Source organism: Kogia breviceps, chromosome 4 (assembly GCF_026419965.1).
Source record: "Kogia breviceps isolate mKogBre1 chromosome 4, mKogBre1 haplotype 1, whole genome shotgun sequence".
Classification (NCBI taxonomy): domain Eukaryota; kingdom Metazoa; phylum Chordata; class Mammalia; order Artiodactyla; family Physeteridae; genus Kogia; species Kogia breviceps.
The window spans coordinates 172,677,751-172,912,048 of record NC_081313.1 but is presented as its reverse complement, the minus strand read 5'-3'; the positions used below and the strand labels follow the sequence as shown (position 1 = coordinate 172,912,048).

Here is a 234,298-nt window from a genome sequence, read left to right as displayed (position 1 = left end):
ACATTCACAGGGACCATCTTCCTCCACTTAAGAATCCTCAGCCCGGAGGCTTCCCTAGTGGCACAGTGATTAAGAATCTGCCTGCCAATGCAGGGGACACGGGTTCGAGCCCTGGTCGGGGAAGATCCCACATGCCGTGGAGCAAGTAAGCCCAAGGGCCACAACTACTGAGCCTGCACTCTAGAGCCCGCGAGCCACAACTACCGAGCCTGCGTGCTGCAGCTATTGAAGCAGCCCGCACGCCTAGAGCAGGTGCCCCGCAACGAAAAGCCATCGCAATGAGAAGCCCGCGCACTACAACGAAGAGTAGCCCCCGCTCACCGCAACTAGAGTAAAGCCCGCGCGCAGCAACGAAAACCCAACGCAGCCAAAAAAAAAAAAAAAAAAATCCTCAGCCGGGTCCCAGAGCCCCGTCATCCTTCACCCCGTCATCATCCAAAGTGACCCCTTGGCTAGCTCAGCGGCGGTGGCGGGCGGTGGGGGAAACATGCAGAGTGAAAAGGGGGAGGACCAGGAGGCCAAGCGCCCTTTAAGGGAGCAAAAGTCACAAGAGTTGGACCTCAGCCTGTAAGGCAGGAAAGGAAAAAAAAAAAAAAATTCAAATTTGCCTCTGACGGAAAAGCCATGGGAGGAGCGACGTTCAGTGGAAGAGTGTTGATTGGGATTAGCCAGAATCGAAAGAGACAGAGGCAGGGCCTGCTGGAGGGGCGTGGGCTGTGATTGGCCAGGAGTAGAGCCGGAGGCCGGACACTGGAAACCACCTGACCATAAGAGGCCGTGTCTGGGCCGAGCCAGAGGGTGGAGCCTATCAGGGACTCGTCTGCCGGAAGCAGGAGGAGGCCCCAGGCTGGCAGGGTCCGGGGCGGAGCCTTCAGAGAGTGACTGCCCGGAAGAAAGCCGATCCCTGTGGAGGATCCTTGACTACCTATTCAAACCCCTGCTTCTCATCTCGCGGGCGGAGTCTCCATCCTCGTGATGTCTGGGCCTGGGTTCCCAGGCGGGTTTGGGGAAGTGAAAGTCACTAGAGGTCGGGTCTGGCCCAGCTCGTGACCCTGCACCTTGCGTTCCCGACACAGATTTCTAGACCCCAGCTAGAGCTCTGAACTCATGGCCGCGCTGAGCTTGCTGCTTTTGGCCGCGCTGCTCTGGGTCCCTGTAGGGACCCTGACCTGCTACGGGGACTCGGGGCAGCCTGTGGACTGGTGAGTGCGCGGGAGCCGACTATCCCTCCAGGGTCGCACTGAGGATTGCTGCGTTCCTAGGTGAAGATTGGGGTTCCTTCTCTTCTCCCTCTATTCTGTCCATTTCCTAACCTCCAGGTTCGTCGTCTACAAGCTGCCGGCCCACAGCGGGCCCGGAGATGCGGCACAGAGGGGGCTGCGGTACAAGTACTTAGACGAAGACACAGGGGGCTGGCGCGACGGTACGGGGCTCATCAGCAGCTCCACGGGGGCCGTGGGCCGCAGCCTGCTGCCGCTGTACCGAAACACCACCAGCCAGGTGAAGACGCCTCCGGCGGAACCAGGGGTGGGACTCTAGGGTGGGCCCGACTTGGGGGAATCTTCAAGTTGCCCCTGTCCATCTTCCCCAGCTCACCTTTCTACTCTACAATGACCAACCGCCTCAATCCAGCGGGTCTCAGGACCCTAACAGACGTGGGCACACGAAGGGTGAGGCCAGACTGTGGACTGGGGAAGAGTTCTGGTTTCCCTGTGCGTTTCCCCCAGCTAACCCATGAGTTGGCAGGGGGGGTGAGGGTGGGCTGCTCTGTCAGGCCCTAGCCATCTGTTTCCTTATTTTAAATCAACATTGTCCTTCCTCTGGACTGTGAGAATCGATGGCTGTGGAAACTGAGCTCAGCAGTGGCCCTGACACTGCCCACTGCCCACTGGTCCTGTGGTCCAGGCCCCCTACAGACTGAGTGTTCCTGGGTTGCACATGTGCTTGTTGGGATGCCTCAAGCAGTCCCCCTGATCTCCAGTTTCTGGTTCAGGTGTGCTGCTCCTGGACCAAGAAGGGGGCTTCTGGTTGATCCACAGCGTTCCGAACTTCCCTCCACCTGCCTCCTCTGCTGCGTACAGCTGGCCTCCTAGTGCCCAGAACTATGGGCAGACCCTGATCTGTGTATCTTTTCCTCTCAACCAGTTCCAGAATATCAGTGAGTGGAGACGGGGAGGCAGGGTGAGTCCCTAATTCCCAGGGACTTGGAACAGTTCCTTGTTTTCTTCTTCCCTTGCCCTCCAGGCAGACAGCTGACCTACACCTACCCCCTCGTGTATGACCATAGGCTGGAAGGAGACTACACCCGCCTATTCCCCCACCTGGAGGAGGCAGTCAAGGGCCATCATGTTCGCCAGGGACCATGGAACAGCAGTGTAACACTCACATCAAACAAAGGACACATGTTCCAGAGCTTTGCCAAATTTGGAAACTTTGGAGATGGTGAGCTTTGAGGTTGACAGCTGGAGAACTTTGTCTGTAGAGGGGGTGTCTAGTGTGTCCATGGCTGAGGGCAGGTCATGGTTAGGGACTAGAACACCTTGGAGTCATAATCACATGAGAGGTAAACAACCAATATACCTGTGTTCAAATATGGGTTTCTGGCTGTGTGATACATGATTTAACCAGGGCCTCAACTTACCTTTCTGAAAATTGGGAATAACGGTATCAACTTTAAAGGGCTGTTGAGTGACATGATGCATAGAAAGCATTTAGTAAGGTCTATTAGTATTAATAATTCCCCAGATTGCCAGGAATTGATAACTGAGGAAACAGCTCAGAGAGGGGAAGTGGCCAAGGGAATCCCTAGCAGTGATCCTGACCCTGTCCATGTCCTCTTTCCATCTTCTGCAGACCTGTACTCTGGCTGGTTGGTGGAAGCCCTTGGCAGTGACCTACAGGTCCAGTTCTGGCAAAGATCTTCTGGCATCCTGCCCTCCAACTGCTCTGGGGTCCAGCACGTACTGGATGTGACCCAGACAGCCTTCCCTGGGCTAGCTGGGCCAACCTTCAATGCCACAGAAGACCATTCCAAGTGGTGTGTAGCCCCAGAAAGGCCCTGGGCCTGTGTGGGTGACATGAATCGGAACAAAGGAGAGGAGCACCGGGGTGGGGGCACACTGTGTACCCAGCTGCCCGCCCTCTGGAAGGCCTTCCAGCCTCTGGTGAAGGCATGGGAGCCCTGTGGAAAGTAGAGCAGGGCCTTCTCTCTGGGAAGCCCAGCAGAGCATGTAAGAGCTAAGGCTCAGGGGCCAGTTTGGACTTCAGTTTGAATCTATTTAGTCTCTTCCTATTTGTTTGGCCTTAATCATGTGCCTTAACCTCTCTGTGACTCAATCTACTCATCTGCAAAATGGGAATCATAACACCTTCCTCAGGATTGTTGAGGAATAGAAAGAAATTGGTAAATGAGGCTGTTAATCTTTTCTTCAGGTGGGCCCTGGGACTCGGAACAGCACTGCAGTTTGCTGAGGGTCTGGGGGCACATAGGTGAGACACAAAGTGGGACCACAAGGAAGGGCCAACCAAGACTCACCTCCCCTCTTTATGGTAACCAGGACTGGAGTTCCACCCCTCAACAAGCACAAAGGCAAGGGGGAGGAAACATGATGTCCTGCCTTGCTAGGGGTGGAGGGGCGAGCTCTAGAAAGCTCACGCAGCACGGACGCACTTTATTTATATGTGTACATATGTATACAGGCGGCTGTACAGCGCAGGGCCAGTGGCTCCCTCTGCTATGGGCCCGGGGGCATGGGGCAGGGCGCCCCCTTTTTGGTTGGGGCTGCTGGGGGCACAGCTACAGCTTCAGCAGGGCACCGGGAAGTCAGCGCCACCTCAGGCTTGGTGGTGGGGACCAGGAGGGAAGCAGGTGGGGCTGGGGGCCCCGCACTGCTGGGTACATTCTTTGTTAGGGCTTGGGAGGGGGTCTGGGGCTCTGGGGAGAGCTTGGGAGAGGCAGGTTTGGAACGAGGCCCGCTCAGCGTGGTCCGCTCCTCCACCACCTCCAGCACCCAGCGCTCCTGGCCCCGTGGGGCCTCAGGTGCGGGAGGTGCCAGGGGTGCAGATTTCCGCAACCCGTTGGAGTCCACACTTGGGAGTTGCGGCACCTCAGCCTTGGCCCCAGGCCGCACAGGCTCTACGACAATGGGCACCGGGGGCGTGCCTGCTTCGCCGGAGCTGCTGCGCCGGCCCGTCTCGTGTTCCTGCACCGGGCTCAGCGCCGCCTTGGCCACGGCCCTGGCTGCCCCGCCCGCGCCGTCCTCTGTCTGCACGCTCTGGTGTCGCGTGCCGCTGGCGTCCCGCTCCAGGGTCCGGCCCCCAGGGGTCGTCGCACGGGGCGGGGTGCAGGCCTCGGCGCCACCCGGGGACTCTTTCTCCTTACTCGAAGCCGGCAGCAGCGGATCCGCGCCCAGGCTCAGGGGCGACTCCTGGCGGCCCAGGCGGCGGACGGCGACCTGCCGCGGCGCGCCGGGACCCTCGACAGGGGGCGTCTCTCCGTCCGACTCGGCGAGGCTATGCAGCGCCAGCTCGCCGTGGAAGTCCTTGCGGAAATCCGGGTGGCCCACCTCGAGGCTGTGTTTGCGCAGCGCGCCCTTCTTGTCGGCGCCCAGCGAGGCTCCCAGCTTCTCCGCTGACTGCACGCGTTTGAGGAGTGGCGAGCGCGGGGGCTCGGCACTCTTAGGGCGCGGGCGCACCACTGGCGGCGACGAGTGCAGCTTGGCCGGAAAGCTCTGAGTCGTGTGAGAGCTGCCCACCGTGTGGCCCGGCAGCGGCGGCGGCGACGCCTGTGTCGGGGACGGTGTGTGCGCTAGCGGCGAAAGCGGGATGTTGCCGGCCGACTTGCAGCGCGCAGAACGGTACTGGCGGTGCAGCTTCGGCGACAGGCCGTGCAGCGTGCTGGGCCGGATGTGGTGCGAGGCCGACGACGCCGGCGAGTTGGGCGTGCTCGAGGCCGGCGAGCTGCTCTGGGACGAGGCGCCTGCGGACGGGCGAGAGAGGACGCTGAGCGCCGCGGACGCCGCCAGGGCACCGCCCCGCCACCGCGCGCGGCTCAGCCCCCGCGCAGGCTCAGGGCCTACCTAGGTAGGCGGAGTCAGGCGTGGAGCGGTAGCTGTGGGTGGGCGAGCGCGCCGGCAGTCCGTGCGTGGGCGAGCCCGGGAGGCTGTCACTGGACGACAGCGAACGGTTCAACGACGACAGAGAGCGGCTAGTGTGCAGCAGGTTCGACTGCTTCGTTATCTTGCGGAAGAGGGAGCTACGCTTCTTGCTGGAGGACAAGGAGGGGACCACCTTCCCTAGAACAGACTCCAGAGCTCCCGGCTCCTCCCACTTCAGGACTTCAAGGTCCCTCCTGGAACCACCCACCCTTTCTGACCCCTCCCTCTTCACAACACAGTTCCAGACCAAAGAACTTCCTTTAGCTTCGTCCCACTTGGCTCCTCCCACCTCAGGTCTACCCATTCCTTTCTGACCACTCACAGTCCAAGCTGGAAACACCCGTCAAAACAGAACCAACCTTTTCTGGCCCCGCCTACCTGTCTAGCCCCTCCCTCTCCAACTAAACTCACCTGTCAGAGTGGGAAGAAATTCACTGGACTCAGCCAGGCTTATCTCAAATTCCCCACTCACTCCTTGTCCAGGTCAAACCCACTGATCAAAACAGAAAACTCTCCTGGCTCCACCCACCTCTCCTAGTTCCTTCTACATATAAGGGAAGAAATTATTTCTACTGGCCTGGCATATTCATCCCAGATAGAAATTTCTTCTCCCGGCCCCTCTCAGTCGCTTAAATATAATACATCCTGGAAGGCAGAATCATCTCCTGAACGGCACCCTCTTAGTCCACATCTGCTGGCTCGGCTCTCCTCCCACAGTGCCTTGCCTTCAGCCTAGGAGCTTGGTACATCCTCCTTTCCTGACTCCTCCCGCTTTCACAGCCCCTCCTTCTCTGTTGTCTTGCTTTTGCTCTTCACTTGGTGGCCTCGGCCACCTTTCCTGTGAATGTCCCTTCTCCTGTCCTCACCTATGCCTCTCCCACGTAAGCCCTGGCCATCGCTCATAAACTGGAGTGTTCCAGGGGCCTGCTGTTTATAGCCCCGCCCACTGCGCTTGGTCCCACCCACCTCTCTTGGCCCTCCTTGGCAGAGGGCCGCTTGTTCCTCCGAGCCATTTTGGCCTTGTAGCTGCTGCGCCGCGCAGGGCCAATGCGGATGGAGGTATTTTCGAAGGGCGTGGTGGTCACGGCTACTTTGTTGCCACTCTGGGGGAAGAAAGGGGGAAAGTTCTCTGCTGGAAGCTGCTCTGGCAACTCCAACTCCCCGGGATCTGCCCCACCCTTCGCCCCACCCCACCCCAAGACAGTTGACTCTCTCCCATGGACTCACCTTAAGGATCAGCTCGACGACCTCAGGATGCACCATGCCATGCACAGGCTCCCCGTTCACGTGGGTGATGAGGTCCCCGGCACAGAGCCCTGCCTCCTGGGCTGGGCCCCCCTCCTCCACGTGCTGGGGATAGGGAACCCCACAGGAGCAGAATTAACAGGCTTGGTAACAAGGAAAGCTCCCTAAGCTTACGTGCCTGACACCTAGCTCTGCAGGTATGGTAATCTTCATAACAGTTTATGAAATAACAATTATTCTCCCCAGTTTACAAATGAAGAAACTGAGAGTCAGAGAGGAAAAGTTACAGAGGAGGAGGGTCACAGAGGAGTCTCATCCAGGTTGCCTGGTTCCAGAGTGTCAGCTGTCCCTCACCCCTGGGGAGGGGTGTGTGTCTCTCTCCCCACCCCCACCGTAGAATACAGGCTCCACCCATCAGTGCTCACTGCTCACCCAGACAATGTGGTGTACACTGTAGACATCTGAGTCACCCATGTAGACGCGGATGGCACGCAGTGTGAAGCCATACTTCTTGCCCGAGCGTTGGATGGTGATGGGAGAGCGAAGCCCACTGACAGCTGGCGAGTAGTCCCGACTCGGTGAGGAGTCCCGTGAGGACGGGTTGGAGGAGAGAGATCGTGGGGACATGGGGCTGGCCAAGGGTGAGCTTCCATGGGGGTCCACTGCAGACACAGACCCATGGTCAGAGGTCAAAGCCAAAAGACACAGCTCTCCCTGTGTCTGCTCCTCCCTCCTCCCAAGTCAAAGTTCCAGAGCTCTCACTGGCCCATCCCAGAGCCAGTCACTGTGGACCAGGAAAATGCACCTGGCACCAATGGGGGCAGCCTCTCCCCTGCCAGGAGGGGCCCAGTGTCACCTGCAGGGATCATGACAGACAAGGCAGTGGCCGAGGCTGACTTGATGACTTTGCCCCCAGTTCGAGAAGGCCGCTTCTCTACCGCCGGGTCTCCTGACAGCTGCTGGTGCCGCGCCCGGCGCAGAACCAGGTCATTGGTGGCTCTCAGGCCTGATGGGTCCCCATCCTTCGAGGGTGGACAGAGGTCGCCTGGGCGTGGGCGGTCAGCTGCAACAGAGCAGGTGGGTTAGGGGTCACTCCAAGGTTATAAACTTCTTGCATGCTGTTCCCGCTGCCTGGAATGCGCTTCCCACTTCTCTCCTCGCCGAATTGTGCAGGTAACATGCGTCAGGAACAGCTGCTGACTCAGAGGAGTGCTCAAATACTTTTGTTGACTGACCATGGAATACGGGTCTTCCTCATGTTGATAAGAATCCCAGATTGGAGTGTGAAGAGTACACGAGAACTTGCATAAACAGTACAGGCTCATTGGACGCTCATATATGACCCCTGGGGAATTGTGGAAGGCGGCAGGAGGGGGCACTCACTGGCCTCTGGGTCCCCGGCGCTGGGAGTGCCATCCCCTTGAGCTGCCTCCTTGGGGGCCCGCGCATCCAGCGAGCCTGGGGGGTCGGAGCTGGGCCGAGGAGACCTGCGCAGCCGGGCCTCATCCTCGTCCTCTTGGGGAGCGCTGAAGCGGCTGGGCTCCAGCAGCGCCGAGAAACGGCGGCGCGCGCCCAACGGAGGACTGGCCTCCCCCTCCAGGAAGCTGGCCTCGGACGCAGAGAAGCGCTTGCTACGCAAAGGGGGCGTGGTCAGAGGAGTTCCTCCCCTTCGGGTCCAAAAGGACCCAAAAGGACCCAAACCCCAAATCCTGCCCCTGCTCACATCTCCGGGGAGCCCCCTCTCCAGGTCTTCTCGCGCAGGGTCAGGCCACCTAGGCCTTCCCGCTTGCCGGCCTTCTCCTCTGGGCCCTTGGCGCTCGGCTCCCGCTTGCTGGTCCCCGCTGCTGCCACGGGGGTCTTGGGCTCGTGCTGCGACAGCTGCTCCATACTGCTATACACCTTCAAGGACGGATGAGTGGTGATGGAGGCTAGTCCAGGCCCCAGGTCCCGCCTTCCCTCCCCAACCAATCGAATTCTCGTTACTGGACCCGGCCAAACTACGCTCCGCCCCAATAAAACCGGGTGCCCCCCCCCCGCCAATTCTGGGCCGACCCCGACCACCTACGGTTCTTCAGTTCTGGCCCCACCCCACAAAATTAGGCTCTGACCTATTCTAGGCCCTGCCCTGCCCAAGCCCTAAAGAATCTGCTCTCCTTCCTGCTCCGCCTCTCCAGGCTCCGCCCAATTATGTGTGCCCTCGCCCAAGGCAGGTCCTGCACGCCCCCCTACGTGCTGTTTCTCAAAGCGAGACGTTGCCCAGCCTCGCCAAGGCCTGGCCCAGCCCCCACTACTTCTTCTCTCCATCCCCAGGCCCTGACCCCGCCCCGTCCAGATCTAGCCCCGCCCCACTATGAGTCCTCATTTCCACAACTGTCCAGGCTCCCGTTAGATTCCACTCGATGCCAAAGGTCCGTTCCAAGACATCCAGCGAGGATGTCCCCCCCTCCCCCGCCCAAGCCTCATCACTCCCAGATCCTCACCGCCTGAGTAACTTCTCTAGTCTGAGACCTTGGGCCTGGACCCTGCTCCCCATAGCCTCCTCAGCCCCTGGCCACTTCAGGCCCACCTGCATCCCTTACTTAAACACAGGTCCCACCTCCCGACGGTCTCACTCCACCCCTATCCCCGCCTTGCCTCACCTTGCTGAAGCGCGGGGAGCAGGAGGAGAACTGGCGGATCTCCACAGGCTCCTCCTCCGTCGTGTCATCCTCGTCATAGGAGTTCACATGGTGATACCTGTCTGAGCGGGCTGGAGTGGAGGTGTGGGTCGTGACTGCGGGTATGGGTCCACTCCTCAAATCACACACCCACGGGAGCCAGGTTCGGGTCCTGCAGGCCCGGTCACGCCCCTGCCCCTTTCTCAGATCAGATTTAGGTCCTGCCCCCCGGCTGGGTCCCTGTCCCACTCTCCGAGGCTTCGTCTGGCCCCGCCTCCACAGAGGCCACATCCCCCGATTGCACCGAAGGCGCTCTCCACCCTGGCTCCGCCTCCGCCAGCCCAGGCTCTTGCCTCGTTCCGCGTCCTAGCAACGCCTCGTAACCTAGGTACAGTCCCAATTTTAGAACTTACTCCTGTCCAGGCCCCACCCCTACCCCAGCTTCCTTTCTTACCTTCTTCTCAGACTGAGCCCCGCCCCTATGCCAAGCCCCGCTCCCGCCACAACTTCAGCCCCTCTCCTCTCGTCTAAGGGGCTAGTCTCCTACCCAGCTGGGTTCCAGCCCAGGCCATATGCAAGCGCCCCCTCAAAGGATCCCACACCCTGTCCCCGCTCACTGTCAAAGTAGCTGGTGTCATCCTCGGACTCCAGGTGGGGGATGAACTCGGCCTTCTGCCTCAGCAGCCCTGTCCAATCCAGGTCTCGGAAGAAACTGTGCTGCTTCACCTCAAAGGCACCGCCTGGGGAGGAAGGAAGGGGTGGAGGGTGTAGGGGAGGGAATTCTCGAGACAGCTATGGCCAGCCAAGCAGCCCAGCTCCCCACCCATTTTCCGGCCCAGGGACACAGCACTGGGAGCCCTGCTCCCGGACAACAGACCCCCCCAGCTCAGATTCTCTGCGACCCCTTACCTGCCCCTAGCCGGCCCAAGGGATTGGTCTGCAGGAGGCTGGATATCAGGTGCTGGGCATCCGTGGGCAGGGCCTCATCCCCTTCGGGCCACAGGATGTCATCTGCAGAGCAAGGAGTAGGGCTGGGGTTCGCTCTGGGAGTCCATGAGGCCCTGGGCCGGCCCATGTTTCCGTGCCCCCTGCCTGCCCACCGCGGAGGCACGCACCACTGATGACCTGTCCAAAGAGCTCTTCAGGTGTGTCTCCAAAGAAGGGCACGCAGCCCACCAGGAACTCGTAGAGAATGATGCCCATGGCCCACCAGTCCACCGGTTTGCCATAGCCCTGGCGCAGGATGACCTCGGGTGCGATGTACTCTGGCGTCCCACACACCTGGGGGCAGGACGTCAGCCCACGCCCTGGCCACAGGAGGGGCCTCCCGGGGGAGCAGTGCCCCCCGCCAGGCCCTGGGCCCCACAGTCCTGCCGGGTCACTCCACCCGAAGTGACCCCCACTCCCGCACACACACCTGTTTGTCCAGGAACTCCCGGGCGTCCTTCTCAATGTGGCCCTCATATAGGTTGGTGGTTAGGCTCATAAGCCCCATCTTGGAGAGGCCAAAATCCGTAAGCTTGATGTGCCCCATGGAGGTGATAAGGAGGCTGCAGAAATAAACTGAGGTCTTAGAGGTGAGGACCATCCACTTCGCTCCTGGCCCTTCCATGCCAGGGCCTCCCGAGGGGCAGGTGGGAAAGGTCAAGGCTCACTTGTCGGGCTTAAGGTCGCGGTGCACGATGCCATAGTTGTGCAAGTACTCGAGCGCCAGCACTGTCTCAGCGAAGTACATGCGGGCCATCTCCACAGGCAGCGCCCCAATGTTCTTCAGCAGGGTGGCGCAGTCCCCCCCTGGGGGTGACGGAATAGGCCCACATGAAGAGGGAGGTACCCCTGGCTCAGAGCTGAGCACTCAATATGCACCATAGTGCTGAGTCCCCATCTCACATTGCCCCAATTTTATAGCTAAGGAAAACTGAGGCTTAGATAGGGGTCTCCCTCTCCCCAGCTTGCACAGGGACTGTCCTCTACCAGGCTTCTCTTGTCCTTAGCCATCCTCCAATGTCAGTATAATCAGCTGATTTTACGCAGGAGGGGACTGAGACTCAGAGAGATGTTGGCACATGCAGGGAGTTGATGGTGGAGGTAAGGTTTGGTTTGGGCCAAGGCTGCCTGCTTATCGACTGAGTTTAGGCCCTTGATCTGGAGTCTGAACCTTGAGGGTCCGGGGCTTTAATATATAAATTACTTGCCCCCACCAGATTTACTGCAAGCAGCATTCATATTTTAGTCTCTCTCGGTGTCCATTTCTCCTTTTTCTTACAAGGGCCAGATTTCCTTCCAGGTTTAACAACTGGGTCAGCAGGTAACCCAAGTTCCGCCAATGACGTTTCCCTCTTTTTTCGCAAAGATTACTAAGCCCAAAGAATGTAAACTGGACTCTGTTGGATAGTAACCTCACTATATCAGGGCCTGTTTAAAGGGAAGTCCACAGAGCCAAAATATGGAGCCATTACTAATGACAAGATTTGAGCACCTAGATACAGCCATTCCTGAAGGTGACATGGATTTTTTTCTATCACAAGTGAATAAATTTCTTTCTTTCCTTTTTTTCTCTTGAGCCAGATTTATCTATGTCAGAAACTGATGAGTCAGACTTGAAGCCGTGCCCTCTGCAGTGGAAGCACGGAGTCCTAACCACTGGACTGCCGGAGAATCTGAATTTGGCCACCAGATAATCCTGACACACACTTATGCAGAGAATAAAGTGCCCATGTGGCCATGGTCTTCTTGAGCCTTATATCCCTTGTTGCCATCCTCACTATATGAAACAACCTTGTCTCTTTTGGCTTATTTTTCTTGTTTATTGTAGGTTTATACAGACTTGAATGTTACCTACATGAGGAAAAAGTGTGTGTCTGGGTATCCACCAGCGCCCAGCACAGCATGGGGCATGAGGGAGATGATGAGGGGACACCTGTTGAGTGACTGAATGGTCAATTAAGGCTCGGAAGTGGCACAGTTGTAACCCTGTGAGATCATGTGTGTGTCCTAATAACCGTAGTACATGGCTGTTTGGACGATAGATGGATTGATATTGGTGATGGATAGATAAACAGATAAAAACCTATACGTTGGTGGTTGGATGATTGACTGGATGGTAAATGGACAGATAAACTGATGGATGAATTGTGGATAAATAGATGTATTTAAATAGCTGCTAGAATGGAGGTGTGGATGAATGAATAAAACTAAGAACGGTAAATGGATGGATGGAACGAGGGATGGAGAGCCGATGGATTAATAAATAGGTAAATAGGTATTGGTGGATAGATGGATGGTAAGTAGTTAGGTGAGGAAATAGATAGATGAATGAATGTCTAGATATAGAAAAAGGTGGATTGATGGAAAATAGATGTACAATACAAGCAATGAACCCTAATATAAATTATGGACTTTAGTTAATAATTATGTATCAGTATTTGTTCACCAGTTGTAACCAATGTATCACACTAATACAAGATGTAAATAACAGGGGAAACTGGGAGGAGGGGGAAGCGGGTATGTGGGAACTCTCAGTACTTTCCAATCAATTTTTCTATAAACCTAAAACTGCTCGAAAAAATGAAGTCTATTAATTTTTTAAAATAGATGTAATATTGTAAATCAACTACACTTGAATAAACTAAATAACGATGTAATGGATAAACAGAAATATGGATGGACAAACAGACAGATAATCAAATGGGTGGATGGATGGAGAGATGGCACATAGGTGTATGGATAGAAAAACAGATGGACCAGCAAATGAATAGATGAAATGAAGGAAGGATGGATAATTGGATGGATGTATCTATATTGAGAGACATGAAAATAAATCAGTGCAGAGAAATGAAGATAAATCAATAGACGGCTGGATATAAATAAATAGATGGAATGGATGATCAGTGACTGGATGGATAAATGGTTGGATAAACATACAGGTGGGTAGTTAATTTGGTGACTGGGACTCAGGCAGGCCACCCCCAGAAGCCCTGACTAGCCAGCATCCCCTCAACTTCCCTGCAGCCCTGTAGGCGGCCACACCTTCCACATACTCCATGACCATGCAGAGGTGGCGCCGGGTCTCGAACGAGCAGAACATGCCGACCACGAAGGGGTTCTCAGCGAAGGTGAGGATGTCGCGCTCCACGAAGGCCTGCTGGATCTGGTTGCGCAGGATCAGGTTCTGCTTGTTGATCTTCTTCATCGCGAAGCGCTGCCTCGTGTCCCGGTGTCGCACCAGGTAGACGGCGCTGCAGGGGGAGAGAGCGAGGACCGGCCATCACCTCCGAGACACCCGGCCTCCGCCACCCTCCCCCCGCCAGAGCCCCGGGTGGCTCACCCGTAGGCGCCATTGCTTATGAGCTTGATGGTCTCAAAGTCATTCTCTCCAGGTGGCTTCTTAGCCTTGCTGCTTCGGCCCTGCAGGGGAAAGATGGAGAGCACCCCACCATCATCATGAGATTGGCACTCTTGTTATTCCACCTAACACATGGGGAAACTGAGGCACAGAGGGGGTGGGTGTGTCCTTCATCCAAGTGCCACAGTGAGGGAGGAACAAAGTCAAGACTTGAACCCAAGACTGGCTGACCCTGAAGCCTATATTGATAACTAACTTGTCTCCATTAGGAAAGAAACCTACAAAATGGCCAATCACCCTAATATATGAAGAGCTCTCAGACATCAACAAATAAACTAACAATTGAAGAGAAAAAATAGGCAAGATATGTGAACTAGAGTTAGAGCTCTTAACCATGTGAAAAAATGTTAAACCTCACATATAACGACAAAAAGGCAAACTAAAACTACCCCAAGATACCATTTTGCACTCAGAAGATGGGCAAAAAAAAAAAAATCCAAAAAGCTGACACTCTGTGGGCAAAGCTGTGGGGAAACAGATACTTTTATACCTTGCTGTTGGGAGTATAAATTGGTACAGCCCCCATGAAAGGTATTCGGGTGTATATCAGAATTACAATGCATGTTCCCTTTAATCCAGCAATTTCACTTTTGAATTCATGCTACAGATATGCTTGCACGTGTGAAAAATGACATATGTACTATCCTGCTCATTGCAAGACTGGAAACAATCCATACATAGGAAATTGGTTAAATAAACACATGAGGGGATATAATCTAAAGGAATATTGTACCGCTGTTTTGTTTTGTTTTGTTTTTGGCTGCATTGCGCCGCATGCAGGATCTTAGTTCCCCGACCAGGGATCGAACCCGTGCCCCCTGCAGTAGAAGCATGGAGTCTTAAGCACTGGACCACCAGGGAAGTCCTGTACATTTAAAAAAATGAGGAATATCTCTGTACACTTATTAGAAAATTCTCCAAAGTATTTTGTTAAATGGGGAGGGGGACAAGGAACAATATTACTCTATGCTTTTGTGTAAAAAAGGGGACCAAAAAAAGGGGACAAAATATAATCATATTTGAGGTAATAGGGATATGGGGGACAAGAGTGGGTATAAGATTTTTCACTGTATGCCTTTTAAAAAAATAATATTTATTTTTCTTAGGGCCAAGAGATTTATTACATAAATATTTCACAAAAAGATCTATGAGATATAAAAATATTGAACTCTACACTCCTAAAAATGTAGCCCAAAAGAGTCTGACACAAACATTGACAGAATTACAAAGAGAAATTACTCAAAACAAGAATTTAACACACGGCTCTCAGAAAATATCAGATCAATCTGGCAAAAAAAAGATGAATAGGAAGATGGAAGATTTGAATCACTCAATTCACAAGTTTGATTGAATGGAATTACATAGGATCCTACAAACAACAATTAAAGATAAATACCTTTTTAGAGTTTTAGACTTTTGAGTGATGTCATTCCATTACCTATTCAAAAAATTAAACAAATGGCATGTATAATGAGATTTTTAAAAAATATATATATATGACAGATGTGTGTGTATGTATGTGTGAATTCATAGACACAATTTGAAACAAAGGTCACAAATCCAAATGCCTTCAGGGGCCAGGCAGACCAGGAGAGAGCCATGGGTGACTGGGGTGTAGATACCCCATATCATAGGCCAGCCCCCACTCAAATCCAGCTGGTCCCATCACAGTATTGTCAGAACTTCTAATTTTTCAAAAAAGGCACAAACCCAGATTCTAATTTTAATCTTCTGATTTCCATATTTTGTTTCACATTTTTTTTTGTTTTGTTTCACATTTTTGAAAACACTAGGCAGCTCAGAGAAAACACATGCATGACCATTTTGGTGGGCAATCTCCACCAGATATGTGGAACATCTACCACGTGTGGTTGGCCTGGGGGGTGGAATTATAGTAATTTTTACTATGCTGAGCTATTAACACACAGAGGCACTCAACCCACTCAAAACTCCATGCAGTGTTCCTCAAGAAATTAAAAATAGAATTACCATGTGACCCAGCAATTCCACTCCTAGGTATGTACCTAAAAGAACTGAAACAGTTGTTCCAACAAGTACTTGTACACAAATGTTCATAGCAGCACTATTCACACAATAGCTAAAAGATGGAAACAACCTAAATGTCCACTGATGAACGATGGATAAACCAAATGTGGCATATTTTATTCAGCCACGAAAAGGAATGAAGTACTGATTTATGCTACAGCATGGATAAGCCCTGAAAACATTATGCCAGACACCAAAGGCCACAGAGTGAATGCAGAGTCAGCAAATCCATAGAGACAGAAAGATCTAGAAAGCAGATCAGTGGTTGCCAGGGGCTGTGGGGGAGGGAGGATGGGGAGGAACTGCGTAATGGGTACAAGGTTTCCTTTTGGGATGATGAAAATGTTCAGGAACTAGACAGAGGTAACGACCACGCAACACTACGAATGTAGTAAATAACAATGTTATGCGTATTTTACCACGAAAAGAAAAAAGCCTATGGAGGAAGAGCTATTATTAACCCATTTTAGAGTTGGGGAAACTGAGGCTCAGAGTGGGGACCAAGAGGTCCACCCAGCCTGAGGACAAAGAGCCAGGAGGTGAGCCCCGACCAGTCGGGCCAGACCAGAGTGATGCCTGCTGGGCCATCTGGCCTTACCTCAGAGAGGTCGTCCTGCTCCGGTGTGTTAGAGCCGCCACTGTCCTGTTCCTCCAGGTGTACCACATCTAGGAAGGGAATGAGAGTGAGCGGAGACTGGGGTCCCAGCTGGTTCACCCACAGTCCCCTGCACCCAGCAGCCAGCACCTGGAAAGGGGTCACGGGTGAGGCCCAGCTGGCGGATGATGTAGCGGGGGATGTCCGTCTTGACAAGGTGGCCCTCCTTCGCATGGCCCTCGGCTGCCTCCAGCAAGTGGTAGAACTCCTCGGGGTTGAATTCCTGAGGCAAGGCAGGGTGCGCTCAGGGTGAACTCCAAGGTGTCCCAGCCAACCCCTCCCGTGTCCCCCACCAACTGCCCCCCCGCCCACGCCCAGCCCCCTTACCAGACACTCCAGCAGCCTCGCTGGGCGTGAAATGATAATGAGCAGCTTCTTCACCAGTTGAGTGACGAAGGCCACCTCCAAGCTCTCGGAACGTTCATAGGCCTGGGATGCGGGGCATAGTGGGGGTGTGGTTCACAGGTGCCTTTCCTGAGCCAGGCTTCTCTCCCATCCCCACGGGAACTGACAATACTGCTGCTGTTGTCCCATTTTACAGATGAGTAAACTGAGGCCCAGGCCACATGGTGAAAATAATCATTACTGTTAGAGCAAACATGGTCCTAAAACCTTCACTCACTCAATCCTTCTTCAAAACAGCTCTATAATCCAGGCCGAGTTAAAAACCCCTCTACCTGGCATGCTCTCTCCTCAGATCCTTGCATGGCTTCCTACTTCTCCTCCTTTAGGTCTTTGCTCAGTTGTCAACTCCTCATGGAGGCCTGCCTTGACCCCTCCAATCCAAAATCACACCCCACTACCTGGTAGGACTCTCCATCGCCATTACTCTACTCTCCTGTTCCTGTTTTCTATCAAACAGGCCACATATTAATTTATCTATCATACCCATCAAAGTCAGGACTATGGTGAGACAAATGAGGCAGTCACCTTGGACACCAAAAACCTCAGTCTTCAAGATAACTAATATTTTAATGCACTACTTGAAAAAGCAAAATTAATGCAGAAAAAAATGATAAGCAAAATTTATTTATTTATTTTATGGCCACGAGGCTTGTGGGATCTTAGTTCTCTGACCAGGGATTGACCAGGGATTGAACCTGGGCCCTGGCAGTGAAAGTGCCGAGTTCTAACCACTGGACCGCCAGGGAATTCCCAGAAAAATTTAAATAAGGACAGGAACCCAGAGGGCTGGGCCAAACCATACTGGAGCTTGAATCAAAAGGAAACGTATGGGACCATCTCTACATGTTTTTTTGTTTTGTTTTGTTTTTTGCGGTACACGGGCCTCTCACTGTTGTGGCTTCTCCCGTCGCGGAGCACAGGCTCCGGACGCGCAGGCTCAGCGGCCATGGCTCACGGGCCCAGCCGCTCCGCGGCATGTGGGATCTTCCCGGACCGGGGCACGAACTCGCGTCCCCTGCATCGGCAGGCGGACTCTCAACCACTGCGCCACCAGGGAAGCCCTCTACATGTTTTTATGTTTTTCAAATGATTAATGATTTTAATGAAAACAGTATTACTGATTAGTTCGCTTCCATTAAAACCAGAAAATTTAAATTATAACAAAATTTGGTTTAATTATAAATAAAATATTTAAACTTAATGTTAAGTCTTAACATACCGGTTTTTTTTTTCAACTTTTTCAATAATTAATGTTCTGAAGGGGGAAAAAAATCACCTGCCTCATCCTAGTCTCAATCCTGATGCCATCTGAGGAGGTAGCATTTGAGTAAAGACCTGAAGGAGGTGAAGAATGTTAAATTCCTGCTTCCTGTTTGGGGGGTTGGGAGGGATAAATTGGGAGATTGGGATTGACATATACACACTATTGTATGTATAAAATAGATAACTAATAAGAACCTACTGTATAGCACAGGGAACGCTACTCAATACTCTGTAATGACAGATACGGGAGTGGAATCTAAAAACAGAGTGGATATACGTATATGTATAACTGATTCGCTGTGCTGTACAGCAGAAACTAGCACAACGTTGAAAATCAACTATACTCCAATAAAATTAATTAAAACAGTGAAAAAAAAGAAACTTAAATTATTACTGTCAATATCACCAAATTATGTGAAAATCTTGGTTATAACAATATAGCGATTTTGATGAAATAAAGGCAAAAGGTGCATTTTGTGAAATATATATATGTATATATATAAATTCCTGCTTCCTCCATCAGACCTAGAGCGGGGCTTTAGTCTTTCTCCTCCACCCTTCAATCCACACTAGCCCCTTGGCACGTGGTAGGCGCCCCCTGAATGGGTGTGGGCTGAAGGAAAGTATGGGGCCATTGAGCCTGATTTGGGGGTTCAGAGCCTGAGGTGTGGCCGGCCTCCTGGTGCACTCACGTCCTGCAGCAGCTTCTCCAGGTTTTCCTGCAATTCGTAGAAGTATACGGTGGTGATGAGGCCGTCGCGGGACTTGGTCAGGCAGTCCCGGGCCAGCTCGATGATCTGGTGGTGAATGAAGCTGAGCACGCCGTCGGCCAGCGGCAGCACGCTGTCAGGTTCGTAGGCGCGGGCGAAGTCGCGCAGCTTCTCTTCCATCTGCGCGGTGGCCTGCGGGAGGGACGGAGGCAGGGTCGGGATGCCGGCGCCGGGCTCAGCCTGGAGGCAGTGGTTGCCAAAGCCTGCACGGCGCGGCGCCGGCCACCAGGGGGCGCTCGGAGCTAAGGCGAGCGAGGGCTCCGGCCGCCCCGCTTCCCTGCAGCCGCCCCCTGCCCCACCTCACCTTCGGGAACCTCTCCTTGTAGACATGGTTCATCATCACGATCTCGTTGTCGTAGGAGGAGGGGGAGCGCCCGGGGCTGCGGAGAGAGAAGCCCATCGCGTCCAGCCACCTTCCTCCAAAACTGCAGACAGGCGTCTCGCAGGGCATGAGCCCCCAGACCCACCAGCTTGGACGGGGAGGGGGATGCAGGCCCACCTGAGGCTCCGCGAGCGAGGCCGCACCGCAGGGGAGCGGCGGCCACCATCCTCATCCGTGATGCTCTCGGTGCTGCCGAAGTGTTTGGAGAGGAAGTGGAGCTCGTCCACGGTTGGCTGGTAGGGCAGCTGGTGCAGGCGCTCCTGGGAGGAGCAGGAAGACTGGGGGGAGGGGCGGGGCCGGGGTCAGAGCCACCACGGTTCCCCCACAGCTCGGGACCCTGGTTTGGGACCCCCGCCGCTGGCGGGCCACTGAGCAAGGCCAGAATCTGGACCTGGCTTATGATCCTTGGATCCCAAGGCTCAGCTTGGGATTCCTGGCAACAGAGCGGGGCGGGCGGGGGGGCAGGGACAGACACAGATGAGAACAGTGACACAGACATGAATGTGGCCCGAGGGAGCCTGTGAAAACCTGAGTCAAGTCTCATGCCTCCTCTGTTCAGAACTCTCCATGGCTCCCACCGTACTCATGGTGAATGCCTAAGTCCTCCCCACAGCCCACAAGGTCTTGCAAGATCTGATTCTGTCTCCTTGCCATCACCTCCTGCCACTCTCCCCCTCACCTGCTCTGCTTCAGCTGCACAGGCCTCCTTGACGGTCCTTGAACAAACCAGGCACACTAGTGCCTCAGGGCCTTTGCACTGACTGTTCCCTCTGTCTGTCACACATCTACTCTGGATCACTTCTCCTTCAAGTCTTTGCTTTAAAGTCACCCTTCGGGAGGCCTCCTCTGACCACACGCATCATTCCCTCTCCTTACCCCAACTCGTTTCTTCTTGCTGACTTCTTATCTCCTTACTTACTACTGTACATTTTTTTGTCACTGCTATCTGCTCCTCCAGGGCAGGGATTTGGTTCTGTTTGGCCCCAGTCAGGGCCTGGCATGCGGTTGGGGCAAACACAGACCCACAAACATCAGTGGGGAAACACAAGGACAGCCACCTGATTCTGCAGGCAGGATGATCTTTTTCAACATGATATCACTCACTTTCTTGCTTAAAACTCCCCATCCCATCATTATCTATTAATCTTTTCAGTGCACATAATCTATGACCTACAGAATCAGTAGGTCAGACTGAAATTTTAATTTAATTTAATATAAAGCAAAACAGCCTTTCTATGGCTTCCCACTGCATTTAGAATAAAATCTACCTCACGATCCTGGCCAAGAAGTCCCAGCACGATGAGGGTTGCTGCCTGCCTCACCTCCATCCCTCCACTTCCAACCCAAAGTTCCAGCCACACAAGGCTATTTTCAACTTTCTAAATGTGAAAAGTTCTCTGTTGCCTCTGGGAGTTTTCACATGGTGCTCCCCTTTCCTGAAACACCCTTCCCTTCCTTCTTCCACCTGCCAAACCCCTGATGATCCTTCGTCTTGGCTTCAATGCCACCTCTTCCAGGAAACCTTCTTTGACCCTCCCTCCAGCTCAGTCAGGTGCCTCCCCTCTGCTATCATTCCCTTGCATTATGCTACCCCCATCACAGCTCTGATCACCCCAGCACCCCAAGTTATAAATGCCTTCTTACTGATCTGTCTCCTCCCATGAGGGCTTTGAGAATCCTTGGGCCCTGGCCCAGCTTGTAGAGCCCCACACACATGACAGTCATGTGATAAATGTCTGCTGAACATCATACCAATGTATGGATGAGAGAACCAGAGAGACAGGTAGAAAAGAGGGCAGATGGAGAGAGAGACTTTGGGTATTGCAGTGGGGGAGCAAATGGGCTCGGAGTGAAAGGGGTGTGTCCTGGCCCTGGCCAGCTGCAGACACTTGGGCAGTTGGCTTAACACATGAGCCTTAATGTCATTATCTGTAAAATAAGTTGGAGGTAAGTAGGACCCCCCCAAGAAGATATGTTGAAGATGAAGAACAGGACCTTGAAGGGGACTTGTAACTCACTAAGAGATGGACAGATGACACCCTTGGAGAACCAGAGAAACCCAAAGCTCTCATTTAGGCCAGTCCAGCCGGCCCCCCGAGGCTCCCACCCACCGGCCCCACCTGCCACACTCACCGAGACGGTGGAGCTGGGTGTGTTGGTGCCATAGCCAGATGAAGGGAGTGAAGCCAGAGACCAACGGCGTCCGTCCGCCCTGGAACCCAGCCGACATACTCAGAGGCCGCCAGGCCCCACCAGACAGCCCCATTCCTCAGGGTGTGAGAGAAACCACTGGCCATGGCCAGAGCAGGAGGTGGGGGAATATATCTGCACTCTGAGATTCCTGAAGTCCCTCAGAGTCAAGGAGGTAAAGAGGAAGTCTTCCAGCCAGGCACCCGGGACCTGGAGCAAAGATCAGTCTCCTCTGCGCCTTTCCATTATGCTCCTCTCCTGTCAACCTCATGCCAAACAAGCCCCCAAAGTGAAAAGCCCACTCAAGGAAGTCATCCCAGAGGTACCCCAAAAGATGACCGCTAGAGGACCCTCCATGAGAAAATTGTCTTGGGTCTTTTCAGAGAAGAAATGTTCCTTCTTCACACACACACAAACACACACATGCTCCCATAGACACAATCACACATCCATTAGTATTACTGTTACTAGTACGGCTGAGTTCACACATTGAAAGTCACACACATTCACACCATGTGACTCTTCAGCACAGACACTCACATGCATTCACTGTTCCATACACGGACCCAAATATCACATGGTTCCAGGCTAACACACAATCATACATGAAAAAAGAGACGTACACTCACATACAGACACATATACTTACAGAGACCTGATACTCACACTCTGACATACACACACACTCCCCCGCACACTCTAGACTTTCATATTCACGTGACACACATTGAAGACACCCTCACGCACTCAGTCACACATTCAAACTCTCAGAGAGCCACACACTCATTCACACTCCCACACAAATTACACATTCACATGGAGACACACATGGAGGTACATGTTTCCTCAGCTATTCACACACACATTTACAACCCTAGAAGTACACAGTCACACACGTTCACTCTCACACGCTGATACACACCCACGGATACAACAGGCATGGGCTGCCTCCCATATTCACAGCCTCACAAACTCACACACATCCACATCAGCACACAGATTGCACACGCACATGTACACACACTCCCATGCACTGGACTCCTCTCTCCAGGCAGTGACCTCGCTCAGCTCACCTGCTTCCCAGCTCACCCTCCATGTAGGTAACCACATCCGGCCCAATCTTGGAGCCCTTTTCTGGCTCCTTATTGCCCTCAGCTGAATTCCACGGTCGAAGGGAATCCCCACTCTTCCAAGGGAGCCGTCCTCTGTCCCCACAGTCTCCTGTGACTCCCACCCCACAGCTTTCACCAGGCTTTGCGGTGATTTGCGTTACCTCCCCAACTCAACTCCAAGGATAGAGAAGGGATGTGGTTCACCCCATATCCCAGGTCCCAGAACACAGCAGTTGTTCAGACAACGTTTTTAGAATGAATAAAGTTCAAAGAAAAAGAGACCCACCCAAACACCCTGGTGACTCCTCGAAGATTCCCCCTCAAAATTCAAAGAATCTCTCTTCCTCCCCCAATCTTGACAAAGACCCCAGAAAATTCATCTTAGGGACACTCCAGAAACCCACAGAGACCCCCGGAGGGAAACCTGAGATTTCTCCTCTTGGGCACACAAGAAATAGCCCTAGAGGCCCTCCCCCACGTCAAGGACCAAGTCCTTCGATGGGCATCAAGCAGTCTGCGCTTGCGCACTTCCTCCCTACTTCCCTGTCCTGTTGCTATGGAAACGCCTGGCCTGGAGAGCGAGGCTTGGGAGACTAAGACCCAGGTCCCATAGCGCAAGCGCTTTCGCTCCCAGGAAAGGAAGCCCCGCCCCTTCCCTGGTTCTGAACTGGTGGTTGGCCCCGCCTTCTTATAGGTCCCGCCCCTAAGACTGGGTGCCTGTTCCCGCCAGGACGTTGGGGCACTCTGCGGGTCCCTCAAGCCTGACTCAGGTGCAATTAGAAGGGGAACAGATGGTGGCCCAGACGGTGGGTAGGGAGGGTATGGCCAGGGTTCTGGGGCCCTGGGGAGAGGGACTCACCTTCGGGAGGAGGCGAAGGAGAAATGGGCGGGGGTGTTGGGGGAGAAGTTACGGGGACTGTCCAGGGGACTGCTACCTGTGGCGGAAAGAAGGATCTTCAGGCTTGGGATGGAAGGCAATCCCATCAAACCTCCTGATCCTCAAAGCAGGTTCCAAACAGCAGCTTGTCCTCTCTTTAGTCTAATCCCACCCATGTATGGGTGGACCGCTCCCCTTTAGCTGTGGCCCTGCTACAGCAAAATGTTTTGGCTACCGAATCAGCCCAGCCCCTCTCCGGGACGATTCCGTCTTTTTCGGGGTGGCCCCGCCCCTTAGGTATGGCTCCTCCTTTCTGCTCCATCCCCTTTCCAATCAAGCTCCTCCTGGGCCTCCGCCCACAAATGCCCGTCCCCCTGCGGACCGGCCAAGCCAACACAAGGATGGCTCCGCCCCTTGTCCAATCCGGGTCCTCTCCGTCTAGATTCTGGACCATCACTCCTGCGGCATGGACACACCCCTCGCCTGTGACCACGCCTCCTCTAGTCTGGCCCACAAACCCACCACCTGTCTCACCCAGGTGTCCAGGCAGTGGGGAGTGGGGTCGCGGCAGCGTGGGCGAAGTGCTGGTCAGGATGAGACTTTTCCGGTTACTGGTGCGGCAGCTGCGGGGAAGGCGAGGCAAGGGACCGGACCCGGCCGTAGCCCAGTGAGTTTGTGGACCCAACTTGCGGCCCTCCCATCTCAGATCCCACCTGTTTCCCAACTGTGTGTGCTTGGATGTGCTCCCAAAGGACAGCTCAGAGGAGGTGGCAGTGGAGGCCTCGGTAGGACTACGTATGGGAGGGGATGCGTATGTGTTGTGTATGTGCAAGACTCCTGGTGTGGATCATGTGTGACCATGTATGGCACAGTGTATCAGTCACGGGGTGATAGTCATGTCTACGTGATACCAATGGAGATACTGAGTGTCTGTGTGTCTTTGGGTCCTTGCGTGACATTCGCTGTGTGTATCCAGGTGTGGCACCCCGTGTGTGAATTCAGCACTGGGAGCATCCTAGTGTGACATCATGTGTGACAGTCCTTGGGTTTATCTTGTGTGACATGACCTGTGGCTTTGTGTGTCTATAAGACACAGTGTAACGCCACTTGTCCGTGACTAGATGTGCCACTGTGTGCTGTAAAGTGTGCATGATGCATGATTTCTGCTACGTGTCTGTCTTTGTGTAGCAATCTGAGTCTGTATGCGATACTGTCCTTGTGTCTGAGTGTGACATTCACCATGTGTGTTCCTGTGTGGCATCTACTGCGTGAGTTTAACACCTTGTGACACTGGGCACGTCTGAGCATACCACTGTGTGTGACATGGATGAAAATGAGTGAAAACGTGTGATATTGTGTGTGTCTCCGACTCTTCAAGATTCTGTGTCTGTTATTCTATCATCCGTGTGACACAGCATATGACATGCTTAGGTGATATCGTATATTGTGACATTGCACGGATGTCATTGACACACATGTATCTGTGTGCATCTCAGATGGCACAATTGTGTGTGTGGATCACCAGGCATGTGACATCTTACAGAGTGTACACTACACTGTGCCTGTAGGCTTACTTGTCTGTGTGATGCTGCAAGTGCCCTTGTGTGTCTGTGCGTGCCTCTGACCTATGGCCACCATATGGCTGGGTACGCGTGGCGACTCCCGGGTGTATCTGGGACACTAGGGCTGTTGTGTGTGTATGTGTGTGTGACATTATGTCCTGCGTGACGCTGTCACTATTTTTCGTATGAGGCTGTGTTCCTTGGGGGGCGGTTGTGCTATGATAAAAGCCCCCCCTTTCATTCTGCCCCTCAGGATCCCAGCTTCCAAAGAGGGACCCTCCAGCCCCTCCATTCTCTTCGCACACACCCCCCTCCCCGGCTCAGTGACTGAGCATATTCGCGCGGCCAGAGCACGCGGCATGGGGGTGGGGGGAGGCCAGGCTGCGGCTATTGTTCTGAGGGTGCTAAGCCCCCCACCCTCCCCTTCTTCCCCTACCCTCACCGGGCTGCCGGAGCCCGCAGCGCCATCAGACAAAGGCGCCTCAATCCCCCACCAAGCGCAGCCCCCTCCCCCCGCGGCGGTCCTTTCTAGCGTGCAGTCCCCCCAGCCTCAGCCCACACTGCCCCCCATTCAGCCCCATCCCTGGCAGGAAGGCGCGAGCGAGCACCTCTGGCGCAGCTGGACCGGGTGCAGCATCCCGGGCCCCGCCCTGCAGCAGCAGCGGGAGGGCGGCTTTGGGGGAAGGGCCAGGTCAGGGTCTGAGGGATCGGGGGTCTACCTCTTGGTGCGACGGAACATACTGCCGCCAGGGAAGGAGGGCATCGAGAAATTGGAAAGCGCGGTCCAGAGAGAGTCAGACATGACCCGGCGGCGGCGACATGGTGGCAGGTGCGGCAGCGGCGGCGGCGCGGGGAGCAAACGCGCGGGGCGGAGGCTGGAGCCGCAGCGGGCAGGGTAGGGCGGGGGAGGGGAAGGCCTGCGGCTGCCGCCCGCCAGGAGGGGTCGCTGCAGTGCACCAGCGCGCCTGGCCCCGCCCGCGCGCCCGCCTGGCGCCCCCACCCGGGCGGGAGAAGGGGCGGCCAGCCCCGCGCGTTTCTCCCCAGGGCTCACCTGCTGCTTTTCCGGGGCAGGGGCAAATCTTTCTGGAAGGCAAAGGAGCAAAAGGATAGAGGTCAGCGGGGACCAGCAACCACTGCGCAAAAGCCCTGTCAGCCCCCTGGAGGGGTAGAGGTGGGATGGGACAGGTCCTTCATCAGCATGGTCACCTGCGCCCTTGGCCATGAGGTGAGGGCTGGGCTCCTAGGGGGAAAGGGTACCAGGGTGATTCCTCTCCCGATCCCCAGAGGCCAGCTGAGGGTCCCCTATAGGACTCCTGAGCTGGCGTCTCAGTATGTGTTTGTACAAATGAAAACATCCAGGAGTCGTTATTTGAAAAATATTTCTTGAGCACCTACTGTATGACAGGCCCCGTGCTAGGCACTGGGGACACAGCAGTGAATGAGACAAAAATCCTGCCCTTTTGGGACTAGCATTTAAAGGAAGGAAGCAGACAACCAAGATTAATGTAGAAGTGAACGAAATAATTTTAGACAGAAATAAATGTTATGAATAAAATTAAGCAAGGTGATGTGATGGAAAATGACTAGGAAGGGGACATGATAGTTACAGAGGGCTGCTCTGTGGAGATGATTTTTCAGTTTGTTGCTGAAAAATAAAAGTCAGCCATGAGAGGCTCTGTGGAGAGAGCATTCCAGGTAGAGGGAATTGCAAAGGCCTGGAGGCAGGAATAAACTTGACATGCTCAAGCATGAAAGGGTGAATGACTAGATTAATGAATGAATGACTCCTCCACACCTCAATGGTTCTACCCCACTCTCAATCAGATTCACAGAGTTGGGGTGGGGATAGTTAGGGAGGCTCAAACTGAGATTTGACATGGGAATCAGGTAATGGCTGGGTGGTCTTTTTTCAGTAATGGCAGTGATAATAATTGGTAGGTATTGGGACTTCCATGGTGGTCCAGTGGTTAAGACTCCGTGCTTCCGATGGAGGGGGCGCACGTTCAATCCCTGGTCAACGAACCCACATGCCACACCGTGTGACAAAAAAAAAGGTAGGTATTAACTCTGTCCACATCAGAAGAAGGTTGCATTCTGTTTGTCAAGCACACAGGAAACCACTACAAGTACCAGAAATTACAGAGATCTGGACCCTTTTCTGAGAGCATTGGGGAGAAGGGGCATCACCTTCCACCCAGTTCTGTGTCCACAGGCTAAGGTGAATAAAAGGGATTGGGTAGGGCTGCAGGCAGAAAGATTCAGGTGAGGGTTCCAAAAGCCCTTTGGTGGGGACTCCAACCAGGGAGAAATGAGGAGTGTTCTAGGATTTTTCTAGGATCTCTGATAGCAGAAAGCCCTGGGTTCAAATCCCAGTTTTGCCACTTATAACCTTGGCAAATGACCTTCTGATAGTCCATTCCTTCTAGAGGATTCTGTGAGATGATGCAGGTGCCTAGCACCTTAGTATGGTGTCTAGCATATAGTAAGTGCTCAATAAATGTTACGTCATAGGAACAGGAGTTATTGTGGATGGACATGCTGCATGGCAGAAGATGCGCCAGAGGAACCTCACACTCCCATGTACAGAGGATTGATGGATGATCGGCGTCAAAAGGAACACTGTCCAGATTGGCAGCCCTGCCATTCTGAGCCAGGGGTGACTGGAAATCTATACCAGGTTTTCCCTCTGTCTTTGCAGGATCAGCTTGAATGAGCCGCCCCTTGGACCAGCCGGCCGGCCCGGGCGGCTGCAATGGCCAAATCAAAATCAAGACCTGGATTTTCCCACCACGGAGCCTGGTACTCCAGACTCGGGTACAATGGGCCTACGAGGGTGAGCCCCAGGGGGACCTTTAAGTGTTACCTAGAAAAGTCCTCGGCTCTAGCCCCATCTGCTAGCATCCCTAAACATTTTAGTGTCGAAGAAAGGGGCAAGGTGGAGAGGTAAAGGATTTGGATCCTTGGCGTCCGTGTAAACAGACGCCACTTCCATCCCCAGCTGCAGAGCTGCTCTGCCCAGCGGATTCTGCATCTCTTCGTGATTAACGGACGGCCCTGCGGCCGGCCGGGGCATTCGAACTTAGGTTGTTGTACGATCCCAACTGCACACAGGGGACCCTTGGGAGCTCCGTGGTTGTGGGACAGCTCCTAAGGGGTTGCACCAGTGTGTGAGAGTGTATTCAGGCTGCGAAGTGGTTAACCCTGCCAGAAGGGAAGAGGTTCGGTCAGGACTTCGGTGGGGTAGCTCCCTCGGCCTAGAAGCCTGGGGAAGGATGGGTGGATGAGTGGGAGGATCCCGGGTTGGGGGCGTGGTCTTGCGCGGGAGAGCTAAGTTCCCGCGTGGCACTGAGCCAATGGGAGTCGGCGCCGGCCCAGGGGGCGGGGACACACCCCATGCAGGCTCCGCCCATTTCAGCCCTTTTCTGGGGACCCGACGGCGCGGACCCGGTCTAACTGCTTCAGCACTTGCTCTGGTTTTGCAGCAGCTCCCTCCCTTTTATCAGAACCTGTTCTCCTAACCCAGCCCAGGAAAATGAAGGAAATCCGAGGAAGACCTGAAGAGCCCATCTGGGCTCTGGTTAAAACTCAGGTCTGGCTCCAGCATCATCCAGACGCCGGGGAAGTCCCTCCTGCCCTCTGAAATGGCCCCACCCAAAAATGGACGAGGCCCCTGGGTGATGGTTTGAATCATCTCCTTCTCTTCCCAAGCTCCAGGCTAGGGATGTAGCCTGAGACTGGGCCCATTCTAGGCTTTATATAAACTTCTCCAGACTACCTAGCTCGGAGCTGCTTCAAGGAGGCTCAGAAAGACCAGATGCCAGGCAAACTTTAGGGTGAAGATTTGATCAATTTCCTCTCTGGGGTTAGTTTGGGTCCAACACCGAAGCCCCGTATTAACCCTAAGAAGTGCATGCTGCAGACCGAAGAGAACCCTTCTCAGCTTCAGAATCCCTACCCATCTAGGATGTGGGAGTTCCTGACGCCTGGATTTGTCCCCGCTTTCCCCACACTCCACAGCAAACCTCAGTGTCCCACTCCGCGCAGTGGACCCACGTCTCCTGCGCCTGCGCAGCCTAGAGACCAACATCCTCTAAGGCTGCAAGGAGCTAAAAATCGCTCCCGCCCACCCACAAGCTGGGCTGGACTTGAGGATCGCGGAGTGGGGGCGGGGGGGTAGTGTTGTAGTGGAGGGGGGTGGAATGAAGAGTGAGGAGGGAGGCTGTCTAGATGCCTGTCCAATTAGGGCAGCAGGAAGAATCCCGGTGGCCCAGCAGGTGCGTGGAGGTCGCAGGGGGTCGCCATGCCTCAGGAAGGGACACCTGGGGTGGTGAGGGGCGAGGCTGCAGCACAAACATGTTTAACCGCTGCTGCGACGCCGGCAGCCCCGAGGGGCGCGAGCCCTGGGGCAATAACTTTGTTCTGCGCCTCCTCACCCCCAGCCTGGCTGGGCACCAGGGCAAAGACCTCGATCTCAGCCCCTTCCCCCTCTGACGGGCCGGGAGCCCCTCGTGTTATCCTCGAGGGGGAGCGCTAGGCTGCATCCCCCTCTGTCAGATCCCTGGATCCCCGGGCGGCCCCTGAGGGGCGGGGTTCCCAGCGCGGCGGGACGCGCGGCCACCGCGTTCCCCCTAGGTAGCGTCCCGAGGCCATGGGAGACGGCGCCTGGGCCAACCCTGGCGTAAGTTCTCCCGCCTCCTGCCGGGCCCCGCCCCAGGGCGCCGACCCCTTCCCCTCCACCCGGGGCCAGGGCTGCCGTGTACCTGCAGCCTCCGGCGACGAATCAGGCCCGAATCGTCCATGGCGGCGGCGGCAGAGGCTTCGGCCCCGGGGAGGGAGGTGGGAGGCGGCGGCAGCGGCGGCGGCGGGAGGCGGGAGGCGGGAGGCGGGAGGGAGTGAGAAGCCGCGGGGACCACGGCGGCGGCGGCGGCGGCGGCGGCTGGGGGGGGGAGGGGGCAGGGAGGTGGCGGGGGCGGAGCAAAGTGGGGCGGACCCGGCGTCGTCACTGCGTCTGGGCGCCCGAGCTCGGCCAAGGCTGCCCGCGCTGGGGGGGCGGGGCGGGGGAGCGGACAGGGCGGGGAAAGGAGCCTCCAGATGCCCCCAAGGAAGTCAAGCTACCGTGAGACCCCTGCAGAGACACGCCAGGGGAGAGGCATGCTCATGGGTTAGACTCCCAAACCAAGAAACACCCCAAAGGAGACATCCTCACTAAGATATATTCCCTATTCAGACAACCTCCTCCCCGCAGTGACCCCCTCAGAGACACACATTCCCACGGGGAGGTAGTCTCCATAGGGAGGCCCTCTCCAATCAGGAACTCCTCTCACCCTGAAAATCATTTCTAAAACAGATGGTCTCTGAGGGGTGACGCTTCCTCTCAAAAGCCCACCCTCCAAAGAGGAGACATTTCCGTAGAGAAAGATCCCCGCGGATGATACTTCACTTGGGGAGCTTGGTGAGGTTACCCTCAGTGAAAGACCCCACGAAAGCCATATTCTCTATGGGAAATTGTCTCCACCCACGAGACCTCACATCCCAAGGAGATACACTCTTACAGAGTGTGTATTTGCACTGAGGAGACCCGTCCTTACGGGAGAAGCCCCCTCCGAAAAACATTTACATGCTTATACCAACCCCCTTCCCTAGCGGTCCCCTCCCTCATGGTCAGGATTAAGAAGCCAGGCCAGGCTGGGCCGTATTTATAGGAACGATTAGCTGGTGGTTGAGGAGGAGGGCAGCCGAAGCGATTTTCACCACTCCTCCGCAGTGTTCCTGCAGCTGAGGCCAAGACAAACGTGCTTCCCCTACTTGTAGTGAAAAGCGTCGGAGACCTCCCCACGCCAGTCCTGGCATTGGAGGGCAGGCATGGTGGGGTGGGGGCTTCCCAAGGGTCTCAGTCCATAACTGTCCCGAAGACCCTGGAGGGCGCGGTCACTGGGCGGGAGCGACCCCTGCCTGTCAAAGGGGGCTACAGCGAGGTCTAGGTCCCGCTGTTCCCCAGGCGCTTGTCTGCTCATCTCTGCGCCTTTGCCTGAGTTGTCTCGGTCTGTTTCTCTCTGTTTCTGTCAGCATGTTCGTGTTGCCATCTCGCTGAGTCTGTTCCTCGCACTTCTCTGTCCAAGGCCGGGAAACCGCTCTTGCCGCCCCTTCTCCCGCCGGCTGCCGCGGGAGCTCTCCGTGGTGCTGATTTCTAGCGTTCCTGTCCGTAGTGCTGAAATATGAGCTCAGGTTGGGGGCGGAGGTTAGGGGAGGGGAAGGGTTATCGGGAGGCACTGCCTAGAGGCTGGACAGATAAGACCCACGAACACCCTGGACTACCCCAAGATGAACCGGAGGAAGGCTAGGTCCACTGAGTACTGGTCGCTGAAGCCTCCAGGACATCAGTGGGTGCCCATAGAGGGGCCAGGAGACAGTACCTCCTGACTAATTTACTCAACAGGTATTGAGCACCTACTGTGTGCAAAGTAGTGTTTTGGATTCTGGGAGTACATCAGTAAAAGAGACAGACAAAAACTCTTCACTAGTCCGAGAAGAGAGGGAGAGAGATTTGTGGTAGAAGTCATTGCTCACAAAAACACATATGCACACTCTACAAGTACAGGCACGCACACACACTGTGCAAACAAACACACAAACACGAAAGTACCGACACATGCTCAACAAACAGACTCGCACATACCCATTCACACAGCCTGCAAACACATACTCCACAAAGACACATATTCTGCAAATACACACACATACAAACACATGCTCAGCAAACACAAACTCACAAACACATGTAATCATTTGCAAATATGCAGTTAGCCCATAGACACAGAGAGTCCTATGCAAACACATAAATATAGAATACAAACACACACTCAGCAAACACAGAAACACATATTCACATAAACTCACATTCTGGAAACACACATGCAAACACGTACTTAGAAAACACAGACATACACACACTCAGCAATGCAGGCACACACAAACAACACATACAAACACTCAACAACACAAGCACACACTCATCGTCCCCAAACCAAAGAAAGCTCAGCTGCACACAAACTCTTGCCCAAAATACAGACACATTATCCTCCCAATGCAAAACATGGACACACATAAACACACTCACATACCCACTGGAGGACTGTTTTTCTTTTCTTTTCTATTTTATTTTATTTTAGAGGGCTGTTTGTTCTTACTGGTCTCCCCCACTAAACTATCTGCTCTATGAGGGTTGAGATTTTCATGTCTTAGTCACTACACTGCATCCCCAGAACCTGGCACACACTAGGTGCTCAATAAATGTTTGTTGAATGAATTGAGGGAATGTTTGCAGGGACACAAATTCACAGAAACTGCAAAAGGGCACACACACACACACATTTCAGAAGGAGTCCCACACCCTCGCCACACATGACAACACCTTCTTGTTTACTCATTGTCAACATTCATGGTCAATAACCTTTGTCCAGTGATCTATTCACAATATTTTTGCAGGACATCTATCCTCATCCTTCACCCCCCTCCCCTTCATTTATTATCTGACTCTTACTCAGCTGGACACACTTGGCTCTTGGAACACTTACAGACCTCCTTACCCAGATTTTGAACACACACACACACCACACACTAAAGAGAAGCACATAAACATACTCTTACACAACAAACCCACATACCCACTCAATACATACACAGACACAAAACACACCCTCATCCCACACACACACACATCCTCATCCATCTCCTCACGCATACACAGAGTTTAAGCCACAGGCTCAACATAAAGACAAACACAAGGATATATACACACCAGCCTCAGATCCTCTGGTCTTTGGTCAGCTGGAGCAGAGGGCGGGGCGATGGGAAACCCCTCCCCTGCATCAAACCACGCCCCTTTCAGCTGTTTCCTGGATTTGACCCTGAGGTGTCTCAGCAGTGCCCTAGACTCCAGTCCGGCTAACAGGTGAGGGGTGGCCCGAGGGGGCAGAGAGGGGGAGGGAATTTCCTTGTCTTCACAAATCCCTAGTTTCCCCTGCCCTGGGGCCTTTGGATCCCACTGGCAGAATCCGAGTCCTGCCACAGCCAAGCTTGGGTCCAGAGGTCCAGCCCTGGGCAGCAGCCCCTAAGCTGATTGTGGGCCGAGAGAAGGTGACCATGAAAGGGGTCAGCAGGGATCAAGAGGGAGGGAGGAGACTGGGCAGAAGAGCAGGAGGAATTACTGGACAGAAGGGGGGATTGGAAGATCTGGGGAGGTCCCTTTAGAGGACGGAGGAGGTTGCCTGAGGGCCCATAGGGTGGGAGATCCCGCTTTGGGTCGGGGTTGGGGGAGGGAACCATCGTCAAACAGGAGTGGGGGCACTTGCACCTGAAGGGATGGAGGGGACATGAGTCTGATGGGGGGGGGCTCCTTGGTCAGAGGCAGACCTTGGTGGCCCCTGGGGATTTGAGGGTCCTTGGCTATTGCTTCCTCATCAGCTGCCCATTCTCTGCTCTGCCTGGCACTGTCTCCTGGCTGAGCATCAGGACAGTGCCACTCTGAGCTACCAGAAAGGGACAGCTGAACCTCACCCCCTATCCCAGCTGACTCTTATCTCAGGTGGACATGGCCTGCAGGGGTTGCACTCGACCCAGGGGCCTGGCCTGGGCCCTGCAACTGACCCTGGCATGGATCCTGCTGGGGCCTTGTGGAGGGAGCCACCCACTCCCAGCTAGAACCCAGAGACACCATAGGCTGGCAACCAATTTGGGCACAAGCCAGCTGCACCTGGCAGGTAAGCATTCCAGACTTTGCCTAAACTCTAACAACCAGAAACCCCAATTCAGCCATAACAATGCCAGAATTTCCTTTGGAGAGGGGTTTAGGGTGACCAGAGGAGGCACCTGGGTCTAGTGGTGGTTAAACAGCACAAATTGCCTAGGTTCAAATCCCAACTCTGCCACTTCATAGCTGTGTGACCCTGGGCAAATCACTTAACCTCTCTGAGCCTCAGGTGGGCCATTAAGAAAGGAGGAGAGGGCTACCCTGGTGGCGTAGTGGTTGAGAGTCCGCCTGCTGATGCAGGAGATACAGGTTCGTGCCCTGGTCTGGGAAGATCCCACATGCCGTGGAGCAGCTAGGCCCGTGAGCCATGGCCGCTGAGCCTGCGCGTCTGGAGCCTGTGCTCCGCGATGGGAGAGGTCACAACAGTGAGAGGCCCGTGTACTACAAAAAAAAAAAAAAAAAAAAGAAAAGAAAAGAAAGGAGGAGAAATAATAGACCTATCTCATAAGGATGTTGTAAAAGAGTGTATGTAAGTATATGAGAATTTATATCACCACCAGGGATGTCATAAATGATAAGCTGATTATGATTAGTGATTACTTCTTGAAGCTCCATTTGCATCCCAAGCGAAGTGTCTTTAACTTTTATGTTTGAGAGAACATATATAATTGGGGTCTCCCCGTTCAGAGGAACCCCAAGCCTTGGTTCCCTAACCCTACCTGAGGATCCAAGATGGCAACTCACTGGAGTCCCCTTCTCCATGACCCTCTTGTCCCTCAGAGATGAACACACCAGAGGCATCGGGCCCTGGGATCGTCTCAGGGCGCTGTGGGGAGCTGAGCCCCGGGTAAGTACAGCCACCTCCAGTGTTTCCATGTGTTCTTTACTCCAGTTGCCCCGACCAGGGGACAGAGCCCTTGTGCATCTTGACCTATCTGGACCTGTCTCTCCCGATATCCAGGTGTGAGTCCTTCCTGGGACACCTCCAGGTTGCCCTCCGCAGTCGTTTCCACCTGCTGCTATTGGGGGTACGCCAGACACAGCCTCTCTGCTCGGAGCTCTGCGATGCCTGGTAGGAGAGGCGGGGCGTGAGGGGTGTGGCCTATGGCTTGGGCGGGGCCGAACGAGGGATCTGCAACTTGATCCTCCGGGTGCCTGAACGGGACGTGGCCTGCGTCCAAAGCCGCCAAGGTGTATGGGACGAGGCCTGGTATTTAGAGGCTAGGTAGAAAGGGACGGGGCCTGTGGAGGACCCGCTGCTAAGATTGGCAGTGCGGATGACTGGCCTTCCATGGAGCTGGCTTTTTTTTTTTTTAAGGGGAGGGCCTCTTGATTGAAAAGAGAAGTTAAAAGGGTGGGGCTCTCCTGGAATAGATGGTCTGAGGTCGGCAGGAATGAGGCCTGAAGTGACAGGGCCCTGGGTAAGTTTAGAGAATATGGGGCAGGCTGAAATCTGGGGGATGGCTTTTGTAAGAGCGTGGTTCTAAGAGGCGGTGCCTGGATCTGGGGAAGGGACATACCCGGGGCAAAGCCTTGGAGAGCAGGAATCCCACTAGGACGTGGCTGCGGAGTCTTTACCCACCTTCTTCTCTCCACACACCATCCCCAGGTTTGCCACCTGTGAAAGTGATATCATCTGCAGCCCGACTTGGCTCCCACTCCTAGAAAAGAGGGGCTGCGAGCCTGGCTGCACCACCTATGGGCAGGTGAGCAGGGGACAGAGGAAGCAAGGAAGAGACTGATACTTCCCCTCACTATGTCCTGGGTTAACCTGTCTAGGTCCCAGAGTCCGGACTGGCACTCCCAAGGCCCCCATTCCCATCCTTCTCGCTTCCACAGCCCAATCTCCATAGTAGGATATGCCTGTAGCCTCCCTAAGGCCCACTGAGTCCAGGTTTGCCCTCCCCAAAGGACGGTCTCTGCTCTAGGCCCATCCACAGTCCCCCTGGAAGGCCCAGAAACCCGAGTCTCCTTCTCCAAGGCCCCAGCCTTAATCTGGTTCTCCCCCACCCGAGCCCCCTGGGACCCAGTAAGAACTCGCACTCCCCAAGGCCCCACCCCCACTATGGCCCCGCCCCCAAACTCCCGGTAGGGCCTAGGGGTGAGAATTTCCTGCCCTAAGATCGCGCCGCTGCCCCCAGGGTATCTGGACTCCACCAACTCTGACCCAAACTTCACCCCTTCCCGCCAGACTTTTGCTGACGGAGCAGAACTTTGCCGCACATTTCTGGGCTACGCGGTACCAGTAGCGGATCCTGGCTCTGGTCACTGCCTCAACATTTCCATCTCGGTGCTGCCGCGTCCCAGACACTCACGGAGGGTCCGGGAAAGTACTTTCCGGCGCTCCCGCCGCCCTCGCACCTGGATCCTGGACGCTGCAAGCAGCGGAAGTGGCAGTGGAAGTGGCGGCGGCCCCTAGGGGGCGCCTGGCCTTGAAAGGAACATGCGCCCCTTCTCCCCACCTCCGGCCCCGCCCCTCAGGACACCCGGAGTCCCACCCCTGTCCCTCTCTGCCTTTTAGTTTCCAGAGTCCCATCCTTCCTCTCTGGGGCCCCAGAGACTCGTCCCGCTTCAGATGATTTGAGAAATAACCCAATTGTAGTTCGTTGTTTTCCTCACCCCCCTGAATAAAGTCGCCAGTAAGAGCACGTGATGTGGCTGCTTCTTGGGGGAAGTAAGTGGAAAGGAGAGTGGCCAGAAAGTGATAGTTGTCTCTCAAATCTTCAGGTCCTAAAGTTAGCGACTGATTCACAGGAGCATGTAAATGAGGGCTGGTCTACACCCTGGAGCATCTGTCACAACTTGGAATAACCAGGTATCAGAAATGGGGAGGGGGACTTCTGGTGATGCAGTGGTTAAGAATCCACCTGTCAATGCAGGGGACCCAGGTTCGATCCCTGGTCCAGGAAGATCCCACATGCAGTGGAGCAACTAAGCCCGTGCACCACAACTACTGAGCCCGCACGCCTAGAGCCCGTGCTCCACAACAAGAGAAGCCACAGCAATGAGAAGCCCACACACGGCACCGAAGAGTAGCCCCTGCTCGCCACAACTAGAGAGAAAGCTCACACGCAGCAACGAAGACCCAACGCAGCCAAAAATTAATTAATTTTAAAAAAAAAGACACCGCTGGGCCTGTTTAATCGGAGGCGAAGGCCGTAAAGGGTTTCTGGAGGTCTGTATAAGTCAGGAAGCTTCTTGGTGGGACTGGTGGCACACAGTGGGAGAGCACACCTCCTCTCCTTGTCAGTCCCCCTTCTGGACCCCTCCCCATTAAAAAACGATTTATTTATTTTTGGCTGCATTGGGTCTTCGTTGCTGTGCACAGGCTTTCTCTCTAGTTGCAGTGAGTGGGGGCTACTCTTCATTGTGGTGTGCGGGCTTCTCATTGCGGTGGCTTCTCTTGTTGTGGAGCACGGGCTCTAGGCGCACGGGCTTCAGTAGTTGTGGCTCGTGGGCTCTAGAGCGCAGGCTCAGTAGTTGTGTTGCATGGGCTTAGTTGCTCCACAGCATGTGGGATCTTCCCAGACCAGGGCTCTAACCTGTGTCCCCTGCATTGGCAGGCGGATTCTTAACCACTGTGCCACCAGGGAAGTCCCAAGGGTGTCTTCTTCTTTTCTTCCTCCGCTTCTCCCAAATGCCATTCCTGGAGCTAAAGCAAAGGACTGACTCAGATTCAGGATCTGGGTTGTAAACACTTAAACTGTAACCACTGGACCGCTAGGGAAGTCCCATGTAAGCACTACTCTTAATCCTCCTCCTTATCCACAGGCTCTAGGAGAACCAGTTTCCTCACCTGGAAACAGGGGCAATATCCCTTTTAGTTCTGTTCAATAGAGCAAGATTGGTGGATGCCTCGTGTGTCCAGGCACCGTGCTAAGATAGATAGATCAGGCCCATTTCCTGCCTTCAGTGAAGATGAAATAGCATAAGAAGCAAAGTGTCCCACTGGGAGACTAGTAGACAGGCATCTTTCAGATGCCAGAGACAAACTCAGTTCAAAGTGCCTTTAGCCAAGACAGTGATAAGCTTCAGGAATGGCTGTCTCTAGGTTCTTAAATGATGTTACGAACCTATCTGTATATATATTTTTTTCTTGGCTCTACTCTGGGGGAGGATCTCCTCACAGTAGAAAAGATGGACCAGCAACTCCATGATTTTATTGATTAAAATGGGCCTATTTCTCTGTAAAACCAGCAAAGTTCCCAGGGCTGGCTCTCATTGATCCAGCCTCCTCATAAGCCCATTACCAAGCCAATAATTGTGTCAAGGGGCATGCTGTACTCTCACTGGCCTGATCTCGGTTATGCTTGTACCTAAAGGTCCATGGTGGGGTGAGTTCCATCTGAATCACATGGACTGATGATGGGGGAGGGGTGGTCCCCCCCAAAAGAAAGTCAGGTGATGAAACCAGAAGGGGAAGGAGTGCTGGTCAGGGAATCATGATATATTGACCACAGAGACTGGTGGTTATGACCTTTACTCTGTAGTGTATCTACCTGGATTCACATCCCAGTTCTACCGTTTACTCACTCTGTAACTTTGGGCATGTTGCCCAGCACTTATGAGTCTCAGTTTCTTCATGTGTAAAATGGGGATAATAATTGTTCCTCTCGTAGGGTTATTGGGAGAATCGAATGAGTTAATGCAAGTTGTTATGGTTATGCATTACTGTGTAACAAACAACTCCAAACATAGTGGTGTAAAACAACAATCATTATCTTTCATGGTTCTGGAGTTTCCCTGGGCTCAGCTGTATGGCTATTGTTCAAGGTCTCTCATGCAATTGCAGAGAGTGCCTGGGGCAGAGTCACACTCACGTATCTGGTGGTTGGTACTGGCTCTTGCCTTGAACCTCAGCTAGGGCTGTCAGCCAGAATAACTACCCGTGGCCTAGCCCAGTGGCTTGGGCTTCCTCATAACATGGCGTTTGGGTTCTAAAGGTACATGTCCCAAGAAAGAGAGCCAGGTGGAAGTTGTCTCACCTTTGACAACCTAGCCTTGGAAGGCAAACTGTGCTGGAATTCCCTGGCTGTCCAGTGGTTAGGACTTGGCACTTTCACTGCTGGGGCCCAGGTTCAACCCCTGCTCAGGAACCTAAGATCCTGCAAGCCAGGCGGCTCGGCCAAAACAAAACAAAAAAAGTCATACAGTGTCACCTCTGCTTCCTATTCACTAATGTAAGTCACTAAAGACAAAAGGGAGGTGCCCTAGACTCCACCTCCTAATGGGAAGGATGTCACATACAATGCTTAGAAAGTGCCTGGCATGTAATTAACACTCGATAAATGCAGACATCATCCATGATCACTGTTGTTGTTGATGATGTTTTATATGTACTGTTATTGTGACAGGAGGATAAGCAGGCATTCAAAGAAGAAGAGTGAGGTAAGCCTTTGAAGGAGCTCCAGGTAGATGACCAGAACACAGGGAAGGGCATTTCAAGCAGGCTTGAAGATTTCAGGTTCTGGGGAACTGCCAGCTGCTCAGAAAGCCTGGAACAGAGCATGGGAGCTGGGGTCAGATCGCAGAAGGACTTGAATGTCTGGCAAAGCACTTGGACCTGTTGATAAGGGGTATGAGAGTCATGGAAGGTTTAAGCAGGGGAAGGTTCATCAGACTGACACTCTTGCTTGCTACTTACAAGCAGGTGTGGGGGAGGGTGAGACTGGAGGTGAGGCGCACCAGTAAGGGGACGAGAACTGAAAGATGGGCAAGAAGGGGATGAAGGAGAGGGAGTCAGAGGAATAACCCACAAGGCTGTCCTGAGGAGAGTGGGAGTGATCATTTGAAACTTTCAAGAAGCAGGGGTTGTTTTCAACCTCATTTGAAATAAAACCTGGGGGATCTCTGGCAGGTTTGGTGTGGGAGCCTGAACTTCACATTTCTTTCTATTTTTTTTTTTGTTTTTGACTCACATATTCATTCTTTATTTTCCACCCAATTCCATCTTGTGATTCTCCCGGTTCTCTATCACGGTCTTAGGAGGTTGTCTCAGTTCCAAATAGCTGGACTCCACATTTCATACTCCCTGGTGAGCTTGATGCTGCTGGTCTGGGAACCCCACTCTGAATAGCCAGGGATCCCTAGACTTTTGTTAGAAGAAATATTTGCGAGTTACAGCTTTAGGGTACCCACTCGTTTCTGCTTGTCACCAGATGGGAGGAAAGAGGCGAGCAGTTTCTCCTTACCTTTTTTATTTTAAAAAATATTTATTTGTTTGTTTTTGGCTGCGTTGGGTCCTAGTTGCGGCACGCTGGATCTTTCGTTGCGGCACGCGGGATCTCTCGTTGCGGCACATGGGCTCTTCATTGCGGTGCACGGGCTTTTCGTTGCAGTGTGCGGGCTCAGTAGTTGCGGCGTGTGGACTGAGTTGCCCCCCGCATGTTGGATCTTAGTTCCCTAACCAGGGATTGAACCAGCGTCCCCTGCATTGCAAGACTGATTCTTTTTTTTTTTTTTTTTTTTCTGTACACAGGCCTCTCACTGTTGTGGCCTCTCCCTCTACGGAGCAGAGGCTCCGGACGCGCAGGCTCAGCGGCCATGGCTCACGGGCCCAGCCGCTCCGCGGCATGTGGGATCTTCCCGGAATGGGGCACAAACCCGCGTCCCCTGCATCGGCAGGTGGACTCGCAAACACTGCGCCACCAGGGAAGCCCTGATTCTTTTTTAAAAAAAATAAATTTATTTATTTTTGGCTGCATTTGGTCTTCATGGCTGCGTACGGGCTTTCTCTAGTTGTGGCAAATGCGGGCTACTCTGTTGTGCGCAGGCTTCTCACTGCGGTGGCTTCTCTTGTTGTGGAGCACGGGCTCTAAGCACGAGGGCTTCAGTAGCTGTGGCTCACGGGCTCCAGAGCGCAGGCTCAGCAATTGCGGCGTATGGGCTTAGCTGCTCCGCAGCACGGGGGATCTTCCCGGACCAGGGATCGAACCGTGTCCCCTGCGTTGGCAGGCGGATTCTTAACCATTGCGCCACCAGGGAAGTCCCCGAAAGACTGATTCTTAATCACTGGACCACCAGGGAAGTCCCTCTCCTTATCTTACCAAGGCAAATTCCATCAGCAGTCAGAGGGCCTACAATTTCAAGATGGACTGTAATTTTAATAATTCTGAGAGGGAAAGAGGCAAGTCTGAGATACTCTGCATATATGGCATAGAAAATGGCAGAATTACAAATGGAATCAGGTTCTGTAATGTTTTGCAACTATGGTGACAACCACAGGCAGAGGTGTGAATGGAAGATGGCTTTAGGTGGGAAAATGAGGTGGTCATGGCTCCTCCCCAAGGTCTGCCTTCGTCACCTCTGCTCTAGGTCCTTCTTGTAGCCAGGTACTCTCATCTCGGGCCTCTGCACTTGCTGTTCCCACCGCTTAGAACCCCCTTTACCCTCCTGTTATCTGTTCCACCCCTCTCACCCTTCAGATCTCGGCCAGTCAGGTCCTCAGTCTCTACGAGCCCCAGGCTGGAGCTGGCCTCCCCATATGCACTCCAGGGTCCCTCTATCCTCAATGGGAGGTTTCGGACCCTTTCTGGCTGATCAGCACGGGCTTCCCCATGTCCAGCACAGGACACACATAGAGTGCAGAGGTGCTCCCTCATGAACTGAATTGCACCCACTGCCCCCCCCCATTAATATATTGAAGCTCTAACCCCCAGTACCTCAGAATGTAACTATATTTAAAGATAAATCTTTAAAGAGGCAATTAAGGTAAAATGAGATCCCATGAGTGGGTCCTAATCCAATAAGTGGAGTCCTTATAAGTAGAGATTAGGACACAGACACACACAGAGGGATGTGATGACACGGGAAAAAGATGGCCATCTACAAGCCAAGGAGAGAGGCCTCAGAAGAAACCAACTCTGCTGATACCTTTATCTTGGACTTTCAGCCTCCAGAACTGTGAGAAAATTAATTTTTGTTGGTTAAGTGCCCCAGTCTATGATATTTCTTATGGCACCCTTGGCTGACTAATAATACACACTCCATAAATAATACTCCCACAATGCCCTGGGTTTCTGTCATCAGAGCATTTATTACAAAGCGAAGAGCCATTCTCTCTTCCTTTCCATTAAAATCTCACTATTCTGGTGAATTCCCTGGTGGTCCAGTGGTTAGGACTCTGTGCTTCCACTGCAGGGGGCACAGGTTTCGATCCCTGGTTGGGGAACTAAGATCCTACATGCCACATGGCGTGGCCAAAACAATTAATTAATTAATTTAAAAAATCAATCTCACCGTTCAGGAGTCCCCTGGTGGTCTAGTGGTTAGGATTCAGTGCTTTCACCGTTGTGGCCCAGATTCAGGGAACTGAGATCCCATAAGCTTGTGGCCAAAAAAGAAAAAAACAAAAAAAGTGAAATAATATCCTACTGTTTACTGTTCAAGTCAAGGTTATGGGGGGAGGGTCAAGAGTGGGGAGGATGGGAGGATATGGAGTCTCTCCCTACCCTCAGGTACCAATTTTTGACTCGTTACCCCAGATATTCCATTCCCCTTGCCACGGATTACTTCAGGCATAGACATGTCCTACTTTCAGCTAGGAAGGGACAGGGTGGCTGCTTGGAGATGAAGCCTTTGGAGGTTGGGATGTGATGTCTGGAGCTGTTGCAGCCATCTTGGCACGATTAGAGGTAAAAAAGAAACCTCACCAAAATTGGCAAAACAAAAGATGGATTTAAAAAACAGTGTTTTTGATGTTGCTGAGCCACCTGACTTCCAAACTTCTCATGGAGTGAGATAAACCTGTTCTGGTGCAGGCAAAGTTGTGAGAGAAACAAGTGCTCACCTATTGCTCATGGGAGTGCCATTGAGTACAAGCCTCCACAGAGGGGAATTTGCAAATATCTCTCCAAATTACAAACCACACAGACTCTCTAACCCAGGAAACCTACCCCTGGGAATTTTTCTACAGACAAAACAGTGTGACAAATTATGGCAAACCTGTCATTCCCTGCTGTACAAGTTTAACAACAAGATGGGGGGCAAATCAAGGTCTATTAAAAGGTATTAAGGGCTTCCCTGGTGGCACAGTGGTTGAGAATCCGCCTGCCAATACAGGCGACATGGATTCGAGCCCTGGTCCGGGAAGATCCCACATGCCGCGGAGCAACTAAGCCCACACAACACAACTACTGAGCCTGTGCTCTAGAGCCTGCGAGCCACAACTACTGAAGTCCACATGCCTAGAGTCCATGCTCCACAAGAGAAGCCACCACAATGAGAAGCCCGCGCACCGCAATGAAGAGTAGCCCCCACTCGCTGCACCTAGAGAAAGCCCTCGCGCAGCAACAAACACTCAACGCAGCCAAAAATAAATAAATAAATAAAAATTTAAAAAAGAAAGTGTTAAATAAACTATAGGACAGTCACACCACAGAGGAATCTGCAGCTGTAATGGGAACAAGGAAGGTTTTTAGACACCTATTTGGAATTATCTCCAAGATATATGTGGTAAAAAGAGCTATGCACACTACCTAAGGAATACTTTGTTTCCACTTGTGTAAAAAAAAACACTTCAGTTAAGATGTATCTGTATGTATGTTTGTAACATGCCAGGGTATCTCCAGAGGACCTAGAAGGCACCTGCTATGGTCTGAATGTTTGTGTCCCCCCAAAATTCATATGTTGAAATCCTAACCCCCCAAAGATGGTGTTAGGAAGTGGGACCTTTGGGAGATGATTAGGTCATGTGGGTGGAGCCCTCTCATGAGCGGGATTAGTGCCCTTATAAAAGGGACCCCACAGAGATACCTCACCCTTTCCACCATGTGAGGACACGGCGAGATGGCAGTCTGTGACCTGGAAGAGGGCCCTCCCCCAAAGCTGACTGTGCTGGTACCCTGATCTTGGACTTCCAGCCTCCAGAACTGTGAAAAACAAAGGTATATTGTTTACAAGCTGCCCAGCCTGTGGTATTTCATTACAGCAGCCCATAAAGGACTGAGACACCCCCAGTAAGCCCACCATGGTGCTGCGGGTAGGATGAGGGAAGCTTCTCAGCATACTCCTTCCTGATTCTGCATCAAATATACCATGCATTTAAAAAAATCAAATCAGGGGCTTCCCTGGCGGTCCAGTGGTTAAGACTCCGCATTCCCAATGCAGGGGACCCGGGTTCAATCCCTGGTCAGGGAACTAGATCCCGCATGCCGCGACTAAGATCCCAGTGCAGCCAAATAAATAAATATTTTTTAAAAAATCAAATCAAATCAATCAATCAATGTCCATCCTGTTTAAGTTCTAGAAGTCAACGACTCGGTCCAGATGCAGACAGAGCACACCTCCACCCTACTGCCACCCTAAAGCAGAACCTCCACACTTAGTTTTCCTTGAAGAATTTTAATCACAAACTGGGGGTGGGGTCGGTGTGGGAGCAGGTAAAGGGAGTACAGGCTGGCTGCTAAGGAATGGTGGCTGACTCCAGGCCCCGCTCCTGGAAGTACCGATGGGCGAGGCGGGTGCGGGGGCCTTCGCTGAAGTACGACTTGATCCCCTTGAGTCCCTCCTGATCCCCAGCCTGGGAGTCCTCCCTGTGGGAGAGAGGTGACGACGCTGACTTCTGGGGGGTCGGCCCTCTCAGGCAGCGCGGAGCCCTGGCTTCTCGCCCTCCTCCCTCATAGCACCTCCGGGACACCTACCATGTAACGTCTTCTGCCTCCTTCTCCAGGATGCTCTGGGCTGTGCGCCAACTGAACCGGACAAACTGGGGAAAGCCGAACACAGGGTCCACGTGCTCCCTCAACCACGCTTTTGTCTTGGGATCTGGGGGAAGGGTAGGGTGGACAATGGGATAGCCCTGAGCCCTGCCATAATGTCCCAGCTTCTCAGCGTGGCATCTGAGGGCCTACCACCTCATCTCAGGCCTCCTCTGGAGTACCTGAAGCACCGCCCACTGTCTGAGACATCTTCCTGCCTCAGGACCTTTGCACAAGCAGTTCCCCCTGACTCTTTGCCTGGCCAACAGTTGCTCATAGTGCAGTTTAAGGAGACTGCCCTTGAGACATCTCCCTTACCTCCCCAAGGACATGAGGCATTGAACCAGCATTTGTGGACCACTGAGTTAATGCCCATCTCTCCCATGTAACCACGAACTCAGTGGGCACAGGGAGGTCCTTGTTTGTCTTGCTCATGGCTAAATCCCCAGGGCTTGGCCCTGCGGGTCACATACCAGGTGTTCAGTAAGCACTGAACACTGCCCAAAGTGTCTTTGGCCTGGACCTGGTTTCCTCCCTTTGGCTTCACCTAAGTTCCAATCACAGACTTGCTGTGTTGCCCCACCCAACTACCAAAGGGTTCCTTGATCCCAGCCACTGAATCTTCTTTGCCTCTGCCCTTGTGTGTCTTTGGGAGAGCTGGAGGGGAGGGGCATGATCATTTCCACTTTACAAACAGGGAGACTGAGCCTCCTAATGAAGAGAAAACAATGGATTCAAGCTGGGGTCACTGGACAGCACCGGACAGGAGCCAGTACCCCTCACTCTGCCCTTTGCCCCTTAACAAATCGACAGATGCCCATCCTGAGTCTCAGTCCTTCACTGGGGCTCCAGAGAGAGCAGAGAGAAGGGAGGAGGGAATCTGCCGGCTGGAATCCAACTTGGCCACATTTTGGCCATAAGCAAGTGGCCCCCCTGTCCGGGCCTCAGCCTCTTCTGCCGCAGATTGCGGTGGTCAGAACAACTTAGAAAACCTCAGAAGCATGCCAAGCCTGCCTTTTTAGTTTATTGTCACTGCCGTCTGCTCACCACTGGGGTAGCCTGAGCCATAATCAGTGTCCAGGTCCTGCAGTTTTTCCACAAACTTCCAGTTCTTCACAGCCTGGTCTCGGGCCACCTGTGGGCAACATAGGCACTTGGGATCTCCCTCCCCAGGAAGTAGCCATGCTTGCCTCCTGCCCGGGGGGATGCTGGGAGCTGGCCATGGCCAGCAGGGGCCTAACCTTGGCACAGATACTGGCGGCACTGACCACTGGATAGAGGGCATCTGCCTTGGCCTTGACTGTCACCTCAACACCAGGAAAGCGCTGCTGCAGCCGCTCCTGGTATGTTTCTGGGGGCCCCACAGTGTCCACAAACACCTGCCATGGTGACAGAAATGTATTCATTCAACAAACATCCAGAAAAACAACTGTGCAGATGATCCAACTTCACAGCCTTTGCACCTGATGTTCCCGCTGCCTGCAATATTCATCCTCAGCTCATGCCCAGGCTGCATCTTCCTCTCAGGGGTCTCAGCTCAAATATCACCCTCTAAAGAGGCTTTTCCTGATCACACTATATCCATTCTACATTTATTAAGCACCTACTGCATGCCATGGGCTGCTCTACGTGTTGGGGACATAGCAGTAAACACGCCAGAGTAGGCACCCTGGTGAGGGCCACAGACAAGAAACAGGATAAATAATAAAGAATAAGGGAAATCCAGAAGAGATTATAATTTTAAACAGTTTGGGGGTGTTCAGGGAAGGTCACCCTGAGGTGGTGACATCTGAATAAAGGCCTGAAGGAAATGAGGGAATGAGCCATAGGGAGATGTGGGAAAGTGTTCTAGTGCAAAGGCCCTGAGGTGAGACCATGTCAAGTACGCTGGACAGCAGTATGGAGACCACATGTCTAGAACAGAAATGAGGTCAGAAAAGTAACAAGAAAAGTAATCTCCAGAGCATTTATTATTCTCAAAAATCACCTTTACTATTTGCTTACCAGCTGCCCATCCATCTCCTCTGATTTGGTCATGAACCCGAGGGCAGGCTCCTTGTCTGTCTGCTTCAGTACTGCATCGTCAGCTCCACATTCTAGCCCTGGAACTCAGCCACCTCCTCAGCAAGGCCTCCCTTGTTACATTCTCTATCTCAAGTATATTTACCCTTGTGATTCTCTCAAAACGGTCTGTTCTTTGCCTTGCAGCACTCGATGCAATGCCAATTTATATTTCTCTCTGGTGATTTAATCTCATTCTCCACTTGCCTGTAAATTTTCCTGATTTAATTCCCACTGTGTTCAGAAAATTAAACGTCGAGATTCACATTTCAAAAACGTAAATGGGGCTTCCCTGGTGGCGCAGTGGTTGAGAGTCCGCCTGCCGATGCAGGGGACGCAGGTTCGTGCCCCGGTCCGGGAAGATCCCACATGCCGCGGAGCGGCTGGGCCCGTGAGCCGTGGCTGCTGAGCCTGCGCGTCCAGAGCCTGTGCTCCGCAGCGGGAGAGGCCACAACAGTAAGAGGCCTGCGTACCGCCAAAAAAAAAACCAAAAAAAAAAAAACAAACAAAAACAAAAACGTAAATGACTGTCTGCTGTGTGGGAAGCACATTGTAGGGGAGGGGCTGGAGGAGGATGGGGCAGGTATCCAGGAGGGGAGGGTGCCCTGGGCTAGGATACAGACTGCATGCAGGCAGGGGGAACAGAGATGGGATTCGTTCTAGACCCTGAGCCTGTAGGATATGGAAATAGATTAGATGGGGGTGAGGTTGGGGGCCCCACCATGGTCCTCAGTGGGGCACACATTTAAGGTAGGAAAAACAGTAGGACATGAACAGCAGTAACACACATTCCTGAGGTACTCCAGATATGTCAGACGCAGAATCGTCCATCGCACTTCTATACTCCTGTTTTATCCTGAGGTGATTAAATGGGGACAATCCAACCAACAGTTAGCTCACCTGGGCCACTTTCACACCCTGGTCCAACGCATACTGCACCAGCCCAGTAGCTGTATCATGAGACAGGGAGTTCAGGTTGTATTTGACCCTGTGGTGGTAGACAGCCCAGTCAACATCGTTCCTGCCACCCATCCCTTCCAGTCCATGATGGCTGCCCCCCCACCCCCCGGGACCCCTCACCGCCCAAGCATGCTGGTAGAGATGAGGTTCGGAGACAGCACGTCCAGTGCCCAGCCCACAAAGTCTCTGTCCTCCTCCATTTTCGCAAAGAGCCTGTCCCGCTCGCTCTCCGACAAGGTCTTTGAGTCTGGGTGTAGGGTTGGGAGAGAAGGGGAGCGGCTGGTTCCCCCAGTTCCTGCTCTCCCCCTCCAGCTTCCACCCGCCCCTGAACATGCCCAGGAACCGCCTCCCTAGATCTACCCCAGGGCTCACCTGCCACTTTCAGGGCCTCCAGATCTGCCAGACGGGACAGGGGGCAATAGCAGATGGCGTAGACCATGGGGCCTGGGGAAGTGGGGGTCCAAACAGTGAGCTCGTGAAAGCCGCCAACTCTATTCCATCATCACCGCTTTTTTCTTCGGTGCCATCACCAATGCCATCGCCATCACCACTATCACCCCCACCCCCACCCCCGAGTGCGGTGCAATCCCAGCTCCTGTTCCAGTGCAACTTGCATCCACCTTACCACGTCCCTCCCCCACCCGGCCCTGGGGGCGCACCCAGCACCGGGCCCCGGCCCGCTTCATCGACGCCCAGGATGCAGGGCTCCTTGCAGCACACAGAAGGTACAGGCGAGTTCAGGCGACAGCGCCCCGTATTGTCTCTCTCCAGCTCGCTGAGATCCATGCTGCCTCAGCCGCCGCCACCAGCGGCAGGAACAAAAGTCTGCAGGGAAAGGTCTCTGAGCGCTTTTTCTGCGGGCCCCGAGGCAGTGCTAGATCTCGACCAATCGCCGCGCAAGACACGCCCCAAATGTTCCCGCCGCCGTTGACGTTTGAGAGCACACGCCGACGTCGCTGCCGTGCAGCTTCCTGGGAATTGTAGTTTCCGAGGCTGACCGCCGAGCTCCGCGGTTGGGCAACTGGATGGGCGGGGTCGCTTTCCAAGCTCCGCCCGGGTGTCACTGGAGCTCCTCCCGCCGGGGCTAGTGGGAGGAGAGGGAAATAAAGGGGAAATTGAGGGGGACTTTGAAGGATTCGACCCGGTCAGAGCCTAGGTCAGATACCACTAGACTCCCAGAGTACGGTGTCCGCATCACTGAGTTCCTGTCCCCCATCTGGTTTCAGGTTCTTTGTACTCGAGGTCCCTGCCACTCCACAAAGTCTAAGCCCCCTGGACTAGGTATCCTGGCTCACTCTGGGCTCAAACCTTCGGACTTGGAGTCCCCCAACTCCCTGTCTCCGTAGCTCACCGGGAGAGCCACCCCCCCGCCTCTCGCCTGCTTTCTACCCTCTCTCTCATCCGGGCTAAGTCTCTCCTACCCCCGAACCGAGATCCCAGACCTCTATAGACTCCGGCTCAAAGTCTCCGCCCACCATGCAGACTCCTTTCCCCTCCATCCCCAATTCAGGGTTCATGCTCCCGCCCCCTCTCCCACACTTCTCCCAAGTCTTAGCGAGGAGCACGCCTCCCAGATTTGTCCACCACTCCAACGACATGTCTCTTTCTAGTCCCTGGTCTCAACAGAGCTCACGCCCTCAGACTGTGGGTTTCTGTTCCTCATCAGGGTCCCAGTTCCTCCATCTCCGTTTTCCCCTCCCCAACCCCACCACCTTTCTTCCTTTCTCCTCGGATATCAGCGGGGCTCACATCTCCTGACTCAGCTCTCCCTTCCCACGCTGCGCTCAAGCCCCAGATTTAGTGCTCCATTGTTCCATCTTCTAGGCCCGCCTCGTACCCGCCCCCAACAGCCCTTCCTCTCTCCCCGCCCACCCTGGGGACCCGCGGCCCCGGATTTGCCTACCAGCCCCGGCCCCGCCTCCTCCGCGCCCGAGGCTCACCCGGGCTCAGGGCCTCCAGTCGCAGTCTTTCGGCTCACAGGATGAACAATCTCGTTGCCGGCAGGGCCGCACCTGAACCAGATTCTCGCGGTCCATGAACACCGGGCCCGGCGCTGTGCCCACAGCCTCGCGGCTACGCTCCTGCTTGCCCAGGTCGCAGAAACAGCTCCACTTTCCCCACGGGCCAAGGGCAGAGTCTTCCAAGTCTAGGGATGGAGGGCCAGGTAGGAAGGAACCTTTCCCCCCAGCCCCCCCAGGGAGGGAGGAGGATAAAGACACTAACAAATCACAACAGTTCGTATTTGCTCAGTTGTGCTTCTGTGTCAGGTACCCCGCCATAGATTATCTCTAATCTTACCATTAGTCCCAGGTGGGGAAACTGAGACTTAGAGAGAACAAGCCACCTTTCCAAGCTCACACAACTGGTGAATGGCCCAGAGGGACTGCAAAATGACACTTCCCACCTGTGCCTGCCTGTCCAGTTGGGAATGTGGTACAACACCCTTGGTGTCCACCATCTGAACATGACTCCTCTCTTCAAGGGCATGATCTTGAGCCTGTCCAACTGGCACAGTGTCACCTGACCAGCAGGGTTGCCACGTGGTAAATTAAATGACATAATTGTCATAATGAAGGTACTTAAAGCCCCTGGCGATGTGCTAGCACATAATACAAAAACAATTATTCTGATCACTTTCAAAGCAGCTACAACGTTTATCAGACCCTTCACAACCCTTCTTCTACTGACTCTTCCCTACAGCCCTAGTTGACAGGTCTTAGCGCAAATCTGTGGCTCACAAAGTCCTGACACCTCATGCCCTCACCAAGCCTCTGCCAGACAACACCGGCCTTTTGGCCTTGGCACTTGCTGTTCCAACTCCCTGGTGCACTCTACCCCCTAAATCTTCGCATTTGGGGCTTTTGCTTGTCATTCCAACTGCATTGGTTACCTATCTTCAGCCGGGCCATCTCTGACTTCAGAAGTTTATCTGCACCCTGCCTTTTCTATCTCCGCCTTTCCCAGCACTTATCTATGAGTTTATGGATATGTCTGCGTCGGTATTTATTGCCTGCTCACGTCCCCTCTCCCCGTGTAGGCTGCTTAAAGACAGTCTCTATCTCAATTTACAGATGAGAAAACTGAGCCTCAGAGAAAAGTAATCAGCCCCAGCCCGAGGGGCGCCGCCAGTGCATAGCTGAGCAGATTTGAAGTTCCTGAAGGAGGGTCTATTTGCAGCCAGATGGTGAAGTGGGGCAAAGAAGCACCTTTCTGCACTATCACAGCCGCAGCCTGAAGTTACCTTTCTCCGGATGCTGCAGCCGCAGCTGCTCCCAGGTGTCCCCTTCTCCCTGCTCACCGAAGTATTGGTAGTCGGGGGAGACCTGGGCAGGGGTTGCCAGCAGCAGGAGCATCAGAGGCAGCAGCAGTAGTGCCACACCGCTCCGGGTCATGGCCGGACTCAACCGACCCCGGCGCGCTCCAAAGAGGAGCCCCGCGCATCACCCCCGCGGGCCGACGCAGTGGTCGGGGCCGACGGCTGCGCGTCTCCCCCTGCCGCTCGCGGGCAAGTGGTCGCGGCCGGCTCCTCTTTCCCTCCCCTGCGCTTGCAAGTGGACCCGACCGCTCCGCTCGTCTGCCCACCCCTCCGACCCATGCGTCATGGTTCGGGCCTAATATAAAAGGCTCCAAGGCCCAGGACTCACTTCTCCCTGCGAAAGCGAGTCCGTGCGTCTGCGAGTCCGTGCGTCCCGCCCTTTCCCACGCAGGTATGGACACCTGGAGTGTATCGGGCTGCGGGGAGCCCCCTTGGAGCAGCTCGGGCCCTATCCAGACCTCAGCGCTGGCCGCCTTTGTTTTCCGCCCGCCGTAGTGGCTGCCTTTGTCCTTGCGGGGAAAACAGAGGCCAGAGCCTTGGAATACAGGCCGCATCCCCAGGCTCCCCGCCCCCAGCTCGCGGTATCGCCTCCTGGAGCGGTGGGCTTGCGCGACCGCGCTCAGGCCGACACGCTAACTGGGGGCCGGCCGGCAGCTGCCCGGCGCCTCTAGCTGTCCAGGGGGGCGGGTCTCCCAAAGTCTCAAGGCCATGCCAACCTGGTCCCGGAGAGGGTGCGAGGCAGTGCTGCTGCCTCCGCCGCTCTGACTCAGTAACTGGGCCCGGTACGCAGCGTGACCTTGGGAAGCGAGGACAAAGGGTCGTCCAGGGCGCACTGACCAGGCGGGGGTCTCGGCTTTCAGTCATGACCTCCGGCAACGCGCACATCGGAAAGCCCGCCCCGGAATTCCAGGCCACCGCCGTGGTGGATGGAGCCTTCAAGGAGGTGAAGCTTTCAGACTACAAAGGTGAGGGCGGCCTGGAGGGGGCCCTGGTGGGGGCGGAGCACAGGCATTAGAGGGACTGAGCCCTAACTCCTTGTCTATTCCCACCCCCTTCCCCAGGAAAATACTTGGTCCTCTTTTTCTATCCGCTGGACTTTACCTTTGTGTGCCCCACGGAGATCATCGCTTTCAGTGAGCGTGCCGAGGAGTTTCACAAGCTGGACTGCGATGTGCTGGGCGTCTCTGTCGACTCTCAGTTCACCCACCTGGCTTGGTATGCGTGGGGACCAGTAAGGAGGAAGGGTGCAGCTAAATCTACACCTCTATAGGGTCTGAGCTGTGTGTTCTCATGGCCGGTGCTCAACCTCTGCGCCTCCCTTTCCCATCAAGAAAATAATGGAAATAGTGATTCCCAAGTCCTCAATGATGATGAGAGTAATTAGCTTTTGGAAACTAGTTTCGTAGCGTAGAGAGTTGGCAGATGCTTTTTGTCACTTAGGGCAACACAGCCTCTCTCCCATGAACTATTTCAGCAAGGTGGAAACTCCAGTTCAAGAGAGTGAAGGGCTGGGCCTAATGACACAGAGCTAGAGAGAGGAGGATGGGGATTCTAAGGCAGGTTCTCTGCCTCAAGGTGCTGGAAACCACCAGCACATGTGAAACCACTTTGCTAGAGTATTAGCTTAGTCTTCCCAGCTGTGAGAAGCAACCCCAGCACCCACTTCAGGGTGGGGTGGGTGGTGCTCCCCGGGGGTTGCTCAAAAGCCCCTTATCTCTCACCTCCAGCACCCCCTCTCCAGCCCTTATCACATCCAGGCCCAAAGGGTGAGGACCCTGCTGTGCCAGGCATCCTGAGGTCCCAGCCCTGTCTCCCCCACCCACAGGATCAACACCCCCCGGAAGGAGGGAGGCTTGGGCCCCTTGAACATCCCTCTGCTGGCTGATGTAACCAGAAGCTTGTCCCGTGATTATGGCGTGCTGAAGGACGATGAGGGCATCGCCTACAGGTACTGTGGGACCCTCAGGAAGCCCCCATCCTCAGAGTGAGGGGATCGCTCTTGGGTGATGCCCTCCCTGCCCCCAGCCCTGTGGCTAGCAGGAAGACGGTGCTCCCTCCCTGGGTCTTGACAGTGGGAACTCTGGCTCCTCACTATGAACTCTGATATCTCAGGGGCCTCTTTATCATCGATGGCAAGGGTGTCCTTCGCCAGATCACCATCAATGATTTGCCTGTGGGGCGCTCCGTGGATGAGGCTCTGCGGCTGGTCCAGGCCTTCCAGTACACAGATGAGCACGGGGAAGGTGAGCCGAAACCCACATTCACATGTGTTCACACATGGGTACATATGCAGCCCCTCTGTCATGCACACATACATTTCACTGCCCGCTCTGTCGCTTTTGTGGGGTGGATGTGAGAGCCCCAAAGAAGATTTAACTCAGGGCCTTGTCTGCAGGAAGTTTCTAGTCTGGTGGGAGAGATACCCCAATATAAGGGTGGGGAGCTGGGGTGGTAATAAAAATCTGTAGAAGGTATTTGAGAAGGCCTGTACCAAGGCAGGCTTGAATGTTAGTTGGATCAGAGTATCTTCTCATGTGAAGGCCACAGCCTGACCACAGGCCCTCAAAGTCCATTGGGGCTGGGGCTAAGAGATAAAGATGCGATTAAAGGAGCCAGAAAGAAATTAAAATGTCAGCCAGGAGGGCTTCCCTGGTGGCGCAGTGGTTGAAGAGTCCGCCTGCTTATGCAGGGGACGCGGGTTCGTGACCCGGTCCGGGAAGATCCCACATGCCGCGGAGCAGCTGGGCCCATGAGCCATAGCCGCTGAGCCTGCACATCTGGAGCCTGTGCTCCGCAACAGGAGAGGCCACAACAGTGAGAGGCCCGCGTAGTGCAAAAAAAAAAAAAAAAAAAAAGTCAGCCAGGGAATTCCCTGGTGGTCCAGTGGTTAGGACTCTTGCACTTTTACTGCCAAGGGCTCGAGTCTCCCCTGGTTGGGGAAACTAAGATCCCACAAGCCACACGGCACGGCCAAAAAAATAAATAAAATAGGGACTTCCCTGGTGGTCCAGTGGTTGGGACTCTGAGCTTCTACTGCAGGTGCACGGGTTCAATCCCTGGTCGGGGAAATAAGATCCCACATGCCACATGGTGTGGCCAAAATAAATAAATAAAATAAAATGTCGGTCAGAAAATCCTGCAGCTGGGCTTGGAGGGCTTCTTTTACCATGTGGCATGGTCTTAGGCCTGGACCACTTGGCTCCAGGCTTTTCTGCAATTCATGCTCTTGCTTTGCCTTTTTTTGTCCCCTCACTACTGCTCTACCTTGGATATGGCACTGTAGCCTCATATGTGCACCCCTGTTTTTCCACAGTCTGTCCCGCTGGCTGGATGCCAGGCAGTGACACAATCAAGCCCAACGTGGATGACAGCAAGGAATATTTCTCCAAACACAACTAGGCTCGCAGAGGAGTGGCAAGCTTGGGCTCTTGGCCCCCATCTGTAGTCCTACCTGGGTGCCCCATACTGACCCAGGAAAGGCCCCTTCAGACTCTACAGTCCATGACCCCAGAGGGCTAGGCCAAGGCCTTCTCAAGCTACCAGCTGAGAGCTGGTGAATGGTGACCCCCTCCTTGGAGCCCACATAGCTGAGAACAGGCCTAGAGGTGACTAATAAAGTATTAGGGACAGATGTAAGTCTGTGTTGGTGTGATTTGTCCTGGCATGGTACCACCCCCCACCTCCTTCTCCAGGCTGTGGCCTGGGAAACTGACATTGTAGTTACTGATCTCCACCACAAGGTGGCAACCTTGCATCATGCTCACTGCTTACTCTCCTCCCTCTTTCTTCTTGGCCTGAAGACGGGTGGAGGGTCCGGGGGCGATGGCGCTGTTTGCCCCTTGCAGGGAGCAAGTCCCAGGCTGCCTTACAACCTGAAACCTGGCCATGCAGGGCAGCGCCCACACCTAAACAGCAGCCAGCCTGGGTTCAAATGCCGCTTAAGAGCTGTGATCTTCCCTGGGCCTCTTCAACAGCAAAATGGGAATAAAGACAACCTACATTTCACCATTTCACGTTAAAAGAGATGAAGTACGTGAAGCTCAGGGCTCTGTTAATGGTTATTAGGACCAAGTTCCTGGGGCTGGAAGAAGGTGGGGACCCAATCCTGAGCATAGAACCAAGAGAGGGAGCTTGAGGTAGAGACACAGTCCCTGCGGCAAGTTCTACACCACCCCAGGATGGAAGCCATGCCTCTGCCCCTGAAGTGGAAGGATGAGGGTTAGGCTGGGAGGCAGGTGTTAGGAGCAAGACAGTGTTCGAAGGAGCTCAGTTTGATGCTGTGCATGTTCAGGCAAGTGGCTTTGCCACTCTGAGCCCCCATTTCCTTCCACAGATCAGGACTGACAAGCTCATTTAATCCATAGACCCATTATTAATATTGCCATCCAGCCTAATGCCCTCCAAGGTCACCCATCTCAGCCTTGGGATTTTATCTACACTCCTCCCCAAGGCCCTGCGTGGTCTTCCCTGACCTCATCTCCCCACTCCTGGTTCACTCCATTGCAGCACACAGCCTTCTTGCTGTTCTTTTAACAGGCTGATCTTGTTCTGGCCACAGGAGCTTTGCATGTGCTGTTCCCTCTGCCAGAACGCTGTTACTCAGGATTTTCTCAGGGCTCAGCTTCAAAGCTGCTGAAAAAACGCCTCATTAAAGTTCCATGTTCCCAATCCATTATCCAAAGCAGCTAACCTCCCCAGCCCCATCACTACCACTTTGACCATTTTTTTCTCTTCCTAGCACTTACCACCATCTCCGAATCATGTTTGCTTGTTTATTGTCTGTCGGCCCTGGTCCAGTCTGTGACTCCAGGGCCAGGTCGTTCAGTATTTTATAAATGAATTAATGAAGCGTCTGTTCTACCCCACCTCGCCCCTGTGGCTTGGTTTCTCGATCTGTGTTTTTCTCTGCTGCTCTGGGGGCTTCCAGCTCTGAAGCCAGCCAGATCCCCATCGGGGCTCACCAGCCGCCCTCACACCCGTCACAGCTGCGGGGGAGGCAGCCCCATGAGAGGGCGGCGGCGGCGCCCGGCGGCCCGAGCAGCCGCCCCGACAGGACCAGACCTGGCAGTCGCCCCGCTCCCGGCCTGGCACCCGGGAGGGGAAACTGGCAGGCGGGCACCGCCCTTCCTGGCGGGGGTGGGGAGGGGATCGCGGCGGCAACGACGCGCAGGCAACTGCATCCCCCCGCCCGGGTCAGGTCAGACGGAGCTGGCGTGGGCTCGGCAGGACCCAGGCACCAGCCCGATGGGGGAGACTCTGGGGTGGCTCCCGGGGTTCTGGAGTGCGGCCCGCCCACCGCGGACGCTCTGGACCCAGGCCTGGGGCTTTCCGGGCCTTGGTAGCCGCCAGCCTGGGAAAATCCCGGCCCCTTTCCCGGCGCCGCGGCCCTGCCCGGCAGAGCGGGGGAGGGGATTCCCGGAATCTGCCCAGAGACCGCCGTCGCGTCACTGGGCAGAATCAGCCCATGTTTGGACAGCGCTTCCGTAGCGTCAGCGGGGAAAGCCCCGGCGCGCGCGGCTGGGCGGGGCCGCGCCTGCGCACTGTGCGTTTCTCCCTAGGCATCCTGTACCCGGGTGCTGGGGAGTTGCGGGACCTGGTCCCCGCCCTGCACCTTCCAACCCGAGAGATCGGGGGACGCAAGAAGGATTGGACACCTAGGCTGGGGACGCAAGATGTCTGAACAAAGCTGGCGAGATTGACACAGTTACAGGAGCAAGCCACAAACCTCAGTGGGGTGGGGGCATCCCAGTACTCTCCTCCCTCCGCCCGCCCGGCTTGGAAAAAAAGACAACAGAAATTAATAAAGAACCATTTTTTTTTTACTTAAATAGATTCAATAAAAAGTAAGAACAACAAACGCACACACATACACAAACACATCTTAAAATAAATTCTTTAGAGACCGACTGCGCGTTTCTTCGCCACAGTACGGTGCAGAGGGGGGGGAGGGCAGGGGGCGGGGGTCCCCTCCCCAGTATCTCCGAGGGCTTGAGTACCGGTCGGCGGGGCCAGCTCCGCCGCAATCGCCCCCTCCTCCCCTCCCTGTTAAATACACAAATATATTATATTCAATATGAATTGAGTCCAGCAGAAAAAAAATACAAAAAAAAACAAAAAACGTGGAAGGGGGGCTTGTAAACGTCGAGGTGGAAGGACTGGCCGCAGAGCGGGCGGGCAGGAGTCCAGTGTGGTTTGTGGCGCCCCCAGGCCCCGGGGCCGGTGCCCACCGCCTGCCCCCTCGCCCCATGGGAGGCGTGCGCCCAGCCGTCCAGGTTGGGAAAATGTCCGTACGGGGGATGGGGGGTCGCTCAGAAGGCGTGTCCCTTGACCCCAAGCAGTAGCTGGCAGCCGTTGCTGACGTGGGTCATGACCTTCTGTTTGAGCTGGGCCACCTGCTCGCGGAGGAGGCCGGCAGTGCTGGACAGCCCCGCGTTCTCGGCCTTGAGTGTCTTCACCTTGTCCTCCAGGCGCGCGATGCGCTCCAGCTTCCGCTTCCGGCACTTGGTGGCCGCCAGCCGGTTCCGCAGCCGCTTGCGCTCTACTTTGATGCGCTCCTGGTCTTCCATGTTGATGGGGGACACCGGCGGCGTGGCGTCGCGGCTGCGCGCCTCAGGCACGGTCTGCGGTTCCTCCTTGAAGGCGGAGGCGCCGCGGCCCAGGCCCAGCTGCGCTGGGTGACCGCCGGCGAAGGGCGGCGCGTGTGGGAGGTAGCTGATGGTGGCCGTCGGGTACGAGCTCCCAGTCCCGACGGCGGCCCCGGCTCCTCCGGAGGTCGCAGAGGCTGGAGAATAGCTGCTGAGGTTGGTGTAGACGGGAGGCGGCTCTGGGCCGGCATATACGCCCCCGGGCCCGGCCGGGGGCCCCCCGCCGGCGCCCAGGGACACGTTGGGGGGCGTCACGTGGTTCATCTTGTGCAGGTCGTCCAGGGCTTTTACAAAGCCGTCGGCGAAGCCTTCCTGCTCCTCGGTGACGCCGCCCCCTGCACCCCCCGCACCTCCACCACTGCCACCCCCGCGGGGGTAAAAGTACTGTCCCGGGGGCGTGGGCGTCGTCGTGATCACGCCGTTGCTGTTGGGGACGATCAGGCGCTCCAGCTCCGATGAGGCGAGCTTGAGCGACGCGCCGGTGTCCGAGCCCTGGCTGGAAAAGTAGCTGCCGCCACCGCTGCCCTCTGGGCCGGGGCCCCGCGCTCCGGGTGCTTTAAGATTTCGGTAGGGGTCGGCCAGGTTGAGCGCCAGGCTGGGTTTCAGGAGTTTGTAGTCGTGTAGAGAGAGGCCGCCCGGGGTCCGGCCGTATCCGGCCGCTGCGTATGAGTCGTCGTGGTAGAAGGGCTGTTCCATTTTAGTGCACATCCGGGCGGCCCGGGCGGTCTGAGGGTCCCTGCGGGGCCGCCCCGGGCCTCGCTGCAGCGAGACGCGCGCAGTCCGCGGAGGTGGCTGGACCAGGTGTCTGGACGCGCGTCCCAGGGGGCCTGTACGGGCCGAGAGAGGCCAACAGGCGGCTGTGCACGGAAGCTCCGTGCGGCTTCTCTAGCCCCTCTGCCCCCCTCTGGCGCACTCGCTTTCTTCGTGTTGCGTCCCCCTTGCTCCCCGCTCCCCGTTGGCTCCGATGCTGGCCTAGACGCGCTCAAGGTCCCGGCCGCTCAGCCGGAGCCACACGCCTTTATACGGCGATTGTCAGCTGCGGAAGTGCGCTCCGATTGGCGGTCGCCCGAGCCGGGCCCCCGCGCCCCCCTCCTGGAGCGTGGGGAAGGGGAGGAGGCGGCTCGCGTCATTGTCAGGAAGCGCGTGTCCTTGTAAACAGCGGCCACGGGCTGGGTGGCTCCGAGCGACTGCAGGGGGAGGGGCTCAGAGGACACTGGTGCGCGAGGAAGGGGGCGCTGGGGCGGTCAGAGGTACACGGGAAGAGGCTTCAGGGAGGGCGATGACTCCCCTGGAGTACGCGATGAGGGATACGAGGAACTGGTACAGAGCAAGTGTGTGTGTGTTGGGGGGAGGGGTGTGGTCCCGAGCTGCACACGGAAAGGCCTGAGGGATCTGGAGTCTTCCAGAGAGGCTGGGGGGCTGAGAATACACTGAGAGACCCCCCAAAGGAGAGACAGGAGGGTTAAGCACGGTAGGTGGGGGAGTGGTAAGGAGACGCCTGACTCAGAAATTGAGTGGGGGTCCAGGGTACAGAAGAGTTGAGGGACTGGAATTTTCTCGGGAGGAACTGAACCCTGGAAAAGTGAGGAGGGGGAGCGATCAAAAGTGTACAGGGGAGCTGCTGGAGACCCATTACGCAGAAAATGAGTAGGGGTCCTGGAGTCCATGGGACAGACTGAGAGCCCCCCACAAGTTGGAAGGGGAAGGAATTGGGGGGACCTAGATATGGAAAAAGTGAGTGAGGGTCCGGGGTACACTGAGTGAAGGAAAATATGTTGGGTAGAAGATTAGGACACTGTCAGAGGTTGGAGGTCACTGGGGGTCATCTGTGAAGGCCCGACGGAGGAGAATTAGAAGGGTCGGGGCACCCCTTCAGTACTGAGATAGTACTGACAGAGGGTCTCCGGTTGAGACATGAGAGAAGGAGGGGTCTTTTGAGGATCCTGGGAACCTGGACTGCTGCATCTTCCACGATCGGCGCCCCCTCTTGTGGGTGACCTCTAGGTGCCTGTATACTCTGTCCCCACCCCAGAGACCTCCCCCAGTGACCCTGGGCTTGACCGACACAGTGTCGGCTCCTGGTGCCTAGACCCAGCCCGACGGCCGGGGCGCGGTCGCCCAACCCCACTCCTTCCTTAGAAACAGGCTGGGGAAAGAGCGCCGCGGCAGGAAGTGTGGCAACAGCCCGGGGGGAAGGAACCGGGCCCTGCCTCCGTCACTCGAATCCTACGGGACCATGCACCCCGCCCTGGGTCCAGCCGGGTTCTGCGCCTCGTAAGAGGAACCTGGGCTTGCGACCCCAGAGGAAGCCAGGGGCGTGGAACAAGCCCCGCCGCAGAGGCCTCCAGTCGCCGATCCCCACTCAAGCAATGGTTCAGCCCTTGGCGCCCGCAGGCAATCGCCAAGGCTGGCAGTCCGGGACGATTCCATCGGCCTGACGGAGGGGGACTCACCCGGGCCTGGTCGCCATGGCAACAGGCCGGAGTCCGCGGGCAGGATTGGGGGCGGGGCGGCCCCCGGAGTCTCTCCCCGCAGCCCATATAAGGGCACAGGAAGGGGTGGGGTTAGCGCTGTCCCGGAGCCCCGTCCAGGAGCCGGCTGCCCCGATCTGCCAGGTCCCAGGGCGCGCCAGGGCCCCAGGACGGCTAGTCCCGACCAGCCCCGGCCGCCTGGCCCGGCCCCACCCAGCCGCTCTGGGGCCGCGTCCTGCCAGGCCCTAGCCGACTCGACCCAGCCTGGCAGGTCCCCGCCTGCCCGCGGGCCTGGGTCGGACTTCGCCCCCGGTCCGACGGGCGTGGAGGGGGCGGGTCCGTGCCTCGAGGCGACCCCGGTGCCTGGGCGGGCTGGCACGGCTACCTCCTACCTCGAGCTGGGTGCCCTTACCTTCTGCCAGGAGGTCTGGGGCCCCTCCCCCCATACATCCCTAGGGGCTGGGGTGTCCCCACCTTCACTCATGTGGGTGACGGGCCCTACTCCTGTTTCAGTGTGCGGGTCGCCTCACCATCCAGAATACCTAAAAGGGGGATCCTTTCCCTCATCTCAGGTGTCTCCCTCATCTGAAGGAACCCCTCTAGAGCCCCTTCCCCAGGAATGGGTGAAGGTTTAGGTGGTGAGGCTTCCAGTTAGACTTAAGGTGGGACTTCCAAGCAGATAGGCTGTGAGCCCCTAGAACCAGAGGTGAGCTCAGTCTCTCTCTCTCACTCAGAGAGAGTGTGAGGTCTCTGTCTTTTGGGAGCATGGAAGTTTCTTTAGGGTAGAGAGAGGCTGAGGGAGAGGGGCTAGCCAGACTTTGTAGGGCAAGCGCAGAGCTCACCAAGTGTGGAGGAAAAAAGGAAAACGAAAGAAGCAAAAGAGAAACTGAGCTCTGTGGGGGCTGGGGGAAGTCCAGCAGAGCAGTGGCTTTGGGGAGGAAGGTCCCATGAGAAGCTGGGGGTGTCCCCATCTTTGGAGGGTCCTTGTGATCCCTGGGTACACCCTCTCCTCCTCCCTTGCTTGAACTGCTCCCCTCCCCCGCCCCAGGCTCAAGGGAGATTCCAGTGGCCGCTGAGTCTGGCAGGCAAGCTGCCAGGCCTGTGTCTCCTGCCCATGCTAATAACCGCAGCTGACATCTGGCTGGGCCCTGCGGGGGCGCAGCGGGCAATGTCGGGGGGCTGGGCAGGCCTGGCCAGAGGGCAGCATATCAGGAAGCCAACCTGAAGGTCCCACGGGCCAGGAGGCCACAGTGAGTCAGCCCTGACCACTGCTGAGGCTGGCCATGCCAGGGGAGTCCTGGAGAGAGGTGAGACTGGCCCAGTAAGGGTAGAGATGGAGGCCAAGGACCCAGCAAGGAAAAGTGGATGTATGGGGGGTGGGGGTCAGGGCAGGGAGGGATGCAGGGTTAGAGTCATGCAGACAGCACGACTCAGAAACCCTTAAGATAGGCAGACAGACTGAGAAATAATAATTATTATTTTAGTAGCTAACACTTATATGGCTCTTACCATGGGCCAGGCACTCTTTTAAGTGGTTTACATAAAATAACTCATTGCCTGCTTCCAACAGTCCAGCGAAATGCATGCTATCTGTAGCCCCATTTTTTTTTTTTTTTTTTTTTTTTTTTAATGGTACGCGGGCCTCTCACTGTTGTGACCTCTCCTGTTGCGCAGCACAGGCTCCGGATGCGCAGGCTCAGTGGCCATGGCTTACAGGCCCAGCCGCTCCGCGGCATGTGGGATCTTCCCAGACCGGGGCACGAACCCGTGTCCCCTGCATTGGCAGGTGGATTCTCAACCACTGCGCCACCAGGGAAGCCCTGTAGCCCCATTTAACAGACTAGAAAACTTAGGCACAAGAAGGCAAGGCTCTTGCCTGATATCCCACAGCTATAAGCACTGGAGTTGACCTAGAACCTGAGCTGTCTGGCTCCAGAGCATTAGCCACTTTTTATGTGGATAATGACAATCAGAGAGGCATTTATGCAGTGCCAACTGTATGCCAAGCTCTGCAGGCCCTTTCATGAAGGGTCTCATTTATCCAGGCTTGGACACAGGGCAGAGGGCTGCTGGTGTGTCTGGGGGCAGGCCAGCATGCTCTCTGCACAGGTGTTTGACCAGGGGGTGGGGATGGGGCCAGTGAGGGAGGGCGGGGGCCCAGCTAAGCTGGTACAGCCAGTTCCAAGCCCCTGCCAGTTTCACCCTTCCAGCCTGGGTGCCACCACCTCATGCCGCCCCACTGGCGCCAAGGCCGGCCATCCCTGTGAGGAGGGTGTGAGGATAGCCCCCTCCTCTGTCTGCCCTGGGTGCCCAGACTAGCATCTGGGTACTGCCCAGGCCCTGGGCTCCAGACCAGCATCTGGCTGAGGATACTGTGCCCAGGCTTCCCTCATGCCCATGGGCCCGGGGCCTGGGGGACTGGATAAGGAGGAAGTTCGCCCACCCCCACCTACAGGTCTCTCTGGGGCTTTTGGCCTTGGCAGGAGGGACTTCTCCTTCTTATAAATAGCCTGGCGACCCCCCTCCCCCCTGGCCCACTGGCCGGCAGGGCCCTCACCAGGAAACTGGGCTGGGGGCTGCCTGTGAGTCAGCCAGTAGGCAGGCCAGGACAAGAACCCACAAGTCATAGCACCCAGGCTCCCTCGTCCCTGCCCCTGGGTGTGGACAGGCAGCTGGCAGGAAGAGGCTGAGGATCACGGAGGCCCTCCCCCAGGAACCCCTGGCTTTCCAGTCACTTCCCTCCTCCACCTCTGTGGTTTGGGGGGTCCCTCACCCCTCTCCTGGAGAGGAAGCTGCTCCATTTTCTTGGAAGCAGGAAGGAGAGTCTGTCTCCTCAGGCTGACTCAGCTGGGCATGAGGGGAGTTTCCCACAAAGCTGTTTCTGTGCCCCCCACTGCTGGCGAGGTCTTGGGGGCCCTGAGCATGGCTGAGATCCCAGGTGCCCCATTTATGGGGGATGTGCTGAGAAAACAGGCCCACACCCCACCAGGGACTGACGCTGCTCAGCTGGGCCTCCTAGGGGAAGTGACAAACAGCAGGCAGCGGGCGGTGAGGGGGGGTTGGGGGGCAGCAGGGGGCGGGGCGGGGGATCTCTGGGTGGGGGTAGAGACTGGCTGGGAAGCCCAGAGCCCCGCAGCATGGTCCAGGGGCACATGTGTGTCTGCTTGGCTGTGGGTTAGTGGGTGGCTGGCCTGTCAGGACGTGTGAGAGTGTGTGTGAGGCCTGTCTTCTCAGGGCATGTGTCTGTGTGTTGGCCCAACACTGCAGGGGTGTGTAGGACCTGCCTGCTTTGGAGGAGGGGGTTTGGGGGTGGAGTGTGTGTGTGAGTATGTGTATGGTCTATGAAATAGGTTGCATGTAGCTGGCCTATGTACATGAATGTAGGTTGTTTTGGAGTTCATATGGCTAACCTATTCGTGTCTAGTGTGTATGTGTGTCTGTGTGCGTGTGAGGTCTGTGTGAGGTCTGTGGCTGGTGTGTGTGTGTTAGCCAACAGGTTCTGTCACGGTGTCTCTGTGCCAATGTGTTGGTGAATGTCCGACTGTGGCCTGTCAGTGCTTCTCTGCGTTGGGTGTGACTGTCAAGTCTGTCTGCTTACATCTGCCCAATCTGTCGGAGGGTCTGACATGTGTGTTATCGGTGAGGTAGTGTGTATCTGTAAGGCTGACTTCTGATGTCCTCAGAGCATCTCTGAGTGTCTGTGCAACTGTGGCGGGAGGTGGGGGGATTCTGTTATGGTCTGTATGTGTCCTTCCCCATAGGTTTATGTATGTCCATCTCCTATAGGTTTATGTATGTCTCTCTTGCCTCTGAGTATCTTCTTGAGTTGGTGATCTTGCTGATGTGTGTTCGTGTGTGTGTGTGCGCGCCTGTGTTGCTTTCTCGTGTGTCAGGATCTGACACTGTGTATGAACATCTCTTGTGCAGCTCTCGGGGAGCTTGCACTGAAAGTGACTGTCCCTTCTGAGTCTATCCACATGCACGTATTGCCCGCCTGTGTCTGACACACAGTTTTCAGCATGTCCGTTCTGCCTGTGTGTTTCTGGACTGTCACATTTGTCTCAGAGTGCCTGTGAGCATGCCATTGTCTGCCAGGCTGTTTGCTTCTCACCAGAATGTCAATGTCCTTCTGTATTTGTGTCTGTCAGTGTATCCATCTTGCCTGTATGCTGAGTTGATTTATCTGTGTCACTCAACTCCCTGCCTTTATGCTTCTGGCCTGTCGGTGTCTTTGTGTGTTTGGCAGCAGTTCAGTCTTCCTCTTGAGTCTGCCCTGTCACTGTGTCTGTGTTTGACAGCCGTCTTGCCCAGATTTTTGTCTGACCCTGTCAGTGTGTCCCCGGTTGGTAGTCTCTCTGTGGCCAGGGTGACACGGGTTTTTTGTGTATGTGACTGTGTATGTGTACACTCCTTGCCGCCCCTCCCAAGTCTGGCCACCCTGGGCCATGTTTACTCTGCCCCCAGCCGATTTCTGCCCGGCCCGGGGAGGGGCTGACCCTCCGGTCTGTCCAGCCAGCAGTCCACAGGCAGCAGTCCACAGGATGTTCCCGAGACGCTGTCTCCGCCGACATCCCCTCCCTTGGGCCACCGTCGGGTCAGGACCCAGGCGTCCAGGGCGGTGGGGGTGGGGCCGCAACGTGGTGGGGGGGCATGCCAGGGCCCCGGAATGAGGGTGAGGGGTGGGGAGGCAACGGGCCCAACAGGTTCCGCCTCATTCCTGCCCCGCCTCTCACTTCCTGGGTGCCTGCCCCGGGTAGGGGGTGGACGGGATGAACCCCATGGCCTCAGAGCGCCTGGGTGGGGCATGGCGCGCCCCACAAGGACTCGCTTCTGCTGGTCACCCTGACACCCAGGCCTGAGAGACAGGAGGAGCCTGGGTCCTTCTACCGGCCAAGCCCCCTCCCTGTTCCTCTGCCCAGCTCTGGGAACAAAGCATCTCATCTATTATTCACCTAATCCCACAATGCCACAATAAGCGGGTCATAATTATTCCCCATTTTCAGATGGGGAAACCGAGCCCCAGAGAGCAATGAGGGCAGAGGCAGGATTTGAACCCAACCCTGTATGCTACGCAAGACCCCCAGCCAGCTCACCAACAGCCTTCCCTCCCCTCTCTAAAAATGGTACACGTGGGGTGGAGTATGAACCCAGGCCCCCACGAGGCCCGGCTCAAGGGGGCGCCTGGCTTGCTCTGAGTCAAAAGGGGCCCCTGGATGAAACGAATAAGAAAACGGCTTTAACCGTTTCATCGCCGATGGGCTCTGCAAAAACTTCCTGTGGGCTATGGGGGAGGGGCTGGGGGGTAGGTACTGCCAATTCAGGGGTGGGGGAAACGGCTCTAGTGATCTTGGCAAGGGATGTCTAAGGGAAGACACCAGACACCGACCCTCGCTGGAGGGAGAGCGCCACCCCTTAAGCTCTAGGCCCCCAGTACTCGGTTCTCAGCCCCTACTGCTTGGAGGGGGGTCTCAGAGTCCGCAGCCCCCTCCCCAAGGGCTTGAGTCACACAAGGGGAAAGCCGCGAGGGGTGAGTCACGGGGTGGAGAAGGGGGAGCGAGGTCGGCTGCGGCCAGGGGACCCTCAAGCTGGCCTGAGTCACGCACGCCAGGGCCTCGCTGACCCCAGCCCCTTCCGCGGAGACTAGGAGGACAGGAGCGGGGAGCGCATTGTCGGTGGAATACGGAGCTGGAGGAAGAGCGGGAGGGGAGAGGAAGCACGCGCCCGGCCGCGCGGGAAGCTCCGGTTCCCATGGTAACTGGGGGGGGGGGTCTCTCAGCTCGATGGCGGGGTTCCTCCCTCGGTAGGGACGGTCCCCGCGCTCTGGGGAAGCCCCCGCGCGCTCTATCGAGGGGCCACAAGTTTCAGGTCGGGCAGGAAGGGGTTAACGGCAGCCCCCTCCCTGGTTTCACCCGCGCCCAAAGTCCCCGGCGGGGTGGGGCTGTGCCCCGAGCTTCCCCGCGCGCCTAACCCCCGCGGCCGCCCACGCACGCACGCACGCAGCTAGCCCATCCCCCCTCGCTCGCACGCACGATCGCGTCTGGCTCCACGCACGCAGCGACCCCCGTCGTGCCGCACGTCACGCACGACGCACGCGCCCCCGCAGCGCCGGGAGGGGCTGAGAGCGGCAGGACTCCGGGCGCTTGACGCCCCCCCAGCACATCACCGCCTCCTCACGCTGTCTTGTGTGACTTTGACACCCCCCCCCACAAGGTCACAAACTCTCAGATCCACAGTGTCACACGGACACAGGATACACCTGCCACACGTTGGCATGAACATTCACTAGTCCAGCCAGCCCCGCAGCGAACGTGGGCAGGGTCACACTGTCACACACGGTTTGTGGTAGGGCCATCTTCATACACAGATAGGTGGCATATACAGACACTCCGATAAAGCCACACCATCAAGACAAAGTAAGACACAGCTAAAAGTCTTGGACCTCAGGACTCCAGTTGTCACACAGCCACTCCTCTCACATGGAGATTGTAGAGGCGCAGAGACACATGCTGGGGACGGACTCACGACGGTCATGCTGTCACGCAGACATCACAAGTAGGGCATATGAAGTAAAGTAGGGTCACAGACACAAACCCACAAGGCCACACACAGGGACACCAGATTGTCTCGGGGACATGGACAAACCAAGGACAAACATGACAGGCTCATGCTATCACAGAAAAACACATGATGGAGAGAAAGTAGGACACGGTCACAGAAACACAACCTAAATCCATACTGAAATACTGATTGTCATACATTCACTTTTTTTTTTTTTTTTTTGCTGTAAGCATACATTCACTTCTTACACAAAGAATGACCTAGCGATATAGACACACCGCAAGGTCCCATAAAGAGAAGCATGTGCCCTAGTCCCTGACAGCACCCCCCCAAAACCACCAAATCACACACACATAGCCTCGTGGGTAAATTCCCAGGGCCCCAAGACACATGTAGATGCAGACACATAGACCTGTGCACACACAATCACAGACCCACCATCTCACACCTACATAGATGTGAACACACTTCACATGGACTCAGAGACACATATACAGACCAGGGAGGGGGTCAGGATGGGAGTCCTGGTGGAATGTCAGTGTCTAGAGCAGAAAGCCTGCCAGAGTCCCTCATGGTATGGGGCACGGTGTCCACCCTGAGCTTGTGGTCAGCCCCCCGGGGGCGGAGGGGCACCATCTCCAAATGTGTGAACCTAGACTCTCCATCGCAGCTCTCATGACTGGGTCTCTGCCCAGATGTGAAGGCCGGAGGGGGCAGGCGGGGGTCCAGCTGTGGCCGCAGGGAGGGGTTGAGTCACCCGCTTCCCAGCAGTACAGCCCAGGCTGGGCCCAGCTGTTCCTGGAAACAGACAGGAGGGGGTGGGGTCCCCAAACCAGCTGGGGGCTGCTGGTCCAGACCCGCACCCTGTCCTTAATGGAGGCCTCCAGATCATTCCCCAAACTTTGGGGCTCTCTCCACCGAAAGTGGGGGTTTGAATCTTTTCCCCAAATAAAGGATCCCTGCTTCAAAATGAGGGTTTGTGACCCCTCTCTTTGGATTGAAGGCACACTGATGCCCCCAACAGTGGGGTTCCCTGCGTCACATAATAGGGATTGCTGCTCTTCTCTGCCAACGTAGGGAGCTCCCTTTCCCCCCAAACGTGAGATTCCGTGCCGCTCCAAATTGAGGGTTGTGACTCCTCCCCCAAAGTGAGTGCACCCAGACCTTTCTTTAACTCTGGGGACTTTTGGGTCCCTGAACATCTATAACGCCTATAATATCATGGCAACGGTAGAACAATTCAAGTCCATGCTCCGGATATTTAGATTCCTCCTAAACATCAAGATCCCTGCGGGTTTTGCAAGTATTGGGGACCCCACTCCCAAATATTTGGCAGTCCTAGCATGTCTCCCAACATTGGGCAACCAGGTCCTCTCACAAATATTCCCAGCTTCCTCTCCTTGTAACAGCCATAGTTTCGGCTCACCTTCCACTTCTGCCTGGTGGCAGGGGGGCCCCGCTTCCCCTTACTGGCAGCACCCTCTCCTTAGTGGGTGTGGGATAAGGGAATCAGCGGCGGCTGTTCTCACGCCCGCCGCCGTAAGGCAGCCCTGTCCGGAAGCCGGCACTGCTGGCCCTTGTCCCCTTCCTCCCTACTCCCCCCACTCCACTCTGCTCCCAAGGGATGGAGGCTGAAAACAACTCGGAAGGGGACGTGGGTGTGTAGACGAGCCTCCAAGGCCCTGCGTGCGTGCAGTTGTGCGTCTGAGTGTGCTGTAAACTGGAGTCTGGTGCTAGAGTGATTGTGTTCCTGCGATGGTGCGGGGAGGGGGGGAGTGCGGCAGGGAGGGGGGGAACTGTAGTCATCCTGCTCAACCTGCTCGGGGGCAGGGTCGCCGAAGCCAGACTCTGGGTTGGAGGGAGCAGCTCCCCGGCCCTCAGACCTAGACCCACCCCCAAAGCAGAGTCCGCCCCTCTCTGTGGGTACAGCTAATAACCTCTAATTACTGCTCATTACCTCGCCCGCTCCGCAGGGGAGGGACTGCCGGTGAACTCAGGCGTCAGAGGTCCGGTGCTTTACCCTCTCCCTTAAAGCCGGATCCACCCAGAACCTCTGTTTCCTCGCCTGCGAACGGGGAATTTAAAGAGCACTTGCGGGCTTCCCTGGTGGCGCAGTGCTTGAAGAGTCCGCCTGCTTATGCAGGGGACGCGGGTTCGTGACCCGGTCCGGGAAGATCCCACATGCCGCGGAGCGGCTGGGCCCGTGAGCCATGGCCGCTGAGCCTGCGCCTCCGGAGCCTGTGCTCCGCAACGGGAGAGGCCACAACAGTGAGAGGCCCGCATACCGCAAAAAAAAAAAAAAAAAAAAGAGCACTTGCCACCTAGAGTCGTAGAGATTTCAACCATCTATATATTTAAATCGCTTAGCGCAGAGACTGCATTTTGTAGGCACCCCATAAATGGTGACTGCAATTTTATTGTTAACTAGTATTGTTAGCACTTTCCTTTAAGCCCCCTTCACTGCCCAGACAGGGTCTCAGAGTGGGCCCATCATTTTCCCTGTAGGCCGCGTTCCTACGGTCTGGGCGCCCGGGTGGCCGTGGCGACCAGGGCGACCCCGTCCTCGGTTCTGAGGGAGGAGGGCCCCGGCGCGGGGCTCAGGGAGGGGAAAGGGCAGGGAAAGCTCAGTGGAGGACGGATCCAGGCTAGGCAAATAAGTCTGTCCATTACCCAGGACATGTGTCTGACCCATCCTGCCGTCGACTTAGGACCCGAATCCCCTTGTCTACCCCTGGGCAAGACGATCAAGTCACCTACACTGGGAAGAACCCTTTAGTGTTCCCCCTCCAATTCCATAGAATATATTATGACCTGCCCCTCTCCTGCGCAAAGGCTCTGATCATAATGTGGCTAGACAGCAGAATTGCTTTCAGCCGAAGGGAAGGGACGCGAATGCGCCTGTACAACAGGGTGGGGCAGCTCCGCCTCTGATGAAGAGGAATGACGGTGAAGTCTCCGCTACCCCAAAAAGAGCTCGGGGAGGAGGGGAGGCGAAGCCACCCTTGGGATGCGCAAGGCTGGCCCAGACTGACCCCTAGCGGCAGGCCGGCGCCCAAATGCTTCCCGGATCTAAGATGGCGGGTCTGAAACCCTGAGCTGGTGCCGGGAGGAGATCACGTGTCCAGGGCGGGGCCTGCGCTTAGGGGGCGGGGCGGCGCTCTAGGCCGAGCGGGAGGTCGGGGCTGCGGGCGCTCGCTGGTGGCGGATCTGGACGCCGCTGCGGTGGCAGGGCTCCGCGGCCGGGGTCGAATCCAGTCGGGAGCCATGAGCGTGGACAAGACCGAGCTATGCGGGTCTCTGCTCACCTGGGTAGGTCGGGGGCGGGGCCAGGGACAGGTGTACGCCCTCTCTTCTCGCCCGGTAACCCCGACCTTGGCTCTGTGCACCCTTCCGTCCTGGGGCAGGGAGGAGGAAGGGGTCGTCGGCCTGCCAGGCCGTTGCACTCTGGCCTGAGCACCTGAGCCGTCAAGTGGCAGGTTTGCGTGTAAAGAGCAGGTGAGGCCACGCCCCTTCGTGGCTGGGTCATGTGGGGCGAGGGCACAGGTGAGCTGGCCTGGTCACGTGGTGCCTGTGGGGACCAAGTGACTCGTGGTCTGCCCTCGCCTGGTCGCGCGGGGTTTGTTGGGCAAAGGTATAATGAGGCCACGCCCCCTCCGGTCCGTCCAGGTGAGCAGAAGCCACTCCCCCACGGAGCTGGCTTGCTGGAGCAACAGGCCATCCCCCACCCAGCATGTGAGGGTCCTGCTGACCGGAAAAGTCTGTAAAAGGGGTTTCGTTCCTTGGTCCCAGGCCCTGATAAAGCTTGTTGCACTTTCCTCTCCCCCACCAGCTGCAGACGTTCCATGTCCCGCCCCCCTGTACCAGCCCCCAGGAACTGAGCAGTGGCCTCGCAGTAGCCTATGTGCTGAACCAGATGTGAGTGGGGCTGAGGGGGAGGGTCCCAAAAGGGTCCCCCAGCAGCTCATCCCACCTTCTCACCCCCAGAGACCCTTCCTGGTTCAACGAGGCATGGCTCCAGGGCATCTCAGACGACCCAGGTCCCAACCGGAGGTTGAAGGTGACAGGTGGACTCATGAATGGGGGACAGACTGGTGAAGAGTTGATCAGAGAAGGGTCAGTTAGACATGTCCTGGGTGATGGACAAACAGATCTGGACAGGAAGAGGGGCAGATGTACACAGGTGTATGGTGACCAGCCAACTATGTATTTGTTCCTTCATTCTTCTATTAAGCAGGCCTGGGTGTGCAGCAAGGAATAACACAGACAAAAACCTGCATACACAAACATTAACATTGACTTCCAATGGCAATTAGTTCTATGAAGACAATAAAAGCTAGGCCATGAGAGAGAGCAACTGAGAGTGGGTGGGTGGTTACTCCAGATGGGCTGATCTCCATGTAAGATTTGGAGTAATAGCATTCCAGACACAGGGAGCAGCAAATGCAAAGGCCCTGAGTTGGAAATAAGCTTGGTGTGATCGAGGAATGGCAGGGGGGTCAGAACGGAAAGCAAGGGGTCAGAACAGGAATGGTAGATGATATCATCAAGGGCCTGGCAGGCTGGAGCAGGGAAGATAGATTCTATTTTAAGTGCTGTGTAAAGTCAAGGAAGGATTTTAGTAGAGGAAAGACACAAACCTGGCTTGGGCTTTAAAAAGCTCCCTCTGGTTGCTTGTAGAGAAATGGAGGGGTAGGCAGCAAGAGTGGAAGCTGGTGCAATAATTCAGGTGAGAGATGATGATGGCTAGGGTCAAAGTGTAGTGGGGCAGGTGGTGAGAAGTGATTGGATTCTGGGGACACGTGAACAAGATGGGCAGGTGGGTAAGAAGGGCAGGCAGCCAGACAGGTCACTCCTAGGAGAGGGGACATATAGACAGAGAATGGGGCTAAACAGGATGAGATGATCAGGGATTGGGAGGCGAGACAGAGAAAAAAAGAATGGGCTAGACAGATTCAGGGTGGGGGCTGCCTGGCCCCTTCTGGGGGGATTTGGGACCCTGGACACAACTCCTTGCCCCTCCCCAGGTCAACAATCTGAAGACAATCTTACAGAGCCTGGTGGAGTACTCCCAGGATGTGAGTAACTGTAAAGGGATTTAGGGGGTTGGGTTGGGAGGAGGGGGGATCCGTGAGCCTCTGTTACCCCTTCCTCCTCCCATCCCCAGGTCCTGGGGCATCCCATTTTGGAGCAGCACCTTCCAGATGTGAGCCTCATTGGCGAGTTCTCAGACCCAGAAGAGCTTGGCAAGCTGCTTCAGCTGGTGCTGGGCTGTGCTATCAGTTGCGAGAAGAAGCAGGGTATGGAAGGTTAGGGGGTCCCTAGGGGAAGACCTGAGGAAACCCTTCTTGCCCTTCCACCCCCCATCTCAGTCTCCCCCACCTTGACCCCCAGAGCACATCCAGAGAATCATGACCCTAGAGGAATCAGTTCAGCATGTGGTGATGGAAGCCATCCAGGAGGTAGGTGGGGATGCCACTGTAGCGAGGAGCTTCAGGGGAGGGGGCATTTCCAAAGCAGCTGGGCACAGGCTCTGCCCTGGTAAGGTCTGGGCTCTGTCTGGAACTCAGCTGGCCAGATTTGCCTGTCCCATGTGTCTGCCAGCACCCCCCAGCTCTAAGTCACAACCTAGCATACTAAAAGGGCCAGGCCTTGGAATTCCCTGGTGGTCCGGTGGTTAGGACTCAGCGCTTTCACTGCTGTGGCCCGGGTTCAATCCCTGTTTGGAGAACTAGGATCCCACAAGGCGCGCAGTGTGGCCAGGTGGCCAGGGAGGGGGGGAAGGACCAGGACTCCCTGTGTGCTGGACACATGGAGCAGCCTCTGGGCTGGGGTTATTGGGGAGGACTGGCTTTGGGGACAGGAGGATGGAGTAGTTCTTAGGCTGGATTGTAGAAGCCTTAGAAGCTGCCCTCAGAGGGCCCAGTTCATCTCAATGTCCTCCCACTGCACCCCCCCCTCCAGCTCATGACCAAAGACACCTCTGACTCCCTGTCACCGGAAACATATGGGAACTTTGATAGCCAGGTAAGGGGTGGGGACCTTGTTAAAGGTCCAACCCCATTACTGATTTTCAGGGCTACCTAAGGAGCAAGGGCTTGACCTTAAGCCTGTAAACCACTCCCATCCTCCAGGGTCCTATCCTCTTCCCTTGCCAGGTCCCCAGGGTTCCTGAATTGCTTTTTCTCCAGTCCCCTCAGGTCCCAGCCCTCTCTTCTTAGATCTTGAGGGTTTCTCGGCTCCCTCCTCTCTGTCCCTGAAGATCCCATCCTCCGTTTCCCCATTTTCCTCCCCTGGATCCCTGAGTTTCCTGTCTCTCCCCACCCTCCCCCCTCCACTCCTCTCATCAGTCCCGCAGGTACTACTTCCTGAGTGAGGAGGCTGACGAGGGAGACGAGCTGCGGCAGCGCTGTCTGGACCTGGAGCGGCAGGTGGGGCTGAGGTGGGGGTCCACAGGTGCTCCCAGGGCAGGGTCGCCCGCATAGCGCCCACTCCCAGCTCCGGCTTGTCTGTATGCCCTGCCCACAGCTGGTACTCCTGTCAGAGGAGAAGCAGAGCCTGGTTCAGGAAAATGAGGTGCTGAGGGAACGGGCGGGCCGGTCCGAGGGTGAGGGCGCCACCGGCCTCACCTCCAAGAAGCTGCTGCTGCTGCAGTCCCAGCTGGAGCAGCTGCAGGAAGAGAACTTCAGGTATGGTCAGTTGGGGACAGGGCCAGCAGGCCAGGGGACTGGGGCAGGCACAGTGCCTTCATGTGATGCTTCCCCCATCCCCCAGGCTGGAGAGCGGCAGGGAGGACGAGCGCGTGCGCTGTGCCGAGCTGGAACGGGAGGTCGCCGAGCTGCAGCAGCGGAGCCAGGAGCTGACCAGCCTGGCCCAGGAGGCACAGGCCCTGAAGGATGAGATGGATGAACTTCGGTGAGTGGCAGGTCCTCACCACACACCTCCATTGCCAGAGTGCCCCTCTGATGCCATAGTACCTCGGTCACCCCCAAATTCCTAGTGGGCACCCACAATGCCCTGTTGACTCCACAATACCATCCTGAACCCCACTGCACTATCCTGGAATCCACCATGTCCTCTGGACAACCCCAAACTCCCTGGATCCATGGTGCCCCCCAGGACCCCACAGTGTCCCCCTGTTATCCCACACTGTATCCCACGTACCTTACAGCAGGGGTCGCAAACCCCTGGGCCGTGGACGGGTTCTCGTCCGCGGCCTGTTAGGAACTGGGCCGCACAGCAGGAGGTGAGCGGCGGGCGAGAGAGTGAAGCTTCATCTGCCGCTCTCCGTCGCTCCCCACCGCTCTCCATCACTCGCATCACTGGCTGAACCCTCCCCCTACCCCCCGCCAGTCCGTGGAAATATTGTCTTCCATGAAACCAGTCCCTGGTGCCAGAGAGTTTGGGGACCGCTGCCTTATAGGATCCCTGTGACCCCAGCAAGCCTAGGGGTCATAATGCTCCCCAGACCCCACTGCACCATTCTGGGTCCCATCATGCCCCAGCATCCCATGGTGCCCTCCAGGACACCATGGGATGCAATAACTTTGCCCCTGGTGACCCCTCTGTCCTCCTGTCACATGACTATACCTTCTTAGGACTCCACAGCATCCCTGCAAGCACAGAGTGCTTGGTAGGCCCCCATAGCACCCACCCCTCAACCTCACTGTCCCTTCTGTTGCTCCCCTGTGACCCCCATGGCATCCCTGTAATGTTAAAGTGCCTACTGAGCCCCTACCATACCTTCAAGAGCCCCACAGTGCTCTGCCTCAAAGATCCCCCATGACCCCACCACGGCCCCTGCACCCACAATACCCTTGTTAGGCCCACAGCTACATCATGACCCCAAAGTTTCCATGGGGGCTCCTCAGACCCTCTGGGCCCCATCATTCCCCCTGTAACCCCACAGTCATTTTTGTGTCCCCCAGATTCTGATTTTGACCCTGGGCTAACCATTGATGTTTAGGGCTCCCTTTATGCTCCCTAATGATTCCCCCAACACCACCAGGCCCCGCTGACCTCTGACCCTCATGACCCATCACCCTGAACCCAAATGCCCCAAGGCTGACCTGACACCTTCCCCTGCCCTGAGGGCCTCGTATCCAGGCTGAACCCTTGACCTCAGACCCCCGCCTCCTCTTCCCACTTGCCCCCGCCCCCAGGCAGTCCTCCGAGCGCGCAGGGCAGCTGGAGGCCACGCTGAGCAGCTGCCGGCGCCGCCTGGGCGAGCTGCGGGAGCTTCGGCGGCAGGTGCGGCAGCTGGAGGAGCGCAACGCCGGCCACGCTGAACGCACGCGGCAGCTGGAGGAAGAGCTGCGCCGGGCCGGCTCCCTGCGCGCCCAGCTAGAGGCGCAGCGGCGGCAGGTACGGGCGGGGGCCTGGACCTGGACTGGGGTAGGGGCTTCTCTTGGCCAGCCGCTGACTTTAGCTCACCCTCAGCGTGGTGCTAAGTCCTTCCACCCAGAGTCTGCTCCCATTTTTATATAGAGGCCACGCCCTTTAGGCCAGCCAGCTCCTCCCTAGGCTTGTAAGCCCCACCCCTTCTCTTAAGCCTCCTCCTCCAAGTTCCCTCAGCTGGTCCCTCGGGCCCCGCCCTTTCACCTTGTACTCAGTCCCTGCCCTTCCTTCCCACCTTGCTCTCCTCTCCCCTCTTCTCTGTTTAGGTTCAGGAACTGCAGGGCCAGCGGCAGGAGGAGGCCATGAAGGCCGAGAAATGGCTATTCGAGTGTCGCAATCTGGAGGAAAAGTATGAGCTGGTGTCAAAGGAGAAGGAGGTGAGGCTGAGGTCCCTCCACCCAAGCCCCACCCTGCCCATCGTGGCAGAGCCCATTCCCTAGGACAGCAGTCCCCAACCTTTATAAGATGTTTTTTAAGGGAACTTTATTATTTTTATTTATTTACTTTTGGCTGCATTGGGTCTTCGTTGCTGCGCGCGGGCTTTCTCTAGTTGCAGTGAGCGGGGGCTACTCTTCATTGCGGTGCGTGGGCTTCTCACTGAGGTGGCTTTTCTTGTTGCGGAGCGCGGGCTCTAGGCGCACGGGCTTCATTAGTTGTGGCACGTGGGCTTAGTAGTTGTAGCTCACGTGCTTAGTTGCTCCTCTGCATGTGGGATCTTCCCGGACCGGGGCTCGAACCTGTGTACCCTGGATTGTTAAACACTGCGCCACCAGGGAAGCCCAGTGGTCCCCAACGTTTTTGGCACCAGGGACCGGTTTCATGGAAGACATTTTTTCCACGGACTGGGGGTGGGGGGCGGTAATGCGAGCAATGGGGAGCTATAGGGAGTAGCAGACGAAATTTCACTTTCTTGCCCATCGCTCACCTCCTGCTGTGCGGCCCGGTTCCTAACAGGCCACGGACCGGTACCGGTCTGCGGCCCAGGGGTTGGGGACCCCTACCCTAGGAGACCGAGCCAGCCTCAAGTGGCCTGTTTCATCCCGTCCCTCTAGCGGCTGCTGGCAGAGCGGGACTCCCTGCGGGAGGCCAATGAAGACCTGCGCTGCGCCCAGATGCAGCCTCGCGGGCTGACCCAAGCCGGTGAGTTGGAGGCCCATCCCAGGGCCTGGGAGATGGCTGGCCTGGAGCCTTACCTGGCCTGGTGTGCTGTTAGGGCAGACAGAAAAGGCAGTGTCCCAGGGCTTGTCTAGGTTGGGGGCAGAGCTAGGCCACGCTGGAGGGAGGCTGGAGTGGAAAGAGGTGACGTGGGCCCACAGAAAGCAGGGGCTGTCTGTCGGGGCTCTGGGTGGGGCAAAGGCAAACCCAGGCCAAGGATCATGGCTCCCTGTCATGCCAGGGGTGGGGTTTGGGTCAAGTCAGGCTTTTGGCCGAAGAGCCCCCAAAGATGCTTTTTGGAAAGAGGATCCTAGGGATGGGGACAGGAACTGTGCAGCCACCTGAAGACTTTTCACACATTCTCCAGACCCCTCACTGGATCCCACCTCACCGGCTGTGGAAAACTTAGCAGCCGAGATCCTACCTGCGGAGCTCAGGTATCCTGGGGTCACTCAGAGCTCTGGCCCCACTGGGGCCTGGCAGTGCCCACCCTCAGCCCCGTCCCCAGTACAGGTATTTACCGCTAGCCAGACCTGCTCAACTTGGTTCCCAAGTCCTAGCCGGGCTTCTAGGCCCACTCACTCCTAATTCTGCTCTTACCTGGCCAGGGCTCTAGCCCTATTGGTGGCTCACCTCTTCAGGATCCGTCCTTAGTGCACGAATTAGATCCAACCCATCTGTCTCCACTCCCCAAGCAAAAATCCTTTGCCCCAGCCCTGCCCACATCGGGTTCTGTCCCCAGGATACAGCCCTGTCCTCAGTATATTCCCTGCTAGGTTCACTGCTCTGTGCGCTGCCCGTAAGAACTCCCACCCCAGCTTTTCTCTTTTCAGTGTCTTACTTTCTGGCAGCCGCATCTCAGTGTTCTAACCCTCTCCTGTAGACCCACCCTTACCTGGCGCCACCCCTAGACCCAGCTCATGGCTCCTCCCACTTTGCCCCCCACCCCCACCCCCACCAGCGCTCCGCCCACCCATGCCTAGGCGCTGTTCTCTGTACTCTAACCCTACCCGAGGGTCTGGCTGGGCTCTTCCCCCAGGGCTCTATCCCTCTCCTGGCCCCGTCTGCCCAGTTTCCCTGCTGGAGCCTTGGTAGGCCTGAGTGGTGACCCGTCTCCAGCACTGCTCACTCCTTCCCGGTCCGCAGGGAGACGCTCCTGCAGCTTCAGCTGGAGAACAAGCGCCTGTGCCAGCAGGAGGCGGCCGACCGAGAACGGCAGGAGGAGCTGCAGCGCCACCTGGAGGAGGCCAACCGCGCGCGCCACGGCCTGGAGATGCAGCACCGGTGAGGACCCACCTGGCGGAGGGGGGCCTCTCACACGCTTGGAGGGGGGCTGAGGACGGGCGCAGGCACTAAGTGGGCCCCCCACCCCTGCAGGCTGAACCAGCAGCAGCTGTCGGAGCTGCGGGCCCAGGTGGAGGACCTGCAGAAGGCCCTGCAGGAACAGGGGGGCAAGACTGAAGACGTGAGTGCCCACCTCCTCTCTGCCTGGCCCTCCTTTGTGCCCCCCAATAACCCTTCTCTCTCTCCCCCCTGCTGCCCGATGCCCCGTGAAGTCCATTGTAAGTACCTTGAGCCCAGGGTGGCAGCCCCTACCCTCAGTCTGGAAAGAGGTTGGGACCTCTGGAGCCCTCACCCAGTACCTCTTCTCTCCTCCAGTCAACCTTGCTGAAGAGGAAGCTGGAGGAGCATCTGTGAGTCCCAGACTGGGGGTACTCTTGGTGGGGGGAAAGGCTGGGGCAAAGGTGTGGGGGGTGGATCCAGTGTCGATGGGGAGTTGTTGATGAGGAAATGGAGTCTGAAGGGTCAGCTCAAGTGGGGCCTTATAGACTAAGGGAAGGCATGTGGAATGTTTTGGGGGCACACTGGGGAGCCACAGAGGAAATTGCAACAAGGTTGTGTGACAAAGTAATAGTCACCTTTTACTTTTGCATTGTTAAAAAGGAAAGTTGGGGTTTTTTTGTTTTTCATTTTTGGCCACACTGTGTGACTTGTGGAATCTTAGTTCCCCAACCGGGGATTGAACCCGGGTCCACAGCAGTGAATGCTCCGAGTCCTAACCCCTGGACTGCCAGGGAAGTCTCAAAAAAGGAACTATTTTTTAAAAAGGAAGAAACTATTTTAAGTAGCTATCACGTTTATAGTTTAAAAACCAAAATGTATACCGAGCTATACAGAAATAAAGGGTATACCTCTGAGTCCTCCCTCAATGACTCAGTTTCTGCCCCATTCCACCCCCATTTCTATTAGTTTATTATGGAAATCCTTCCAGAATTTTTAAAGCAGATCCAAATGAATATGAATATAGATTTTTACTATCATTCCTTATTTACACAAAAAGTAGTGTAATATGTGCACTTTGCTTTCCCTACTTAACAAGTTAACTGGAGAAATTTCTCCATAGGAATAAATAAAGGGAGTCTCTCTTATTTTTTTTTCAAATATAGCAGCCTTTGTCAACTGGGGTTCCATAGGGAAACTAGGCCTTACAGAAAATTATTTTCGTGACTATTTTGTCAGTTCTGTCAAGGATGCAATGAAGCTAAGGCCGACCCGGAACACAGAAAGTTATTTCCTTATAGAGGATGGATACCTGGAGGCATTAGGGCTTAATTCTCCTGTAGAATTCTGGTCCAGAAAGCCTGGCCTATAGCATTTTTTGTAATATCATAATGTGTTTAACTCATTCTTTCTAGGTATTTGCAATTTCAAGCAATGTAACAAAGTAAACCTTATATATGCATCTTTTTGCTTGTGTGCAAATATACACAAAAATGGAATGGGTGGCTCCCAGGGTACATGCCTTTGTAATTTTAGTAGACATAGCCAGAGGTTCACTATTAGATGTTACACCATGTTCCATGTCCAACACATGATAATAGTCTCACCTACAGGAATCTTTGGGGTTTTGCCACAGGTGGCAGAACTGTAAAGTATTGGCTTGCTTTTCCTTTCCTTTTTTAAAAATTAAAAAAAATTTTAATTTATTTTTGGCTGCATTGGGTCTTTTTTGCTGCACGTGGGCTTCCTCTAGTTGCAGAGAGTGAGGGCTACTCTTTGTTGCAGTGCATGGGTTCCTCATTGCGGTGGCTTCTCTTGTTGTGGAGCACGGGCTCAGTAGTTGTGGCTCATGGGCTCTAGAGCGCAGGCTCAGTAGTTGTGGCACACGGGCTTAGTGGCTCCGCAGCATGTGGGATCTTCCCGGACCAGGGCTCAAACCCGTGTCCCCTGCATTGGCAGGCGGATTCTTAACCACTGTGCCACCAGGGAAGTCCCGCATTTCCTTTTGTTTTATAAGAGATTTGCATTCCAGAAAGATGCCTGGCTGCTGGGTAGAGAATGGAACTGAGGGGTTGAGAGTAGAGGGGGCTGGCAAGGGATGATGGTGCCTGGACCAGCGTGTGGGCTGTGGAATGGGGAGAAGTGGACAGATGGGAGGGCTGGTCCAGGGGCCACGTGATGAGGGGTGTGGAGGGTTGGGACTCTGATGGCTGAGGAGACGGTGGGGCCAGTGCACATAGCCCCCAGGCTTGGGGTCAGGCAGAGAGGTCTGCAGGGACACTTCTGGCTGGCTGGGAAGGCTGTGGCTGCCACTAGGAGAAGAGAAATGGGCCCAGAGCTCAGCCTGCTGCCGCCGGTCCCCTGCCCGCAGGCAGAAGCTGCATGAGGCAGATCTGGAGCTGCAGCGGAAGCGCGAGTACATCGAGGAGCTAGAGCCCCCTGCCGACAGCAGCAGTGAGTGGCACTGGGTGGCCGGCTGGGTGCAGGGAGGCCCGAGCTTGGCACAGAGCTGAGGGGCCACCTTGCTACCCCAGCAGCCCGGCGTATCGAGGAGCTGCAGCACAACCTGCAGAAGAAGGACGCGGACTTGCGGGCCATGGAGGAGCGCTACCGCCGCTACGTGGACAAGGCGCGCACAGTGAGGACGGACGCTGGGTGCCCTACATGCCTCCTGCCGAGGCTGCTGCCTCCCATTGGTTCATGCCTCCTGCCCCCACACCTGTCATACCCAATCACGTCACAGACTTTTACACCACGGCCTGTGAGGCCAAGGTCACCCTGGCTGTGTCTTCCCCAACCCCTAGGTCATACAGACCCTGGAACCCAAGCAGCGGCCACCTGGGGGTGCTCCTCCGGAACTCCACACCCTGAGGACACAGCTCCGGGAGCGGGATGTCCGCATCCGGCACCTGGAGGTGGGTGTCCTTATCCCTTCTAACTGTCCCCAGCATATCCAGGTCCTTGACTATTTCCTCCTTAGCAGATGGACTTTGAGAAGAGTCGAAGTCAGCGGGAGCAGGAAGAAAAGCTGCTCATCAGTGCCTGGTATAATATGGTGAGTGCACCGTTGCCGTGGCTGAAGTATTGGGTGGGGATGGGGGTCCTGTGGGCTCACCTGACCCCAACTATGCCCCTCCCTCCAGGGCATGGCTCTGCAGCAGCGAGCCGGGGAAGAGCGGGCACCTGCCCATGCCCAGTCATTCCTGGCACAGCAGCGGCTGGCCACCAACGCTCGCCGCGGACCCCTGGGACGCCTAGCACCCCTGAACATGCGCCCCACTGACAAGCACTGATGGATCTCAGGATCCTGCCACCTGCCCAGCCAATCAGGGTTTAATCCACCCTGGATTCCCATGGGGCCCAGCCTTATGCCTCAGCCAGTTGCTTGAGAGCCTTGAAGTTACAATCTCTGCCCTTTTCTCTCCCAGGTGGGACGAGAGTGCAGGATGAGGCGGGAGGCAGGAATGGGCCTATTCTTTTTAGCAATGTGATTCTTATTCTTGATTTTAGTGAGCTGCTAGGGGAGAGAGTGATTTTATATTTGAGAAGAAAGATAATAAAGACTTTCAATCTGACTTGGCTGGACTCTGGGCACTGAGGGGAGGGAGAGAAGGTAGGCCAGGGGCTCAGGTCACTGCTTTTAAGAAAATCCTAGCTTGTGATCTTACTAAAGTGTGAGTGACCGATAGCACCCAGTAGGAAGTTTGAATCATGTTTGTATCTGTGTAACTGTATGTGTGTGTGGTGGGTTTTGAAGAAGCTTCAGACAAAAATCCCTACCTCAGGAAGCTGTCAATTCCAATGGAGATAGATAATAAACAAAATAGATACAATATTTGATGTGAGAAGTGCTACAGAGAAAACTAAAGCAGACAAAAGTCGTGGGGATGCAGGAAGTGGATTTGGGAGGTGGTGATTTTTAATAAAAGGCCAGGAAAGGAGACCTCACCAAGGAAGTGACATAATTTAAGCAGAGACCTGCAGGAGGTGAGGGAGGGACCATGTAAGTATCTGGGGAAGAGTGATCCAGGCAGAGGGGATAGCACGTGTAAAGGCCCTGGGACGAGACCTTGCTCGGTGGGTTAGAGGAACAGTGAGGAGGCCGGTGTGGCTGGAGTGGAGTGAGTGAGGGGAAGAGTGGAGGGAGTCAAGACCAGGGAGACTGTCCAGGGCCTTGTGAGGTGTGAGGAGTACTTTAGCTTTCATCCTCAGTGAAGTAGGAGCCACAGAGTGTTCTAAGCAAAGGAACGACATGACCTGATTCAAGTTTTCACAGGCTCCCTTTGGCTCCTGTGGGAGGAACAGACTGTGGGGGTGTTAGGGCCAGAGCTGAGAGACCAGGTCACTAGTCCAGGTGGGTGGTTGGGTGATAGTGAGGGCTCTGGCCAGGATGTGGACCCTGGAGGAATGGGAAATGGTTGGATTCTGGATTCAGTTTGAAGACTAAGCTGATGGGATTTGCTACTGGGTTGATAAGGAGAGGGGATGAACGGAGAGGAGTTGAAGGTGACTCCCAGGTTTTGTCCTCATCATCTGGAAGGACAGAGCTGACAGAGGTTGGGACAGGTGGGGAGCCGATAGGGAGCTGGTTTGGGGGCATGTTATGTTCGAGGTGCCTGTGAGATCCCCACATGCAGATGTCAAGCAGGAAGTTGGCTCTCTGGGTCTAGAGTCAGGGGAGGGATCCTGGCTGGACTTCTAAATTCAGGAGTCATCTATATACGATTGATGTAAGACCTAGAGCACAGAGGGGTCACTTGCAGAAGCATAAATCAAGGCTGACAGGGGAATTCCCGGGAGGTCACGTGGTTAGGACTCCACACTTTCACTGCCTTGGGCCCAGTTTCGATCCCTGGTCGGGGAGCTAGGATTCCGCAAGCCTCGCGGCAGAAAAGGAAAAAGAAAAACGTTGGCAGGAGAAAGCTATGGTCCTTGGACCGTGGGTCCTACATTGATGAATGAGTAAAGCCCTGGGCACTAATGGGGCCATTTCAGAGAGAATTTGGGGAGCAGTGGGCAGGGCATCATCAAATAATCTGGAGGATTCCTTAAAGCTTAATTTGCATAATGCCTGGCAGGAGTTGAGTAAAAACAAACAAACAAAAAACACTAAAAGTTTATTGAGCACCTATTATGTACCAAACACTTTAAAGCCACATTTCATTTCATCCTCACAGCTCATTGAGGTGGGCACTCATATGTCCATTTTGAGGAAGGAAGAAAGGCAGATAAAAACTCTCACGCAGTGGCGGGTAGGAAGTAGAGCTGGTGGTAAGGACCGGCAGTTCAAAGATGCTGGAAGAATACCCTGCCCTCAGTGCAGTGCCCGGCCCACAGGAGGCGCTCCAAGCCTCTGTGCCAAACGTAAAGGCGGGACGCAGGCAGGTAAGAAGCAGGCAGGCAGAGTCCACAGGCAGCTTATAAAGCCCAAACCACTGCTTGCGGGCGGTGTTGGGGCATTTTCCCTGTCCTTGGGGATCCTGGGTCCAAGGGTCTCAGGTTAGACTCTCTTCCGCCTCGCCAATGGCGCTGGGCAGCCAGGGTGGAGCCGGCCCCCGGGGCCAGGGCATTGGCACAACAGTGAAGGGCTCGGCGGGTGGCCCGGGGGCTGGCGGCTCGCGACCGGTGTGGGGCTCAGACTCCGGCTCCGGCAGGCCTAAGTCTAGCAGCGCGTCACCGCAACTGCACTCTGGGGCCGCGTCATCAGGGGCGCCCGCGCATGCGCAGCTGGCGGCTGTGGATTCCTCCGACACGCTGCTGTTCTTACAGCGCAGTAAAGACAGGCGCCGGCCCAGCAGGCCTCCAGCGGCCATGCCCGCGCCCACCGGCAGGAGGCGCTGCAGGAAGTCGCCGTGTGCATCGCTCAGCGGCGCATCCACGCCGTCCTGCCGCTGGAACTGCATGTCCTCCTTGGCCAGCCTGCGGAAGAGACAATGGGTCAGCGCTGCGGCCTCTCCCTTCTTCATCAACAGAGTTGGGACCGAGGAACGCTGCTTTTCCACCCCATTGTCCCACTTATCCCCAAACACCTTGGCTCCTCACCCGAGAGCCTGGCCTTATCCTCTGGCTCTGGCTATGCTCAAATTTAGGCCTCAAAAGGCTAAGTTGGGGCCCTGCCGCCTGTCCTTTGGTATCGCTCTGGCCCGTCCAGTCCTCATAGACTGTAGCCCTTAGCTCTGCCCCCAGTTAGTGGCCGGGCCCCAGACCTTGACCCGGATCCCTGACCCCTGCCCCGTCCTAGTCCTCATGACTTTAGCTCTTAGCCCCGAATCTCCAGGGTGTAGCCTTTAGCCCCGACCTGGTCACCCACAGCCCCTTCAATCAGATACACCCCGCAGTCATGAGCCCCGCCCCCAAGAGGCCCCGCCCATCCCGACTGGCTCACGTGATGTCGAAGGTGGAGCCCTGGAAGGAGGGCTGCCGCAACAGGAAGGCGGTGGCCGCGGTGTAGGGAGGGCGAGCCTCAGCTGCGTCCCAGTACAGGTCCTTCTCCAGCATGGCCAGGTCGTCGTACATCTCGTCCACGGCCAGCATTGACACCTGCGGGCGAGGATACGCGGGGAAGAGTGGGCATAGAAAAGCGCCGGCACCGCAGGGTGGACCCCTCTGGATGGGTAGGAGTGTGGTGACCAAAGAGAGAAGGATGGATCAGGGGCGATGTCTGAGCGAGTCTTAGCAGGGGTGGGGCCAGGGCCGCTTTGGGAGCCCAGGGATGGTCTTAACCGAAAGAATCTCTCACTTGGAAGTTGCGGTCGATCAGAAAGTTGGTCTCAAAGTCATCGTCGTCCTCTCCGAAGGGGTTGATGAGCTGCTCAGCTACCTGAGTGGGGAAGAGGAGAGGTAGGCGGAGAACTGAAAACCCCTGCCCCCTCCACCCCTGGAGTCCTGGCCTCGGGGCCCCACCCACCTTGAGCCAGCCCGCATAGAAGAAGAACTGCAGCAGGGTGAAGATGGGCACGCACAGGTCCAGGTCGTGGTCTTTGTAGCCCTGCTCCGGGTCCAGGAACTGGCGACCGACGAGGCAGGCCAGGAAGTAGCTGTACACAGCGATGGTCACCACCTGGGGGAGGGGCGGGACGGGGTGCCAATTCAGGGTTCTCTGGGCCTTGGGGGGTCATGGAGAGACCAGAGCTAGGATCGCGAGTCACTGTGATGGGGTCTTAGCTGGCCCTCAGTTTCTCCTTGAGACCAACGCTCCAGGGCCTCTGACGCGGGATATAAAGAGGCACGGCAGGGTTACCTGGGTGTAGACAAGGGGTACGCTAATCCAGTCGTAGTGAAAGAGCATCCCACACTTGCCCCGAAACACAGTCAGCTCCTGGAGGCAGATACAGGTCATGAGGAGGCCTGAATAGTGAGCTCACACATGGGGATTAAGTGGGGTGGGGTGTACCTGGGATGGAGGTGAGTGGTCACCTGGTGGGAGGTGGGCGTGTGCTTCTAGGGACTTCAGGGAGAGTATTTAGTGGTGAGTGTATGCCTAGGGGCACTATGCACCTAGGAGCCGCCCCATGGAGATAAGTGTGCACCTGGGGGCCGCTAGATAAGGGTGGTTGGGATCCGCCTTGTGGGAGGCGCGTGGCAGGCACACAACCTCAGGGTGCGTGGGGTACAATTTCCCTGGCATTTTATATGAGTGACCACCTGGAGAGCCCACCTCCAGCAGCAGCTTAAGGGCGCTGTTGTCGCGGATGCGGCCCTCGCGCCGAGCCTGCGCCGCCAGGTTGGAGAACCAGACGCAAGGCACCCAGTACTTGTTGTAGGATGAGTTCAGTTTCTCGAACTTCTTGCGCTCCTCGCGGGTCATAAACCCTGGAAGGGCGAGGTCGGGGATTATTTGCCCCACCCTCAGTCTTTGCGGTCCCCCGTCCCCCCGCGTTCCTTTTGGCCGGAGCCTCACCTGCTTCCACCACATGGTCTATGGTGGGGAAGCGCTTGAAGACAGCGGTGCTGACGGAGCGCAGGATAAGCACGGCAGAGAGCCCTGCGTAGCGCATGAGCGTGCGTCGGTAGAGGCGGCCGCGCTCGTCGCGCCCGTGCACTGTGCCGACCACCACGCACATGAGCGCGTCGGGCAGGGGCATGCACATGTACTGGTTCCACCAGCGGTGCACCACCAGCGTTACGTAGAAGCCTGCGGGAGAGCCGGGAATGGGAGACTCAGTTGGGACACTAGGGCCAGGGGTTTGGGGTCCCAGGTCATGGGAAGAGGAGTGACATAGGGTCTTCATCAGGAACATGCGGTAGGCTGGATACCCAGACCATGTGGGGCCACCTGAGCTGGGAACCTGGAGATTCAGCCCTGAGGTCAGAGAGGTTGGTGCAGGCTGGATCACCCTGGCTACTTGGATGTCACCTGGGATGGGAGATTGGGATCTCGGTATAGAGGTGGAGACGGAGGGCCCACAGGCAGGTTGCCACCAAAGCCACAGGGAGCCCTGGAGCCAGGGATGTGTGAGGGGGTTGGGCATTGCACGGTCTAAATCAGGGAACCTGGGGCAGGCTGGTCACCCCATCCTTGTGGGCCCAGAATGGTGGGAGGAAGGCTGAGGTCAAGTGAAGTCACTGAGGACAGGGGGCTGGGACTTGTCAGAGAGATGCCCCTCAGGCTGGACTTGAGAGGATGGAGTCATGTGGGGTCCTTGGAGGGGGGGGGTCCCTGGGGCTCAGTACATGTGAGGGGAGGCACTAGTAATCCCATGCAGACACAGATGGGAGTCCCTGAATTGACCAGGGATAAGCCTATACATGACACGGAGTTCTCACTGGGGGCACCTCAGGGGACCCTCTGACCAGGTGATATACAAGGTCTCGGGAATTGTGGCCATACTTGGCATAAAGGACGCAGAAATGGGGATTTGTGTGTGTGGGGGGGTTGATGGGGGGGCATCTCAGAAAGGCAGGAATGGGAGTCTCCAAAAGGCATGAATGGCAATGGGTTGCTCAGGATGAAGGGAATGGGGAACTCAGGAGCGCGGACGCACCGAGCACAAAAGAGACCGGAATGAGACTGGCGTACTGGTCGCAGTAAAGAACGAGCTTCTCAAAGTAGCGCTTCTGCTCTTCGGTCAGCACGAAGCTGCGAGGGAGGGAGCGCGGGATCACAGGCGAGCCCCGGTCCCCAGTTGCAGGTCTCTCTTCCCGCACCTCCAACGGGGCCGGCCCGGAGCCCCTCCCCAGACGCCCCCACTCCGGCCGGCCCTCCCCCCTCTCCCCGGGCCGCCTCACCGATAGGCGGCACTCAGCGCCATGTAGAGCCCAAGGAAACACAGCAGCTCGCGCCACAGAAGTTTGTAAATGCTCCCGCGCCACAGCAGCAACAGCTTCGAGAAGCCGCCGAAGCGCGCGTTCGCCACGCAAGCTGTGTACGTGACGGTCATCGCGGCGCCCGGGCCGGTCGAGCCCAAGGAGAGGGGGCTGGACCGGACTCGGGATTGGGGGCCGAGGACTGGGGGGCCGGGCCGGGCTGGAAGGCTGCGGGCGAGGGTGGAAAGGTGCGGGGACGACTCAGCTCCGCGTCACTTTCCATGCCCGGCCACCTCCTCGGTACCGGCTCTGGCTCAGCTTCCCGTCTCCTCCCACCTGTTCAGTCCTGCCCTAGCCCCCAGCCCTCCTCCCCAAGGCCCCTCTGGCAGGCCACTCCCTTCCTTGGACTCCAGGTCCCAGCGTCCGGCGCCGACCTCCCCAGGCCCTCTCCGTTCATCCCCCACGCCCAAGGCCCTTGGTCCACCGAGTTAACCCGAGCTGCCCTCTCTGATCCCATACCCCTTGCCCGGACGCCATCTACAGCTTCCCCCCGCTCCCCGAGTCCCTAGCGCCTCAGTTTCTATGTTCCCGGGGCTCCAACTGACTTCCCTCTCTCAAGTCCCACTTCTGCTTTCCCTGCCCCTACTCCCCTAACCCAGTCTCGGCCCATTCTCTCCCCGGCACTTCCTTTTGAAGCCCTCCAAAGCCAGATCCCCCAAGCTTCCAGGCCCCAGGTCCTCTCCCATAGACCCTCAGCCTCAGGCTGGCTCCTTCTCCTGCACAGCTGCCCCAGCCTATCCCCCTCCCACTTAATCGAACTGGCTCTGCCTCCTCCCTCTTCTGGATCCACCTAGACCTTTCCTCTGTCCATTCCCCTCTAGCCTTCTGAGCCCTCCACACCCTACCCAGAGGACTCAGATGGATTCTTGCCCTCAGACCGACTCGACTCGTCCTCAAGGTTCCCTATCCCCCCAGGCTTGGGTCCTTCTCACCTGGTGGCTGGTTCAGGGACACTCAGGGACAGGGAAAGGATGGGCTTCAGGGTTGGGTGGGGCTGAAGCCAGACTCTGTGAGGGAGGGGGCTGGGGAGTGGGCGTGGGTGGCCCCTCCCTGGCCCTCCCCCCTCAGTGGCAGCCTCAGAACTTTGAAGTCTCATCGCAGTTTGTTACCTGGGGCAGGGGGCGGGGAATTCACCTTGTCCTCCTTAGCTCCTCCCTGTCCCGTCTCCCAGTCAGTCACTGGCAGATCCGAGAAATCTTGGACCTAGACCTGGGGGAGGGGGCAGGAACCCTGTCTTTACCAGACCCAGACATATACACACACTGCTCAGTGAGTCTGGGTCGCTCCACACTCACCTGTAATCACACACAAAGATGCACCTAGAAACACGCCATAGACCCAGACACAAATTCAGCTTTCCTCAATACAGCCTCCCACGACCATGGTGACCCAGAAAGCAGTACACACTGTCACACAGACTTCCAGAGTCACCAAAGAGACAACACTCAGCGCCCCCACCCCTGTACGCAGATATAAAGCAGATGGACCCTAACCCACCAGGCTCTCAGCTCTCAGGCACCCACATAGTGCTCCAAACAGCCACCCAGGAACACAGGGGCAGGGACCCAGGCACCCTGAATTCTTTCATGATCATACTATGTAATAAAGACACACGCAAGGTCACACAACCAGCCAAGTGCAGACCCCAGCCCGACCCCAAGAATGCCTTCACACGTGAGCCATCACACAGAGGGAGGTAGCAGACATTTATTCCTGATCTCGCCTGCTCAAAAACGCACCATGGCCACACACCAGATGCAGGAGCACCTGCCCTCAGCACAGCAGCACACAGTCCTGGGGTCAGAGCCAGGTCCTAGGGAGTCCCTTCGATATGCCAATGTAGCGAAGACACACTCATACAACATCGACCCCTCCCAACAGTCCCACAGACCCAGAGGGTCACATCCAGATGGAGTCAGGCCATAACCCCTCATGAAACTCGCCTGCAATTATTTGTACATCAATACGTAAGACACACCCTCCCCAACACCCCCTCACTGCGGGCGGCGACGGGCAGGCACACACACCCTGGGTCTCAGACACTTTGGGCATTGTCATGAACACACAAGCTTAGCGACACAACACCTTGTCCCCACATTTGGCATGGATACAGGACAGATGGTCTCCCTTCACAGACACACCTACAAAGGGGGCACTCTAGCCTGGCACGAACAGCCCTCCATCCTCACCTTTGAATGCATAGCCCAGTGTGGGAGGGGCAGGTGCTCAGGGTTCCAGCTCCAAGAGGGGCGCCCTGGGGTGCCCCTGAGCCTCTCAAGTCCACCCCAGCACCAGGAGTGCACATGGCTCCGCTCGACCCTGCCCCTGAAGGTCCGGCCAGCCGGGACGCTGTGTTCCTAACCTGGCAGGTGTCTGCCCAGCCTGGGGTAGTTAGGAACCAGCCTGGACTGGCTGTACTCGGACCCGTGCCTCTGCCATCCAGCTGCTGGACAGCACATAAAAGAGGATGAGGGTGATGCTGTTAGCTACGGGAACAGGGGAGGGGACAGGCTTCAGGTTGATGGGCTCCATACCTGACCAGAGGCCCCTATTCCCTTGGATGTATCCTCACATACTGCAGCCAGCCCTCCCCTCCACAGCCCCCATCGACCCCCGTGCTCATCTCCCCTCCCCCAGCTCGCTGTCCCCACGCACTTCTGACTGCTGGACCCCTGCTGGGGCAGAGGCGGGTTGCCCAGGCTAGTTCACATGCTTACTAATTGTTACAGTGAATAGTAACAAATAGTCCTTGGCAGGTACATGCCTGGAGCCACTGTAAAGGCGTTACCTATTTCATTTCCTTGCATCTTCACAAGCAGGAAATGTGAGGTTTGTGCTGTTATTCCCGTTATCAAGGTAGGGAAACTGGGGCTCAGAGGACGCACAGCCTGTTCATAGCACAGCTGGGATTTGAACCCAGGCAGTTTGGTTTGGAGCCTGGGGTCCTGCCATGGGCTGCACTGCCATGTTCGTTTACAAGCACCTCCTCAGTGTGGACGTGCCCACATGGGCTTGTGTACACCTGACTGAATTGGGGGGACACGTCCAGGCTCGTGGTTGCATTCCCCTCATACACACACCCTGGCACGCCTAGAACCTGGGTGTGCACTGCTGTCTGAACACCACTTCCTGACTCATCTGTGTCTTTAGTCACCCCCTTTCTCCCTCCACCCCCATCCAGCTCCAGCTTGGAACTTGCAAACGCCCCAGGTCATGCCAGTCCTGGGTCTCGGGGATGACAGTGACTGTCCAGGCAGTGGCAGAGGGAGGAGTGAAGGAGAAAGGGGGGCTGCTTTATGCCTTTCAGGCTGGTTTGCTAACCCTTCCAGGGTCAGGTGAATTTGTGCCATGGCCCTATGAATGGCCACACTTCTGTCTCCATTTTAGGAATATGGGGACTGAAGCTCAAACTGCAGGAAACAGGCAGCAGGCCACTCAGTGAGACTGCTCTGGGGGCAGGACAGGACTTCAGGGCCCGTCCAGCCTGAGTCCTTTGTCATCCTGCCCCTTAATCAGCCCCCCTGTTGCAGCCCTGTGCTGGGAGGGGCTGAGGCCATTCCATGTAACAGGAATTGGGGGGTGGGGGTGGAGACTGTTAATCCGCAGTCTGGCAGGCCTAGCCTCTGCCCAGGGCGCCCACTAATTCCCAAACCAAACAGCAGGCAGTGCTGGGCCTGCTGCCGACCTAATCCGCTCCCCACCAGCCTGGGGCTGGCCAAGGGGCCTCCCAGTTCCCACGCTCTGAGTCTTGAAGGAAGTGGGCAGATGCCCCTTTCTTCTACTCCAGGCTTTACAGCCCCAGAAGACAGTCTTACCCATATAGAGCTAGAAAAAGGTACCCCTTTACAGAAGAACCCTCCTTCCAAAATTACAATAAACACACATCTCTATTAGGTCTTTGTTGTGAGACCTAAACATACATCTATGCCTCTCTGGATGTGACATCTTTGTGCAGTGTATAACCTTTACAACTGTACATGGAGGTACTAGGCCCCAACCCCCCATGTCAACATCCACAGTAGTTTAAGATCATTTTATTGAGGGAGGAGAGGCGGGGAGAGGTGCGGGGGCATCTACAGCTCCCCCAGCCCCACCAGGGGGAAAAGACCCCCTCCCTGCCTCCCTTCCCCCAAGTGGTTCCCCTGTATTATGGGGGAACTTTGTGCAAACTCTGCCCCGGCGGGTGGCGGGCAAGTGTGAAATGGCAGCAGCTGGGGCTGGTGGTGGTGCTACTGGGCACTGGGGGGCTTGTAGGGCTCCAGGAGAAGAGCAGAGAAGGTGTTGACCTTGTCCGCCCCCCGAACCTCATGGGGCAGCAGTGGCAGCTTCACAATGTGGAAGTCTTCATATAGGTCCTCCATCTGCGGCAGCGGCAGAGGGCAGAAGGCAGCAGTCAGGGGGCCAAAGGGCAGGGACAGAATGTGATCAATGTAAAGGGTTGGGCTAGGGGTCTCCCAGAGTCAGGGAGAGAATGTGAGCAAGGGCTTCACAGGGACATAGGTGGGAGTGGTGCTAGTGAGGTCAGAGACCACTGGGCTGGACACCTCCCACTCCCCAGGGTGAGAGGTATCCAGGCCAGGCCAGCCAGTCTATGAAGGCCAGAATCAGAAGGTCTGAAGCAGTGGGTGAAGGGCAGGGGGCTGGGGTGAGGAACAGAAGGTGGGCTGGAGCAAAAGGTCAGAGAATACAGAAAAAGGTCAGCAGTGCCTTGGCTGGGCTGGGCCAGACCCCAGCTTCCAGGGTCAGAGGTGAGGGCTGGGCGGGAGAGTGGGTGTGCGTACCTGGTCCAGGTACTTGGCCTGGATCTTGTGGCGGGCCTCACACATCTTGCAGGGCTTCTCGGGATCAGGGAAGACGAGTTGGTTGACAATGATGTTGTGCGTGTCGATCTTGCACTTGGCCAGCTCCTGGATCAGCCGCTCCGTTTCATACAGGGACAGGAACTCAGCAATGCACACACAGATGAAGGTGGTTTGCTCCTGCAGGATCCAAGGGAGGACAGGGAGGGTCAGATTTCAGCCGTCTCTTTCCCCTGAGCTTCTCACCGCCCGCCTGGACCGCAACTCACAGGGTCCTTGAACTGCTCGCTGACGGAGCGGATGACAGGCAGCGTCTCCTCCAGCTTGGAGGCCAGCTGGTCTGCGTTCATGTCCCCGAGGCCCAGCATGTTGCACATCTGTAGGGATGATGTGAGAGGGCTCATGGTTTATCTGGGGTGCATTATACTCCCTGGGTTGGGCTCACTAGACACCCGGGGGACGACTCCTGACACCTCCCAGTGGTTAAAGGTGTGGGCCCTTGAGCAGATCGCAGGGGTCCAACCCTAGCTCTGCCATTTCTGTGGGACTGTGGCCAGGTTAACTTGACCTCCCAGAGCCTCAGTTTCCCCATGCATAGAGCTGTTGTGCTATATGACATGTCACGTGCTTGGAACAGTGTCTGGCACACAATAAGTGCCCCACAAATGTGACTGAGGCACAGGTCCCCGCCAGGGGACCAAACACAACCAAGGGAGGTGGCAGTGGTGTACAAAAGTGTGAAGGCATCAGGGTTGTCATGTTGTACTAATAATAACCCATAGGGGGATTCGCATGCTCTCCATTTGACAGATAAGGCCCAGGGAGGGGAAGTGACTTGAGGTCACACAGCTGTGTCACACCAGAGTGCAAAGCATTCGAACCCGGGCCACCTGGCTCTGGGATATGTGCTTTCAAGCTCTGTCTGGGGCACTCAGCGGGTGGAGGCGGGGACACTGAGTGCTGCGGAGTAGAGGGGACAGTCCGCCCGCAGTGAAGATCCATCCCATTCATTGGGAAGCGCTGACTGAGAGCATATGTGGGAAACGCCTTTGTTACTGCACATCTGGGGGTCCGGTGGCCCACTCTGATTCAGGGGACTCCTGGATGCCCTGGGGCTCTGCCTGCCTGTGAGATGAAGGGGCTGATCTGGTTCTTGATCTGCATGAGGCGGCCTAGTCCCCGCTCGACGATGGTGGGGAAGTTGAGCAGTCTTAGCGTGTGGCCTGTGGGCGCTGTGTCGAACACCACCACCGAGAAGTTCATGCCCTTCACCAGCCTGCGGGGAGATGAGGATCAGGCCTGCTCTGCCCCCTCTCCCACCCTAGCCCCAGGCAGCGCCGGGCACCCAGAGTCCCCGCCGGGCCTGACCTCATGACCTCTGCATAGCTCATGGCCTCATCGATGCCTGGGAAGGCGCTCATGGCTTCCTGCATCATCTTCTTGCCCATGCTCAGCATGTTGTCCTCCTCAAAGAACTCGTCCGGCAGCTCCGCCACACCCAGGCTGGGGTCAATCTCCTGGGGGCCGAGAGGGTCAAGACTCAGGCTGCTGCTGCTGGAGCCTTCCCACCTGGGCACGGAGCCCGAGGGAGCCTGTGGGGCGCCCTGAGCACAGCCCTTCATCGGGTCACAGCTGGGGAGACCCCTGAGGTGCCATATGGCCCTTCCCTTAGGTCTCGGGTGGTGGCACAGATTGTTCAAGTCTTTCACAAGCAGATGGAAAATTGCCAACTGTGCTCAGTGTCCCAGAGGGAAGCCAGAGTGCGTTGCAGGGCCTTCTCACGGGCTGTTCCCCCACCCGGGCCTGTGACCTTTTCCAGATCATTCCTCTAACATGAGTCTTCCCTGACCGCCCAATCCAACAGTGCAGCCCTAGCCCCCTCTGCCCTGCCTTCCTTTCTTCTTAACATCTGGCCTCTCCTCACATGGTTTACTTAGCATGTTTTTCGCCTGTCTCCCTAACCAGAATGCTGGCCCCACAGGACAGGGGTTTTTCTGTCTTGTTCACTGCTGTGTCCCCACTGCCTGGAAGTGTCTGGTACAGAGTAGGTCATCAACATGGATGCAGATTCCATGAAGGGTATGACCAAGCCTGGGGTCCCTGGCCCGTCCTGCACTCATTGCCTATCTCCCACCTGTGTCACCTCTTCTACTTGACTTCATGTTTCCTGTGGTGAAGCCCTCCACTCCCTGGCTTCAGAGGTCATTTGCCTGCAGGGAGCTTGTCCACACATCACCCCCCCACAGTCACACCCTTGATGGGTTGTTCCTAGTCACCAGGCCACTCTCTGACCCCAGCTTTCTCACTTCCCGTTATTCTAGACCTTCCTGGGCCACCTCATCCCCGCACCTCTGCCCGCTTGTTCACCATCAGTGTCCCTCTTGGGCGGCACACTTATCCAGCCCAGTCTCCACAAGGTGCCTCTGCAAACACTCCCTTCTCCCTCTGTGGCTGGCAAAAGCCCCATCCTGGTTATTTGCAGCTCGCTGGCATGGCTACACCGAGGTGAACATCAGGGGAACACCCCAGATGAAGAACTCAACCTTGCTCCCCATTCCTGATCACAAATCTCCAACAGGCACTCGACGAGCCAGAAAACCCACCCTTGGGAATGTTAATGCCACATCTTCTCCCTCCTCAAACCCCTTCTGGCCCGTGTGCCCCTCACCCTCTGCTGAGGCCTGTGCCTCGCCTGTGCCTCAGTGAGAAAGCGAAGCCACTGGCTGCCAACACCATCATTTCCCCCCAGAAAACATCCCAGTCCCCCACATTCCTTCTAAGCCCCTGGTCCTGGCAGAGCCCAAGTCCTGGGTCTGTGCGCTGGAGAGAGCTCACGCCTGCCTGAGGCCCGTCCTCAGCCAGCATCCTTACTCCTTCCTGCAACATCACTTGTCCCTCCCAGTTGACGCTCCCCCGCCCCGCCACCCGGCTGCACAGCGCAGCTTGTGGGATCTTAAGTTCCCTGCCCAGGGATTGAACCTGGGCCTTTGGCAGTGAGAACCCAGGGTCCTAACCACTGGACCACCAGGGAATTCCCTGAAGCATGTGCAGAAGCAAACAAACATGCTCTAGCATCTCCTTCCACAGAAAAGCCTTCCTTAACCCTCATTCCTTTCCCCCTCCAGGGATGGCCATGCTCATTTCTCTGCTCCCATCACGGTGATCACTGAGTCCACCTCAGCTAACCCATTCCAGGCAGGCTTCTGCCCCCATTCCCAGGGTGATCTGCGTAAAACTGACATGCCTGCTAGAGCTGACAACCATTCTGCCCTAGTCCCTTTGTCCTCCTGGAGCTTAGAAGCCCACACTCTCTGGCTTTCCTCCCACCTCACCTGTGGCTCCTTCTCGGCCTCTTTCAATGGTTCTTCCTCCTCCTCTGCTGGACCCTAACTGCTGATGTGCCCCCGGGGTTGTTTCTGGGCCTCTCTATTCTTTCACAAGTGCTCCTCCACTCACACAGCTTTAAATACCACCCTTGGGACAATGACTCTCAAATCAACGCCAACCTCCTCTGAGCTCTAGGTTCACATAACTAAGCTGCTGTCCTGATGTCTCCACTTGGATGACGAGTGGGCACCTTGGTCTGTGGCCAAATAAAATTCCTGACTTTTGGCTTTCTAAACATGCTCCTCTCCCAGTCTTCCCCACCTCAGTTGCCCAGGGAGCCAACTAAGACATGTACTTATACTTAATTCACTTCTCTCACCCATTACAACCAAGCAGTTAAATTGCTTTAATTCCAAAATACATCCCAAATTTGACCACTTCTCACCCCTCCTCCCAATTTTGGGCTGCCATCATTCCTAGCCTGGTCACTGTCCCAGTCTCCTTGTTTCCATCCTTGACTTACAATCCAATTTCTGCATGAGAGCTACAGGGAACTTTTTAGAAAACGAATTTGGCCATGGCATTACTCTGCTTAAAACAAACAAGTTCCCATTAACTTGGAAACAAAGCTATACTGATCTCAGTGGGCTGCAAGGTCCTACACCATGTGGTCCTGATCGATGTCTCCCTCCCTTCCCTTGCTCACTAAGCTCCAGTCACTCTGGCTTCCTTTCTGCTCCACAAACGTTCCTCACTCGTTCCCCTGTGGGTATGTTGAAGAAGGAGTGAAAGTGGAGAGACAGAGGATGGAGAATGGGCAGGACACGGTAGCTGATGGTGGGTGTTCACAGGAAAGGCCTGAAGGTGCCTTGCCAGAGTTGGGGTGGGGTGGCGGGGCTGAGCCCTGCTGCACTCACCATGGCGAAGAGGTTGTCATAGCCTTTGACCTTGGTAGGCACCTTGGAGAACTTCTGGTCAAATGCATCGGAGATATTGTGGGCTGGGTCAGTGGAGATGATCAGAACACTCTCCCGCCCCTTGGATAGCTGGACTGCTAAGCTGCAGCTGGACAAGGGAAAGGCCAAAAGGTGGGAAAATGAAGGGTTAGGCTCTGCTCCTTAGGTCTGCATGGGGAGAAGAAGGGTCCCAGGAGCAGGGGACCTGGATCAGCAAGGGCCTTGAGAGAAGAGTATGGATGACTGTGGGATCAAGCCTCAATCCCTGCAGAGGGACCCTATCAGACCTCACCTACTGAGCCCTCCAGCTAGCTATATAGTGGTAAGGTTCAGCTGAATGTGTCCGTCCCGCCTGATGCCTGCTTCCTTGCTGGCACAAAGTAACATGGTCCAGCTATCCAGCCAACTTGACCCTGCGTCCCCTCCCTCAACTTTAAGCTAAGGGGTCCTCTGCACCTCCTGCTAAATTCGATAGTTCAGTCCACTTGTCCAGGGTAATTTGCCCCGGGGAGCTCTCCCCCTCTTCCCAGTTGAATGGGTAGTCTGATCATGTGCCTTCTCTCCCGCCTTCCACCCCCACCCCTACGTGGGCATAGAATGGCAAGGTTCACCAGACTAGGATAATTTGCCCCGGTGCCCCTCCCCCTACTCTGGGCTCACCCTGGTACAGTCTAGCTGATTGGGACATCTAAACGCTCTCCAGGCTCCCGTGCGCTGGATCCAATGTGGTTCAGCCCTTGAACAGGGATGGTCCAACTCAGAGGGTGCCAGGCCTGCATTCAGGAGGTAGCTTCCATTTGCTCCAGATAACTTCCGAAGAGTACAACCCGGAAGGCCCCGGCCCAGCCCTCCTGCCCGGTCCTTGGGCTCCCCTTCGCCCTGTGGTACATCCCACCCGTTTTCCCGGTCACCACCGCAGCCTCCTTACCTGCAGGTGGTCTTTCCAACACCACCCTTGCCCCCGACGAAGATCCACTTAAGGCTGCGCTGCTCGATGATGTTGCTAAGCGTGGGCTCCAGCGGCTCCACATCAGGGGCATCCTCGAACTCCTCTGCCTCAACCCCCCACCCGGCCACCCCTGCCGCCATCTTGGAACCGGCTCACGTGATCAAACGGAGCGCACCATGCAAAGCACCTACAGGGGAAATTTCCTATCACAACCCCATCAAGGCTAGAAGATTGAATTAATTTTCTCATGGCCTAACTTTTAGGAGCTAATAGAAGCTATATTTCCAACGTCTTCCCCTTCCAAGGTTCAGCTTGTCAGCATCTTGTCTATATTTTCTTCAAAGACTCCCCCTGCCTAATTAACATATTGGTACATCCCAGGTTACTCCCCTTTACTGATTGGCCCCTAAGTCTCGCAGCGCTCCTTTCATTGGCTACATCTTTTCTTACTTTTACCAATCACTCTCAGGTCCCGGTAGCCGCCACCTCTCCTTAGCAACCGGCCAAACACCCGCTGCATACCTTTTTCAAGAAGTTAGATCCGAGGTCCACCCTGACCTGATTCCATAGGCTCAACTTCATGTCGATCATTCCCCCCCCTATTCTCCAACCTGGGTCCCAACACCGCCTCAGGTCCGTCTCTTCTGTTATTCAATTGGCTGGGAGCCACCGGACTCCTGACGCAAACCAATCATAAACGAACCGATTAGTTGGCTGGAGACGGTCCCGGGGCTGCTAGTGGGTTAGAGGGAGGACGACTCCAGTTGTGGGCGAGGTCCGCAGATCTTTGTCCAGTGAGCCCTGAGCCCCCATGCAGGACAGGACAGGGCAGGGACAACACTTGCAACTGCGCTCCTTGTCGTAGAAGGGACCCTGTTCCCGAAACACTCTTTCCAGTTTGCTCTCTGTCCGAGGGGAAACTCCAGTTCACCCAATTCTCTGTTTGAAACTCTGCCCTGGGCAGGAATACAGGCTGGGTCCCAGGCCCTTAGCGGACACTCTTAGATGGAGACTCCAGCCTAGAAATATCCGCGATTTCATCTGAGTACTCTAGCACATAAAATAATACCCTGACTTTCAAATGGGAACCCCAGCTCCTTGGAGTCAGCTGTGTCTCTATTTCCAAATAAAAGCTCCACCCCAGAGACAGGTACCCAATCCAGAGACACCCCCGTTTCTATTCTGGGGGCCCAGGCTAGATATGCCCTCTAGTTAGTCCTAGTTAGGGACCCAGCTTCCGAGATGTAAGCTGAGCACACAGCCTTTGGCGAGGTCCCACCCCGCACTGAGATTATCCCTGGTTCCAGAAGTGGATTCTAGCCCCGAAAAGCTAATACGCCCCCAAGTCCCAAGCGAGAACCTCACTCCGAGAGCCAGCTACAGCCCCAGGCGCAGACAATAGTCTCATTCCGGAAAAGACCATCTCTGCGTAACGTCTGCGGGAGTGTAGCAGGGCTATAACGGTCAGCGGGGCGGGGGCGGGGCAGGGCGTCTGCCCGCCGGCGCGTAGCGTCAAACCTTACTCCTCATTCACCCCGCCCCTCATGCCCCGCCTCCACTGCGGTTGCCTGAGGGCCAGACCGGTCTTCCCGGCATGCATTGCCCGGGACGAGGCAAGTCTGGCGCCAAGCGCGGGCCCGGAGCGGCCTTCCCGGAATCCTTTGCGAGGTACCTGGCGACAAAATGGCTGCCCGAGGGAGACGGGCGGAACCTCCGGGCCGGGAGGCGCCGGGCCCCGCCGGCGGCGGCGGCGGCGGGAGCCGATGGGCTGAGTCCGGGCCTGGGACGTCACCCGAGAGCGGGGATGATGAAGTGTCGGGCGCGGGTTCGAGCCCGGTGTCGGGCGGCGTGAACTTGTTCGCCAACGACGGCAGCTTCCTGGAGCTGTTCAAGCGGAAGATGGAGGAGGAGCAGCGGCAGCGGCAGGAAGAGCCGCCCCCGGGCCCGCAGCGACCCGACCAGCCGGCCACCGCCGCCGCCGCGGGTCCCGGGGATCCGAAGAGGAAGGGCGGTCCGGGCCCCACGCTCAGCTTCGTAAGGAGCCGCGGGGGTGGGGGCGGGCGCCAGGGCCTTCCTTGGCAGGGGGAATCGGGCTCGAGAAAGGGGATCGGGATCCAGGTCCACCCTCCGACCCCGATGAGGGAGCCGTCCGGGTCACCCGCTGAGGATTCGGAAACTGGATTCTCGACGAGAGAGGTGTGGGGGCGGAGGTGGGGACCCCCGCAGTATGCCCGCAAGAACTGGGAGCTGGGGGGAATTCCATTGGAAACAGCGCTCCGAGGATGGGGAAACCAGTATACCAGGATTCCTGTTTGAGTGGAATCCCGAACTTTGGATGCTGGGACCATCTCCCACTATGGGGATGGGGGGCATAGTCAAGTCTGGACTCTGAGCTGTGTGGATGAGAGACTCATACTGCTTACTGTGTGAACCTAGGAGATTTGCTTGACCTCCCTGAGCCTGATTCGTCCAGTGTCCATTTATTGAGCACCTTACCTTGTGCTGGGCAGTGTGCTAGGTGATGGGTGTGCTGTGTTGCTTATGACAGGCATCTCTGCTTTCCTGGGGCGTCTGATCTGGCCTAACCTCATTTTCCCTGCTTGCAAAAATGGGCATCATCGCATCTTCTGATGTGATTAGCACTGGGCCTTTCTTATAGGAAGGGCTAAACCAGTGGTTCTCAACTGGGGACGAGTCCCCTCACATCATCCCCACATTTGGCAAAGTCTGGAGATATTTTGGTTGTCAGAACTGGGGGAGGGAGCGCTATTGACATTTACGAGTAGAGGGCAGGAATGGTGCTCAACATCCTACAATGCGCAGAACAACCGTCCCCTCCCCCTCCCCCTCCCCCTCCCCAACAAAAATGATCCAGTTCAAAATGTCACTAGTATATGCGATTGAGAAACTCTAGGCCAAAGAAATGGTACCTATATTGATTGTCAACTCTGAGCTTGCTTTGTCTCTGGTGTTGACAGCAAGTTCCTGTGGTGTGGAGAAAAAAGTGTGGTGTGAGAGTAACGAACTGGGGGTCAGGTTTCTTCATCTGTCAAAAATGAGTGTGAGAATAGTCCCAGCAGCGCAGGTCACTTAATGCCTGGCTGAGGGATAGGGATGGGATGTCTGTAAAGCCTCTTGCAGCCCCTGGGGCACAAGAAACCCTCAAGTCTGTGGGAGAAAACAGGACCAGGATGAAAGTTCAGAGTAAGACTTATGTTTGAGGAAGGGGAAGTGGCAGGACCTGGGCTGGTGTGCGAACTGGGTGGAGGCCGAGTGCCCCTCTGTGAGTGAGGATAGCAGTAGTTGTCACTGCCTGTTTATTTGTTCATCAAGGGGCCATTTGCAGGAGCACTCTCAAAGAGGCCAGGCCCGGTTACATGTAGGGGAACAGTGTTGCTTGCTGGTTAAGAGTGCTGCTCTGTGGCCTAGACACACCTGACCCTGAATCCAGCTCCACTGTTTGCTGTTGGCGTGATCCAGGGTACAGCCTTCTCCTTTTCAGAGATGTTTCCTCATCTTTACAAGGGGGATGGTAACCTTCATCGTAAGGTGACTGTGAAAGTGGAAGGAGCTAGATAGTATATCCAAAGCACTTGGCACAGGGCTTAGCATACAGTAAGTGCTCAATAAAGGGAGCTGTTGCTGCCTGTGTGGTTCCTACTAGGGGAGGGTGAGGACAGTGCTCGTTCCCACTGAAGTGGGAATTCTTTTCTCTGCTTGGGAGGGCAGCCCGGGGGCCCAGGACTGCCTGGGCATCATGGGCCCAGGGCAGGCGCTGAGTCGCGTGTGCTCCTCTCTGATTGCTGCGCAGGTCGGCCGGCTGGTGGAGCTGGGCGCGGCGTCGGGACGGGCCACCGGGCCGGGCTAGGAAGGTGTAGTGGGCCTCAGCGCCGCCAATGGCGGGCCCCGGCTCCTGTAACCGTTGCAGTCTTCTGTCCCTTCACCCAGGTGGGCAAGCGCAGAGGCGGGAACAAACTAGCCCTCAAGACGGGAATAGTAGCCAAGAAGCAGAAGACGGAGGATGAGGTGAGCAGGCTGGGTGTGGGGGGCCGCCCACGTTGCCTTTTCCTTCCAGCCTCAGTTCCTGGCCCAGGTGCCCTGTCCCTCCCTCCTCAGTATCTAGCCCTTGGATGGGTGTACTGGGTGGGGGAAGAGGGCTTTCAACAAAGTTCCCAGATAACTTGATTCTCCATATCTTTACCTCACACCCAAGACCTTTGCGGTGACTCTGTGGGTGGGTCAGCTGTCTCAGGACAGTCCTGACCCTGGTTCCTGGCCTCCTTGGCATCTCCTTCCCAACCCCCGTGTGTCCCTCCCCTCCCCCCAACAGGTATTAACAAGTAAAGGTGATGCATGGGCCAAGTACATGGCAGAGGTGAAAAAGTACAAAGCCCACCAGTGCGGCGATGATGATAAAACTCGGCCCCTGGTGAAATGACCCCCCTCCCTGCCTGCCCACGGCCTGGGACTCTGCGATGTACATAACTATTTAATGCAGCGGCAGCGCGGCAGCCTTTTTCCCCCAAGGACTTATATACAGAAGGAAACCGAGATGCTTCCCGCAGCTGCCGCAGCTGCGGACGATTCTCCAGGACTCTTTTTTACCTTGAGCACTTGCCTCCTGAGACTTCATAGAACAGTGGTTTACTGTCCCCTGTCTTCCCAGCTCCTCCTCCTCTCTGGCTCTTTCTGTCTTCCTTTTCTCACCCTCTCCTCCCTCCCTTTAGCCATCACTTCTGGGAAGTAAAGAACTTGACCTAGTGCTGGAGCTGTGTGCTTGGTTTGCCTTCTTTGCTGTTCTCCAACCTAAGCCCTCCCCTCATGGCTGGCACTGCACCCACCAAAGCCTGGATCTGGCCCAGTGAGGGAGGGATTTGGGGGTGTGGGGGGAGAATGAGGGTGCATCACCTCCTGTAGGCCTGAACTGTCCCCAGCTCTCACCCCTGACTTCCCCCGCACTGTTGGGTGTTCTTGTTCAGTGTCTCTTCACAGTCCCATTTGGGCTGGGCCAAAGCTGTCGGTTTGTTCACATCAGAAGACACTGAGCACCTACAGTATGCCTGGGTTTTTCTGGGCTGCTGCAGTGAACAGAACAGACCATGCATGCTCCCTGCCATTGTGGAAGGAAACAGACACAGATGAAGGGGGGAAGCCATTTTGGGAGGTGACTGTGAAGGACAGGATAGAGGCTGCGGGGAGGTGTCTGTTTTAGTTGACATCTGACCAGAGTCCTGAAGGAGGTGAGAAAGCCTATCCCAGGGGTAGTGAACAGCCAGCATAAAGACAGGGAGAGTGCCTGGCCCTTATGGGGAACTCTGAGGAGGCCCCTGTGACTGGAGCTGGCTGAGTGAGGAGCATGGGTGGATTATATGCAGAGCCTTGTGTGCTAGGGTGAGAATTTGGGTGAGAAACCTTTGGGGGGGGGTTGTGAGGTAAGGGGCAACATGATGTGTTTTATTCAGTGTGTCTTAACAGGATCCCTCTGGCTGAAGGGGTCTGGGAAGAACCTGGGAGATGGAGGAGGCCAGGCCATGATCAGGCAAGGGGAGGTGATGGGGTGTTGGCAGTGGAGGAAGTAAAGAGGGCTAGGATCTGGATCCCTGTGGGGCTGCTCTGTCCTGCCAGCTACCTGTAGCCCTTCCAGGGAAGGGGCTTGTTTCTCCTACCTTGCAGAACATGACAGTTGATATATCAGGGGACAAGGTGTCCTAAAGGAAACCTGATGCCCCTAGTGCCCCTCTAGTACTCCTTGTAATTCTGTGTCTTCCTGGCCTCATTGCTCATCCTGCTGGAGCTGAAGGCTGCCTGGCCCGGTTACGTATAGGGGAACAGTGTCGCTTGGTGGTTAAGAGTGCTGCTCTGTGGCCTAGACACACCTGACCCTGAATCCAGCTCCACTGTTTGCTGTTGGCATGTTGGCATCTCCCCGTTTTCAAACCTATTAGACCTGGAGCAACATCTAGGCCCCCCAGCTGTAGGCCCATCTCCCAGGCCTTCCCAGGCACGAATGCTGAGCAGCTCTGCACTCCTGCCCATCCTATGGCCAGGCTCCCATCCCTCTTACAACAGGGGAGCATCATGACTCTGAGGATCAGGTGGTGACCATGTGCTTGGCCTTCCACAACCCGTGGAGGCAGGGCGAGGAGGGCTGAGGTAGCACCTACCCAGCCTCACAGTGCCAGATTCAGCCTGTGGGGCGTGGAGCATTCCAAATACTGAGCACCAAAACACCAAACTCCCTGTCCTAGTGGAGCGAACATTCTGGTTGGGGGAAACAGACAAGAAACAAAATACAGAACACCACATGGTTATACATTCTGTGGCGGGGGAAATAAAGCCTGAAAGGGGGACTGTGATGAGAGTGGGAGAGATGGCAACTTAAGTTGGTCGGGAATGGCCATACCATTTGTTCCAAGTCCCGAAGGAGGTGGGGCAGGCAGTGAAGATGGCCCTTGGAAGAGTGTTCAGGCTAAAGGAACAGCAGGTGCAAAGACCCTGAGCTGAAACCACGCCCAGCTTGAAGAGTGAGCACACAGCCTTTGGAACAGGCAACATGTCCCCCCTCACTTCCTGCTAACACACTGTAAGGCTTGTCTGGTTTATTTTCCACATCACCTCAAAGGTCTCCTACTTTCAGGATGCTGAGCTGGCCCAAGTGTGACTTTAACCTTGGGGATGTAGTGTGGGGGAGAGGACACAGGAAGCCAATGGAGCCAACTCTACCTCCTCCTCCCTCAAAGCCACCCACAGCCTCTGGATCTTTAAAAAGAAACATAAGTGGGAGAAGTAGGTCGCCCCTGCAGCAGCTCAGCCTCTATTCTGGAGTATCAGGAGACAGAGGGAGCTGATGGCGTCCCAGCACCTCCTTTCACTGAGCTCACCTGCCCTGACCTGGGGAATGTCTGAAGAGGGAGGAGAATCAAATTCAGGTTTTGGTGAGTCACACAGTCCCAGCTTCAAACTATTCTGGTGTCTGTTTGCTGTGTGATCTTGGCCAAGTCATTTAGCCTTTCTGTGGTTCAGGTTCTTCATCTATAAAGTAGGGATAAAATACTGAAACTCCTTTAGAGTGAAGTTCTAAAGTAAGGGCAATGTTCACACAGCCATCATTAACTCTGACAATCAAAGTGGCTGTTATTCTTTCTCTAGGTGAAGCAATTGGCTTGTGTTTGAGGACCGTGTTTGAGAAATACCTTGATAGGAAGGTACAGTGTGATGAGATGCTCAGGCAGGGAGGCTGTTGTAAACTGAGAAGTGTTTGTCTCCCATCTCAGATTCACGGTTGGGCATCAGTTCTTTGAGTTTCTTTTTTGCACTGAGCGCTTCTAGTTGAAGTAAGTTTGCCATGCACAGCGCTGTTGTGAGAATACCATTTGTACACTGACAGGCAGTAGGTGCATAATAAATACGGGGGAAAAATTTTTTTTTTTTACTTTTCGATTCAGTACTGAAATTCACTATCTGGGGAGAGGAAGAAAGACCTGTGATCACACGAGGGCCAATACTGTGGACTATACAGGCAGCAGGGGTCACATTATTCTGCCCGGACTTCTCTCTCCCCCGAGGCCTGCTCGGGGCCGTTGGACACTAGACATATTAAAAGTAGGGGGTGAGCATTAACAAATTCTCTCCTGCATCTCCAACTCGCTCCCCACCTGACCCTTTTCTGAGGCAACCCCCAACCGTGAGCAGAAAACTCCTACGGTTCGCATCTTCTCCCGAAACCTCTAAATCCCGTCCCAGCCCCTCAGCCTCATTCTTCCTTCTGCTCAACGCCCAACTCTGTGGGGCTCTCCAACCCCTCAGATTCGAGTCTTAGCCAGAGACCGTTAGCGCGGCGACTCGGGCGCACGGCAAGATGGGATTTGTAGTTCTAGGCCCTCATGATGCGTAGGGAAGACCACTGCGCATGCGAAGACGGCGGCTTTCCGCACGTGTCCCTCAAACCGGTTTCCTGTCTAGCGGAGCCGGCTGAGGTGGGAATCCAGTCTGCTACTTTAGGGATCCCAACTCCTGAAGTGGAGTTTGGCGCCAGCTGACCCTTCCCAAAACCCTGGCGGCCCCAGTATTCGGCAAGAGAGGCCTTAGGTACCTGTTTTTCATGAAGAAACGGAGCCAGGACTGACTGCCAATGGCAAGTGGACTGAGAAAACTGTCCCCCTCCTCCAGGCTGGGACAAAAATTGACCTCTGCCTCTCCCGAGGCCAAAACGTCCCTCAGGGCAGGGCTGGGTTGTTCTTTGGGATTAGAGCCCTAGTTGATTCAGTAAATTCAGTAAATATTGGTTTAGGGAGGGGCCAAATGCAGTAAAAGGACGGCCTTGAGCCTCGGAGTAAAAGCCACCTTTTTGAAGAACAATTTACTGCAGGTCTTGTAATGCTTAACTTGGATTATCTCTATCCCAGCAAACTATTCTTATACCCATTCGACAAATGGGGAAACTAAAGCTCCGAGGGGCAGAAGGTCGCCCAACTTTTTGTCAAGAGGGCGGAGACGTGGGGAAGGGGGAACGGGGACGCTCATGCTCCTCCCTACTCCGCTTTACTCTTAAGAAAAAGAAAAGGGGTGCCCTACTTTGTCCTCAGACGGCGCAAGAATCACGGAATGTCTTTTTTCATCTTCCTTCCCTTACCTAAATTTCCTTGACTGTTTCACCTCATTCAGCCTCAGGGAACGAAAGGAGATAGGCCTTTTGCTCTAGCGTTTATTAGTTCATTTTGTTTAAAATTTTATATCCTCGTGGGTTTTTTTTTTTCATATCCTTTTAAAAGTTGTCAAACAGTACTGGAAAATAAATAACGCAAAATATGGCAGAGGCTTCTTCAGGAACCCAGCCTGTCTCAGGCACTCCCTTTGTCTGGCTTTCCTTCCTTTGTCTCGGGTATAAAGTCCAACCCAGGCTCAGTCCTCTCCACTCTTTCTCTTCACGCACATGTACTCCTCCCAAGTACCGTCTGGATGGAGAGAGGAAGGCACAGTTCAATTCTTAGAGGAGGTGGGTGCCAAAGGCGCAGGTGGCTCTGAATGAAGGGTTTCCGGGTCCACCATACACCAAAAAGTCCCACGCGCCACCAAACTCCTAGTTCCAGAAAAGAGGTCCTGTCAGGCCAGCGTGAGACTGGCTAAGAAAACGAGATGGTGGGAGGACCGGCCGGCCAGAGAGGCCTAGAGAGCCTTCATCTCTTCGGTCACGTGACCCGGCCTCCGCGGGGCCTGGGTCGGCCGGTGCCAGGCCACGTGCGAAGGCTTTTTCTCCTGATTGGCTCTTCTAGGCCAGTTTGAACGGCGTACGGAAGCCTCCGCGGTTCATATACGGCCGCGTTTTTTTTTCCCTTTTTTTTTTTTTTTTGCTCCCTCTCTTTGGCTCCCTCCTTCCTCGCGAGTCTCAGGAGAAGCCGCGGCTTAAGGCCCCGCTGCTGCTGCCCGAGGCCGGGTAAGTGAGCCTCACCCGGACCCTAACCGCCTGGGCCCCGGCTTGCGTCGACCCCCGCAGGGCTTCAGGCCTGCGCGGCGCGCGGCCCGGACGTCGGGACCGCGCCTGACCGAGAAAGGCCGAGAACCCGGTTGGGCCCGATTGAGGAGGCAGCGAGAATGGGCCGGGGCGGGGGAGGGGGGAACCGAGCCGGGCTTAGGGGGTGGGGCCTCGGAACCGGGCCAGGTCCCGGTGCCGCGAGAATCGGGCCAGTGGGGCGTCTAGGGTCGGGCTGGAGGGGTTCTGATTGGGGGAATCGTATGGGGACTGTTTAGGGACTGATTGGGGGACGTCGCGAGGATCGGGTGTGTGTAGGGGGCTGTTTCGGTGGGGTATGGTTGGGTCTGATTGGGGGAGGCCGCATTGAAAAGTTGGGGGGTGCTTGTTGGACCCTGATAGGGAAAGGGCTTCAGACTTCAGCCTAGAGGGCTTTTCTGGGTCTGACTGCGAGGCGTCGCTGGGATCAGCTGGAGGAAATGCCCCGGGGGGTGTTCGGCCAGGTCTAATTGGGGGGAGCCGCAGGGATCGGACGAAGAGGGTTTTCGGTTCGAGGTGGTGGGAGGCTTGGTCTAACTTGATTGGGGGAAGCAGTAGTGACCCGACAGAGGGAGTTAATGCTGACTGGGGCGAGGGGTTGGAGCGCTGTGGGGGGAGGCTTTGCCAGATCTGATTGAGGAAGCGACAGGGACCCGTCCAGGGGCCTTCTGTCGCCGGATAGGTGGGCTTGGTTGACTCTCCTGCAGAGAGGCATCAGGGACCTGTCTGGAGACTGCTTTGGGTCTGATTAAGGGGAATCGCTGGACTGCGTGCCGGCACGGGAGAGACCACGGGGGCTGGGGCGCTATCGTGTTCTGGGGCAGGGCCCCTGGATGGGGAGGTGGCTGGGCCCTTGCCTAGCAGCTTCGAGGGAAGTGGAAGCCTTAGGGCCTGCAGCCGAGGGCGGCGGCATGGGCCGCAGTGGGATGGAGGCCCAGTATTGGGTGGGATGAGGATCCGCCGGGTCCCGTCGCCACCTCTCATGGCCCGCTTCCACATACCCCCGCCCGCGCTCCCAAGCCCGCGACTGCGCGGCCGTGGTTGGCGCAGCTGGCGGGGACCCCGCACTTCGGCGGGCGTGGATCGGCGGCCTCCCCCTGTCCGCCGAGGACGCTCCCGCCCTGCTACCGCCGCCACCACCTCTGCGGGGGCTCAGCCCGGGACTCACACGTTGCCCCTGGGATCCAGCGCTGATCCTGGCCCCTACCCCCGCAGTTCACCTTGCACCATGGACTGGCAGCCAGACGAGCAGGGCCTGCAGCAGGTCCTGCAGCTTCTCAAAGACTCGCAGTCGCCCAACACAGCCACGCAGCGCATCGTGCAGGATGTATCCTTCCTTCCTTCCGGGTCTGGGGGGACGGGGCAGACATCTGCAGCTCCTGAGAGGAAGGGGTCTACTCCCTAATTCTTAGACTCTTTCTGCTGTGGCAGGAGCAGGCCTTGGCAGAGAATTAAGGATTAGGATTCTTGGGTCCCATTCCCAGAGGAAATGTGGCCCGGCAGGAGAAGGGGACACTTTTAGCTGGTGCTTAGCTTTAATTGAGTTTCATGGGTAAAATTTCCTTTTTTCAGTTGGTCATTCAAAATGCTATAAGTTAAACTTTTAAATTATTTAAACCATTAGCAAGTTTCACTTGAAAGTGTGAGTTCCCTTCTTTTTTTTTTTTTTTTTTTTTTTTTTTTAAAAGCATGCAACATTGGATTGCTAGTGAGCGGAGCTGCCAACTTCAGAGAGAGCTGAGTTTGCTAACCCTCTCCTGCTCTGGCCAGGATCTTCAGGAGTGGTGGGAAGCTCAGGCATGCTCCCCCACCCGCTGTATGAATCTCATGTGCCTGAAATGCTGTGTTATTCTGGGCATGGGGGTTGACAGGTGGGGTTCCAGGAGCTGGTTGCCTGGTCCCCATAGTCAAAAGTAGTATCAGCTATATGGCAGTAAGGGGGCTCTGCCTGGGGAAGACCTGTCTCCCAAAACCCTTAACAACCTAGCAGAAACTCAAACAACTGAACCAGTTTCCCGACTTCAACAACTACTTGATATTTGTCCTGACCAGACTCAAGTCGGAAGGTATGCCCTTGGTGTCCCTCCACACAAGTCTGACCCCACTTTCTCCCCTGTGGTTCCCTAAGCCTCAGGCCTCTTCCCCCAGATGAGCCAACTCGCTCTCTCAGTGGCCTCATCCTCAAGAACAACGTGAAGGCACACTACCAGAGCTTTCCACCACCTGTGGCCGACTTCATCAAACAGGAATGTCTCAACAACATCGGTGATGCCTCCTCTCTCATCCGGGCCACCATAGGTAAGAAGGTGCAGCGGGAGTCAGCCTGTGACGATGCCCTGAGCTGTCACTCTTGGCCAATAAACTTCTCAGTGTGTTAAGGATATTGATTCACTGAATGTTCCAGCACTGTGGATGGTAGTGTAGTACTGTTATTACTGCCATTTTACAGATGAGAAAACTGAGGCACATAGATGTTAAGGGATTTGCCTGGCAAGTAGCAGAGCTCAGAAGGGACTAGGTCAGGTCCGTGCTCTGAACCACTCCCTCCTGAAACAGCTGTTCTCACTTCTGAGAACAGAACCTAGGTGGCTTCTCCCTCACCTCCTCAGGTCTTTGTTCAGTTATCAAGGTGTCACCTAGTAAGGCCTTCTTTAGCCACCCATTTAAAAATTGATACCCTCATCCTCGGCACTTGCTAACCATCTTCTCTGCTTTATTTCCTCCCTTATCTCTTAGTATCTAGGTGCCCAGGTCTTTTGCTGATTTATCTTTACCTCACAGCCTCCCTCACTAGATAGTCAGATCCTAAGGGCAGGGATTTTGTGTTTAGTTCTGTGCTGCATCCCAGGGCCTGCAACAGGGCTGGCTCACAGTAAGACTCAGAGGATCTCAAAGAGTGTGTAGGGTTATAGGGGGTGGCGCACAGAAAGTGTGCGTGCTGGAGTGAGTGTGCAGCAAGGAGGGCTGGGGTGCCAGGCAGGCCCGCACCCAGCCTGAGGCAGCGTCCTTTCCTGGCCGCCCCAGGCATTCTCATCACCACCATCGCTTCCAAGGGCGAGCTGCAGATGTGGCCCGAGCTGCTGCCCCAGCTGTGCAACCTACTCAACTCGGAGGATTACAACACTTGTGAGGTAGAGGACGAGACATGGCCTGCCTGCCTAAGCGGGAGCTGGGGCCAGACCGGGACCCACACCCATGTGCCTGCTCCCCTCCACTCAGGGAGCCTTTGGAGCCCTGCAGAAGATCTGCGAAGACTCATCCGAACTTCTGGACAGTGATGCCCTCAACAGGCCCCTCAACATCATGATTCCCAAGTTCCTACAGTTCTTTAAGCACTGCAGCCCCAAGATCCGGTGGGTGCGGCTCCCCAGGGGTCTGCAGGGGGCCTGGAGCAGGTGGGATGGGTGGGGTCAGGAGTGACCCATATGCTGCCTGCCCCCTGCCAGGTCCCATGCCATCGCATGTGTGAATCAGTTTATCATGGACCGGGCCCAGGCACTGATGGACAACATCGACACCTTCATCGAGGTGGGCCACTGGGCTGGGGAGGGGAGCAGGAGGAGGGCCGAGGGCCGAGCTGCAGCTGACCCCGGCTTCCCTGCAGCATCTGTTTGCCCTGGCCGTGGATGATGACCCTGAGGTGCGGAAGAACGTGTGCCGTGCCCTGGTGATGCTGCTGGAAGTGCGGATCGACAGGCTCATCCCCCACATGCACAGCATCATCCAGGTGCGCCTGGCCAGGGCCAGCCCGCGTGTGCACTGAGGGGTGGGAGGCAGGTGGGGAGTTACCCCTGGCCGGGCCAGGCCTTAGCCTTTCTCCCATCCCACCCCAGTACATGCTGCAGAGGACCCAGGACCACGATGAGAACGTGGCCCTTGAGGCCTGCGAGTTCTGGCTGACACTGGCCGAGCAGCCCATCTGCAAGGAAGTCCTGGCCTCCCACCTGGTCCAGTGAGTGCTATTTCTGCCCTCTGTCCCACCCCAGCCTCCACCCCTTGCCATGCCTATGCCTTTCCTTCTGGTCAGCTCCTGCACTAGCCTCAGTCCACATCTTGTATCTCAGTTCACTTTTATTCCTGTGCACATTTATTTTGCAAACAATATGTAGCTTTAACGACTTAAAAATTAGGTTAAGTTATAGGTAGAAAAAAGTGAAGACTCAACAGAGGCTTTAGGCATAGCTGGATTCAGGTGCTCAAAGGATGTGAAAAGCATCTGTCTGGTCTCAGATCTACTTCCTCTATGTTGGCTTTGTTCTCAGGCACAGCCTTCCCTCGTCGTAGTACTGTGGCCTTCTGCAGCCTTCCAGCTCAGGAGCCTCAGAGTAAAGAAATTCTCTCTCAACCAGTATCTCTGAAAAAGTCCTAGGGCTGATCCTCCTTGACCAACTTGGATCACTTTTCTGTCCCTGAGTCAGTGAGGGCTCTAACCAAAATCTCCGATCCTGAGGTGCATGGGCTCCAGCTGAGGGGGCAGGCTGCCCTGCCTGTTTGGTCCCCTAACCAGGCCCCATCCTAGGGAAGTGCCTGGTGACAGGGCCACACGTCCCTGCTTTAGGGTGTGCTAGGGGTCAGGCACTATTCCAAGCTTCTCAGTGTATTCAGGGGTTGGGAATTCACTGAGTGGCCAGGGGTCTGGGTCCAGAGCTTTCCTGTGAAGCTAGGAGTAGTGTCAGCTCTGACCCAGTCACAGTGGCTGAGACTCGGTTGAGATAGTACCCACTAAGGGAAATGAATGGGCGTAGGATAAGCAGGATCAGCATGTACAGTCTGCCCCTTGGCTCCCTGACCTCCTCCCCTCACCTCTGCTTCCCTCTTCCCCAGGCTTTAAGCCCCCTCTGGGGCCCCTGCATCCTGATTAACAGCCTCTCTTCCAACAGGTTGATCCCTATCCTGGTAAACGGAATGAAGTACTCAGAAATCGACATCATCCTGCTAAAGGTTAGTTAGGGCTGACCACCAGGCACAGGCAGGTGGATGAAGGCTGGGGCACTGGGGATGGGGGCCTCTGTGGTGCTTAGCCATCTGCCTGGCTCCACAGGGGGATGTGGAGGAGGATGAGGCCGTCCCTGACAGTGAGCAGGATATCAAGCCACGTTTCCACAAGTCACGCACGGTGACGCTGCCCCATGAGGCTGAGCGGCCTGATGGCTCTGAGGATGCAGAGGATGATGATGATGATGATGCTTTGTCCGACTGGAATCTGAGTAAGTGGCCTGGCCTGGGGTGAGAGGGGGAAGTACAGGGCAGCAAGCCCTGGGCTCCCCTCTCAGGAGGTAATCAGAAGCCTATACGGAGCAAATCGTGAAGATTCTAATCATGATCTCTGATCCCGTGGGATACAGAGACGAGGGCTGGTGGCCTGCCTGATGTGCCTCCCTGAGCCCGCCGCCCCTCCCCCCCATCTCTCCTCCCACCCCAGGGAAGTGCTCGGCGGCTGCACTGGACGTCCTGGCTAACGTCTTCCGGGAGGAACTGCTGCCCCACCTACTCCCCCTGCTCAAGGGCCTCCTCTTCCACCCCGAGTGGGTGGTCAAGGAGTCGGGCATCCTGGTGCTGGGCGCCATTGCTGAGGGTAAGTGACCTGCCAGCCTGGCTGCGCCTGACCTCTGATCCCCATGCTGGTGTGAGACTGGGGCTGGCCCAGGCAGGCTTGTGGGGGGCGACGCCATCCCCAGGTTCTCTCCAGAGGCCTGCTCACCCCACTCCAAACCGCTCTGGGATTTGAATCTTCCCTTTAGCCCATGGGCCTGAAAGGGACCCCCGAAAGCAAGCTCTCTCCTTAATTCTCATGGACAGGCCGTAAGCATAATTACAGCAACAATAATAACAGGCACTTCCGTAGTGCTTGCCCCACAGCAGGCAGCCCTGTCCTGCGGGCTCACTACCACCTGAGGAGGTGGGTTTCTTAGATGGCGGAACTAAAGCGCAGAGAGAATTAACGGCACTTCCCTTGTCACCCAGAGTGAAGCTGGGCCTCAAACCTGCTCTGGCTGTAAGGCTGGCCTGCCAGAATCAGAAGCGTGCAGTGGTGTTTCCTTAAACTTCACATGGTGTGCTTGTGCTGTATTGACACAGTTTCCAGGTTCCCCTTGTCCCGATGGATGGGGTGTACAGCGTGAACTACCAGAGGGCTTCGCAGAACTGTTACAGGCAGCACACACGACCCCCTCAGCATCCAGCCCTCCTAGAACAAGCAGAGAGGGCAGCAGGAGCCCTCACCCTGGAGAGCTTTTCTAAGTTGTCTAAGGAAATGTTTCCTCATATAAGTAATGGGTCTTATGTTAACAGAACACATAACATGTTACACAATGCACATATGTATATTAATAGACTATGTGAAGTCTTCTGCATATATAATGGGAAAAGATCTCAAGGAACTGACCCTAAACTGGTAAAAATAGATCTCAGGGCTTGGGATTATCAGAGGGTGTGCTGTTTATTATCTGTGTTCTGTAATGAAAAGAGAGACATGGTTAAGGGTTTTTAAAAAGAGAAGATGTAAAATAGAAAAAGAAAAATCACAAACATCCAAGAAAGGTTTCAAAGGAAAGGTCCTTTCTGTCCATCTGGGTTGTTATTGCCCATAAAGCCCAAACTCAGTGTGCAGCTTGGCCATCTATGAATGAACTAGTGACCAGGTGAAAACATCACAAGCCCTGGAATGGGGTGGAGCTGATGGAGAGGAACGTCTTGCTCTGAAGCCGTTTCCCATCCCCACCCTGCCTTTCACTGGCTCTGTGACTCTGAGCCAGTTACTTAACCTCCAAGCGTCAGTTTCCCCCTCTGTCAGGTGTGGCTGATCCTCTCCCCAGGAGGGTGGATGTGGCCCAGCCCAGTTGGGCTCAGCCTTGCCTCCGTGCTGGCTCCTTGCAGGCTGCATGCAGGGCATGGTGCCCTACCTGCCAGAGCTGATCCCGCACCTCATCCAGTGCTTATCGGACAAGAAGGCCCTGGTCCGCTCCATTGCCTGCTGGACCCTGAGCCGCTATGCCCACTGGGTGGTCAGCCAGCCCCCTGACATGCACCTCAAGCCTCTGATGACGGAGCTGCTCAAGCGCATCCTGGATGGCAACAAGAGGGTACAGGAGGCGGCCTGCAGGTGAACCTCGACCCCTGGCCCCATAGCCCTCACCTCACCTGGCCCCACTGGCTGCTCTCTGGGAAGTGATGATACTCATGACCCCTGACATTGCGCTGACTTCTCACGTATTCGTACTGGCTGATCCCGAGTGCACCCTCCCTGACCCCACTCAGAGCCCGGCCCCGCCTGTGGCTGTCTGCTAAACCCCTCCCCACTTCCAGTGCCTTTGCCACCCTGGAGGAGGAGGCCTGCACGGAGCTGGTCCCTTACCTCAGCTACATCCTGGACACCCTCGTTTTTGCCTTTGGCAAGTACCAGCACAAGAACCTGCTCATCCTCTACGATGCCATCGGCACCCTGGCCGACTCTGTGGGCCACCACCTCAACCAGCCGGTGAGACCCCACAGCGGCTCCCTCCTCCCGATCCCTATGCCCCTGGCATCCGGTGACCTGGCGGCGACCCGTGTCGCACGCCAGGGACGTGGCCATGACCTCGACAGGCAGACAGACAGACCCGGCCCCAGCCCTCGCCCTGTTCCCAGTCTAGTGGGGGAGACAGACAGTTATGAGACAGCGTGGTAAGTGCTGTGCCGGGGGAGCTCAGGGGCCTGCGGGGAGCAGGAAGCGCTGACTCAGGCTCCGAGGGGCAGGAGGGGGGCGGGGTGGGGCTCGGGATGGGTGAGAAGGGAGTGAACTAGAAGGGCCTGGAGGTCTGGCTGGATGGCGAGGCCTCACAGGGCCCCATGAACCAAGCGAGGAGCCTAGACCTCATTGCTCAGATGATGGGCACCTCTGAGTCACAGGGAGCCCTGCTGGTTCCCAGGCCACCACCCACACCCAGGGAGCCCCAACTTCCTGCTCCCCTTCCAGGAATACATCCAGAAGCTGATGCCTCCACTGATCCAGAAGTGGAACGAGCTCAAGGATGAAGACAAGGACCTCTTCCCTCTGCTGGAGGTGGGTGAGCTCCAGGCCCTCTCCCGAGGCCCCGTCCCACCCACCTGAGGAGCTCACCTCTCCTGCCCTCCTCCCCGCCAGTGCCTGTCATCAGTGGCCACCGCCCTGCAGAGTGGCTTCCTGCCCTACTGCGAGCCCGTCTACCAGCGCTGCGTTACCCTGGTGCAGAAGACGCTAGCCCAGGCCATGGTGAGCATCCCTCCACCACCACCCCATCACCTGCTCCTCTGCTGCTGCCCCAGCCTGGGCCCACTCCCCTCACCGGCCTGCCCCCTTCTGTGCCCAGATGTACACCCAGCACCCTGAGCAGTACGAGGCCCCTGACAAGGACTTCATGATCGTGGCGCTGGACCTGCTCAGCGGCCTGGCTGAGGGCCTGGGCGGGCACGTGGAGCAGCTGGTAGCCCGCAGCAACATCATGACACTGCTCTTTCAGTGCATGCAGGTGGGTGGGCCCCTCGTAGGCCTCTAAGTGGACAATCGTGACACCCAGCAGCCTTTGTGGGCTGCCTTGGGTGGACTCAGGGCCTTGGTCATGCCCTGAGGACATCAGGGAGAAAGGACCCATTTAAAAAAAAGCTTGTAATTATTTTTAAAAGTGATTCAAATAAGACATGTAAAATCTCATTGAAAAATCCAACAATGTAGAAAATTAAAAAGTAGAAAATAGGAAATGTCAAAGCACAAGCCCCTCCAATATCACGCCCCAACCCCCCAGAGTATCAAGGATGGGCAGCAGTTCCAGGTGCTCTCTTCTGTAGTGGTACCGAGCTGGGCATTCTTGTTCACATGCCCCCTGGGTCCCAGATGTACAGATGGGGCCTGCAGCCTTGGCACTGGCAAGTGGCAGGGCCAGGTCATGCTCCAGGAACTGTTCCCTTAGCTGCCCTGCTCTGAGGAGTTAGTTGGGATCCTGGCTGGTTGGGGGAAGGGGAGCCTGGCCACGCTGACCCTGCTCCAACCCCCAGGACTCGATGCCTGAGGTCCGGCAGAGCTCCTTCGCCCTCCTGGGAGACCTCACCAAAGCCTGCTTCATCCATGTCAAGCCCTGTATCGGTACGACCCCCATTTCGTCCTTACCCCATGACCCCAGCCCTGGCCTCAAGTGATGGAGAGATGACCTGGGAGGACTGTGACCGAACTGGGATGTATTCGTACTGTCTGATGGGGTCTGCCCCGCAAGTTTCAGCAGCTTACCCTGGCTGGCCCTCCTGCTCAGCACCATTCTTTCTCCCTACCAGCTGAGTTCATGCCCATCCTGGGCACCAACTTGAACCCTGAGTTCATCTCTGTCTGCAACAATGCCACCTGGGCCATTGGCGAGATCTGCATGCAGATGGGTAAGTGCCCCACAGCTGGGCAGGCCGTGTCCCTCCCCATTGGCTTGTTCCCAGCCTGGGGGCAGGAGTCTGGCTCTGACTGACAGGTTCCCTCTAGAGGGCCCTGGTGCTCCTTGAGGAAGGCTCCGATTGGCCAGGGACAAGGGGACACCTCTGAGCATTTTCATCCGAGATGGGGACAGATGGCTGAAAAGCCATCTGTAATTGGCTTCTCCAAAGAGGTACAGGACCGGAGGCCTGTACTTATTGGACTACTTGTCACCTCCCTCCCCTCCAAGCAATTGGCTGAAAGGCCCCCTGGGATTGGTTGGGAGACTGTGACTGCTTCTCTGCTCTCTGCCTAACCCCACAGGGAGGCTGGGTGGTGTGGTATCACCCTGGTGTCTAGCAGTGATGCCAGGGAAGCTTCTGGTGTTGGGAGGGTGTGGGTCTGTCTCTGGTTGGCCATGGACCCTGGGCAGCAGATAGCTGGAGAAGGTTGCTTGCTCCCTGACTGGTTGGCCAGAGTCTGGATACAACTAGGGTCAGTGTGGGTGGCATGGGCTGTGTAGGGCTCTGACTGGCCTGTCTCCCAGGGGCAGAGATGCAGCCCTACGTGCAGATGGTCCTCAACAACCTGGTGGAGATCATTAACCGGCCCAACACGCCCAAGACGCTGCTGGAAAACACAGGTGGGCCCCAGGCCTGGGCCCTTGCCACCTCCTTGTCCGCCTCCTAGAAGTGGGGTATCCTGGCTGGGAGGGTAGCTGACAAGAGGCCTTGGGAAAGAACTAGGGAGTCTGACTGGAAGGACTTGGAATGGGGCTATGGGAGGAGGCCTAAGAAAGATGTCGGCCTCGGGGGAGACCTGGGAGAGACCCAAGTGGGGTGGGGAGGAGCCCTGACGGGGCCAAGCTTGAGGGCCCAGGGAGCTGGCAGGAGCTATTCTCTTGGGGCCCGTGGGGCAGGGCTGGTGCCTCGTGCTAGAGGCCCTGCCACGTACCGGGGCCGCTCGGGGTTGCAGGTCGCCTGACGAGTCCCTCTGCCATTCCAGCCATCACCATCGGCCGCCTGGGCTACGTGTGCCCACAGGAGGTGGCACCCATGCTGCAGCAGTTCATCCGGCCTTGGTGTGTGCCCACCTGGGCGGTGGGGGGAGGGTGGGACAGGCCCGACCCAGTCCCTCGCCTGTGCCCACCCAGCCCTACCCTGCCCACCCATGGATGCCCGACCCAGCCCCACCGAGCCCTGATCTCCTGCTTCCCCCACGCCTCACAGATACATGTCCCTTCCCAGCCCCACCACCCACTGGCCTGCCGCTCCCTGCTGTTCCCCACAGAAGTCCATCCTGCCCCGGGCCCATTGGCTGATTCCCCACTGCTTACTTTCCCGACAGGTGCACATCCCTCAGGAACATCAGGGACAATGAGGAGAAGGACTCAGCCTTCCGAGGCATCTGCATGATGATAGGCGTCAACCCCGGGGGTGTCGTGCAGGTTGGGGCAGCTGGGCTCTGAGGGAAGTTGCTGGGGCTGGGCTTGGACGGCCCCTCACGTGGGATCCGTCACGTTTCAGGACTTTATTTTCTTCTGCGACGCTGTAGCCTCCTGGGTGAGCCCGAAGGATGACCTTCGGGACATGTTTTATAAGGTAGGGCTCCCGCTTGGCCCTGATCTAGTCTCGGAAGGCGGCAGGGTGGGGAGAGACCGAGTTCATCTTCATCTTGCTCCGCTCCGGGGCTCCCCTCACCCCCTCCCTCGCTGCAGATTCTCCATGGCTTCAAAGATCAAGTTGGGGAGGAAAACTGGCAGCAGTTCTCAGAGCAGTTCCCGCCACTGCTTAAGGAGAGGCTAGCTGCCTTCTACGGGGTCTAGATGAGTACCGCGACTGCCAGGTGAGGAGGCCGTGTGCAGAGAGGGCTGGCACTGCTGTGGGAGCCAAAGGGGCGCAGGCCCTGACCCCCTCCTCTCCTCACAGGTTTCTGTCTGCGTCGTCGTCAGAGGGGTTGCTGGGGAGCGCGCTGCGTCCAGAAGTCGCCGTGCCCTGGTCGAGGGGGGTTAGGGAGGAGTGAGTGGGACCCAAATCCAGACGCCCTCCCCGTCCATCTACCTGCCATGCCCGGCCATAGGCTGGTCAGCGGGTGGGCAGGTGGGTGGGGCCTCCACGTTCATCCTATAAATGGGAGGGGGGTGGGACTTCTTGGCAGCAAGGGCCCCTTGCTCTAATTGGGGTCACCTCAGGCAGCCTACTTGGGCCAGCCACGTGTGGGAGGGAAGAATCAACACGGCCAACCAAATCCGGCTTAGGATGAGGCAAGGGAAAAGCAGGTGGGGAGGGGGGTCCTCGTAGAGACACGTACACTCACACGTACACACGTGGCTACACGCATGTGCGGGCGCTGCAGCCAGCCAGGCTGGGCCAGCTGCCCCACCATTTCCCCGACTGCATGGAGACAGTAGAATTAGTGAACCCCTGAGTTAACTCGTAAGGCCTTCCGTGTAACCTGCATCTAGAGTTTAAGAAGCTTCTGCTGTTTTGCCGGAATTGGCGGTGATTAGGGAGGGCTGGGTGGGTTGGGGACCTCCGCTGGGACCCTGGGGCGGGGGGGGGAAGAGGACGGCCACCTTGGGGCCGCCCAGTCAGCACGCACACGCTTTGGACCTGCTCCGCACACTTCTTGCCAGCTCTGTGGCAGCCTCAGCCAGTGTGTCTCCCTCCTTGTCCCATCCCAGCCAGAAGAGTGGGGACCACCGAAGTGGCCGGGGCTGGCCAGAGGTCGCCCTTTTCTCCCTCCCCTGTGCTTCAGTGACTTTCGAAGATGCTGGGCTGGAACCTTTTCCCCCTGAGGAGAGTTGGGGGCAGCCAGAGCTGCTGACATCCACCCCTGTGTCTCTCCATAAGCAAGTCTGTTTCAAAGGCAGTCCGTTTCTCTGCTTCCAAGAGCCCTCTTCCAGGCCTGGGTTTTAACAGAAGGGCCAAGGCTGAGGCATTTAATTGATGGTGATAGAAAACAAAGGCTTATGCTTTGCCAGCAAGAGGGAAACTGAAGGCTTGGAGGAAGGGAAGGGTAGTGTATTCCCTTACCCCACTCTGGCCCTGGGACTTCCTGATCATCACAGCTCCCAGTAGGCCCCAAGACCCCACCAGGTTGGGGTAGCGATCCTAGGGAAACTTCTGGGATTGGTTGGGGATGCAGTCACAGTGGGAGAGGCTCCCCTAGAGAGAGGGGGTGTGGTTACTTCCCAGTTGGCCTCAAAACTGAAACCAAGCCTTGAAGCCCCCTTAATGTTTTCCTCTTCCCTGCTTTCTACTTCTCTGGGGGCCTCTTTTAGCGGTTTTGGGGGTTTGACTGGATTCCTGCATTCTGGGGCCTGCTCCATGCATCCCTCTAGAGCACTGGATCACACCCTCATCACAGCCCTGTGTCTCCTGTCAGACAGGGTCAGGCCCCACCTCTCTTCCAAGGGGCACTTGGTGCACATTCCATAAACTCAGCTGGTTCCCCCGCTGTGAAACTCCAGCAGGTCTCTGGAAGCCATTTGTAAAAAAAAAAAGAAAAAAAAAGAAAAAAAGAAAAAAAAATTAAATACCATTTAATTTTCTGGTAATTCCAGTTCTTTGGAGCATCCTCTGCTGGGTCTTGGGGTGTGTGGATTGGCTGTCTGATGGGATTGGTAACCCCTTCTCCATCCAGGATGGGGGGCCTCCAACCACCTTCAGGGAGGGGAGCCTGGTTCTAGTTATCTTTTTTCTTTTTTTTTTTTTTTAATTAAGAAAACTATTTAATTTTTTAATTTATTTTTTGGTTGATTTTTGCACAACGAAGTTTCAGCTTCTCAACCTTTTCCCCTGCGCAGGGCTGCGGACCCTGACTGGCCTCGATCTGCAGTCCCTCTTGTTCCCACATCCCTCCTTCCCCCTCATCCTCTTCTTCCTGCGGGCTCCCAGGGTCTGTCCATTTGTTACCGTGCTGTGCTGGGGACTGGCGCCAAGGTGGCGTGAGATTCCACTTGTGTAGAACTTTGTTGAGTAAAGATCAGTTTCTTGTGAAACCCTTGGTCTCCATCTGGCCTCTTGTGTCCTGGGCTTTGGCAGTAGAGAAGAGATGTGGAGGGGGGCCTGGGAAGTTGTAGAAGTAGGGATGCACAGGAATCAGGTCAGGAAATAATTGTGGGAGTAGGGAAGTAAGTAAGGTTAAAGATTAAATGTGGTAATGTAACACATGCAGTGCAGTCTTTGGGACATAATTACAGCACACTAGAGCCTGAGCTCACTGAAGGGGACCCATTAGTGTTACAGCCCAGATTCAAGATCCCCATCTACTAAAGACTAAACTGAGTGGCAAGGAGCAAGACCTTGCAGCATTCTTATCATCTTTGACTTCACAACTCTGGATTGCTGGGCAGGTTAGACATTTTTGTAGAATGCTCAGCTCAGCGCCAAGCCTGTGGGACATAGGTTAAGTATGTGCAGCAGTTAAAGGCAAATGAGAAACTGCTCATCTGGGGACGCACAGGCCTCAGGATAAAATCTTGCCGCAACCTCAGTACAGCCCAAGGATCACCTGCATCAACCTGGGAAAATTTTTTTAAAATGCTGACACACAACCAACTTTCGTTTAACAAGTGTGTGCATTTTTGAGGAAAGCTAATCAGTGAAACAGCGACATGTCCCATAGAGAAAAATACAGCGGGGAGAGGAGAAAGAACGTTATGGAAAATGGTCACAGTCTTAACAGTAGGGTACTCTGGGAAGGTGATTTGAGCAAAGAGTCACGTGGTTATCAGAAGAGTCAGGCGGGGACTTGCCTGGTAGGCAGTGGATAAGAATCTGCCTGCCAATGCAGGGGACACGGATTCGAGCCCTGGTCCGGGAAGGTCCCACATGCCGCGAAGCAACTAAGCCCGTGTGCCACAACTGCTGAGCCTGGGCTCTAGAGCCTGTGAGCCGCAACTACTAAAACCCGCGCGCCTAGAGCCTGTGCTCTGCCACAAGAGAAACCACTGCAAAGAGAAGCCCGCGCACTGCAACGAAGAGTAGCCCCCATTGGCCGCAACTACAGAAAGCCTGTGCACAGCAATGAAAACCCAACACAGCCAAAAATAAAAGTAAATCAAAAAAGAAAAAAAGTCAGGGGGAGGGAACAGCTAGTGGTGCTTAGAATTTGTGCGTTAACACTGCCTGGCTCAAAAGAGGCTGTCGGTAAATGAGATGCTGTTTTTATCAGTAGGATTTTGGGTAACTCAGAGTTAACTTTCACCGAGGTCTCTGCAGTGTAACTGCTTGTTTCTGGCTCCGGAAGAAAAGAACAGGAGTTCGAGTCACTAGCATGCCCAGACTACGAACCAGGAAAAAGGGGTTTTCTATTAGTAAGGTCAGTGTCACCTGTAGAAGTGCCTTCGACAGGGCCGTGTTTTTCAAACCAGAGTCCGCTGGCCCTCTGCATCAGCACCATCAGAGATGCTAGTTTTAAAAACGCAGGAACCAGGAATCTGCATTTTCCAGCTCGGGGCCGACATGGCTTAAGGACGAGACGCTTCCAGTGAGCTGGCTTCCAGCCTGCGGCCAGTTTCCACACGAGCCGCTCGCTTCCGTTTGGCGCCCTAACGTCATCAGGCAGCGCCGGAAGTACCCTCGCGCTGCCTAGGAGACAGGACGCGGGCCCGGCTGCTGACAGGGCCGGGCCGGCCGCGCCCACCCGGTCGCCATGGAGATGCCTCCAGGGCCGCGCGATGATCCCTGTGCCTGGGATGATGACTCGGAGCCGGAGCCGGAGCCTGACCCCGACGCACAGGCCGAGGCTTACGTGGCCCGCGTGCTCAGTCCTCCGAAACTCGGGCTGGCACCCCCGCGCGCCCCTCCGCTGCCCGCGCCCGCTGTGTCCTTTGGCGCTCTGGAGCCGCGGGCCGCGTCCACGGGCCCGGCGGCGACGGTTCCGGGCCTGCTGAGCCTTCCTCCGGAGCTGCTGCTCGAGATATGCGCCTACCTGGACGCGCGCCTCGTGCTCCACGTCCTGCCGCGCGTGTGCCACGCGCTGCGCGACCTCGTGCGTGACCATGTCACCTGGAGGCTACGCGCGCAGCGCCGCGTACGCGCGCCCTACCCAGTGGTGGAAGGTGCGCGCGCCCGGGGGCCAGGGTGGCCCGCCCAGGTCAAGCTTGGGGCGGGGGGAGGGTCCAGGGTGCTGTAAGTACAGCCACTGGAGCAGACTACCTGGCTGTCCTGGCTCAGCGGTGGCTGAGGGACTTACTGGTGGTACCAAAGCCCCTGACTTCTGGGTGGACTATGAGGCAGATACTTGGGGTGCTGAGGCTGTGGAAATCTCCTTGGGTAGCTGGGGCCCCTGAACTCGGAATCCAACGATCCTCAGGCTTGGGGTTGACACAGGGACTTGAAGTCTTAGGTTGTCAGAATCTCCTTGGGGCTCACAGTAAGCCCAAGAATCCCCAGGTTCTGGGTCTAGATGCTAAGGCAGTAACTGGTGATGCCAAATCCCCTTACCTCTAGAGTCTTGGCCTAGGTGAGGGTGAGGCAGGACTCAGGTCCAGAGCCTGCAACCCTTGAACTTAAGCTAGGGTTTAGAGGTTGGGATCCCTGATATTAGCAATCACAGACCCTCGAGTCCAGGTTCTAACCTGGGATCTTAGGCAGGGGCTGGTGGTAATTTATCCTGCCTCCAAGATCTTTGGTCCCTAGAGGATAAGGCAGCTTGGTGATCTTGAATTGATGGGACTTTACTGAACAGCTTGATAAAACATAGATGTTTGGTTGGGTCAAGGGCTTGGGTTCTGCATCTTGACAAAGCTCCCAGGTTTGGGATGCTGGTTTGGGAAACACTTCCATGGGTCTGGTTCAGATGGCCGAGGCAGGAAGTGTTAGTTATGAAGTCCTAGCTCTTGTGCCCAGCCTGAGGGTTGGGAGGCTGAGGTTGGACCTTAGCCAGGGGTGAGGCAGGGCCTTAACGTCCTGAGGCTGCTATCCCCCAGACTTGGGTTGGGGGATGAGGCCCAGGAAGGTGATCCTGAGGCTCCCGTTACCCAATTTCTGGAAACTGGGTAAGGAGCAATCCTAGACCTGCCTGGCAGGTGCGTGGGCTGGTGGTCCCAAAGCTAGAGCCTCGGCCTCCTTGGGTGGGGTAAGAGGTCCAGGTGGGTTCTCTCCAAGTCTGGTTCAGGTTGTGCTCCCCGGAAGCCAGCACGGTGAGCTTGGACAGCTGGTGTGGGTGGTGGCAGGGTTCCTACCCACTGGGGACCCTGCTCTTGCATCCCACAGAGGAGGACTTTGACTGGCCAGCAGCCTGCATTGAGCTGGAGCAGCACCTGTCGCGCTGGGCAGAGGATGGGCGCAGGGCTGAGTACTTCTGCCTGGCCGATGGGCACTTTGCTTCCATTGACTCAGTGCTGCTGCTCCAGGTGAGACGGGGGTGGGTGGAAGGCCAGGCAGTGCTGGGCCAGGGTGACCCCAACAACATCACCTCACTCCTCTCCCAGGGTGGGACACTCTGCCTGTCAGGCTCCCGAGATCGCAATGTCAACCTGTGGGACCTGCAACAGCTGGGGGTGGAGCCCAGCCGGGTTCTGGTCAAGGCCCTGGGCACCCAGAAGAACAGCACTCACAAGGTGAGGGAGTAGGAGGCCAGGCAGAGGTAGGAGGCGTGCGGCCTGGGTAGGGTACCGTGGCTAAGGGCACAGGTTTTGGCAGCAGACCTCATAGATTTAAATCTTACTCTGCTATTGTCAGTGTGACTTTAAGTGAGATGTATGACTTCTCTGGGCCTTAGTTTCTGCTTCTGTCCAGAGGTCAGTTAGGATGAGGACGAATGAAATGAATTTGCATTAAGAGCGTTGCTCAGGCTCATATACAGTAGGTGCTTAGGAGATGTCAGGTATACCTTGAGTGGCCCCAGGTAGGGCAGTTATTGAGGCCACCCTTGGGGATCAGACACCTCTGAGCATGACTGTCATCTCATGAGAGGTGGTCATGGAGGGGCACCTCCACCAGCCATTGAGGTGGTCTAGTCTGGTGGCCAAGAGCTTGGTCTCAGAGCCAGGCTGCTGAGTTCAAATCCCCACTCTGCTATTTCCTGGCTGTGTGACCTTGGGTGAGGGACTCAACCTCTCTGTGCACCAGTTTCATTATCTATAGAACGGGACACATCACAGTACTCTCCTCAGTGGGTTTGGTGAGGAATGAGTCAGTGGGGAGCTGCGTTCTGTGCATTTTAGCTCCTGACACAGGGATTTTTTTAATGCCCATTTTCCCAATGAAGAAACTGAGGGACGGTATTTCATTCACCCAGGTCATGGAGTGGAGGCCCCATTCTTTATTTTTTCCCCCATACCAAGCAGCTTGCGGGATCTTAGTTCCCTGACCAGGGATTGAAGCCGGGCCACAACAGCGAAAGCCCAGAATCCTAAACACTAGGCCAGCAGAGAACTCCCTGGAGGTCCCATTTTTGTGTGTGCCGCGCAGCTTGCGGGATCTTAGTTCCCTGACCAGGGATCGAACCTGGGCCTTTGGCAGTGACAGCTCGGAGTCCTAACTACTGGACTGCCAGGAAATTCCTGTGGACGCCCCATTCTTAATCACACTGTCACGTGGCCTCAAACCACTGCTGCAGCTGAGGCTCTGCAGAACTTGATTTAGGAATGTTATTAGGTTGGGGTGCGCATGTCCTGGGCTCTGAGGTCAGACCGACAGACCTAGGCTCTAATCTCTACTCGGTGCTGACTCGCTCTGGGTTCTGGGAAATGGGGAAGATCACACGGGTCTGGTCCCACAGGGCTGGGTGTGGTCACTGGCGGCGCTGGACCACCGAGTGTGCTCTGGTTCCTGGGACAGCACGGTGAAGCTCTGGGACATGGCGGCTGATGGGCAGCAGTTTGGCGAGATAAAGTGTGAGGGGTCCTGGGCAGGGGGGCCTGGGTGGGCCGGGGTCTGTCTGGCCCCAGCCCCAGCCCTGTGGTCTGTGTGTCCCCAGGGCCAAGGCAGCTGTGCTGTGCCTGTCCTACCGGCCTGATATCCTGGTGACTGGCACCTATGACAAGAAGGTGACCGTCTACGACCCCAGAGGTGGGCTGGGGACCCTGAAGCCTAGGTGGGAGAGCAGGGCTGTCTGGTGTCTCCAGGGTCATCCTGGGGAAGGAGACACTTGGGCCTCACAGTCTAACTGGGGTGACAGTCATAACAAGAGGCTGACCACTCAGAGTGGCCTGTGTTGTGCTGGGGGCCACAAAGGTGACAGGTGGGGATGGGTATTGGGGGCAGAGGAAGCCCTGCCTCCACGTGGGGTGGGGTCAAGTACTGGAGGGCTCCCAGAGGAGGGGCCTCTGAGCCTGAGTCCCGTAGGAGGCAGGACAGTCCTTGAGAATTCTGGCTCCCCCACCTCCTAGCTGTGTGACCCCAGTCAGGTTTGAACCTCAGTTTCCCCATTTGTCAAATCCAGATAATAATAACTCGAGCCGCATAGGGCTAATGGGAGGAGATGACAATAAGAACTTTGGTAGATTAAATGTTTACATTAAAATGCCTAGAATGAACTTGGCCCAGCACATAAGCCTGTTCCATTGTTTATTTATTTATTCATTCTTATTTTAATTGAAGGGCCCAGTGTAACTTTTCCAGGCAGAGCCAGAGCCGGGATGCGGTGGGGCAAGTCTCAGGCTGACCTGCAGGAGGAGGGAAGCATTTTATGCTGGGACTTGCTGAGGTCCATTCTGTACTGAGAGCAGATGGGACTGGAGGAAGGAGAGGGGATGGAGATGGGTTGGGGGGGTGGCTCTGGTGGCCCTGTGAGGCTCGGATCCAGCTGGGGTGGCAGAGGAACAACAGGGTCACCTGTGGGATGGGGGTCGGGGGAGCAGACAGAGTAGTATTTTGCCAGGAAGGATGGAGACCCAGGATCCTGGGGTGGGCCAGGGGGCCTCCAAGGGGCTCTGATGTCCCCCTCCTCCCTGGCCCATCGCCCATGAAGTCGGCCCGGCCCTGCTGAAGAGCCGGCGGCTGCACTCAAGCGCGGTGCTGGCGCTGCTGGCGGACGACCGGCACATCATTTCAGGCAGCGAGGACCACACGCTGGTGGTGTTTGACCGCCGAGCCAACAGCGTCCTGCAGCGGCTGCAGGTGGGCGCTCCCGAGGGGGGCTGGAGGGACCAAGGCTGCGGCGGGGCCCGGACTGGCTTGAGCTGCTCTGTCCCATGTCCCTCCCACAGCTGGACTCCTACCTGCTCTGCATGTCCTACCAGGAGCCTCAGCTCTGGGCCGGCGATAACCAGGGCCTGCTGCATGTCTTCGCCAACCGGGATGGCTGCTTCCAGCTCGTCCGGGTCTGCCAAGGCTCTTGCCCCCGCCCAACCCGCCCTGGGCTGCCTCCCTACCTCTTAACCCCTGGGTGGCAGTGGGGGACTGGCCTTGGGAGAGCCATGCCTGAGTGTCACCTGTCCCTCCCTTCCGCAGTCCTTTGATGTGGGCCACAGGTCTCAGATCACAGGGATCAAACACTCCCTGGGGGCCTTGTACACCACGTCCACCGACAAGACCATCCGGGTGAGGCCCTGCGACAGTCCCCCCTCTCTACCCACCCTCACTTGCCAGGAGCATACCTCGTGACCTTTGCCCATTGCCCCTCACCAGGTGCACGTGCCCACAGACCCCCCAAGGACCATCTGCACTCGAAGCCACCACAATGTGCTGAATGGGGTAAGGCCCTGTCCCGTGCGCCCTGCCTGGCTGCTCAGAGCACCCCTGACTCCTCATGTCCCTGCCCTTGCAGATCTGCGCTGAGGGCAACCTGGTGGTGGCCGCCTCTGGGGGCCTGTCGCTGGAGGTCTGGAGGCTGCAGGCCTGAGCAGGCAGATGTGGATGTGGATCTGCCGGCTGGCAGGCTGGGCTGGGGCCTCCGTTCTCGGGGGGACCTTCCCCTACGCTGGTGCTGCCTTTGCCCCGCCCCCACAGGCCTAGGGCACAAGGGGTCCTGGCCACGGTCGGGGTGGGGGGGGGGTCCCTGGGCTGGGCCCCATGCCAGGGGAGGTGAGGTTTGTGTTTTGGCCAACCCAGGGGGCTGCTCCCCACCCTCGGCCCTTGTTTTTGTTATGACTTGGATGCCTGCTCTCCCTGGAGAGCACAGGAGAAATAAACCTGATGTACTGGTGCTCTGCCTGGACTCTGAGCTTGGTGCCACCTGAGGGCTCCGCCCGAGGCTGCCCGTGGCTGGGATGCCAGGGAGGTGCGTGTGTCTCTGAGTTGGTGTATGAAACCCTCAGCGACAGCCACTGCTGTGTGTGTATGGGGGTGCGCCTGTGCCCGTCCAGGTGCATTTCAGGGATCGCGTGCGTCTGAGTGTCCCCAGGGAGGCCGGTCTGGCTGTGTGTGTTGTTATAGTATTCCTGTCTGTGTATGTCTGTGGAAGAGGGAGACACTTGAGAACGTGGCACCTGTGTGTGTATGTGCACCATGTGGGCGTGTATGCGTGTGGCACGCACTGGCATGTAGATTGGGACTCTACCCCCGGGTGTGTTTGTGCAGTGGGACAGGGGATCTGCTAATGCTACCCCATAGGCTGGAGGGTGGGTAGCAGGTAGGGGTGAGGGAGGGGCGTGCTCCTCTCTCCAGGGTCCAGGGTGTGTGTGGGTCCCTGTGGCCGTGACCCTGGAGTGGGCGGGGAGGGAGGCTGGGCCAGTTGCACACCACACTGGTCCCTGCAAGCCCAAAGTCCCCATTTGCCCCCCATCGCAACCTGGCCAAGCCACGCCCTGAGGAGCATTCACTTCATGTTTATCGAGGCCCCCTGGGTGGTCCGGGCTACAGGGCCATAGGATGGTGCAGGGCTTCTTCTCCTTGAAGGGGTTGCTGGCAGCTGGGATGCCCACGAGGAAGGGGTCACTCTTGGCCTGCTCCGTGCAGAACTGCAGCAGGTCAGCGGCCGCCTCGGATACCTGCAGGCCAGGTACCTGCAGGTTAGCCAGACCTGGGCTGGACTGCCCACCTGCCCCCTTGCTCAGATGCAGCCGCCTTGCCCTGGCCTCACCTTCACACGGTCGATGCCCACCCCCATCTGCAGCTGCTCCACGGCCCAGCAGGCCTGCCCGGTGTCGCTGTCAGCGGTCACCTTGCCGGGCATCTGGGGGAGTCGTGAGCAGAGTCACAGGCAGCAGGCTGAACCCCAAACCCTGAGCTCCCACACATCCTCCTGTGTCCCCTGGGGACTGAGGGATGGGAGTGGCTGCTCCCCAACCCCTGTCAGGACCACATACCTCAGCTGAGGACTCCGGCTGACTCCTGGCTGCTCAGTCCTCCTCCTGCAGCCCCGCTCTGGCTCCCGCCCCCACCACCCTGGCCTCTCCAACCCCCTCCTCTCCCTCCCCAACCCCTGCAGAGACTTTGAAGCCAGGACACTCATGGAGCAAAATGTCACCAGCGGCAGCAGCAGTTGCTGAGGCTGAGGCGGGGAGGGGTCCGTGCTCCAAGAGGCCCAGTGGCTGCCCTAGTATCACGTGTCACCTTGGCTGGGGGAGTGTAGGGGCCCTGGGCCCTCACTGACCTGTTTGATCCCCTGCTAACTGGCCCCTACGGTCCTTCTTTGCCAGGCTCCGGCCCTACTCCGATGGGCGGACATGCAAAGTGTAACCTGGTTCAGGTGCAGCCCCGTCTCTCCTCTCTCCAACTGCACTCATGGCCCAGGGTTCTTATCCACAGATGACTCAATCCACTCACTCATGCTGATGGCTTCCCCTGCCTCATCCCAGCCCCTTCCCTGACCTCAGACCCACCTGAGGACCCTCCTCCCTCCTCGGTCCATCACACCCATCTCTCGGTTGTCTCCCCCCTAACTTGGCCAAAGCTGGACTCTGGATCATCTTCCCCTGAAACCTCCAGCCCCCAAATTCACCACCATCCGTCCAACTTCTCTGGCTCAAATCCTTAACTCCTTCATTCCTTTCTTCCAGTGTTCCCACATTTGATCCTTCCTCAAGAGCCATCAGATCAACTTTCTTTTGTTTTAATTAATTTTTAAAAAATTGGCTATAGTTGATTTACAACGTTGTGTTACTTTCTGCTGTACAGCAAAGTCAGTCAGTTATACATACACATATATCCACTCTTTTAAAGATTCTATTCCCATATGGGTCAGTACAGAGTTCTGAATAGGGTTCCCTGTGCTACACACAGATCAACTTCCAAGTTGTCAAACTGGTCACTTCTCTCCACCCTGTTGGTAGCATCCGGGTCCTGGCGCCTCCAGCTCAGTGTGCCTGGACCAGTGCAGTTGCCTGATCTCCCCTGCCCTGCACAGCCCTGACCCCGTTCTCCTCAAGTCAGCCAGTGGGATCTGTTAAGTAAATCACAGTACAACACGGATGAACCGTGAGGACATTATGCTCAGTGAAAGAAGCCAGTCACAAAAGGACAGATAATGTATGATTTCACTTATGTGAGGTCCCTAGAGGAGTCAAATCCATAGCGACAGAAAGCAGAATGGGGGTTACTGGGGGCTGAGGAGAGAGAGGGAATGGGGAGTTAGTGTTTGATGGGTAAGTTCTGGAGATGAATGGTGGTGATGGCTGAACAACAATGTGAATGTACTTAATGCTTCTGAACAGTGCACTTAAAAGTGGTTACAATGGTGAATTTTATGTGTATTTTACCACAATTTTAAAAATTGGAGAAAAATAGGGTTTCCCTGGTGGCGCAGCGGTTAAGAATCTGCCTGCCAATGCAGGGGTCATGGGTTCGATCCCTGGTCCAGGAGGATCCCATGTGCTGCGGAGCGACTAAGCCCGTGCGCCCCAACTACCGAGCCTGCGCTCTAGAGCCCGCGAGCCACAACTACTGAAGCCCGCGTGCCTAGAGCCCGTGCTCCACAACAAGAGAAACCACCGCAATGAGAAGCCCATGCGCTGCAACTAAGAGTAGCCCCCGCTCGCCACAACTAGAGAAAGCCCACGTGCAGCAACGAAGACCCAAGGCAGCCAAAAATAAAAAATAAATTTATTTTTAAAAATTGGAGAAAAATAAATCAGAGCCTCTCAGTCCGTTTTAAAAACTCTCCTATTGTTTCCCAGCCTCTTAGAATAAAACCCACCCTCCTTACTACAGCACACAGGGCCCTGCCTGGTCTGGCACCTTCTGCCCTCTCTGAATTCATTTCTTCTCAACCCCTTCCCCCTTCATTCTTCATGGATCACCCTGACCTCACTGTGTGTGTTTGTCCATTTTTGCCAAGGTCCCAATATGTGCCCCCGCACTGTGCAGGGTAAAAGGAACAGTGTGAAACCAGACAAAATCCTGCCCTCACGGAGCTGCTGTTCTAGTCAGGGAACAATGAACAAGAGCAAACAAAATGTATTAAGTGCTGTGAAAGACAACAAAAGCAAGGTAAAGGTGAGAGCAGGTGGTCAGGGCAGGCCTCTTGGAGGAGGTGACATTTGGACTGAGGCCCAGAGGAGAAGGAGCTGGGGAAGTGGGTGTTCCAGGCAGAGCAGCAGGTGCTTCGCCCCTTGGTCAGGAAAGAGCTTGGTGGGTTCTAGAACAGCCAGGAGGTCAGTGTAGCTGGAGAAAAGTGAGTGAGGGCAAGTGGTGGGACACGAGGGCAAGTGGTGGGACACGAGGGCAGGCAAGTCAGTGCCTTCTCAGGCCACAGTGAAGAGCTCGGATTTTACTCGTAGGAGGAAACCACAGTAACAGCGTTTTAACAGAGAATGACATACCTGATTTTTGTTTAAGGAGCTCTCTGGCTACAGCTGGGGGATGGACTGAAGGGGAAGGTGCCCAGCATGGAGGCTGTGGGGATGAAGAAAAACACCTGGATACAAATATTGAATCATGTTGCACACCTCAAACTAATATAACGTTATATGTCAACTACATCTCAATTTAAAAAAAAAAAAGAAGGGCTTCCCTGGTGGTGCAGTGGTTAAGAATCCGCCTGCCAATGCAGGGGACACAGGTTCGAGCCCTGGTCTGGAAGATCCCACATGTCGTGGAGCAACTAAGCCCGTGCGCCACAACTACTGAGCCTGCGCTCTACAGCCCACGAGCCACAATTACTGGAGCCCGCGTGCCGCAATGAAGAGCAGCCCCCGCTCGCCACAAGTAGAGAAAGCCCGCTTACAGCAACGAAGACCCAATGCAGCCAAAAGTAAATAAATAAGAAAACAAAGAAAAGCACCTATTTTGTAGGTAGAATTTGGCAGACATGTGGAGGGATGGATGTGGGGTGTGAGAAAAGGGGAAACATCAGGCTCAACCCCCCAGTTTTCAGCCTACTAGATGAGTGGAAGGTAGGGCTGTTTGCAGAGATGTGGCAGACTGCAGGAAGATCAGGATTCGGTGGCGAGGGAACGGAGGCCAGGAGTTTGAGATCCAAGTGGGGGCTGTCAAGGAGGATATTCTGTTCCTCTAATTAAGTAGGCTCCTTTTTAGCCTCAGGTCCTTTGCACTGGCTGTTCTCCCTCCCAGTAGGAAGAAGATCTGGCCTCCCCCAGATCTTCACATATGGGGCCTTTTCTGACCTTGGCTGAAATGTCACCTCCTTGGCATCCTTCCCCAACCACCTCTCCCTCCAAATAAAATCACCAACTCTTCCACCCACCCCCAACCCCATGGATTCTCACATCAGCCCGTTTAATTCTACATAGCACTTACCACTGTTGTTACCCTTCTAGCTCCCCAGACTGTGGGCTCCAGAAGGGCAGGGTCTGCATTTTGTTCACTGATAAATATGCAGCACCCAGCACAAAGCCCAATGTATAGTGTAGACTCCATAAACTGCAGAGTGAGTGATTAAAGGGGTCCCTCTGGACCAGACCCTACGCATGGTTTGGAGGACCCATGAGATACAGACACCACCTTCCAGGATTTCAGTCTTGCTGGAGGGAAAGAGATGTCAGCCCTGGAACTCAGAGGAGGTCTCCCAGAAAAAGGTCAGGGAAGGCTTCCCAGAGGAGGTGACAGCTGCAGCTGCCAGCGGAAGGAAGACCAGAAGGTTATGCAGCATGTGGAGGCTCTAGAGATTTGCAACACACGAACAGGGATCACTATCCCATTTGACGAGAGACGCTCAGAGGCAGAAACTATCTGATACTTCCTGGTGATTCGAATTCTGTCCAAGGGCGACGTCTAAGAAGCCATCCTCTCTGGCAGGACAGAAACGAATGGGCAAGTGCCACGCAACGCGGTGGGTCTCCAAGCGGGCTCCTCATTCATCTGAGACCGAGAACACGAGAAACAGGAAATAATGGCTCCTTGAGGCTTCCGTACTACGGAATACACAAGCAAAGAAGGCTGCACCCTGGACTCCCGGCATCGGCGGGTCATGCGACATACACAACTTCCGGCCCTCCGCAGGTTGTGCGTGCTGGGGTTTAGAGGTGTTCGAGGCCGCCGGAGGCCTTGCCTAGGGCGGCTCTGATTTGACAGTGCGGCCGCAGGAGCATGGAGGGTCCCCTGGAGAGGGAGGCGCCCGCGGCGGCACTGGCCGCCGTGTTGAAGCACAGTTCGGCACTCCCGTCCGAGACCGCCCAGGTCCGGGGCTACGACTTCAACCGTGGCGTGAACTACCGCGCGCTGCTGGAGGCCTTCGGCACCACTGGTTTCCAGGCCACCAACTTCGGGCGCGCGGTACAGCAAGTCAACGCCATGGTGAGGCCTGGGTGGGACTTCCTGGGCTGAGGGGGCGCGGCCTCCAGTAGCACTGTGGGGTACTTGGGGGCGGGACTTCCCTGGGAGGAGGTGTTTTTCGTTGGAGAGAGACGGGGACCCCCTCCTGGGCGCGAATTTTTGTGCTGGGGAGTGGGTTGAGACTGATTCTAGGTAGGGGGCGCGTTATAGGCAACATGTGCAAGTATTCTGGAATGGGCGGAGTCTGGGGCTAGTCCGCGAAGTTGAGGGAGGGATTGAAGGAGGAGCCTAAGGCAGGGCGGGACCTGAGGTTGGATTTGCTTTTCCCAGTGGGGAGAGGGGCGGGACTGCAAAAGTGATTCCTGAAAAGGGGCAAAGCCTGAGTGTGTGACCTGAGACTTGGGCTGCGGAAAGGGCGGAGCCTGCACAGGGGTGTTCATTCCCTGGTTCCAGGTAGAAGTGGTCCCATATCCCTCAGTGGGCAGGGCCTGGGCGCGGAGTCTGTCTCTGAAACCCATCTGGGGTCCTTGGGCTGCAGTTTGGGGCCAGAGGTTAACTCGACTCTGCCCTTATACACCTAGATAGAGAAGAAACTAGAGCCGCTGGCTCAGGATGAAGACCAACATGCAGACCTGACCCAGAGCTGCCGCCCACTCACCGGCTGCACCATTTTTCTGGGCTACACATCCAACCTCATCAGTTCGGGCATCCGTGAGACCATCCGTTACCTCGTGCAGCACAACATGGTGGGGACCTGGTGGGGTTGTGGCCTTGGCCTCTCTGGGTCTTAATGGGCAATAAGATTACTGATCATTGAAGTGAGATAGGGAACTATGGATCAGTTTTGTTTTGCAGCAGAGCTCCGCACACGGGTCACTGGATGAGAGTTGGGAGTTAGGAGTCCTGCCTGGTACGAAAGCAGGGCCCCCATTCCTTGGCCAACCTCACTGCCTTGTGACTGCAGGTGGACGTCTTGGTGACCACGGCTGGGGGTGTGGAGGAGGATCTCATCAAGTGCCTGGCGCCCACATACCTGGGCGAGTTCAGCCTCAGGGGGAAGGAGCTACGTGAGAACGGGATCAACAGGTGGGGGGCCCTGAGTGGTGCTGGGTAGGGGAGCCAGGCTGAGGGTCCTGGACCCTGATGCCCACAGCCTCCTGTCCCCAGGATTGGAAACCTGCTGGTGCCCAATGACAATTACTGCAAGTTTGAGGACTGGCTGATGCCCATTTTGGACCAGATGGTGCTGGAGCAGAACACGGAGGTGAGGCTGGAGGAACCTGGGGTGGGGGGTGTGTGGCACGGTGGGTGTCGGGGAGGTGCCGCTGCCTGAAGCTGATGTCTCCTCCTAGGGTGTGAAGTGGACGCCTTCCAAGATGATCGCCCGGCTTGGCAAGGAGATAAACAACCCAGAGTCAGTGTATTACTGGGCCCAGAAGGTGAGGGGCTGGGTGGGGGCAAAGTTGCCAGGCTCTGGTATGTGTTGTTTCATCTTTACAGCCACCTGGGGAGTTGGTAGTATTCTTATCATTCTCACTCCTAGATGAGGAACCTCAGAACGGAGAGGTTAGGCAATTTGCCTGAGGTCCCACAGCTGCTGAGTGTGGTCCTTGTATTCTGGCTCTACTCCTAGACTACTGGGAAGCAGTTGGGGGCAGTGCTTAGCAGCCCCCATGGGGCCTGGTGTAGGGTCCCATGATCCTCAGAAGCTATGGGGTCCAGCAATCAGCAAAACAAGAGCTACCATTCTTTTTTTGTTTTGTTTTGTTTTGTGGTACACGGACCCCTCACTGTTGTGGCCTCTCCCGTTGCGGGGCACAGGCTCCATACGCGCAGGCTCAGCGGCCATGGCTCACGGGCCCAGCCGCTCCGCGGCATGTGGGATCCTCCCGGACCGGGACACGAACCCGTGTCGGCTGCATCGGCAGGCGGATTCTCAACCACTGCGCCACCAGGGAAGCCCCAAGAGCTACCATTCTTTATGTGCCAGGCACAAGTGAAGTTAAGCTCCCTGCCCAGAACCAGGCAGAGAGGAGGGAATGCTCCCAGACTGCCCCTGCAGGGCTCTGAGCTCTAACTGCTCTCCTGTCTTGCTCTTTCCCAGAACCACATCCCTGTGTTGAGCCCGGCACTCACAGATGGCTCACTGGGTGACATGATCTTTTTCCATTCCTATAAGAACCCAGGCCTGGTCCTGGACATTGTTGAAGGTAAGGTGCTGGGGCCCCAGAGGGAGGAGGGCTGACTGGGCCCGCGGCCTGACACATCCCTCTTTCCCAGACTTGAGGCTCATCAACACACAGGCCATCTTCGCCAAGCGCACTGGGATGATCATCCTGGGTGGTGGCATGGTCAAGCACCACATTGCCAACGCCAACCTCATGGTGAGCAGGGGTGGAGTGTGCGCCCTAGTAGGGGGTGGCACTCGGGCCTGTCACGCAGACAGGCCTGAGTACTAGGCCTATGCCATGTGCTGGGTAGGCAGCTATGGACTAGACAGGCCAAGACCCCTGCCCTCCTGGCACTGATGTTCTAGTGGGGGGAGATAGCAAACAGGTGACATGCGTATCAGGTGGCAGTAATTGCTACGGAGAAAAATAAGGGAGGATGACGAGATGGCAAGTGAAAGGGGTGCTGTTCATAAAAGGGAAAGCTTCCCGGGAAATGTGACCTGCGAGCAGAGGTTTTTCAGGGGGTGGTTCCATGAGCCATGTGGCTGTCTTGTGGGGTGGGGGCGAGACAGAATTCCCAGCAGAGGGACCAGTCAGTGCAAAGGTTCTGAGGTGCCTGATGTAGGTCAGGGAACAGCTAGGAGGCTGGCGAAGGCGAGTGTGGGAGGAGGTGAGGCAGGAGGTGACAGGTAGAAAGTGCAGGGCCTTGAGGGCCACTCAGGTGCTCTCAGGCGCTCTCTGGCTGCTCTGGGGGGAACAAATGAGGGGACCAGGGTGGGGGCCATAGAGAGGGGAGAGGTAAGTTGGATTTGGAGGTCTTCAATAGAGCTGGTGGCAGACGTGGGAGGGCTCTTGCTACCTAGGAGGCGAGTCTGGAGCAACACTGCCCACTGTCTGCCCAGCATTCCGTGAACCCCTCACTCTGCCCAGATGTTGACGTAGGGCCCTTCCCTTGGAGTGAGGGGCCGCCAAGGGCTTCCTTCATCTGGAACACGTCCCTCACCCTCTAGCGACAGTGCCCTGCCTTGAAGTCTGTGTGGCTGACAGCCCACTCTGCCCCTCCCTACAGCGGAATGGCGCTGAGTACGCTGTCTACATCAACACAGCCCAGGAGTTTGATGGCTCTGACTCGGGCGCCCGGCCAGATGAAGCTGTCTCTTGGGGCAAGATCCGGGTGGACGCACAGCCTGTCAAGGTGAGGGCCGGCCAGCCAGCTGGGGCACAGGGTCTCCTGGTGTACGGCCCTGGGTCCCGTGGCTCACCTGAGTCCCCCCCGTAGGTCTATGCTGACGCCTCCCTGGTCTTTCCGCTGCTCGTGGCTGAAACCTTTGCCCAGAAGGTAGATGCCTTCGCGCCCGAGAAGAACGAGGACTGAACGCTGCACGGTGCAGCCCGAGGGAGGCCTCACCACCTCCTCTATTTATTAGTTTGCAGACCCAGCTCCTCCCAATTCCTTGGTCAGCAGCATGTCTAGAATAAATGGTCTCAGTGGTCCTCAGGCTGTGTCTCTCTCTCTGTCCTTGGTCGGGGGTCCCCTGGCTTCAGCCTGTGCCACTCTCAGCCTCGTAGGTCTCTTCCCGCCAGCACTGGATGCTGCCCCCCATGGCGGTCAGCAGGCAGGGCTCCGTGGGGTGGTAGGCCAGAGACTGCACCACACTGGGACCTACAGGCAGGGCCAGTGCCAGGGCACCCTGTGGAGCGAGGGGGTTGCGAGTGTCACCAGTGTGTCTCCCTCCCCTCGGCTGCTTCTCCCCCGCTCTCAGCCACATGCGTCTAAGTGCTTCCGAGACACTGTAAACTTAACCAGCCACAAACTCAGCCCCTCGGTCACTCTGTCCTTCTAGGTGCTCAGGTCAAACATCTTGAATCTTTCTCTGACATCTCACATCCCTTTGTCGGTAAATCCTCTTAGTTCTACCTCTAGACCATGCCCAGAGATTGCTGATTCTCTCCACCTTCACAGCCACTACCCTCCTCCACGGCCAGCCACACATGGGTCCCAGCTTCCCTCCTCCTCTGCCGCCATCTGGGCTTCACCCGCCCACTTGATAGCCTCCATGCCCGCTCCCTTCATCACCCTGCAGTCATAGCTCAACAAACAGAGTTCTTCAAGCAGGCCGCCATTCCTCTTTCCACCTGGAAAGTGTCCCTTCACGTGCCCTTCCCTTCAGGGTGACTTCCGGTCTACAGGAACCTTGAGAAGTAGGCAGAACATTGGCACCTTCTTAGTTGCCAGAGGGAGAGCTGGCCCCTGGACTCTCCTGTGTCCCCCGGTTCCCTCCATCCTCTTAGGAGGCTTACTTCTCTGGCCAAGCCCCAGCTCTGACCCCACTACGCCTGGCTGGTCAGTTCACATCCTGACACCCCCACCAGGCTGAGGCACATCAGGACAGGGCTCACAGGGCTTGGGGGCTGGATACCGCAGGGATGCTCAGAGGTAGCTCAGATTTCCTGAATGACTACAGCCCTGTCTCCCCTCAGGTCAGATGCCACTATCCACTCCTCCTACCCCAGGCTCAGTCCCAGTGGCCCTGCCTGACCTGGATTCTGCTGCCGCCGATGCCATCCAAAGTGCTTCTATCTCCTGACCAGTGCGTGTGTGCCACAACCCCGAGCCTTAGCACATGCTGTGCCCTTTGCCAGGAATGTTCTTGCCTCGTCCCCTCACTCACTCCTTTCAGCCCCCAGTTCTAACAGTACTCCCTTATAAAGGCCTGGGAGTGACTCAGGTAAGGATAGGGCAGGCCCCCCGGTGCAGAGGCTCACCTCCACCAGGTCCCAGAAGAACACCTTCCCGTCCTCGGAGCAGCTGACCACGTGCGTGTCACGCTCGCTCAGGCAGCAGTCCAGCTTGTACTCCTGGTTCTTGTGGCCCGTGTACCTGGGTGTGAGTGGCATCAGTGGGGGTTTGGGGCCTTACTGGGAGTGGGGGAGGGGCCCCACAGCCCTGAGGACTCACTCGCCCAGCAGCTCCCCTGTGTCCTTGTCTAGAAGCCGCAACGTGGAGTCCAGGCTGGATACCAGGGTGCACTGCCCGTCCCGGCTGAAGCAGGTGCAGGTGATGGGGCCTGGGGGAAGGGGAGGGGTGGGCAAGCAGGTCAGGCTGGGGTGTCCCGTGCTGCCCCCACCTTCCCTGCCTGCCTCACAGCCCCAGCCACACTCACTGCCCACGTAGTCTGAGAAGAGTTGCCCCATCCTCAGGTCATAGCGCCTTACCCGGCCATCTACAGAGCTGCAAGAGAGGGTGGATCCAGCTGAAGCATCACAGGGGCCAGTAGGTCCAGGGCTCCAGCTTCAGTGTTCCTGTACCCTCTCACCTGGTCAGGGCCCTGAGAGCAAGGCTGGGTGCCTGCCCTTCCTGGGCACCCTTCACTGTCATGTCATGTTCAGGACCGGCCACAGAAAACATGCATTGAAGTGAATTCATGAGTGGAATTCGGAGGCACTGGCTTTGACTCAGCCCCAGGGGCCGATCAGGTCCCACTGCATCTGTTTCTGATTTATACTGAGCTCCTTCTCTGGGCTACGCCCTGTGTGGGAGCTTGGGACACAGCTGCTACCAAGCCAGGAGCACTTGCTGCCAACGTGGAGCCTTGCTGACTGAGGGTAATCAGCTCCCCGAGGAGGTGACGTTTGAATTGGTACTTGAGGGTGAGAAGGAGCCAACCATGTGCAGTCCAAGGGGGGACGTGGGGGAACTGGGTAGGCCACCAGGCCACGCAGCCCCAATGCCCCCAGTGGTGGTATCGGCACTCCCTCAGGTTGTGGCAACATTTGGGCAGCCCTGCATAGGATTTTTTTTTTTTTTTTTAATTGTCTCCTACAGGTAGAATATCAACTCTATGTAAGCAGGGGTTTTTCCTTGTTTTCCTATCTTTTCACTCCTGTATGCTCATTGACTGACAATGTGACCTGCAGGTGGTGCTCAAACACACTCTGAATAAGTAGTAGAAGGGTAGCCCAGGCAGAGGAAGAGCAATTGCAAAAGTCGATCCTGGGGTGGGAGCACGTGTGGCATATTTAACAGAAATGAGCCCGGGGAATGAATAAAAACTGAGAGCACAACAGAGACCAGACCATGCAAGGCCTTGTGAGTGCAGTGAGGAGAGTAGATTTTAATCTAAGTACAGAGACAGCTATGATCCCCAGTGGCACCTGGAAAGGGGCAAGGTCCTGGCCCCACTCACCCTGAGAGGACCTCATGGTCTGACACCTTCACACTGGATACGCCATCCTTGGCTTCGTCCAGCGTCTGTATGGGCTCAGGTCTCCGCGAGCGGCAGTCCCAGCAGCGGATGGTGGAATCGATAGAGCCTGTGAGGTCGGCATGAAGGTGGATCAGGTTTGGGGGGGGCTGGGGCAGCCCCCTGCGCCCACCTGCCTAGGCCCCGGACTCACCAGACAGGATAACTGTGGCCTCTTCATTAAACTGCACTGTGTTCACCTTCTGCAAAACAGGAACAGCAGCTTAGAGAAGGCTGGACTTTGGAGGATGGGGATAAAAGCAGGGTTCTCAGTGCAAGTTAAAGTAAGGGAAAAGGCTAGGGGTAGGGGAGGTGAAAGTTTTTGGAGGAGCTGCAAGGACAGGGCTTGGTGAAGGCGGGACCGTGGGGAAGGATCCTTGCGCTGTAATTGCGTGGGGAGGGGTGGGTCCCTGTCACCACCTACACGCAATTCAGGTCCGTTCTAACGAGGCCCTTTCTTGCTTGCACTCACCCCCGCGTGACCCCGGAATTTGCGCACGACCTGCCCCGATGCCACATCCCACAGCACCACTGCCTTGTCCCCGCCGCCGGAGCAGAGACTGCTGTTGTCAAAGGAGCTAGAGGGCAGAACAGGGAAGATCAGCGTCTACCTCTGATCTCGGCCTCAGCGCCTCGATCCCGGCCTGGCCCCCGGCTCACCCTGCCGCGTCCAGCACCTCGTAGCCGTGGCCGCTGTACGTCCGCAGTAGCGTCCCTCGCAGCGGGCTCCACAGCTTCAGGGTCTTGTCGCTGCCGCAAGTCAGACAGTAATTGCCATCCACTGGGGAACACCACGAGGGGGTTACTGGGCCGCCGACTTCAGGAGGCGGAGGTAGGACCCGGAATGAAGATAAGGGCGCTCACCATTAAATCGCACGGCTCGCACCGCCCTCTGCCCGCAGTCCAACGTCTTCAACAGTTTCTGAGGCAGCTCCGGGCTCCGCGGTTTTGGCTCGGGGAAAGCCATTGCTCCGCCCTCCCTTCCTCGCCACCGTACAGTAGCCTGCACTGAGACTTTCTGCCCTGGGAACCCACGCTTTGGTGTAACCTTATTATTGTCCTCCATAGTCTACTTCCTATTTCCCACTTCCGGGTTCAACGTTTAGGCTTTTTGGAGAAAGCGTTGGAAACACTGAAGCTTGTTTCCAGCTTCTCGGTTTCTCTCCCCACGTCCTGTTTTCTTGGAACATTTTTGGCTTCTTCGAATTTTCTGTCCCCTGGATGGGGGGAGTTCCAGCACTCGCCGGGAGGAACGGAAGCGCGAGGGCTGAGGGTGTTACTCTAAAAGCCATCCTCCGTTTCTATTCTGGAAGCCGCCGGAAGCTGAGACTCCCGCAGCGGAAGAGGCGCGCCTCGCTATGTCCGCGAACAATATGTCGGACCCACGGAGGCCAAACAAAGTGCTGAGGTGAGGATCCTAGTTGTCATGGTGTTAAAAAACAAAAAAAAACCAAAATTCAGCTATAAAATTTAAAGATATAATTGGATTTATCAAATGATTCATGAATTGGGCAGCATCCCATCTAGCAAGTAGAGGGGAGCGCTAAAGGGCTACAGAAAGGGAAAGATTTTTTTAAAGGCAAGGCAAGGAAGTCATAATAAGAAAAAAGCGTGATTTCAGATTAGGTCATTTCCCTTTCGGGGAAAAAAGGGTCTTATTAGGTGGGGTTACGTCGTCTTCCTTTGGGAGGATGGTGAGGGGAGAGGACCCATGTGACCGACTACTTCATTGGTGCTGACCAGAAAATTCCTGACTGACTGTTTAAGACTACATTTCTGGAGGAGGTTGAAGCTTCGGTTAGCTTAGGTATTGAGCCCTGCTTTGGTGGCTTGGCCTAGCATAAGGGACTTCATTTTTGGCTTGTGGTTTTCTCTTTAACAGTGCCCCCTCCTCCCACCCTCCCCCCACCCTCCCCACCTTACTCAGACTCTCAGCTTAACTGAGAGATGTGATCAAAACTTAAGGCATGAGTGCCACTCTCAGCTGCTGCTCTGAGGTTCTTGCAGTTTTTCTTGTTCCTTTGTGTGCTAACCATAGGTTATGATGTTTTTGCTTAACCCCTGTGATAGTCACAGGTCCTGGCTGGCTTCAGGTTCACAGTTTTTAAGTTGGTCATTTTTTTGTTACTTTTCTGATGTTCGAGTCTTAAGAAGACCTTTTGCTTGGTGGTTAGTGGCAGTGAGTATGCATTTAAAGCTTTTGAGAGATTAAGTGCACCAGGGAGATTATTATAATAAACAGGATAATTCACAATGTTTGGAGTGCACTTTGGAGCCATGGTCCGCAGGATCCAAACCAGGCAAAATCAGATGCATCAAAGAAAGTTCCCATTGGGAATTCCCTGGGGGTCCAGTGGTTAGGACTCCACGCTTCCAATGCAGCAGGCATGGGTTCGATCCCTGCTAAAAAAAGAAAGTTCCCGTTGAAGGAGTCACCTTCTTACCGGCTTGTTCAGTGATTTTATATAATAGAGTTTCAGCTAATCCAGAAGGGTCAATCGAGGTGCAGCAGGTGGTATTGACCACAGCACAGACACTCCTTGCTCAGCTAAAAGATAATCAAGGGCTATTCTAATTATAAAGAGCAACTTTGGCCAGAGAATCTAAGGATCTTTCTTGGGCTGATGGCCCTGCCGAAGGAAATGAATCCTGAGTCATGAAATCCTCATCGTTATTTTTTTAAAAAAATTTATTTATTTACTTATTTGGCTGCGGTGGGTCTTAGTTGCGGCATGTGGGATCTTCCTTGTAGCATGTGGCATGTGGGGTCTAGTTCCCTGACCAGGGATCGAACCCGGGCCCCCTGTCTTGGGAGTGTGGAGTCTTAGCGACTGGACCACCAGGGAAGTCCCACTCATCATTATTTTTAACTTGATGATGTAAATCCAGGGGATTTGACCAATGAGGTGTCTTATTTCCCTTGTGGAATGTTAGGGGCCCAGTTACATAACCTAAGAGGTATTGCCCCCTGTGCACTGGCTATCTAGGCATTCAGAGGCCCAAAGAGAATGATAACCACCATGGACAAAAACGGACCCTATGGGGACACAAACCGTTCCCGTTAAGTAGGTACTGTTAATGGATTCAGTCACAGGAATTACTGCATTTACCCATTCCAACCAAGTGTCAGTTAGGTTTTCAGCACATATGGGAAGAGAATCTCCCATCCTGAAATAAACTGTTGTTCTAAATGCCTTGCAAAGATGGTTGCTGCTGGTGAGATCTCTTAGTGATTGGGGGAAAATCTGATCTAGATTATCATGGGAACATGGGGGTGCAAATGCACTAAGATATACTAGGTAATTGTGTCTAACTGAGTATGTAAGCTATGATGGGAGAAAGGAAACAACAAGGCATAGGTTGTTCTGGCTGTACAAGTTGAGCTGCGTAAGAAATTTTTAGGGGGTTCGATTGTAGTTTGCTGTGACTTTGAGAATAGAAGAGAAATTGGTCACAGGAATTGGAATCTTTGTTGACAAATCCATCAGTCTGAAAGCTCACCTCCCTTAGCAATGGCCTGAGAGAGAAGGGTGAAAACATCTTTCCAGGTCAATACCAGAGCAGAGAAAAGAAAAAGGAGGAAGGGTTTCACGTTTAGTTAAAGTATGGTCTATAGCTGGCGTCCGGGACAGAAGCAGTCCACCTTGATGTCAGCTGCTTCTCTTCCTCATCAGTTAGATTCAGAGGTCTCCAGCGTCTGTACAGGACTAGATGTCTGGTGGAGCCTTTCTTAGCTGTGAGATGTGTACCCAAGGCTCAATGCCTTCTAGTTTTGCAGCAGTGTCAGTGGTTAGGAGCACTTGGTGAGCTCCCTTCCAATGGGCTTGAGGGCTGTCTTCCTCTGATGACATTTCCATAATACCCAGTCACCAGGCTCCAGACTGTGACCAACAGAATCCTTTGAACTGGGATCTGGGAAGGCTTCTTTAACCTGTCAATGACAGGCATAAGACATGAAAGACTTATAGTAGGTGGTCATACTAACATGAGATAGTAAGGGATCAGCAGAAAGGTGTATACCAATGGACACTGGTCTCCTGGTGACTATTTCATGTGCAGTGAGTCTCTGTTTTCCACAGGGGGTACTGGGAACAGTTGGCATGGCCAGAGGCAATACCTTAGGCCAAGGGAGTCCACTAGTTTTAGCAAGTTTAGAGATTTTTGAGGATCCCATTAGTTCTCTCTACCTTGCCTGATGATTGAGGGTGATAGGGAAAGTGATAATTCCAAGAAGTTTGCACGGTTTTCATTAAGGCTTGTCTGGTTTGCCCAGTGAAGTTGGTGCCTCAGTCACTGGAGACTGTGGAAGGTATACCTCGCCTGGTAAACACATTTTCTAACAGCTTCTTTGCCATTGTGAGGGCATCAGCCTTGTGGCAAGGGAAGGCTTCAACCCATCCTGAAAACATACATACAATAACAAGAGCTTACTGATAACCCATACTAGGTGGCAGTTGAATGAAGTCCAGCTGTAGGTGCTCAGAGGGTCCAGAGGGAGGAGGTCTGAGGCCTCTGGGAACAAAAATAGTTTGTCCAGGGTTATGAACCTGACAGGTCAAACATTGGTGGTAAACTGTTTTTGTAATTTTGTGTCTCCCCACCAATGTCTGTTCATCACGTGAGTCATCTTAAATGCACTGTGTTGGGTGAAGGGATGCAAAAACTGAAAAATGGGGTTTGCCGTGGAGCTGGGAAGAACCAAGTGGCCATCCTGGGTTTCCCATAGCCCCGACTGTTCATTTAATTTACAACCATTGTTTGTGCATCTTAATTTCTCTGCCAGGGAATTCCCTGGCAGACCAGTGGTTGGGACTCTGTGCTTTCATTGCTGAGGGCCAGGATTCAATCCTTGGCGGGGGAACTGAGATCTCACAAGCCGCCCATGGTGTTGCCAAAAAAGAAAAAAAAAAAAAGTCTGTTCAGGAGCAGACTGGTGCCATGTTACAAGGACATCAGGATGGCCACAGTCAGGCAATGAGGGGTCAATTTTTGCTGAAGCAGAATGGTCTTCATCCATATGTGCCTTATTTACTTATTTACTGGCTGCTCTGTGCGGCTTGCGAGATCTTAGTTCCCCGACCAGGGACTGAACCTGGGTCACCACAGTGAAAGCACCCAGTCTTAACCATTGGACCACCAGGGAATTCCCAGTGCCATAATATTTATAGACTCTGTTGCTGCTGTCTTTGCATGAAAGTCAGCTAGGGCATTCCTGGAACTCAGGTTCAGTCCTTTTGGTCTGAACCTCAATTTTAATGACAGCAACTTCAGAAAGTAAGAGAATAGCAATAAGAAGGTAGTTTATTTGTTGCCCTTTTTTAAAAAAAATAAATGGATTATTTTCATCATTTTAAAAAACATTTATTTATTTATTTTTGGCTGTGTTGGGTCTTCGTTGCTGTGCGCGGGCTTTCTCTAGTTGTGGCGAGTGGGGTCTGCTCTTCGTTGTGGTACGCGGGCTTCTCACTGCAGTGTCTTCTCTTGTTGCAGAGCACAGGCTTTAGGGGCGTGGGCTCTAGAGCGCAGGCTCAGTAGTTGTGGCGCACGGGCTTAGTTGCTCCGAGGCATGTTCTGCCCGGACCAGGGCTTGAACCTGTTGTTCCCTGCATTGGCAGGTGGATTCTTAACCACTGCACCACCAGGGAAGCCCTGTAACCCATTTTTTTGTTTTTTTTTTTTGTTTTTTTTTTTTGCGGTACGCGGGCCTCTCACCGTTGTGGCCTCTCCCGCCGCAGAGCACAGGCTCTGGACGCGCAGCCTCAGCGGCCATGGCTCACGGGCCCAGCCGCTCCGCGGCATGTGGGATCTCCCCAGACCGGGGCACGAACCCGCGTCCCCTGCATCAGCAGGCGGACTCTCAACCACTGAGCCACCAGAGAAGCCCTGTAACCCATTTTTGTTTGGGGGCCCAGAGGACCTAAGAAAACCCCTTTGTTTCCATCACATCCCCAAATCATGGATGACCCCAAAGGCATACCAGCTATTGGTATAAATATTAAGTCTATCATCTGATAACTTGCTGCTGTAGTTTGTGGAAAGTTTCCCTTTCAAGTTATTCATATTGGTTAGTAATATCATAACCAGCTTGGAAACAAAGTATCCCTTTTTCGTTTTTAGAGTAGGACCCATCAGCAAGATTAGATCAGGATGTTCTTTTTTTCTGCGCGGTAAGCGGGCCTCTCACTGCCGTGGCTCTGCCGTTGCGGAGTGCAGGCGCAGCGGCCACGGCTCACGGGCCCAGCCGCTCCGTGGAATGTGGGATCCTCCTGGACCGGGGCACGAACCCACGTCCCCTGCGTTGGCAGGCGGACTCTCAACCACTGCGCCAGCACGGAAGCCCCGATCAGGATGTTCTTACCTGGCAGTCATAGGGCTCACCTTTGTCAGGCAGGGGTGGTGATGTAGCAGGGTTAAGGACGTTGCAACATTTAAGATATTGAGTAGGTAGTGGAAGCAGAAGGATCTCATAGGAGGTTAATCTGCTTGCAGAGAAATGTTGAGTCATTTCAGAGTTAAGAAGACTTTGGACGGCATGAGGAGTTTGTAAATAAATGCCATTACCTAGGGTTAGATCTGCTGAGGCTCCTACTAACTTTGCAGCTGCAGCTATAGCCTTAAGACAGTTGGTATAGGGACTGGCAACTGAATCCAGTTATATGCTGTGGTAGGGAACAGGCTATGTTTATTGCTATGCTCTTGTGTATGCATTGCCAGGGCTTGCTTATCTCTTTCATGCACGAATAAGGTGAAAGGTTTTGAGTACTTAGGTAGGCCTAGGGCTAGCGGTTCTTACAGCACTTGTTTTAGTCTTAGAAAAGCCTGCTTATGTTTATCTTCCCTAGGAAGGGGCTCAGGGACTAAAAGTTTAGTAAGTTCATAGAGTGGGAAAGCCAATAGAGAAAAATTAGGAACCCGTAGTCTACAATAGCCAATCAAGTCTAGAAATCCACAAAGCTGTCGCTTAGTTATAGGCATAGGACATTCTTGGTTTAGCCTAATCCTTTTTGGAGATAGCTGGGTTCCTTCAGCACTAGGTAATGAACAGTATATAGAGATAATTGTAATTTTTCCTTGGAGAGTTTATGTCCCCTTTGTCAGTGGAAATAATTAACAACCAACCTATAATAAGAATTTTAGGGCTTCCCTGGTGGTGCAGTGGTTAAGAATCTGCCTGCCAATGCTGGGGACATGGGTTCAATCCCTGGCCTGGGAAGATCCCACATGCCGCAGAGCAACTAAGCCCATGTGCCCCAACTACTGAGCCCACGTGTCACAACTACTGAATCCCATGTGCCTAGAGCCCGTGCTCTGCAACAAGAGAAGCCATGACAATGACAAGCCCGCGCACCACAACGAAGAGTAGCCCCCGCCCGCCACAACTAGAGAAAGCCCGCGCACAGCAACGAAGACCCCAAACAGCCAAAAAAACCCAAATAAATCAATTCATTTTTTTTAAAAAAAGGATGGGCTTCCCTGGTGGTGCAGTGGTTGAGAGTCCGCCTGCCGATGCAAGGCACACAGGGTTCGTGCCCCAGTCCAGGAGGATCCCACGTGCCGCGAAGCGGCTAGGCCCGTGAGCCATGGCCGCTGAGCCTGCGCGTCCGGAGCCTGTGCTCCGCAACGGGAGAGGCCCCAACAGTGAGAGGCCCAAAAAAATAAAAATAAAAATAAAAAATAATAAAAAATAAATAAAAATTAAAAAAGGATTTTATTCAAGCCGTACTGAGGACTGTAGCCCAGGAAACACAGATTCAGGAAGCTCTTGAATTGTGTTTTGCCAGACTACAAAATGGCAGAGGCTTATATAGGCAAAAACTGCAGTTACATAACTTGTTTGTCAAGAATTATAATTGGGGCTTCCCTGGCGGTCTAGTGGTTAAGACGCCACGCTTCCACTGCAAGAGGCACTGGTTTGATCCCTGGTCAGGGAAGTACCACATGCCACGAGGTGCAGCCAAAAAAAAAAAAAGGTATTATAACTGGAACTGGCAAGAAGTAAGGGTGCCTGTCAAGCAAGGGTTGGTTGGGGTCTGAAGTGGCTGTATAGTTACAGTGGGAGATCTTGAGACCATAAGGTTGCAGTTGGCAGCTGCTAGCAGATATTGTCTTGAGAATAGCTAGTGGTGTAGTTAAGTTTGATACAGTTCAGAAAATTCAAGTTCTCAGTGATGAAGGAATATATCCACATCCACAATGACCACCTGGCTCCATGTGGATGCCTGAAGCACACTTCTGTCTTGTCAGAACAAAGAACAAACATCAAACATAACGGTACATTCCTTCGAGGTTTCAAGAGACAGATTAGCACATACACAGTGAGTCAGCATGACCTTAGTTTTGGGGAAGGGAACCTCATCTTCAAAGGAGTTGATGCATTAGCATCTTAGGGATGGGGTGAATGGACATTTATCCCTATCTTCAAAGTGGACATTCTGAACAGTCTGATAACTGTATTCCTTTTTTTGTCTGTTTGTTTTAATGGTTAAAGCAGATGTACAATGTCTGTTTGACAGGCCACAAGACGGTCTGTCCTAATTAGCAAAAAGTTCAAGCCCAGGGGACTTCCCTGGTGGTCTAGTGGGTAAGACTCCGAGCCCCCAGTACAGGGGGCCCGGGTTTGGGGAACTAGATCCCACATGCATGCTGCAACTAAGAAGTCCAAATGCCGCAACGAAGATCCCGCATGCTGCAACTAAGACGCGGTGCAGCCAAAATAAACAAATAAATTAATAATAAAAAAAAAAGTTCAAGCCCTGTAATGTATGAGCTAGGATGACTTCCCTATAACTCAATCTGTGAAAATTTCTTCCATCACTTCTCAGCTAACTGTTTCAGCAGATACATGAAGTCTTTTATGGATGCCTCTTTGGTTACTGAGCACAGCAAGAGGTCGTCTGCCTATTGTAAAAAGAGTTGATTTCCCCGGGACTGGCGGGTCCTTACATTTTGGTGGAGCACTTGGGAGAAATAAGAAGGGGCCTCGGTGAGCCTTTGAGGCATGACTGTCCAGGTGTATTGCTGATTGTTCCAACTTAAGGCGAACAGATATCAGCTGTTGGGGTCTACAGGGGTGCTGAAAAAGGCTGAACCAAGGTCTACAACAGTGAACCATTTTGAGTCTGGTGTCACTCATGACAAAAGGGTGTTCTGGGTTTGTGACAACTGGGAAATGGGGAATAACTATCTCGTTAATAGCTCTTAAGTCCTGAGGGGAGGGATAAATTGGGAGACTGGAAGTGACAAATACACACTACTATATATAAAATAGATAACTAATAAGGACCTACTGTATAGCACAGGGAACTCTACTCAATGCTCTGTAAAGACTTAAATGGGAAAAGAATCTAAAAAAGTGGATATATGAACATGTATAACTGATTTACTTTGCTGTACAGCAGAAACTAACACAACATTGTAAATCAACTCTACTCCAATAAAAACTAAAACAAACAAACAAAATCTTTCCCTGGGGGCAAAAAGGAAAAAAAACTCTTAAGTTCTGGAAAAATCTCCATCCTCACCCATTAGGTTTCCAGGCTGGCAGGATCTGTGTGTCATGGGGGCTAATACAGGGCATGATTACTAACTGGGAGATGAGATCTTTTGTTGCAGGTGTGAGGCTTTGTGTGGCTTCAGGCTTTAGTGGATATTGAGGTAATTGAGGAAGAGGTTTAGTTATGTGTCTCTGAATCTTTATAGGCTCTGTACTTTTTATTTTCCCAGTGTCAGTATTAGAAATAACCCACAGAAAAAAAAAAAAAAAGAAAGAAATAACCCACAGGTTTTTGGGCATCTCAATTAAATTAGGGGACTTTTGTTGGAATCCTTCCTCTTATACGTCAAGGACAGATTGTAAGAACGTAAAAGAACATCAGGTTCAGGTTGGTCAGGAAATTTTATGGTGAGGTCTCCATTGGAAACAAAATGCATTAGCCCTTTTTTTTTTTTTTTTTTTTTTGCGGTATGTGGGCCTCTCACTGTTGTGGCCTCTCCCGCTGCAGAGCACAGGCTCCGGACGCGCAGGCCCAGCGGCCATGGCTCACGGGCCCAGCCGCTCCACGGCACGTGGGATCCTCCCTGACTGGGGCACGAACCTGTGTCCCCTGCATCGGCAGGCGGGCCCTCAACCACTGCGCCACCAGGGAAGCCCTGTATTAGCCCTTTTAACTTAGAAAGCAGATCTCTACCTAATAGATTGACCGGGGCTATGTCACATAGCAAAAAAGAATGCTTTTCAGTCAGAGGTCCCAGAGTCATTTGTATTGGTTGAGGTAGAAATTCTCTCTGAACGTTTATTAGCTGCTTCTACTAAGGAAACCTCTTTTTCACTCTGAGGGATTTGTCGTCCTATGGGAGTGGGGTTTAAAGTAGAAAGTGTAGGGACTTCCCTGGTGGTCCAGTGGGTAAACTCCATGCTCCCAATGCAGGGGGCCCGGGTTTGATCCCTGGTCAGGGAACTAGATCCCGCATGCGTGCCGCAACTAAGAGTCTGCATGCTGCAACTAAAAAATAAATAAATAAATAAAAGTAGAAAGTGTAGCTCCATTATCGACTAGAATTTGTCAGGGTTTCCCATTAATTTTAATTTTAGTTTCCCCTTGGCTGTTTAAGGGAATTACTGATAACAGCTTACTGGAGAATCCCTCGGAATACTGAGGGGGTAGATGTGGGGCACTCAAGTTGAAGAATTTGCATAAGACCTTTGAGGACAGTCGTTTCCAGTGTCCCAGTTGATTACACGTGAGACACTGGGCCTCAGGCCAGCATTTTGATGGTGGACCCCTAGGAGGGCGTTATGGTAGGTCTCTTGCCTTGGAGCTTTTGTACCTGTAAGGCCAACAACTTGGAAAATTTTTGCTTGTGGTCGTTTCAAAGTGTTCAGCTATGGTCACTGGCTCCATCGGACTGGTGGTCTCCCATCCTATTTTCTGTCTTTTTATCAATGCACTAATCTCAGGAGATAATCTATTTGCAAATAGGGCAGCTAAGAGCAGGTTGAGTGACTCTTTTATATGGGACCCGAATGCCATAGGAGGAGGGCTTCCAAGCGTGCCTTAAAGTTGGCCTGATTCACCTTTCTTTGGTTTGCATGTTTGAATAATAGACCGATCAGTTGGGGTAGGAAAGATTCTAGGAATGGCTTATAAAAGGTCAGGTGCTGTTTTGCCAGCTTTTTCTGGTTGAGGATCTTGAAGATCATCCTCTGGGTTTTGCCATTCTGCTTCCTGTGTCCATTTGGTGCTTCACCACGTCCTACCTTCATGTGCACAAGCTGATAAAGATTTTGCAGCCTGGGGTCGAGGCCCTGATAATGACTCCAGATTCTTCCAAGAACTTTTGGGGTTCCTCCCTAGGTTTAGGAAATGCCTTAACTATGGCCGTTAGTTCCATCTTTGACCAAAGAGTGAAAGATACCCGAGGAGGTTCGTCTGCAACCTTGAGTAGTTCTCTCTTACATGGTAACTGTTTAATAGTCCCTTCAGAGTGGAAAAGCAGTTCAGAAAGAAAATCAGTAAAACATGAGTACTCAGGTAAAGAAGGAGAGAGGGGCTTCCCTGGTGGCGCAGTGGTTGAGAATCCGTCTGCCAGTGCAGGGGACATGGGTTCGAGTGCTGGTCCGGGAGGATCCCACATGCCGCGGAACAACTAAGCCCATGCGCCACAACTACTGAGCCTGCGCTCTAGAGCCACAACTACTGAGCCCGCGAGCCTAGAGCCCGTGCTCCAAAACAAGAGAAGCCACCACAATGAGAAGCCCGTGCACCACAACGAAGAGTAGCCCCTGCTCTCTGCAACTAGTGAAAGCCCATGTGCAGCAACGAAAACCCAACGCAGCAAAAAAAAAAAAAAAAAAAAAAGCCTTATTAAAAAAAAAAGAAGAGAGGAGAGCATTAGGAGTCATGTCAGCCCTATCCTTTTTTGTTTTAGGTACTTCTTGTGTTTTTGATTTTTCATTAGCCTTTTTGTAACCCATCTTTTAATGAAGCTATTTTGGAAACTTGAAGCCTTTTGGAAGCTTCCATATACCAATGAAAATAGGTATCTCATTCTGTTTGCTTAATTTGGAAACCTTCACTTTCAAGGGCACTTTTTTCTTTTAAATAAATTTATTTATTTGTTTTTTGGCTGCGTTGGGTCTTTGTTGCTGTGTGCGGGCTTTCTCTAATTGTGGACAGCGGGGGCTGCTCTTCATTGCAGTGTGTGGGCTTCTCATTGTGGTGGCTTCTCCTGTTGTGGAGCATGGGCTCTAGGCCCTCGGGCTTCAGTAGTTGCAGTGCGTGGGCTCAGTAGTTGTGGCTCGCGGGCTCTAGAGCTCAGGCTCACTAGTTGTGGTGCACGGGCTTAGTTGTTCCATGGCATGTGGAATCTTCCCGGACCAGGGCTCGAACCTGTGTCCCCTGCATCGGCAGGCGGATTCTTAACCATTGTGCCACCAGGGAAGTCCCTCAAGGGCACTTCTGAAATAAACAATCTTGTCTCACTGACACATTCCCCACAGTGGCCACTGTATTCTAGGTTGTTTTTAGTAATGTTTTGCCATTTTTGTAGATATTTACAGCTTTTGGGATTATAGTTCTTAGACATAAAAAAGGCAGGTGTGCTGATGGGTGGAATGCTTGATTCATTAAAGGTGAAAGCTCCCATCTTTCTTAGCTGGCTTTATCTACACAAAGCAAGACAGACAAACATGAATACCTTAACATTTCCAGCTGTAACCAGTTACTGCAGCCTGGCCAGGAAAAGGCCCTGTGCGCACCACCACCAACTGTCTACACAGAACCTGGGGCTGGGGGAAAGGATTGAACCAGCAGACTCCAAAAGCGGATTGTGGGCTGATTCCAAATGAATGGGGAACTGCAGCTGCCACCAGGAGTGCCCAACGTGGAATCTGGGAAAGGATCCCAAATAAATGGGGAACAGCAGACCATACCGCGAGCAGTTCCTAACATGGAATCTGGGAACAGAGCCAAGGCTGGGGGTTTCCAACCAAATGAGGAACCATGGTCCGAACTACCAGCAGCTCCCAACATGGAAGCAGTGATTCCAGAGAAATGGGGAACTGGCTGGAAAGCCAATTCGATTGGGAGTGACACAAAGAGAGCAGAGCTCAGAACTGAGAGAAACTCACCCATGGCCCCCAGAAACGGCGAGAAAGACAGTGGACTCAAAAAGGGGTTCATGGGTACCATGCTTATGTTTCTCGTTGTCCCCGAATGCTGTCAGGTTCACTTTGGATCCTGTCGCTGCCACCAGATCTGTTGAAAAAACAAAATTCAACGGAGTAAATTTTAAAGATCTAATTGACTTTATCGAAGGCTTCATGGATCAGGCAACATCTCATCTAGCAAGTAGAGGGGAGCGCTAAAGGGCTACAGAAAGGGAAGGGTTTTTAAAGACAGGACAAGGAAGGCATAAACAGAAAAAAGGATTATTTCAGATTAAGTCACCTCCTTTTTGGGAAAAAAGGGTCTTATTAGGTGGGTTACCTCTTCCGTTGGGGGATGGAGAGGGGAGAGGGGCCCATGTGACAGACTGCCTCATTGGTACTGACCAGAAAATTCCTGACTGACTGGTTAAGACTACATTTCTGGGGGAGGCTGAAGCTCCAATTAGGTGAGGGTACTAAGCCCCAGTTTAGTGACATGGCCTAGCATAAGTGACTCCATTTTGGGCCTGTGGTTTTATTTTTAACAATGGGAATGGGCCCCGCATTGTGGGTTGGAGGCCCAGGGTAGCACCTGCCCATCCTGGGGGCAGAGCTTGAGCACCCCTGACCCTGCTGCAGGTACAAGCCCCCGCCGAGCGAGTGTAACCCAGCCTTGGATGACCCAACACCAGACTACATGAACCTGCTCGGCATGATCTTCAGCATGTGTGGCCTCATGCTCAAGGTGGGCAGGGCTGAGTTTCCTTCCCCGTAGCTCTGCCCGACAGTGGGGAAGGCATGGATTCAGAATGAAGCAGGACCAGTGCTGAGGGGGCAAGGCTGGGGTGATGCTGGATGAAGAAGGCTAGAGCTGTTGGGGAAGCCAGGTGTCCGGGTCAGGGTGGCACATAGGACGTCAGTCTGAGGGTGGGGCCAGGCTTTAATGCAACTTGGTGGGGACTGGTGGAGAAAATGTGGGGTCTGTAGCATGATGGGGGATGTCAAGGGCCAGGCTCCTTAGACCTGAGGGGACATGGCGGGGTCAGAGATGCAGGACAGGGAGTAGGACCAGAACTCGGGTACCTGGAGTTAACTACGGGGGTCTGGAACTGAGACTCCTGGGGCTCAGGGTTTGATCTGCATCAGGTGGAAATGGGGTTGGAACAGGTGCCTGGGAATGGCCCTTGTGGGGGCCCATTGGGGTGCCTCTCACCGACCTAACCCACCCATCCACCTACCTCTTCCAGCTGAAGTGGTGCGCTTGGGTCGCTGTCTACTGCTCCTTCATCAGCTTTGCCAACTCCCGGAGCTCTGAGGACACTAAGCAGATGATGAGTAGCTTCATGTGAGGCTGGATCTGGAGAGGGAGGGACTCCTGGGTGAGGGGAAGGGGACCCCAAGCCTATCCATCCTGGACTGACACCTCTCTCCCATCTCAGGCTGTCCATCTCTGCCGTGGTGATGTCATATCTGCAGAACCCTCAGCCCATGACTCCCCCCTGGTGATGTCAGCCTAGAGGGGTCACATCCTGGACCCCTCTATCCACCTTACGTCCTAGGCCTGGCCTGTGGCTGCTCAGCCTCCTGCCTTCAGCTGCAGTCCTGGGCTTCCCTGGGTGAGGTAGTCTTGGGGCCTGCAGCTGGATGGAGGGAACCTGGCCCTGTCCTTCGGATCCCACTTCGCTGGAGCAGAGAGGGGAATCTCCTAGGCCTACCCCTCCTGCCTTCCTTCCCCACCCTGCCTGCTGTTGGGGGCGATACTATCCATGTTTCTAGGTGTACCCACTCATTTTCTTGTTGAAACCAGTTAATAATAAATTTTTGCATTCTGGTTGTTCTCTGAGACCTCTCTCTCCTTCTGTGCATTGTCATAACAGGCAGAAGGGCTCCAGTTCCTCCACTCAGTCAGGCTTGGGGTGAGGTCCCCAGTCTGGAGGCTTTTGGTTAGTTCACTTGCTTATTTCACAAGACTCCCAGCCTTAAGTCAGCTGCCAGAGACTGAACAGTGATCCCTGCCCTCTAGCAACTCAGCAGACAGCCCTGCTGATCTAAGGAATCTGTGCTTTGGTTTTCTTATCAGAGGAATGGGGGTATTGTCAGCAAATCGGATGGACTGGTAGGGGCTGGGGGAAGGCATGAAAGACTGAGTTCTCTCCCACCTGCCATGTTTTCGCTCCTCATCAGAGGACACCGGTATCTCTCGAACAAGGCTGGATGCCTCCCCTCCCCAGCGCCGTAACGGCGGTTACTTTACGTCTCCATGCATAGGACAGAACAGAGCCCCCATTAATCTCTGTTCGTAGCCAAGCTAGGTCCCTCGCGGACCCTAGCCCAGAAAGTCAACGGAATACCCTAGGATCCTAGGCACATACTCTACCTCCAAGGCAAACACAGCATCCGTAGGAAAATCTGAGACCTCTGCGCCCAGGGGGACAAAGGGGCACTCGAAGTCCACATGGAGGCCACACAGAGGCCACGAGAGGCTAAAGGCTCCTCTGGCCGAACCAGCACCCCGAGAGTGGGACGAGCCCAGCGCCTCCTTGCGCTCCTAGCGCCCGCATTGCCCCCAGCGGTACCCGGAGCTACAGCTTTGGTCTCGTGACGCGCCGGGGCACTCCCTAGCCTTGCCCCGCCGGTGCCCATTGGCTAAGCCGGGTTCTGGAGGCGGGGCGTTTACCCGGCCCCAGCCAGGCCCGGGAACCCCCGGGAGGCGGAGGCTGAGGTGGAGGCGGCGGCGGCGGCGGCGGCGGCGGCGGCGGCGGCGGCGGCGGCGGCGGCGGCGGCGGCGGCGGCGGCGGCGGCGGCGGCGGCGGCGCTAGAGCCATGGGCGCTGACGCGCGGTCTTCGGGGGTCCGCGCTGGCGGCGGCCGGGGCGCGGTGGGGTCCCGGACGAGCTCCTGGGCGCTGTGGCCACCGCTCCCGCCTCTCTCCTTTCTCTTTTTGTTGTTGCTGGCGACGCCCAGCGCTTGGGCCGCGGGATACCAGGTGAGCTCGGCCAGCGAGCGGAAATGTACAAGAGCCAGAGTGAAGCCTCCAGTAGGGTCCGGAGGTGTGGGTGGGTCTGTTTTGTGGGCGCCTAGTGATTGGTTGCTAATATGACAGTGTGGTCTGAGTGCATGCTTTGTGTCACTGAGAAGTCTGGCTGTGCGTGTCTGAGAATGGGGCTGTCTGTGTCTGCTTCCCTTGCTTCTGGACTTTGCATGCATTTACCTGTGTGACTGGACGTGAGCGGGCGAGCAGCTGTATGTGTGGCGAGGACTGGTGGAGAGCTGGGAGTCAGGTTCCTGAAGTTCTAGCTTGGCTCCTCCACTTCCTGGCTGCGTGATCTTGGCCAAGTCACTTCACCTCTCTGATCCTCAGTGTTCTTATCTGAAAACTGGACGTAATATCGCCCCCACCCCGCAGGCTGACTGCTTGGTATTTGCAAATGCTTAATAAACATTAGCTACTACTATTATTTCCCCAGGGTGTGAATGAGAGGTGCTCTGAGAAGTTGTGTCAGGTGGGAGTTGCATCTGTGACACAACTATGTGTGTCCTCCCTGGGAGGGCCTGGCCCCACCTGAGTCACTTGCCTCTAAATCAAAGCTCACCTTATGTCCTCCCCAACGCACCACTGCAGCCTGCCTCTTAACCTTGGGGTTACTGACAGGGTATGTGTGTTTGTGTTTGGGGTCCCTGTGCAGACATGCCCCAAGGTGGAGCCGGACATGCTGAATGTGCACCTGGTGGCCCACACACATGATGACGTGGGCTGGCTCAAGACGGTGGACCAGTACTTCTATGGCAGTGAGTAGAGGGTGGGGACTGACCCTTAGGACTCCCATGGCCCCTCGGAGCACCTCGAATTCTTTTTCAGCCCTGGACATTAGGGTGGGGGCAATGCCCAGCTTGGGCTCCTGTGTCTAGGAATATGCCCCTTGGCTTGGTGGTCCCTGACTGCCTGACCCCTATTCCCACAGTCCAGAATGATGTCCAGCACGCGGGCGTGCAGTACATCCTAGACTCGGTCATCTCTTCCCTGCTGGCGGAGCCCACCCGCCGCTTCATCTATGTGGAAATCGCTTTCTTCTCCCGTTGGTGGCGACAGCAGACAAACACAACGCAGGAAATCGTGCGGAACCTGGTGCGCCAGGGTGAGCCTGCCCTAAGGAAGTGAAAAGAGGAAACCCAGGCCAGATTCTGTTTCTACTACTCTGACTTCTGCAATTTTTATCATACCAAGTGCTGCCTGTATGTGGCTGCACCTGCCTGGAATTTCTCTGTATTTGGAGAACTCCTGTGCGTCCTGTAAGGCCCCACCTCCAGTGAATCCTCTGGAAAGTCTGCCATGCCAGGAGGCCTTCTGTTCAGTATCTCTCTACACTGGCCTGGGGGTGACCCCTCTTCGCCTCTCAGGCCTGGGCATGCAGGCAGGTCTTCTCATCCCCGGCATCACCAACCCCGGCCCCACTCCTCGCCCTGACCGATGACTTGGACTTTGCCCCTCCCGGCACAGGACGCCTAGAGTTTGCCAATGGTGGCTGGGTGATGAACGATGAGGCGGCCACCCACTACGGAGCCATCATCGACCAGATGACACTCGGGCTGCGCTTCCTGGAGGACACGTTTGGCAGCGACGGGCGCCCCCGTGTGGCCTGGCACATCGACCCCTTCGGACACTCAAGGGAGCAGGCCTCGCTGTTCGCGCAGGTCTTTTCCTGGCCTCTTGGGCCAGCCCCTTCATTCCCTCTGACTCCTCCCCCGGTCACTCAAGCCCCTCCCTTCCCTGAAAGTTCACTCGGACCAGGCCCTGCCCCTGGCCCTCTGGTGCCTTGAGACCCTGCCTCTTGGGTGACCTGTGAATCCCATTCCTTTTCTGCTCTGGCCTTGACCCTGCTCTGCCCCAGCCTAGGCTACCCCCCCCCCCGCCCCCCTCCTGTCCAGCTGGCTCCTCCCCATCCCCGCCCCCGCCCCGTCTACTCTGATCCTGGCTCCTCCCCAAGTAGGGTGGCAGGCGATGGCCTGCCGTTTTTCCGCAGGCTTCATTACCTGTGCTATGACCCCGCCTCCTTCCCGTGTTTAGGCTGCGGAAAGGGTAAGGCCTCCTTGAGCTGCAGAAGGCGGAGGTGGGTTCTAGCGTTGGACCAGCTCCCTCCCGGCGCTCCCACAGGACTTCCGACCCTCCCCAAGTTCAAAATGAACTGGAGGGCCTCCCTGGTTTTAGACCTGGTTTTTCTATCCGTGCTCTGAAGGGGGAGTGGCGGTTGGTGAGGAGAGGGCTAGGCCCTTATTTATTCTGCCCTCTCCTGCTCTCCCATCCCGTTCCTCATCCTGCCCCACCTCCAGATGGGTTTTGATGGCTTCTTCTTCGGACGCCTGGATTATCAAGACAAGAGCGCGCGGAAGGAGAAGATGGAAATGGAGCAGGTGTGGCGGGCCAGCGCCAGCCTGAAGCCCCCCGCCGCGGACCTCTTCACCAGTAAGGGGGTGGAGTGGGGAGAGGGCCGCCCCCACGCTCAGAAGGGCCCTGGGTTTGGTTTTATAGCCAGCTGTGATTGTCTTGAAATTCTTAATAATTTAGGAAAAAGGGCCCAGCATTTGCACTTTGCACTGGGCCCTGCAAATTCTGAAGTCCGTCCCCTGTGGGGCCTGGCAGGTCTAGGGGGTGGGGCCACCCCTGAGCCTGGTGCGGCCCACAGGTGTGCTCCCCAACATTTACAACCCACCGGATGGTCTGTGCTGGGACACGCTGTGTGCCGACAGGCCCTTTGTGGAGGACCCACTCAGCCCTGAGTACAACGCCAAGGACCTGGTCCATTACTTCCTGCAGTTGGCCACTGCCCAGGTAACCTGGTACCCAGAACCTGTGCCTCTGGTGTACATAAACGGGGCCCTTCCACCGGCCCAGGCAATCCCTAGCACCTCCTCACCATCCTCGGAGGAAGGTAGTATTCCGTTCACCATCACTATGCCCTCCTCCTGGATTTGTGTGTGTTCCTGACTAGAAATGCGGACCCCTTCACCCCTGCACACCTCCACCATGATCATGAGACAGCATGGCACAGTGCCTCAGTACGCACGTCTGGGTGGTGAGCCCAAGAGAATTACTCAATAGCTTGTGGCTATTTTTCTGTATGTCCCTCTGCTCACGCGTGACACACTTCCTCCCCTGCCCCCCATGCCTCTGTGCACGCACATTCTTGACCACATATATATCGAGACACAGCTGTCCACAGGGGTGGCCCAGGACACCCTGGCCTGAGGCTCCCTCCATCCCACCTACAGGGCCAGCACTACCGCACCAACCACACTGTGATGACCATGGGCTCAGACTTCCAATATGAGAATGCCAACATGTGGTTCAAGAACCTTGACAAGCTCATCCGGCTGGTCAACGCCCAGGTGAGTGAGCCTACCCCGTGGGCACCTGTGCTTGTATCCCTGGGCCTCGGGTCATGTACATTATCTATGGGAGCTGTCTTAGTTTTCTATTGCTGCTTTAACAAATTACCACAAACTTAGTGGCTTAAAACAACAGAAATCATGTTATCTTACAGTTCTGTAGGTCACAAGTCTGACATGGGTCTCACTGGGCTAAAATCAAGATGTCACAGGGCTGTGTTCCTTCTGAAAGCTCTAGGAAAAAGTCTCCTTGCCTTGTCCAGCTTCTAGAGGCTGCCCACATTCCTTGGCTCATGGCCCCCTCCTCCATCTTCAAAGCCAGCGACATAGCAGCTCTCTGACCCTGCCTCTGGTGTTACATCTCTTTTTCTCACTCTCACTTCCTTCTCCTCCCTCTTCTTCAACTTTTAGAGACCCTTGTGATTACATTGGACCCAGTAGATAATCCAGGATAATCTCTGTAGTTTAAGGTCAGCTGATTAACAGCCTTAATTCTGCAGTCTTAATTCCCTTTTGCCATGTAACCTAACATAGTCACAGGTTCTGGGGATTAGGACATGGACATCTTTCAGTGGCCATTATTCTGTGTGGGCAGGCATTCACTCTCCCATCAGCACAGAACCTCGTCTCCCCTCCCCCATCATTTCATCCCCAGAGTTGTCTACTGGCACAGTCTTTTTTATTTTTAAAAATATTTATTTATTTATTTATTTATTTATGGCTATGTTGGGTCTTCGTTGCTGTGTGCGGGCTTTCTCTAGTTGTGGTGAGCGGGGGCTACTCCTCGTTGCAGTGCATGGGCTTCTCATTGTTGGGGCTTCTCTTGTTGTGGAGCACGGGCTCTAGGCGTGCAGACTTCAGTAGTTGTGGCACGTGGGCTCAGTAGTTATGGCTCGCAGGCTCTAGAGCTCAGGCCCAGTAGTTGTGGCGCACGGGCTTAGCTACTCCGCAGCATGTGGGATCTTCCCGGACTAGGGATCGAACCTGTGTCCCCTGCATTGGCAGGCAGATTCTTTTTTTTTTTTTTTTTAAACATCTTTATTTGAGTATAACTGTTTTACAATAGTGTGTTAGTTTCTCCTTTACAACAAAGTGAATCAGTTATACATATACATATGTTCCCATATCTCTTCCCTCTTGCATCACCCTCCCTCCCACCCTCCCTATCCCACCCCTCTAGGTGGTCACAAAGCACAGAGGTGAACTCCGGCAGGCAGATTCTTAACCACTGTGCCACCAGGGAAGCCCTGGCACAGTCTTTAATGCCGTGTTCCTGGGCTGCCAGAAGATCACACTCTTTTGGTTTTTCTCCTGCCTGCTCCTTCACACACTCCATTTTACTGGAAATGAAGTTCCTTGGTTCAAATCCTGGTTTTGCCACTTACTGGCTCTGTGACCTTGAGGAATGTTCTTAAGCAGTCAGTGCCTCAATTTTCTTATCTAGGAAATGGGCATAATGGTGGTTCCCAGCTGACAGGGCTATTGATGAAAGTATAATGAGTTCATTTGCATAGACCAGCAGACCAGTGCCAGGTAAATAATAAGTATTATGGTTGTTTTATTATTTGGGGCTGAAAGTCTTCTGCTGCTTAAGACACCAGTTGCAACATCTTCTTCTCCAGGAAGCCTTCACCAGGCCCCAGCCGAGCTCTTGCTCTTTCCTCGGTGCTCACAGGAGTCCCCACAAATACCTGTGATGATACATCTAGGCTGACTGTAACCAACTGACTATCTGTTCAGTTCCTCTCCTCTGCACTTGGCTGTGAATACCGTGAGAGCAGGGCTAGCCTCTCGTTGTAAATTGTGTCCACAATCCTGAGCATGCTGCAGAATCAAGTGATTGTTTGCTCAGTGAACACAGTATGTGTGTATGTAAATCTGTATATGAGTGTGTGTTCAGGGGTGTAGATGTGTGTTTGCACATAAAGGCATGTAGTCCTATGCATTTCTCTTCATTCACTCGTGTTTGTTTTGTTTATCTTTAAAATTAAAGTATAGTTAATTTCCAATATTGTATTGTATTACAAATATTGTATTAGTTTCAGGTGTACAGCAAAATGATTCAGTTATATATATTTTTTCAGGTTATTTTCTATTATAGGTTATTATAAGATATCGAATATAATTCCCTGTGTTATACAGTAAATCCTTGTTGCTTATCTACTTTATGTATAGTAGATTATATCTGTCAATCCTATACACCTAATTTATCCCTCCCCCCCTTTCCCCTTAGGTAACCATGTTTGTTTTCTCTGTCCGTGAGTCTGTTTCTGTTTTGTATATAGATTCATTTGTATTATTTTTTAGATTCCACATATAAGTGATATCATATAGTATCTGTCTTTCTCTGACTTCACTAAGTATAATATTCTCTAGGTCATTCAAGTGTTTATTGAGCACCTACTGTGTACGAGGCACTGGGCACACAACTCGAGCAGAACAAACATCCTTTAACTCATGGAGGTCACCTTCTTGTTCCTCCACCTCCCTCAGTTGAAAGTGAGCCTCCATTCATTATAACAGTTGTGTCATCTGGCAATAACCTTACAGTGCTGAGGAATTATTATTCCTGTCCTATCATGTCATATTTAGTTTTTCCATGAAAGTTTTAAATAATAAAATTGGAATTATTTAAAGTTTAGTTAAATCTCAGGTTTATTCTTGCATCCCTGAAATTCTTTCCAGGCTGGTAATATTTAGCTTCGGCCAACATTCATTTTCACACTTGGCCATTGGTTTGCACTCAAACTGTGTATTAAGAGAATCTGAACTGACTGGATGCATGAATGTGTGCACGTGTGTGTGTGTGAGTAGGTATGTGCACACTTGTGGGCACCCCCTCCCCGGGCTCCTGAGGGCTCACACACTGACACCTCCCCGCAGCAACAGGCCAACGGGAGCCGCGTCAATGTTCTGTACTCCACTCCAGCCTGTTATCTCTGGCAGCTGAACAAGGCCAACCTCACCTGGTATTTGGGGGGACTGGGGAGCCTGGGGATGGGTGGCATGCCCTGTGGGTCATGACCCTGCCCTCAATGCCACTGCCGTTGCAGGTCGCTGAAAGAGGATGACTTCTTCCCCTACGCCGACGGCCCCCACATGTTCTGGACCGGTTACTTTTCCAGCCGGCCTGCTCTCAAACGCTATGAGCGCCTCAGCTACAACTTCCTCCAGGTAGGTGGGCGCCAGGCTCAAGCGAGTGGCTCAGGGGTCCTTGACAGGCCTGGTGCCCCAACATACCCCGTGCTCTACAGGTGTGCAACCAGCTGGAGGCGCTGGCGGGTCCAGCAGCCAACGTGGGACCCTATGGTTTCGGAGACAGTGCACCCCTCAGTAGGTGTCTAGCGAGTGAGGGGACGGGGGCGAGGCTGAAGCTGGACTCCAGACCCTCCACTGCCCCCTCGAGTACCTTTTTTTTTTTTTTTTTTTTTTGCGGTATGCGGGCCTCTGTTGTGGCCTCTCCCGTTGCGGAGCACAGGCTCTGGATGCGCAGGCTCAGCGGCTATGGCTCACGGGCCTAGCCGCTCCGCGGCATGTGGGATCTTCCCGGACCGGGGCACGGATCTGTGTCCCCTGCATTGGCAGGCGGACTCTCAACCACTGCGCCACCAGGGAAGCCCCTCGAGTCCCTTCTTAAAACCCTAAGAACCCAGCCTGCCAGCACATGATTTTTCACGTCTCCTTGGGGTCGGGGACCAAAAGTCCTGCGGAGACACCACCCGGCTCACCGTCTGCCTGCAGATGAGGCGATGGCCGTGCTCCAGCACCACGATGCGGTCAGCGGCACCTCCCGCCAGCACGTGGCCAATGACTACGCTCGCCAACTTGCCGAAGGCTGGGGGCCCTGCGAGGTGCGAGGGCGGAGCCTGAGAGAGGCGGAGACAGGAAGGGGCAGGCCCTGGAGCAGAAGGGGCGGGGCCGGAACGGGGAGTGGTCGAAAACAGCGGAGTGGTGTCTGAAAGGGCTCGTGGGGCGGGGCTTGTGGAAGGAGGGGTGGGTCCTGGGATGGGAGGGGCGGAGAAGGCAGGGGCGAGGCTGGGGGCGGGGCGGCGAGGAGGAGACTCGCTTGGCGGCCAGAGCATACCTTTAACTTTACGCGCCTCCCCAGGTTCTCTTGAGCAATGCGCTGGCGCGTCTCAGTGGTTCCAAGGAGGACTTCATGTTCTGTCGCAAGCTCAACGTCAGCGTTTGTCCGCCCACCCAGACCTCGGAAAGCGTGAGCCTGAGCCGTCCTGGACTGGGAGGGGCGGGCCCGGGGGACCGGCCCCGTGGGTGGTGAGTGGGACGAGAGCCAGCAAAACCGCTTGGGTGCGCGGAAAGGAGGCGTGGCTGATGGGCTCTCGAGGCCTCAGCGGGTTGCTGATCATTCTGGGGCGAGGTCACTGGGGGCTCAGTGAAGCTGCGGCAGGACGGAGACCAGTGCACCACTTGGGGGTTTGAATCACCCAGGGACATCACCTAGGGACATTGCTGCACATGGTGGGTGGGTTTGCAGAAGGCGTATTGTGACCCATGCCTGCTCTGACCCTCCCACCCCAGTTCCAGGTGACCATTTATAACCCCTTGGGGCGGAAAGTGGATTGGATGGTGCGGCTGCCTGTCAGCAAACACGTTTTCCTCGTGAGGGACCCCAGTGGCACAGTTGTGCCTAGCGATGTAAGACCACTCGACAAATATTTTTCCCTGAATACCACAACCCATGAATACGTAACCCCTTGGAAACCTCCCGCCATGGGCATTTCTCCCTTCGCCCCATGGACACTTCCCCCAGGTTTATTTCCCTCCATGGATCTCTCCTTACATGGACACCTCCCTCTCTTGGATACCTCCCCCTCCATGAATACCTTTTGCCCATTACTGTCTCTTCCTCCGAATATGTTCCCCCTCTACCCCTTAATATCACACCCCCTTGGGAACATCACCCCCTCTCATGAGTATCTTCCCCCCACCTTTAAAAAAATGTATTTTATTTATTTATTTTTGGCTGCGTTGGGTCTTTTTTGCTGCACGTGGGCTTTCTCTAGTTGCGGCGAGCGGGGACTATTCTTCGTTGTGGTGTGGGGGCTTCTCATGCGGTGGTTTCTCTTGTTGCAGAGCACAGGCTGTAGGTGCGTGGGCTTCAGTAGTTGTGGCACGCGGGCTCAGTAGTTGTGGGACGCGGGCTCTAAAGCTCAGGCTCGGTAGTTGTGACGCATGGGCTTAGTTGCTCCGCGGCATGTGGGATCTTCCCGGACCAGGGCTTGAATCCGTGTCCCCTGCATTGGCAGGCGGATTCTTAACCACTGCACCACCAGGGAAGCCCTCTTCCCCTTTTAAATATCTCCCTGTGAAAAAATTTCCTGTTTATGAATATTCCCCTCATCCTGGAAGGCCCCTTCCAACTAACCTCTTCCTCCCCTAAGAATCTGTCTTTCCCTCCCTCCCCTGTGTCAAGGATCTCTTCCTGAATTTACTCCCACCTCCCACAGTAGCTCCACCGTCCTAGTGGATTTTTCCCACCTTATGAATCTTTGCAATCTTTTTTTTTTTTTTTTTTTTTTTTGGCCATGGAGCTTGCAGAATCTTCATTCCCCAATCAGAGATCGAACCTATGTGCCCCCTGCAGTGGAAGCGCTGAGTCCTAACCACTAGACTGCCAGGGAATTCCCTCTTTGCAATCTTTAACTCAGCATTTCTGACACTTGCCTGCCCTCTGCCCAACTCCTAAATTTCTTCTCTCCATTCTGGCACTCTTTCCCCTCCATAAGTTTGACCGCTCCCTGTATGTGTGGTGTGGCTTTATATGTGTACTCACAGCTTCTTGACTTGGTTTCTTTCCTCCCTTACCCGAGGTGGTGATGATTCCCAGCTCAGACAGTCAGGAGCTGCTTTTCTCAGCCGCAGTGCCTGCCTTGGGCTTCAGCATCTACTCAGTAACCCAGGTGCCTGGCCAAAGCCCCCAGGCCCACATCCACCATCCCAGATCCCAGAAGCCCTGGTCTCGTGTCTTGGTCATCCAGAATGAGGTGAGACCCTATTCATATCCCCTTCCATTCCTGGGTGACAAATTTGAGATGTGGCACTAAGCCACATGGACCCTGGGTCAGTGGGTCTTAGGTTCATGGTCTAGCATCATCAGCCCTCCATTGTGTGTCCTCAAGTGAGTGACCGTCTTCCTTTGAGCCTCAGTGTCCTCTCCTGGGGCTGTTATGAGGACCCAGTGTGATCATGGGTGACACTTGACAGAAATGTCAGAGCTGATGGAGGTAGGGTTTTGCAAATTAAGTGAGGCATGTCAGAGACTTGGGGGAGGGAGCCGTGTGGCCATTTGGGGGGAAGATGGATCCAGTCAGGTAGGGAGCAGCAGACACAAAAGCCCTCAAGTAGGCGGGTGTTGGGTGTTCAAAGAACACTCATTGTGGCTGAAACAGGGTGTTGGGGTGGAGGTGCTAGGTCAGATCTTGTGAATCTTAAGGGAAGGCTGAGGGGAGGACTCTGGCTTTTACTGTGAAGGAACCACAGGAGAAACAGGGTTGCATTAAGACTCTTGTGGGTCCTAGCACTTTGGCCTTTGTGGGTCCCTCCTTCCATAAAAATGTTAAAAATTTTATTTCATGATAGTATGGATATTAACATGAATATTAACCATGCAGACTTCAATATAATATATTCATTATTATTTCATTCAGGTTTTCTTCTGAACCTAAAAGAAATTAAGATTTACACCTTTCCATGGGCCCTAAAAATCTTGTGGGTCCTGGCACTGTGGTTCCTCTGTCAGTTGCATAAGCAGCCTGGGTCCTGAGCAGATGGGCTGTGATCTCACTTATGGTGTTACAGGCACCTTTTGGCGGTTATGGGGGGGGAAGACTGGGGAGCGAGCATGGAAGGTGGGAGATCAGAAAGGGGTTGGCTGCAGTCCAGGAATGCCATGGAGGTAGTGAGAAGTGGTCAGATTGAGGGTAAGGTAGAAATTGGAGCTGTTCGGATTTGCTAAAAGAGTCAGAGGTGAGGAGTGAGAGAGAGAGAGAGGAGGGAAGGGTGGGTGACTCCAGGGTTTTCTCCTGAGCCCCAGGAAGGATGAAGCTGCCGTTGGCTGAAGCGGTGGTCATTAATGTCTGTTCACCCTTTTCTCCCCAGTATATCCGGGCTAGGTTTGACCCTGACTCAGGGCTCTTGATGGAGTTGGAGAACCTGGACCAGAACCTCCGGCTCCCTGTTCACCAAGCCTTCTACTGGTGAGGGAGGACCACCAGTCAGGGAGCAGGTGTGAGCAGAGCTGGGGTCCCTTGCCTGACTCTCACCTGCCCTGGCCCCAGGTACAACGCCAGTACAGGCAACAGTCTAAGCTCCCAGGTCTCAGGTGCCTACATCTTCAGACCCAGCCGACAGGAACCAGTGCTTGTGAGCCACTGGGCTCAAACCCACCTTGTGAAGGTAAGGGGTTAAGACTGATGAGTGGGCACTTGGGGATGGGACATATGGGTTGTGTGTGTGTGGAGGGTGGTGTGCCATGTGTACAGTTGGGGGAGGATTTACATCTCCAACAAATATGAAGGCTAAGACCCGAGGGGAATACTTGAGGATCCTCCCACAGGGTTGATATTCATGGCTGGTTGTGTGACAGTCATGCCATGGAAGCACATAGAAAGGCATTCACATCTGTTGTGAATGTCAGGATTATACTTAGCTTTTGAAATTGGGGGTGGGGTGTTCCCATTTGGCCAACAGATAGGGAGAGCCAGGTGTAACTGCTTGCAGATTTCACAAAGGATCTGTGGTAGGAGGGGATTTTATCTGGGGTGGATATTTTTTTTTTTTTTTTTTTTTTTTTTTTTTTTTTTTTTCCTAAGCAAATTTTACCTTTATTTTTGAAATAGTATAATTAAGATTGTAAGGAGAACCATTTAGATGCCCCAATGAACAAGTGGTGTTCAAGAATCTCCAAAACATCTACAAACGTATATTCAAACACAAACAACCTTGAACTAAAAATAGCTATTTTGTTAAAGTATATCTTCTAAAAAAACTCTTATACAGTACTCTGTGCATTCAATAAATATTTACTGAGCTCCTACTATGTCTTCTTCTAGGCGAGGTAGGCTGGGACCTGGGAGGGCTTGCACCTGGACAAAAGGCTCCTTGAGCAATGGCATACAGAGAAACTATAATCGACTAAAAATAACTGCTTGCATGCACAAGTTGGGGCAATTATGAGCAATAGGATACAAAAAGGCCACAACACACTGCCATTTCTGAGGTGCCGGGAGCAAAAGTAGGGTGCTGTACATGATTCTTGCACAGGGCACCACCAAAGGGGTGGACAGACCACCTAAGCTACACCTCCTGCCCAACCCATAGATCCGCCCCCCGTTGTTACCCCATTTAAGGATCCAAGCAGCTTCTTTCTGAGAGCAAGCAGGGGCATCTGTTTCTTGCTTTCACTCCTTGTGCTGCAGCACGAGCACCAGTAGAGCCTTGCCTGAAACTCCCATTTGGCCTCTTATCAATTTCTATTGATTAAAGATTCCAGGGGTCCAGGTCTATAACATAGGTGTCTGGGATACATCCAGGAATAAAACACACATTTCACCATTTCTCGTGCTGCAATGTCTCTTAAGTCTGTGACTATTCAATGTCATCACTTATATCTTCTTTAGACCCTTGTTATTTCAGGCTTGTTGGACTTAGTCTTCTGGGCTGCAGAAGATTCTATGCAGACAGTTTTGGTGTCTGGGAAGTCCAAGACCAAGGTGCAGGCCAGTTGGTTCCTGGTGAGAGCTCTTCTCCTGGTTTGCAGAAGGACATCTCACTGTGTCCTCACATGATAGAGAGAAAGATCATCTTTCTCATGTCTCTTCTTACAGCAGGCTTTCTTATTTTTTGCAATATGAAGAGGCCTAAACTGAGTGGCTTAAATAAGCATTTGTTTCTCATCGTTCTGGCAGCTGGAAGTCTGAGATCAGGGTGTCAGCATGGTTGGGTTCTTAATGAGTGCTGCTTCCATGGTTTACAGATGGCTGCCTTCTCACTTTGTCCTTACATGGTGGAAAGAGAGGTGGGGTGGATATTTAAAGGTTCACACTTGGATAGAGCTTGGGTGGTTCTAACTTAGGGTGGATATTTGAGGGTGCATCTGGCTGGGAACAGGGGCTCAGGCTTGTGGGGTTTCCTGGGGCCTCTCGTTGACGTTTCCTCTTAGGGTGGGAATGGGGCAGGTAACGGCAAGCCTCACATTTGACATGATTCTCCTTGAGGTGAACACCTGCATACCTGGGTCACTGTATTAGGATATAGTTTTGCTTCCTGTAACAGAGTTACCCAAATTAACCATGCCTAAAACAAGATGGAAGTTTCTTTCCATCTAACGGAAAGTCTGGGCAGGTAGGATGGTTCAGTGGTCATCTAGTCTTCTATCTTTTTATTTTTTAATTTTTTAAAATTTTTGGCTGCATTGGATCTTTGTTGCTGCGTGCAGGCTTTTTCTCTAGTTGTGGAGGGGGGGCTACTCTTTATTACGGCGTGCAGGCTTCTCATTGCGGCGGCTTCTCTTGTTGTGGAGCATGGACTCTACGCACACAGGCTTCAGTAGTTGTGGCACTTGGGCTCAGTAGTTGTGGCTTGCAGGCTCTAGAACACAGTTTAGTAGTTGTGGCACACGGGCTTAGTTGCTCTGTGGCATGTGGGATCTTCCTGGACCAGGGCTCGAACCCATGTCCCCTGAATTGGCAGGCAGATTCTTAACCACTGTGCCACTAGGGAAGCCCTAGTCTTCTATCTTATTGCTCTACCCTCCTTAGCATTCAGCTTCCACCTCATGGCCAAAGATGGCTGCTCAAGCTCCAGCCATCACATTTGCATTTGAGCCAGTGGAAGAGGGAAGGGGGCAAGGAACATTGTTTACACCACTTTGACTGGGCCAAACATGGTCACACAGCTACTCAGAACCTCAGGGAAAACGAAACAGTACAGTCTATTTCCAGTAGCCATGTGCTAAGCTAGAATCCTGTTCTAAGGAGGGGAGATAGGGTAATGGTGGGCAGCAAGCATGTATGCCAAACTCAAAAAATTACATGGCTATGACTGAGGTACAAAGTGTGGGCATCACACCTAGGCAGGTGGGGGAGGTGGGTGGGGCTCCAAAGCTGTTAGTGGGGTTGACCCTGATGTAGGCCTTTATGAGCTTCACAGCAGGGGTGGACATTTGCAGGGCTTACCTCTGCTCAGCTGCATGCTTACACCTGCCCTTCACCCCCATGTGCCTACAGACAGCCTTGGTGCAGGAAGTGCACCAGAACTTCTCAGCCTGGTGTTCCCAGGTGGTTCGTCTGTACCCGGGACAGCGGCACCTGGAGCTGGAGTGGACGGTGGGGCCAATACCTGTGGGGTGAGTGGTGGAGGCTGGGAGTGGGGGCTGAGTGAAGGGCAGAGCGGAGTTAAAGTGAGGCTCACCACCTTGCCATCCCATTGGGTATAGTGATGGCTGGGGGAAGGAGGTCATCAGTCGCTTTAACACTGTGCTGGAGACAGACGGACTCTTCTACACTGACAGCAATGGCCGGGAGATCCTGGAGAGGAGGTGTGGTGACTGGGGGCACTGAGGGGTGGTCTGTGGTCTGTTGGGGCCCAGGGCCAGTGGGGGCACCTGCTGCTGATCCTAATGAGTGTGGGAGGGAGAGGGTGAAGGGGGAGTGAGGAGTGGGTGAGCGGGGAAGGGGAGCCAGACCCCGGGCCTGATCAAATCCCACCCCACCCCAGGCGGGATTATAGACTCACCTGGAAGCTGAACCAGACTGAGCCAGTGGCGGGAAACTACTATCCAGTTAACAGTCGCATTTACATCACGGTACCCATCCCCAATCCTGTTCCCCACATCTTCCTGACACCCCTTTACAGAGCAGGGGTTACCTCTCATTCTTAGTATCTCCCAACTGTCCTCAGCAGTCTCCACCATCCTTGTGGGGCCTGCCTGGGGGCCAGGGCTGGCCGGCAGTGCAGCCCCTCACTCACACCCCTTGCCCCCCAGGATGGGAACGTGCAGCTGACTGTGTTGACTGACCGCTCCCAGGGGGGCAGTAGCCTGAGTGACGGCTCCTTAGAGCTCATGGTGAGTGGTCCGAGCCCCATCTAAGTCAGGGTCCTCCCACCAGTTCCCTCCCTGGCCCCCTGCAGGACCTTGAAGCCAGTTTCTGTTGCTAGGTGCACCCCTCCGTTTGTGGTCCCCGCTAAGCGGAGCCCTCCATTCCTATGTGAGACATTTACTCCGTGCTTTTATCCAATCCTTACCCAAGCCTCCCCTCCAGGCCCTGATTTGCCCTATCCACGCCCCCGTTAGATCCTTACCTCCCTCTGTCCTAGTCCCTTGTTAGGTCGGATCCCCACTTCTACTGGGGACCCCCTACCAGATCTTCGTCCTCATCCGTTCCACCCCAATCTTCAATTTTTCTTGAAATTCCCACTCGCTTTTACCCCATTTCTGGCCCAGAAATTGGCTAGAAGGACCCTCACTCTCTCCTGGCCACTCTCCCCGCAGGTGCACAGAAGGCTGCTGAAAGACGATGCACGCGGAGTAGGGGAGCCGTTGCTGGAGGAGGGGTCGGGGCTTTGGGTGCGAGGGCGCCACCTCGTGCTGCTGGACAAGGCCCGGACCGCGGCCGCCGGGCACCGGTTGCAGGCGGAGAAGGAAGTCCTGGCCCCGCAGGTGGTGCTGGCCCGAGGTGGTGGCGCCCCTTACCGCCTCGAGGTCGCCCCTCGCACGCAGGTGAGGGGCGGTGGGGCCGGCAGAAAGAGGACCCGAAGGAAGCCTGCGGGGGAGGGGCGGGGTTGAGGGCGGATTTACCTAGGCTTAACTGGGACCCACCTCCCCTGCCCCTACCCGTCCTGGGGAGGACGTGTTAGTCCAGTCTCCTTAGCTCAGCCCCGTCACCCCGGCAGCCTCGGTCCGGCCCTCTCGTCTACTTACCTCCTCCAGCCGGGTCTCTCCACTCTTCCTCCCCGCCCTAACTCAGTCTCAGACCAAATCCTTTCTGCCCACAACCTGGCACCGCCCCGTTCCCTCATTGGCTCTGTCCTGGGTGAGCCCCGCCACTCCCCGGTAGGCCCCGCCCCCTCACCGCGGCCAAGGCCCGCCCCTCCACGCCGGGTCTCCGCCTCCTGACCGCCGCTCAGTCCCGCCCCTCCTGGCTCAGCGGCGCGCCACTCTTTCCCCCAGTTTTCAGGGCTGCGCCGAGAGCTACCGCCTTCCGTGCATCTACTAACATTGGCCCGCTGGGGCCCGGAGACGCTGCTTCTGCGCCTAGAGCACCAGTTCGCCGTAGGGGAGGACTCGGGCCTCAACCTGAGCTCTCCGGTGACCTTGGACTTGACGGTGAGGAAGGCAGCGGTGGGAAGGAGACAGGAGAGAGGCGGGAGGGGAAACCCCAGCTTTGTACCAACACAGCCCGGCCCATCCACTTCCCGCAGGACCTGTTCTCCGCCTTCACCATCACCGACGTGCGGGAGACCACGCTGGCGGCCAGCCAGCTCCGGTCCCACGCCTCCAGGCTCCAGTGGACACCAAAGACGGGTGGGGGCCTGCCCGGCGCTGGGGGCCGGGTGGGAGGTGTGGGAATGTTAACCAGGTCCAGGTATAGAGCTTGAGGGCCTGAGTCGGTCGGTGTTCAGATCCAGGTTAGGGGTTTAAGGGACTCAAGTGGGTCCAGCAAACTAGTGGTAGGTCTTGAGGGTTTGAGAATGGAGTGCAATCCCAAGAGCAAGATTTGAGAATCTCCGTCGGTGTCTAGTTCTAGAGACAGGAGTTGGCTTGAAGGTCCTTGGGGTGGGACTTGTGGGTGTGAGGATGGTGACCAGGCACTGGGGAGGGATTTGGGGATCTGGGGGTGGTATCTAGGCCCTGGGAAGCAGTTGAAGGGTCTGCGAGTGAGGCCCTGGGGAGAGATTTAAGGTGGTATGTCTGTGTTCAGGACAGGGAGCACAGGGGTGGTGTGGGGTGGCATAGAGGTGTTAAGGCAAAGGATGTCTACGTCCCTCACTCCTTCTCCCCTCCACCTCCTCAGGCCCCATACCCCATCCTTCTCCTTCCCGGCTGGTCTCCACCACCATCACGCTACAGCCCATGGAAATCCGCACCTTCTTGGCCTCAGTCCAATGGGAAGAGGATGGCTAGACCTGGTGGAGGCAAGATTCCCCCAGAGCCTGAGCCTGCTCCTCCAGGCGCTGGGCAAACTCTCCCCCTTCTTCTCTTGCTGCTGCTACTACCACCAAGGAAAGCCATTAAAATGCCACTACCAAGAAAAGACTCAGGTCAAGGTGTAACTGAGTGTGGGGTTTTTTTTTTTTTTTTGAAGGCAGTGGAATTTATGACCCAGAAAGGTCAGCAAACCCTAGCTGACCCTTGACCTGAGGCCTTGCCTCAGGTGGAAGTCAAGTGGAAGACCACTTGCTGGTTTGAATCCTCTCACCAGAGTCTACACGGTTCACACCCCACCTCACCTACCACTCTGTCCTCCACTCCTGCTTCTCTCCTCCATTCACTAGGGCTGTGACACAGCTGTTTTTTGTTTTGTTTTGGTTTGGTTTTTGCCATGCCCTGTGGCTTGTGAGATCTTAGTTCCCAGACCAGGGATTAAACCCGGGGCCACGGTAGTGAAAGCACCGAGTCCTAACCACTGGACCGCCAGGGAAGTCCCTGACACAGCTGTTTTGAGAAGCCACTAAGGGCAGGCTTGTGCTGGCTTTTCCTGGGCCTTGAAAGCCAGACATACCCCAGGGCCTCCCAGACTCTACCTTGGTGTTCTGAAGGTGGGGAATCTGGGAGGTCTTGGGGTGGAGGAAGACTTAGAGGCAGGTCCCGAAGTGGGGCCTTGGACAGGTGGGCTGGAGCTTCGGGCCTCCCAGGGGACAGGTAGAGTGCCTGGCATACCCTGGTTCTGGTGTGTTCTAGAGTCTGTTATAGAGAAAGGAGACCTTGGGATGAAACCTGAGGTTTAGAGTTGAAAGGAAGTGACTTGCCCTCCAGTCGATACAGTCTTGTGTGGTTCCCTTGAAGGCGTCTGGAGGCTGAGAGGGCATGTCAAGCCCACCTGTAGGCCATGTAGAGAACAGTGTTTGGATGCTCGGGCCCCTGATTCTCAGATATGCCTCCAGAAAAATATTTCTACATCGCCCTTGGTGGGGGAACAGGCATGAGCCTGGGCTGGCTTGGAATCCCGGGGCAGAACACACATGGGGTCGAGGTGGCAGATGTGCCTCTTGAAAAGTTTTCTAAGTCTCCTCCTAGAGCGATAGACCAGAGAGGCCCAAGGAGGGCACCCCAGTCTATTTGCCATCCTGCATGGGGTCCAGTCACCCATGCTGTGTGGCTTACAGGATCTTAGTTCTCCTGACCAGGGACTGAACCCGGGGCCATGGCAGTGAAAGTGCCAAGTCCTAGCCACTGCACCACCAGGGCACTCCCATCCCCAGACTTTAGAAAATTTCATTCCAGAAGGGGAGGGCAGCAGAGCTGACTAGGATAGAATGGGGCATGTGTCCCAGGGCTGCCTGCTGGCCTGCATTGGGTCCTGTCATAGGAAGTGCCCACCAAAACTGCTTGTAAATATTCCTCTGGTGGCAGGGATCAGGCTGGGCCAGGCAGTGTGCCCCAGGAGTGGCATCTCGTGTCCGGTCATCCATGTGCCTTCTGAAAATGTATCCAAATCCAGGGCGTTATCCAAGGAGACCCATGGAGGTTGCCCTGGGTCCTCCCTCAGTTGTGCATGGAGCCCAATCACCGATGCATCCTGTAAACCTCTCTAAGGTGTCCTTGGTAGTGGGCACAAGCACAGCCTAGCCAGAAAGACTCAGGGTGGGTGCCTGAGCCAGCCTGTGGTCCTGCACAGGTCCTGGTATCGGACCCATGGCACCTGGTGGTGCCTCCTGAAAACACACCCACATCCCCATTCAAAGAGGCAATGACCTGGGCTGGACCTACTGGCCCACTGACTGTGTGTGCCACGGGCTCAGGTGCTATCACTCTTTGGTCATGGCCATTGAGAGCCCCTCCTGAAAAGTTTATGTGACCTTCTGTGGAGGGGAGGACTGGTCTGGGCCAGACATGGAGGCCCGAGGGCATGGCAACCGACTTACTATCCAGTGTGGGTCCCTGTTGGCAGAAATATGCCCCTAATACATTTCTAAGTCCTGATCCAGTGTGGACAGGCTCCGGGATAGTCAGGGAGTTCTGTGTGGGGACCTTAGCATGCCAGTGGTTTTGTGTGGCATGACTAAAAGCATTTCTAGTCCCCTCTGGTGGTATAAACAGGACTGGATGGACCAGTGTGTCCTGGGGAGTGTGACGGTGGCCTGGCTGTCATCCTGTTGTGCCCTGATCATTGTATTCTTCTGTCCTGAGCAGGGGCACAGGCCCAGGCTGGCGGAGAGGCTGGGTCAGGGCATACCGGCCCATAGTGGTCCTGCTTGGGTGCCAACTTTTAAGATCACCTTCTGAAAAGATCTCTACGTCCTCCTCACTAGGCTAGGGCCAACCCAGGCTGGGTAGGAATTGCCCATGGCCTGTCTGGGGCCTGGATTGAGGATGTGCCTGGGTCAACCAGGGAGGGTGCCCCAGGTACACCCAATGACCCACTTAAGGCCTGGTCACTGGAGACAATCCCTAAAAACATAAGTCCCCTGTAGAATACTGGACCAGCTGTGCCAGCCATGGAGGCTGAGGGAGGCGGCTAGAGGCCTGCTATATGGTCCTGCTTAAGGGTCTCATTTTCAGAGGTTCCCCTTTGTTGGTGGGAACTAGTTGGAGCCAGGAAGTCAGCCCAGGGGGCAGGTATCCAGACATGACTGTGGTCATGTGTTGGCATTGTGCCTCTCAAAAGAGTTTCCAAGTCCCCCTCTGGATGAGGGCCACTGGCCTGGGCTTAGAGGGCTCCTCACTTCTACCTGCAGACACCTGTGTGGTCCAGTTGGTGGATGCGCTTCTCCCCCCACCCTTCATTTTTCTAAATCTCTCTTTGGAGGAGACGACTGGTCCTAGCCATCCAGGGAGGCCCCAGGGAGGATGTTCTGGGCCTAGGCATAGTCACAGGTGGGCCCTATTCATCACATATGCTTCTGGAAAATATTTCCAACTCCTCCTCTGCAGAGAGGCAGGGACCAGGAGGGCTAAGGACCACCTCCGAGGTTGTCCAGGGCTTGGGGGAAGTCCCACGTGGGGATGGGTTACCAGATGTGCTTTCCCCAAATATTTTTAAGCCCTCTTGGGAGGGGGAGACTGAACTGAGATGGCCCTGGAGGCTCGTGGAGAAGGCTGAGTCACAGCCCTCAGCCCCGTCACAGTCCACAGTCCCACGTGGGGCCGGGTCATTGGGGGTGCCTCGTAAAAAATGGCCAAGTCCCCCTTTGGAGGCTGAGATCAGCCCCGGTCGTCCAGAGAGTTCCGTGGACGGTGGCCCGGGCCCACTAGGCCAACCCCGGACGCTGAGCCGAGGTACACTGTTCGAGTGAGACCCAGGAGAGGTGGTGTCTAGGGGTCCAGTCCGTCCAGGTCGCGCTGGTTGTCGGGCGCCGCCTGGTGGCCTTTTAAAAAAATATAGTCCCCGGAGCTCCACTGAAGTGGGATCCGACTGCCTGCCGAGCCCAAGGGCGAGTTCCATAAGGCCGGCAGCGCTGTCTTCTGGGATGTGACAATCTCTGCCTCCGAACACGGGCTCCTCTGAGGTTGTCTCTGCTGTATAAAGGAGAGGGGCATCTGGGAACTGCACGGGCAGGGTGACTGGCGCACGGAAGTCCCCTCCACCAGTGAGGACTGACTTGAGGAGTTGCAGGTGACCGGGGTAGGCCGCCCCGGACTCGGCTGCATTCCCACCTCGTGCCCGCTTGTCTGGATTGCCTCCTGAGAATTTTTCTAGGTCCCCCTCTTGGGGCCAGGATCGCGCGGTGCACTGTTGCATGATGTGCGTCCAGAAAAGTTTCCCTTCTAAAGAGGGGACAGGGAGGCCGAGACAGGGCACCCAATGTCCAACTGCAGTTACACTGGGGGCCTGTTCTTGGACACTCCCCCCACCTCCGAACCTTTGCAAGCCTCCCTCCAGTGGCAGGGACCATCCCAGGCCAACCAGTGGGGTGCAGGGGTAGGTACCATGGACAGGGTCCCCAGGAGCTGCTTGGTTATCTGCAGTAGCTGCTGGAATCGATTCCAATTCGGCCTGGGGTGAGGGTGTGGCACTGGCCCTGGCAGGTGAAGGAGGTTCCAGTTAGATGCCCTGGGGGCTTCATTCCCATGTGGGCCTTCCAAAAAGTTTCTTTTTTTTTTTTTTTTCCTGTTTTATTGGGGTATAGTTGCTTTACAATGTTGTGTTAGTTTCTGCTGTACAACAAAGTGAGTCAGCTATAGGTATACATATATCCCCTCTTTTCTGGACTTCCTTCCTATTTAGGTCACCACAGAGCATTAAGTAGAGTCCCCTGTGCTATACAGCAGGCTCTCATTAGTTATCTATTTTATGCATATTAGTGTATATATGTCAATCCCAATCTCCAAAAAGTTTCTGTCTTCTTCAGATGGCTGAATCCTTAGGGGGCTGCAAGGGAGGCCTGAGGAGGTTGCTCTTGGAGTCAGCTGTCCTCAGCGGGACCCAGTCACCACCTGTACCTCCTGAAAATGTTTCCTAAGGGGAGGAAGGCCCCAGGTCAGGTCCCTATACCAGGAGAACTACAGTCACATGTGGGTCCTGTTCGCTGAATCCACCACCTGAAACATTTTCTAAGTCTCACTGTAGTAACCAGTCAGCCAGCTAGAGAGGCCCTCCAGCTGCTGTGGGAGGATGCTCGGGTCCTGTCCACAGCCCAGATCAGGCCTGGTACTTGGAGGTGTCCTCCAAAACATTTCTAAGTTCCCCCACCCAGGCTGTGACCAGCCCTGGCTGGACCTGGAGGCTGGAGAGAGCATCCCTGTCTTGGTTGTGGGCTCACATAGCCCCAGTTGTCATATTCGTCCCTTGAAAATGTTTCCAAGTTCCCCTCAAGAAGGGGTCACCAGTGTGGGCTGCTGAGGGACACCTGAAGAGCATGCCTGGGCCTGGCTGTAGTCACATTTGGGGACTTGGCAAACAGGCCTTACCAAATTTTTATTTTATTTTATTAATTTTTATTGGAGTATAGTTGATTTAAAATGTTGTGTTAGTTTCAGGTGTACAGGCTTCTCATTGCGGTGGCTTCTCTTGTTGCAGAGCATGGGTTCTAGGTGCATGGGCTTCAGTAGTTGTGGCATGAAGGCTCAGTAGTTGTGGCTCACGGACTTAGTTGTTCCACAGCATGTGGGATCTTCCCAGACCAGGGATGGAACCCATGTCCCCTGCATTGGCAGACGGATTCTTAACCACTGTGCCACAAGTCCCTGATTTGCTAATTTTTTTGAATCAGTATTCATCAGAGATATTGGCCTGTAGTTTTCTTTTCTTGTGGTGTCTTTATCTGACTTTGGAATCTGGGCAATGCTGGCCTCAGTGAATAAGTTAGGAAGTATTCTCCTTTCTTAAATTTTTTTTGAAGAATTTGAGAAGTATTGATGTTAATTCTTCTTTAAATGTTTGCTAGAATTTACCAGTCAAACCATCTGGTCCTGGTCTTTTCTATGTTGGGAGATTTTTGATTAATGATTTGTTCTCCTTACTAGTTGTAAGTCTATTCAGTTTTTCTATTTCTTCATGATTCAGTTTTGGTGTATAGTGTACTTCTAGAAATTTGTCCATTTCATCTAAATTACCCAATTTACTTGTGTAAAATTATTCATGATAGGGCTTCCCTGGTGGCGCAGTGGTTGAGAATCCACCTGCCAATGCAGGGGACACGGGTTCGAGCCCTGGTCCGGGAAGATCCCACATGGCACGGAGCAACTGTGCCCGTGAGCCACAATTACTGAGCCTGCGCGCCTGGAGCCAGTGCTCCGCAACAAGAGAGGCTGTGATAGTGAGAGGCCCGCGCACAGCGATGAAGAGTGGCCCCCGCTTGCCACAACTAGACAAAGCCCTCGCTTGCCACAACTAGACAAAGCCCTCGCACAGAAACGAAGACCCAACACAGCCATAAATAAATAAATAAAATTACAAAAAATTATTCATGATATTCTCTTGTAATCCTTTTAATGTAAGATCAGTAGTAACATACCCTCTTCCATTTTTTAATTTTAGTAGTCTGCATCTTCTCTCAATCTAGCTAAATGTTTGTCAGTTTTGTTGATCTTTTCAAAGAACCAAACTTGGTGTCATTGATTTTCTCCATTGTTCTTCTTTTCTCTGTTAAAATAAAACCCCTCTTTGTGTAGTAAGTCTGATGTCTTGACTTCTTCAGGGACAGTTTCTGTCAATTTATTTTGTTTCCTTGAATGGGCCATGTTTTTCGGTTTCTTTGCATGTCTTCTTTTTTAAAAATTGTTGTTAAAAATTGGGGATTTGACAATTTTATTTTATTTTTTAAATTTTATTTATTTATTTATTTTTGGCTGCGTTGGGTCTGTTGCTGCATGTGGGCTTTCTCTAGTTGTGGCGAGCGGGGGCTACTCTTTGTTACAGTGTGTGGGCTTCTCATTGTGGTGGCTTCTCTTGTTGCAGAGCACGGGCCCTAGGTGCTCAGGCTTCAGTAGTTGTGGCTCGTGGGCTCTAGAGCGCAGGCTCAGTAGTTGTGGCTCATGGGCTTAGTTGCTCTGTGGCATGTGGGATCTTCCTGGACCAGGGCTCGAACCCGTGTCCCTTACATTGGCAGGCAGATTCTTAACCACTGAGTCACCACGGAGGTGCTGATTTGACTGTTTTAATGTGATAACTGTGGAAATTAAATTCTTTCCCTTACCTAGGGTTTGTAGTTTTTTCTTTTAATTGTAGAAATCTGCAGTAGCCTGCTTTGAGACTTTTCCAAACTATTGTTGCAAACACCATTCCTTGTCTGTGATTACTGAAGTCTGTGTTTCTTTAGCTTGTGTTTAATGTTTTGACAGTGTTTCTTTTTTTAAAATTAAAATAATTTTTTAAAATTTATTTTAAATTTTTATTTTTTAAAATTGAAGTATACTTGATTTACAATGTTGTGTTAGTTTCAAGTGTACAGAAGAGGGATTCATATATATATATATATACATATATACTTTTTCAGATTCTTTTCTATTATAGGTTATTACAAGAATTTTTTTTTTTTTTTTTCTGTACGTGGGCCTCACTGTTGTGGCCTCTCCCGTTGTGGAGCACAGGCTCCGGACGCGCAGGCTCAGCGGCCATGGCTCACGGGCCTAGCCACTCCGTGGCATGTGGGATCCTCCCAGACCAGGGCTCGAACCCATGTCCCCTGCATCGGCAGGCAGACTCTCAACCACTGCGCCACCAGGGAAGCCCCACAGCTGCTTTTAAATGTCCTAATTCCCCGAAGAGTTTCACTCCGTCTTCTCCTCAGGCCTCAGATGGTATATCGTATGTCTCTACCCACATTCTCTTGCCCTAGGCATCTGTAGGTCTGTGGTCACCTTGCAGCTTTTATGAGCCATTCAGGCTGCTTTTCCCACTGGGGTTCCTAGTTAGGTGAAACAGAGACAAGTGCCTGTGTCAGTCCTTCAGGGGCCCTCCAGACAGGTTAGAGTAGAGATGCATAATAATTTGCAGTTGAGGTCTGCTCTGCTCCTTCAGGTTCCAGGGAGGGAACTGGGAACCAGGCTGCCATTGCTTCCATACTACGGGCACCTCCATGCCAGGGAGAGGGTCAGGAAAGGATGAATAAAAGAGGCATAAAATGTTCCTACTATTTGAAGATGGCCTCTTCTTTCTTTTCTTTTTTTTTTTTAACACATATATACATTCTTTTTATTTTTATTTTATTTTATTTTTTGTGGTACGCGGGCCTCTCACTGTTGTGGCGTCTCCCATTGCGGAGCACAGGCTCCGGACCCGCAGGCTCAGTGGCCATGGCTCACGGGCCCAGCCGCTCCGCGGCACGCGGGATCTTCCCGGACCGGGGCACGAACCTGTGTCCCCTGCATCGGCAGGCGGAATCTCAACCACTGCGCCACCAGGGAAGCCCTATACATTCTTTTTTAAAAAAATATTCTTTTCCATTATGGTTTATCCCAGGAGATTGGATGTAGTTTCCTGTGCTATACAGTAGGACCTTGTTGTTTATCCATTCTATTCTTTTTTTTTTTTTAATTTTTTTTATTTTGCGGTACGCGGGCCTCTCACTGTTGTGGCCTCTCCCGTTGTGGAGCACAGGCTCTGGATGCGCAGGCTCAGCGGCCATGGCTCACGGGCCCAGCCGCTCCGCGGCATGTGGGATCCTCCCGGACCGGAGCACGAACCCGCGTCCCCTGCATTGGCAGGCGGACTCTCAACCACTGCACCACCAGGGAAGCCCCTATCCATTCTAAATGTAATAATTTGCATCTACTAACCCGGAACTCCCACTCCATCCTTCCCCCACCCCCTTGCCCCTTAGCAAACCACAAGTCTGTTCTCTATGTCTGTGAGTCTGTTTCTGTTTTGTAGATAGGTTCATTTGTGAAGATTGTTTTTTCTTGATTGGGCGTTCACTTGGTTGCTGTAAACCTTTGATTGTTTTCCAGAGCTTTGCAAAGTTGGCTCAGACAGTTTCTACTCCCCCTGCCAATATTTCTGTGGGGGAACAAGAACTTGGAGCTTTCTAGCCCACCTTTTTGCGGACATCATTCTGTGCATAATATTTTGTTACTTTCTTTGTCCTGTGTCTTATTCATGGAGACAGACAACACATTAATCTCAAGCAGAAGGAAGAAGACACTTAGACCTCCTCTTTCATGCCCCTACACCAAAACCCTAGGGTGCCTTGGTTACTTTTGAGTACAATTAGTTTATAGACTATAGCAAGGGTCAGCATCCCATGTGACCCACATGCCAAATCCAGCCCTCCACCAGTATTTGTATGTCAAATTTAATTAGAACACATATATTTGTTTACATGTGTGTTTACATTATATTTATAGTTGCCTATTAGGGGAACAAAGGCAAAATTGAGTAGTTGTGACAGAGACCATATAGACTGCCAAGATGAGAAAATTTACTATCTGGCTCTTTTGCAGAAAAATTTTGCCAACTTCTGACTTAGAACACCTGGCATAGAGGAGATGCTCCTAAATTAGAGCTGCATTAAGAACATGATCTCTGAGGGACTTGCCTGGCAGTCCAGTGGTTAAGACTCTGCGCTTGCACTGCAGGGGGCACAGGTTTGATTGATCCCTGGTCAGGGAACCAGGATTCTGCAAGCTGCGTGGACAAAAAAAAAAAAAAAAAAGCATGATCTCTGAGCCAAATGATCAAGTGGTCAAATGGTATGGGTTTGAATTCAATCTTTTGTCACTTACTAGCTTTTGTGACCTCTGGAAGTTTATGAAATTTAATGAAATTTAATGCCTCACTTCTTTTTTATAAATATATGAAAAAAATCTACTTTATAGAATTTACTGAGGGTTTACTGAATTAATCTATGTGTACTGAGTTCACTTCCATAAAACATTGGAAATGGTATCTCATAGACAGTAATCACACTCTGCAAAGTGGTAGCTGCACAGATAGTCCCAGATAGGCCTTGGTGTGGCTAGCTGCTGGCCTGGCACTCACAGCAAGGCTATGTTGCTCCACTATTGAACATAAATTATTATTATTATTTTTTTGGCCATGCCACACGGCTTGTAGGATCTTAGTTCCCTGACCAGGGATAGAACCCACGCCGTTGGCAGTGAAAGCATAGCGTCCTAACCACTGGATCACCAGGGAATTCCTGAACATAAACTATTTTATAGACAATCAGCATCACACAGGTTTACTTGCTGACTGTGATGGAACAAGACTAATATGAGGCCACTATATGTCTGTACCTGGATTATATAAGAAAATTATCCAAGCCACAAAAATGACCAAATCTCTCAATATTCTGCCACAGATGACTGTTGCTTCTTGATCTCTTTTTAGCCCCATTCCATTCTTTCTGCTTTCTGGATAAGAATGATTCCAGAAATGATTCCAATCATAGAATTATATTTATTTCCTGATACTATTCATCTAAAGCTCTGATTCCTGAACTTCCCACCCAAATATCCAGTGCAAGCTCAAATAATACAATAAGTCACCCTATACTGAGATGCATCATGGTTCCTCATGGCGTGTGGTTTCCATCATTACAATGAATCAGTAGCTCAACTGTGTTCCACTACAGCTGTGTTCCTAGTGATCTTTGGCTGCAGGGTATCGATGAAAGCAAGATATAAGTTTTTACTAATATGAATGGATACTAAGTCATTTTAATGGGAAAAGATGTTAACTATATAGGAATACAAGAATTTAACCATAAAAAATTACCTTGGAGCCTAGAAGAAATCACATAATTCAAATCACAAAAAAGAAGTTTAAAAAAATCAAAGAAATAATCAGAAGAAAAATTGTAAAAATATCTCAAAGTAAATAAATACAAACATAGAACATCAAAGTTTATGGAATACACACAAAGAAGGTTTAGTGTCAAATTTATAGTTTTAAATACATTAGAAAAGAAGATCTAATGTCACTAATCTAAGTTTCAACTTCAGGAAGCTAGAAAAGGAAAAGCATATCAAATCAAAGAAAAGAAGTAAATATTAAGAAAAAGCAGAAATCAATGAACTAGAAAGCCAGAAAACCAATAGAGAAAATTAATAAAACCGAAAGTTGGTTCTCTGACAGATCAGGAAAATGGATAAAATCAAAGCAGGGCGAACCAAGAAAAAAAGAATACACAAATTACCAAAAAAGGAAAAAATAAAAGCCATCACTACACACATACCTGAGATTTTAAAAGCTATAAGGGAACTACATTATGCCAACATATTGAATAATTTATTTGAAATGGACAATTCCTAGCAATACACACACCTAGACTCAAGTAGAAATAGTGACAGAAAATCTGAATAGGCCTATATCAAGTAAAGAAATTGAATTTGTAGTTAAAAATCTTCCCACAAAGAAAAGCCATGGACCATATAGCTTCACTCTTGGAATTTTAACATACATTCAAAGAAGAAATAATACCCAAACAACACCAATAAAAGAGGAGGAACTGCATCATAAATTATTTTATCAAAGCTAGACAAAGACATCACAAGGGAAAAAAATGGCAGGAATCCTTTCACATTGTATACTGTGTCAAATCGCCATGATGTACAGTTGACCCTTGAACAACACGGTGCTTAGGGGCCCCAACCCCCAATGCAGTAAAAAATCCACGTACTTCTATCTCTGCCTCAAAAACAAAGGACCTAATAAATGACTCACCCAAGGACAGGAAGCTGAAACAGGTTAGAACTGGACAGAATCAGGACTCAAAACCTAGTTCTTTTGATTCCGCACATTCTGATCTCTAATTGAACACAAACTTTTCCCCACGCTTAGTTAAAGATCTGTAAAATGAAAATACAGGTACTGTATTTATTGAAAAAAATCTGTAAGTGGACCCACGCAGTTCAAACATGTGTTGTTCAAGGGTCAACTGTACATTTTTAATATCTTACAATTTTATTTGTCAACTGTACTTCAATAAAGCTGAAAAAACCCCAACAACAACACTGGAACAGTATTGGGTTTGGGTAGACTGTGAGAAAACAAAAAAACAACCACCAGACGAATAACACTCACAAATATAAAAAACTTTAAACAAAATATTTGGAAACGAAATACAGCAAGACACAAAAGATTTGTACACTATAATGAAGCATAGTATTAAAAAGTGCAAGGGTGGAATTTATGTCTGAAAATCAGAGTAAGGCACAATATTAAAAAGCTTAAGAAAAAGCATGGGATAATCTCTTCATATGTAGAAAAGAACATGTGGGAAAAAACCAACATGTATTCATGATAAAAATTCTCATCAAATTATATATAGAAGGAAACAACCTCAATCTGATGAAACATGAAAAACCTACAGGTAACATTTTACCTAGTGGTGTAAGACTGAATGCTTTCCCCCTCAAACTGGAAATAGAACACATGTCCCCTTTCACCACTTCTATTAGAAATTTGTCCTAGAATACCTACTTAATGCAGGACAAGAAAGAAAAAGGCATCAAGATTGGAAAGAAAAAAGTAAAACTATCTTTATTTGCAGATGACATGATCTTGTTTGTAGAAATTCCTATTGAATCAAAAGGGAAAAAAAGAGTACTAGAACTAATAGCAAGGTCATAGGATGCAAGATCAATATACAAGACCATTGCATTGCTATATATTAGCAATGAAAAATCCAAAACTGAAATTAAGAAAATTCCATTCACCATAGCATCAAAAGAAAATATGCTATTCCAGAAATGGCAGCATGAGGAGCTCAGTGGACGCTCTTTATAGCAAAATGAGTACAAGTGGTATAAATTATTTTAAAAAACCCAATTATTTAAAGTCTCTAGGAGTGTCATAATGGCATACTACAAATGAAGAAACATTGATTCAATAAAATCTACTAAGTGAGAGTCTAGGGCATCTGAACCACAACCTACTCTCTGCCCATCCCAGTTCAGTGTGATAGAAACTCCACTCCAGGCAGGGGCAGCCAGTGGAGGACTGTGGTATCTCTCTGGGAGGGGCAGTCCAACAGCGTTTCTTATCCCCTCCAGCAACATGTTGCATAGGCTCTTTCCACGTGAGTGAAGCAAGAAATTCAGAGGCTCATCTTTTCCACCTGGCTGCCATTGTTAGAGACTCTACCTCAGGTGTGCCATGTTGAGAATACAGCCCCACTTGCCCTTGCCCTAGCTTGTTCATAGGGTGGAGGTTCTATGCTATGAGAGGCAAGCCAGGAAGATGAGAGGCTGCCATCCACACCAATGTCCTGCTCATAAAGCAAAGCATAACTCAGAGAGATGCAGGTCAATGTCCTCACCCACAATTCCAGAGCTGTGGCTCAAAGATTTTCCTCATAGGCAGAGGCAATTCCTAAGAAGAGATAGCTCCAAACTCTCTCTAAGGTAGCTAACTTTATTTGAAACATATGTGGAAGTTCAAGACTAAGGGTATTCTCAAAAACAATGGAGATTTTGGTGGTAAGCAATGAAGAGGAGGCTAGTAGCTTAATGAGAACAATAAAGGAAACAGGTCAGCTAGTTTACCAGGGAACTAGGGAAAGAGATAAGGAAAGCCCTCGTGGGATCAAAACAAACCTCAAACCCTTGCCCCAAAACTACCTCTACAAAGGGGCAGGAATTAAACTGGATCAGACTCTGGAGCATGAGACTTCTCTGTGTGTGCTTTTTCTCAATTACAATTACCCTGTATACATGGCTGTTTGTTTTTTAAAAATTCTTATTGGAGTATAGCTGATTTAAAATGTTGTGTTAGTTTCAGGTGTACAGCAAAGTGAATCAGTTATACATATGTATATTGGGTTGGCCAAAAAGTGCCTTAGGTTTTTAAGTAAAAATAAAAGACACTTTTCATTTTCAACCAAGAACTTTATTTAACAACATATTCACCCTTTTGTTCCACTACCTTCTGCCATTTTTCAGGCAACTTCATAATTCCATCTTCCCAAAACTTTTTATCTTTTTGAGCAAACAACTTTTCCAGGTGCCTTTTACAGTCTTCCAGGGAACTGATTTTTTTTCCATTAAGAAAAGTTTGTAAAGACCAAAATAAATGGAAATCCAAAGGTGCAATGTCTGATAAATACGGCTGATGGTCAGAACTTCCCAGCCAAGCTGTAAAACAGTTTTTGCCTGGTCATCAAGGATACATGCGGTCTTGCGTTATCCTGATGGAAGATTGTGCTTTTTCTGTTGACAAATTCCAGATGCTTTTTGTCGAGTGCTGCTTTCAGTTGGTCTAACTGGGAGCAGTACCTGTTGGAATTAATCTCATTTGCTTTTTCTGGAAGGAGCTCGTAATAGAGAACTCCCTTCCAATCTCACCATATACACAACATCACTTTCTTTGGATGAAGACTGGCCCTTGGTGCGGTTGGTGGTGGTTCATTTCACTTGCCCCACGATCTCTTCCATTCCACGTTATTTTAAAGTATCCACTTTTCACTGCCCATCACAATTTTTTTATTTAAAAAAATTTTTTTAACATCTTTATTGGAGTATAACTGTTTTACAATAGTGTGTTAGTTTCTCTTTTACAACAAAGTGAGTCAGTTATACATATACATATGTTCCCATATCTCTTCCCTCTTGCGTCACCCTCCCTCCCGCCCTCCCTATCCCACCCCTCTAGGTGGTCACAAAGCACAGAGGTGATCTCCCTGTGCTATGCGGCAGCTTCCCGCTAGCTATCTAATTTACATTTGATAGTGTATATATGTCCCTGCCACTCTCTCACATCGTCACAGCTTACCCTTCCCCCTCCCCATATCCTCAAGTCCATGCTCTAGTAGGTCTGTGTTTTATTCCCATCCTATCACTAATCTCTTCATGACATTTTTTTTCTTAGATTCCATATATATGTGTTAGCATACGGTATTTGTTTTTCTCCTTCTGACTTACTTCACTCTGTATGACAGACTCCAGGTCTATCCACCTCATTACAAATAACTCAATTTCATTTCTTTTTATGGCTGAGTAATATTCCATTGTATATATGTGCCACATCTTCTTTATCCATTCATCTGATGGACACTTAGGTTGCTTCCATGTCCTGGCTATCGTAAATAGAGCTGCAATGAACATTTTGGTACATGACTCTTTTTGAATTATGGTTTTCTCAGGGTATATGCCCAGTAGTGGGATTGCTGGGTCGTATGGTAGTTCTATTTGTAGTTTTTTAAGGAACCTCCATACTGTTCTCCATAGTGGCTGTATCAATTTACATTCCCACCAGCAGTGCAAGAGTGTTCCCTTTTCTCCACACCCTCTCCAGCATTTATTGTTTCTAGAGTTTTTGATGATGGCCAATCTGACCGGTGTGAGATGATATCTCATTGTAGTTTTGATTTGCATTTCTCTAATGATTAATGAGGTTGAGCATTCTTTCATGTGTTTGTTGGCGATGTGTATATCTTCTTTGGAGAAACGTCTGTTTAGTTCTTCTGCCCATTTTTGAATTGGGTTGTTTGTTTTTTTGTTATTGAGCTGGCTGGGTTGCTTATAAATTTTGGATATTAATCCTTTGTCAGTTGCTTCATTTGCAACTATTTTCTCCCATTCTGAGGGTTGTCTTTTGGTCTTGTTTATGGTATCCTTTGCTGTGCAAAAGCTTTTAAGTTTCATTAGATCCCATTTGTTTATTTTTGTTTTTATTTCCATTTCTCTAGGAGGTGGGTCAAAAAGGATCTTGCTGTGATTTATATCATAGAGTGTTCTGCCTATGTTTTCCTCTAAGAGTTTGACAGTGTCTGGCCTTACATTTAGGTCTTTAACCCATTTTGAGTTTATTTTTGTGTATGGTGTTAGGGAGTGTTCTAATTTCATACTTTTACAGGTAGCTGTCCAGTTTTCCCAGCACCACTTATTGAAGAGGCTGCCTTTTCTCCACTGTATATTCTTGCCTCCTTTATCAAAGATAAGGTGACCATATGTGTGTGGGTTTATCTCTGGGCTTTCTATCCTGTTCCATTGATCTATATTTCTGTTTTTGTGCCAGTACCATACTGTCTTGATTACTGTAGCCTTGTAGTAGAGTCTGAAGTCAGGGAGCCTAATTCCTCCAGCTCCATTTCTCGTTCTCAAGATTGCTTTGGCTATTCGGGGTCTTTTGTGTTTCCATACAAATGCTACAAAAGCTACCACTCTTATAGCCCATTCTGTGTATCCTGGGTGCCAATATTTCATTTTGGGAACCCAGAACCCTCTGGCCCATCTCAAAATAAAAGTGCTATTTTCTATCAATTGCACTCACTTGTCACTGGCACTGCCCTACATACATGATGTCATTCAACAAACTCCTACCATTGATGCCGGTCAAGAAACATCCAAAACACATGCAGCAGGAGACTAATATTTTAAATGTTTTTCCTGGAGGAAAACTTTCCCTGGCAACCATGGGAGCTGATGTCCATATGGCTTTGGACTATTTATTGGCCAGCCAGGAAGGGTTTTGTTCCCTTAAAAAGAGTCTGATTGGGACTTCCCTGGTGGTCCAGTGGTTAAGACTCTACGCTCCCACTGCAGGGGGCTCGGGTTCTATTCCTGGTCAGGGAACTAAGATCCCACATGGCACGTGGTGTGGCCAAAAAAAAAAAAAAAAAGCCGTTAATTGCTGCATGTAGGTAGACAACACTAGCAAGGTGCCACCAATAACTCAACGAAATAACATAATTTTTAATCTTTTTAAAATTGAAGTATAGTTGATTTACAATGATGTGCTAATTTCTGCTGTACAGCAAAGTGATTCAGTTTTACATATATATAATTCTTCTTTTTTTTACATTCTTTCCCATTTTAGTTTATCATAGGATACTGAATGTTGTTCTCTGTGCTATACAGTATGACCTTGTTGTTTATCCATTCCACATATAAAAGCTTCCATCTGCTAACCCCAACCTCTCACTCTACCCTCCCCACCCCACTCCCTTGGCAACCACAAGTCTATACTCTATGTTCGTGAGTCTGTTTCTGTTCTGTAGATAGGTTCGCTTGTGTCATATTTTAGATTCTACATATAAGTGATATCATATGGTATTTGTCTTTCTGTTTCTGACTTACTTCACTTAGTATGATAATCTCTAGTTGCATCCATGTTGCTGCAAATGGCATTATTTTGTTCTTTTTTATGGCTGAGTAGTATTCCATTGTATATATATATATATATATATATATATATATATATATATATATATATCACATCTTTATCTATTCATCTGTCATTGGACAAAATGATCAACATAATTAACAAATCTTGAGCTAGATTGACCTAGGAAAAAAGAAGACTCAAATTCCTTGAGTCAGAAAGCAAGAGGAGACATTACTTCAGATGCTACAGAAATTTAAAGGATTATAAAGGAATACAATGAACAATCATAAGACAACATATTAGAACTCTTATGTGAAATGGACAAATTCCTAGAAAGACAAAATCTACTGAAACTAACTCAATATGAAATTTAAAATGTGAATATCTATGTCTATTTATCTATATCTATAACAAGCAAAGTAGCAACTTCCCTGGTGGCACAGTGGATACGACTCTGTGCTTCCAATGCAGGGGGCCTGAGTTCGATCCCTGGTCAGGGAACTAGATCCCAAATGCATGCCACAACTAAGAGTTCGCATGCCACAACTAAGGAGCTGGCAAGCCACAACTAAGGAGCCCACCTGCTGCAACTAAGACCAGGTGCAACCAAATACATAAATAAATATTAAACAACAACAAAAAAACCAAACAAAGTAGTTGAATTAGTAATGAAAAAAACTATACATAAGGAAAAGCCCAGGCCCCAATGTTTTCACCAACACATTAAAAAAATTTTTTTTAAATAAATATATTTTATTTATTTATTTTTGGCTGCGTTGGGTCTTCGTTGATGCGCATGGGCTTTCTCTAGTTTCAGAGAGTGGGGGCTACTCTTCGTTGCAGTGTGCAGGCTTCTCATTGTGGTGGCTTCTCTTTGTCGTGGAGCACGGGCTCTAGGCATGTGGGCTCAGTATTTGTGGTGCACGGGCTTAGTTGCTCCATGGCATGTGGGATCTTCCCAGACTAGGGCTCGAACCTGTGTCCCCTGCATTGGCAGGCGGATTCCTAACCACTGCACCACCAGGGAAACCCTCACCAACACATCTGAAGAATGGATAATACCAATTCTTCACAAAAACTTCCAAAAAGTAGAATGGGAACAACACTGAGACCGGTAATTACTCTTACTCCAAGATCATATAAAAATATCATGAAAAACTGCAGACCCAAATCTCTTAAAATATATGCAAAAATCCTCAATAAATACTAGCAAAATGAATCCAGCAGTATATAAAAAGAATTACACACCATAAGCAAGCGGGATTTATTCCATATGCAAGGTTGGGTTAACATCCCCAAATCAATTAATATAGTAAAAGATCACATCAATAAAGGGCCAAGGGACTTCCCTGGTGGTGCAGTGGTTAAGAATCCCCCTGCCAATGCAAGGGACCTGGGTTTGAGCCCTGGCCCAAGAAGATCCCACATACTGCAGAGCAACTAAGCCCATGCACCACAACTACTGAGCCTATGTTCCACAATTACTGAAGCCCATGCACCTAGAGCCCGTGCTCCACAACAAGAGAAGCCACCGCAATGAGAAGCCTGTGTGCCGCAATGAAGAGTAGCCCCTGCTTGCCACAACTAGAGAAAGCCCATGCACAGCAATGAAGACCCAACACAGCCAAAAATAAATAAATTAATTAAAAAAAGAGATAGTTTAAAAATAAATAAATAAAGAGCCAAATGACACAAGCATCTCAATAGGCTCAGAGAAAGTACTAGGGGAAATCCAACATCATTTCATGATAAAAACACTCAGCAAACCTAGAATGGAAGGAAATTTCCTCAATCTGATAACGAGCATTTATAAAAAACCCACATATAATATTATATTTAATGGTGAAAGACTGGATGCTTTCCCTTCAAAGATCAAAAGTGAAATAAGGATGTCTATTCTTGCCACTTCTGTTCAACAATGTACTAGAGGTTTTAGCCAGAACAATTAAGGAAGGAAGTAAAATGCATCTCGATTGGATAGTAAGAAGTAACCATATCTCTACACACAGATGACATATATTGTATAAATAAAACCCTAAGGAATCCACTAAAAAACCCTACTAGAATGGTTTTTTTAAAAAATTAATTAATTAATTAATTTTTGTCTGTGTTGGTCGTTGTTGCTGCGTGTGGGCTTTCTCTAGTTGCGGCGAGCAAGGGCTATTCTTCGTTGTGGTGTGTGGGCTTCTCATTGCTGTGGCATTTCTTGTTGCAGAGCACGGGTTCTAGGCATGCAGGCTTCAGTAGTTGTGGCACGTGAGCTCAGCAGTTGTGGCTCACAGGCTCTAGAGCACAGGCTCAGTAGTTGTGGTGCATGGGCTTAGTTGCTCCATGGCATGTGGGATCTTTCTGGACCAGGGCTTGAACCTATGTCCCCTGCATTGGCAGGTGGATTCTTAACCACTGCGCCACCAGGGAAGCCCTAGAATGGTTTTTCATCAAGTTCAACAAGGCTGTAGGATAGGACACTGGAAATTATTGAGGCTGAAGAAGGGAAAGAAAAAAGATTAAAGAAAAGTAAACAGAGTGTAAGGAACTTGTGCAAAACCATCAAGTGGACAAATGTACACATTTTGGAAGACCCAGAAAAGGAAAAGTGAAAGAAAAAGGGGCAGAGAATATTTTAAGAAATAATGAAATAATTGAAAACTTCCCAAATTTGATGAAACCTGTGTATATAAACATCCAAGAAGCTTAATTAACTCCAAGTAGGATGAACTCAAAGAGACCCACATTAAGACACATAATCCAATGGTCAAAAGCCAAAAAGAAAGCAAGGGTGTTGAAAGCACAAGAGAAAAGCAACTCATCATATACAAGGGATCATCAATGAGATAATCAGCAGATTCTCATTAGAAACTATGGCCAGGAGTCAGTGGGCTGATATACTCAAAGTGCTAAAAGAAAAAAACCTGTCAACCAAGAATCCTATACCCAGCAAAACTGTCTTTCAAACGTGAAGGAGAGATTGACATTCTCAGATAAACAAAAGTGGTGGGACTTCATTATCATTAGACCTGCCCTGCAAGAAATGCTAAAAGGAGTCCTACAGGTTGAAATGAAAGGACACGAGAGCATAACTTAAAGCCATATGAAGAAATAAGTATCTCAGTAAATGTAAATATAGGGACAATGATAAAAGCTGGTATTATTGTAACAATTTGTAAATCCACTTTTTATTTTCTACATGATTTATGAGACTAATACATTAAAAAATTAATGTGCCATCTTATAGATGGCTGAACCTATCCATTTTACATTGATTTTGTTAGGTTATATTTCAACGAGTGAGCTTTCTGATACAACCTTGTCACTGAGTTAAATATATGATTACACAGTCTTTCTGGAAGTTCTAGTAAGAACAACAGTCATTAGCAAAAACCTAGATGATCATTAGGAAATTTGTGAAGTCAGTGAAGTTAACATTTAAACTAATCAGACTTATATTCCATCTTTTCTTTATATTTTTCTCTTGAAACCTCAACAAAAATTAATATAATTATTCACCTTGAGATGCACATAACAAATGAGTAGTAACAACCAACATTAAAAAGTTGCATGTTTAAGATTATCATGAACTTTAATATATAATATTTCCTTTAATCCTCACAGCACTGGTAGATGATCATATTTAATTACTTTTAACCTTTAGACTGGAGCAGTGGTTCTTTGAATGTGGTGCTTATATCAGCAGCATCAGCATCATATAGGAGCTTGACAGAAATGCAAACCTTTGGTGCCATCCAGATGGGCAGAATGAGAAACTGCGTTTGTGTGTTTTGATTTTAAAATACTTTTCCTCATCATGAGACATTCAGATCTCTTGGGCACAGGGGTGGGAGGTTCCCCACCAAGCTGCCTTTCAGTTAGTATCTGAAAGGGATATTAATGAGACACTCAGCAAGCCTTTTGCAAAACCAGCAAGTCATCTCTTGTGTTTAATAAAAACTAGAGTGCCTCAATCTAGTTAAGGTGACCAAAATGTCTCAAGGCTACAATTTAACCTTGGGAGAAGGAAGCTGTGTTGTTACCTGCTTAATGTGATGATGAGTTAAAGTAGGGAGTTGAGGGACTTCCCTGGTGGTGCAGTGGTTAAGAATCCTCTGGCCAATGCAGAGGACATGGGTCCGGGAAGATCCCACATCCCGCAGAGCAACTAAGCCCATGTACCACAACTACTGAGCCCGTGTGCCACAACTACCGAAGACCATGTGCCTAGAGCTTGGGCTCCACAACAAGAGAAGCCACTGCAATGAGAAGCCTGCACATCAGACGAAGAGTAGCCCCCACTTGCTACAACTAAAGAAAGCCAGCAACTAAGACCCAGCACAGCCAAAAATAAATAAATAAATACTTTTATTTTTAAAAATAATAAAATAAAATAATCTAGGGAGTTGACCTGCATGAAGAACACAAAAATAAATAATTGAATAGTAATAACGTTTTGATATATACCTGGCAGTGTCTAGAGAAGGGGATTAATGTATCTGGTAGATATAAGACACTAGAGGGGAATAGCTTAGTAAATAACAAGGAGAATTCACTGAGGTTAACTTTTGTTTTTAGCAAATAAGTGGTGAAACCATGAATAAATAATTTTTTTGAAAAAAAATTAAAGTAAAAGCTAATGTTATTGTGGCTTTGGTTTGTAATTCCACGTGTTAATTTCTACATAATCTTAGAAACTAATGAGTTTTAAAAATTATTAGTATATGTTTTTACACACAAAATGTATAAAGATATTATTTGGGGACAGCAACAACTGAAAGGATTGGGGATGGAAATGTAAAGGATAAGAGTGTATGTTATTGGGCTTCCCTGGTGGCGCAGTGGTTGAGAGTCTGCCTGCCGATGCAGGGTACAAGGGTTCGTGCCCCGGTCCGGGAAGATCCCACATGCCGCAGGGCGGCTGGGCCCGTGAGCCATGGCCACTGAGCCTGCGTGTCCGGAACCTGTGCTCCGCAACGGGCCACAACAGTGAGAGGCCCGCGTACCGAAAAAAAAAAAAAAAAAAAAGAGTGTATGTTATTAAACTGGTATAAATTCAAATTAGAGTGTTATAATTTCAGGATTTAAAAAAACTTTTCTTTCTTTTTTTTTTTTTTTTTCCACACCGCACAGCTTGCGGGGTCTTAGTTCCTCAACCAGGGATTGAACCCGGGCCTGGCAGTGAAAGTGCCGAGTCCTAACCACTGGACCACCAGGGAATTCCCATAACTTTAGGATTTTAAACGTAATCTCTATGGTGATTACAATGAAAATAGCTATAGAATATACACAAAAGGCAATGAGAGAGGAACTACCAATGAGATTTCACTACCAAAACAAAACAAAACAAACAAACAAACACAAAGGAGAGAGTAATGCAGCACAGGAAACCTATAAGGCATATAAAAAACAAATAGCAGTGTATAATTGATTCACTTTGTTATAAAGCAGAAACTAACACACCATTGTAAAGCAGTTATACTCCAATAAAGATGTTAAAATAAAAAAAAAAAACAAAAACCAAATAGCAAAATGACAGCAGTAAGTCTTCCTTATTAGTAAGCCTTTAACAAGTAAGGAAATTCTGACATATGCTACACGGTGCATCAACCTTGAGGATATCATGCTCAAGCTGAAATAAGCCAGTAACAAAAGGACAAATACTGTGTGATTTCACTTGTATGCAGTACTTAGAGTAGTCAAAATCATAAAGACAAAAGGTAGAATGGGGATTGCCAGAGGTGGAGGAAGAGGGAAATGGGGAGTTACTGGTTAATGGATACAGAATTTCAGTTTTGCAAGATGAAGAGCTCTGTACATGGATAGGTGGTGATGGCTGCACAACAGTGTAAATGTACTTCGTATCACTGAAGTGTAGACTTAAAATGCTTAAGACTAAATATTGTAGGTGTATTTTACCATAATAAATTTTTTTGCTTTTTTTTTTTTTGGTATGCGGGCCTCTCACTGTTGTGGCCTCTCCCGTTGCGGAGCACAGGCTCCGGCCGCGCAGGCCCAGCGGCCACGGCTCATGGGCCCAGCGCTCCGCGGCATGTGGGATCTTCCCGGACCGGGGCACGAACCCGCGTCCCCTGCATTCTCGACCACTGCGCCACCAGGGAAGCCCCATAATAAATTTTTTTAAAAAAGAATCAGTTATTGATACATGCTACAGCATGGATGTCCCTTAGAAACTATGCTAAGTGACTTAAGTTGGTCCCAAAGACCGCATATTATATAATTCCATTCACATGAAAGTCCAGAATAGGGAAATCTACAGAAACGGAAAGTATTGATAGATTAGCAATCGCCTACGGCTGGGGCTTGGAGGAGGAAGATGGGAAGTTAGGAAACTGATAGCTAAAGGGGAGAGGAATTTCTTTTCAGGTGATGAAAATGTTCTAAAATTGACTGTGGTGATGATTGCAGGTATCTGTGAATATACTGAAACCACAGGGTGTTTTTTTGTTTCTGTTTTTTTTTTTTTTTGGTGTGCCATGTGGCTTGCGGGATCTTAGTTCCCTGACCAAGGATCGAACCCTGACCCACTGCAGTAAAAGCCACGAGTCCTAACCACTGGACCCCCAGGGAATTCCCCTGAAACCATTGAATTTAAACTTTAAAGGAGTCCCTTGTATGTGTATTATATCTTAGTAAAGCTGTATAAATAAATAAATAAACAAATGCATGCATGCATTAGTTTTGATCCAATCTGCTAAGCATATTAAGAGTTTCCAGGCGACTTCCCTGGTGGTCCAGTGGTTAAGAATCTGCCTTCCAGTGCAGGGGACATGGGTTTGATTCCTCTTTGGGGAACTAAGATCCACATGCCACGGAGCAACTAAGCCCAGGTGCCTCAACTAGAGAGTTCGCTGCAACTAAGATCCCACACAAACAAAAATGAATTAAAAAAAAAAGTTTCCAGGTACATCCCAATTTAAATAACCTTTTATTTTTTTATATCAGTAAAAATAAGAATTCGATTGCCTTATGGATGTTATACCTGTTTGCATTTCAAAGTTCTCTAGAGAAACAGTAAAAAACAGATACAAATTTCCTTCCAGTGTAAAATGTACTGTACTCTTGAAAGTTTTTTTTTTTTTTTTCGGTATGCGGGCCTCTCACTGTTGTGGCCTCTCCCGTTGCGGAGCACAGGCTCCGGACGCGCAGGCTCAGCGGCCATGGCTCACGGCCCCAGTTGCTCCGCGGCATGTGGGACCCTCCCGGACAGGGGAACGAACCCGTGTCTCCTGCATCGGCAGGCGGATTCTCAATCACCGCGCCACCAGGGAAGCCCTTGAAAGTTTTATTGAGCACATCTCATAGCTTGTGGTTGGTCTGAGAGGAGTCCCTATGCTCAGGCTAGGGCTGTGTGTTTACACTTCCCACCAGAGCCAACTTCTCTCGAGACCTCGGGATCTTTAAAGTAACAAATGTGTGGGAGTGGGGAAGGAATGAGTGGATGCCTCAGCGCTGTCAACGGTCAAGGATGCAAATGGAGCCTGACTCTATTACATATGGTCAGGTAATTAAAAAAAATAATTTTTCTCGGGGGCTTCTCATTGCGGTGGCTTCTCTTGTTGTGGAGCTCTGGCTCTAGGCGTGCCGGCTTCAGTATTGTGGTGCACCGGCTCGGCAGTTGTGGCGCACAGACTCTAGAGTTTAGGTACTTGTGGTGCATGGGCTTAGTTGCTCCGCGGCATGTGGGATCTTTCCTGGACCAGGGATGGAAACCGTGTCCCCTGCACTGGCAGGCGGATTCTTAACCAGTGCGCCACGAGGGAAGTCCCTCGTCAGGTAATTTTTAAGTGTGCTTGTAAACAGGGGTCACAGTTCCATGAATGCCCTCGAAGCATTATCCCAAGACCCTGACTCTGGTAGGATATCAGGCGCTCCTGTTCTAGTCTACCTGGCCTGGGGGCTCCTCTTGCCCTGGCCAAGGGCGTTTCTCCATCACACTTGTTTTCCGCTTTCAGAAGGAGCTGCAGTGTCCGACCAGGGGTCCAGGACCAGTTCTGGTTAAATAGCAGTATCTCTGGTGGAAACAGACAAGCCCACAGATACTTCGGCACGTAGGGGCGGAGCCTTAAGAACTGTCCAATCAGGGACGCCGCTGGGGAAGGTGGGTGGGGCGACGCTCCGTAAACGGCGTGGACGTTCCTACTCTCTCAGATCGTGCACGTTATGGCTTGGCGTTTCCTCTACCCCGGAGGGCTCCGTGTGGCTTTGCCGTTCCGCCTGTCGCGTTGTTACCTTCACCAGCCGCGGGAGCCGCCATGGGAGCCGTAGTGGCGACTCCGGGGGACGCCGGAAGCCGGGAAATGGTGAGTGCGCGAGACTGGGCGTCCAGAGACAAGAGCTGGACGAAACTGGCCATGGCGGTACTCGGGCCTCCCCTCGGTCAACCCCAGAGTTTGCGGAGCCGAGTCCGCCTCTGGCGCCGCTCAGACCTCAGTCCCCTCTGGCTCGCAGCCTGTGGGCGGGGCCGGCAGTCGGGACCCCGGGCATCTGGTCCCGTCACTGCGGGCGGCAACTTCGGTTCCAGGACAGGAGCCTTTCTGGGTATCTCTGCGCCCACAGCCCGTCGTTTGCCCCAGATTGTGCGGTGACCTCGAGGATGGTCAACAAGGGACAATCCTGACTCAGTCTTCGTGGTTCGTGCGTGGGAGGAGCTGTGGTCTGGGGAGGGGGCGGTCCCCAGTTCCGTTTTCTCCTGAGTTTTCCGGATGTTTGGGAAGCAGGGCTCAAATCTACGACCCTATCCCCCAAATCTTGTTCTTCCGAGGACTGACAGTTAGTGCCTGAATGTCCAGATCCCATCCCACAGTTTGAAACGCAAGCATCCGTCCTCCGGTCATGGCATCATTATCAATTATTTGTCTTCTATGGTGCATTTCAAATGGACGCAGTATTTTATTTTATTATTATTTTGTCAAAAGTTGCACAACTTTAATATCTGGAAATTGTGTACCCAGGGGATTATGTTGGGATAGTATCTAGGACTGTATGGGGGCTCTTGTCCTATTTATTTATTTATTAAATTAAAAAATTTTATTGGAGTATAGTTGATTTACAATGTTGTGTTTCTGCTCTACAGCAAGGTGAATCAGTTATACATATACATATATACACTCTTTTTAAGTTTCTTTTCCCATATAGGTCATTACAGAGTATTGAGTAGAGTTCCCTGTGCTATATAGTAGGTACTTATTATCTATTTTATGTATAATAGAGTATATGTCAATCCCAGTCTCCCAATTTATCCCTTCCCCCCTTCCCCCTTGGTAACCGTAAGTTTGTTTTCTACATCTGTGACTCTCTGTTTTGTAAATAAGTTCATTTGTACCATTTTTTTTAGATTCCATATATAACCTATATCATATATTTGTTTTCCTGTCTGACTTACTTCGCTAAGTATGACAATCTCTAGGTCCATCCATGTTGCTGCAAATGGCGTTATTTCATTCTTATGGCTGAGTAATATTCCGTTGTATATATGTATCGCATCTTCTGTATCCATTTCTCTGTGGATGGATGTTTAGGTTGCTTCCATGTCCTGGCTATTGTAAACAGTTCTGCAGTGAACATTGGGGTGCATGTATCTTTTGAAATTTATACAATTTTTTTTTTGGCTGCGTTGGGTCTTCGTTGCTGTGTGCGGGCTTTCTCGAGTTGCGGCGAGCGGGGGCTACTCTTCATTGCGGTTCACGGGCTTCTCGTTGCGGTGGCTTCTCTTGTTGGTGGAGCCGGACTCTAGGCTTGCTGTCTACAGTAGTTGCGGCACATGAGCCTGAGAGTGCACGGGCTTCAGTAGTTGTGGTGCACGGGCTTAGTTGCTCTGCGGCATGTGGGATCTTCCTGCACCAGGGATGAAACCCGTGTCCCCTGCATTGGCAGGCGGATTCCTAACCACTGCACCACCAGGGAAGTCCCATAGATGCAGTATTTTAATTATCATTTTACCACAGAGCCAAGGACAGCTTTTTAAAAGATTTATTTCTTGTCTGTGGATATTTTACATGAGAGAAAGCTGAGAATAACCACCTGGAACTACATTACATGAAATCCTTGTGCCTGACCTCCGAGATCTTCCCTATGGGAAGTCCTGTGGTTGGAAGTTCCTCTTGGGAAACTTTCATGGCTAATCTGTCCTGTCATCACTTCCCCTCCCTGGTTTTGTCACACTGAAAAGTTGCCCAGTAGGACTTGGGCTATTTTACCATGCATGTGCATTGTGCACATCCATTATTTTATAGAGAACTAAAGATGTGATCAGTAGTTTCAAGTTGTTTAGATATCATTATCTTAGTAGGAGTAGGTGGCACAAAAGGCAAGAAACAATCACTTTCTAAGTTACACAAACGGTAATCAAAGTCGCCAATAGGAGTAACAATGTCATCAGTAAAGATTTAAGCCAAGATCCTCCAGAACCAAACCATTTCCTAATATTTCCCCTAAACTGGGAAGAGGATCATTCAGAGCAGAAATTTGATTCTTCATATGTGTTATAAGATGGGTTATGTTAGAAAACTCATCAGGTATAAAAACACAACATTCAGGATGTATCATAGCACAAGTTTCCCATTTGGAAGCAGTTAAAATATCGAGAGCCATACGATTCTGTAGGACTTTTTTCATTGTGGAAACTTCTGAATTGAGCACACTAATAGCTTGATTGCTATTATTCAAGGCTTGCTGGGTAAATTTTGTTAAAGCCTTTATGTGAGTAATAACATTTTCTACTCCAAGTGAAGGAACAAATATCTCAGCCAAATGATCATACCAGTGGAAAACTGATTGAATCCGGTGTGCTCACATTAAAGGCAGATTGGCAGGGGTTGTTTCTAAGGTTACCTGTAGTTGACCCTGGGCCCAAGGGAAACCAATTATGCATTTTTCTAGCCAACCTGGGGGAAGCCAAGACCATAAATTTGTTCCCCAGATGCATTGGGTTTCATTAAGAGCCACCCAATATATTCTAGGCTGTCTCAACCAGTCAGTTCCAAACCAACCACTGTTTGTTTTGTTTTGTTTTTTTGCCCACGCCATGCAGCATGCAGGATCGAACCTGCACCCCTTGCAGTGGAAGCTCGGCGTCCCAACTGCTGGACCACCAGGGAAGTCCCAAATCACTGTTCTTTTTTTTTTTTTAATTAATTTTTATTGGAGTATAGTTGCTTTACAATGTTGTGTTAGTTTCTACTCTACAGAAAAGTGAATCAGCTATACACATACATATATCCCCTCTTTTTTTGATTTCCTTCCCATTTAGGTCACCATAGAGCACTGAGTAGAGTTTCCTGTGCTATACAGTAGGTTCTCATTAGTTATATATTTTATACGTAGTATCGATAGTGTATATATATATCAATCCCAGTCTCCCAATTCATCCCCCTTCCCCTCCCCCCTGAATTACTGGTTCTTAAAGTTATAGTATGTTGACAATTTTCAGGTGGTATTCACCTTAATTTATGAATGCCATTAGGTTGATTATCTTTGGTATACTTGGTTTGCTCCCAGCAAAGAGGGGCCTCATATTTATGTGGCTATATCCTGGGATTGGCAAATAAATCCATCCCCTAACTGGGGGATAACACCACCAAAGAGATGGGTAGTTACCTTTTTAGGTTTAACTCTAGCACGTTGTTCTGGTTGGGACTAAGTAACATCTAGTGAAAACGAATATTTATGGCTGGGTTCAGAACAGGTGTCATTAATTGGCCATGTAAGAGGGTCCCACTTAGTGTTTGTTTTTTTAAAAAAATTTATTAATTAATTTATTTTTGGCTGCGTCGGGTCTTCGTTGCTGTGTGCAGGCCTTCTCTAGTTGCTGCTAGCGGGGGCTACTCTTGGTTGCAGTGAGCGGGCTTCTCATTGTGGTGACTTCTCTTGTTGCGGAGCATGGCCTCTAGGCGTGCAGGCTTCAGTAATTGTGCCTCGTGGCGCAGGCTCAGTAGTCGTGGCACATGGGCTTAGTTGCTCTGCGGCATGTGGGATCTTCCTGGACCAGGGATGAAACCCGTGTCCCCTGCATTGGCAGGCGGATTCTTAACCACTGCGCCACCAGAGAAGTCCCCTGCTTAGTGTTATCAGCAGTAGCTTGTATGGTACTCGAGTTTCTTTTTCTAAGATAAAATCCCTGAGGACTAGCCAATCAGAACCCTGGAGAGGTGAAATCCACCAGGGTAATCCAGAAGTGCTGGATATAGGTAATTGGCCACAAATCCAGCTATTGGTTGATTTTTGAAGCTTGCATATGATTGAACCCAAGAAAGAAATACATTTGGCTCATAAGCAGAAATGTCAGAAATCAAGGTAATCAGTATGTGGGCCTAGTCCAGCATCTTGGATAAGTTGTCTACTTCAGGTGTCATCTTCTCATCCTGGTCTGGTAGTGCTGGTTAGTAGAAGCTGTGTGTCAGAAACAGGAGTTGCAGTCCATTCAGGAAAGGAGGCATTTTTAAGGTGATGAATGTGAATCCAGGAGCTTACTCCTTTAAGTTTTGCAGCACAGGGGTTTGTTAGTAATACCTGATATGGCCCCTTCCAATGAGGCTGTAAAGAGTCCTTTATCTGATGTCTTTTCCAATAGACAAAATCTCCAGGTAATAATCTGTGGTCCTTAAGGTCTTTGTCTCCAGGGAGCTCACTGTGAAAGGGATTAGTTAACTACCTTTTCGTTTTCTTTAAGTGCTTTAATGAGGCCTTGACAGTAATGTAATATATCTCCCTTAAGTAATGCTCGTTCATACATGCCTTCATCTAAACACATAGATCACCCAGTGATTATTTCAAAAGGAGACAATTGATGTTTACCCAACAGAGGGGATATAAATTTGAGAAGCACCAGTGGGAGAGCTTCTGGCCATGAAGGGTTAAAAGCCTCTGAGAGTTTTGACAATTGAGTTTTGATAGTATGATTAGTTCTTTCCACCTATCCCGAAGATTGGGGATGATAAGTTCAGTGAAAATGCTGCATTATTGGCCAAATATCACAAATAGATTTAATTACTTGTCCAGTGAAGTGAGTCCTTTAGTCACTATGCAACTCAGAAGGGATTCCCCCAAACAGGAATTTTTTAAAAATGTATTTATTGATTGATTTTTGGTTGCATTGGGTCTTCGTTGCTGTGCGCAGGCCTTCTCTAGTTGCTGCTAGTGGGGGCTACTCTTGGTTGCAGTGAGTGGGCTTCTCATTGTGGTGACTTCTCTTGTTGCGGAGCAGGGCTCTAGGTGCATGGGCTTCAGTAGTTGCAGCACTCGGGCTCAGTTGTTGCGGCACATGGGCTCTAGAGCGCACAGGCTTCAGTAGTTGTGACACCAGGGCTCAGTAGTTGTGGTGCATGGGCTTAGTTGCTCTGCAGCATGTGGGGTCTTCCCAGACCAGGGCTCGAACCCGTGTCCCCTGCACTGGCAGGCAGATTCTTAACCACTGCGCCACCAGGGAAGTCCCAGGAATTATTTTTTCCAATAGCATTTTACTGTTAAATCTGTTGCTTTCCTTCAGGGAAAAGCTTCAACCCAGTGTGAAAACATACAGATCATTACCAAAATATATGTGTATCCTTGAGATGGTGACATTTGGACAAAGTCTAATTGCCATAACTCCAGGGGTCCTTTACGAAGAGGAAAATGACCTTGTGACTCATGGAGTTGTTTTCTGGGATTATATTTAGGGCAAATAGTGCACCGGGCATATGTCTTGTGGGCTACCATAGGGGAGGGCTTCCAGATATACTGTTTCCCCCATAAAATTTTTTTTTCAGGAGCCAAATGGGTCAGGGAATACAAATGCTGGAGTAAGGGTAACTGAGCCCCTATAGGTACTATAGGTCTCTTATTTGGTCCGAACCATATTTGTGAGGTGGGATCAAAGAATCCTCCTTTCTTTTTCCATTTTTGTTTTTCATCTTCTGGTACTAATTTTTGAGCCTGTAGAAGTTTCTTAACAGTTACATTGGGTTTGAGCAGCAGACATCCTTGAAGTTGGACAGAAATGGAACTTAAAGTACCTCATTTAGCTGCTATGTCAGTGAATTAATTCCCTTTTGCCTTTATTGAATCAAATTTGAAATGTCCAGGTATTTTAATAATTGCCAATTGTTTAGGTAATTGTATAGAGTCTAATAATTCTGACACTATCTCCCCATTCTTTATGTGTTGGCCTGAGGAAGTAAGAAATCCCCTTCACTTCCAGAGCATTCCAAAATCATGAGATACTCCTAAAGCATAGGAGCTATCAGTATAAATATTTGCTGCTTGAGCCTAAGCTAGCTGGCAAGCTCTGGTTAGAGCAGTTAGTTCAGCTTGTTGTGCCAACTTTGCATCTGGAAAAATAAGAGCTTTCAATTATGTCCACAGTGGATATTACTGCATATCTAGCCAGGTAATGCCCCTTTACATCCTTTAAGTAAAATCCATCTGTAAACCAAATTAGGTTAGCATTATCAACAGGAATTTCTTGTAAGTCATTCCTAGGCATAAGAAGGTAATGTTAGCACAATGCAGTTATGGTCATTATCATCCTGGGTCTCTGGAAGTAAAGTTGCAGGGTTAAGATAACTACACTGAGCCAAAGTGATATTAGGTGAAGAAAGCAACAGTGCCTCGTAAGAGGAGAGTTGACTCACAGCATAGTACTGAGCGTGATGAGAATTCAAAAGCATTTCAACTGAGTGTGGAACGTAGGCAGTCAAAGGAGACCCCATTATAAGTTCTTCCCTAGCTTTGCACAAGAGAGCTGTCGTTGAAAGAGCCCTCATGAAGGGTGGGAGCCCTTTCACCACTGAATCTAGCTGCCGACTATGATATCCTGTGGGTTGATGCCTGTCACCATGCCTCTGAGTTAACACACCTAGGGCGTTTCCTTTATCTTCATGCACAAACCGAAAAAAATGGTAATTTATGATTTGGATGGCCTGATTCCAAAGCCTGAGTCAATGCAGATCTTAAGGAATCTGTAACGTTTTCTTCTGTTGTGCATTCAGTTGGGTCTGGTCAGTTCGACTTAAGTAACACATACAGGGATTGGACCATGAAGGAAAAATTAGATACCCAATTCCTACAATATCCGGTCAGACCTAGAAATCCTCTCAGCTGTTTCTTTGTTCTGGGAAGCGAGAAAGCCAGGATTCCCTTGATTCTTTCAGAGTCAATTAACAGTGCTTCTCTGGACACCTTAGAGGCTTAGAGGCTTAGAGGCTTAGAGGTTAGCCCCTTAGAGGCTAACTGTTGTAACAGATGAACAGTGTCTCTGTCCAACTCTAGACCACAAAAGCAAATCGTCTACATATTGAATTAAAACAGTCATTAGGAAAGTGTACATCAGCCAAATCAGCTTTAAGTGTTTGAGAAAAATAAGTAGGGCTTTTAGTATAGCATTGTGGCATAACAGTCCAGGTATACTGATGATCTTCCCATGTAAAGGCAAAAAGGTATTGGCTTTCCTTTTCCAGTATTAAATAACACACTGCATAGGTCTATTACTGAAAAATAATAGGTGTCTTCTGGAATGGCTGAGAGCAGGGTGTGAGGATTAGGAACCACAGAGTGGCGAGGGATCACGGTGTTACTTATAGCTCTCAGGTCCTGAAAAACCTCCAGCCTTTTACATTTGGCTTTCTTACCAGCAAAAGGGGGGTATTACGAAGACTGGTACGAGGAATTTTAAGTCCGTTCTCAAGGAATTCCTGAATAACAGGAATGCCTCTGGTCTAAATGGGTACTGTCAAATACTGGGTAGAGGCTTGGGACTATCAATAGTTATTTTAATGGGAGTGGCTGACTTGATTTTCCCTATGTCTGAGGAGGAGGATGACCATAATTCCTCAGGCACTTGTAACAGTGAATCTTTAATTTCCCCTTATCTGTCTGAACTTTTGTTTTCACAGCCATCCATTTCTCGGTAATGATGTTCTGGTCTGCATCTAAGTTTACTAACTCTAAAATCATTTTGCCCTTCAGGCAGTATGGGCATTATATGCCTCTAAAAGGTCTCATCCTATCACATGAGTTGGAGCACATTTCACCAAAAGGACCACATGTCTTCCTGTGATTAGTTCCTAACTGAAAAGTTATGTTTCTGATTTTAAAACTCGCACAGGTAAATTAGAAACACCTGTCATTTGAATTGACTGTTTACTCTTGGGGGAGAGGGCAATGAATGAGGGTAGGGTTGAGAATGGATAAGGTAGCCCCCGTGTCTACAAGGGCCTTAGAGGTCTCCCCTCTGATTGTTATTTCAGTTTCCCCTAAGGTGTTTGTGAGGAGGAGGGGGAATGCCCTCTCATAATCCTTAGAGCAGCCCTGTTCCTTATTAATCTTACCGCGTTCTAAATCTAATTTAAACCTGTGGCAGTCTCTTTTTTAAAATAATTAATTAATTAATTTGTTTTTGCTGTGTTGGGTCTTTGTTTCTGTGTGAGGGCTTTCTCTAGTTGCGGCAAGCGGGGGCCACTCCTCATCTCAGTGCGCGGGCCTCTCACTATCGCGGCCTCTCTTACTGCGGAGCACACGTTCTAGACGCGCAGGCTCAGTAGTTGTGGCTCATGGGCCTAGTTGCTCTGCGGCATGTGAGATCTTCCTAGACCAGGGCTCGAACCTATGTCCCCTTCATTGGCAGGCGGGTTCTCAACCACCGTGCCACCAGGGAAGTCCCTGGCAGTCTCTTTTTAAATGCCCAGGTTTTTGGCAATAAAAATGGGTGCAGGGCTTCCCTGGTGGCGCAGTGGTTGAGAGTCCGCCTGCCAATGCAGGGCACACGGGTTCGTGCCCCGGTCCGGGAAGATCCCACGTGCCGCGGAGCGACTGGGCCCGTGAGCCATGGCCGCTGAGCCTGCGCGTCCGGAGCCTGTGCTCCGCAACGGGAGAGGCCACAACAGTGAGAGGCCCGCCTACCGCAAAAAAAACCCAAAACAAAAACAAAAAAATGGGTGCAGTTTTTTTCAAAACTGCCTGAGATTTGGTCCAGGTGGTTTCAAGGGACCACTGAACTGCTGTTCATAACCATGGCAGCTTTCTTTTTCTCATTTCTGTAAGGTTTTGGAGAGCTTGTCACCAATGGTGACAAGCGCATTAAAATGCAGAGTAGCCCAATCAAGTTCATATCTTTTAAACAGTCACGCCAATTCTTCATCTAATCCTTCTTAAAAAAAAAAAGTAGAATGTAATACTGGATCATTCTCATGGTCCAGAAAACTCTGGAGTCATGCCAGAGTGTTGTTTGAAATGTCTTTTCAAATCTTTTGAAATAATAGTGTCTCTTGACCTTTGCATTGGTAGATTTTTGCCCAACCTATTTCTTTTGGGAAGATTTTCATAGTAGCCTGATACAGATTGTGGGCAATTTCTCTACATTTCTGGTGATCTGCCACCTCATGTTTATGAAGATCTTCCACAGGCATTTTCCAGTTTATTTCTTGAAGCCATTCTTTTTTTAAAAATTAATTAATTTATTTATTTTTTGGCTGTGTTGGGTCTTTGTTTCTGTGCAAGGACTTTCTCTAGTTGCGGCAAGCGGGGACCACTCTATTGCGGTGCGCGGGCCTCTCACTATCGCGGCCTCTCTTGTTGCGGAGCACACGTTCCAGACTCGCAGGCTCAGTAGTTGTGGCTCATGGGCCTAGTTGCTCCGCGGCATGTGGGATCTTTCCAGACCAGAGCTCGAACCCGTGTCCCCTGCATTGGCAGGCAGATTCTCAACCACTGCACCACCAGGGAAGCCCTCTTGAAGCCATTCTTTTGCTTTACTTTCACAGACTAGTAAATGTACAAGCTGGTACAAGTTTGAATATTCAGGCTTGTAAGTTCTTACTGTAAGATCAAATTCTGTAGCAAAACCCAAGCAAAGGATCTTATAAAAGATCTGGAAATTCCTTAGTTAAGTTCTGTCTTAGTCTAAGGGATATGGATAAGAGCAGGTTCCCCTCTATCTGTGGGTTTCTCCTTAAAGGGGGCAGCTATTATTTTAGGGCTGTCTTTATCCTTTTTGTTAGACTCAATAGGTTCTTCCTTTGAAATTAGAGGTGGAAGAATAGGGAGGTCAGGACAGAGGAACTCAGAAAGAAGAGGATACAAAGAATCTGAAAGGGAAGGAGGGAAAGGAGGAGGAGAAGCAATGGCTTCTGAGGTCTTTTCTAATTTAGCTACTGTTTCTAATAATTTTTGGTTTGTGTCTTGTAAGGAAGCCATTCTATCATTCCCTCATTTTGAGGTTTCTAGGTACCAATTAAAATATGCTTCCCATTCTGGCTGTTGATCTTATAGTTAGCTTTTTCTAATTGAGTGCACAAATAAACCAATTTAGGTAAATCAAAAGTGCCCCATTTGGGCCGTCTCAGGGAGAAGTTATCGTTGGTCAGACGTTGCCGTTTAGTTAAATACTTGCAAGTGTCAGTTCCATAGGTGTTACACATAAACGTATCTGGGGTTCCCATGGGTAGGCTGTCTGTCAAGGAGCTCTTTGGCCCTTGAGGCATGATTCCCCATTCTTGATTTGGTAGCCTAATTCAGATATGATATGAACAACTCTGTGAGGACAGTGTGATGAATCAAATGTGTGCTGCTGCTTCTAAGTCCAGCTCCCCAAAGCGTTACCCTTGACTCGGTTCAGCTCTTACATGTCTTGGTTTCTCCCTCCAACAGTCTAAAACTGCCACGGGTGCTTAGAGCACTAGGTGATCAGCCTTTATATCATGCATCCCCGGATGAGCAAAATTTATTTAATGGTTGTAGAGCGGTTCCCTGTGGGACTGCTGCACGTCATGAGGATTAATACTCAAGACACTTCCCCTAGGTTCTCAGACGCCTGAGGACACCTTCTGGCCGGAAGGAGAAAGTGCCCCTTTTCCTCAGAGCTGAGTAATTCAGTCTTTCATTTCACTGGCAGTTTCTTCAAACCGTATATCAGCTTGTTTTTCAATTTAACCAAACTAACAAAAACTAGCCACCTAGGTTTCCCTGTGTCTCCTACCCTGCTCCCCCCAGATCAGGGGTCCCCAACCCCCAGGCCATGAACTGGTACCTGTCCGTGGCCTGTTAGGACCCAGGCCGCACAGCAGGAGGTGAGCGGCGGGTGAGCGAGCGAAGGTTCATCTGTATTTACGACAGCTCCCCATCGCTCACATTACTGCCTGAGCTCCGCCTCCTGTCAGCATTACGGTGAGTTGTATAATTATTTCATTACATATTCCAATGTAATAATAATGGAAATAAAGTGCACAATAAATGTAACGTGCTTGAATCATCCCCAAACTATCCTCCCCCACCCCCATCCACGGAAAAATTGTCTTCCACGAAACTGGTCCCTGGTGCCAGAAAGGTTGGGGACTGCTGCCCTAGACACCTACCTACGAAAATGCACCAGTGCCCCTTAAGATACCAAGTCTCAAGTAAAAACAGCTCAAATAAAATTTTAGGACTGTCACTTAAAGGAATGAGATCTGGATATCAGGGCTCAGCAGAGCACCTGAGGAGTACTGAGAAGCTGGCGGGGCTCAAAGGGTCCAGGCTGGTACCAGGTACCAGTTTGGAGTAGACTCCAGGTATCCCCTGGTGGGTGTCTTTGATATCCTGCTTGGTGTAATACACCAAGCAAATGTTGGTGAAAAATTAATCAATACTTAATCTAAGAAAGAAATAGAGAATTTTATTCAAGCCAACCCAAGGATTCATATGCAGGAGACAGTCTTTCCGAAAGCTCAGAGGACTGTTCAGCCTATTAGAAGTCAAAGCACAGTTATCTACGTTTCTGAGGCAAAGAAGTATACATCAAAATGACATATTGACATTTTACATCGTCCAGATCAGCATGCACAAGGTGATGGGTCATCATGACCCCTTATAGGACTGAGAGAGGAATGTTATCTTTTAAGACATATCCTTACTGGAATCAGAAGAAAATTGTTGGAATCAGAAGAAAATTGATCTTTATGGTCAAGCAGTCTTTGAGGAGATCTGGTTAATGTAGAACGGAGAGGCACACTGCACATAAAAGGGGGGGAGTGTCCCAAATGGGCAGAGAGAATATGTTTAAACTTTCTTGTCCTGCATTAAAATATAAATTTTATTTCATGAACATTTTGTATGATTTGCAGTTTTATAACTGTTAGTGTGTAAAGGATTAAATCTTTGGATGTTTTCCTATGTAGATGAGTTAAGATTAAATTAATTTAAAATCAAATTTAAAAAGCAAGATAAATAAAAACTATTTAATGGTAATATGATTTCTATAAATTACTCAGTTTATTTTAAATTAAAAATGCATGGGGACTTCCCTGGCCGCCCAGTGGTTAAGACTTTGCCTTCCAGTGCAGGGGGTGCAGGTTCAATCCCTGGTCAGCGAGCTAAGATCCCACATGCCTTGTGACCAAAAAACCAAAACAGAAGCAATATTGTAACAAATTCAATAAACACTTTTAAAATGGTCTATATCAAAAAAAAATCTTAAGAAAAAATGCATAGAAGGTTAGCAAAAATTTGAAAGATAAGAAGGTCTAAAGTAGACTCATCACTGGAAAATCCTGGTCCCTCCAGTGCTCTTGCTTCAGCCACCCCCAAATAACCAGTGTTGATCATTTCTTGAGCATCCTGTTAGTGTTTCTTTATATGAAAAGAGACAGTTGTAAATGCATGTTTTTTGACCCACCTTTGTCCTTGTAATGATGAGTCATTCTCTTTTTTTTTTTTTTTTTGCGGTATGCGGACCTCTCACTGTCGTGGCCTCTCCCGTTTCGGAGCACAGGCTCTGGACGTGCAGGCTCAGCGGCCATGGCTCACTGGCCCAGCCGCTCCACGACATGTGGGATCTTCCCGGACTGGGGCACGAACCTGTGTCCCCTGCATCGGCAGGCGGACTCCCAACCACTGCACCACCAGGGAAGCCCCGTTCTCATTTTTAAAAAAAGTTTTTGTATATATTTTGAATCGTTAGATCTTATTCTTTTATTATTTTAAAAAATATTTTAATTTTATTGGAGTACAGTTGATTTATAATGTGTTAGTTTCAGGTGTACAGCAAAGTGATTCAGTTAAACCTATATTCATTCTTTTTTAGATTCTTTTTTCATTTAGGTTATCACAGAATATTGGGTAGAGTTCCCTGTGCTATACAGTAGGTCCTTGTTGGGTTTGTTTGGGTTTTATTTCATGTTTGACAGTCCCTAGCTTAAGCCTCCCTTCCCTTCCCCTTGTGCCGCCACCTGGGCAAACTGATGAGGAAGCCTGAGTGGTCTCTCCTTTAGAGCAGGAGGTTCCAGCCACACAGGCCCTGCCAGTGCAGGAACTATTGCCCCAGCCCTAACTGCAGTGAACACCCAGGCCAGGCTCCTTTCCTTGCTTTCTGAAGCCAATTCGGTGCTGCTTGAGATGCCGGCCCTTCCCTGAGACCTCGATTATGTGATTCATAAGCCTTTTCCTTCCCCCTTGGTGTGTGTGTGGGGGGAGGGCACACTACATCCACACATGACCACCACCCGTGGGGGTCTGTCTTCTCCTGCTCTGACTCGCTCACTTCCTCTGCTGTCTGATGGTGGCCGGTGCGGTGGGCTGCTGGGTGCAGGGGAGCTCATGCTGTGAGCTGTGCTGCCCTGTGTTGTATTATTGACCCCACCAGTTCTAGATTCAGATAAGTTCTTGTTGTTTGGGAGCAAGTACGGGATTGGGGCCCTTCTTAAAGTGGTACTGGGTCGATGTGTTGGTGGGAACCTATCCATGTGTTTAGAGTGAATCTGTTGAGTGTGGTGCTTGTTTGGCCTCAGAGTACAGGGTATGCGGGGGTTGGGTACACTCTGTGCAAGAGCTGGCTCCATTGGCCGGTCACTCCTGAAAGAACAGTTCCTTAGAAAGAGAAAGGAAAACCAAGGTGAGAAGGGGAATGGCAGCCCTTAGGTGGCAGGCTGAATCTACACTCTGAACACCAGCGGGCTCCTCAGGACTCTTCAGTACCTCTGCTGCTGCCACTGCCCCGCCTCTAAGGTAACATTCTGGCTCTTGGGGCTCTAGGGGAAAACACCCATGGCATCCCTGTAGCACAGCAAAGCCAATTTAATCCCGAGGTCTTTAAACCCTACAACTCCCACGGGAGAGGTCCCTAACTCTGATATCACTAATGTGAGGCTCTCTGGAGGAAAAAATTTATAAATACCAGGGTAGAGAGGTCACCCCCCTCCACCGAAGCATTTCCAGTGGTGAAGAAAACAGAATAGGGAAGGAAGAGAGGGAGGAAAAAAAGGAAAAATACTAAAACAGAGGTCCACAATTTGACCCAATAGGAAATCTGAAATATTCTAAAAGAATTTGTACAACAGAAAAGGTAAAGAGGTGCTGCTTGGCTTTCAGGCCTCTACAACATGTTTTTTTTTTTTTTTTTTTTCGGTACACAGGCCTCTCACTGTTGTGGCTTCTCCCGTTGCGGAGCACAGGCTCTGGACGGACAGGTTCAGAGGCCATGGCTCACGGGCCCAGCCGCTCCGCGGCATGTGGGATCTTCCCGGATCGGGGCACAAACCCGTGTCCCCTGCATCGGCAGGCGGACTCTAAACCACTGCGCCACCAGGGAAGCCCCTACAACATGGTTTTTAAATTAACTTTACCATCTGCTGTACTGCACTAATTCACAAACCTTTATGCAATTAATTAATACAAGGTCTCAAATTATAGTTATATCTGGGAGTCGCACTAAATTTAATCAAGGTACTCCCGATAATCATAGGACAGTTACTGAATATAACATAGAGGGCCAATAGGTATGTTTTTGCCTTAAGCATGAGAGCTATTGTCTTGCCTAACTTCCTTATGGTCCTAGCACCCATTATCCTAAAATGTCCCTCATTGAGCCAGGGACACTGAACCAGTGAGTCATAAATTAAATTTTTATTTTATTTTATTTTTTTGGCTGCACCATACAGCTTGTGGGATCTTAGTTCCCTGACCAGGGATCGAAGCCGGGTTCATGACAGTGAAAGCCCGAGTCTTAACCACTGGACCGCCAGGGAATTCCCTCATAAGTTAAATTAAGTCTTTGGCACTTACAAATTGTCTTGACGTGGAATCGCACACACGCGTTACTCCCCAGTTAGTTAATGTGGCCCAATGTAAATTACAAAGGGCTGTAAAGAAAAAAAATATTGCTGGCCATTCCAGCTCTACAAGGGTCAAGCCATTAGCCACTGCAGTCGCTCACCAACAGTGCACCCTGAAGGGAATTCAGGATGGAAAAAAAACAGGGAACAATTCTGTGCTTTGGATGTACTGGCCCTGAGATAGTTAAGATGCATATCTAAGAGAAATTTTCAGTGACGCTAGATTCTTACATCTTCTCATGCATAGGAAAGCACAAAAATCAGTAACTTGAGATGTCTGTTCTTTGTGATTAGCAGTAATCTCTTTATGTTTGGCTACATGTTTTTTCCAGCAAAAAAATTCATATAGGAACTTCCCTGGTGGTCCAGTGGCTAAGACTCCACACTCCCAATGCAGGGGGCCCAGGTTCGATCCCTGGTCGGGGAACTAGATCCCTCATGCATGCCACACTAAGAGTCTGCATGCTGCAACTAAAAGATCCTGTGTGCAGGATCCCACATGCCGCAACTAAGACTCGGCACAACCAAAAAAAAAAAAAAAACCTCATATATACTGAGAGGCTGTCTCCTGGGCTATAGTCCTCAGTAAGGTCCCCGAATAAAACTTAAACTTACAACTTTTATGTTGTATGTTTTTCTTTCAGTCCATGGTTTTAGTGGCCATGAAGGGACCGAGAGCAGACTTCTCTCGTTCGCTTGAACTCTGCGAGGATCCCGAGCCTTGGTACCAGCAGGGGCCCCTTGTGCCCCTCCACCTCCTTGATGAGTCCAGACGATTGGGCGAATCTCTCCTGGGTCTTGGATCTCCCGTTATTGGCTGATGATCCTAAGTTGATTCAGTGATGGATTAACTCCTTGCTGTGAGCAGTGGTTTTACTTGAACTTAGTTTCAGGAAGAGGTACCTGGGTTACCTCTTCTCACAGTTGAGAGACACTGGGAAGATTTTACACAATTGGAAGACACTGAGTGGTTTTGGACTAGGTGATTAGGTAGGAGACTGGCCTGTCATTTTCCCTTGAAGTGGCTACTTAAATAGAGTTTGTCAGAATAAAAGTGAAAATACTACATGAGAGCTCTCAGATTGAAAGAAAAAAAGGACAGAGCTCCTTCCGGCCAGCAAAGTCTTTCTCAGGCAACTGAGAAACTTGTGGGAACGGTGGAAGCAAGTCCTCATAGCATGCATGGGTCCCATAGGGAAACCTACTTATTAATTAAAAAGCTGCTCATCTGGGGACCCACACAAAGGTTTTGGCCATCTGGTGCTGTGAGTGCCCATGGAAGTTTTAGACTGACAGAGAGAGAGAGACCAAGACATGTAAAAGAGCTGAATAACTCTCGGGGGACGCCTTAGATGAGTTAAGCCCACAAAGAGCACATCAGCCTATCACACAATTATCACTAGCGATTTTATCTCAACAAACTGACCCTGGAATGGGAAACAAACTTTTCAAAACAAAATAAAGAGGCAGCAGATTGCCAGCCTCCAACTAATACTCCAGCCAGGTTCATGTGCAATACATAAAGCGCTTATACTCGCAGGTGACACTACTTAATTGGTAATTAGAGAAACCTTGGGTTCTTTTTTTAAAAATAAATTTATTTATTTATTTATTTTTGGCTGCATTAGGTCTTCGTTGCTGCACGCGGGTTTTCTTTAGTTGTATCGAGCCGGGGCTACTCTTTGCTGTGTTGCACGAGCTTCTCATTGCGGTGGCTTCTCTTGTTTTTTTTTTTTTTTTTAAACAGAAATATCACTTTTATTAACAAGATAGGGCCACAGTGGGCAGCTCCACAGAACACAAATAAGACAGTCCCAAGACAAGAGTGTAAAATCACAGCAGACAGGTTAATATTCTTCACCCTCCTCTTCTCCCTTAGCACTCTCGGCTCCAACCTCCTCATAATCCTTCTCAAGGGCAGCCATGTCCTCCCGGGCCTCAGAAAACTCTCCTTCCTCCATGCCCTCACCCCCGTGCCAGTGAACAAAGGCACGTTTGGCGTACATCAGGTCAAACTTGTGGTCCAGGCGAGCCCAGGATGGCTGTGGTGTTACTCAGCATGCACACAGCTCGCTGTACTTTGGTCAGGTCTCCACCAGGTACCGCAGTGGGAGGCTGGTAATTAATGCCAACTTTGAAGCCAGTGGGGCACCAGTCCACAAACTGGATGCTGCGCTTGGTCTTGCTGGTGGCAGTGGCAGCAATGACATCTTTGGGAACCACATCGCCACGGTACAACAGGCAGCAGGCCATGTATTTACCATGGCGAGGGTCGCATTTCACCGTCTGGTTGGCTGGCTCAAAGCAAGCATTGGTGATCTCTGCTACAGTAAGCTGTTCATGGTAGGCTTTCTCAGCAGAGATAACGGGCATATGTGGCCAGAGGGAAATGGATGCGGGGATAGGGCACCAGGTTGGTCTGGAACTCTGTCTGATCAACATTCAGCGTTCCGTCAAACCTCAGGGCAGCAGTGATGGAGGACACAATCTGGCTAATAAGGCGGTGAAGATTAGTGTATGTTGGGCGCTCAATATCGAGGTTTCTATGACAGATGTCATAGATGGCCTCATTGTCTACCATGAAGGCGCAATCAGAGTGCTCCAGGGTGGTGTGGGTGGTGAGGATGGAATTGTAGGGCTCAACTACAGCTGTGGAAACCTGAGGGGCTGGGTAAATGGAGAACTCCAGCTTGGACTTCTTGCCATAATCGACAGAGAGACAGACGTTCCATCAGGAGGGAGGTGAACCCGGAACCAGTTCCCCCACCAAAGAAAGCTGTGGAAAACCAAGAAGCCCTGAAGACCTGTGCACTGGTCAGCCAGTTTCCGAATTTGGTCCAAGACGAGGTCAGTGATCTCCTTGCCAATGGTGTAGTGACCTCGGGCATAGTTATTGGCAGCATCTTCCTTGCCTGTGATGAGTTGCTCAGGGTGGAAGAGCTGGCGGTAGGTGCCAGTGCGAACTTCATCAATGACCGTGGGTTCCAGGTCTACAAACACTGTTCTGGGCACATGTTTGCCGGTGCCTGTCTCACTGAAGAAGGTGTTGAAGGAGTCATCTCCTCCCCCAGTAGTCTTGTCACTTGGCATCTGGCCATTGGGCTGGATGCCGTGTTCCAGGCAGTAGAGCTCCCAGCAGGCACTGCCGATCTGGACACCAGCCTGGCCAACGTGGATGGAGATGCACTCACGCGTGACTGAGACTTGTAGGGTTCTGTGGGGCTGGAGGAGGCGAGGGGACGGCCACGAAGCTCTCCCGCTGACAGACTACCAAAGAGTCTGGGGGAGAAGTAGTCGGCTTCTCTTGTTGTGGAGCATGGGCTCTAGGCACGTGGGCTTCGGTAGCTGTGGCTCACGGGCTCTAGAGTGCAGGCTCAGTAGTTGTGGCGCACGGGCTTAGTTGCCCCACGGCATGTGGGATCTTCCCAGACCAGGGCTTGAACCCGTGTCCCCTGTGTTGGCAGGTGGATTCTTAACCACTGCACCACCAGGGAAGCCCCATGGGTTCTTTTTAAGCCTCATTCCAAAATTAGTTTTTGCATATGCCCTTAGAGACAGCTGGCTTGACAAAACATCTTTTAAAAATTCTGACCTTAAAGGAACAGGAGCTTGCATTTCTCTCCTTGTGCCTTTGCGATGTAAATGTTCTACCTGATCTTCTTAGGTGTCTTGTTCTGTGTTTTGAGAGTTTGGTCTCTGCCATCCAGAAGGTACACATAAGGTGCAGTAGAATAGACTGGGATTCCGATTCTGAGCAGTCTCTCTGGCTGTGCCAGCTCTCGGAAATTTTTCATAAGGGTTCCCATTCCATAAGGGGCTTTTTTCATTTCAACCTTCATTGTATCTGTGTGTACAATGAAGGACAATGAAGGTCTTTACTTTCTTAGACTATTTTTGGGAGTAAACTTTATGGTTTTTTTTTTTGGCTGCACCATGCAGCTTGTGAGATTTTAGTTCCCCAACCAGGGATCGAACCCAGGCCCTAGGGAGTGAGAGTGCAGAGTCCTAACCACTGGACCACCAGGGAATTCCTGGGCGTAAACTTCTGGATCTTGTGAATGCTGCATCCTTTGCATTCTCTTGTGGGGATACCTCTTGCATCTTTTTTAAAAAATTAATTTATTATTATTTATTTTTTGGCTGCCTTGGGTCTTTGTTGCACTCAGGCTTTCTCTAGTTGTGGTGAGCGGGGGCTGCTCTTCATTGCAGTGTGTGGGCTCCAGTAGTTGTGGCTCTTGGCCTTCGGTAGTTATGGCTAGTGGGCTCTAGAGTGCAGGCTCAGTAGTTGTGGTGCATGGGCTTAGTTGCTCTGCAACATGTGGGGTCCTCCCAGACCAGGGATCAAACCGTGTCCCCTGCATTGGCAGGCAGATTCCCAAGCACTGCACCAGTGGGGAAGTCTCTCTTTTGTATCTTATTAGTTTGACTTGCTATTAAGATACTAATGTAAGTGGCCACATAATGGATCCTTTAAATTGGAAAAACTAAATTGGTAAATGTTTAGAGTGCTCTCAATGATAAATAGCTGTTTTATTGGTACCTATAGAAACACCAATTGAAAGGAGAATACAAAAAAACCCAAACAAAACAGCTAACCTTAAAAACTCCTTTAGTTTAAAACAAAACAAAACAAAAAAACAGTTTAAGAAACCTTACTTGTGGTCTCAGCTTCCCTTCAGTAGGTCTTACTGATGTTAATAAAAACATTAGGATGACTTCCCTGGTGGTCCAGTGGCTAAGACTGCGCTCCCAATGAAGAGGGTCCAGTTTCGATCCCAGATCAGGGAACTATATCCCACATGACGCAACTAAGAGTTTGCATGCTGCAACTAAACATCCCGCGTGCTACAACTAAGACCTGATGCAGCCAAATAAAATAAATATTTAAAAACAAACAAACAAAATTACGTTAACGTTAATTAGGTTGATTAACAAGTGAATAGGAAGAAGCTGAGCGGAAAGTAAAGAGACTTCTTTTAAATAAGGTGGAAATTTTAAAGGGGCTCATCACAGCAGGATGGAAATCTTTAGATGGTTATTAAGAAATGGGATAAGTAGGGCTTTCCTGGTGGCGCAGTGGTTGAGAGTCTGCCTGCCAATGGGGACACGGGTTCGTGCCCCAGTCTGGGGAGATCCCACATACCGCCGAGTGGCTGGGCCGGTGAGCCATGGCCTCTGAGCCTGCGCGTAGGGAGCCTGTGCTCCGCAATGGGAGAGGCCACAACAGTGAGAGGCCCGTGTAAAGCAAAAACAAAAACAAACAAAAAGAAATGGGATAAGTAAAACAGACATTGATGAGATGAAAAGAAAGGTTTTGATACAACCCTACCTAAGGTTGGATGGACCAAAGGGGTCCCCTGTAAGCTCCCCCCAACATTAAAGGACCCCAAAAAGGTCTGCTCTATTTACCCCAGTTTATAAAAATTTAAAAGACTGGAGGAAAAAGATTACACTGAGATACCTGACCAGCAATTGCTTGGGGCAATAGTTAAAACAATTAATCAAGTTAAAGATTAACAAAAGGGCTTGGGTTCCTTAACTCCACCCCTGACTGGAGATGTAACCACAAAACCAGCCCAAACTGGCCGTATCCTCTTGCTAACAAGAGACTCAGTTGTTTTTCAGAGACAACACCGCAAAACCTCAAGTCACGTAGCCAAAGCATGAGGAGAGGAGAAAATTTTGACCTCAAGTAACACCCAGAACCAAAGGACCTTCCCACCCCCACCCCAAGCATAGAACCAAAGGACCAATAAATGACTGGAACCTGAATGCTGGAACCCTTTCAGAAGGGAAGGGTCTGTTGTCCAGGGAGATAGAGTGCTGAAGTCGCTTTACCATACCTTACCATAAATGGCCAAATTCTAAAGCCCTCCAGTGGAAACCTGTCCTGTGAGTGCTTCTACATACCGACCTGACTGTCTTCCCCTAACTCATAAAAGTTTGACCAAACCCCAGATCAGGGAGGTATATTTGAGCCCTACCTCCTGTCTGTCCTTGCTGGTCAACCTTATAATAAAGCATTTTCTTTTCTCAAAAGCCAGTGCCGTAGTTTTGGCTTCTGTGTACATCGGGCATCGAGCCCTTGCTGGGTAACAGAGACCCTAAAGCCTTTTATATAGAAATGGATAAAATGGCCAGGGGATAAAAAGGAAGGTTTCTGGGACTCCTTGTGACACCAAGACTTGTTGATGGGGTCCTAACAGAGGCTAAAGTTAAAGGTATAAGAGTTGATAGAATTGAGGTGAAAGTTTATAAAAACTGATGTATTTGAAAAGGCTTTATATAAGATGGTTACATCTCTTTTGCCAGATTATACTGTGGGGATGGACATTATGTCTCACTGGGAAATGCTTCCCCTGCCTGGTATTATAAGACAGGGCATATACATCTGCGCCTCAGGCAATGTTAATTAAATATACTAAAGGAAACCAATAGGGCCTGAACCCATAAAGTATAGGGTAAAAACTGGGGACTAATATTCAGAGGCTAATAAAAGCAGTAATGAAGATTTTTTTTTGCTCCTTGGATGAATTGTTCTGGGTTTGACTTGCGCACTCAGAAAGAGGGCCTTTGTTAAATTCCTTGTGCAAACTTTTTTTTTTTTTTTTTTTGCGGTACACGGGCCTCTCACTGCTGTGGCCTCTCCCGTTGCGGAGCACAGGCTCCGGACGCGCAGGCTCAGCAGCCATGGCTCACGGGCCCAGCCGCTCCGCGGCATGTGGGATCTTCCCGGACCGGGGCACGAACCCGTGTCCCCTGCATCGGCAGGCGGACTCTCAACCACTGCGCCACCAGGGAAGCCCATTGTGCAAACTTTTGAAGGCATGATCCATTGAACCCTAAAGTTCTAGAACACAGAAATCCTTTGATTTCCAGTTTAATTGGAAATCTTCCCACTGATAAAAAAAGCAAATTAAAGAAAATGTAGTTGGTCAAATCAGTCTTCGGCTATCACTTAGGTGGCAGCCCAGTTCTTTGGGGAATGAAAAGCAACTTTCTTTGTCTCAGAAATCTCTACAAATCAGAAAGGTAAATACAGCCCACCATGACCTGAGACTGAGCCAAGTTAACTCAATGAGGTAGAACCTGAAACCAGAGAAAAAATAAAAAGGAATAAGAGGCCTTTTTGAACTCCAACTGCTGGAAAGGCTCCCTCACTTAAAATCTAATTCACAGCCTCAAGAATTTATAAAGGACAAATACAAATCTTAAAAGTCTTTTCGGCAAATAGTAAAAAGCTTTAGCATCTGGGTGGATATACTTAACTTGTTTCGACTATTATTTATAAACTAGTAAGTTTTGTAGTGTGATACCTGATTCATAACTAAGTTTTAAAATAAAGCTATGAGATCCCTGGTTATATCTATTTGTACATTATAGATGTGATATGTCTCTACCTCTGGATGATATTATCAAAATTAATTTGTAAAAAGAGCTCTATTTAGTTGACTTAAAAGTAAGCACATATAAATTATTTCTAAAGTGTAATAGAAACTAACCCAAATGAATCTCAAGTTCATGTGATCTAGGAAATACTCAAATTAATATTTGATATTAAAGTTTAAGTTTCTTAGCTTACCTAATACAGACATGTCTTAGGTTTATTACACCTAGGTCTACTAAAAGTCAAATAAGATCATATTATCTCCGTTACAAAATTTATTAGCAAAAATAAAAATAGCTTGGGAAGATGACTGACTTTGTCTGTCTCATGAAGTTTTTATGGGTAATCTAAATGTAATTGTTGAGAACAAATAAATAGATATAAATGGGGTAAGAGCTTTTAGGTGAACTCTTTAAAATAATATGTTTTATGATATGTCTGCTTAAAAATGGTTTCTCCAGATTTTTGGTAAGTTGAAACCTTAGAATTTTGCTAAGTTAAGTGACAGAAGTTTATTAAATATCTAGGTCATTCCCAAATAAAATAAGATACTGAAACATTAATGAACAAAGACTTCCTTTTACAGAAAAACTAAGGATATCTAGGACTATTAATAAAAATGTTTGGTGTCACACAAAATTTTTCTAACAAAAGCACGTTTTTAGAAATCATAAATAGTATTTATAGGGCTTCCCTGGTGGCACAGTGGTTAAGAATCTGCCTGCCAATGCAGAGGACACGGGTTTGAGCCCTGGTCCGGGAAGATCCCACATGCCGCAGAGCAACTAAGCCCATGCACCACAACTACTAAGCCTGCGCTCTGGAGTCTGCGAGCCACAACTGCTGAGCCCGTGCACTACAACTACTGAAGCCCACATGCCTAGAGCCCGTGCTCCACAACAAGAGAAGCCACCACAAGGAGAAACCCATGCACCACAACGAAGAGTAGACCTGGCTCGCCGCAACTAGAGAAAGCCCGCGCGCAGCAACGAAGACCCAACGCAGCCAAAAATAAATGGATAGATAGATAGATAGTATTTATAAGTTTGCCAGTCTGCAGAGTGCTAATGTAAAATACAGTTCACGGGCTTCCTGGTGGCACAGTGGTTAAGAATCTGCCTGCCAATGCAGAGGACACGGGTTTGAGCCCTGGTCTGGGAAGATCCCACATGCCGCAGAGCAGCTAAGTCCGAGCCACAACTACTGAGCCTGTGCGCCACAACTACTGAAGCCCACATGCCTAGAGCCCGTGCTCTGCAACAAGAGAAGCCACTGCAATGAGAAGCCTGCGCACCGCAATGAAGAGGAGCCCCCACTTGCCGCAACTAGAGAAGAGCCCGCACACAGCAATGAAGACCTAACATAGCCAAAAATAAATAAAAATTAAAAAAAAATAAATTTATTTAAAAAGGCAGTTCATAATTGTTCACTTCTTAGTTTATACTAGAAATTAAGGTTTTTAAAGATTAAGAATTCTAGTTAATATATATAATTAAAACTACTAAAATTAATAAGGAAGACATCTTTGTAAGGAGAAAAAGGTATAAGGAGTGGAAATACATTTTCTTAAGGGAAAAGAAAGTAATTTTATCCTGGGGACATAGAAAGAAGGAAATCTGAAGGTAAAAAAAGGAAGTTATAAAAGGTTTGTAGGAAAGAAAGTGTTGACTGAAATAAAAACCCACAATGTGAGAACTGTGTTTTATTTGGAGACTTACTGAGGACTATATAGCCTGGGAGATAGCCTCCCAGCTCTGAGGAACTGCTCCAAAGAGTAGGTGGGGATATCAGTATATATGTGATTTGGAGAAGGGTCCATGCAGTCAGGCACACATCTTGGTAGAAGGTTGTTGCTGTTCATGAGGAACAGATATCTTAGTTAATGGTTTTAGTGCTTTTCTAAGAAATGGAAGATGCAAGAATTGGGGTTCATAAATTTTTTTCCTGAAAACATCTAACTATCTGAAGGTCTATTTTGCCATTTTTCCCAGAGCACAAAGTGCCTTATTCCTGATCTTGACCCTGAATTCCTTTCAGGGTGTGTTGAAGGTCAGTGACTGCAATGGCTAGTGACTTAATTCTTGTAGAAACAGATGGCAAGTGACATTTTTTAAAAATAATAAATTTATTTATTCATTTTTGGCTGCGTTAGGTCTTCGTTGCTGCACACAGGCTTTCTCTAGTTGCAGCGAACAGGGGCTACTCTTTGTTGCGGTGCTTGGGTTTCTCTTTGCGGTGGATTCTCTTGTTGCAGAGCACGGGCTCTAGGTGCACGGGCTTCAGTAGTTGTGGCACAGGGGCTCAGTAGTTGTGGCTCGTGGGTTCTAGAGCACAGGCTCAGAAGTTGTGGTGCACAGGCTTAGTTGCTCCATGGTATGTGGATCTTCCTGGACCAAGGCTCAAACCCGTGTCCTCTGCATTGTCAGGAGGATTCTTAACCACTGCACTACCAGGGAGGCCCCCCATTGTAGTTTTGATTTGCATTTCTCTAATAATTAGTGATGTTTAGCATCTTTTTGTGTGCCTGTTGGGCATCTGTATGTTTTCTTTGGAGAAATGTCTATTTAGGTTTTCTGTCCATTTTTTGATTGGGTTATTTGTTTTTTGTTAGTGAGTTGTATGAGCTGTTTGTATATGTTGCAAATTAAGCCCTTGTTGATCATATCATTTGCAAATATTTTCTCCCAGTCCATAGATTGTCTTTTCATTTTGTTTATGGTTTCTTTTTCTGTACAAAAGCTTGTAAGTTTGATTAGGTCCCATTTGTTTATTTTTGCTTTTATTTCTATTGCCTTGGGAGACTGACCTAAGACAGCCATTTTAAGTCTTTTGTCACTTACAATCATCGTTTTACTCTGATGCTTTTATAAAATGAAGATCTTCAGGAAGATTCATAAAAGGACTTTTTGACAAATATAGGTTTCTGATGACTTGTAGATCATACTACTAAGCTGGAAAACCTTTCCTCTTATGCTAACTATGACCTGCAGCAAGTTGATAAAGTATACCTCTGTAAAAGAAGATGAAACGTTTATCTTTTTCTCTTTACCTGATCCCTCCAGAATTTGGCTTCTCCAGCTGGCTCCCCTCTGGACTTGATGACTTCTTGTGATCCAGATTACAACTAGTTATACTATACTAATCATTGTTTTTTTTTTTTTTTTTTTTTTTTTTTTTTTTTTTTTTTTTTTGCGGTATGCGGGCCTCTCACTGTTGTGGCCTCTCCCGTTGCGGAGCACTGGCTCCGGACGCACAGGCTCAGCGGCCATGGCTCACGGGCTTAGTTGCTACGCGGCATGTGGGATCTTCCCGGACCAGGGCACGAACCCGTGTCTCCTGCATCGGCAGGCGGATTCTCAACCACTGCGCCACCAGGGAAGCCCCATTGTTTTAATTTGTTCTCTCTTTGTTGTTTTCAAGCTGTTTATGCTTTGTATCTCTTTTTGTTGTACTGTGACCTTATTAATGTTACTAGCTATATTACTTACATCCTGTCTGTTTTATAGGATGGTTGTCTCTTGCATTACCCAATATGTAACCAGGCCTCTGACAAAATTAATGATGGCTAAACATCTAGAGGCAATTGATCACAGTTATAGCTCTATATAAAATTAATTGTATGGGCTTCCCTTGTACCACAGTGGTTAAGAATCCGCCTGCCAATGCAAGGGACATGGGTTCGAGCCCTGGTCCGAGAAGATCCCACGTGCCGTGGAGCAACTAAGCCCGTGCGCCACAACTACTGAAGCCCACGTGCCTAGAGCCCGTGCTCTGCAACGAGAAGCCACCACAGTGAAGCCACGCACTGAAACGAAGAGTAGCCCCTGCTCGCCACAACTAGGGAAAGTCCGTGTGCAGCAATGAAGACCCAGTGCAGCCAAAAATAAATAAATAAATAAATAAATAAATAAAATTGTGATAGTGCAACTGTAGATATGGGAAGAGACAACAAGGGGGCTTCCCTGCTGGCACAGTGGTTAAGAATCCGCCTGCCAATGCAGGGCACATGGGTTCAAGCCCTGGACAGGAAGATCCCACATGCCCTGGAGCAACTAAGCCTGTGCACCACAACTACTGAGCCTGCTCTCTAGAGCCTGTGAGCCACAACTACTGAGCCCAAGTGCCACAACTACTGAAGCCTGCAGGCCTAGAGCCTGTGCTCTATCTCAAGAGAAGCCACTGCAATGAGAAACCCGCTCACCACAACAAAGAGTAGCCCCTACTCGCTGCAACTAGAGGAAGCCTGCGTGCAGCAACAAAGACCCAGTGCAGCCAAAATAAAAATAAAAAAAACAAGAAGAAACAAGGGAAAACATTTCCTCGTTGATAATAGACTTGTAAGACAGATGATCCAGAGAATTTTAGGTTATTAACAGGCTCTAATCCAGATACAACACATGAATAGCCTATCACCGAGATCCTCACCTGACCAAGCAATGAGCCTTCCTAGCACCAGGGGTCAAATTGTTCATGAAATGCCTCTCAAACCTTGATAAGATTTATGCCCAAGGGGCACTGTAAAGAAAAAATGTTTCCCGTGATTCCAGTTCTGCAAGGATCAAGCCAGTCCTAAGGGGAATTCAGGATGGAGAAAAACAGGAAGCATTCCGTGCTTTGGATATATTGACCCTGGGATAGTTAGGATGCATATCTAAGAAGAATTTCAGTGACCTTGCAGGATCTTAGTTCCCCGACCAGGGATTGAAGCCATGCCCCTGCAGTGGAAGCGTGGAGTCCTAACCACTAGACCGCCAGGGAATTCCCAGCAGTAATTTTTAAATGTTTGACTACATGTTTTTTCCAGCAAAAAAATCCATATATATCCTGGCTCTGCCCTTACTCTTCAGAGCAGTTCCTCAGAGCTCTCTGAGAGGCTGTCTCCTGGGCTATAGTCTTCAGCAAGGTCCCCGAATAAAAGTTAACTCATAACTTTTACATTATGCATTTTTCTTTCAGTTGACAGGGCCTTGAATGATTTATATTCTTTGAGATGGTCAGTCAAAGTGCAGCCACAGGTGGAGACAGGAGAAGCTCAGGAAAAAAAAAAGCATTTTATTATACTCACACTGTTTCATGTTGGTCTCAGCCTACGGTAGTGATTCCAAAATTTGATCAGCCAGGAATGCCTGAGATACTCACCTAGCCTTGTACTGCTTGTGGCAAGCCCTGACAGACAATTTCCCTACTGAGTCAGTGTGGTTGCTGGACAGGCCCTTGTGGTTCTATCATGATGGTAAGATGAATCTCATATAACCATCAGGGTTATTGGAAAAAACAAGATTAATTACTAACAAGTTCTGGGCCCAAGGGTTGTGGGTGGTAATGGGGAGCACACCAGGAGACTCAGCCTTTACTGGGGTCCAAGGGCAAGGTAGCTAGGGTTTCTCGGGTTCACCCATTATTGGAAAATTTAAAACATAAGAGCGAGAATTAAAGCCCAAGGTGGGGGGGACTTCCCTGGCAGCACAGTGGTTAAGAATCCGCCTGCCAATGCAGGGGACAAGGGTTTGAGCCCTGGTCTGGGAAGATCCCACATGCCGTGGAGCAACTAAGCCAGTGTGCCACAGCTACTGAGCCTGCGCTCTAGAGCCTGCGAGCCACAACTACTGAGCCTGCGTGCCACAACTACTGAAGCCCGCATGCCTAGAGCCCACACTCCGCAACAAGAGAAGCCCCTGCAATGAGAAGCCCGTGTACTGCAATGAAGAGTAGCCCCTGCTCGCCTTAACTAGAGAAAGCCTGCACGCAGCAACAAAGACCCATCGCAGCCCAAAATAAATAAATACATACATACATACAAACCTTGAGTATATTGAAAAAAAAAAGACAAAACAGAAAAACCCAGGGTGGGAAAAGCTGGGTGACTCATGTGGTCAGTTGCCTGGGTCACCTAGGGCTTTCCAGACAGGGAATTCATGGATGGTGCAGCCTGGCTCTATCTAGTTGTGTAGTTGGCAAGATGGATGTCTTTGAAATGGATGCCTTAGCAGTCAAAAGCTTAGGGCTTCCCTGGTGGCACAGTGGTTGCAAGTCTACCTGCCGATGCAGGGCACACGGGTTTGTGCCCCTGTCTGGCAAGATCCCACATGCCGCGGAGCGGCTGGGCCCGTGAACCATGGCTGCTGAGCCTGCGCGTCCGGAGCCTGTGCTCCGCAACGGGAGAGGCCACAAGAGTGAGAGGCCCGTGTACCGCAAAAAAAAAAACCAAAAAACCCCCCTTAAAATCAGGCACTTACGTTACAGTAAAAAATGTGCCTTATTGTCAGGCAGTTACACTACTCCCATCCTAGAGACAGGAGGCATGTGCCACACCATCCCGTGCAGGGCAATGTGGGAAAGATACCAGGACAGTCAGGAGGCAGAAGTCTGGAGGGTGGGAGTGGATAGTGTTTAGGCTACAGCCTTTCTTGGGGGTTTCTCCAGCAAAAGCAAAGCAGGGCAGAGTGAACAGTTTAGGATTGGCTAGTTTGAATAATTTTGGTGGGCTTTGGACTACAGGGGTGGTACCTAGTTGCCTGGCACCTGGCGCTGGGATGATTCAGGCAAGGGAATATTGCTGGGGACGGGGTGAGGGGGTGGGTACAGGCCAGGCAGAGGAGGTCTGGCTCTGAATTCGTTAGTTTGCATATCAAAGGCATGCTCCCAGCTGGGCCCTTTGCTGCCTCTTAAATTGCCTAGGCTTGGAAGGGACAGTTTCTCCCCAGACAGAAAAGTTTTGTAAGATGTCAAAACATCATAATACGCAGAAAATTTTAGATATTTACAATACAGTTGGTCCTCTGACGTTTTGACGTATTAAGGAAAGTTTGGGGTGATGATAGATTGGTAAAGATTTTAACAGAGTAGGGCATAAGTTGCCCTAAACAGCATAGAAAATAATTTATTATGAGAGTAAAGGAGGACTACAACAAGTACAAGGAGTGACCTCAGGCCGGCCCATAATTAAGGTTCCCATTGTATGGCATTAGCTAAAATCAATCTGAAATTGTGTGTGTGAGGCTCTAATATATCTTGGTGGAGTTGTGAACTGTGTTAGGAATATGCTTAGGTCAAGTTACGTTGTTGGAGATGTCGATGGAAATAATAAATAATCTATAATAAGAATAGAAAAGGGGCTTCCCTGGTGGCGCAGTGGTTAAGAGTCCGCCTGCCAATGCAGGGGACACAGGTTTGATCCCTGGTCTGGGAAGATCCCACATGCTGCGGAGCCACTGAGCCCGTGCGCCACAACTACTGAGCCAGCGCTCCAGAGCCCGCGAGCCACAACTACTGAAGCCCATGCGCCTAGAGCCTATGCTCTGCAACAAGAGAAGACACTGCAGTGAGAAGCCTGTGCACCACAACAAAGAGTAGCCCCTGCTTGCCACAACTAGAGAAAGAAAGCCTGTGTGCAGCAACAAAGACCCAACGTAGCTGAAAAAAAAAAAAAAAGAATTGCAGTTCAGGAAGCACAGATTTGGGTAACCCCCAAAGAATGTTCTGGAGAATAGAAAGAGTCAGGGACTTGCAAACACAAAAAGCCATGAGGTTGTTAAAAGTTCCTGGTGAGAACTGTGATTGACTCTGACTTGAAATTTCTGAGTCAGGATATATTTGTCCTGTTGATATATTAATCAACAGGAATCACTAGTTATTTTAGAGTAGGGGTCTGATAAATATCTAGAGTTTCTGGCAGATGTTCTGGTGACTTCATTAGGATAGTAAGTGGTTAAAAGGTCAGATTTCATCCAGACTGAGATGTGCATAAGTCACAGTGCCTTAATGGCCTTCCACTTCCATTTTAGAGAGCAATATCAACTCCATTTTTATTTTCCTTTCACAACTCCTGGGCTATGATGATGTTGTCTGGGATATGGCACTGGAGTATCCCTTCCAAGTGGATCCCCACGAGTTGATATGGATCTTGACATTTGCCATGTTTAGTTGAAATAATTTACTTGTAGGCTCTGGACCTTCAGTTTGTAAACCAGTAAGAAAGCACCCAGACCAGTAGTAATAAGACTAATAGTCCATAGAATGGTGTGCAGCTGTACCTGACAGGATTTTTTGTGTTTGTTTGTGAAGTCTAGGCTCAAATGGTTCCCATACCAGAGGAGTAACTGTCTGGCCCTTGGATAATTTATGGTTGATGGGTCCCAGGAGAGTGTGAGCCCTGGATCTGGCCTCCAGCCTTATGGAATGGGGGCAAGATTGAAAATTCATAAAGATGGGTTAAGGCCAGGTAGGGTATTTATAAAGATGGGTTAAAGCCAAGTCTGGCTCTGGATTGGTTGGCTTGCATATCAAAGGCATGCTTCTAGGTGGACCCTTTGCTATCTCAAGAAGTGGCTGACCCCCAGGGTCAGTCTCTCCTCGGCTAGAAAGACTGATGTCAAAACATCATAACAGGGCTTCCCTGGTGGCGCAGTGGTTGAGAATCCGCCTGCCGATGCAGGGGACGTGGGTTCGTGCCCCGGTCCTGGAGGATCCCACATGCCGCGGAGCGGCTGGGCCTGTGAGCCATGGCCGCTGGGCCTGCGCGTCCGGAGCCTGTGCTCCACAACGGGAGAGGCCACAGCTGTGAGAGGCCCACCAAACAGTGAGAGGCGTACCACCCAAAAAAAACAAAAAAACAAAACAAAAAACATACAGGCAATTATAATTATTTACCGTATGAAACCATTGTACAAAATCTACTTAGTGAAGGAGTAATTATTATCCCCAGTGCTTCTCCTTTGAACAGCCAGATTTGGCCTTTTCTTAAACCTGGGAAGAATGAATGACAGCTCACAGTGGATTGCTGCAAACTTGCGGCTCTGGTCTCACCAAATAAGCCCCTATTCCCAGTCCCCAGCATTATGGAAATTACTGACTATCCACTCAGCAACAGATAAATATCCTTTTATCACAGATTTGACTCAGTGTTCTGTTCAGAGCCTATTTCGGTGACTCTTAGATACACCTTTATCTGGTTACCCTCAGGGAACCTCAACGCCACTGCGACGGCACACAGCCTCTGCAGGCAAGACTTGAACTGCAGATACCTGCTCCAGGAGCAGAGGTGTGATGTTACATTAATGACGTTCTCCTCTGAGGACATTCGTTTCACATTCATTCAGAACATAAAGATATTCAGAAAAGGGGCACATCCTTGCCTTCTTTCTGATCTTAGCAGGAGAAAGCTTCTAGTCTCATCAACTATGATGTTAGCTGCAAGTTTCTTATGCATGTTTCTCCTCAAGAAGAGAAAGTCCCCTCTATCCTAGCTTGCTCTTATAAATGGATGTTGGTTTTTAAAAATACGCTTTCATTTTCATTAACCGCCCCCTCTTCTATTTCAAGATTAGTATTTTCTGTCTTCCCTCTTTTTTCTCAGTTAGCTTGACTAAATGTTTATCAATATTATTAACCTCAAAGAACCAGCTTTTGGTTTTATTAATTATGCCTGTTGATTTCCCTCAATTACATTGTTTTCTAATTTTTTGGTATATGAATTTTATATTATTACTTTGGGTTTCATGATATTTTTAACCACTTTATATATATAAAGTATATATATAAAGACGCCATCATGTTTACCTTATGTCAGCCAACATGTTTTGAATTCTTTAGCAGATGGAGAGCACTGTTTTCCATAGATAAATCACCATTCTTTGGTTGTACACACCTACTCTTAAGAAAAACTGCACAGTAAATTGAACACAGTCATATTTTATTATATCTTATTCCAGTTACTATTTTCCATGAAAGAAAAACAGAACCAAATCTCAATTATACTGTATTTTCTCCCCTCAACAGAGACTGTTCGCCTGTGGATCCAGACCCATCTCTCTGTGATTAGGTCACACAGTTATTAAGTGCATGTCATTCTGGGCATTTTACCAATTGCTTTACATGGACCTTCTACCTGAATCCTTACACCACCACAATGAAATGGAATTATTATTATTAAAATTATGTAAAAAATGAAACGGAGGCATGTAGAAAGGTAAAGCAACATATAAATACACAGAACACATATTCTTTGAAAAATTTATCTGAAAATGTTGTTCGGTGGTTATAAGAAGGAAGAATAGGCAGGTACCGTAGTAACATATTGTACATTAAAAAATAAACTAAGGTTGATTGTGAAGTCAGAATAAGAAATCTGACATTTCCTAGCTCTTCGTACATACCACGAAATATTTAATGTACCCCTCTAAACCACTTGAATATTTATAAACAGTGAAACCTACCTTATGTAACTGTTGTGAGAATAAATTAGAACACAGAGTATGAAGTATTTAAAATGGTTCAAATCAAAAATGTTTATTTTAGTTATCTTGTTACTATTTCATTTATCCATTCATCCAACAAACATTATTGAGGTGCTACCATGTTGAAGATACTGCACACATGCTAGGCTCATAGGTGTGAATATCCCAATCACTGTTATCACAGCTTCAAAGCCTTGCTTCTCAAACCATGGTTCATGGATCATCAGGATTACCATCACCATCACTTGGAAACTTGTTATAAATACAGAATTTCAAGCCACATTCCAGACCCACTAAATCAGAATCTTCATTTTAACAAGGCACTAGTGTTCAGTGTAAACATTAAACTTTGAGAAGCACTGCTTTACAAGATGGGCAAATAGTGATACAAAGCAAGGCTGTCAGTTCTATGATATTTGAAATGTGTTTCTCTAAGAGGTGAGACAGAAAGTCACTGATGTATATCATAGCTGCCTGTCCTCAGATATACTTAAGCATAGGGAGATATTAGAGTATCTAAAAGGAATTCCTTAATCAGAGAGAGATGGTCACAAAGGCTTGCCAGGTAATGATTTTCTTAGTGTACCTTGAGGAATATATGTGAAAATCAAGCAAAGGGACCAGGGATGGAGTAGGTTTAAGAATGGAGGAGGTTCATACGGGTGAGGCAGTTGATGTGATAGATGTCAAATGTAAAGGCATATTATTTATCCATATTCACTATATATGGATATATATATTCAATACTATATATGGATATACTAAGTATATATAGATATCTACATATCCAGACTAATGAGTACATGTGTATTAATATATATACATATAATCTATATAATGTACATACTATATAGTATACTAATAAGTATATATATGGGTATATATATTTTTGCACAGGTTAACAGATACACACACATATGGATACACATATACAAAATATCTAGGTATTCATATTGTAGTTTGGGATTTAAAATTCATGGTAGTGTTTGTGTCTAATAATGCTAAGAAAATGATTGTGGTATTTATACACATCCTTTATTATTTATAATTAAGATTCCTTAAGATAATAATGCAATAGGGACTTCCCTGGTGGTGCAGTGATTAAGAATCCACCTGCCAATGCAGGGGACATGGGTTTGAGCCCTGGTCCAGGAAGATCCCACATGCCATGGAACAACAAAGCCTGTGCGCCACAGGTACTGAGCCTGCGCTCCACAAACTACAACTACTGAAGCCCGCGTGCCTAGAGGCCGTGCTCCACAACAAGAGAAGCCACCACAATGAGAAGCCCGCGCACTGCAACGAAGACTCAACACAGCCATAAATAAATAAATAAATACTAATGCAATATATCTTATTAAAGGAAGACTAACAAATGATATGACCGTCATTTAAATTAATGTTCCTGCTCCTGATGAGTAAACCAGAGAATATATTGATCCTTTGGATTGTCTCCATTTTCAAAGAAGTTATAAACCTCTTAGGTAATTTTAATTTTGTCTCTAATTGAAATTTGGATCATATCACATAGGATTCTTCACAAATTATATTGGGATCTAAAAAGAACTGTATATTCCTTCTATAATTAATGAACTCACAAATGAATAATGTGAATAAATTTGAAAAATTGAGAAATAATATTGTTGGCATTCACTTGATATACAAAATAGAAGGGTTAATAAATATTTGAGAAAGAAAGCCCTTTATTCAAATGTTATCATTATCTCTATATTTCCCCTTACTCAGTATTCTAATTCTTGACATGTAATGGGAAGTCTTACACAGGTTAACTAAGGGGATGAATCAAAAGACTATTCTACTTAAAACAGATGTAAAAATTTGAAATTAAGTTAGGATATATTATAATAGATGTATAAATTGGCAAGTTGCTTCTGTTTTAAATGATCTCTGTTGATTTCCCACAATTACATTTTCTAATTTTTTATTATTTTTCCTGTGTTTACTAGATTTAATTCATTTTTCTTCTTGTAGTTTCCTTAGGTAGACACATTTTTTAAAATAAATTTATTCATTTATTTAGTTTTGGCTGTGTTGGGTCTGTTGCTGAGCGCGGGCTTTCTCTAGTTGTGGCAAGCAGGGGCTACTCTTCGTTGCAGTGCGCAGGCTTCTCATTGCAGTGGCTTCTCTTGTTGCGGAGCATGGGCTCTAGGTGCGTGGACTCAGTAGTTGTGGCTCACGGGCTCTAGAGCGCTGGCTCAGTAGTTGCGCATGGGCTTAGTTGCTTCCCGGCATGTGGGATCTTCCCGGACCAGGGCTCGAACCCATGTCCCCTGCACTGTCAGGCAGATTCTTAACCACTGCGCCACCAGGGAAATCCAACCTTATATTTTTAAAATTTATGTTATTCAGGTATAGTTGATGTACAATATGTTAATTTCTGTACAGCAGTTAGTTATACATATGTATATATATATATATATATTCTTTTTCATATTCTTTTCCATTATGTTTTATCACAAATATTGAATATAGTTCCCTGTGCTATACAGTAGGACCTTGCTGTTTATCCATTCTATATATAGTAGTTTGCATCTGCTAATCCCAAACTCCCAATCCATCCCTCCTCTACTCCCCTCTCCCCATTGGCAACCACAAGTCTGTTCTCTATGTCTGTGAGTTTGTTTCTGTTTCATAGATAAGTTCATTTGTGTCATATTTTAGATTCCACATATAAGTGATATCATATGGTATTTGTCTTTCTCTTTCTGACTTACTTCACTTAGTATGATAATCTCTAGCTACATCCGTGTAGCTGCAGATGGCATTATTTCATTCTTTTTTAATGCTTGAGTAGTATTCCATTGTGTATATGTACCACATCTTCTTTATCCGTTCATCTATAGATGGATATTTAGGTTGTTTCCATGTCTTGGCTATTGTGAATAGTGCTGCTATGAACAGAGGGGTGCATGTTATCTTTTTGAATTAGAGTTTTATCTGGTTATATGCCCAGGATTACGATTGCTGGGTCATATGGCAACTCTATTTTTAGTTTTGGGTTTTTTTTTTTGGCAGTGCCGCACAGCATCCATGATCCTAGTTACGCAACCAGAGATCGAACCCTTGCCCCTCACAGTGGAAGCGCGGAGTCCCAACCACTGGACTGCCAGGGAAGTCCCTATTTTTAGTTTTTTTGGGGAAACTCCATACTGTTTTCCATAGTGGCTGCAACACTTTACATTCCCACCAACAGTGTAGGAGGGTTGCCTTTTCTCTACACCTTCTCCAGCATTTGTTATTTGTAGACTTTTTAATGATGGCCATTCTCACTGGTGTGAGGTGGTACCTCATTGTAGATTTGATTTTCATTTCTCTAATAATTTAGACACTTACATGATTGATTATAGATCTTTTCTACTGTGTGCATTCAGTGGTATAAATTTCCCTCTAGGTACTGAATTTGCTGTATCCCACAAAATTTGATAAGTTGTATTTTCATTTTTATTTAATTCAAAATAATGTTTAATTGTTCTCAAGACTTCTTTGATTCATGTGTTACTTAGAAGTGTGTTGTTTAATCTCCAAGTATTTGGGGGTTTTCTAACTATCTTTCTACGATTGATTTCTAGATTAATGCCAGTGTGGTCTGAGCATATTTTGTATGATTTCTTTGTTTTTTTCAAATCTATTAATAAGGTACATTTTATGTCCCAGAATGTGGTCTGTCTTGGTGAATGTTCCATGTGAACTTGAGAAGAATGTGTATTCTGCTGTTGTTGCCTGAAGTATTCCATAGATTACAATTAAGTCCAGTTGTTTCATCGTGCTGTTCAGTTCAACTCTGTCCATCCTGATTTTCTGCTTGCCGGAATTTATAATTCATGATAAGGGGGTGTTGAAGTCTACCCCTATAGTAGTGGATTCATTTCTCCTTGCAGCTCTATCAGTTTTTTAAAAAATTAATTTATTTATTTTGGCTGCACCAGGTCCTAGTTGCAGCATGTGGGATCTTCGTTGAGGCATGCAGGATCTTTTTGTTGCGGCATGCAGGATCTTTTGGTTGTGGCACATGGACTTCTTAGCTGCGGCATTTGGGCTATTAGTTGCAGCATGAGGGCTTTTAGTTGTAGCATGTGGGATCTTAGTTCCCCAACCAGGGATTGAACCTGGGCCCCCTGCATTGAGAGTGCAGAGTCTTACCCAGTGGACCACCAGGGAAGTCCCTCTGTCCGTTTTTGCCTTGTATATTTTGCCCCTCTGTTGTTACACACATATACATGAAGGATTGCTATGTCTTCTTGGAGACTTGGCCGCTATATAATTATGTACTGCCCTTCTTCATCCCTGTGAGTTTTCCTTGCTCTGCAGTCTGCTTTGTCTGAAATTAATATAACTATGCCAGTTTTCTTTTGTTTGGTGTTGGCATGGTATATGTTTCTCAATCCTTTTACTTTTATCTATCTCTGTGTTTATATTCAAAGTGTGCTTCTTGTAGACAACATTATAATTAGGTCTTATTTTATTATCTTCTATGACAGTTTGTGTCTTTCTATGTGGTATTTAGACCACTGATGCTTAAAATGATCATTGATACAGTTGGATTAATATCTACCATATTCTTTACTATTTTCTTACTATTTCTTTATTTATTTTGGCTCCACCAGGTCTTAGTTGCAGCACGAGGGATCTCTTTAGTTGTGGCATGTGAACTCATACTTGCAGCATGCATGTGGGATCTAGTTCCCTGACCAGAGATCGAACCCAGGCGCCCTGCATTGGGAGTACAGAGTCTTAGCCAGTGGACCACCAGGGAAGTCCCCACTTAAAAATTTTTATCCTGCTTGGTATTCTCTGAGCTTCCTGAATCTGTGCCTTTGGTGTCTATCATTAATTATGGGAAGATCTCATTAATTAACTGAGATCTTCAGTTATTTCTCCTGTTCCTTTCTGTCTTCTCCTTCAGATATTTCCATTATGTTTATGTTATACCTTTTGTTAATCGTTCCACAGTCTGTTCTTTTTGATCGTTTTTTTTCTCTTTGCATTTCAGATTAGAAGATTCTATTGGCATTTCTTCAAGCTCACTGATTCTTTCCTCAGACATTTCCAGTCTGCTGATGAGCCCCTCAAAGGCACTCTTCATTTCTGTTACAGTGTTTTCTATTTATTGCATTCCCTTGTGATTCTTAGGGTTTTCATCTCTGTTTACATTACCCGTTTTTTTAAAACATCTTTATTGGAGTATAATTGCTTTACAATGGTGTGTTAGTTTCTGCTTTATGACAAAGTGAATCAGTTATACATATACATATGTTCCCATATCTCTTCCCTCTTGCGTCTCCCCTCCCTATCCCACCCCTCTAGGTGGTCACAAAGCACTGAGCTGATCTCCCTGTGCTATGCAGCTGCTTCCCACTAGCTAGCTATTTTACGTTTGGTAGTGTATATATGTCCATGCCACTCTCTCACTTTGTCACAGCTTACCCTTCCCCCTCCCTATATCCTCAGGTCCATTCTCTAGTAGGTCTGTGTCTTTATTCCTATCTTACCCCTAGGTTCTTCATGACGTTTTTTTTTCTTAGATTCCATATATATGTGTTAGCATACAGTATTTGTTTTTCTCTTTCTGACTTACTTCACTCTGTATGACAGACTCTAAGTCCATCCACCTCACTACAAATAACTCAATTTTGTTTCTTTTTATGGCTGAGTAATATTCCATTGTATATATGTGCCTCATATTGTTTATCCATTCATCTGTTGATGGACATTTAGGTTGCTTCCATGTCCTGGCTATTGTAAATAGAACTGCAATGAACATTTTGGTATATGACTCTTTTTGAATTATGGTTTTTTCAGGGTATATGCCCAGTAGTGGGATTGCTGGGTCATATGGTAGTTCTATTTGTAGTTTATTTATTTATTTATTTATTTTTTTAACATCTTTATTTGAGTATAACTGTTTTACAATAGTGTGTTAGTTTCTCTTTTACAACAAAGTGAATCAGTTATACATATACATATGTTCCCATAACTCTTCCCTCTTTTGTCACCCTCCCTCCCACCCTCCCTATCCCACCCCTCTAGGTGGTCACTAAGTACAGAGGTGCACTCCCTGTGCTATGCTGTAGCTTCCCACTAGCTATCTAATTTACATTTGGTAGTATGTATATGTCCCTGCCACTCTCTCAGATCGTCACAG

General features: G+C 51.9%; 18 protein-coding genes, 3 long non-coding RNA genes, 2 other non-coding genes and 1 pseudogene across 50 annotated transcripts; 12 read left to right on the top strand and 12 right to left on the bottom strand.

Annotated features, from left to right (window-relative positions):
• The first annotated feature begins 795 nt into the window (after positions 1-795).
• Positions 796-3,408, top strand: DNASE2 (deoxyribonuclease 2, lysosomal). The gene is made up of 6 exons (XM_059060175.2): positions 796-1,202; positions 1,320-1,500; positions 1,592-1,670; positions 1,994-2,158; positions 2,245-2,442; positions 2,854-3,408. Exons 1-6 carry the CDS (start codon positions 1,108-1,110, stop codon positions 3,192-3,194), a joined length of 1,059 nt encoding a protein of 352 aa, XP_058916158.1. The 5' UTR covers positions 796-1,107; the 3' UTR covers positions 3,195-3,408.
• A 243-nt stretch (positions 3,409-3,651) lies between these two features.
• Positions 3,652-29,652, bottom strand: MAST1 (microtubule associated serine/threonine kinase 1). Of its 3 annotated transcripts, XM_067032629.1 has the most exons (27): positions 29,486-29,652; positions 25,777-25,808; positions 23,698-23,786; positions 23,146-23,221; positions 21,118-21,196; positions 19,102-19,262; positions 18,907-18,982; positions 18,525-18,734; positions 16,492-16,593; positions 16,255-16,387; positions 16,108-16,175; positions 13,386-13,465; positions 13,088-13,296; positions 10,714-10,852; positions 10,476-10,608; positions 10,174-10,339; positions 9,968-10,069; positions 9,676-9,798; positions 9,041-9,150; positions 8,125-8,300; positions 7,785-8,032; positions 7,258-7,464; positions 6,834-7,063; positions 6,384-6,506; positions 6,123-6,259; positions 5,079-5,266; positions 3,652-4,978 (listed from the first exon to the last, which is right to left on the bottom strand). In XM_067032629.1, the coding sequence occupies exons 1-27, from the start codon at positions 29,522-29,524 to the stop codon at positions 3,735-3,737; spliced, it is 4,680 nt and encodes a 1,559-aa protein (XP_066888730.1). In that variant the 5' UTR covers positions 29,525-29,652; the 3' UTR covers positions 3,652-3,734. The 3 variants fall into 3 exon arrangements, with proteins under 3 accessions (XP_066888730.1, XP_058916935.1, XP_066888731.1); XM_059060952.2 differs by lacking the exons at positions 25,777-25,808; positions 29,486-29,652 and adding an exon at positions 25,445-25,644; XM_067032630.1 differs by lacking the exons at positions 25,777-25,808; positions 29,486-29,652 and adding an exon at positions 25,334-25,421.
• Positions 26,720-36,122, top strand: RTBDN (retbindin). Of its 3 annotated transcripts, XM_067032631.1 has the most exons (7): positions 30,931-30,950; positions 32,650-32,676; positions 33,310-33,484; positions 34,255-34,321; positions 34,436-34,546; positions 35,084-35,180; positions 35,666-36,122. In XM_067032631.1, exons 3-7 carry the CDS (start codon positions 33,316-33,318, stop codon positions 35,891-35,893), a joined length of 672 nt encoding a protein of 223 aa, XP_066888732.1. In that variant the 5' UTR covers positions 30,931-30,950; positions 32,650-32,676; positions 33,310-33,315; the 3' UTR covers positions 35,894-36,122. The 3 variants fall into 3 exon arrangements, with proteins under 3 accessions (XP_066888733.1, XP_058916943.1, XP_066888732.1); XM_067032632.1 differs by lacking the exons at positions 30,931-30,950; positions 32,650-32,676; positions 33,310-33,484 and adding exons at positions 26,720-26,779; positions 27,424-27,558; XM_059060960.2 differs by lacking the exons at positions 30,931-30,950; positions 32,650-32,676 and adding an exon at positions 28,981-28,999.
• Positions 36,123-38,787: 2,665 nt separating this feature from the next.
• Positions 38,788-39,474, bottom strand: LOC136794101 (uncharacterized). Its single transcript, XR_010840429.1, has 2 exons — positions 39,393-39,474; positions 38,788-38,969 (listed from the first exon to the last, which is right to left on the bottom strand). It is a non-coding gene; the product is annotated as an uncharacterized lncRNA (long non-coding RNA).
• Positions 39,475-43,799: 4,325 nt separating this feature from the next.
• On the bottom strand, positions 43,800-47,978 carry RNASEH2A (ribonuclease H2 subunit A). Its single transcript, XM_059060953.2, has 8 exons — positions 47,852-47,978; positions 47,565-47,636; positions 47,313-47,439; positions 47,133-47,220; positions 45,413-45,550; positions 45,219-45,306; positions 44,115-44,238; positions 43,800-44,006 (listed from the first exon to the last, which is right to left on the bottom strand). Exons 1-8 carry the CDS (start codon positions 47,976-47,978, stop codon positions 43,877-43,879), a joined length of 894 nt encoding a protein of 297 aa, XP_058916936.1. The 3' UTR covers positions 43,800-43,876.
• A 1,152-nt stretch (positions 47,979-49,130) lies between these two features.
• PRDX2 (peroxiredoxin 2) lies at positions 49,131-54,139 on the top strand. Of its 2 annotated transcripts, XM_059060958.2 has the most exons (7): positions 49,131-49,356; positions 50,264-50,899; positions 51,369-51,473; positions 51,570-51,723; positions 52,334-52,456; positions 52,621-52,751; positions 53,822-54,139. In XM_059060958.2, exons 3-7 carry the CDS (start codon positions 51,371-51,373, stop codon positions 53,905-53,907), a joined length of 597 nt encoding a protein of 198 aa, XP_058916941.1. In that variant the 5' UTR covers positions 49,131-49,356; positions 50,264-50,899; positions 51,369-51,370; the 3' UTR covers positions 53,908-54,139. The 2 variants fall into 2 exon arrangements, with proteins under 2 accessions (XP_058916941.1, XP_058916942.1); XM_059060959.2 differs by lacking the exon at positions 49,131-49,356 and having other exon boundaries at positions 50,752-50,899; positions 51,299-51,473.
• THSD8 (thrombospondin type 1 domain containing 8) lies at positions 49,133-50,678 on the bottom strand. The gene is made up of 2 exons (XM_059060962.2): positions 50,434-50,678; positions 49,133-49,338 (listed from the first exon to the last, which is right to left on the bottom strand). The coding sequence occupies exons 1-2, from the start codon at positions 50,582-50,584 to the stop codon at positions 49,139-49,141; spliced, it is 351 nt and encodes a 116-aa protein (XP_058916945.1). The 5' UTR covers positions 50,585-50,678; the 3' UTR covers positions 49,133-49,138.
• A 2,166-nt stretch (positions 54,140-56,305) lies between the features above and the next one.
• On the bottom strand, positions 56,306-58,193 carry JUNB (JunB proto-oncogene, AP-1 transcription factor subunit). Its single transcript, XM_059062799.2, has one exon. It carries the CDS (start codon positions 57,858-57,860, stop codon positions 56,817-56,819), a length of 1,044 nt encoding a protein of 347 aa, XP_058918782.1. The 5' UTR covers positions 57,861-58,193; the 3' UTR covers positions 56,306-56,816.
• An 11,131-nt stretch (positions 58,194-69,324) lies between these two features.
• Positions 69,325-80,586, top strand: HOOK2 (hook microtubule tethering protein 2). Of its 10 annotated transcripts, none has more exons than XM_067032620.1 (22): positions 69,325-69,490; positions 70,011-70,096; positions 70,166-70,238; positions 71,206-71,256; positions 71,346-71,478; positions 71,573-71,640; positions 72,143-72,205; positions 72,529-72,609; positions 72,707-72,867; positions 72,953-73,093; positions 74,341-74,542; positions 74,842-74,952; positions 75,628-75,715; positions 76,098-76,167; positions 76,877-77,014; positions 77,108-77,195; positions 77,390-77,424; positions 79,383-79,465; positions 79,549-79,649; positions 79,816-79,926; positions 79,995-80,066; positions 80,155-80,586. In XM_067032620.1, exons 1-22 carry the CDS (start codon positions 69,446-69,448, stop codon positions 80,302-80,304), a joined length of 2,151 nt encoding a protein of 716 aa, XP_066888721.1. In that variant the 5' UTR covers positions 69,325-69,445; the 3' UTR covers positions 80,305-80,586. The 10 variants fall into 10 exon arrangements, 9 of the variants coding, with proteins under 9 accessions (XP_066888721.1, XP_058918768.1, XP_058918767.1 ...); XM_059062785.2 differs by having other exon boundaries at positions 79,546-79,649; XM_059062784.2 differs by having other exon boundaries at positions 79,546-79,649; positions 79,992-80,066.
• Positions 80,587-82,115: 1,529 nt separating this feature from the next.
• BEST2 (bestrophin 2) lies at positions 82,116-86,391 on the bottom strand. The gene is made up of 9 exons (XM_067032627.1): positions 86,240-86,391; positions 85,996-86,090; positions 84,912-85,145; positions 84,669-84,823; positions 84,252-84,329; positions 83,919-84,071; positions 83,751-83,831; positions 83,397-83,551; positions 82,116-82,930 (listed from the first exon to the last, which is right to left on the bottom strand). Exons 1-9 carry the CDS (start codon positions 86,389-86,391, stop codon positions 82,507-82,509), a joined length of 1,527 nt encoding a protein of 508 aa, XP_066888728.1. The 3' UTR covers positions 82,116-82,506.
• A 3,944-nt stretch (positions 86,392-90,335) lies between these two features.
• On the bottom strand, positions 90,336-97,889 carry GET3 (guided entry of tail-anchored proteins factor 3, ATPase). Of its 2 annotated transcripts, XM_067032628.1 has the most exons (8): positions 96,871-97,889; positions 96,328-96,535; positions 95,361-95,508; positions 92,485-92,633; positions 92,242-92,392; positions 91,386-91,493; positions 91,099-91,296; positions 90,336-90,678 (listed from the first exon to the last, which is right to left on the bottom strand). In XM_067032628.1, exons 2-8 carry the CDS (start codon positions 96,486-96,488, stop codon positions 90,547-90,549), a joined length of 1,047 nt encoding a protein of 348 aa, XP_066888729.1. In that variant the 5' UTR covers positions 96,489-96,535; positions 96,871-97,889; the 3' UTR covers positions 90,336-90,546. The 2 variants fall into 2 exon arrangements, with proteins under 2 accessions (XP_066888729.1, XP_058918781.1); XM_059062798.2 differs by having other exon boundaries at positions 96,328-97,779.
• A 60-nt stretch (positions 97,890-97,949) lies between these two features.
• Positions 97,950-101,116, top strand: TRIR (telomerase RNA component interacting RNase). The gene is made up of 3 exons (XM_059062805.2): positions 97,950-98,382; positions 100,297-100,374; positions 100,679-101,116. The coding sequence occupies exons 1-3, from the start codon at positions 98,032-98,034 to the stop codon at positions 100,784-100,786; spliced, it is 537 nt and encodes a 178-aa protein (XP_058918788.1). The 5' UTR covers positions 97,950-98,031; the 3' UTR covers positions 100,787-101,116.
• A 4,515-nt stretch (positions 101,117-105,631) lies between these two features.
• On the top strand, positions 105,632-119,268 carry TNPO2 (transportin 2). Of its 9 annotated transcripts, none has more exons than XR_010840427.1 (26): positions 105,698-105,781; positions 107,072-107,183; positions 107,847-107,922; positions 108,005-108,154; positions 108,881-108,987; positions 109,076-109,209; positions 109,303-109,384; positions 109,461-109,583; positions 109,690-109,808; positions 110,737-110,797; positions 110,898-111,063; positions 111,279-111,431; positions 112,733-112,958; positions 113,162-113,333; positions 113,811-113,897; positions 113,979-114,086; positions 114,184-114,342; positions 114,866-114,953; positions 115,139-115,237; positions 115,813-115,908; positions 116,271-116,346; positions 116,613-116,712; positions 116,792-116,866; positions 116,983-117,110; positions 117,194-117,364; positions 119,074-119,268. XR_010840427.1 is itself a non-coding variant. In XM_067032617.1 (25 exons), exons 2-24 carry the CDS (start codon positions 107,085-107,087, stop codon positions 117,088-117,090), a joined length of 2,664 nt encoding a protein of 887 aa, XP_066888718.1. In that variant the 5' UTR covers positions 105,632-105,781; positions 107,072-107,084; the 3' UTR covers positions 117,091-117,110; positions 117,194-119,268. The 9 variants fall into 9 exon arrangements, 7 of the variants coding, with proteins under 7 accessions (XP_066888718.1, XP_058918760.1, XP_066888717.1 ...); XR_010840426.1 differs by having other exon boundaries at positions 116,241-116,346; XM_067032617.1 differs by having other exon boundaries at positions 105,632-105,781; positions 117,194-119,268.
• Positions 113,018-113,087, top strand: LOC131756509 (small nucleolar RNA SNORD41). Its single transcript, XR_009335683.1, has one exon. It is a non-coding gene; the product is annotated as a small nucleolar RNA SNORD41 (small nucleolar RNA).
• Positions 114,995-115,069, top strand: LOC131756520 (small nucleolar RNA ZL2). The gene has a single exon (XR_009335692.1). It is a non-coding gene; the product is annotated as a small nucleolar RNA ZL2 (small nucleolar RNA).
• FBXW9 (F-box and WD repeat domain containing 9) lies at positions 119,250-126,365 on the top strand. Of its 3 annotated transcripts, XM_059062794.2 has the most exons (10): positions 119,250-121,332; positions 122,489-122,628; positions 122,707-122,835; positions 123,999-124,111; positions 124,197-124,288; positions 125,190-125,338; positions 125,428-125,541; positions 125,672-125,761; positions 125,849-125,914; positions 125,988-126,365. In XM_059062794.2, exons 1-10 carry the CDS (start codon positions 120,924-120,926, stop codon positions 126,060-126,062), a joined length of 1,377 nt encoding a protein of 458 aa, XP_058918777.1. In that variant the 5' UTR covers positions 119,250-120,923; the 3' UTR covers positions 126,063-126,365. The 3 variants fall into 3 exon arrangements, with proteins under 3 accessions (XP_058918777.1, XP_066888720.1, XP_058918776.1); XM_067032619.1 differs by lacking the exon at positions 125,428-125,541; XM_059062793.2 differs by having other exon boundaries at positions 125,849-126,080.
• On the bottom strand, positions 126,136-127,334 carry GNG14 (G protein subunit gamma 14). Its single transcript, XM_067033321.1, is given in 3 exon segments — positions 126,136-126,171; positions 126,982-127,139; positions 127,142-127,334. Coding segments are annotated over 3 exon segments (387 nt in total).
• Positions 127,335-131,242: 3,908 nt separating this feature from the next.
• DHPS (deoxyhypusine synthase) lies at positions 131,243-135,502 on the top strand. 3 transcript variants are annotated; one of them, XM_059062796.2, is made up of 9 exons: positions 131,243-131,854; positions 132,415-132,579; positions 132,798-132,919; positions 133,001-133,097; positions 133,186-133,272; positions 133,938-134,043; positions 134,114-134,217; positions 135,074-135,199; positions 135,284-135,502. In XM_059062796.2, exons 1-9 carry the CDS (start codon positions 131,648-131,650, stop codon positions 135,377-135,379), a joined length of 1,110 nt encoding a protein of 369 aa, XP_058918779.1. In that variant the 5' UTR covers positions 131,243-131,647; the 3' UTR covers positions 135,380-135,502. The 3 variants fall into 3 exon arrangements, with proteins under 3 accessions (XP_058918779.1, XP_058918780.1, XP_066888716.1); XM_067032615.1 differs by lacking the exon at positions 131,243-131,854 and adding an exon at positions 131,916-132,025; XM_059062797.2 differs by lacking the exon at positions 132,415-132,579 and having other exon boundaries at positions 131,470-131,854.
• Positions 135,391-139,296, bottom strand: WDR83 (WD repeat domain 83). Its single transcript, XM_059062802.2, has 9 exons — positions 139,113-139,296; positions 138,909-139,029; positions 138,721-138,826; positions 138,403-138,451; positions 138,192-138,318; positions 137,169-137,236; positions 136,964-137,072; positions 136,771-136,885; positions 135,391-135,695 (listed from the first exon to the last, which is right to left on the bottom strand). The coding sequence occupies exons 1-9, from the start codon at positions 139,213-139,215 to the stop codon at positions 135,546-135,548; spliced, it is 948 nt and encodes a 315-aa protein (XP_058918785.2). The 5' UTR covers positions 139,216-139,296; the 3' UTR covers positions 135,391-135,545.
• On the top strand, positions 137,816-153,238 carry WDR83OS (WD repeat domain 83 opposite strand). Its single transcript, XM_059062808.2, has 4 exons — positions 137,816-139,656; positions 152,035-152,140; positions 152,643-152,740; positions 152,835-153,238. Exons 1-4 carry the CDS (start codon positions 139,607-139,609, stop codon positions 152,899-152,901), a joined length of 321 nt encoding a protein of 106 aa, XP_058918791.2. The 5' UTR covers positions 137,816-139,606; the 3' UTR covers positions 152,902-153,238.
• Positions 139,722-152,717, bottom strand: LOC131756054 (uncharacterized). Its single transcript, XR_010840425.1, has 3 exons — positions 152,634-152,717; positions 151,378-151,504; positions 139,722-142,179 (listed from the first exon to the last, which is right to left on the bottom strand). It is a non-coding gene; the product is annotated as an uncharacterized lncRNA (long non-coding RNA).
• Positions 153,239-154,191: 953 nt separating the features above from the next.
• MAN2B1 (mannosidase alpha class 2B member 1) lies at positions 154,192-171,052 on the top strand. Its single transcript, XM_059062775.2, has 24 exons — positions 154,192-154,380; positions 155,081-155,183; positions 155,357-155,530; positions 155,893-156,086; positions 156,723-156,855; positions 157,076-157,221; positions 157,662-157,778; positions 160,662-160,747; positions 160,832-160,952; positions 161,033-161,111; positions 161,520-161,629; positions 161,887-161,994; positions 162,318-162,434; positions 163,610-163,783; positions 164,898-164,995; positions 165,077-165,194; positions 168,026-168,144; positions 168,235-168,336; positions 168,516-168,603; positions 168,784-168,864; positions 169,291-169,518; positions 169,969-170,124; positions 170,220-170,322; positions 170,813-171,052. Exons 1-24 carry the CDS (start codon positions 154,219-154,221, stop codon positions 170,920-170,922), a joined length of 3,027 nt encoding a protein of 1,008 aa, XP_058918758.1. The 5' UTR covers positions 154,192-154,218; the 3' UTR covers positions 170,923-171,052.
• LOC136794100 (uncharacterized) lies at positions 167,196-169,779 on the bottom strand. Its single transcript, XR_010840424.1, has 3 exons — positions 169,720-169,779; positions 169,101-169,561; positions 167,196-167,387 (listed from the first exon to the last, which is right to left on the bottom strand). It is a non-coding gene; the product is annotated as an uncharacterized lncRNA (long non-coding RNA).
• A 41,302-nt stretch (positions 171,053-212,354) lies between the features above and the next one.
• On the bottom strand, positions 212,355-213,699 carry LOC131756049 (tubulin alpha-1C chain pseudogene; annotated as a pseudogene).
• Between the last annotated feature and the right edge of the window lie 20,599 nt (positions 213,700-234,298).

What these genes read in the sequence shown, in the direction of transcription:
- GET3 (XM_067032628.1), bottom strand. Translation starts at nt 96,488, where the DNA reads ATGGCGGCAGGGGTGGCCGGGTGGGGGGTTGAGGCAGAGGAGTTCGAG. An exon ending in TCAGCCCCTTCATCTCACAG is followed by an intron (nt 91,494 to 92,241) that starts GCAGGCAGAGCC and finishes TCATCCCTACAG; the next exon opens with ATGTGCAACATGCTGGGCCT. An exon ending in GCGAGCAGTTCAAGGACCCT is followed by an intron (nt 91,297 to 91,385) that starts GTGAGTTGCGGT and finishes TGGATCCTGCAG; the next exon opens with GAGCAAACCACCTTCATCTG.
- MAN2B1 (XM_059062775.2), top strand. Translation starts at nt 154,219, where the DNA reads ATGGGCGCTGACGCGCGGTCTTCGGGGGTCCGCGCTGGCGGCGGCCGG. An exon ending in CGGGAGATCCTGGAGAGGAG is followed by an intron (nt 168,337 to 168,515) that starts GTGTGGTGACTG and finishes ACCCCACCCCAG; the next exon opens with GCGGGATTATAGACTCACCT. An exon ending in ACGGCTCCTTAGAGCTCATG is followed by an intron (nt 168,865 to 169,290) that starts GTGAGTGGTCCG and finishes CTCTCCCCGCAG; the next exon opens with GTGCACAGAAGGCTGCTGAA.
- FBXW9 (XM_059062793.2), top strand. Translation starts at nt 120,924, where the DNA reads ATGGAGATGCCTCCAGGGCCGCGCGATGATCCCTGTGCCTGGGATGAT. An exon ending in AGAAGAACAGCACTCACAAG is followed by an intron (nt 122,836 to 123,998) that starts GTGAGGGAGTAG and finishes CTGGTCCCACAG; the next exon opens with GGCTGGGTGTGGTCACTGGC. An exon ending in CCACCGACAAGACCATCCGG is followed by an intron (nt 125,762 to 125,848) that starts GTGAGGCCCTGC and finishes GCCCCTCACCAG; the next exon opens with GTGCACGTGCCCACAGACCC.
- JUNB (XM_059062799.2), bottom strand. Translation starts at nt 57,860, where the DNA reads ATGTGCACTAAAATGGAACAGCCCTTCTACCACGACGACTCATACGCA.
- RNASEH2A (XM_059060953.2), bottom strand. Translation starts at nt 47,978, where the DNA reads ATGGATCTCAGCGAGCTGGAGAGAGACAATACGGGGCGCTGTCGCCTG. An exon ending in GGAGGCCCTGAAAGTGGCAG is followed by an intron (nt 47,440 to 47,564) that starts GTGAGCCCTGGG and finishes CCCTACACCCAG; the next exon opens with ACTCAAAGACCTTGTCGGAG. An exon ending in CCGCCAGTATCTGTGCCAAG is followed by an intron (nt 45,307 to 45,412) that starts GTTAGGCCCCTG and finishes TGTTGCCCACAG; the next exon opens with GTGGCCCGAGACCAGGCTGT.
- TRIR (XM_059062805.2), top strand. Translation starts at nt 98,032, where the DNA reads ATGGCTGCCCGAGGGAGACGGGCGGAACCTCCGGGCCGGGAGGCGCCG. An exon ending in CGGGCCCCACGCTCAGCTTC is followed by an intron (nt 98,383 to 100,296) that starts GTAAGGAGCCGC and finishes CCCTTCACCCAG; the next exon opens with GTGGGCAAGCGCAGAGGCGG. An exon ending in AGCAGAAGACGGAGGATGAG is followed by an intron (nt 100,375 to 100,678) that starts GTGAGCAGGCTG and finishes TCCCCCCAACAG; the next exon opens with GTATTAACAAGTAAAGGTGA.
- WDR83OS (XM_059062808.2), top strand. Translation starts at nt 139,607, where the DNA reads ATGTCCGCGAACAATATGTCGGACCCACGGAGGCCAAACAAAGTGCTG. An exon ending in AGGCCAAACAAAGTGCTGAG is followed by an intron (nt 139,657 to 152,034) that starts GTGAGGATCCTA and finishes ACCCTGCTGCAG; the next exon opens with GTACAAGCCCCCGCCGAGCG. An exon ending in TGTGTGGCCTCATGCTCAAG is followed by an intron (nt 152,141 to 152,642) that starts GTGGGCAGGGCT and finishes TACCTCTTCCAG; the next exon opens with CTGAAGTGGTGCGCTTGGGT.
- THSD8 (XM_059060962.2), bottom strand. Translation starts at nt 50,584, where the DNA reads ATGACCCGGAGCGGTGTGGCACTACTGCTGCTGCCTCTGATGCTCCTG. An exon ending in GCTGCAGCATCCGGAGAAAG is followed by an intron (nt 49,339 to 50,433) that starts GTAACTTCAGGC and finishes CTCCATCCCTAG; the next exon opens with ACTTGGAAGACTCTGCCCTT.
- WDR83 (XM_059062802.2), bottom strand. Translation starts at nt 139,215, where the DNA reads ATGGCTTTCCCCGAGCCAAAACCGCGGAGCCCGGAGCTGCCTCAGAAA. An exon ending in GCGAGCCGTGCGATTTAATG is followed by an intron (nt 139,030 to 139,112) that starts GTGAGCGCCCTT and finishes GGTGTTCCCCAG; the next exon opens with TGGATGGCAATTACTGTCTG. An exon ending in TCTTCTGGGACCTGGTGGAG is followed by an intron (nt 135,696 to 136,770) that starts GTGAGCCTCTGC and finishes CTCGCTCCACAG; the next exon opens with GGTGCCCTGGCACTGGCCCT.
- DNASE2 (XM_059060175.2), top strand. Translation starts at nt 1,108, where the DNA reads ATGGCCGCGCTGAGCTTGCTGCTTTTGGCCGCGCTGCTCTGGGTCCCT. An exon ending in ACCGAAACACCACCAGCCAG is followed by an intron (nt 1,501 to 1,591) that starts GTGAAGACGCCT and finishes CATCTTCCCCAG; the next exon opens with CTCACCTTTCTACTCTACAA. An exon ending in CAACCAGTTCCAGAATATCA is followed by an intron (nt 2,159 to 2,244) that starts GTGAGTGGAGAC and finishes CTTGCCCTCCAG; the next exon opens with GCAGACAGCTGACCTACACC.
- PRDX2 (XM_059060958.2), top strand. Translation starts at nt 51,371, where the DNA reads ATGACCTCCGGCAACGCGCACATCGGAAAGCCCGCCCCGGAATTCCAG. An exon ending in CAGTTCACCCACCTGGCTTG is followed by an intron (nt 51,724 to 52,333) that starts GTATGCGTGGGG and finishes CCCCACCCACAG; the next exon opens with GATCAACACCCCCCGGAAGG. An exon ending in CACAGATGAGCACGGGGAAG is followed by an intron (nt 52,752 to 53,821) that starts GTGAGCCGAAAC and finishes GTTTTTCCACAG; the next exon opens with TCTGTCCCGCTGGCTGGATG.
- BEST2 (XM_067032627.1), bottom strand. Translation starts at nt 86,391, where the DNA reads ATGACCGTCACGTACACAGCTTGCGTGGCGAACGCGCGCTTCGGCGGC. An exon ending in TGATCGACCGCAACTTCCAA is followed by an intron (nt 83,552 to 83,750) that starts GTGAGAGATTCT and finishes CCTCGCCCGCAG; the next exon opens with GTGTCAATGCTGGCCGTGGA. An exon ending in GGCTCCACCTTCGACATCAC is followed by an intron (nt 82,931 to 83,396) that starts GTGAGCCAGTCG and finishes TCTCTTCCGCAG; the next exon opens with GCTGGCCAAGGAGGACATGC.
- HOOK2 (XM_059062784.2), top strand. Translation starts at nt 69,446, where the DNA reads ATGAGCGTGGACAAGACCGAGCTATGCGGGTCTCTGCTCACCTGG. An exon ending in TAGAGGCGCAGCGGCGGCAG is followed by an intron (nt 74,543 to 74,841) that starts GTACGGGCGGGG and finishes TTCTCTGTTTAG; the next exon opens with GTTCAGGAACTGCAGGGCCA. An exon ending in GCCCCCTGCCGACAGCAGCA is followed by an intron (nt 79,466 to 79,545) that starts GTGAGTGGCACT and finishes TTGCTACCCCAG; the next exon opens with CAGCCCGGCGTATCGAGGAG.
- MAST1 (XM_059060952.2), bottom strand. Translation starts at nt 25,527, where the DNA reads ATGTCTGACTCTCTCTGGACCGCGCTTTCCAATTTCTCGATGCCCTCC. An exon ending in TGGAGAAGCTGCTGCAGGAC is followed by an intron (nt 16,594 to 18,524) that starts GTGAGTGCACCA and finishes CCCGCATCCCAG; the next exon opens with GCCTATGAACGTTCCGAGAG. An exon ending in GCCAAGGAGGGCCAAGAGAG is followed by an intron (nt 5,267 to 6,122) that starts GTGGGTGGGACC and finishes CTTGTCCTCCAG; the next exon opens with CAAGAAGCGTAGCTCCCTCT.
- DHPS (XM_059062796.2), top strand. Translation starts at nt 131,648, where the DNA reads ATGGAGGGTCCCCTGGAGAGGGAGGCGCCCGCGGCGGCACTGGCCGCC. An exon ending in TGCTGGAGCAGAACACGGAG is followed by an intron (nt 133,098 to 133,185) that starts GTGAGGCTGGAG and finishes GTCTCCTCCTAG; the next exon opens with GGTGTGAAGTGGACGCCTTC. An exon ending in TGGACGCACAGCCTGTCAAG is followed by an intron (nt 135,200 to 135,283) that starts GTGAGGGCCGGC and finishes TCCCCCCCGTAG; the next exon opens with GTCTATGCTGACGCCTCCCT.
- TNPO2 (XM_059062783.2), top strand. Translation starts at nt 106,806, where the DNA reads ATGAGGATCCGCCGGGTCCCGTCGCCACCTCTCATGGCCCGCTTCCAC. An exon ending in AGGATTACAACACTTGTGAG is followed by an intron (nt 108,988 to 109,075) that starts GTAGAGGACGAG and finishes CCCTCCACTCAG; the next exon opens with GGAGCCTTTGGAGCCCTGCA. An exon ending in CTGGCCTCCCACCTGGTCCA is followed by an intron (nt 109,809 to 110,736) that starts GTGAGTGCTATT and finishes CTCTTCCAACAG; the next exon opens with GTTGATCCCTATCCTGGTAA.
- RTBDN (XM_059060960.2), top strand. Translation starts at nt 33,316, where the DNA reads ATGGCCTGCAGGGGTTGCACTCGACCCAGGGGCCTGGCCTGGGCCCTG. An exon ending in AAGCCAGCTGCACCTGGCAG is followed by an intron (nt 33,485 to 34,254) that starts GTAAGCATTCCA and finishes CTTGTCCCTCAG; the next exon opens with AGATGAACACACCAGAGGCA. An exon ending in TCGGAGCTCTGCGATGCCTG is followed by an intron (nt 34,547 to 35,083) that starts GTAGGAGAGGCG and finishes CACCATCCCCAG; the next exon opens with GTTTGCCACCTGTGAAAGTG.